The sequence below is a fragment of the Pelophylax lessonae genome (assembly GCF_965119305.1).
Source record: "Pelophylax lessonae genome assembly, chromosome: 7".
NCBI classification, from domain to species: Eukaryota; Metazoa; Chordata; class Amphibia; order Anura; family Ranidae; genus Pelophylax; species Pelophylax lessonae.
In genome coordinates this window covers 177,613,072-177,901,429 of record NC_138774.1, presented here as the reverse complement: position 1 = coordinate 177,901,429, position 288,358 = coordinate 177,613,072, and the positions used below count along the sequence as shown (strand labels likewise).

Below are 288,358 nucleotides of genomic sequence, written 5' to 3'. Positions count from 1 at the left end.
ACCAGCGTGCCCCCTTTCAATGCAGAGTGACCAGCGTGCTCCCTTTCAATGCAGAGTGACCAGCGTGCCCCCTTTCAATGCAGAATGACCAGCGTGCCCCCTTTCAATGCAGAATGACCAGCGTGCCCCCTTTCAATGCAGACAGACTAGCCTGCCCCCTTTCAATGCAGACAGACCAGCGTGCCCCCTTTCAATGCAGAATGACCAGCGTGCCAGCTTTCAATGCAGAATGACAAGCGTGCCCCCTTTCAATGCAGAATGACCAGCGTGCCCCCATGCAATGCAGAGAGACCGGCGTGCCCCTTTTCAATGCAGAATGACTAGCGTACCCCCTTTCAATGCAAAGAGACCAGCGTGCCCCCTTTCAATGCAGAATGACCAGCGTGCCCCTTTCAATGCATAGAGACCAGCGTGCCCCCATTCAATGCATAAAGACCAGCGTGCCCCCTTTCAATGCAGAGTGACCAGCGTGCCCCCTTTCAATGCAGAATGACAAGCGTGCCCCCTTTCAATGCAGAATGACCAGCGTGCCCCCTTTCAATGCAGAATGACCAGCGTGCCCCCTTTCAATGCAGAATGACCAGCGTGCCCCCTTTAATGCAGAGAGACCAGCGTGCCCCCTTTAATGCAGAGAGACCAGCGTGCCCCCTTTAATGCAGAGAGACCAGCGTGCCCCCTTTCAATGTAGAGTGACCAGCGTGCCCCCTTTCAATGCAGAATGACCAGCATGCCCCCTTTCAATGCAGAGAGACCAGCGTGCCCCCTTTCAATGCAGAGAGACCAACGTGCCCCCATTCAATGCAGAGACCAGCGTGCCCCCTTTCAATGCAGAGTGACAAGTGTGCCCCCATTCAATGCAGAGAGACCAGCGTGCCCCCTTTCAATGCAGAGTGACCAGCGTGCCCCCTTCCAATGCAGAGAGACCAGCATGCCCCCTTTCAATGCAGAGTGACCAGCATGCCCCCTTTCAATGCAGAATGACCAGCGTGCCCCCTTTCAATGCGGAATGACTAGTGTGCCCCCTTTCAATGCAGAGAGACCAGCATGCCCCCTTATAATGCAGAATGACCAGCGTGCCCCCTTTCAATGCAGAGTGACCAGCGTGCCCCCTTTCAATGCAGAGTGACCAGCGTGCCCCCTTTCAATGCAGAATGACCAGCGTGCCCCCTTATAATGCAGAATGACCAGCGTGCCCCCTTTCATTGCAGAGTGACCAGCGTGCCCCCTTTCAATGCAGAATGACCAGCGTGCCCCCTTTCAATGCAGAATGACCAGCGTGCCCCCTTTCAATGCAGACAGACTAGCCTGCCCCCTTTCAATGCAGACAGACCAGCGTGCCCCCTTTCAATGCAGAATGACCAGCGTGCCCCCTTTCAATGCAGAATGACAAGCGTGCCCCCTTTCAATGCAGAATGACCAGCGTGCCCCCATGCAATGCAGATAGACCAACGTGCCCCCATTCAATGCATAGAGACCAGCGTGCCCCCTTTCAATGCAGAGTGACCAGCGTGCCCCCTTTCAATGCAGAGAGACCAGCGTGCCCCCTTTCAATGCAGAATGACCAGCGTGCCCCCTTTAATGCAGAGAGACCAGCATGCCCCCTTTCAATGCAGAGTGACCAGCGTGCCCCCTTTCATTGCAGAGTGACCAGCGTGCCCCCTTTCAATGCAGAATGACCAGCGTGCCCCCTTTCAATACAGAGAGACCAGCGTGCCCCCTTTCAATGCAGAATGACCAGCATGCCCCCTTTCAATGCAGAGAGACCAACGTGCCCCCATTCAATGCAGAGACCAGCGTGCCCCCTTTCAATGCAGAGTGACAAGTGTGCCCCCATTCAATGCAGAGAGACCAGCGTGCCCCCTTTCAATGCAGAGTGACCAGCGTGCCCCCTTCCAATGCAGAGAGACCAGCATGCCCCCTTTCAATGCAGAGTGACCAGCATGACCAGCGTGCCCCCTTTCAATGCAGAATGACCAGCGTGCCCCCTTTCAATGCAGAATGACTAGTGTGCCCCCTTTCAATGCAGAGAGACCAGCGTGCCCCTTTCAATGCAGAATGACCAGCGTGCCCCCTTTCAATGCAGAGAGACCAGCGTGCCCCCCTTCAATGCAGAGAGATCATCGTGCCCCCCTTCAATGCAGAGAGATTATCGTGCCCCCTTTCAATACAGAGAGACCAGCGTGCCCCCTTCAATGCAGAGAGACTTACCTGCAGCTGCCGCTTCTCCTCAGTTCCCCGCGCCTCCTCGAGCCCTCCCGCCCCCTCCTCGGCCAATGGCATGCATTCGCCTTTCGGCCAATCAGGAAGCGAGTCTCAGACCCGCTTCCTGATCGGCCAGGAGGAGGATCCGTGTGACAATAGCGAATTTTCATTCGCTATTGTCACATAATGGGTGGGCTCGGGGGGGAACTGCTCTGCGCCCCCGGGTCCACCCTTTTTTGAAGCCTATTAGAGCCTCTGGCTCTAATCAGGTGATTAAAAAAAAAAAAACCACTCTGTGACAGCGCCAGGCTGCTGACTCATTCGCTGCTAAACTGACTGAGCAGTGAGGAGAGGCAGCATAGGCGGGGCTTGGCTTGCAACGCCACCCCACCCTACACCAATGGACAGGTGAGGCACAGTCCAGCCCTGCCCCGACCTGCCATTTTCAGCCATAGGGCGGCCGCGCTGGACATCTCCCAGCCTAAAGATGGAGGCAGCCGCAGACAGTGTGTGAACTGTGTATGTCAGAGTCAGACAGACAGAGTGACATTGCGGATGCGCCCCCCCAGATGTTGCACTCGGTGCGGCTGGCCCCCCCTGCACCCCCCACGCTACGCCACTGTCTATGCCCACTACAAATACCATGATCCATCCTCCATCTCAGGAGTAAGCAAGAGAGGGTGGCTACATTCTTACATATAGTGGAACCAGGGAAAGTGAATGTCGCCACCCTCTAACAGGAAGTTGGATCACAGCAGAAAAAAAAAAAAGAATCTGGAAATTGAAAAGTGATTTATGAATGGAGAGCGAGCTGATAATAAAAAGATCCACCCCCTTTATTCATAGATCATGTTTAATTTATTTAAACTGTAGTACAGCTTCTATGAATGGCAGAGCTAGATGGAAAGGCCTGGCATAGTGAGAGTCTGTGACAGCTCCCACCTTTCTATTAACCCCTGCCACACCAGAAGATTAAAGGGGCGAAGGGTGTGCATCAATGGAGGAGGATTTAACCTAATGAAAGAGGCATCAGCACAAGGGGCACATACTTATGTCCCTTGTGCGGACTTTTGTTTTTTTTAATTTTGACTGCACTTAGGTTTTAAATGCATGCATACTGAGTAATGTGTAATACAGTAGTGACACTAACAGGTATTTATTACCTCTCAGAGAATATTTTCCCTGATAATGGCTTTATCTGAATGTATTTCCAGAAGACCAGTGCCATCTTTGTTTTGGCATCATTCAAGGTATCTACTATTTGGACTGAAATAAACAGTAAAGCCATTACTGCCACAAGGAAGCTGGCTCTACATACCCCAAAGCACGAGAAACTGCAGCTCTTAGACCTCCCCTGGTCTTGACATGTATAACAACAACAACCCAGTAAATAAGTCCACTCAGTTCTCTGCTTAAACTGACAATAAAGCTCAGTTCACACTGGGGAAACTTGTCAGGCGACTTATTTCATTGCACTATATGGAGCACGACTTGTCAGGTGACTGTTCTAGGTTTCTGCACTACTTGGGGCGACTTCGGAGCGGATTTTTTTTTAATAAAAAATATGTGGTTACCATTGAGCAGCCCTGATTCTTAATTTCTCGGGTCCCCCACTGGTGCTCTGTACTGCCCCCCCCGAGTCCCCTCATAGTAAGCCACTTGCTATGGGGGCACCCATGCACGCTCGCTCCCGAGCCACCTCTGTGTGTCCATAAGACACATGTAGCGCTACCCCTGAAAAAAACACAGGGTTTCAGGCCTTTTTCCCCACACAGCACCCACAGCCAGGCCATGAGGCAACAGGAACTTTCCGCACTCTTCAAGTGGCTCAGGAAACAGTCTAAGGGTTTTTCTTTTTTTTTTTTTTTGTGTGTGTGTTTATTTGAGAACAATGAACCTGGATAGGGATCGGGGTACATGGGATACCCAGATTTTGAAAAACCATGCATTCCAAACAGCAGGACCTGGTGAAGGTCTCTGGCTATTGGTGGAAACTCCAAAAATATTCAGGCTGCAGCCTCTGTCCCTCCATCCACTAATATCTAGATCAGGGATCCTCAAACTTCGGCCCTCCAGCTGTTGTGGAACTACACATCCCATGAGGCATTGTAATACTCTGACATTCACAGACATGACAAGGCATGATGGGAATTGTAGTTTCTGAACAACTGGAGGGCCATAGTTTGAAGACCCCTGATATAGATCTATCCATAGAGTTCCAGAAAGACAGGGGAGGTAAAAGAGCCACAGCATTTAATGCACTGCACAGCCTCCTAACCAAAATTAGCGCATGCTTCTCTGCCTACTGGGGAGCCAAACTAAATTTACCTACACTAGCAACAGTAAGGGTGCTAAACACACAAAGCGGAGTTTGACCGCGCACCCCGCTTCCTTCTCACTGGCTGTGATTGACAGTAGCGAGAGCCGATGGTCCTGCTGCTGTCTCTGAGCCAATGAGAGGCAGAGAGCCAGGACAGTAGCTGCTTTCATGCACATGTCTGGATTGAGATTGGGCTCAGGCAAGTATTAGGAGGGGCTGGGGAGAGAGCTGAATAGTGAATATTTTTACCTTCATGCATAGAATGCACAACGGTAAAGAACCTTTGGCCTCTAGAACCACTTTAGAAGAGGAACTTCAATGGGTTTTGCATTTCTGTTGATGTCTGTTTACCTGTATGTACCTTTTACAAAATTATCCTACGATGAAACAGAAAGCCTTGCAGACTTATTGTATTGAATTTATTTAGACTGAGTTGCCAGCTTAGTGATGACGCAACTATGTAAATACGGATACTTGTGCAGTTCTTGGCTGCGCTCACAAATGTTTGGCAAAGATCAGCCTCTGCTGCAGCCTTTTTACTCTGTGACTTGCTACAAATGGTACAATAATTCTAGCCATGTACTATATGAAAAATTGTTAAAATTTGTTTTCGAATAACAAACTCTCGGTTGTGAGAGCAAACGATAGTGCCATCATGTAATGACTGAATTTCCAAATGTTAATTGTTCAATGGACATAAATCGGTTTTCGCCCATTTTGTCACATATGCACAGTGCAAACAGTTCAATTTTTAACAGGCGTGAATCACTTTAACCTTTCAAATTATCCTTAATTTGGCAGACCTGTTCCTTCACTTTTTTGGCTCTTCAAAGTCAGAACCGAATTTCCATTTGTGCCCATTAACTGGTTGAAGAATGAATGAACGGTCCACATTACAGGTTTTTTAATTTCTTTTCATCTAGTAGTGTATGCGAACCATAAGTCTTATAATTAACTACTTGCCAACCGCCAGCAGTACATATATTGCAGCAGGTCGGCTCTATTGCGCAAAGCGATGTACCTGTACGTCATTCTGTGCAATAGCCAGTGGGGGCATGTGCAAGAGGGGGATCCCATCAGCTAGTCCGGCGGACGCGATGACCACTGGCCTCTAACGATCGCTCCCCATAGAGACAGCGTGGTGGTCTGCCTTTGTAAACAAGACAGACCGCCATTCTGTGACAGATAAACACAGGGATCTTGCGTTCCTGCTATTTAGGAACACAGATCTCTATGTTCATCTAGTGAGTACTTCCCCACACAGTAAGCAAGCACCCCCTAGGGACACACTTAACCCTTTGAGCTACCCTGCAGTGTCATTAGTACAGTAATAGTGCATATTTTTAGCACTGATTACTGTAGTAATGTCACTGGTCCCCTCAAAAGTGTCAGTAAGGTTTCTGAGCTGTCCGCCGCAATGTTGCAGTCCCGCTAAAAATCGCTGTTCACCACCATTACTAGCAAAAATAAATAAATACATTTAAAAAAAATGCCATAAATCTTTCCCCTAGTTTGTAGACATGATAACTTTTATGCAAACCAATCAATATACACTTATTGGGATTTTTATTTACCAAAAATATGTAGCAGAATACATACTGTATTGGCCTAAAATGATGAAAATAATCTGATGTTTTTATTGGCTGTGTTTTATAGCAGAAAGTATAAGAATTTTTGGTCTATTTTTGTTGATAGTGCAAAAAATAAATACTGCAGAGGTGATCAAATACCACCAAAAGAAATCTATGTTTGAAGGAAAAAAAGGACATCGATTTTATTTAGATAGAGCATCGCATGACCGCACAATTGTCAGTTAAAGTAACGCAGTGCTGAATCGCAGAAAATGGCCTGGTCATTAAGGGGGTAAAACATTTCGCTAAAGAAGTAGTTAATACAGGAGACTGAGGAAATGCTTCTTCTTGCCTGCAGAACCTGCAAAAGCCAAATTGCATCATCTCAACCTAGACACACAGACTGGAGCTCACAGACTACTTTATAAGGTAGAGCTTTTCTGGAAAATTATACTATCGCTCTACGTTGTGATATTTCAAGAATTTTTTCATGCAGACTTGTTGTTACACAGAAATCCACTTTATAGTGATATTAAACCCCCAGTTTTTTTAAAGCTTAACACCAGACACAAAAACTTTCATTCAATGTATTCCTAAATTTATTACTAAATAGCCACAAAGGAAACAAATTTACAGGAAGCTCCTGCACAAAGAAAAGTTTCACTCTGGATTACTCTGTAATTGCACACAACTGAAAAATATTCACACAGCACACAAAGATGAAGTATGAATACACACGCCTTTTGTATTTAGACAACATTTGCTTTTCCTGGAGCTGAGCTTTAGGCCCTTACAGCAGGTGATTTCATGACCTACTGAGTATGCAGCTTCTACTGTATATCTTGTAATCTTTACCTATGTTCTGGTTTAAGCAGGAGCCATGATTTCAGCCTCAGGTTTTCTGTAAGAGAGTGACTCCTTTCTCTTGCAGCATCCCATGGATCCATCATTGCATGCAGGGACTAAGGCTGGGTTCACACTTATGCGATGCCAGACATCGCATGTTATTTGCACAGCATTGCTGTGCACGTCACATGTGATGTCTGTGCAATGCAAATTCAGCCATACAGTTTTTTATGGTTAAAAATCACATCACATTCGGGCCAAAATGGTGCAAGACCTTTTCTTTGGTCTGCACTGGAATCAAATCTCATGGGTGTTCAGAGTAGACCCATGCAATCCAATTTCACAGTTCGCACTTTGTTCTGCAAACCGATTTGGGGGTGTCATTAACTTTACACCGACACCCACAGCAGTTTGCAGAGAGCAGTGTGAACTGCCTGCAAGTCAGATGCGATGCGGGAACCTGCATAGGAATCCATGTGGTTCCCACATCACATAAGTGTGAACCAAGCCCAGGGCAGCCCTTACATTGTTCTTTCATTTTGTTCCTTCAACCACTGACTTTGAAAAAAAAAAACATTTGAGTCCCCCAGCTACACATTCAATGTGGATGGTGGACTCTTACTGCTGTGGTATTGTATTTATATAGTGGGGGGGGCCTTCCCTGTAGTACCCGAGTACCTGTCACTAGCCAGAGTACCTGAGTACCTGTCACCAGCTGATCAGAGTACCCGACTACCTGTCACCAGCCAATCAGAGTACCCGAGTACCTGTCATCAACCAATCGGAGTACCTGCCATCAGTCAAGCAGAGTACCCGAATACCTGTCACCAAGCAATCAGAGTACCCGAGTACCTGTCACCAGCGATTTAGAGTACCCGAGTACCTGTCACCAGCCAATCAGAGTACCCGAGCGTCTGTCACCAGCCAATCAGAGTAACTGTCAGCAGCCAATCAGAGTACCCATGTACCTGTCACCAGCCAATCAATCAGAGTACCCAAGTACCAGTCACCAGCTGATCAGAGTACCCAAATACCTGTCACCAGCCAATCAGAGTACCCGAGTACCTGTCACCAGTCAATCAGAGTAACTGTCACCAGCTCATCAGTACCCAAGTACCTGTCACCAGCTCATAAGGGTACCTGTCTCCAGCCCATTAGCACCTGACATGCAGCCCATTAGAACCTGACGTGCAACCCATCACTACCTGTCACGCAGCCTATTACTACCTGTAGTGCAGCCCATCAGTGTCACTGGTCATACAGCCACCATGTCCAAAAAAGTTTTTACCACTGAAGAAGCATATCAAATTCTGAGCCTAACGGATGAGAGCAGGGGGGAGCTCCCACTGTCCGATTCCAGTTCTGATTCCGGTTCAGAATTCAAGCCCTTTGAAAGCAATGGATCAGCGGCCGAATCAGAGGAGGAAACAGTTCGTCCTAAAAGAAAACACTCCGACCAGGCAGCCACCAGCAGCACCACACACCCCAATGGCCAATTGTCAAACCCCAACAGCACTAGACCCCAGGAGGAAAGGCCCAGTACAAGCACTGGAATTTCACGCCAGACCCAAAGAATTAGGGCCCAAACCCATCTTCTGGATGCCTTAGCAAACATGGGAATAAGTGGTAAAATTGTCTGGGACTTAGCATTCCCACTGTTCCAAAAAGGGTATCATATTTACATGGAAAAATTAATATAAGAGTTTGCAACTTCTCCGCCATCTATACCTCAAGAAAACTTTGGCCTGTGGTACAGCAAGAAAAAACAGGAAGGGCTTCCCACAGTGTCTAGTCTCCACAAGGCTACAAAGGGAGGAATCATCAAGCATGAGGAACGAGGAAGTGTTGGCCGTGAAGTGGAGGGATAGCAAAGACATGTACGTCAGGTCCACCATCCACGATGACACCTCAGTGGAATTTCACAGAAGACGCGGTCCCGTTCAAAACCCTAGGTGTATCTACGACTACAATAAGTTCATGGGGGGGGGGGGGGGGTTGGATTTAAATGATTAAATGCTGCAGCCCTATCTACCAACACGAAAGTCCCTTTTCTGGTATAAGAAAGTCGCAATTTACTTTTTTTATTTGGCCATGTATAACGCATTTGTCATCTATCAAAAGTCAACCGAAAATCCCAACACCTTTCTCAAATTTATTGAAGAAATTGTTACTGCATTAATTTACCAGCAAGGGGATCCCAGAAAGCATTCGCTCCGATTGTGTCAGCAGACTGCATGAGCGCCATTTCCCTTACAATATCCCACCATCAGAACCTGGAAGAAGACACAAAAAAAGAAATGTCGGGTTGGCAGCAAAAGAGTAGTTAGGAAAGACACCAGTTTTCATTGTCCCCAATGTCCCTCCCAACCTGGTTTATGCATCGGAGATTGCTTCAAACACTATCACACTTCCCTGAACTATTAGCCCATATTTCTAACAGACTGCCATTTCCCCTTTTTTAATTTCTGTGCTGATTATTTCTCTGCTGCCTCAACCAACCATATCACTGCCTTCCATGTAAACCAACCCTGGCCTGTTTATTGACTATGCCTCTGCCTGCCGTCTGCATTGTTTATCCACCACGTTTTTGCCTTTCACGTGAATTGACCCTGGACTGTTTATCAACTATGCCTCTGTCTGCCGTCTGCATTGTTTATCCACCACGTTTTTGCCTTTCACGTGAATTGACACTGGACTGTTTATCAACTATGCCTCTGCCTACTGTCTATTTCTGCCTTTTACCTGTGCTGACCTCAGCCTGTTAATCGACCATGTTTTTTGCCTGCCACTTGGACTGATCTTTCGCCCTGCTACTTTAGTAGTGGGATTCAAGATAACACAGGGGTCTCACATATGTGAGGGGCTTCAGAATAGTGTTCTGAGTTGAGAAAAACTGATTTTGGTTTTCTCTGGGTTTTGTAATGCCCAGAACAGGGTCTGGAGTCTGGAGGCTTCAAAGAGATTTGGGTGGGAGAAGCCTCTACCTCTGTCCCCATTCTTTCCTGACCGAGGCCCTAAGCTTGATGGTCCTGCCTGCTGCCTGGACCAATACTTTGGCTGTGCTGACAATATATCTGCCTGCACTGACCCAGGACTTTTTATGGAACATGTGCCTGTTGCGTGGAACAATATTTGGGCTGTACTGACCATATCTCTGCCTGCTGCCTGTACTAACTATGGACAGTATTCCTGCCTGCTGCATGGACAATCCTTTTGCTGCTGCTGACCACTTCCTGCCTGCTACCTGGACCAATGCTTTGGCTGTGCTGACAATATCTCTGCCTGTATTGACTATGGACAGTATTCCTGCCTGCTGCCTGGACGATTCTTTCACTGTTGCTGTCTACGTTCCTGCCTGCTTCCTGGACCAATGCTCTCCTCTGTGGGCCACTGCACTTCTAAAACTACAGGTAATCTTTTGTTTACCCTTTGGTCAGCAGAATGTATTTTGGTGTATATTATGCCATGTGTTAGAAATATGAAAGGCCTTCAACATTGTGATAGGTAGTCAGAAAATGATGAGTGTAATTTATGCTCCTAGAACGCCTGAAGGTGCTACTTGGATGTCCAGGCTGTGTAAAAGTCTCACACATGTGGTATCACCATACTCAGGAGGAGTAGCAGAATGTATTTTGGGGTGTCATTTTTGCTATGTACATGCTATGTGCGTGAAATATCCTATATATTGACAACTTTGTGTAAAAAAAAAATAAGTTTTCATTTTTTTCCCACATGTGCCAAAAACTTGTGGAAAAAAAAAAATGGCGTTCAAAAAACTCAAAATGCCTCATAGAATATACGTTGGGGTGTTTGCTTTCCAAAATGGGGTCATTTTGTGGGCGTTTCCATTGTCTTGATGCGTCTAGGGCCTTCAAAAGTATGATAGGTAGTCAGAAAATGATGTGTGTAATTTATGTTCCTAAAATGCCTGAAGGTGCTACTTGGATGTTGAGTCTCTTTATGTGGCCAGGCTGTGTAAAAATCTCACACATGTGGTATGGCCATACTCAGTAGAAGTAGCAGAATGTATTTTGGGGTGTCACTTTTGCTATGTACATGTTATGTGTTAGAAATATCCTATAAATTGACAACTTTGTGTAAAGAAAATACGTTTTCATTTTTTTCCCACATTTTCCAAACACTTGCGGAAAAAAATTACATTCAAAAGACTCAAAAGTCCTCATAAAATATACGTTGGGGTGTTTGCTTTCCAAAATCGGGTCATTTTGTTGGCGATTGCATTGTCTTGGTGCTCTAGGGCCTTCAAAGGTGTGACAGGTAGTCAGAAAATGATGTGTGTAATTTATGCTCGTAGAACGCCTGAAGGTGCTTCTTGGATGTTGAGTCTCTTTATGTGGCCAGGCTGTGTAAAAGGCTCACACATGTGGTATTGCCAGACTCAGGAGGGGTAGCAGAATGTATTTTTGGGTGTCATTTTTGCTATGTATTTGCTATGTGTTAAAAATATCTAATGCAGCAAGTTGCTTATTACACATCAACAAACTCTCATATAGGTCATACAAAAAGTCCCTAACGAGACATCTACTCAACGCGGCCAAATCTCTTATACCTACATACTGGAACTCCAAATCCGTTCCCACGACTAAGAACTGGGTAGACAAGGTAACTTCCACATATGAGATGGAGGAAACTCTGGTCATCAAAAAAGAAAATAGTGGACCTTTCCATAACATGTGGAGACCATGGTTGATATTCACTCTTTCCCCGGATTTCAAAAAACTGATTGAGTATTAGTAATCTCATGACCAACTTTCATACCCCACCAGGACCTTCTGTTTACATTTCTACAATGAGCTATCTGATCAAGTACCACCTGTCAATAATACTCCATCACCTCCCCCTCCCCCTCCCCCCTCTCTTTTTTCCATTTCCTTTTTCTTTCCCTTTATTCTTCTTCTTCTATAATTCTTATCTTCGCTTCCTTCACTGCCCCCTAGTGGCCTTCATTGAGGCAGGCACTTATCTTTCGGTCCTGCCTCATCTGAGGGAGGGTATCGTGTTCGAATACCCTCACTGTACCTCTTGAGATGATGTAGATATTTAATGTTGTTGCACTAATTTTTGATTCAACATAACTTGATGTCATAATTTATGTACATGTTGTACAGTTATACCATTTGCCTTATTGCTATTGTTAATACTGTACATGTTTATTACAGTTGTTCAATAAAGCTTTTATTGAAAAAAAAAAAATATCTTATAAATTGACAACTTTGTGGGAAAAAATTGTTTGTACAATTTTCCAAGAATTGTGGGAAAAAATGACAACTTCAAAAAACTCACCATGCCTCTTACTATATACCTTGGACTGTTTACTTTCCAAAAAGGGGTCATTTGAGGGGTATTTGTACTGTCCTGACATTTTAGGGCCTCAAGAAAGGAGATAAGCAGTCAGTACATCAGGTGTGATAAATTTTCAGTGATTTTTACCATAGCTTGTAGACTCTATAACTTTCACACAGACTAAATAATATACACTCGTTTTCTTACCAAAGATATGTAGCAGTATACATTTTGGCCCAAATGTATGAAGAAAAATTACTTTTTTGCAAAATTTTATAACAGAAACAAAAAAAAAGTATTTTTTTTTTTTTTTTTAATTTTCACTCTTTTTTCGCTTATATCACAAAAAATAAAAAACCCAGTTGTGATCAAATACCACCAAAAGAAAGCTCTATTTGTATGAAATAAACAATAAAAATATTGTTTGGGTACAGTGTAGTCTGACTGAGCAATTGTCATTCAAAATGTGAGAGTGCCGAAAGCTGAAAATTGGTCTGGGCAGGAAGGGGGTGAAAGTGCCCAGTATTGAAGTGGTTAAACTGCCCGGGGGCCAATTTTTTTTTTTTTCTTTTGTATATGCGATTTACTACTGCTTTTAACTAAAAGACACTGGGAGTTTAATACTATTTTATCAAATTATTCCATTTCAACAATGACAGAACCCCTTTTTATGGTGTAGTCAGTCTATAGGTGTTAGTACTACATGGCTAATTTATCCTGAAGATTAAAGCTGGAAACACACTATACAATCTTCTTTATATTTTTATCCTTTAGATTTACCAAAACCATATAATATGAGGTCAAACCTAAACACTTGCAATTTGTATGCAATCAGGCAGGCCCTTGTACTACATAGTTAAAAGTAAAGCCTCGTACACATGCAACGATTGTTGGCCGACCGATCGGCCGTCTTTTGTCCAGTGTTGTTGTGTTGGTTGAAATGTGCTCTAGACTGCACACAAATTTTCTCGGCCAACAACAAGCAACTTCAGAAGTGATGTCATGTGCTGGTTAACTTTCCGTGTGTTTTTTCTTCTCTGAGCATGCCCAGTCTTGCTCATCTGATGTTTGTCTGCCGAAATCTGTACTGACTGACGAAAAATCGGCCGTTGTGGTGACGGCCAACAAAAATTTTATAGCATGCACACCAGATTTTGTTCGGCCGAAAAGTCGCAGTCGGTTGTTGGAATCATCATACTGACAAGCCAACAATCGGCCGATCGGACGGTGGCCGAAAATTTACGGCCAACAATCGTTGCGTGTGTACGAGGCTTAAATCTAAAGGAAATCTACCAACAAAAGTTGTATAGTGTGTATCCAGCTTAAGACTCCTATTTACTGCACCTGTAGATAGAGTAAAATATCTGCTAAACAACAGACCATATAATGAAGTGTTGTATTTTTAGTACACAGGGATCACCCATCTCTGATATCGCCAGCATAACGCCAGGAGAACTGGTATTCTGCAAATCAAGCACACAATGTTATTCATCTGTACAATACAAAATTCTGTGTGGTCAGAGGCAGAGCATTCCAACAATAGACAGAAATCCTCTTTTCACTGCTATACAGAGAGCAGAGTTAGCTGTTAAATGACAAATAAGTCTCAGTGGAGTTTGCTAACAGGAAACTGTTGGATTTAATGCTGGAATCAGATGCTTCCCTCCGGGCTGAGAGTCCATTCACACTGATCCGACTTGGACCGCGACTTGTCAGGCTGACAAGTCGCGGTCCGTCGCGCTCCCATTGTGTGGTACTGGAACGGTTCTAATAGGAGCGACACAAGTCGCTTCGACTTTAAAAAAGGCCTGAAATCTTTCCTAAATGTATGTAATATAACTGGGTAAAAACATTTATAGGTAAATCTTGATCCAGGGAACATCTGATCGCCTCTCAGGGGAATTTTTTCCCCTGCTGTAACAAATTAGATCATGCTTTGCTTGGGTTTTTCACCTTCCCACGGATTAACTGTGGATATAGGATTGTGTATATGGGATTTTATGATTTATTTTTTTTCCTCTTTTATTGGTTGAACTAGATAGACTTGTGTCTTTTTTCAACCTGAAGAACTATGTAACTATGTAACATATTATATCTGTTCTTTCATCCTGGTGAAACATGGTGACAGTTTTACCAAAACACCTTTTATCAATGTCTTATAGTTTTCGCCCTTCAATTCTGCTCGTTCATTGGATGTCAAAACACATATATGGCAAAGTAGATGGATCGAATCTCGGACAGTTCAGCAGGAAGCAACCAAGATTCCAACCATCCATGGGCAGACTGATTTTACAACCACAAAACAATAGTGCAGCGCTAAGATAAATGAAATGTATGTGCAATACAATTGTGCAATGCAAATAAATCAAATAAAACCAAAAAAATCCAAATGTGAAGCCAAAAGCTGTGAATTCAGTGATTCTTCAATTATGAGGGAAATGACAGCTGGGGATACCAAATGCCACCAAATACAAGCAATCCCAAGGTGGTAAATTTGTGATAATTCACTAAACTCTCATAACAGGCTTTACAAGGTTCTTTATTAGTAATTAAACTGATATGTAATATATAAGAACAAATGACTACAAGTTACAAGCGTTGAAACTTTATGAGAACTGGGAGTGATGTGTGAAAGGTGTCAGGCTTCTAAATTTAGCAGTAAGGAGAAGTACAGCCAAAGCCTGTTTAGCTGTATTTCTCCTGTGGTTTAGAGGAGTGCAGTTCATTCTGCACTCCTGTGACCTATTTTCAGCCGGCAGCAGCGGGCTAAAACCCGCTGACGGCTGGCGTTGCAGCGCTGGTCCAGGCTCAGGAAAGATTACAAACATATGATCAGGATCTGCCCACATGCCTAAGCCGGCTGCTAACACCCCCTCTACAGCTTAGCGCTCCAGTGAGCACAGGGGAGGGGGGGGGGGGGGGAGTGGCAGAGAACCGACGACTGACAGTCACTGGCTCTCTGCTCAGGGAACCCTGAGAGCTGAGTGATCGGCGGGGTTTGATTGCTCAGTGTTAGAGCAGGCGGGGGACAGATGCAACATCGGACCAATGCTACATCCACTTAGGTAAGTATGCATCTAAATAAAAGACAATTGCCATGCTTCTCTTTTAACAAATAGTTCATAAATCCTTTCATTTCAGAATCACAGTGAAATCCGCTCAGGGTAACTCTTGGGTTGTTTGTTATTGTTGTTCTGTTTCCTAGGAGAAACTGAACTGTTTTAGGAAGTAAAGACAAATATATTACTATTCTGACATAAAAGACATGAATTATAGGTATTTTAAGCACAGGGACTTTTCAAACAAGGGCGTTGCAGTGATGAATTAGAGAGACATTCATTGTGCTACAACACAGTATAGGGTATGGCGTCTTGTGCATTGCCCGATGTAAAAATGCAGCCTTCTTTGATTCTCAGGCATGTAGATGTGTCATTAGTTTTGAATGGGCTTTTTAACGCAGCACAATGCAATATTGTAGTGCACTTGTTTTGGCGTGAAAGGGTGGGTTTCACACTGTTACATGGCCAGTGGTGTATTTTGGTTTTGTGCTGCCCTAGGCAAGACTAAAATTGGGTGCCCCCCCCCCCCATGTAAATTTGCCCCACTTCTTTTTTAACGGATGTGACTCCCTCCAAAATTGAAGGACTACAAGTCCCAGCATGAACCCCTGAGATCTCACGAGGGGGGTGAGTGAGGGAGAGAGGGAGGGAGAGAGAGAGGGGGGGTGAAAGAGAGAGAGGGGGATGAGAGAGAGTGAGAGAGAGAGAGAGAGGGGGGGGATGAAAGAGAGGGTGGGTGAGAGGGGAGGTAGAGAGGGCGGGGGATGAGAATGGGGGGATGAGAGAGGGGGATGAGAGATAGAGAGAGAGGGGGATGAGAGATAGAGAGAGAGGAGGGGTGAGAGAGAGAGAGAGGGGGGGATGAGAGGTAAAGAGAGATGTGAGAGAGGGAGAGAGAGGGGGGAGAGAGAGAGGGAGAGAGAGGGGATGAGAGAGAGGGGGGATGAGAGAGAGAGGGGGGATGAGAGAGAGAGAGGGGGGATGAGAGAGAGAGAGGGGGGATGAGAGAGAGAGGGGGGGGATGAGAGAGAGAGAGGGGGGATGAGAGAGAACGAGAGGGGTAGAGAGGGGGAGAGAGAGGGAGGGGGTGGGTGAGAGAGAGAGAGAGGGGGGGGTGAGAGAGGTGGCTCTAGCAGCCAGTGGCCAATAGAGTCTCAGGTGGAGGGGGGTGGCTTTTTTGCTGCCCCCCTGCAAAGTGCCGCCCTAGGCCTGGGCCTTGTTGGCCTAGGGCAAAATACAGCACTGTACATGGCAGCGCACGTTATACCTTTTTTGGTGCGTTAGGCAGCCCAGTCAAATAAATGGACCTCATTTTGTGCAACATAATTTGCATCAGGTTAAATTGGTTCTAAAGCCTTATGTTTTTTTTACCCTAATGCATTCTCTGCATTAAGATAAAAAAACTTCTGTGCAGATAATTCCACCCCCATACTTACCTGAGCCTGATCTTGATTTATCACTGTGCCCAAGAACAGTGGCTCTCTCCTCTCTCTCCCTCCTCACTAGGCAGATTGATAGCAGTGGGAGCCATTGGCACCTGCTGCTGTCAATTAAATCCTGTGACAAGGGAGTGGGGGCGTAGACGAGCTATCCTGTCCATGTCTATAGACGCGGGCAGCACAGGCCAGGTTTTCTATGGGGCAATGGTTTTCTATGGGGCACCCGTAGAAGAGGTGGAGCCAGGAGTGAATGCAGGGGACCACAGAAAAGGAGGTTTGGGACTGCTCTGTCATAGCTCCCTGTGTCCCTCTTTCCTCCTCATTTATCCCATATTTTGGTCTAATCTATATAGTTGTATAAAAAAGGCACTTTTTATCTTTTGAAAAGTGTTTCCCAGTGCTAAAGTTTTTATCCAACTTCTAAATTGCTGCATTTGTAGATTTCAAAAGCCAGTATAAAGGAAAATTAGTGTTAAAAAAAAACACTTGTGGGATTAACTAATCATTTTTTTTATAATTCTATTATAAGGGGGTGTGTCATATGCCTACATACTTTTGCCCCTCGTTCCCATCTCAAAAAATTGGGAGGTATGCTCTGTGCAAAACCATTGCACAAAGCAGGTAAGCATAACATGTTTATTGCTCAAAAAAAGACACAAAGGTTTACAAAAACATTAACACACTGGAACAGTGTGTGGCCCCAGCCTTAAAGTGATTGTAAAATCAGAAGTTTTTTTTTTACCTTAATGCATTCTATGGATTAGGATAAAAAACCTTCTATGTGCAGCAGCTTCCCTCGGCCCCCCCTAATACTTACCTGAGCACTGTCTAGATCCAGCGATGTTGTAGAACTGTCTCAGCTGCCTGGGACTCCCCTCCTTATTGGCTGAGACAGCAGCACAGCACCATTGGCTCCCAATGTTGTCACTCAAAGTCAGTCAGCCAATGAGAAGAGAATGAGGGCAGGGCGGGGCCACAGCTCAGTGTCTGAATGGACACAGAAAGCAGTGACTTGGCACCGGTACCCCCATAGCAAGCTGCTTGCTGTGGGGCCACTCAACAGGAGGAAGGGGCCAGGAGAGCAGAAGAGGAGTCTGAGAAGAGGAGGATCTGGGCTGCTCTGTGCAAAACCCCCGCACAGGGTAGGTAAGTATAAAATGTTATTTTTAACACAAAAAAAAACGAGACTTTACAATCACTTTAAGCTGGGTATCAAAATTTAACCAGTTCAGCAGAAACTGCCCACATTTCAGTACATGTGTACTCCTGTCTGATCAACAGAAGCCAGGCATTAGACCTGCTGAATGGTCCTGCTTGAATTCCAGCATTCAATCATCGCTTGCAGCCAATGGCTGCAGTGCTGATCAGTGTATTCTGACAGGAGGGGGAGATCTCCCTGTCAGAATACAATAGTGCGGCAGGTGACATTACCGCATCCAAATCGCTTGTGTGGATGCAGGAATCCGTTAGTTTTTTTTCAGTCAACCTTCTGAGTGGACAAATATAAAACAAAACCTGTGTATACCTTGCTTTAGAGTTGCTGACCCCCCCCCGGAGATATTCACTCAGCTATATTTCCTTGGTTTAGGGACAGCGGGTCATGGTCAGTGATAATCAGCCCCTGATTTCTTATATTTCTTGGATACTCTAGCAGTACAATTTCTAAAACTAGGTTCACATATTTGTGTTTGTATGTGAGTGCATTTGTACACCCACACAGAGACGCAAATACAGTATGTGCATTTGGATCTACAAACTAGAGGAAAGATTTATGTAATTTTTATTTATTTTTATTTGTTTACTAATATTGGCGGCGATCTGCGATTTTTAGCGGGACTGCAACATTGCGGCGGACAGATCGGACCCCTAACTAACATTTTTGACACTTTTGGGGGACCAGTGACATTACTACAGTAATCAGTGCTAAAAATATGCACTGTTACTGTAATAATGATATTGGCAGGGAAGGGGTTAACACTGGGGGTGATCCAAGGGTTAAGTGTGTTCCCTATATGCGCTTTCTAACTAGTTTGGGGATGGATTTAACAGAGGCAGAGAGAGAGATCGGTGATTCAGCATAGCTGAATCACAATCTTTCCCAGCCTCTTTGACAGGATAGCCGTCTTGCATTGTTTACATACCAGACAGCTCTCCTGTCAGTATTTCTGAAGATCGCCGAAGATCGCTCCTCCTGCGGTCTGCCTCCCACTGTGTCTAATCACAGCAGGTGCGCGGCTCCGGCGGCGCGCGCATGCCGCCGAAGCCGCGCACACATAATCATGTAGATGTACGTAATTATGTGCAGCTGAGCCGTCCTGCTGCAGTAAATCTGCGTGGGGCGGTCGGCAAGTGGTTAAAAGCTAAGTTTACCTTTAGGAGCATGTTACATGTTACACCCATTTAGGGTGTAACATGTAACATGCTCCTTTCCATCCACCTCCCGCTGCCAGCGCTCCCCTTTCTGTGACAGAGAACAGGGGACCTTCTCCCTGTACCCGCTGTCACAATTTGAAAACAGCTCGGTCATGTGGAGCTAAGGTACGTGACGTCACCAAGCTTGCTCGTATTGTAAAACGTTTGGAGGCCTACAACTTTACCTAGGAATATAAATATGCTTTGTATATAAGGGCTTGTTTATTTCAACATTGTGAGTATTATGCTTTGTATATAAGGGCTTGTTTATTTCAACATTGTGAGTAGTTCTATGTATGTCTTGATTTTATTAAAAGTTTTATATGGTTTTACAGGATGCGGGTTTCCCTATTCTGATTTTACGGTGAATCTCATAGAAATGCATGGATGGTTCTGATTCAATTTATACCAGAGGTTGTGAGACACCACAAGATTTCTGTTATATAGCATTTGCCGGATCCCTCCACGATGAGATTACAATTTTCAGGCTAATTTTCAGGGTCAATTTGTACCGGTAAGTGTCCATTTTACATAGAGGTGAAGGTGCACTTGGTGATTATAAGCACTGGCTTAATATAAGACTTTCAACAGCACAGCGGCGTTTCTGCACACAGTTTGGACTGTTATATTACTTAAGTCTTTTCAGGCTGTTTTTATATCTGTCCCAGAATTATATGTTTGAATATTTTTCCAAGTTTTATTTCACTGTTATTTGTTTGCTCAAAATTTTTTCTATCATGAGTATCCATATCACCATATACAGCGTGGCAATTTATTTTCTTTTTACACCATTCGGTAACTGCCTGCCCATATTGGAGGTACGGGCAGACAGTCTGCAGGATCCAAGCATTGGTCCCGTTATCTGCTGATCGTGCAATGCTTTACAGGCTCCAGTGTAAAACAAATTAAAAATGCACCTGTGCATTTATTATTTTTTATAAAATGTGAACTTATGCTTTAAAGCCAGCCATAGATGGTTTAATCCTCTACCGTTTCAGCAGGGACCGGGCAAGATTAGAACCATCTATGGCCAGGCTGATTTTACCCAAGATCCTTCGATCAACTTGGGTAAAACCAGCATGTTGGTTTTTCGGCATGCAATTATTGCCAGTGGCTATTGCCCTCCAGCAGAACACAATAGCTCCACGGGAGGGATCCCCCTCATCCACAGGGACTCTGTTGAGTGATTTTACTTTCCTTACACCTGTAGTGGAAGGAAAGAAAATTGATTTGTCAATTGATTCATCTATGGCCTGCCTTAGGCCCCTTTCACACACTCCATCCGTAGGACGGAGTCTGTTTTTCTCAGCGGGGGAACGATCCGCTGATCCCCCGCTGAGCAGGAGGATGACAGCTGTGTCTCCATGCTGTGTGCGGAGACACAGCTGTCAGTTCCCCATGCATCTATATGGGGGAAATCGGATGGGAACGGACCGTCGGACCGACCGCTGGACGGATGGAAAATAGGGTTTCCATCCGTCCAGATTTGACGCATCGGATCGGATGTCAGCGGACATGTCTCCGCTGACATCCGATGCCCCATAGGGATGCATGGGGGGACCTCCGTTCAGATCCGCCAAAAAACGGACAGGTTCAGATCAACTATGTAGTGCATGGACCTGTCTGATTTGATTCAAATTGTCCAGTTGTGTCCTCCTACTGTAAATCTAAAGCAGATAATATTGTGTATGGCCAGCTTTAGACTCCTGAAGGGCAAACTTGCTTACAAAGCACCATGTTTCCAAAAGCAGAGGGACTGTCCCTCTTATGGAACAAAGTCCTTCTGTCCTTCTTTCCTCATTTGTCCCTCATTTTGGTCTGATGTATACAACTGTATAAAAAAAGCATTAGTTATCTCTTAAAAAGTGTTTTACAGTGTTAAGACTTTTAACCAATTTCTAAATCGTTGCATTAAAGGAATAGTAATGGTAAAAAAATCACATATGGATTTTGTATATTAGTTCTCCATATAATGGGGCTGTGGAAGGGGTGAATGCTTTGCCTGACATATTTTTTGTAAGTGTCATATACTGTAAGTGTCCTTGTTTTCTATCGCAAAAGTTGGAAGATATGGCTTTGCCCTCCTACAGGACAGTCTTGGCCTTGATAATCTGTTGTATGTCTGTTGTTGTCAGTTGAAAAATGTCAGTTTATACGGCCATTGATATCAGTGAAGCGCCTGCACACTGCAGTACTGATTGGCGCTGGCTCAATGTTTGTACATAGTGTGAATGATGTCTTGTTGACTAGTATGGAGTGATTGTCAGTGAATGCACACATGAAAGAGACGGAGCCGCACACATATTGCATATATCAGAGCAGTCTGGCTCCCTCCTTCCTCATTTTCTTTTATTATCGAACGTCAATCAGTCTTACTTCCTGATACATTCTGCTCTTTGGACTCAGTTCACAAAATGATTTGTGAACAGAAAACAGACTATGGTCAATTCACTATGCGGCCCTCTGGCTGTCCAGCCTTCATCATGGTGACCCCATGAATGAGATCCCACCTTTCCACAATCATAACTGACAGTCTAAGGACTTCCATAGCAGGGTTACAGAGAACTCTGAGCTGTATAAACATTTACTTCTTTCTATATAATTTACCTGTTGTTTCTCAGGCAGATGTGGGTCCCAAACTGCCACCCAGTAAATCGTCTGAAAGCTGAATGAAGATTACAATCAATTAAACATTGCATCATGGAAGGCAATCTGTACTGCATTTTGCAACTTTCTTTAAATGGAATTCTAGCTTTAGGGCTCATTTACACTTGCAGTTGAGGGGCAGTAAAACCCCTTGGTTGAGCAGTTGTTTTATTGCTCCTCAACCACTCCCCCTTTTGGTGCAGAGGCAGCAGCCAGAGGTGTTGCACTCGGCAGGTGGTACCGCCCGCCAAGGGGGGCCTATTCAAGGGAATAGGGCTGCACTGCCACTGCCCTGCAACTGCTGACGACGCACGTGGTTGCAGCGCAGTTGTCTGGCATTTAGGGAGTTAATACACCCGGTGAGGAAGCAATGCAACATCTCAAATGCAAATGCACTCTGAAGAGCAACCCAAACGCTCTTCAGACAGCAAAGCAAGTGTAATTGAGCCCTTACTTTGTATTTTTTTTCTAAACGTTATAGACATATCAAAGCTACCAGTTTGTAGTGTATTTAAAAACAGTACAATGATTTAGGATAGATTATACTGTAGGGATCAGTTAGTATTGTTATCTGCAGCCTCTGGGGTACTGTTTAGATTTGCCCTGTGTATTCTCTACTGTCCGGGAGCTTCAGGTATTCTAGAGATCTGAGAAGTGATTCCAGGAGAAGAAATGCTGCTCTGTCTGTGGCTGTTCGCAGACCAGTGATGAGCAGTATGTTTTCTGCTCCATTAGAGCTGTAATGGATCTTGGGCCCTAGCTTGCTGTATGACATATGAAGTTCCAGATCAAAACATACAACAAGAGAAGCATCCTCAGAGCAAGCACTAACATGAAAGTATAAATGCTGAATGAAACGGAATGTTTTTTCTTTCTTTTCACTGTAAACATTAAAGGGGGGTTGTATGAATCTAAGCGCGAGTCAGAAAATCCTTTAATGGGAAATTGTCCCCTGTCTCAACCAGAGGAAGCCATCACGATCATCATATAATTTAGCGGGGTCCCTACTGTCTCCTTAGTGTTGGGGACATTTTTGGGTGCCATCGCTCTATGTCACTTGTGTGACGAGAGAGCACTCCCTATGAAAATATATGCTGGACTTGTCATCTTTCTCAGTTTAGGCCTGGGAATGAATTTGCCCTAATCAGACATCTTTCTGGGTAACTACACCCTACTTGATGATAGGGGGAGTCGGCATGTTGCGCATTTTTTTTTCACAAACTGTTTATTGGAGTTTAAAATGAACAGTTGGAGTGTGAATGGACGATACAGTAGATGAAACACAGAATGACAGTAAGATTATAAAGCAGCGAGTTTTATATGGATGTGTCATTACATAAAAACATCAGGACATAAATTATACTGGCAAATTGGTCTCAGGTATTAAATGACTCCCATGGGGCGAAGACCAAGGATAGGTGTGATATTTTATAAGGATTAAAGGTAGGATGTGAGGGGGAGATTCCCTACACAAACTTTGTGAAACGCTCAATGGAAGGGTGATTCTTATCAGGGCCAGACTGGGAATAAAATTCAGCCCTGATAATAATTTCATACCAGCCCCATAGCATTATTATACCAGCTCAACAGCATAACATCATTATTTTCTTGTTCATAAAAGGGAAAACCATGCATTTTAAATCACGTTTGAAGAGTGTATTATATATAAATAAGACAGATATGAAAGAATATAGGGCTTTATATATATAAGAGCAAATTCTGATTAAAAGTGGTAAACATGCGGACATGGTACAGGAGGGGGTCATAACCTGTGTGGGCATGATACAGGAGATGTCAGAGGCTGCGGACATGGTACAGGAGGACGTGCCAGAGGCTGCGGACATGGTACAGGAGGACGTGCCAGAGGCTGCGGACATGGTACAGGAGATGCAGGGGCTGCAGGCATGGTGCAGGTGATGTAGGGGCTGCGGGCATGGTACAGGAGATGCAGAGGCTGCTGGCATGGTGCAGGAGATGCAGGGGCTGCAGGCATGGGGCAGGAAATGTAGGGGCTGCGGGCAGGGTGCAGGAGATGCAGGGGCTGCGGGCATGGGGCAGGGGCTGCGGGCATGGAGCAGGAGATGCAGGGGCTGCGGGCAAGGTGCAGGAGAGGCAGTGCTGTGGGCATGGTACAGGAGATGCAGGGCTGCAGGCATGGTACATGAGAGGCAGTGCTGTGGGTATAGTACAGGAGATGCAGTGAAAATCTCCTGTACCATGACCGCAGCACTGCATCTCCTGAGGAGATGCGGGGGCTGCGGAGGAGTCTCACTTACCCTTTGGTGAGGTGCCTTACATTTAAAAATGACGCTGCCCGACACCATCATGTCACTGCACATGCGCCGTCTGCCCGAGAAAAGCTGAGCGTGTACGGGCTTTCCTGAGCGGCGGCGGGGCATGCGCAGTGCACATGTCAGGCCGGCCGCAGCCATTTTTTTTTTTACAGGTCCCATTGACTTTCAGCCAGCCCCCGTGCAGGGGGACTTGCCGGCCTACCGGGAAATTTCCCGGTATCCTGGTAGGCCAGTCCGGCCCTGATTGTTATCAAGTATCGTATAGGGAGGCCTAATATTGTTTCAAGAAGTTAAGAATAATGAAGCTAGGGGCGTAACAATATCGGATCAGGAGAAGTAAGAAGACGTGTAGAACTAATAAAAAAGTTACAGGGATAGTGGGGGAAGAGAGGGGTAAAGAGAGGAGGAGGAAAAGGTGGTGGAGGTTTTGCCAGATGTGACCTCTTGTATAGTCCTCTACCCAATCAGAAGGAGAGAAGTGTGTGGACCAAAGTAAAGTGGTTGTAAAACCTTAAATATACCCAGTGAAGTGACTGGCCTCAGTTGATACACAGAGATTAAACAAATCCTCCTACATAGGTTGTACCTGTTTATCAGCTGTCTTCTCTTCTCTACATACATTCAAAGTTCAGAATTTATAAATCTTGTCTGAGCTGTCAGAAAAAGGAAGAGAGAGCTGAAATTACACTCTGCAGAGCTCAGTGAGGGGAGTTCTGATTGCTGATTGGAGGGAAGGGACACACCACCTTCACACAGTACACAGGAACAGAGCTAAGGTTGTCAATTAGCTGGTGGGCCTTCCCCTGTCACCTTTTTTCTCTTGGTGTCAGGAAAACTTGTCAGAAGTGACTCATGCTGCAAGCAGAGGAACAAAGTAGTACACAGAAATGACACTTAATGAGATAAGTACACACTATAGAAGAATATGCTTTGTTCATATTTCATGTCTAAAACCACTTTAAGGTCTTGACTTGACTCCAACCAGAGGACCCACATTTTGAGGAAATCTTGAGTAAAAGCATTGTTTAGTATGGAAGCGTTTTGTTTTTTTTGTGAATCATTGTACCCACGATCCATTGCTTTACCTCCATGAAATTCAAGGTTGACTGTTGCCAGGCTCTGGCAATAGTTTGATGAGTGTTAGGAAAAATGAAGGATATCAGTTTTCGTTCAGCTCTGTTGAGGTCAATGATAGGTCTATGAAGCAACGCTTCCCAGGGGTTTCTGGCTATGTTTTTGTCACAGATGGATCGGATCAAGTTGTATACTCTCCAGTGATGGCGAACCTTGGCACCCCAGATGTTTTGGAACTACATTTCCCATGATGTTTAACTACACTGCAGAGTGCATGAGCATCATGGGAAATGTAGTTCCAAAACATCTGGGGTGCCAAGGTTTGCCATCACTGCGTCTAATCCATAGCCTCTGGACAGTGGGGCTTTGCCACCAAAAATGGTCCAATGTTCCTGGGACCCCACATCCGTAAAAACAAAAAGATGAGGCTAAGGGTATGGCATGTTGTGCATTTTCATACATGAACCATTGTTGCAGCTGCAAGTAATACATTCCTGTGCTGTGGCCTACAATGATTGACTGAAGAGCATTTGATTTGGGATCCCCTGTGCCTGTCACTGTGCAGTGTCTGTATAGTCTGACCTTTTGGTGAGTTCCATTCCTGGCATCTCTACATCCTCCAGGTGCTTCAAAATGATGACAGTTAGAACTAAGCAGGCTCATACCCTGGCAATAAAAGATTGTTTGTCCAAAAGAATAAAATATTTGAATCCCTCTTTAGTTCCACACAGCTGAAGAAATCACCCAAACCAGTGAACATAGATGAGTCAATGATGATGTGCAAAAATGCAGAAGTGCCAGCAGATATAATCAGTGCTAACAATATCCAAACACTAACATTTACATCCCGTATTCCAACACATCTTCACTGTTCCAAATCCCTTTTCATGATGAATTCAATATTTAATGATCTGCTCTGACAATCGTCCCTGGCTGTGGACATTATCACCTTTCCGTTACAAATTCAACTTTCCCTTTAATAGTCTGACTATGGTTTTCAGTGTAATGACCCAAAATTGTTCTTCATAATATGCTACTGCACACCAACCGAACACCAAAATCAGGCTTATGCTGGGTTCACACTGATGTGATGCGGGAACCACAGCGAAACCTGTGCGGGTCAGCACATCGCATCTGACTTGCAGGCAGTTCACACTGCTCTCTGTGAACCACTGTGGGTGTTAATGTAAAGTTAATGACACCCCTAAATAGGTTTGCAGAATGCAGTGCGAACTGTGAAATCGGATCGCATGGGTCTGAACACCCACGCAATCTGATTCCAGTGCGGACCAAAAAAGGGTCCTGCGCCATTTTGGTCTGAATGTGATGTGATTTTAGTCGTACAAACTGTGGGGCTGAATTTGCATCACACAGACATCACAAGTGATGTGCACAGCAATGAGATGCAAATCACATGCAATGTTGGCGACAATTTCGACCAACGAACGATGTTTCGTTGTAAGATGTCCGCTGTCGCCTTCTGACTGCAGGTGTTCTGTCAGATTAGCAAACCTGGTAGTGGTGGAACGCATGTGCAGCCAACTTAGTAGCGGTGGAACGCATGTGCAGCAAACTTAGTAGCGGTGGAACACATGCGCAGCAAACCTGGTAGCGGTGGAACACATGCGCAGCAAACCTGGTAGCGGTGGAACGCATGCGCAGCAAACCTGGTAGCGGTGGAACGCATGCGCAGCAAACCTGGTAGCGGTGGAACGCATGCGCAGCAAACCTGGTAGCAGTGGGACGCATACGCATCTGACGGAACATCACTTCTGTTACATTATCTGACGGGTAGTGGTAATCTGATTACCGGAGCCAAATGGCGGGTTCCTGCAATCAATCAGCGACTGGCACCCACTGATTGATTGGTGCTGCAGCCAATTGCAGCACAGTCGGGGGGGGGGCGCTCCCTACCCCGGCGTGATCCAGCGCAGAGCGGCCACCCTGCCGCAGTATATCTACGGTGGGCAGTCCGCAAGTGGTTATGAGAATTCCGTTCTTAGTAGAGGGCTGTGGTGACTGTAGTGTACATGTCTCTCTGGGGATGCTTTGCTGGTTCCTTTTGCTATGGGTTCCAGGTTACAAGCTGCGCATTGTTACTGGGAGGATTTACCTCAGCTGTGGTGCAGATCTTCAGTCAGCTGAGCACTGGATTGGTGAAAAATCTTTTGGCGGGAAAAGTCTGGCCAATGAGTGTAACCTTTACTTGTATATCCTCTCCTGTCTCTGAGCAGGGTCAGCTCTTGTCTTCTGGATTCTCCTCAGCCTTCCTTTGGTTATTTTTTTTTCTGGGGTAACGGTCGCCCACTTTGTTGGTGAGCTGTTATTTAGGTATGTAGTTGTGTTAATGGGGTGTACAATCCCATGAAAAGTATTGTGCAATGGATGTACATGTGTGTGGGTGAGCCCTCTCAGTCATTGTTTACCTGTGAGCACACAGGAGGATGTCTCTGCATCCCTCCCTGCTTTCCAAGATAAGAACCCTGCCATGCCCCAGTCATACAGATCATAAACTTCACATGCTGGATGATTAGACCCAGTTCACCCCATAGAAATGCAGTCTGGATGCTTTCGAGATCCATTTCTCCATGTGCGTTTTTGATACTTTCCAGTGCATTTTTGTTTTTTTTTTCACTTTAACCACTTGCTTACTTGCCACTGAAAGAGGAAATAAACCTATAGGCAAGCTTAGAACAAGGCTTACCTATAGGTACTGTAAATATCTACTAAACATGCACTGTTTAGGAGATATTTACTTTGCATGCAGCCGATGACCTCATGTATGGCGGCCCCCTGTGCCATGATGTCTTTACTCCAGACGGTAATCCGCTCCTTTTTGTTTTTTTCCTTACCCTATGCCATGCCATTCATTGGGAAGCTCAGTGTACTGCTACTTCTCCTCTCCCAGCTTCTATACAACTGAGAACAAAGCCAATGTCATCACTTATAAACAAAGGGAAAAAAGGTTTTCCGGAGGTACCTCTTTACTTCTGGCTTATCACACCCTGGATGTGAAGACAGTAACAGGATAATCTGGAGCTCTTGTGGAGATACATGCTGGTCATGACCCCCTATAATTAAGGGGTTAACTTCTTCTGGTAAGAAGTATTTTATCCGAGCACTGGGTGTATGGTGATTGGTGAAGGCACTTTATATCAAGTCCATTTTGCTGCTGGAACAATTAGTTTGCACCGAGCACTTTCAAGGACTATATTTTGATATACTCACCAATATATTGTCATTTAAATGAACTGTTCACCTCAATTTTATTGGTTTTATGTTTATGTGATTTATGTGAGACATAACACTGTTTATGCACTAGCACTTTTTGTGAGTTCACAGCTGAGCGCAATAACCCCCATTCATTATCACTTATTGCATTATCACGTTTTTATTGCTGCTCGCTAAAGGAAGAAATTCCTCAAATTTTTCACATTTATTTATTTATATAATATATATTCATCTATTGTCAAATATCACTCCGTTTGCGCAGTTCCCTTTTCGGCCTACACCGAAATTTGTTTTCTACTGGCCTAGTTTACACCAGTGCGGTCAGTTCCGGGGATAAAAAGTAGAACATGTGGCATTTTTCTTCTACTGACACGCAGTAAAAGTCACAGGAATGTACCAGTCCCCATTACAGTGAAAATAAAAAAACAAACAAAAAAAAAACAGGAAAACATCTGAAAACTCATCAAAAATTGCCTGGAATGTGCCAAAAATGCGCATACAGAAATGCACCTGGAATGGATCTGGAGTGCGTTTTTGTGGTGTGAACCAGCCCTCGTGGTGGGGACATGTGCGTTTTGTGGTGTGAACCAGCCCTCGTGGGGACGTGTGCATTCAGTGCGTTTTTGTGGTGTGAACCAGCCCTCGTGGGGACGTGTGCATTCAGTGCGTTTTTGTGGTGTGAACCAGCCCTCGTGGGGACGTGTGCATTCAGTGCGTTTTTTGATGTTTTACTGCGTTCCAGTACAGTAGAAAATGCAGCATGTTCGTTTTTTTTTTTCTGGAAGTTTTAGCATTGGTGTGAGCTATGCCATTGGAAACCATGTACCCCACTTTCCATGCGTTTCTGATGCAGAAAAACTACACTGGGCTGTATGTGATGTAAACCGGATCGCTTTTATTTATCATTACACTGACTTTCCAACACACCAGAGGTTAGATGGAAGATTTAGTGCTGTAAAAACCTAACTGTGCATTTTTTAGAGAGGCATAACTTTGGAAGGATGAATTGAGGGATTCCATTCCAAATCAGGGCTGTGTCTACACATGGATCTCCAGCAGCAGCAGCAGCTGACCTCTCCTCCCTGCAGCTGGCACGACGTGGGCTAAGCAGGCAGCCCCTCTTCTGCTTGCACTACCTCTAGCCACCAGTGGGCGGAGCAGCGGTGGATGAGTCATTGGGGTGGAGGCTCTTCAGAGCTTTTTACCTTCTGTGTTCAGTAGAAGTCCGGCAGATTGGAGCTACGATCAGTCCGTTTGTGTTTACAGCGAGGTCAGCCATCAGGTATGTTCCCAGTCCGCCTTCTGATCGCTTCTGCAATCTGTGGCAGTGCAGGGGGCCACATCGTCTCCCGGGGGGCCCCAGCTTGCTGCATGGAGTAGCAGCATCTTCTGCAAACACTGCATGAGCTTCATGGCAGATGCAATGCCCCTGGCAGGGCGGGCACAAGGCAGCATGCACCCCCTGATCATTGATTGTTACTGACCATCTTTGGGAAGTTCCCCGCTTCATTGCAACAACTTTCTGCTCCATATATAGACATGCATGGACTGCAGGCTCATGACGTCACTAACTTTAATCTGCGGGGAGCAGTTATTTAGCTGGGTGGGGTAAATAGATGGGGCACTTTACTGGCAGAGAATCCTATTGGAGCCACTGCAGAACTTCTTGGATGTCTATCAGGGAGAAGTGATTGACAGCTGAGTTGCACCCAGAATTCCTGTTTAGGAATGGCTCTATTGCTTAGATCCGGGGGTGGGGGCTTGACCCCCTCCCCAGTGGTCCAATCTGGTCCTGATCAGTGTGGGTGCTCATATGCAGACATGACCAAGTTTTCCTATAAGCAGTACATCCTCTGCATTGGGGAACACTGAAAAATCTGCTAAAATCCCAAGTTTGAAGCTTGCTTTTGCAATCCAAACTTTTCTGTGGAAACGATTTGCTGTGAATGTGATGAGTGCGTGCCTAGATTGGTCAGACCTCTGCATATCGGTACGAAGGATAAGTTTTGTGCAATAGGAAGAGTAACTTGAGTACTTCCCAATAACCTCCTGCAGATCACTAAATTCATGGAGCTGTCATTTCTTCACAACCTCACAAAGTGGCACTAAAGGCAAAACTTTTTATCTTTTTTTTTATTTTCGAGTAAAGCTGGATACACACTATATAACTTTTGTTGTTCGATTTCCTTTAGATTTACCTTCAACTATGTAGTGCAAGGGTCTGCATGATTGCATACAAATTGCAAGTGTTTAGGTTTGACCTCATATTGTATAGTTTTGGTAAATCTAAAGGAACTAATCTAAAGACCATTGTATCCAGCTTAAGGGAGGGTTAGAACCACCGTCAGGTTTTTTTTTTTCTTGCATGCCATCTGTGTCCCATTGAGAAGATTTTATTTCCTGTCGCATAGCCAAAAAAGGATTGGACATCCCTTCAAAATTAGGGAATCCCTGGTTATCACCAGAACTAGAGTCCCCATTGGAAGATTTCTCCTCCTGTTGCTTTTCTGGGGACAACCCAAAAATGTGGGCTTTTTTTTTTTACTTTTCATAATGGTAAACATGTCAGATGGAGAGGCTTGGTCCCGGTTCACACGATCGGCAGAACGATCGGCCGTCTTTTGTCCAGGGCTGTCGTGTCTGTTGAAAACTGCAAAAGACTGCACACGAATTTTGTCGGCCAACAACAGCCGACTGCAGAAGTGATGTCATGTGATGGCTAACTTTCCTTGTCTTTTTTTCTTTTCTGAGCATGCCCAGTCTTGCAAATCTGCTGTCTGTCGGCCGAAATCTGTACTGACTGGCGAACAATCGGCCGTTCTGGTGTTGGCCAACAAAAATTTTAATGCCTGCACGACAGATTCTGTTCGGCCGAAAATTCACTGTCGGAAGCATCATACTAACAAGCCGATCGTTCGGCGGCCGAATATTTACGGCCGACAATCGCTACGTGTGTACGGGGCTTTAGTGTTAGACCCGAGACAGCTTCTCTAGATGATTGCTGGGACAGTCATTGCAGACTCTTGAGCATTTTACATTTTTATCACAGGTTATTGAAAAGATTTTGTAGTTTGCAGATTTTACTTCCAAATATTTGTATAAGTAAAGACCTAGCGAAAGCCAAAATTCCGTAACAACCTTTTTAATCCCAGCTCAAGGTATTCTGCAGCATGCGCAGATCCTGCATGTCCGGGGAAAGGGGGAGAACAATAGAAGTCTCACAGCCAACCTGCCTCTGCCCCCTGCATGGACCCTCCTGGCTTATTCTATGTTGCATGCTGGCTGCACACTCAGCTATAGGTTTGATCCCTAGGGATGAGATTTACTGACAGTAGGATGAATTAACCCTGGAAAATGCCTCAATAAATCAGAACTGCCTAAAATAAGAATATCACATCTGCTGAGGGAGTGTTGTACAAAACCCATACCCGCCTTCAGTCCTAAAACTCCAACCAGAGACCACTGGAAATCTCTATTTTTACTGACTTAAAATAAATCTTGAGATTCTTGTGGTTGTGCAAGATGTAATTCATCCCAGCAGCTGCCACAGACATAGTGCAGGAGCCCAGGGGCTGCTCAGACAAGCTGCAATTATTATAATTGCCTGAAGAGCGGGGTGGGGTATCATGGGATGCTGAGGAGGGGGGAGGAAGAGGAGTGCAGGGCTCTGTTTTAGATTACACAAAATATCGGGGTGAGGTATCATGGGACGCTGGGGGGGGGGGGGGGAGAGGAGTGCAGGGCTCCATTCTTAGATTACCAAAAATATTTAATATGCAGACCTACCTAAATTATCAGTCCATTTAAGTTAAACTGGACATACACATCAATTCACTCCTTCAGCTCCAGGAGCTGAACAATAAATCGCTCAATTCCCCTATCTGTGTAAAATGGCCTAGAGTGACGTATCTGCAGTGCTGGCTATTGTACTGAGACAGCTGGCACTTAAAGTTGTAAAAATACTTGAACAGCGCCTGCATCTAATTGGATGCAGGTGCTGTTCAGCTGACCACATTCCACCCGCCTCCTTTGACAAAAGTCGATTGAAAAATTAATTTTGTCGATCCAGGTGGTGCTGAGGGCGAACCATGATGGCAGCCTCAGCAAAGAAGCAAGTTTTTATGGATAAAGTTCCACTTTAAATAAAAAAATTAAACCTATATATAAAATTAGGGGACCAATTTCACTCAAAACAAACAGACCAATTGTCGGTGGATTCTGGTGCCAAAAATTATCTTGATCTTTTTTGTTGGCTTTTTATTGAAAGATAATTGCATGGAATTCAACACAAACAGCCGTTTGATTTCCAGTCCATTTTTTTCCAGCTTTGGGGGAAGCACACACTGAGGTGGAAATAATTAGAAAATCTTATTGAGGCTGGTTTTCACATGTGGCTGAGAACAGTAAAACCAAGTGGTTGAGCTGTAGAGTTACCACCCCTGACTGCCACCTAAAGAAGGGCATGCATCTGTTCAGGTCTAGAGAGATCTACTACTGAATGCTTTTCAGAGGGGCATTTAAGCCTCCATTTAGGCACATAGTGATTGCCCACCTCAGCTTTGTTAGATTGATTACTGGAAACCCTATAAAAAATAAATACTTAAACTTTATTTAAATCCTTTATGCAAGCTGGAGCCATTGGTTTAAATGGGCAGTGAAGTGGAGCCAGTAGGTGGGGCTCCTGATCTTGCTGCACACTGATTGGTTGAACAGTGCTGACACAATCGGGAGCTGCGCCTACGGGCCTTTGATTATCAGTAATTGACCATGAGCTGTCAGTGAATTGTGCCTCAGAACAAGACCCATATATGCAGTGGCTGGGCATTAGGGCCCATTTGTATTGTCATCACATTTTTTGCTGTTGCAAAAGGTTTAATGACAGTGGATATGCAATAAAGGATCAAGTTCTAATCCTTACTAATAGAAAGACAAATGGGAGGGAACAGCGCTTGATCCAGAAAGACCACCGATGCAGGAAAAATTTTAGGAGGATCCAAAGTATTGGTGACAGATTTTCCTCTGCCTAAAGATCTGCAATCTGAGGAAGGTGACAATTTTAGGATCTTCAGGGATACAAGACTTGTTCACAGTTCTGCCCAGAAACACCTTCACCTGCTGACAGCTCTCCCCAAAGACCACATGGCCTAAAAAATGCAGAGCTAGTAATTTTTGCTCTGACAGAAAACTAATAATCTATTAAAGACATGTCAATTGGGGGGCTGGCAGTTTCATGGTTCCCTGACTTAAACTGGAAATCTGTAGTTTGCTACCAAACTTGTCCCCTCGGTAAATACAAGCTTTGTATCTCCTGCTGATTATAAGATTGGAGCGCTGCAGGTACCTAAAGTTGTCTGCTGAACATTAGCAGAATATGAATTCTCAGTCAAGTGACTGGAGAACCCTGAAAATAAAATTCCGGATTTGTGATTTACAGTAGGAAAGTCTCCATGGAACCAGAGAGACTGGGCTAAGCGCTACAAAGGGATTAAATGTTTTCTTCCATCAATCACAAGGTTGGCCAGGCTGAGAGGGACCAGCTGCTGGCATCACAATTGCTGACAACTGTCAACGTGTGCTGCCAACACAAGGGCTAGGCCCTTTGTGTATCAGTTATCACTGCAGAGGAGTGATTGGACAGAGCAGGCTCTTTGCTTTTTGTAGTCTGCAGTCCGTTTTCATTCTCTTACTCTGCGTCTTGTACTTGGGTTCCCATATTTTTCTTCCTGTATTCAGGTTCTGATACTCTGCTTCTAAGACTTTGCTTCAAAGTCCAATGCTTGGGTTCCTGTACTATGCTTTCCATGCTCTGGTTGCTCTGCTCCCCATACTTGGGTTACTGTACTCTGCATTTGATACTTGGCTTTCTATAGTGCATTCCCCATACTCCACTTCGTATACTCCTCCCATACTTAGAATTCCATATCTCTACTCCAGTTTCCACACTCCATATACTTTTACTTTTTGTAATCCTTTCTGTGCCCCACTTCCCCATATTCCACTTCCTGTACTCTATTTCCCATACTCCTTATCCCTTACTAACTTTACTTGCCTAACCCCACTTCTTATACATAAAGTCCCATATTCCACTTCTTATACTCCAATTCTCATATACCATTTCTTGTTCCCCAATTCCCAAACACCACTTCAGGTACCCCACTTCCCATATTCCTCTTCCATCTCTCATATGTAAAGTAAAACTAAAGGCAAATCTTCCTTCAGTTGTTTGGATAGATTGGGGAAGGATTAGACCCCTGTCCGTTTTTATTGCGGTCAGTGCCCCCATAAGGAAGTTACCCTCTCTATTTTTCCTGTTTACCGTTATCATTGAAAGTAAGAGAACCTCACATTTTGGGTGGCTCCCAGAAAAGTAATAGAGGGAAAATTATCCAATGGGGACACTATTTCTGGTGACCCCAAGGGATTCCCTTAACTTGCAGTGATTTCCTCACTTCCTGTCCTGCTATAGGACAGGAAGTGAAAGTAAATCTCTGCAATGGGACACAGGTGGCAATAAATAAATCAATAGGGGGTTATAACCCTCCCTTACACTTTTCAAAACGGGGGGGTTGTTTTGCCTATAGTTCTACTTTAACTTCCACTTCTTGTACCTCACCTCCTTACTGTACTAACCAAACCCCTCTTATATACTTCCCATATTCCACTTCCTGTACTCCAATTCTCACACCCTTTTTTCCATACTCCCCTTGTTCTCCAATTCCCATATGCCACTTCAGGTACCCCACTTGCCATACTTGACTACCCATATTCCATTTCTCATACTCCACCTCTCATATTCACTTCCTACTCCACATCCTTTACATCCCAAACCCTACTTCTCATACCCCACTTCCCATAGTCTATTTTCTATAATCAATTTCCAATACCCCACCTATTCTCCAGTTCCTATACTCCACCTCCCATATGCCACTTCCTGTTCTCCAGTTTCCATGCTCCACTTCCAGCGCTTAACCTCCCAGACACCACTTCCCATACTTCCCATTTCTATATTCCATTTCCTGTACTCCACTTCCCAAACCCCACTTCATTATGCCACTTCCCATATTCTGTTTACCCCACCTCTCACTTTAATTTTCATATTCCACTTGTACCCCACATCCCTTACTCTACTTCCGAAACCCTACTTCTCATACTTGACTACATTATCCACTTCTTGTACGCTAATTGTCATACTCCACTTGTTCCCCCAATTCCCATACACCACTTCAGGTACCCCACTTACCATATTTAATTTCCCCTCTCCCATACTTTCCTTCCCATATTCCATCACCCATACTTCACTTCCTGTACTCTGCTTTCTAGACCCCACTTCCATATTCCACTTCCTGTACTCCCAATTGGCCTACCCCATTTTCCATACTCCCCATTTTTCTCCAATTCCATATGCCACTTCAGGTATCCCACTTCCCATATTCCATTCCTATATTCCACCGCATGTACTCTACTTTTTCATATTCCACTTCCCCGACACTACCTCCCATGCTGCACTTCCCATATTCCACTTACTGCTTGTACCCCACATTCCTGATCTACTTCTCATACTCCACTTCCCATGTTCAATATCTGTACTCTAGTTCCCATACGCCTCTTCCTTTTCTCCAGTTTCTGTACCCTGCTTCCTATACCCCACCTCTCAGTCTCCGCTTCACATACCTCACTTTCTATATTCCATTTCCTGTACTTCACTTCCCATACCCCACTTCCTATATTCCACTTCCTGTATACCACCTCCCATACTCTGCTTTGAATATACCACTTCCTGTACCCCACCTCCAATACTCCAGTTCCTATTTACCACTTTCCATTCTCTATACCCCAGTTCCTGTACTTTGCTGTATAATTACTTGACTCTGAAAATCAGACTAGGTGTAAGGAATGTTGGGAAGATCAGAAATTCTAAAAATCAGACTAGCAGATTTACAGAAATGGTCAAAGCTGGCTAAAAAGCAGCCCGATATTAACCTGTTTAGAACCTCAGATTAGCCAGATAAAGTTCCACAGAGACAGATTGAATTGTGTGTGCCTATCTTAAAGTGGAACTTCAGCCAGAATGTTTTCTAACCTCTGATGGAATGGCAAAGGGTTAGATTTTTTTATATCTTTGTCCCTTGTGGAGAGATTCCCCCTTACTACTTGTCTACTTGTGTCCTCATCTAGACAGGAAGTGAGGGGGGGGGGGGGGCTCTCTAGAGTAAGCAAAAAAAATAAATACTGAAGTCCTTTGAAGGTGGCCATCTGCCCCTGCGTATGTTTTAAATCTAAATTCATTATGTATTGCACCTTGTATGGATGGATGCTTTCCTGTGAAGTGGCTGCTGATTGGCTGTGCATGCGTAATGGTCTCTTGCACTGCTCATTCTTCTAACTCACTGTGAGCTGCACCCCCCCCCCACGCCATCACCAGTTCCTCCTAATGTCATGTCTTATTAGCCTAAACCTCAGTAAATTCTATTTATAATCTTCTGTGGACTATCCCCTTTTCTGTGGCTGGACAGGTAAAACCAGTTCTAAACAAACCAAGACCAATGTTTCATGTATCAGTCCAGTGGAAATGGCAATGAGAAACCAAGATTGACTCACCAGCTGGGGAACTACAAGTGCTAGATTGTTTGCTCTGTTTAGCCCCGTACACACGCGTCGAAAATTGGCAGGGAACGTCCGATCTGCCGATTTTCGGCTTGTTAGTATGATGCTTCCGACAACCGACTCCGACTTTTCGGCCGAAAAAAATCTGGTGTGCAGGCTATAAGTTTTGTTGGCCGTCAACACAACGGCCGATTTTTGTGCAGTCAGTACAGATTTCGACAGGGAAAAATCTGATGAGCAAGTCTGGGCATGCTCAGTGAAGAAAAAACACAAAGAAAACAAACCAACACATGACATCACTTCTGAAGTAGAATTTTGTTGGCCGAGAAAATTTGTGTGCAGTCTAGGCACCTTCCAACCAACAAAACACCACTCTGGACAAAAGTCGGACGATCGTTTGGCCGATAATCGTTGCGTGTGTACGAGGCTTTAGACTTTGCAGGATTTGTAGTTCTGTGATGGCTGGACGAGTGACCAATGCTAATCTAGACTGATCTTAGAAGGTAACTATAATTGATAGTTTACTGTTTGGATGCAGAGAGTTAAACCATTGACCATTTTAGCTATGACTTATGGGCTCTAATGGTGAGATCTCTGTACAGAGTTCCCACGTCTGCTTACCTGCTATGGCCAATATGAGGGGTTCCCACCATCCCTGAGCTGAGTTCCTGGGTCTGTACACATGCTATGACCATTATGAGGGGTTCCCACCATCCCTGAGCTGAGTTCCTGGGTCTGTACACATGCTATGGCCAATATGAGGGGTTCCCACCATCCCTGAGCTGAGTTCCTGGGTCTGTACACCTGCTATGGCCATTATGAGGGGTTCCCACCATCCCTGAGCTGAGTTCCTGGGTCTGTACACATGCTATGGCCAATATGAGGGGTTCCCACCATCCCTGAGCTGAGTTCCCACGTCTGCTTACCTGCTATGACCATTATGAGGGGTTCCCACCATCCCTGAGCTGAGTTCCTGGGTCTGTACACATGCTATGGCCAATATGAGGGGTTCCCACCATCCCTGAGCTGAGTTCCTGGGTCTGTACACATGCTATGGCCAATATGAGGGGTTCCCACCATCCCTGAGCTGAGTTCCTGGGTCTGTACACATGCTATGACCATTATGAGGGGTTCCCACCATCCCTGAGCTGAGTTCCTGGGTCTGTACACATGCTATGGCCAATATGAGGGGTTCCCACCATCCCTGAGCTGAGTTCCTGGGTCTGTACACCTGTTATGGCTATTATGAGGGGTTCCCACCATCCCTGAGCTGAGTTCCTGGGTCTGTACACCTGCTATGGCCAATATGAGGGGTTCCCACCATCCCTGAGCTGAGTTCCTGGGTCTGTACACCTGCTATGGCCATTATGAGGGGTTCCCACCATCCCTGAGCGGAGTTCCTGGGTCTGTACACCTGCTATGGCCAATATGAGGGGTTCCCACCATCTCTGAGCTGAGTTCCTGGGTCTGTACACCTGCTATGGCCAATATGAGGGGTTACCACCATCCCTGAGCTGAGTTCCCACGTCTGCTTACCTGCTATGGCCAATATGAGGGGTTCCCACCATCCCTGAGCTGAGTTCCTGGGTCTGTACACCTGCTATGGCCATTATGAGGGGTTCCCACCATCCCTGAGCGGAGTTCCTGGGTCTGTACACCTGCTATGGCCAATATGAGGGGTTCCCACCATCTCTGAGCTGAGTTCCTGGGTCTGTACACCTGCTATGGCCAATATGAGGGGTTACCACCATCCCTGAGCTGAGTTCCCACGTCTGCTTACCTGCTATGGCCAATATGAGGGGTTCCCACCATCCCTGAGCTGAGTTCCTGGGTCTGTACACCTGCTATGGCCATTATGAGGGGTTCCCACCATCCCTGAGCGGAGTTCCTGGGTCTGTACACCTGCTATGGACATTATGATGGGTTCCCACCATCCCTGAGCTGAGTTCCTGGGTCTGTACACCTGCTATGGCCATTATGAAAATTTCCCAACTTCTCTGCCAGATCTTTATAGTACAGAGCTTGCACCCATGGTGGGCAGAGACAGAATCCGAAACTTTATTGAGATCTCACCAAGAAATGTGAGAAACCTCTGGGTTCCACCTGTAACAGAAATATTTTTGGGAGGCCTGGCCTTCTAGCAGGTCTCTACAAAGTAATATGAGATTTTGGCTAATGGTACACCTTTGCGCCCTCTAGCATCCTATAATACTTGAACACTCCACTAGTAAAATTGCCTCCCCAGTTTTCAGATTTGCTTGTGACCACTTGGCAGTCTCACTACTCTTTGTTGCATGCTGAATAGTAGAAAATCATTACAGTATATAGCAGGAATGCTTCTCATTTCAGCATCAGGAAGGTGGAGCTGGAGACTTGGGTGCAGAAATTTCACCACTAATATTTTTAAGGGATCTAGGTAGCCAGAATAAAGATTGTAGGCTAGCGCTGAGGATTACAATTTTTTTTGATACCACTGTATAGTGGGCTGCTGCTGGTATAAAAGGTGGTGTACCTTTGTAAAGTGTATAGTGCAAAAGTATACCTGCGCTGCTAACAAAGCAAATACATAAATAAATCCCAATAAATATGGTGTATAAATAATCTGTGTAAAGTGCTAGTGCTCAACTTCAAACACACATTCCTATATCATAATCCCAATCAATATATAAAGAATAATAAAAATACAATAAATACAAATTTTATCACGTGTAAATGAATATCAATAAAGTCTTTCAATAAAAGACGTGCTTAAATAGTGACAGTCTTTATGCAAAACATAAGTCCAAAGTGCTGCGTGCTCGTAAAACAAGTGCCGGTGCTTTCTCTACACGAGTAGGTGCTCCCCTCCTGGACCCCTACTCACCAGAAGCCAAATAATACACCGCTTTCAGAATATCCTTAGATAGGACGAGCCTTAATGGACCATCAACTCAATCAGCTTTCCTGTAGGTCATATCATCCAGGTATTGCTCAAAAAAATGGAAAGAGATGCTGGCATCGTGAAGTATGTAATCACTTTATTCGATGCATAAAATACAAGATACACTTACAGTGTGGCAAAGGTTAAAACGCCTAAAAAATCATCCCACGGGTTGCCAATCCAAACGGCTATACTCACTCCCCGTGTCCCCGTATGTCGGAAGGTGGATGTAATCTGGCGTAGTACGTACTCGGACAAACGGCTTGACGCGTTTCGCTCCGCACACAGAGCGTTATCAAAAGCCTTTTGATAACTTTTAAGCTTTTGATAACGCTCTGTGTGCACGCAGCACTTTGGACTTATGCTTTGCATAAAGACTGTCACTATTTAAGCACGTCTTTTATTGAAAGACTTTATTGATATTCATTTACACGTGATAAAATTTGTATTTATTGTATTTTTATTATTCTTTATATATTGATTGGGATTATGATATAGGAATGTGTGTTTGAAGTTGAGCACTAGCACTTTACACAGATTATTTATACACCATATTTATTGGGATTTATTTATGTATTTGCTTTGTTAGCAGCGCAGGTATACTTTTGCACTAGGTAGCCAGAAGGTTATTAAAACTGCCAGCAATCCACCTAAAACCAAACTGGCCATAAATGAGTAGAACTTGGAATGAAATTCTTATGAAAAGGTCTAAGAGCCGGTTCACACTGAGGCGATCCGACTTCGGGGGGTGACCTGTGAAGTCGCGTGCACCGCGACTTCGGAGCGACCTGCAGGGACTTCACATAATGGAAGTCTATGCAAGTTGCTCCCAGGTCGCCCCAAAGTAGTACAGAACCCTTTTTCTAAGTCGGAGCGACTTGTGTCGCTCCTATTACAACTGGTCCTGTACTGCTCAATGGACCGTGACCGACCGCGACTTGTCAGGCTGATAAGTCGCCTGACAAGTCGCGCTAGTCTGAATGGGCTCTTAAAGTTTGTTCTTATCATTAAAGAGGAAGTAAAGTCGGGAAAAAAAACGAGAAAAAAAAAGCCCTGTAAAGAGGCATAATGAGCTAGTATGCATCGCATACTAGCTCATTATGTAGTACTTACCTTAAAACGAAGCCCCCACCGTGCCGCCACCTCAGCCACAGGACGGCGACATGTCCTGCCGTCCTGCTTCCGGGTTCGCGTCCTCCGGCCATCTGATTGGCCGGAGGCGCGATTACATCACTCCCGCGCCTCCGCGCGGGAGCCGCCGTTCACGGCACTGAGCTCTGAAGGAACGGCACGGGTGGCCGTTCCCTCAGAGCGCCTGCGCCGATGACGTCATCGGCAGTTTGCACTGTATCTCCTAAACGGTGCAAGTTTGGGAGATATTTATAGCACCTATAGGTAAGCCTTAATATAGGCTTACCTATAGGTAAAAGTTATACAAGTGGGTTTACAACCTCTTTAAGTCATGTTGATGTTTGTGATTAGCACATTCGAAGGAGCGGGATGGAAAATTCTTCATCGAATTAACAAATTTCTAAGGCCTCATGTACACTACAGCTGCTAAACAGACATTAGGAGTAGCTGGGTGTTTTTTTTTTCTCTCAGCAGCCCCTGAACTCTTCTCAATGTTATTTTGTGTACATGAACACTCGTAGTAGGTTACAGGCATTTTTATGAAAGCAGAAAAATCACGGCCAGGACTGCAGTTTACTGGCATTGCAAAGTGTTTTTTGAAGGGGAAAACCTTTCTGATAAACATATAAAAATGTTGAAAAACACTAATTTCACAACATGCTGTTGCCTGCATCAATGGGTGAGTCCAGTAGCGATGCTCTGGTCATCTCACGCACTTTTTTACGTCTTCCGAGCCACAGCAACATCAGGAGCATTTCCTCACACATGCTTTTGATAGGATCGATGGTAAAAACACAAAAAATAAGACCACTATCTACAAGCACACTGCTCTCTGCTGCTGCTCTCTTCTCACAGAATGGCTGAAATAGTTAAGTTTACTTGTTTTTCATGCATTGTGGGCATTTGGGAGGGTCTCCTGTGGTTGGCTTTTAAAAGCGCTTCTAACCCTAATGCTCATAACTGCTGCTCAACTCACATAAAATTGGTATGCAAAAGCTGTAAAACTAACCTTTTTTCACTGTCAGTTTCCAGCATTCAGAAGCAGTTTTCAGCTGCCCTGTGTACATGAGCCCTAACAGTGTATGTGTTTTTCATTCAGTAATGTCTATTCATTCCAAAATTAAATCATTGGAACGTCATTCAAATGTTCTGAAAATTTTGTACAAATTTTCCTAAGGGCTCTTTCACACGGGCGTTCCCATCAGATCCGCCTGTCAGTTTTTTAGGCGGATCTGATCGGATGCCCCATTCAGCCCTATGGAGTAGCGGATGCCAGCGGTGACATGTCCGCTGACACCCGCTGCCATCCGCATCCGATCCTGTCTGTGAAATCCAGACGGATGGAAACCCTAGGGGATCGGATGAGAGCAGACAAGTGGTCCGCTCTCATCCGATTCCCCATAGAGAGCAGCGGGGCTCTGACACCTCCCTCCACACCACACAGTGCGGAGATGGAGCTGTCATCCGCCGGCTCAGCGGGGATTGGCGGATCAATCCCCGCTGAGCAGAGCACGGTCCGCAACGGAATGCGGATCATGTGAAAGGGGCCTAAGACTTTTTTTTTTTTTTTTTCTTAAGGGCTAGTTCACACCACATTTTTCTGCATCTAAAAAGCATAGAAAGTAGGTTACATGGTTTTCAAGAACATGGTTCACCAGTGCTTGCAGTTCCAGTGCAATCAGGTTTGAGAAAAAGTAGAACATACTGCATTTTTCCTGCACAGAACTGTACCTGAATGTAATAAAACACATAAATGCACCAGACCCCAATACGGTGGAAAAAAAAATCTGTAATGCATCTGCAAATGTGTCAAAAGGTGCATGCAGAAATGCATCTGGACTGGATCTGGAGGATGTTTTTGTGGGGGTGAACTAGCCCTCAAGTGGAACTTTAGTCCGAAAATTCAGTCCTGCCTGATCACTTCAGGCTGACCCTTTTGCAGGTATAGCTATGTAAAACTTTGGGGGAAAAAGTCCATAATTAATGTGGAATGTACTGCATTCCTTGCTAAAGAACATTATTTTTCTATGAAGTTGTTATAAAGTTCCGCTTTAAGAATTTTCATTTGAAATTCTATCCTTCTATGGCCAGCTTAAGCAAGGAGCCCACAGGCAGTTTAGTTCTGCAAACGTGCAACTAAAATTTCTGGCAGTTCTTGCTATTAGTAGCCATTGATTTTTCTATGAATTGAACAAACCTATGAAGTACAAACATTTGAGCATTCTGTAATGTTTTACCGCATGCTACTTGCATACCTCCCTTCATAGGAAGCCATTTGTTCCATGTGCGTATCCGTTAACGACTTTACCAAGTAATTGCTATCAATGTTGTAGCATGGTTGTAGAGCTGCACCATTAATTGTTAAAATCGCAATTCAGCCCTCCCTCATGATCTTAAAAATGCATTTTCTCGATTCATACAGAGCTGTTCTCTGCTCACTCACAGCTGTCAAAAGAAAAGCCTCCAGCAAATGTTTCTCAACATTGCTAACGGGCAGTACACACGATCCGAAAATCGGATGACAGATCGCGTTTTTTTTTTTTTTTTTGTGTATGCTAGTCGCATATTGAAAATGGAGAAGTTGCTAAAGTTATGAAAATTCCCATCCGACAGGATAAAAATTTGGAAGTGATGTAATGTGTTGTAGTTTGTTTTGTATTTTCGGACAACTGTACTGATTAAATGAAAATTGTATGATTTCGTTTACGATCGGCTCTCAAAAGCTGTACTAACAATCCAATGGCATACGATCGCTTCGAAAGTGGTATTTTTCATCTGATTTTTGGATCGGGTATAAGGGTCCTTTCACACAGGCTTTACGCCTGGCAGACTCCGTTTTGCTCAGCGGGGAACTATCTGCCGGTCCCAACTGAGCAGGCGGATGACAGGTCCGTCTCTGCACACAGAGCGGAGACGACTGACCTGTCAGATCCCCGCTCTCCTCTATGGGAGATCGGATGAAACTGACCGCCTGTCCGTTTTCATCAGATCTTCCAGACGGATGAAAAATAGGATTTCACAGACAGGATCGGAGAGCAGCGGTGTCAGGGGACATGTCACTGCTAACATCCGCGGCCCCATAAAGGTGCATGGAGCATCCGATCAGGTCCGCCTGAAAAAAACTGACAGGTGGACCTGATTGGAAAGCCTGTGTGAAAGGGGCATTAGGCTGCAAGATAACTATAAACGGAATGCTTTAAAAAAAATGCTGTACCATTTTGTTCGATCAAAAGAATGAACTTCTGTCTGTAAATGTGGTCTGTTTAACCTCTTAAAGACTAAGCCTTTTTCCTGACACTTGTTGCTTTCAAGTTAAAATCAGTATTTCTCTTTTGTTCATTGATGGACACAGTTCCAGAATCTTCCTGACCATTAGGTATGCTGCCCCCTTCAGGAAATGGACACTAGGCAGGAAAAAACTTTACCACGCCTATGGGGCAGTCCCAGGGGATATACTCCCACTTCCTGCTATAGGCACTGGTCCTAGCATTTTGTTTCCTTTTTTTAAACTGACTTATCTTTAATTTCAGTTCCTGTGAGAACTATATTCAACTGCTGGAGTGGGGGAAGGACTAGATATTCTAAATCCTGATGGTCTCCCCAGTCTGGCAAGTGAGTGTGACCCTACCTCCACTCTGCGCTATGTCGGCTGCAGCATAGCCCCACTGGACGGGGGCTGGCTGGTGAGTTAAACTTCTCGCAAGAACGCATAGACCTGGTCATGACCTGAGTGGCAGCGTGCCTCTGACCCGCAGCAACCTCATTCCGATGGTGCGGTGGTCTGTCTGGATTGGTGCCCACCCAGTTTTCTATGGTGTGGTAAGTAGTGTCGCCCCCCCCCCCCCTTCCTCTGGTGGCCTTTTGGGGTGGACCTGGGACGGTCTGACGCCCGGATTCCCCTCCTTCCCCCTCCTCCCCCAGCCCTTCTAAACTGCCACTATGGGTCTTTCAGCTCCCTCCCCGGGTACGGATGTGAGCTGGCTTTGCCACTTGCTCCTAAGGGGGGTTGGTTGTAGTTGCTACTCACCAGGGTTTTTTCTGGGTGCACAAAGAGGGGGTGGGGGGTTGAGCAGATTTCCTGCCTCCAGGGGGTTGGTGACTGAGACAGGGATGTCCCCTAGGTTCCCTACAGCGGTTGTTGAGCTGGGGGAGCGGATGTTCTACCATCCGTGGGTACGTGCCTCATATGGCCGGATCGGGCCAAAAATTTAGGCCGCAGCTTTGCGGCCTACTTGTGGCTGGCTGAGCTGCTGACCGGACCCCTATGTGAGCCGGCACTGCTGACCAAGCTGCTGGCTGGAACACTGCCTCCCGTGCGGGCATCCAATACCCCCCCCCCCCCGTTCCCCCTAGGTGGTCCGATCTACTGGGGCTGGCGGCTGGGCGCTCTGACAAATTTAGGCCACAGGTTGCTGCCTACTAGGCTGTATTGGGGGCTGCAGTTGGGGGGGGGGCGGCCTCAGTGAGTTTAGCTGAAGCCCCCAACACTCCCCCTGGGCATCTGCCAGACTGTGGATCCAGGAAATTGCAGCTGGGCCTCCACTGCAATTTAGCCCGCAGCCATGTGATCAGCCCACTGCTTTTTTTTGCGGGGTCTAATAGGTAATCCTTTTGTGGACCCTTGGCCAGCGTCTCCTTGTGGAATTGCGGTCAGAGGCCTCCCCTGCTTATGTTGTCAGGATATGAGCTTAGTATATAGCGACCCTACTGGGTCTGCATCCACGCACTTCCAGTGTGCTTATAGTGAGGATTCCTCTTCTACTGCAGCTGCGCATAAAAAGGTGCTGGTGGATGCACTGATTGTATCGATGCGGGAAACTTTAAACATGGAAGATGCTGTTGCGTCAGGCGCCAGTCCCCTTTGGTGCCCCAGATCCTCAAAGCGGCAAAGGTATTCCCTTTTCCTGCCTACTGAAACAATTGTCATGAGTCAGTGGAGTTGTCCTAAACGCAATATGCCGTTTTCGATGGACTGTATCCCTTGAGGAGTCTGTGTTGAATAAGTGGGCGGTCCCACCTGTGGTGGACTCGGTTGTCGAGGCTGTATTAATCCACCCTAATTCCGGTGGAGGAGTCTCCGGTTTTAAAAGATCCTTTTGACAGGAGAGCCGAGACTTTGTTCTGCTACATGTTTACTGTGGCCGGATTATGCTCAGGCGGCCTGGACTCTACCGATTAACATACTGGCTTTTTCCTCCAGATGTGTTTCATCAGTTGTCTCCGAGGGGGAACTCCCGAGGTGGTCCTGTTGGCCTTGTGTCAACAGGAAGGTGCTTATGTTTGTGGCATGGTCTTGGGATTCTCTGGTCGACGCCACAGACTCAATGGTGGCTCCTTTGGGGCCAGTATTGTCTGATACAAGTCTTCCCTCTTCCAGAACTTCTGCCAAGACTCCTACATAGGTTTGTGGCAGAAGGAATTAATAACATCCTAGTGGCTCCAGACTGGCCTCGCCTGTCTTGGTATGCAGATCTGATACGTTTAGTCACCGATGCACCTTGGAGGCCTATTAAATCAAGGGTCAGGTTCTCCTTTCCCTGTTAAGGCGCATTCTATGTACTGTAGGCGCTTGGTGCCCTCTGGGCCTTCCACCATCTGGCCTCAGTGATGCAAGTTAGCAAGGTGGTACGTGGTCACCTGTGCACACTTTCACAAAGTTTTGATCCAAGTGGATGCTTTGGCTACAAGGTTTTGCTGGCTGCTGTTTGAGAGGACTAGTCGTCTTTGAGGGTGTATGTTTCAGGTGAGCTCCAGTTGTTACTGGTTGAGCTCTGTTACCTGAATGGCTAGGTTTAGCCTTTGGGATTATTTATTTTTTTTTTTTTTCTGCGTTTTTTTTTCCCACCCCTGATGATTGACATTGCTTTGGGCTGTCCCAATGATCAAGAAGATCCTGGAGCTGTGCCCGTCAAACAAAACAAAATTGGATTTTTGTCTTGCCGTAAAATCTTTTTTTTTTTTTCTCTGATCATTGATTTACACCCCTCTATTGAGTTGGGATTATATTTCTTCCAACACTGCGAGCAACAAAACTGAGTGCCTATAGCACGAAGTTGAAGTATATTCCCTGGGACTGTCCCATAGGCATGGTAAAGCTTTTTTCCTGCTTGGTGTCCTACTCCTGTAGGGGGCAGCATAACCCAATCGTCAAGATTCTGGAGCTGTCTGTCAGTGAACATAAGAGCAAGGGATTTTATGGTAAGACAAAAATCTATTTTTTTGCTAGAAAATTACTTGGAACCCCCACAAAATTATATAGATTACCTGTATTTGCGCAGCGTTTTTTAAACGCTGTTTTTTGGGGAAAAATACACTTTAATGAATTTAAAAAAACTTAACGGTAAAGTTGGCCCAATTTTTTTCGTAGAATGTAAGATGCTGTGATCTTCATTCTAAGCAAAAACATTGATTCTCATTTTATCCAGAATTGTGCAGCTCTACAGTCACTGCCTGTGTGCTCTTAGCCTAACTTTCCTTTTTTTTTTAATGGTTATTTTTTTTATTTTTTTCAAAGCCTAACTCCAGGCATGTCCTTTTTTTGAAGAAAGTGACCCTAAACTCTGGCTTAAAAAATCCTATTCAAGTATATTCCTATTAAGGCCCCATGCACACAGGGCGTCAAAAAAAAAAAAGCTACAAAGTGATTTTTGACACCAGGAAAAAGCGGCGTCAAACGCGCCTTTAGCAGCATTTCGCATTGGTGTCCATGCGCGTTTAGGTGCGTCGGCGCTTAGCACCGTTTAACCACATAACGACCACCTCCCATACATTTACTGCGGCACTCTGCTGCTTACAGGCAAAGCGACGTAGTTTTTTTTACCAAAAATATGTAGCAGAAAACAAATTGGCCTAAAATGTTAACTTTTTTGTGGCTTTTTGTTTATAGCGCAAAAAATAAAAATTGCACAGGTAATACCACCAAAAGAAAGCTGTGGGAAAAAAAGGACGTCAATTTCATTTGGGTATAGCGTCGCACGACTGCGCAATTGTCCGTTAAATTCACGCACTGGTGGGCAGCGCTGATGGCAATGATGGGCACTGGTGGGCAGCACTTATAGATGGCAATGATGGGCACTGATGGGGAGGGCACTGGCGGGCTCCCTGAGCCCTGATTGCCATCCCTGGGGGCCATAGTGGGCATCCCTGGGGTCGTGGGTGGGCATCCCTGGTGGCTCTAGTGGCACTCCCCCAAGGGTCTGCACTGGTAATCAATGCTCTGATTACCAGTGCAGACACCCCCGTCAGAGCCGCAGATCGACTCTCCTCTGTTGTCAGGCACGAACTGAGGAAAGCTGATCATCGGCTCTTCCTGTTTACTGTGTGACCAGCTGTGATTGGACATAGCTGGTCACATGGTAAAGAGCTAAGTCAGCAGGCTCTTTAGGGCTCTTTCACACTGTCCGCCTCCGTAGGCGGATCCGTGCTGCTCAGCGGGGATCGATTCGCTGAGCCGGCGGATGACAGCTCCGTCTCCACTTGCAGTGCGGAGAGGGAGGTGTCACAGCTCCCGCTGCCCTCTATGGGGGATCGGATGAGAGCGGACCGCCTGTCCGCTCTCATCCGATCCCTGAACGGATGGAAAAATAGGGTTTCCATCCTGTCAGATTTCACAGAGAGGATCGGATACGGATGGCAGCGGGTGTCAGCGAAGGTGTCTCCGCTGACATCCGCTGCCCCATAGAGCTGCATGGAGGATCCGATCAGATCCGCCTAAAAAACTGACAGGCGGATCTGATCGGATCGCCCGTTTGAAAGAGCCCTTACTGAGATCGGAGATGCGGTGTGTCAGTGACACACGGCAGCACCGATCCCTGGGGGCGCGCAAAGTGCATTATCAGGATAATACAACCACCTTCCCACCGTCAATCGCTTATAGGGCGGGAAGTGGTTAAAAACTCCTATGCCACTTGGAGCTCTTAAAAGCCTGTGTGCATGAGGCCATAGAATAACATGGAGGAGCGTTTTTAAGCTGCAAAAAAACGTCTGACGCTCCTAACGGCAGCTGCAAAATCACCCTGTGTGCATGGGGCCTAAAAAATCTGCTGCTGCTCTAAACCTCCAAATCTCCAGATTTCCTGATTTTACTGTGGTCTGACTTCCTGTTAGAGGATGGCTGTTGCCCATGGTTTGTTCCACTGTATGGAGGAATGTAGCCACCCTCTTTGCTACTGAGACAAACTAGAGACTAAACTATGGGATTTAAGCCCCGTACACACGTACCGATCGTCGGCCGAACGATAGGCCGTCGTTTGTCCAGGGCTGTCGTGTCCGCTGAAAAGTGCAAAAGACTGCACACGAATTTTGTCCGCCGACTGCAGAAGTGATGTCATTTGGTGGTTAACTTTCCCTGTGTTTTTTTTTTCTTTTCTGAGCATGCCCAGTCTTGAAAATCTGCTGTCTGTCGGCCGAATTCTGTACTGACTGGCGAACTATCGGCCGTTCTGGTGTCGGCATACAAAAATTTTAATGCTTGCACGACAGATTCTGTTCGGCCGAAAGTGCGCTGTCGGCTGTCAGAAGCATCATACTAACAAGCCGAAAATCGGCCTATCAGTCGTCAGCCGAATCTTTTCGGCCGACAATCTGCACGTGTGTACGGGCCTTGAGTGTGCATAAAGCAGTGTTCCTGACCACCACTAACATGCACTGCTTGTCCTAAACAAATGTAAGATGGAAAAGGAGAGGTTCTGGCGCTGGGTGGACATTTTAATGAGGCAGAAACACACAGTAAGGGGCAGTTCATACCACATGCAGTCCAGTGAGGGTTTTTTCGTCCAAAATGCATGAATAGTAGGTTTTATGTTTTTTTTAATGGCATAGTTCACACCATTGCTGTCAATTCCAGGGCGGAAAAAAGGCTAGAAAAGTAGAACATGCTGCAATTTTTCTGCACTGTACTGGAACATGGGAAAACGCATCAAGAGCTCACCTAAACACATTAGAAGGCGCATGTCCCTATTTAAGGTTAAGAAAAAAAGGGGCCGGGGGGGGGGGGGGGGAGGATTCACTGGACTAAATAATAGTGGCAAGTGCTTAAAGTGAACAAAAAAGCATCAAAAACACACATGCAGAAAAGCACCTGGAACACATCTGGACTGCACTTCTGTGGTGTGAATTGGTCCTTAGAAACTAATGAAAAATATATTACAGGGCTATCGAGTAGATGTGTATGGATTATTTTAGGAGAATATGGATATCATTTAGTGTCACTTTAAATGGGGGCCAGCATGGTTGAACCTACTTCCTGAGCCCATTGCTAGATTCCCCCCCCCCCCCCCCCCCAGAAGAAGCACTCACTTTGCACTTTCCTTCTGTCAGTATGCTCACTAAAGCAATGGGCATGTAAACGGATTGGCTAATTGTGCTGCTTCACCCTCCTCTAGTTTATACTTTGCAGTACCACGGCTGCTTGCATTTTTAAATGTCTAAATAAATTTAAATGATGTGTTAATGAATAAAGAGCTGCATTCATTTGTTTGTTTTTTCACATATTCCTGGTTTTCAGCTTAGTTATTGAGCACACAGGTTTTCCCTGAGAAAAGAATATAAAAATAGAATTCCAAAGCTGACTCTGCTAATAAGCATAGACTGTATGGAGGACTGGAGACGGCCCCTGTGCCATTGATTTGATTTCCCCTCCATGTATACAGGACGTCTCTCATTTCCTCCACTTAGGAATTCTCCCCTTTCTATAGCTAAACTCATTCCTGCTCTTGACAGACTGAAAACTCATCTCAGTTATTCACATTCAAACCCAACAAAACCGAGAGAAACTATTCCAAGATGTAAAATGTTACAGCACTCTGCATCTCTGGTGAAATATTTTTCTTGTGTAAACGACATTTACAGAGCAAAAATATTTTTCCATCTTCAAATGACTTCCATTCTGCCTCATCTACTAAATGGTGTGAAATCAGATGTAACTGCATGAACCTGATCATTAATTGATTGTTGGAGCTACTTTTGCCTTTTTGTCTTCCCTGCCGCATGCTTCAGTAGGTGTCTGCTCCCTCCCTGGTTAGTGACCCGATGGACGATCGCCTCAGTCACTGAGAATCGCACGCTGCTTTCAGCGCCGCACAGACGCACAGTCCCAGGACCCATTGCTGACTGCTGGGCATGAATTGCAGCTAAAGTTATTTTCTAAAACCAATAAATGGGGAACACAAATTCGGCCGGAGCTTGCTGCGTACCACGGGTGTGTGCAACCTTCATTCTCCATCTTGCATTGCTGAGTGTGTAGTTTGTGTATGCGTGTGTCATCCTATGACAATTCACAAACACTGTGTGCTTCTTCACTGTGGTAGGTGATCTCTAAAGATTGACGGTTTAAAGAAAATTGTCATTGCTGATCTTGAACATTGAAAATGCCACTTGCCTGGCTGTCAAGATGGTCAAAGTTTTTGCTTTATTCGCTGCAAGCTTATGTCAAGCGCAGTTATTTAGAGGTATTGAAAACTAGAGACAGCCGGGTAACAGGACTTTTCAGTGTATGACCACTGAGATACTTTTGTGACAGGTATCTTTTTAAAGTATATGTAAACCCAATCACTAAAATCATTTCAGTTTGAACATGTTAATATTTTCCTTATTTCTTAACCTGTAATTAGAATTGGTGATCCTGTTATGAAGGTCTTTGTTCCTGTAATAGGGTGATGGTGCTCTGTCCTGGTCTCTCTCCGTGTGCATGTAGACAGGAAGAGGCTGCAAAGAGGCTGCAGGAATTTGCCATTGAGATGAAACAAATAACTGAAAAGATGAAAACAGACTTGTTTTAAACCAAAAAAAAAAAAAAAAAAAATGCAGTGCATAAATGTAAATTGCTTGGGGTTTACATCTACTTTATTCCCTTCCACAAAAATGCATGTGATTTTGAACATCAAGTCCTAGCATGTCCTTCTACCAGGTGTGTGGTGCTACATTCTTGGACTTTAGCAGCTGCAATGCTTAGCCGCACAATTCGCCTTTTATTCAATAAAAATCTGCTTAGGTGTGAAGGACAGATCTAGGGACGAAGAGACTGTCTGTCTGTCCATCCCGATTTATGGTGGTGTGTGGGTTTTTATTTTTTTTGTGTTTTGTATCCAATTCTAATAGTGATTTCCATTTCCAGCAATTGTATCTAGTTGTCACTAAATCATATTGTTTGGCTAATGCTACAATTGTACTCCACATCTCTTCTCTCTGCTGTTCTCTTGTACAAGCTGTCTTCACTTATTTCCTTACTCTCTTGCTTGCATTCCTCTTGCCTACTCTCGCCATCCCTCTCATACATCCTTTTTTTTTTTTTTTTTTTTTTTTTTTTTTTTATCTCGTGGGTTTTTTGTATTCTTTATAATGGAGCTTTAACCTGTGGAATTTTAACGTTTTGAAACTGCAGTTTAGGGATCGACCGATATCGGTTTTTCGTTGCCAATACCGATAATTTGGCCATTGCATATCGGTATGGGCCGATATTTTGAACTTTTAAATTTTTGCAAAATAAACACAATTGTTGACACAAATCTGTTGCTGGCTGGTTGGCACCCTTTGGTGGGTGGCTGGCTGGTGCAGGCTTGTGGGTGTGTGGCTGGCTGGCTCGCTCCAGGCAGCTGTGGGTGGGTGTATGTATGGTGGCTGTGTTATGAAAGTGAGTGTACAGTGCACGCTGAGACTCCCCGACTCCAGACAAGGCCGAGGGAGGCTGTCCCAGTGCGCGGGGGCGCATGGCGCAACATGCGCAATGACGTCTCAACCATATTGGCAATATCGGTAACCTCTGAGCAGAGAGCACAGTGCATATCGGCCCTCGATGTATCGGCCATGTAGTGGGGCTGTGCTAGTATGGTGGCTGATCTGACGCTGGCTGGAGGGTACACTAACCTCAATAATGACATTAACCTAGTGATTGGTGCTAATACTATACGCTGTCACTGTACTAATGACACTGGCCTCTAGGGGCGATCAAAGGGTTAAATGTGTGCCAAAATGTGTGTAATGGGGCTTTTACTACTAGACTTTTCTAGGTTGTGTCCAGATCACCTGTCCGTATTCTGAGCTCTGTGCTAACTTAACAGCGCTTCCTCATTTGAAGTGATGGAGCCCATCAGTGGGTGCCACTGGTCAATCATTTGGCTGGCACCTGCTGATGGGCTTCGGCTCTGACTAATCGCGGCAGACGTGCCCCCCCCCCCATCCAGAAGTGCTGGATCGCATATTGGATGAGTGATGCAGCACAGAGGCCGCTTTGCTGCCATACATGTAAGTGATCTGGTTGTCAAGCACTTTCTATTAGACCCTAAGTGCCGGTTCACACTATTGTGATGACGGACATCGCATTTGATTCGGAACGCACTGCTCCTAAAATCGCATGCAATGTCTGTGCGGTGCAAATTCAGCCATACAGTTTGTATGGTTGAATTCACACTGCAATCGCAGTGAACTCACACAGGACCATTTTTTTGGTCTGCAGCAGAATCGGATCGCATGGTGGCTCACACCAGTGCGATCCGATTCCTGTGCTACTGTCAGATCGCACTGCAATATACGATCTGATCTGGGGGTGTTGACTTTGAATTGACACCCTCAGCGTATCGCATATGGCAGTGTGAACTGCCTGTGCTGTGGATGCGATGCGGGAACACGCAGTATATTCGCAGTGTTCCCGCATCGCAATAGTGTGAACCGGCACTAAAACTATTTCAAGGGTTCCTTGGAGCTAGAACAGTTTAAGAGAACAGCTACATTAGATGGATGACCAGGTGTGCCATGCTAGACTTGTAGGGATGAGCTCAGGCATGTTTGGATCCTAGTTCGAAACCCACCTGAGCAAGCCCACCAGGAAACGGCCACTGTACTGGACCAACCCTAAGCAGTCGAGGCATGCCCAGCCGCAGCCACACGTTTATGTGCTGCTGTGGGGTGTGGGGGAATACCCCAGTCATGTATGATTGTCTAGTACTGGATTACAACTTACTGGTGGGTTCAGAATAGGATCCAAACATGCCTGAAATCATCATTTGTCAGTTTGGAGATGTAGGCCTGCAGCAATGTGTGCTCTTCCAGTGCTGAGCAATTGAACCTTTTCACATGATTCCAGACATAATGAAATGACTGCTTCCAGTGAGGTGATTACCAATGTCAAATCTGAAATCACCTGTGTACTACAGTGAGAATCATTCTCCTCCCCCCCCCCCCCCTCTCCAGACCACAGGATATCCTCCCTTGGCACATGTGGCTGAGTCACTGGGGTGAGTAATCTTGGTTTGAAGTGAAACATTGCGGCTGGTGACATGTCTGCTGTAGAAGATGGCTTTTAGTGGAGACACGCCCTAGGAATTGTAGCCATTGTGTCAGTCTAAAGCTGGCCATACACAGAAATTTTCTTTTCTAAGATATTCATTCGATTTTTTTTTTTTTTTTTTTTTTTTTTTTTTTTTTTTTTTTCCATGGCATTTTATTCATAAGATTATAACTAAAACTAAATTGAAAATTGACATCAAAATTAACACTACTCTGCTGGCCATTTCTAAATCGGCAACACAATTCCATCCAGAGCCTGTCATAGCACATTAAAGTTTAAACATGTATTGCCCCACCGCATAAGTAAGGGGCATCTACTAAGCTGCTGAAAACTAAAAAATTAAGAAAAAGGCTTTTATTATATTTTTCCCTTATATTTAATGTTGGTAATATATTCAGGTAATATGTGCAATGACATTACAGCCAATGGATTTTAGTTTTTTTTTTGTATTTTAAAGTTACACTTCGGTTTGCCAAAAAGCAATATTTCTGTTTATGAAACTTGGTTTTATTTAGTGCCGGTTCACACTAGGGCGACCTGTGAGGTGACCTGGTCGCCTCACAGGTCACCGCAGGTCGCCTCCCATAGGGAAGCTGCGGACCCGTTCTAATAGGAGCAACACAAGTCGCTCCGACCTAGAAAAAGGGTCCGGAGCTTCTTTGGGGCGACCCGGAGGCGACCGCCATAGACTTCAATGTTATGAAGTCCGTGGCGGCCGCTCCGAGGTCGCGGCACGCTGCTTGCACCGCGACCTCGGAGGTCGCGGTGCGAAGTAGCGTCGCTGCAGTGTGAACCGGCGCTAATAAAGATGTTGTATATCAAAATGGCTAAGCCTCGGTTCACACTAGTGCGACCTGTGAGGCGACCTGGTCGCCTCACAGGTCGCCGCAGGTCGCCTCCCATAGGGAAGCTGCGGACCCGTTCTAATAGGAGCGACACAAGTCGCTCCGACCTAGAAAAAGGGTCCGGAGCTTCTTTGGGGCGACCAGGAGGCGACCGCCATAGACTTCAATGTTATGAAGTCCGTGGCGGCCACTCCGAGGTCGCGGCGCGCTGCTCGCACCGCGATCTCGGAGGTCGCCCCGGGAAGTAGCGTTGCGGTAGTGTGAACCGGCGCAAAATCTGTGATTGTAGTGCATGTTCAAACCTTAGAATATATTTGATTTTTACTCCAGGAGTATACAATTCATTTGGAAATGCTAGAGAAATGTTTAAATAATGCATTACAATTAACCTAAACCTATTCGATTTGTAGTTGACTAAAATGTACTGGAGATTTTAGTCTACTAAAATATGACTAAAACTAAAATCGCATTTTAGTCAAGACTATAACTAAATTGACATTTGCTGCCAAAATTAACACTGGTGCCCAGGTGGCTGGGCATCCACAAAAATTTAGTTTGTGGCCTACTAGGTCATGCAGCCAGCTTGGCACCTCCCTTGGAAGGGATGACGCTCTGGGGGTGGTTTTAGTTTTCATGGCAACCATGACCTCCTTATTGTTGAGGGCACCTACCCCTTCTAGCACTACGGGAACATCAGGATACTGTGCCTGCGCGTCTGCATCACGACGGGTGGTCCCCTTTATAGGGGGCTATTTCCTATTGTGTGGGCCTCTATGGAGGGGCTTGGAGGGTGACCACCCTTGTTTTTTGTGGGGTCCATTTATAGACCCTGGGTCGGCGTACCCCTTGTGGGATTGCAGTTGGTGGCCCTCCCCTGATGTTTTTTTTTACAGGTGACCTTAGTATATAGTGTCCGCTGCCCTTCCCTGCCTCATCTGTCCATCAGATCTTGAATCTGTTAAGGCTGCAAGTCACTCTACTGGGTCTTCATCCACGCACCCTGGGTGTTCTGGCAGTGAGGAGGTTTCCTCTGCTCCTCTAGTTGTGGATGCACTGATTGGGTTAAAGATTGAGGCCTATTCAGATAGGGGACATGTTCCTCCTAGTTTCTAAGCAATTGTTATAGAATTGGTGATGGTGGAATGTCTTTTTGAATTGTAGTCAGTACACCAGATTTCTGTATTGCGAATTTAATTCCTAAAGACTTTAAAGATCTACAACGTGTTCAATTATTGTGGGTCCACAGTAGCCTTGGGCCACTGTCAAATATGGACCTATTCCATTGATTGCTAGACCGTATAGACTTCTTGTTTGGACACACATTCATGATCAAGATCCGTTGGTACCTTTTTTTTTTTTTTTTTTTTTTTCCCCAAATGCTTTATTTAATTTTTGCATAGAAAACATAAACAAAAGATAAAGTGCATGAGAACACAAGTAAACATGCAGCATATGACAAAGAAATCGAGAGGAGCACCAGCAAGTGCAAGAGACAGTCTCAATCGCAATTTGAACCAGGAAAACATTGCATATGCAAGCTTATCACTTTTATAAGAACATGACCGAAGGCAGCGCGGTCTGCTAAGCTACCAAGGATCTTACAAGTAAGGATGGTCCAGTTTTCTGGCATATGAAAGCAAGGCCAGGACCACGTACCCGACCAAGGGTCATGCTATCACTGACGTAACCCAGATAACGGGAAAGTAACAAAGAATTCAGGACAGGGAAATGGGGGGTCGGGAAAGGGCATAGGAAACAGGAAGTAAAGACTTAGAGCGCAAAGGGTGGGAGCTAGCGGGAAACCCAAAAAGGGGGGGGGGAGAGACATAAAGGAGTAGGGTGGAGGGGGGCAGACAAGGGGGAGGGTGACAAGGGAGTGTCTCCCGCACGGGTGACTCAAAGCCCAGTAGGACCACTACAGCCGGGGAGACGCACTCAAGGTCTGGACCTCGTCCGAGAGTATGAATTCATTCCAGCAAGCCCACGTTTTAGTGTATTGCTCCCTCCTACCACGTGCTGTCAGTACCAGGTCCTCCAGATCATTAATCCATTTCACCCTCTGCAACCAGAGGGAAATCGTCAGAGGGGTCGAGCTCTTCCAGCATAGACTGATGCATGATTTCGCCGCATCCAGAAGGTGACGCAACACAGAGCGTTTATATCGTTTCGGGGCCATGCCCGAACAGTGTAATAAAAAGAATGCCGGATCGTCCGGAATAACTCTTTCCGTCATCCGTTGGGTGATGCGGCGAACTTCAGACCAAAAGTCCCTCAACCCAGGGCAGCATGGGGCATGTGTCCCTGAGACGACAGTAGTAGCTCAAAAGGCAACAATTCTCTTGTGAAGAGCGACGTTTGGCCCAGTTCCCGAAATAAATGGAGTAGCTGTAGAGCCTGCCACCTGGACAGGCAAAACGCATCTCCCGACAAAGTATGTCGGGATAGGGAAGGCCATTGATTATCCTGGATGAAATGTGAAGCCTGAAAAATGCCACCCTGAGCCATCTCACCAAACCTGTCTCTCCCGCAACCCGGGGTGAAGCGTGGGTTCCCCAAAATCGGGAAAGTGGTCCCCATGCGTCCGAGTCCCTTACCGGTCATAATTGAGGAGCACACTCTAATCGGTCCAATCAGGGGATGTTGCTGGACCTCCGTATTGTATACTTTTTATCTATATCGATATACACATCCTTTTCAGTAAGCCTCCACCCTGCCCTGGGGCCATGAGTAATCTTCCACAATAGTCCTAGGCCCCTCTGTGATCAGGACAGGGGCCACATAAGTACCAGTACAGATTAGGCTATGCCATGTGTCTGGGAGGAATTCATGTCACCATATTGTACTGGAATCTATATAAATGGGCCGCTGTTATCTCAACCAGTGACCTAAGCTGATACTAGTGCAAGGTTGCTATAGTGTTCTTCACATCGCAGAAGAGGCGCAAGCTTCACGCTGCTCTGTTTCGGTGAGTACTGCATACAATCTTCCAGCATGTGTTATGTGCTCCTCCGCTTATTTATCCACCTTCCCAAGAACAGGCTGTCTATTTAATATTGGTCTTCCTCCTGGTTTATACTTGGCCCTTTGAGGGTCACATCACTCTCGTAACCCTTGAGGACCTTGGAGAGACTTTTCTTTCTTTTTTGTTCTGGAGGTCTTAGGGTCCATGTACAGGGGAAGCTGGAAATGGCCGTTTAGGAGCAGTTGGGCGTTTCTTCAGAAGCCCCTGAACGCAGCTCCATGTTATCTTATCTGTCCATGTACACATGGTCGTTTACAGTCATTTGCAGGCAGTTGCGTTCAGGGACTTTTTTTAGAACACAATTATTTGCGTTCGAACGTGTGTTTCCCGGCGTTTCAAACGCAGAAACGCGGTCGAACGTGATGAACCTACGTTCAGCCACGTTATACGTTTTTTTTCTTCCATTCAAAATCAATGGTTCCCTATGGGAGCCTATTGATTTGAATGGAAGTCGCACCGCATGTCGGATCAGACTTGCGGCGCGACCTGCACTGTGAGAATCTTGAGGGGGAACTCCATGCCAAAAATGGGGGGAAAAAAACTGCGTGGGGGTCCCCCCCGGTTCCAAACCAGGCCTTTCGGGTCCGGTATGGAATTTGAGGGTAGCCCCACGCCAAAAAAATGGCGTGGGGTCCCCCCCAAAATCCATACCAAACCCTTATCCGAGCATGCAGGCCAGGAAAGGGGAGGGAACGAGCGAGCGCCCCCCCCCCCCCCCCTGGACCACACCAGGCCACATGCCCTCAACATGGGGGGGGGGGGGGTGTTGGTGCTTTGGGGCAGGGGGAGCTCTGCACCCCCCCACCTCAAAGCACCTTGCCCCCATGTTGATGAGGACAAGGGCCTCATCCCCCCCCCCCACAACCCTGGCCGGTGGTTGTGGGGGTCTGCGGGCAGGGGGCTCATCGGAATCTGGAAGCCCCCTTTAACAAGGGGGCCCCCCAGATCCCAGGCCCCCTCCCTATGTGAATGGGTATGGGGTACACTGTACCCCTACTCATTCACCACATAAAAGGCAGTGTATAGAAATAACGACAGGAGACGTTTTGGAAAGTTTATTAAAAATCTTCATCAGGCTCTTCTTGTCTTCTCCTCTCTGGGGTCTTCTGCTCTTTTGCTGTCCGCTCTTCTTGTGTTCTCCTCTCCAGGGTCTTCTGCTGTCCTCGCCTTCTTTTCTTCTCCTCTCCGGTCTTCTGTTCTTTTGCTGTGGGCTCTTCTTCTTCCTCCGGTCCTCCTCCGACATCTCCCGTAAGTGTGCCGGCCTCTGCAGCTTATTATATAGCCATTAGGGGTGTGGCCCCAATGACTTAATCGGGAGGCCCCGCCCCCTCGTGCCACAGATGACGTCAGCTGCAGAGACCGGCATAATCACCGGATACGTCGGAGGAGGAGGACAGGAGGAAGAAGAGCTGACAGCAAAAGAGCAGAAGACTGGAGAGGAGAAGAAAAGAATAGAGGACAGCAGAAGAGCTGACAGCAAAAGAGCAGAAGACCCCGGAGAGAAGACAAGAGCCGGATGAAGATTTTTAATAAACTTTCCAAAACGTCTCCTGTTATTTCCATACACTGCCTTTTATGTGGTGAATGAGTAGGGGTACAGTGTACCCCATACCCATTCACATAGGGAGGGGGTCCGGGATCTGGGGGGCCCCCTTGTTAAAGGAGGCTTCCAGATTCCGATGAGCCCCCTGCCCGCAGACCCCCACAACCACCGGCCAGGGTTGTGGGGATGAGGCCCTTGTCCTCATCAACATGGGGGCAACGTGCTTTGAGGTGGGGGGTGCAGAGCTTCCCCTGCCCCAAAGCACCAACACCCCCCCATGTTGAGGGCATGTGGCCTGGTGTGGTCCAGGGGGGGTGGGGCCGCTCGCTCGTCCCCCCTCCCCTTTCCTGGCCTGCCGGGCTGCATGCTCGGATAAGGGTCTGGTATGTATTTTGGGAGGGACCCCACGCAGTTTTTTTTCCCATTTTTGGCGTGGAGTTCCCCCTCAAGATTCTCACAGTGCAGGTCGCGCCGCAAGTCCGACTTGCGGTGCGACTTCCATTCAAATCAATAGGCTCCCATAGGGAACCATTGATTTTGAATGGAGGCAGAAAAATGCTGCTAAAAGCAACGTGGCCAAACGTGCAATAACGCAAATGGAAAAAGCTACTGAAAGCATGTTTAACAGCTGCTTTTTCCCGGCGTCAGAAATAGCTTTGCAGGACGTTTTTCTAACGTCCTGTGTACATGGAGCCTTAGCCTTGCCAGTTTGCTGAAGCTCTCCTCAACTGTCAAGATTCTCCTTTACAGAAAATGGAACAGAAGGACTCCAGAGCAGCTGGGATCCTGAATATGATCAACTAAACCAATAGATTTTTACCATCTTTTTACAGATGTTAAATGTGTACATTTTAAACTTATTTTGACTTCTTTTGGGCCATGTCACTATCATGTGTTGTGTTGGTGGGTAGATGACTGCTGGCTGCCGTCAATATTTTCCAGCATTGTCTCCACTTTAAAGCTGCGTTCTCTGCCACCAAATAGTCTCATAAATTTTTTCAATGGAGCCAGGCCCACAGGGTAAACGTATCAGTCCTCCAATATCTGCCTTCACTTGAGCTGTGTTTACATTGTATAGCTCTGCGGTCAGAACAAGTTTTTCACAGAGCAGCAGGACCAATACAGACAGCCCAGAGTAATATGACAGGGCATGGATAATTAGGAACTCATGACCTACAAATGCGCTGGTGTAAATGTGGATGTGCTCATTTTGGCTCAGATTTTACATTTATTCTGTTGTCTCCATGGAAAGAAATTGCTGTTTCACAGCATGGGAGCCAAAGTGCAGTCACCCTATCCTTGATTATAGAATTGAGGTTGGTCATTCGTGATGACTGATCAGTTGTTCCACGTCTTCCGCTACCCCCCCCCCCCCCCCCATTTTTTTTTTTTTTTTTTGACCATGGGTTGAAGGTTTACCTTGTCAGCTTTGATCTTGGACTGATTGCTGCCTTTCATGTGACCAATCTCACTGGCATCAATAGGCAGTTGATGGGTTAAGAGATGAGCCACTTTGCGAGTCTGGATTAATAAAACCAGAAAATGTTGTGTTATAGGTGATCTTGATGAGGGAGTGTTGCTGCTTTGAGTGGCGAAGGTTGTGTACTGGCTTCATTGAGGATTTGGCCCCTTTAAAAGCGTTCTAACTAGAGAGAGATTCCCCACTTTACACCATTAAATAGGGGACTATTGCTTGTGACTGAAATTGTGCTGTATGAGGGCAGATTTGATATCTCCTTTATCAGATCTTTTATCTTAAAACTAGGATTGAGCGCCTTGTATGGGAAAAAAAACCATAAAGCAGAATTGAGACTCCCTTCAGACAAGACACTGTTCCTGATCCACAGAGTAATTACTTTTCCCTAATAACTTAGCGTAGGCCGAAACCAAAACCTGACAGACTTCAATAGCGACCCCCCCCCCCCTTGAGCAGCTGGCGAAAATTGTCTGGACATTACGGGATTGTATAGGTGTTTAGAAGATTTCTCCTGAGATATTGACTTTCAAGCATATGGTTTCTCTAAATTGTTTACACGACGGCCTGAAAACATTTGTGGTTTTATTGAGCAGTGCGGCTCAGTTGGAGAATGTGAGTCATGGTATGAGCAGGCGGATAGGCATTCAGTGAGGAGAGAAACAAAAAAACTTGAACTTCTATTTTATTCAGAAATCCAATTTTGCTTGCTGGGATCTGATTTTGGCATCACAGCCACATTCACCAATGGACATCTGTGGTGTGAAGGGGGATCCCACAGCCTGGCTGAGGGGGGAGGGCTTTCAAATCTCAGTTTACCTTTTTTTGCTTTCTACACAAGCCAGCAGCCCCTTTTTAGCCTGCTTTTGAAACAAAATTATATAATTTATAGACTGGGGCACATTTTTGTGCGCTATAAACAGACTATCAGTAAATTAGTTATATTAGAAAAACTGAAGAAACTTTTCTAAGGCCCCTTTCACAAAGGGCGGACCATTCAGATCCACATGTCTGTTTTTTTTTTTTTTTTTTTTGGGCGGATCTGAACGGTCCACCCATGCATCCCTATGGGGCATTGGATGTCAGCGGAGACATGTCCGCTGACAACTGATCTGTCAAATCTGGACGATGGAAACCCTATTTTCCATCTGTCCAGCGGATGGGATCGGATGAGAACGGACCGACGGTCCGTTCCCATCCGATTCCCCCATAGAGATGTATGGGGAACTGACAGCTGTGTCTCCGCACACAGTGCGGAGAACAGCTGTCATTCTCCTGCTCAGCGGGGGATCGGTGGATCGATCCCCCGCTGAGATAAACTGAGTCCGTCCGACGGGCGTATAGTGTGAAAGAGCCCTAAGACTTTGCAGTGGTGTCCATCTTGCTTTAATTTATTTTTTAAATCTGTTTGAGGTCATGAACAAAACAGATTTGACCAGTGATTGCAAACCTTGGCACCCCAGATGTTTTGGAACTACATTTCCCATGATGCTTATACATTCTGCAGTATAGTTGAGCATCATGGGGAATGTAGTTCGAAAACATCTGGGGTGCCAAGGTTCGCCATCACCTTATGTCAATGCAAGTCGCCTCCAAAGTAGTGCAGGAACCTTTTTTCTAAGTCGGAGCGACTTGAGTTGCTTCGATTAGAATGGTTCCATTGCACTGATCGGCTAAGTCACCTGTCAAGTTGCCCCAGTGTAAGCTGGGACTTGGCAGACAAAAGGCAACACAAAATAAAACCAAATAAACTTGATGCATGGCTCATATAAAATAACTCGGTAACTCGGTATAGGGTGGTTATCTTCCATAAGTGAGTCCACAGGTTTGAGTCAGATCCTTGTTGAGATGCGAGAGACTCCATTTGCATAGTAAAGGACCACATTTATAACAGACCTACATACGATACATTCTACAGAAATGGTTACAATATATGCAAATACATCATATTTCACGGTGCTCCTTGAGATGCAACTAGTGCGGCTGTGGGTTCGTCTATCCAACTGTGCTAAATCTTATCATATTTTTTTGGGCAACCTCTATGGTAATGTATCCTTTATATAAAGGGAGATTATCATGTACAAGACGCTTCCATTGGGAAATAGTGGTGGGGGGGTTTGGCTTTTTGCTATTGCATTGCTATTTGCTTCCTGGAGTAGAATAGAAGTAGACTGATCAGGGTTCGTTTTGCTGTAGTTGAAGCCAGGGTATGTACCAGGCCTAATAAACACTCATGGAGGGTTGAATGGAAAGTGACGTGACTAAGTTGATGAGGCAGTACCTCTTCCCAGTAGTTCACTATTTTGGGGCAGGACCAGAAGATGTGGGTAAAGTTTCCTGGAGAGTGGCCACATCTCCAGCATTCTGGAGGACTTGTGGGATTGTTTTTGGTAACCCTATAGGGAATAAAGTAAGCTCTATGGACTATCTTAAATTGTACAAGGCGATCGCGTAAGGAGACCAGGGTCTGAAATGAAGTCCCACACTTCAACCCAATTGTCATTTTCTAGTTAAAGAATATCCGGTCTCCATTGCAACCCGAGCCCCTTTAAAGAATGCAAAGCAGTCATTAAATGAGAATCTAAACGGGAGGTGGGCTTTTTGTAGAATTCTGTGCGGAGGGTCTCTAAGGCTGACTGCCTGATTGTGTAAGAGGAGTGTGGAAATTGAGAAGTGAGAGCTGAAGGTAACCAATCGTGTGATGGAACATTATGAGGTAGAGAGTTGTGGCAGCTAAAGTAAGGCATGTTGTGGAGCTACATGAGTTTTAATGCCAAATCTGGTCCATGCATGTGGCTCTGGAAGAGTGTAGTGTGGTAAGGAGGGGTTTAGCCACAGCGGGGTGTTAGGAGAGATGGCTGATTTTAGGGAATTTTCATATGTCAAGCTGGATTTCCATGCTTTGATAGTGGGGAGCATGGAGTAAGTTCATAGGGAGCTTGTGGGCCTCTAAAAAAAAAAAAGACACTTAAGAGCTTCCAGCGAGCGGACTATTGTCGCTTCCAGGAGTGTGAAGGAGTTGAAAGGTCTGGATTGAACCACCATTCAACTGTAACCAGTTGGGCAGCAAAGAAGTATTTGACAGTCAGGGAATGCAAGGCCCCCTTGAGAGTATGGTTGCATCAAAGTACTTAAGTTTGTATCGTGGGTGTGGGCCCCAAAGGAATGACGAACAGCTGGTTTAACTTCTAAAAAAAAAAAAAAAAAAAAATTTTGATTATCAAATGTGGAGAGTGATGCAGTAAATGTAAATTTGGGGATTTTTATTAAGTTTATAGTAGTGATGATGGTAGATTTTTCCCAATTTGTAGAACCGGAGTCAAGTTTAGGGGAAGGAAATCCTGAGCCTGATGGGAGACCACCCCCCCCAAATATCTGAAAGAATCCACCCATTGTAATGGAGTGTTCAGAGAGGTTGCTAATTTGGCCGATGGGTCTATTGGGAATAGTAGGGACTTTGACCAGTTGACTCGAGTCCGGTGACTTTGGAGAAGTTGTTCAAAACCCGTAGGGCACCCTGTAAAATATGGACCCGCATCGTTCAAAGGAGCAGATTATCAGTGTACAGAGCAACCCTCTCCTCCAGCAGACCAATGCGCAGCTTTGATGTATGACAAGGTGCGTAGAGCCTCAGCCACCAGTTCGATGGCTATTGCAAACCCCGCTGGAGAGGGCAGCCCTGCCTAGTGCCCCTGGGAAGCTCCAGAGGGGGATAGCCCCCCCCTCCCAGTCTGACCGAGGAAGTAGGGTTTTGATAAAGCACCTTGAGCCAGTTTATGAAAACTAGAGGGAACCCCGTCCTATGAAGCGTCTCACGTAAGAAAGGCCACTCGACAGTGTCAAAGGCCTTCTCTAGATCAATAGAGGCTACCACCTGTGAACCAACATTAAGAGGCGAAGCATGTATGTTCGTGTACAGTCTGCGGAGATTTAACATCTGTGGGGCATGAAGCCTGTTTTGATCAGGGGTATGACGGAGGGAAGCATGGTGTAAAGTCTAAGGGCCAGGAGTTTTGTCAGAATTTTGAGATCATTATTTAGTAGGGCTATGGGCCTGTAGGAGTCACAGGATTTAGGATCCTCAGGTGGCTTGTCTATCAGGGTTAAGTGAGCATGTCGCATGGAGGTGGGTAGCACTCCTCTGCCAGACATTGGGTGAATAGGGAGGTCCGCAGCGGGGCCAATAGCTCGCCGTGGGCCTTAGTCTATAGGGAGACTGTCGGGACCCGGCGCTTTCCCCGAAGGGAAGGAATTTATTGTGCCAAGGATTTTAGTGGTGGTGAAAGGGCACGTCATCACCTCCCTTTCCTCAACTGACAACCATCCAAGGGCTGAGGTATCGAGCAGAGCATGTAGGTCATCTGAGCTGAAGGCAGAGCAGAGGTGTACAGTGTTTCATAAACTTGAAGGTCTCCAAAACCTCCAGGGGGGGAGGAAACGGTCTCACCCGCGCTGTTAACGACCTCCGTGATTGTGAGGGGTTAGTTGTGCTGGGCCAACATGGCCAATAACCGTTCCTATCCCCTTGTTCAAAGAAGCGCTGTTTAGTGTTATAGATCTTGAGCCTGATGACCTTGGCTAGATGTAAATTTAGTTCCCTCTGGGATAACAAATCAAAATTTATTGGGGGTAGCGTCGGCATAGTAATTTTCAGTCTGCTTTGCGGTTGAGTGCTATAGGGAGCATGTGGTGTCCGAAAGGTTTCTTTTGACTGCTGCAATGGCAGAAATGTATTGACCCCTAGTGTAGGCCTTAAAAGCATCCCATTACATTTCTGGGAAGGAGGATCCTGCATTGTTTTCCCAGAACTAGGATAGTAAAAGGGCGACTTTGGTTGTTAAATCGGGGTGATTGACCCATTGGGGACTGAGGCGCCACAATGACGTGTTTCGGGTGGCGGGAGAACAAAGCCTAATCGCCAGGGGGCTGTGGTCTGGTAAGTCACCTCCAGAACGTGAGCAAGGGGTTGGCAAAGGCAAGGTCAATGCGGGAGGCCATCTTATGAGGTGGAGTAACGTAGGCTCTTGTAGATGGCTGCCTCCATCTCCATATGGCTGCCTCCATCTCCATATTGCTGTAAGTCCCGCCGACGGGTCCCAGTAAGGTAAATCAGAGTGAAATTTGGGAGGGGTCGATGTGTCTAGTTCGGATGACAAGGTGGCATTAAAATCTCCAATAAATAGTAACTTTGCTGGACAATAGGGGGTAACCTTCTCCAAAATCGAGTACAGTGGAGGGATGTGTAATGCTACAAAGACCTACTTCAAGGCCCATAGGTTGAGAACCAGTATAACCTATTTTCCCAGGGAGTCCGTGTGGATCTCATCAGCTGTACAGGGAAGCGACTTGTAAGTCAATACCAATACGCCCCTTGCATAAGTTGAGTAAGTGGCATGAAAAGCGTTCTGTATCCATGGCTTATTTAGTGTCATGAGTTTACTCCCCACGAGATGCTTATTCCTGGAGGAGAATTTAATGGGTGGGGGGGGGAAATTTGGATTTTAAATATTGGAAAAATAGTGCCCTTTTTAAATTTGGAGTTTAACCCACAAACATTCCATGGGAGAAACAAGGAGTGGCGAGACCCAGGGCCAAATACCCAGAACAAGAAAACACAACTGTGGATAGTGAAAAAGCTATGTCCAGGTAAACACTGGCGAAGCAAGCCCTAGAGTTTGTGGCCGAGGTAACTAAGGGGAAAGAAAAGAGGGAGGGTGGAACTGTGTACATTGGCCGGGTCTCTATCAGTTGAGGGGTGTAATCTTCAAGCTCCTGGATCTTTGCCGCACGGATTACCGCAAGCATTGTATTAATAGTGGACCATGGGTAGGGGGAAAGAAAAAAAAAAAAAAAGGGATAATGGGGGTGATGACAAGGTCCTAGAACAGGGACATAGGCGGAGAAGCACGACAAAGGCAGGGTAAGGGGTTGAACGAGTGCAAGTCCAGCAAAGGGTTGGGGGAAACGCCCAGGACGGTCACTTAGCTGGTAAGAAGGCATCACGACGGTGTCAGGACCATGGGTAAGACGAGCCAATGTCAGTGCGTGTCCAACCACGTGGAGGCTGCTTTAGGTGTATCAAAGAAGCGGGTATGGTCTCAATCTATGATCCGCAGCCTGCTTGGATATAGCAGACTGAACCTGATGCCTTTTTTCCTTAGTCTCCTTTCAGATGTATGTGTAGGATCTCTGCCGCTGCTGCACCTCCTGCGAGTAGTCCGAAGAGGAGCTTTGTGTTTTCATACTGCACTCCTGGAGTCGCCCGGGCTGCTGCAAGAATATGGTCTGTCTATAAAATTTAGGCGACACAGTAGGAAAGGTTGCGGAGGGGCACCCAGAACAGGAGGTGTAGATGGGACTGTGCCCGCTCAACCACGAAAGTAGGGGGTATATTGCCAATATTGAATAGGGTAGAGAGGAGCTGTTCAGCAAATTCAGCAGGTTTGTTGCCCTTGGAGCGGTACCCCAGGATCCTGACCTTATTTCTGCAGAGACTGTTCTCTTGTCAGTTGCTCTCTCCTGTAGAGCTTTGACCTGCAGCTGGAGGGTGCGCAGCTCCCTGGAGTCAGTGTAGGGTTTCCTCCACCACTGCTATACGATCCTCTGCCTGTCACCCTGGCCCTGATCTGTCCAGGTCATTTCGTATGAGACTGTCAGTGGCCAAAAAGTCAATTTTAGCTGTTAGTCTCTGTACTGGCAGTAATGGCTGCCAATGTCAGCACTGGATGGTGAGGGGGTTGTCTCCCCTCCGGAAGTGGTGTATGTGCTGGCCAATATGGTGGAGGCTCGAACTCGTGGGCAAGATGGCGCCTGCAGAGAGGGAGTGAAGGCTCAAATATTTGGCTGGGTGTCACGTGGCTTAGCCTGGGCCATCCGAGTCACAAAAGATGGGAGGAGGCTGCGGAGGGGTTCCCGTGCCTCAGGCAGACTATCATGGTCTGGTAGGGTGGCTGGAATTGCTGGCTGAGAAATAGTCGGATCGTAGCTCCTGTGCCGCACATCTGCCCGCTCCCGTCCTGGCCACGCCCCCCCCATATCCATCTTGCTTTACTTGTCAAATTTATGTGCTGAAATATTAACTTTTGTTCTGGTAGGTGGCCGTGCATCCTTTCCTAAACCAAGAAGAAAATGCTATGTTCAGCTTTCCCAGTAGCGCTAGATCTTTTATGGAGCTCTTCACTATTAATATTTTGGCAAGAAGTCTGTATACTGGCAGGTCAGTAATATTCGGGTGAGGTGGATTTTAGGCGCAGACATCTGTACTGCTGAGTTTCACATAGAACTATACTTTACTGTTATGGTAGAACTGTGTTCCCTAGAGGGGTGAATTATTTAGTAAACAAGGTTCTGCTATCTGCATCTGGTTAGTTCTAGGTAGGCATTGCCATCCTCGTCTACCATAAAATGCAATAGGAGAGATTTCGTATTCGTATACTGGCATATCGATAGATTAGATATTTTTTTTTCTCTTGTTCTGATACAGCACTATTGGCAGTCAGATTGTTATAGGAAGTAAATGTGCCATGTGGAATATTTAAAAGGAACCCTATATGAAAAGAATAGAAACAGCCATAGGAGAACTCTCCTCTTAGAAATGCTAATGTAATTTCAGTGGCTCCCAAACTTTGAGTGAATGTGAAAGCAGCATGGAGATTAGGCAATTAAACTTTCTTTGGGCTTTGCTGGCTGCATGCTGCTTTCAGGTGCATAACTCATATTATGGAGGCCATAGACCTAAAATTGGCTTTAGGCCACAAGTACCTATTTAGTCCAGTTACAGTGGCAAGAAAATGATGAACCCCTTGGCATTAATTGGCTTTCTGCAGTAATTTGGCATAAAATGTTATCTGATCCTCCTGTAAAGACTGGCACATGCTATCCGTTGTTTTTTTCATTCAACCCAGTGGGCTGCATGGGGAAAAAAAAACGGCACGGGAGGAGATCCTGTACTAACTATCCAATGTTAGTACAGCGATCTCTGGCACTAAGCTTTTGTGTTCCCAGAACACACCGGTCAGCTCTCAGCCATTAGCTGAGGGCGCTGATTGGCAGACATTTTTCGATCATGCCCGTTGGACAGAAAGAGGCTGGTGCTGTGGACATCGCCTAAAACAGTTTTATTGTAGCATATGAACAGTCAAAAAGCCAATGCATTTCAGCCATCAGGCCTTAATCATGGTAGTTCTAAACCCTACCTTCAAACTCCTTTCATTAACTGGATGCCAGGTGTGCTAACTACTGACTCCAATTGGCTTTCGTGAAGTATTTGGGCCCCTTTCACACTATCCGTCCGTCAGACGGATTCCGTTTTTCTCAGCGGGGGATCGAGCCGGCGATCCCCCGCTTAGCAGGAGGATGACAGCTGTGTCTCCGCGCTGTGTGCGGAGACACAGCTGTCAGTTCCCCTTGCATCTCTATGGGGGAAGTCGGATGGGAACGGACCGTCGGTCCGTTCTCATACGATCCGCTGGACGGATGAAAATAGGGTTTCCATCCGTCCAGATTTGACGGATCGGATGTCAGCGGACAGGTCTCCGCTGACATCCGATCCCCCATAGAGATGCATGGGGGGACTGTTCAGATCCACCAAAAAAACGGACAGGCAGATCTGAACGGTCCACCTGTATGAAAGGGGCTTTAGTCTATGGGTTCACCTATTTATTTTTTTTCCTCCAACACTAAATGTTTATAGGGTGTGCTCAAGAACGACACAAGAAATTTAGAATGGTTGGTTTGTGTTATCAGCTTAATCGCATTGTTTGTCTGTAGTTGTGACAGATGAGGATCAGATCCCATTTTATTACTGCAGAAAACCAGTTGATGCTGGGGGGGTTCACCTTGCCAATGTATATAGTCATTAAAGTGGTTATGCCACTTCATAAACTACAGTCTCCTATGTTATAAAGCCTGCTTTGCTGCAGTGTATGTCCTTTGTAAAAAAATAAATAAAAATAAAATGCCTACTTCTACCTGACTTTATAGTACAGATCGGCAGTCACGTGACTCCTCAAAGCTCCTTCTCATGATCCCACAGCTAGAGTGGGAGGGGCCGAGATTCCCCCGCTGACGGGAGTCAGGAAGAGGGGAGGAGAGAGCTGAGGGGAGCCTCAAGTCACGTGACCGCCGATCTGCTCTGTGAAATCATGTAGAAATGGGCATCTTTTTTTACAAAGGACATACACTGCAGCATAGGAGGGTTTATAACAGAGGAGATTGAGGTCTAAAGGTATTTCAGCAGCAGGAAAGGGGGGCGGGATTGGTAAGAGCTGACAGGCAGGGAGGAGGACAGAGGAAAGCACGGCTGTAAATGTCTGAGATGCGTACACTGACCAGTGTCAGGGCTCAGCAGCCATGATACAGCGTGGTCAGTGTACAGGGGGGGAGGGCAGAAACTGGCTGGATCAGCCAGGTTTTTAGGTGATAGAAGAGGACAAACACTATGCTGTATAACATGCTTTTAAAGAAGCAGGATCTATTTCTTTTTTTTGTTTGTTTACAAATGCTTTAACTTCAGTTTTGAATTGAACTCCATGCAGATAAAGCCTTGGTGGAGTGAACATATGATCCGGTGCTGTAAATCAGGTGTGCTAACTGTTCAGGCACCATATATGGAATTTATATAATGTTGCGTTTTTTCTGTCGGCATGGGAAATGTGGCTGACTGCTAACAATGTGCTCATTGTGTGCTTGGAAATCTTCTATTGTGTTTTCTCTCTACAAAGAATCTTTTGCTGTTTCATTGGGTGGCTGCAGCCTTGTGACCAGCTTGATAAAACAGAATGTTCCCTTTGGCGATCGACTTCACATATCTCTACCATGCCAAAGTTCAATTTAGTGATGTAAATGGGATGTGAGAAGTTGTTTTAGGGCTTTGTAGACTGTAGAACAGTCTTTACCGTGTTGGGAATTGTATCGCTCTGGGGTGACAAATCTGATAGGTGGGAGTCCAAGAAAAGTGACTACACTGCCACAATGGTTTCCTTATAGGGAGGAAGATGAAACCGTGTGAGTGTCCTGGTGCTGAGATATTTGGCAGCAGAGATATTTGGCAGCAGATTTCTTGATTTGCTGATTTTTTTTTTTTTTTATGCTGAAAACATTCAGATTTTTTGAGTATCCAAACATTTTACAAATCGAAAGGGTTCCCCTTCCTTGTTACTGCTGAGCCCATTTAGGGCCCCCTTCACACCTGTATGTGAACATCATGGCATGACCTTCTACTCCTATACTCCTATACTGAACATGGCATAGGTCTGATCAGGGCCTTCCACAATGTTCACTTACTATTCTAGCCCTGTCAAAGGCATTAGTGATGGCAGAATGAACGCAGCTTTCTCAGTACCTCTTGGTCAGTCATATGATTTCCCTCTGTGTGTACATATCCATGGAAATTAATTTGTGGCCAGTCTGAATAGAGCACAATTACATCTGTATTTGTTTTAAAATGTTTCCATCACTTACCATGTTTCATGTTTTTTTTTCTCCTGCCCCCCCCACAGTTGTCTACTTTGAGAAGTAAAATATACAAATATAGGCTTATTAGTTGGGAAATTCTCTTTTCCAGAAGTGATATCCTCCCTGGGGACCGTTATATTGAATTTGGAATGTTTATTATTTGTTGGGAGACTGTTGATCTTGGATCTCATCCAGCTGTTAAAGCCCAACTCCCGCTTTAGACACGGAAAGGGGGACATAAAACCCATGCAAGGTTTTTACTGTGGTCTGTCATCCCACTGGGGAGATTCTCTTCACTTTCTGTCAGAAAAGGAAGTTATGAATAATCTCTTCAGTGGTGAGATTGTCACACCTTCCTTTTTTTTTTTTTTTTTTTTTTTTATGCAATGGGGAAGGGTTGGAATTTTTCGTCAGGTTATTATGGACTGGCTCCCAGCGACGTCTGCTCTCATTTATTCTGCAGGTGTCCAGAGATGGGAATAATCAGTTCTGTAACTACACTGGGGAGATTTCAACTAGTTTCCCAAGTTAAAAAAAAGTGTTAAAAGCAGATTTACACCCTGTTCACACTGAATGCGGCTTTGAAGTCACGCTACTTTGGCGCCATTTCATGTGTGGCTTGCTGACATCTGTGCGACTTCATGCTCAGATATCTATGCATGTCACTCATTAAATCACAACACTCAAACCTTTTTCAAATCTGTCAGCCAAGTTGAGTCTCACCGATTTTTAACCGTTCCATAGGCACAAATGGGGTGTGACTTGTGATGCGATTGTATACTCAAATCGCATGACAAGTAGTGCTGGTGTTTAATGGGGGGCTAAACCGTTTTCAGTTTCTAAATCTTGGCTTGGGTCGGGTAGCTTTTTTTGGTGTGAATATTTCAGGTTCCAGATACTGTAAGCATGTTCCTGCAGGGGTTGGATGTTAGTTTCACATCTGGAATTAGGCTGGGGGTTAGATCGGGTTATGATTTGCATGCATGGTCTTTGAGCCCTGCATCAGTGTACATTTTGATGTCAAATTTAGATCTAAAATGCCATTTTAGTCATGTGAGTTGTCATTTTTGGGTACTAAAATAGTGTTAATTTTGTCATCTAAAATATTTTCGTCAATGAACTTAAACACTGGCCTGCACACAGCATTGTGGGAGCAATCTTCATCCTGTGCAATGGTAGGCGTCCCTATTTAGGACATCTTTACCAAAATTAGACCTAGTGTTGAAAGTTCTATAGGTCTTTCTGCAGATGTGAAGGAGCCGCTAGAGTTGGGATGAGAGGTATTTGTAAGTGACCAAACAACTATTCACAATGACTTCTATAAAATATACCAAAAAAGTGCCCTGCCTCCTAATTGCATCAATTACAATTTAATAGAATTAAAAAGCACTTCCGTTTAAGTGTTTTTTTTTTTTTTTTTTTTTTATTTATTTTATTAAATGGTAAATGTGCGAACGAGGCAGTGTACTTTTGGGTGCATCCGTTCGATGGCCCAAGTCAAATATAGGCTGCAGGTGAAGCTCCCAGTAAAATCTAAATTAAAATAAGCATGGAGATATTATTGTATCTAACGTTTGACATTATTGGTTGTTGCGGAGTGGTTGGTGCTTTTAGGGCAATACAACTAATCGATTATGAAAATAGCTGACAATTTTCATAATCGATTAGTTGGCTTGCATACTGAATGCATGGTTTACTGTACATTTCTGGAAATGCAGTGAAGCAGTTCTGTCCATACATGTCAGTAAGTGCCTGAGAACTTTTGAATGTGTGAGGAGCAATGCCTCATGGAACATGTAGTCCTGGGTAGGAAGTGAGTGGTTCTAAAGGTAGAAGTGTTTTTTTTTTTTACCTTGCAATAAGGGCACTCTATACTATACTTCACAGCTTGCTATTGGGACACTCTAAAAGCAGGAGGAGCCAGAAGCATCAGTGGGGGACCCAAGAAGAGAATCAGGCTGCTCTGTGCAAAATCCATTACACAGAGCAGTTAAGTATATAACCGTTTTTTTTTTTTTTTTTTTATATAAAAGACTCTGCAGGGAAGAATGGATCAGCATCTGAACCCAGAGAAGATGGAGGCTGATGGACTGGAGGAAATATAAGGCATTACAATTACATTTAAACAAGTTGTAAAAGACAGGAAGCATTTTTCTTAATGCATTCTATGCATGAAGATAAAAAACCTTTGGAGTAGCAGCCTCCACAGCACACCTTATACTTACCTGATCCCCCCCCCCCTCTGTCCAGCATTGTCCATGAGTACCTCGGCCTTCCTGGACTCTCCCTCCTGCTTGGCTGGGACACATCCGCAGCACCATTGGCTCCTGCAGCGATCAATAAGTCAGTGAGCCAATCGGAGGGGTTGGGTCCAAACGACGCCTCCGTGTCTGAATGGACACAGAGCTGCAGCTTGACTCAGGTGCCCCCATAGCAACCTGCTTGTTGTGGGGACACTAGGAACAAGGGACCCGAGAGAAAGATCTGGGCTGCTCTGTGAAAAACCAACTGCACAGAGGAGGTAATTATAGCATAAGTATTTTTTTTTTTTTTTTTAAAAGACTTTACAATCCCTTTAAGTAAGAGTCGGTTCACACTGCGGCGACTCAAAGTCACCCATGCAGCACGACTTCATTGCGGCTTGCAAACGACTTCTCATAAAAGTCAATGCAAGTCGCTCCAACTTCGCCCAAAAATAGTGCATGAACCTTTTTCTAAGTCGGAGCGACTTGAGTTGCTCTGATTAGAACGGTTCCATTGCACAGCATGGAGCGCTACTTGTCAGGTGACCAAGTCGGAGTAGTGTGAACCAGCTGTAAATGTTTACCAGTATTGTGCATTGTATTTAAAATGATCATATCCATGAAAAGTCTCAAGCTTTTAGTACTACTTTAAACACTTGAGGGCGAAGCCTATTTCTGACACACTTTTTTACACATTAAAACTTCTTAGAACTATATATATATAATTTTGCAAAAAAAAAAAGACTCTGGAGAACAAAGTGGCAGTCGTTGCAATCATTTTTTACCCAATATTTGCGTAGCAGTCTTTCAAACACAATTTTTTGAAAAGCTAAATTTTACTGAATTAAAAATGTAACCATGAATTTGGCCATTTTTTTTTTTTTTTTTTTGTGAAAAGATGTCACGCCCAGTAAATGGATACCTAACCTGGTGTGATTTAAAATTGCTCACACCCGTGGAATGGCGAAAAACTACAATACTTAAAATCTCCATAGGCGGCGTTAAACATTTTTTAACGGTTACTTAGAGTTAGAGGAGGTCTTTTTTTAGAATTATTGCTCTAGCCCTATCGTGGCGATACCTCACGTGTGATTTGAACACCATTTTCATTTGCGGGCGTGACTTACGTATGCGTTTCTTTCATGCTCAAGCTGATGAGGGTTCTTTCAATTTTTTTTGTTTAAAAGACCCCAGACCCCTTCACTGCACTCAAAGTGTTCAAAACGCTGAAATCTGCATTTTTGAATACTGACAAGTTTTTTTAAATCTGCCATTGGCAGCCAAATAAACCGGAAGTGACGTAGCTTCCAGGTTAAAGTGGTAGTATCCTGCTTTTTGATACTTTTACCTACAGGTAAGCCTACAATAAGGCTTACCTGTAGGTATAATTAATATCTCCTAAACCGGCACGGTTTAGGAGATATTTGCAGTGCATGCAGCCGCTCTGAAGGTCCGGGGGGACCTTCAGTTTTCCTAGCCGGCAGCTTGCCGGAAAATCACTCCCGCACAATGGAACCGTCATCGCGGCTCCGGCCAATCACAGCGCCGGAGCCGCCGAACCCAGAAGAGACACCGAGGGCGGCGCCCGCAGCGATGTCCGGGGGTCCGTGTCGGGGCTTCGTTCTAAGGTAAGTAATGCATAATGAGCTAGTATGCGATGCATACTAGCTCATTATGGCTTTGTCTTGCAGGTTTTTTTTTTTCATTTTCGGGTTTACAACCGCTTTAAATGATCGGAGCCGAATCCGGCTTAGTTTGGGACTCCGACCAGCTGCCGGGAAGTGCCGGCTAGTTGCTGGGGTCTCCCTGTGGGACGTCCCCTCTCGCTTGCTGAGATAACGGCTCAGCGGCTGCTCGACTGCATCGGCTGTTATCTTCTGGAGAAAAAAAAAAGGTACTGGGTTGATGGGGAAGTGGTTAATAAAGCCCCGTACACACGTGCAGATCGTCGGCCGAACGATCAGCCGTCTTTTGTCCCCGGGCTGTCGTGTCTGTTGAAAAGTGCAAAAGACTGCACAAGAATTTTGTCCGCCGACTGCAGAAGTGATGTCATGTGAAGGTTAACTTTCCCTGTGTTTTTTTTTCTTTTCTGAGCATGCCCAGTCTTGCAAATCTGCTGTCTGTCGGCCGAATTCTGTATTGACTGGCGAACAATCGGCCGCTCTGGTGTCGGCATACAAAAATTTTAATGCTTGCACGACAGATTCTGTTCAGCCGAAAGTGCGCTGTCGGAAGCATCATACGAACAAGCCTACAATCGGCCGATCGGTCTTTTCGGCCGACAATCTGCACGTGTACGGGCCTTAACCGGTTGCCGACCGCCGCACGACTATATACTGTGGCGGTCAGCCCCGGCCAGGCAGAGTGACGTATCGGTACGTCACTCGCCTGTCACTGACTTGCGAGCCTATAGCGAGCGGGCGCGCGCCCGCCGAGGCGCGCGCCCGCCGCGGCTCGTTCACAGGCAAGTCAGTGCGTGTGACCGGCGGACTCGATGTCCGCCAGTCACACTGCGATCGCTCCTGTGAAGGGAGAAAGACAGAGCAGCTTGTGTAAACAAGCTGCCTGTCAGTTCTCCCTGTGTAAAAGTAAAGATCTGACCGTTCTACTATGTAGAACGGTTGATCTTTGCTTTTACACCAATAGCAATGTCCCTACACAGTAGAAAGCACGCCCCTAGGACACACTTAACCCCTCCCTGTCCAATAAAGTTAACCCCTTCCCTGCCAGTGTCATTTTTGCAGTAACAGTGCATATGTATAGCACTGATTACTGCAGTAATGTCACTGGTAACCCCAAAAGTGTCAAAAATGTCAGTCAAGGGTCCGATCTGTCCGCCGCAATGTCGCAGTACCGAAAAAAAAATCGCAGATCGCCGCCATTACGCGTTAAAAAAAAAAACACCAAAAATGACAAAAATCTTTCTCTTTGTTAGTAAACGCGATAACTTTTGCGCAAACCAATCAAAATACGCTTTTTGCGATTTTTTTTTTTTTTACCAAACATAGGTAGCATAAAACAAATTGGCCGAAAAATGTTAAAAAATTTTGATTTTTACTTTTTTTTTTTTGGGGAATTTCATATAAAAAAATGTGAAAAATATTGTTGTTTTTGCAAAATTTACGCTCTTTTTTTTGTTTATAGCGCGTGATCAAAAAATCGCACAGGTGATCAAATACCACCAAAAGAAAGCTCTGTTTGTGGGAAAAAAAGGACGTCAAATTCGTTTAGGTACAGCGTCGCACTACCGCGCAATTGTCCGTTAAAGTCACGCAGTAAAAAATCGCAAAAACCCCCTGGTCCTTTAGCAGCCAAATCCTCCGGGGCTTAAGTGGTTAAGATTTAGATCTCCCTTCATATAGCTTCATGTCTGACTCCTAGATAAAATACCCATATATCCTACTTCTGGGTGCATTTGTGTGTGTATGCAGTATCTCAACAGTGAGTACACCCCCTCACATGAAAGATGTATAATAAAATATTTACAAAATGTAACTGAAGAAATGATATTTTGCTACAATGTAAAGTAGTAAGTATACAGCTTGTATAAGCGCCGGTTCACACTACCGCGACGCTACTTCGGGTGGCGACCTCCGAGGTCGCGGTGTGAGCAGCGCGCCGCGACCTAGGAGCGGCCGCCACGGACTTCATAACATTGAAGTCTATGGCGGTCGCCTCCTGGTCGCCCCAAAGAAGCTCCGGACCCTTTTTCTAGGTCGGATCGACTTGTGTCGCTCCTATTAGAACGGGTCCGTAGCTTCCCTATGGGAGGCGACCTGTGAGGAGACCAGGTCGCCTCACAGGTCGCCCTAGTGTGAACAGGCACTAACAGTGTTAATTTCCTTTTCCCTCAAAATAACTCAACACACAACCATTAATGTTTAAACCACTGGCAACAAAAGTGAGTACACCCCTTATTGACAATGTCCAAATTGGGCCCATTTAGCCATTTTCATTCCCTGGTGTCATGTGACTCCTTAGGCTGGCCATACATGATACAATTTTCTTTCAGTTTTGTCAGATTTTCTGAAATTTACCTTCAAGTATGTAGTACGAAGGCCTGCCTAATTGGATACAAGTGAATGTGGCGTTTACCTTTGACCTCACATTATGTGGCTTGTGGTGGATCTGACAGAAAATTGTACAACAAAAGTTGAACATGTATGGGCCATACACACTATATAAGATTTTCGGAAGACTTTTTCCTTGGATTTACCAAAACAATATAATATGAGGTCAAACCTAAACACTTTCAATTTGTATGCAATCTGGCAGGCCCTTGCACTACATAGAAAAGGTAAATCTGAAAGAAAGTCTTCAGAACAGAAAATAGTAGTGTGTATGGCCCTTTAGTGTTGCATGGTCTCGGGTGTGAATGGGTAGCAGGTGTGTTAAATTTCTCTCTCGCTCTCTCTCTCCGTTCGTTCGTTGTTTGTCATGGCAATGAACTCTGAGGATCAGAAAAAAAATTGTTGCTCTACATAAAGATGGGCTAGGCCAGTGATGGCGACCCTTGGCACCCCAGTAAATGGGATACCTTTTTTAGATGTTTTGGAACTGCATTTCCCATGATGCTCATGAACTCTGCAGTGTAGTTGAGCATCATGGGAAATGGCGAACCTTGGCACCCCAGATGTGTTTGAAACTATCACTGGCCTTGGCTATAAGATTGCCAAGACCCTGAAACTGAGCTGCAGCATGGTGGCAAAGACCATACAGCGGTTTAACAGTACAGGTTCCACTCAGAACAGGCCTCTCAATGGTCGACCAAGTGGAGTGCACGTGCTCAGCATCATATCCAGAGGTTGTCTTTGGGAAATAGACGTAGGAGTGCTGCCAGCATTGCTGCAGAGGTTGAAGGTGGGGGGGGGGTCAGCGTTTCAGTGCTCAGAGCATACGCCACACACTGCATCAAATTTTTCTGCATGGCTGTCTTCCCAGAAGGAAGCCTCTTCTAAAGATTGTTTGCAGGCTTTCTTTCGTTTGCTAAAGACAAGCAGACTAACGACATGGATTACTGGTACCATGTCATGTGGTCTGATGAGACCAAGATAAACTTCATTTGGTTAAGATGGTGTCAAGCGCGTGTGGCGGCAACCAGGTAAAGAGTACAAAGTCAAGTGTCTTGCCTACAGTCAAGCATGGTGGTGGCAGTGTCATTGTCTGGGGCTGCATGAGTGCTGCCTGCTCTGGGGAGCTACAGTCGATTGAGGGAACCATAAATGCCAGCATGTACTGTGAAGCACTGAAGCATAGCATGATTCCCTCTATTTGGAGACTGGGCCCCAGGGCAGTATTCCAACAGAACGACCCCAAATGCACCTCCAAGACAACCACTGCCTTGCTAAAGAAGCTGGCCAAGCATGTCTCCAGACCTAAACCCTATTGAGCATCTGTGGAGCATCCCATCCTCAAACAGAAGGTGGAGTGCAATGTCTCCAACATCCACCAGCTCCGTGATGTCATCATGGAGGTGTGGGAGAGGACTCCAGTGTTACCTGTGAAGCTCTGGTGAACTCCATGCCCAGGAGGGTTAAGGCAGTGCTGGAAAATAATGGTGGCCACACAATATTAACACTTTGGACCAAATTTGTACAACTTGACTTTGGTGTGTACTCACTTTTGTTGCCAGTGGTTTAGAAATGAATGGCTATGTTGCGTTATTTTGAGGGGGACAGCAAATTTACACTCACTACTTTACATTGTAGTAATGTAAAGATGTTAACCGCGCTAAAGGAAAAGTACAGTGAAACAGCAGCAACTTCTAGTGTGACCACACCCTGTAGAATAATGTAATAATAAGTCGCGCTATAATATGATCAATGGAGATGTAAAGTCCATACAGTCCAAACATAAAGAAAAGATGTAATCCGGAACCAGGAACCCCAAAGGGTATAAGCTTACCAGATTGAGGTAAGGTAAAGGCGGTTTCCTTGGATAAACTTGTCACCTTGATAGTAGATCCAGGTCCACGTGAACAGTTAGCTCAATGGTCACAGGATCATGGAAGTAAAGGTAAAAGCGCAATAGCGTAAAACCTTACAAACTAATTTGATTAAACACCCCAGTGTTCGTGAAAAATGAATACTATTGTGTAAAAGAATAAACCTCCACCAATAAAATTGTTCACTGATGACAGTGAATAAAAAACATGCAAAAATTGAAATAATGATGGGTACCCCTTACCAAAGGTGATAGAGGTATAAACCAAATAAAAAACGTGTTGTAGCTGAAGTCGCCTCTTACCGGACAACTTTAAACGGAAGGCAAAAAAGTGTGAGATTTGCGTGTTGAACCACCACCTTTATGGCTAGATTCGCCTCTTACCATATGGAATAAGGATTATAGCAAAACGTGCAGATCACAATTCAGTGTGAACCCAGAGCCAATGATGAAAAAAACCAATAGGGGTCGCCTCTTACCAGATACAGGTAATGTTAAGCCTGTATGGTGATCCAGCATCCAAGGACCCGACTCTCAAACTGGGGTGCATTAGATGTGGAGGCTGCATCAGTTTTCTTTTCTTTGGCTTTTCCGCCTCGGTTTTCACCTGGTGATCTGGCCAGTAACACACCTCCTTATCATTACTCTTCCAGAGCAATCTCCATATCCAGAAATCCGTCAAGTTTGGCTTAGTGAGTCCCAGGCCAAGAGCTCTTGGCCTGGGACTCACTAAGCCAAACTTGACGGATTTCTGGATATGGAGATTGCTCTGGAAGAGTAATAAGGAGGTGTGTTACTGGCCAGATCACCAGGTGAAAACCGAGGCGGAAAAGCCAAAGAAAAGAAAACTGATGCAGCCTCCACATCTAATGCACCCCAGTTTGAGAGTCGGGTCCTTGGATGCTGGATCACCATACAGGCTTAACATTACCTGTATCTGGTAAGAGGCGACCCCTATTGGTTTTTTTCATCATTGGCTCTGGGTTCACACTGAATTGTGATCTGCACGTTTTGCTATAATCCTTATTCCATATGGTAAGAGGCGAATCTAGCCATAAAGGTGGTGGTTCAACACGCAAATCTCACACTTTTTTGCCTTCCGTTTAAAGTTGTCCGGTAAGAGGCGACTTCAGCTACAACACGTTTTTTATTTGGTTTATACCTCTATCACCTTTGGTAAGGGGTACCCATCATTATTTCAATTTTTGCATGTTTTTTATTCACTGTCATCAGTGAACAATTTTATTGGTGGAGGTTTATTCTTTTACACAATAGTATTCATTTTTCACGAACACTGGGGTGTTTAATCAAATTAGTTTGTAAGGTTTTACGCTATTGCGCTTTTACCTTTACTTCCATGATCCTGTGACCATTGAGCTAACTGTTCACGTGGACCTGGATCTACTATCAAGGTGACAAGTTTATCCAAGGAAACCGCCTTTACCTTACCTCAATCTGGTAAGCTTATACCCTTTGGGGTTCCTGATTCCGGATTACATCTTTTCTTTATGTTTGGACTGTATGGACTTTACATCTCCATTGATCATATTATAGCGCGACTTATTATTACATTACTTTACATTGTAGTAAAGTGTCATTTTTTTCAGAGTTGTCGCAAGAAAAGATATAATAAAATATTTACAGAAATTGAGGGGTGTACTCACGATCTTAAAACGACATGTCCTCGCTTTTTGGAGAGCTGTTCTCTGCACACTCACAGCTGTCAAAAGGGGGGGCGGGGAAGCCTCAAACTAATGTTTATCCACATTGTTAAAGCTGCTAGATAACTATAAATGCTGTGCTTCACATATCATTCCGTTCTTTTGGATCATTCCGTTCTTTTGGATCAAAGGGACAAACTTCCATCTGTAAGTGAAGGCAGTTTAACCTCCTTTAAAGACTAAGCCTTTTTCTGACACTTGCTGCTTAAAAGTTAAAATCAGTACTTTTTGCTAGAAAATTAATTGGAACTCCCAAACATAAAATGTAAGTAATTTCTCTATCGTTCGACAGACGCAGCTCTGCTTAATCATAGACTCTAGGGTTATGCTCCTCCCAATAGGGATAGGCACTAGGTGGAAGAAAGGCTTGTCTATGCCTATAAGGGCTTTCCCAGCCGGCATAACCCCTCAGGCTCTGCTATACTCAGTTTGTTCTGCCTAGTGACAGGGATAGTACCTAGTTCCCTGCTGGGACTTCATTCTTGCCTGTAACATGGAAAGTTTTTTTTTTTTTTTTTTTTTTTTTTCTAGTTGGTTCCTGAGGACTAAGAACCAGAGGAACTACAAGCAACAGCCGGCTGTGGTTTTCACATTGAAAAAAATATAGATCCTTAAGATCTCCTAGCCTGGTCTGCGAGCGTGAGCAGGTTCTAGTTCAGTACTAGGCCTCGCCACGACAGTGCCCCGATGGATGGGGACAAGCCTGTGAGTGGATCATCTCGCTGGGAAGCAGACGACCTGGAACGCCCTGAGTCACAGCACCCCCATCCCAAGTGGGAGGTGATCTGTTTCAGAGTGGCTCCCGCCTGGCACCGCAGTATGATGAGTAACGTCCCCCCACTACCCCTGGAGGTCGTGGGGTGGGCGTGGGCCCCTCCCTAGATTGGTTGAACCCTAGGGGCTCCCTCGGTTCCCTGGCCCCCCCCCTGTGGGTTTTCACCGTGGGGGGCGGTAATAATGCGGCTGGTTTTCGGCACATATTTGTGGGGGGGAAGGATCGTCCGACGGGGGTCCTTGAATGGGGTGCAGTCGGTTTGTTCTGGTGCTGCTAGCCGCAAACATCGTCCGTCCTCCCCTCCCATCTTTAGGATCCTCAGATTCTGACACAGATATGGTTGCCGCAAACCACCCTAAGTGGTCGATGTCTTTACATTCTGACGAGGAATGCTCCTTGTGAAGAGGATCCTTGGTGGAAAACTTGATAGTTTCTGGGCGGTAAACTCTTAAAATGGCTGATGAACCCAGTGTCAGGTACACGGGTGTCTTTTTTGGCTCCTGCAAATATCCCAAATCAGGTAAAGTTCCCCCCCCCCCCCCCCCGTGTCCTGACTTGTTTGACTCTATTGTGGATGAATAATGGCAACGCATTGAGCACATGCTGGTGGTGCCTAAGGGTTTTGCACGCTGTTATCCCTTTGCGGAGGCATTTGATACCAGGTGGGCTGTACCACCGAAGGTGGATTCCCCGGTGGCCAGGTTGAAAAAAAGCGACTCTGGTGCCGGTGGAAGAGTTGCCGACATTTTCGGATCCCGTGGAATCCTTATCCCGCCATGTACATGTGGTGACAGGTTACATGTTAATAGCTAATTTTGTGAACATTCTCATAGCACAGACCTCTACTAAATGGGTGAAGTTGCTGAAGAGTAACTTGAAAACGACACAGCTTCGCTCTGTGGTTCTGGCACTGTTAGACCAGTTGGTCCAAGCCCTGCTGGTGTTCATGTGTGATATGTCCCCGGACTTGGCCTTATTGGTGGCCAGTACGTCTGCAGTGGGGGTTGCTATTTGAGGCCTGTTATGGCTGGAATGCTAGTTGGCTGACCAGGCTTTTAAATAAAAAAAGCTGTTGCTGATCTCCATTTTACGGGGGAGAAGCTATTTGGAGCCTCTCTGGATGAGTTAATCAAAGGTATCATGGGAGATGAGAGCAGTAATTACCCCAATCTAAAGGCAAGGTGCTGCGCTCTAGGCGGGGGCCTTCCTTTACTGCTAATAAACATCTTTTTAGTGCCTCCAGGTCACGGGAAAAAGGTAAACAGTTTAGATCTTCAGGGGAGTCAAAGAAGCCATGGCCCGGTAAGTCCAAGGGTGGCAAATCTGGACCTGCAGACAAGCCCTCGTCTGCATGAAGGGGCGCCCTCACCCGAGTCTGGGGTGGGGGGACATCTTCGATTCTTCCGGGAACTCTGGACTTTCTTGATTCAGGACAAATGGGTTCACAAATTGATCCGTTTTGGATACAAAATGGAATTCCAGTCTCGTCCACGAGAGAGGTTCTTCCCGTCCATTCTTTTATTGTCCCCAGCCAGGTTAAGGGACTTGAAAGGGGCGGTACACAACTTGCTGTCGCAAGGGGTGATTGTGCCGGTTCCAGCTTTGGAACTCTTTCAGGGGTTTTATTCAAACCTGTTCACCGTGCCCAGAAAAAAAGGCAAGGTGCGCCCCATCCTAGATCTCAAAGCCCTGAACTGTTTTGTTCGGGTACAGAGGTTTCGGATGGAGTCCATCCGTACAGCAGTGGACATCCTTATCTACGCTGGACACCAGCAGCATTGAGAGTCAGGTGTTGAGAGATCTGAGTCTGTACTCCCCACTCTCTTGAAGATTAGGAAGTCGACTTCTCGACAGCCATGGGATCTCGATTTGGTGCGGTCTGTTCTTCAAAAGCCTCCCTTTGAGAAAATTTTGGGAGATTTGGCTGCTTTCTTTGTCTCGGAAGGTTGCCTTCCTGTTGGCGATCACTTCTGCCCGCAGAGTATCTAAATTGGCGGCGTTGTTTTGCCACTCGCCTTATCTGGTGGTTCACAAATAAGGTGGTACTTCGGCCTAATCAGTCGTTCCTTCCTAAGGTGGTTTCTGATTTAATTTAAATGGCGGGGCCGCCATTTGTTTGGAGTCCCTCGTGTGGCTCATGGGGGCGGCCATCTTGGTACACCCATTTTGTTTGCAGAGCTGGGCAGCTGTGGGAGTTACTGAGGGCGTGTGAGGGGGCGGAGCCCCTCCCTAGACCCGGGAAGATCGCTCCACAGGACTTCCTTGTCATGTAGACAACGCTGAGAGCAGTCCTTTTGAACTCTGGTGCATCGTGTGGTGAGCCTTTTGGGGGTCTCTCTCTCTCTCTCTCTGCGGGGGTCTCAAGGCACACTGTCTCATTGTGGGGAACTGTAGCGCGGGGTGACATTTTGCAAAAAAGTGTTTTTTTTTTTTTATTTTCCATTTTTTTCATACTTTGCTGACGGGTTCCCCTGGTGTTGCCATGGACCCTGCTGCACATGTGTCCCCACCTGATCCCCCTCGAGGTGGCCGCAGGGCCCTCCCGATTCTCCACTCAGCATTGATGTGCTTCCGGCGGTCCTGGAGTCATTTGTGTCCCGGGTGGAGGTGGCCTGTCAGGGACGGGGGGCTAAAAAGCGACCCCCGCCTACCCCTGTCTTGTCTGATGCCTCAGATTCTGATCCTGAGCCAGTCGCTGCTGCTGCAGGTTCCTCTCTGGGGCTGCTGTCTTGCGCCCCTTCTCCTCTGATAGTGAGGATGACCTTTCTGCCTCCGCCATAGCGCAAGACAAGGCACTGGTGGACGCACTGATTGTGTCTGTCCGGGAGACCCTAAAACTGCTCATATGGAAGCTGCCTTTGGCACTCGCAAGCCCTCCCAGGGTGGCGAAGGTGTTTCCCTTTCCCAAATGCTTTGACGATATCATTAGAAAGGTGTGGGTCCGTCCAAAACGACCCCCTGGGATGCCCAAACGGATTGCTAGGTGCTACCCGTTTCAAGAGTCCCTCCTTAAGAAATGGACTGTGCCACCTTCGGTGGATCCGCCGGTTTCCAGACTAAATAAGGCTACTGTTATCCCGTTGGAGGATTCCCCGTCCTTTCGGGATCCAGTTGATAGTAGGGTGGAATCTGTGTCCCGTTCCATATTCTCCCTGGCAGGGTCGGCCTTGAGGCCAGTGTTTACCATTGCTCTGGTTTCACAGACGTTGACGGAATGGGCCAAGCTGTTACGCCATGACCTGGAGGGGAGAAGTCTCCCCCTGCCGTGGCGGAGTTGCTGGAGCAAATGGTGCAGGGGCTACAGTTTGGTTGTGACGCCGCACTGGACGCTGCTCCATTGCTGGGGCGTGTGTCGATCTCGGCAGTGGTCCTCCGGCACATGCTATGAAGTGCTGGTCGGCGGACCAGGCTTCCAAAAAAGCCTTGACCTCCCTTTTCAGGGGGATTGCCTGTTTGGTGCTACCTTGGATGAGATTATCAAGGATCTCACTGGGGGCAAGAGCACCTTTCTACCACAGGCCAATAAGGGTAAGGAACCTCGCCACAGACGGGGACCTTCCTTTTCAGCTCACAAGAAGTTTTTTTTTTTCGCTCCTCCGGGGCAGGCGACAAGGAGAAGCCCTCCAAAGCCCCCCTGGGGGGTTTCAAGAGACCCTGGTATGGTTAACAAAAATACGGTCCTTCCAGACCTGAGGATAAGACCGCTTCGGCCTGAAGGTGCGCCCCCACCCAGATCAGGGGTGGGGGGGCGTCTTCGCCGGTTCCCGGACCCTTGGCTCTCCAGCATTTAAGACAAATGAGTTCACAAGGTCATACGGTCGGGATACAAGATCGAGGTTCGATCGCTTCCACCGGCGCGGTTCTTCCCTTCCAATATGCCACTGTCCCCGGATCGCCCAACGGCTGTTGGGGGCAGTGCAGGACTTGATGCAACAAGGAGTGGAGTCCATTCACAGTGGTAGCCTCCATGCATCAGGGGGATTTTCTGGCGTCCATAGACATCAAGGATGCCTATCTTCACGTTCCCATTTACACAGGACACCAGCGGTTTCTGCGCTTTGCTCTGGGAAAGGACCACGATCAATTTGGGGCGTTACCCTTTGGTCTCGTCGCTGCTCCCCGGGTTTTCACAAAGGTTTTGGCCCCAGTTCTGGCGCTGTTGCAATAGCGGGGCATATTGATTCTGGGCTACCTGGGGGACCTCCCCCTCTGTGCGGAGTCGCCGCAGGCTCAGTTTCATACGCGGACCCTCCAAAAGGATATTCTTCTCAAATGGAACCGGAATCCCGATTCCTTGGAGAATAAGATCCGGCTGAGCGAGCGGACCAGGGAATCTCTGGTTTGGTGACTTCGGTCTCCGATGCTCAGTCAGAAGTCCTCTCTTCCGATCGATTGGACGGATGCCAGTCTGTCCGGGTGGGGAGGGATTCTCGGCAGGCTATCTGCTCAGGGGCTCTGGTCCCTGGAAGAATCCAGGTTGCCGATAAATGTGTTGGAACTGAGAGCGATCACGTTTTGTCTGGTTCACGGGACCGAGCATCTTCAGGGCTGCCCGGTTCGGATTCAGTTGGACAATGCCACGGCCCTGGCTATGTCAATCACCAAGGGGGCACCAAGAGTGTTCTGGCGGCTGTGGAAGTGGCCGACATACTTCGTTGGGCGGAGCGGTTTGTTCCGGTGCTTTCCGCAGTTCACATTCCGGGCGTGACGCTGGTTGCTTCGTGGGGGCAGTATCAGCTGCTGTATGCCTTTTCCTCCTCGTTGCTGCCGAAACTTCTTCGCAGGATAGAGGCGGAGGGAATTCCAGTCATCCTTGTAGCTCCGGACTGGGCTCGTCGAGCCTGGTACGCCGACTTGGTCGGGCTGGTCGCGGACGCTCCTTGGCTACTTCCTCTCAGGGAGGATCTGCTGTCTCAGGGACCGATCTTCCATCCTGCTTTACGATCGCTGGCTTTGACGGCTTGGCTGTTGAGACCCAGGTGCTAAGGACAGGGGTTTGTCCGTTTCAGTTATTACTACTCTGATTAAAGCGAGGAAAGTGACTTCCAGAAAGATCTATCATCGCACATGGAAGTCTTATATCGCGTGGTGTGAGTCCCTCGGGGTTCCTCCACGTTCTTACTCGGTGGCTCGGATATTGGCCTTCCTGCAACGGGGGGTTGAGCGGAAGCTGGCCTTGAGCACTATCAAGGGCCAGGTTTCAGCATTGGCGATCTTCTTCCAGAGGCCACTGGCTGCTCATTCTTTGGTGCAGAATTTCATCCAGGGGGTGCGGCACCTGGCTCCTCCGGTGCGCGCGCCCTTGCCGCCCTGGGATCTTAATTTGGTGTCTGTTCTCCAGAAACCTCCCTTTGAAAATATTAGGGAGTTTCCCTTGCTTACCTTATCCCAGAAGGTGGCCTTTTTGGTGGCTATCACTTCTGCACGCAGGGTGTCGGAACTGGCCGCGTTGTCCTGTCGTTCCCCATATCTGGTGGTTCATAGGGATAAGGTGGTTCTTCGTCCGAATCCATCCTTCCTAAGGTGGTTTCCGACTTTCACTTGAATGAGGATATTGTTACCTTCCCTGTGTCCTAAGCCCAGTCATCCTCGGAGTTTTCGTTACACTCCTTGGATGTGGTTCGAGCGATCAGGGAGTACTTGGCTACTACTGACTCTTTTCGTAAGGCTGATTCACTTTTTGTGATTACGGATGGCGCACTCTACTCGGGCTCTTAATGCTTCCTGGGCCTTCCGCCATCAGGCGTCGGTGCTTCAGGTTTGCAAGGCGGCTACCTGGTCATCTGTTCGTACCTTTACAAAATTTTATAAGGTTGATGTGCTGGCATTGGCGGATGCCTCTTTTGGCCGCAAGGTTTTGCAGGCTGCTGTTTGAGGGGAACCTTTGGTCTACCTCGGGTTTTGTTTTTTTCAGGTGTCTCTTCTTGTTTCGATGAGTCCTCTATTCTTCTGGTTGGCTCTGTTTTGGCCTTCTGGATTGGATTGAATGGATTTTTTCTGTTATCTCACCCCTCATTTATGGCACTGCTTTGGGACGTCCCTATGGATATCAAGATATCAGTCCTGCGTCTGTCAATGAGCTTAAAAGAAAAGGATTTTACGGTAAGTCAAAAATCCATCTTTTTGTATGGCCTGCATAAGTGATAGCATGAGCAGGTAGCTTTTATCAAGCCACATGCCTATGACCAGGGAGTGTCATGCATAATAAATTACATGTAATTTTTATTTCTTTTAACAAAAATATTCATCGAGTGATATTTACCAGATGCAACCTCTAATAGTATATACAGTATATCTCTTCTATCTGTTCTCAGAGTGGGTTAGAGATTTTCCTCCCGAACCATAGTTTATATTTACCACTGCATAGAGATATTTAAAGCTGTTGTAAACCTAAAATAAACAACCTGTAAGACAAAGGCATAATGAGCTAGTATTCATCGCATACCTAGATCCTCCTTCTCGAGTCTCTCGTTACTGCTCCTGGCCCATCCCTCCTATCGAGTGCCCCCACAGCTAGCAGCTTGCTATGGGTGGCACCCGAGCCGAGTTGCAGCTCTGTGTCTATTCAGACATGGAGCTGCTGTTCGGCCCCGCTCCCTCTCTACTGATTGGCTAACTGACTGACGGCTGCGGTAGCCAATGGTGCTGCGGCTGTGTCTCAGCCAGTCAGGGGAGAGAGTCCCAAGCGGCCGAGGGACTCGTGGACATTGCTGGAACAAGATGGGGCTCAGGTAAGTATAAGGGGGTGCTGGGGAGGCTGCTACACACAGGTTTTTTTTATCTTCATGCATAGAATGCATTAAGATTAACGTTCTGACTTTACAACTCCTTTTAAAGCTGAAATCCAAGTTCAACAAAAATTCTTGCTTGCCTCTGCATTGATGGGGTTAAATGCTCATTTAAGTTTAGGCGCCCAGAAAAAGCTCTTGCCTGCATTTAACCCTTGCAGCCTGGGTCAGGCCAGGATCTTTGTTGCCCCTGAAGATGGGCTTTAACTGAGTAAATGGTTGGCTCTGGGAGTTAGAAGTCAGACGCCTAAAGTCTGGCAGTTCCTGCATTGTCCGCTGCCTGACCTTTAGCTCCTGCTCGCACTGGTGCGACTTATCATGCAATTTGGACAAGTTATATCACACGACAAGTGACACCCTGTTGTAGGCAATGGAACTGTTCAAATGAGTGTGACGCCGACTTTGTGGTGCTGCATCGATTTGAAAAAATAGTTCCTGAATTGGGCGTGGCCTGACACCAATGTGAGCGGGCGTGCATAGCTCACCTGGGCTCCCTCATCCTGGAAAGATAGCAGTGAAGGTGGTGGGAGATATTTGGGGAACAAGTGCCCTGGCGCACTGGTGTTTGGCAGCGGTGGAGTGTGCTTTGAGGAGAGCGGCTTCGAGTCCTCTTCTGTCCACGGCTTGCCTGCGCAGAGCTCGGAAATCCCCCCGTATGCCGCTGCCACTGTTCGTGTGGAAGGGGGAGTGGTAGTACACCGCTTGTCTGCGGACAACAGGACTCTACTCCCCTAGACAGGCTCTGCCAACTCCTGTGAGTAATGCAGGGATATCTGAAGACTTGCCCTAAACCATAATTGCGATTGCCTCTGGTCTCTGCTTGCTTTTGGCTCCTGATAACTGACTAATTGTGGCTACCAGGTGTTTTGGAATGAATGTGGCTGGTGTTGCTGGAACCTTGCTAACTGATTTGGACACTAAGCCCCGGTTCACACTATAGCAATGACAGACATCACATGTGATTTGGAGCGCACTGCTCTGAAAATCACATGCAATGTCTGTGCGATGGGAATTCTGCCATTCAGATTGTATGGCTGAATTTGCATTGGATTCAGACGGAACGCGCAAGGGACCCTTTTTTGGGTCCGCAGCAGAATGTGATCGCATGGTGGTTCACACCAATGCGATCGGATTCATGTCCGAACTGTCAGTTTGCACTGCCATATGCGAACTGATCTGGGGGTGTCGTTAACTTTGTAGTGACACCACAGCGATTCGCATATAGCAGTGTGAACTGCCTGCGATTGAATGTGCAGTGGATTCGCAGGGTTCCCGCATCACATATGTGAACCGAGCCTTAAACTCCTGAATTGGCAGATAAGGTGTGTATTTTTATTTTTTTTTTATACTGGAAACACGCTCAAGAACTGTTGACAAAAAAAGGGAGACACGTCAGTAGTACAGGACTCTTCTAGTCAAAGAATAGTAAAAGATAAAGCAAGGAAACTGCAGCCAAGTTGGAGCAGTTTGCGCATAAACCATCCCAAAATAGTGGGAAAACTCAACGATCTACGACATATCACTTTCTACAGCCCTTTTAAAACAGCCTCTGCACCCATCACTCCAACAGAGGTGGGGGTCACGTGATCTCTCTACTTTATAAACTTCAAGAAGTTGAAGAACCATCTCAGGTGTTAATGGCGTTGAACGGATGGAAATCTGCCCTGTCAGAAATTACAAACCAGTTGAAATGTATTAACCACTTCCGGGGACTGCCCACCGCATTTATACTGGGGCAGGGTGGCCTGCCTGCGCAAAATCACGTATAGGTACATGATTTTGTGCGGGGGTTCTCAGGGGCATGCGCCGCTGTGATTAGCCACAGCGGAAGCCAACCGGCAGGTCCAGCGGCCCTGATGGTGTAGGAAAATGACAGAACGGGCATCGGCCTATGTAAACAAGGCAGGCAGCTCTTCTGTCAGAGGAAGAGTGAGATCTTGTTTCATCCAAGCTGAAACACAGATCTTTTGCTCTAGCACATCCATCCCCCACACAGTTAGAAAGCACTCCCTAGGAGCACACTTAACCCCTTGATCACCCCTAGTGTTACCCCTTCCTTGCCAGTGTCATTTATACAGTAACAGTGCATTTTTGTTTTTTTCAACCACTGGTGTACCCCAAAAAGTGTCAGATTTATCTGCCGCAATGTCGCAGTCCTGCTAGGTAAAATATTCTGTATTAGGCATGTTAAACTGAGTTCGGAGATCATTGAAAATTTTGAGGTTATCTGAGGAGTACAACTGGTTAAGTTCAATATTCCGCTAAGGAACAAGTTTTTCATATTGATGTCTGGAATGAGTAAAGGGTAAACCTCCAAGGGAATGGGTATGGTAGTTAGTGGGCCACTGTGTTGTGGAAGTTAGAATTTCCCAAGCCTTCAGAGATGCTAGCACTGTGTGGGAGGTAGAGAAGATGGGTCGTGATGAGTCTTTGGGAAAGCAGTAATGTGATTCCATTTTTGCCTCTTATTGAGGAGGACCAAAGGGAATCCTGGGAGCTTGTAAACCAATTTTTAAGTTGAGCTAGAACTGAGGCTAACTCTCGTAATACCACATGGCCTAGGCCACCTCTTTTCCGGTGTATAGAGTTTATTAAATGCGCAGCAAGACTTCCTGTTTTGACATAACACCAGGGCCTGATGGACTACCAAGTAGGATCTATAAGGAATATGGGGAGATAGTGCTGCCAGAGTTGCTGTGCATGTTAAATGGGGCATTGGGGAAAAAATACCTCTCCATGAGAGGCTACGAGAATACTGCCAAAAAGACATTACCCAACCTGCATCATATAGACCAGGGGTCTTCAAACTATGGCCTTCCAGTTGTTCAGGAACTACATTTCATATCATGCCTAGTAATGTCAGAGTTTTACAATGCCTCATGGGACATGTAGTTCCGCAACAGCTGGAGGGCTGTAGTTTGAGGATCCCTGATATAGACCAATCTCCCTGCTTTACGCAGATGTTAAACTTTTGGCAAAAATTATTGGCTGTTAAATTATGGTAATCCATACCATAATTCACACCGCTCAATGTGGCTTTATTCCTGGTAGATCAACATCACTATTAGATTTTGACAGCGTCTAGTGGCACTATTTGTGGTCCGTCTTAATCAGCATTTGGCATTTTATAAAATGGGGGGGAAACTGTTGTATATGGTCCAAGGGCAGCAGTGAAGATAAATGACAGCTGCTCAGAATAATTCTCGTTGTCTCGAGGTACAAGACAGGGGTGTCCTCTATTGCCCCTGCTTTTCGTCCTGGCAATTGAACCCTTGGCTATCACAATTGGAACAGCGGGAAATGCAAGAGGTTTTAGAGGATGGATGAAGAAAAGATCTTGTTATACGCTGATGACAGCCTCCTGTTTTTGAGAGAGACAAATTATTTGCAACTGCAGTGATGGGTGTCAAAGATTCAGGTGGGTTTCTGGGCTCTCTATCAACTGGGATAAATCAGTTCTTCTCCTGGTTGATAGATTGGAACGGGAACTGCCGGGGAATGCTAGGCATATACAGGTGGTGGAGAGCTTTAAATACCTAGAGTTTACAGTTATGCTTATTCTTAAGTTAGAGATACTAAAAATCTGGAACCACTAATGTATTTAGGGAAAAACGTGAGACCTGGAGCCGCCACGCCTTTGTCAGTGGGTCGTAGTAGCCTGATTAAAATGGTGTGGTTGCCACAACTTTTATTTATTCTATACAATTCACCAATTTGGATTCCCGAACTGTGGTTTAAAAGTTGTAGGGCTTTTTTAGGAAGTTGATCTGGAATAAAAGGAAAGCTAGAGTTTGCTTATGAGTGTTTGCTTAGGAGTGTTGCAGTTACTAAGAGAAAGGGGGTTTAGCTGTCAAACATCCCTGTAGCTATTTTTTGGTGGCTCAGTTGCAACAGATAGGGGGATGGGAGTCGAGCTATGACACCATTGGATACAATTCACAAGCGCTATTAACTTGCACCCCACAAACAGTAGCTTGCGAAAGTATTCATGCCCCCATGAACTTTTTGACCTTTTTGCCACATTTCAGGCTTCAAACATAAAGATGTAAAACTGTAATTTTATTGTGAAGAATCAACAAGTGGGACACAATCATGAAGGGGAACGAAATTTATTGGATATTTCAGACTTTGTTAACAAAAAAATGAGAAATTGGGCGTACAAAATTATTCAGCCCCTTTACTTTCAGTGCAGCAAACTCTCTCCAGAAGTTCAGTGAGGATCTCTAAATGATCCAGTGTTGACCTAAATGACTAATGATAAATAGAATCCACCTGTGTGTAATCAAGTCTCTGTATAAATGCACCTGCACTGTGATAGTCTCAGAGGTCCATTTAAAGCTCAGAGAGCATCATTTAAAGCTCAGAGAGCATCATGAAGAACAAGGAACACACCAGGCAGGTCCGAGATACTGTTGTGGAGAAGTTTAAAACCGGATTTGGATACAAAGATTTCCCAAGCTTTAAACATCCCAAGGAGCACTGTGCAAGCGATTAATATTGCAGTGGTCTGATACTCCCATTTCAAATCTACAAAGACCTGGCTGTCCCTCTAAACTTTCAGCTCGTACAAGGAAAAGACTGATCAGAGATGCAGCCAAGAGGCCCATGATCACTCTGGATGAACTGCAGTGATCTACAGCTGAGGTGGGAGACTCTGTCCATAGGACAACAATCAGTCGTATACTGCACAAATCTAGCCTTTATGGAAGAGTGGCAAGAAGAAAGCCATTTATTAAAGATATCCATAAAAAGTGTCGTTTAAAGTTTGCCACAAGCGGGGCGTGGCTGGACCGTTCATGTGAACAGACGTGTGCCGAGCTGGCTCAGTGATCCTGACCTCTATTATCCTGCATGCTGGACCCTATTCTTTGCTAAAATTGCCCGTATACTCCGCTCCCGACTCTGCCTCACACAGGTGACCGCTCCGATCACTCAGCTGCCTGTATCCGACATGCAGAAGAAGAAGGGAGAGGGTTCCTCGGCCTCCAGGCAAACTCAAAATGGCGGCGCCGCGCTGCCACAGCGTGCGGGCCGTGAGAAGCCTCCTACTGCCATAGCCAAGCTGGGGCAGTTTGCCCGGGATCCTGTGACTCATCATTCCTCCGCTTCCCCGGCGAGCACCTCTCCGGCGCCCCGTACTGCCCCGTCCCCTCCGGTGGCTGTGATGTCTCCGGGTTCCGTGGGCTCGGCGGGGCCCTCCGGCGGGAGCACAGTGAATGCCCCGCCGAGCGTGGTGGAGGGCCTTGGGGATAGGGGTGAGGCGGAGCAGGCTGTCCCCACCATACAAGACGTCCTAAATGCGGTGCATACCTATGGTGCATCCCTCTCTGAACTATCTACAGAGGTTAAAAGCATGAAAGAGGGTTTGCTGCACATCAGACATGACATGCAGAAGATGAGGGAGAGAACTACGGCTCTGGAGGGCCGGGTGAGTGCTGTTGAGGATGATTTACCCCCCCTTGCGCAAGATGTGCGTCTAAATTCCTCGGGTGTCGCTGAGGCGATGCACAGACTGGAAGATATGGAGAATCGTTTGCGCCGCAGCAATCTCCGTTTGGTGGGCATACCTGAAAAGGCTGAGGGTAAAGCCCCAGTGGAATTTATCGAACAGTGGTTGCTGACTACTTTTGGTAAGGACAATCTCTCACCATTCTTTTCAGTGGAACGTGCACACAGGGTGCCGTTCCGGGCTCCGCCACCCGGGGGCCCTGATCGGCCTTTCCTCCTGAAACTCCTGCATTACAAGGACAGGGATGTTATCCTGAGACTGGCCCGTCAGCAACCACGCATGGAGATACAAGGCGCAAAGATTTCTGTATACCCTGATTTCTCAGCTGCCCTGCAAAAACAAAGAGCGAAATTTACAGATGTTAAGAAACGCCTGCGTGCCATCCCATTGATTTACTCCATGATGTACCCTGCTAAGCTACGCGTGGTGGCGAATGGCACCGTGCACTTTTTCGAGAACCCCGCTCTGGCAGCTAACTGGTTGGATCGCCAGGAGCGACACCTCAGAGGAGCAGCGGAGTGATGATGCTCTATCCGGCTAATATTTGGAATTATGTTTTTTGGGTTTTTTTTTTTTTTTTTTTTCGGGTCTACAAGTCCCCTGATTGGAGCCATGGTATCAAGTTCTGTTTACAATACTTTGGCTCTGTTGTTCTTCCATCTTATGAAGCCCATGGGAAGGAATCGCTGGGCTTCCGAGTCTGACCGAGTTCGGGCCCTCTACTACTACCCCCCAGCCCCTTTGGGGCCGACACACTGTTCCCTGCGGGGTATGGAAGAAGGTGGCCACGTTGGCTGCCTTTCCTACACTTTGGTTGTTCCTGTTTTTTGTGTTGTGTATCTCTTTTTTTTTCCCTATTTTTGTCTGGTTTTTATTTTTTGGTGAATTCCTCTTTGATGCCCTACCTGCTCCTATCATGCCCTGTGCTCCGATCACTGCTACCCAGACCGCTCACCCACTTGGCGACTTCCTTTGCCCCGTGTGTACTCTAATCTTTCCTCATGGCTGACAGTTGGGAATCTGCTCTCTCATGGAATGTGAGGGGACTGGGGGACCCGCGTAAGCGTACGGCTGTGATGTCCCTGTTGTCGCACCACGGTCCCACTCTGGTGTGCCTGCAGGAAACTCACCTCACTCCGGACACTAAGGGATGTCTCCGGTCTCGGAGGTACACCACCCAATTGCACTCCTGTCACAATCAGTATTCCAGGGGTGTGTCTATTTTGATTTCTTCGGCTGCCAAATTTGAACTTTTAGACTCTGTAGTGGACCCTCAGGGTCGGTTTATTTTTTTGATCGGTGTGTGGAATGTCTCTAAATGTATTATTGCTAATGTTTATATCCCTCCCCCGTTCTCATTTGAGGTGCTGGAGTGTCTGTCTCGGTTTATAGGGAAACATCCTCAGGTGCCGATACTTGTGATGGGAGATTTTAATAATGTTCTTGACCCAACACTGGATATACATAAACGGTTTTGCCCCGGGGGATCCAGAACGCCCACTCCCTTTGCCAGATTCGTGGGGGAGCTGGGTCTTGTGGACCTCTGGCGCAGTAAACACCCCCTAGAAGCAGGCTTCTCCTGCCTCTCTCTATCCCACTTGTCATTGTCCCGCATCGACTTGGCCTTTGGCTCGGATCTGCTTCATGTGCTAGCGCCAGAAGTCACGTATTTGGCTAGGGGTCTATCCGATCATTCCCCAGTACAGATTCGCCTGCGGTTCCCGGGGACTAGACTTCCAATGCACTGGAAGCTGAACCCATTTTGGCTTCCATTATTCTCTAACCCTGCCACATTTGTCACCCAACTGGAACACTTTTTCACCGACAACAGACACTCCGCATCTCACGGGGTGGTTTGGGACACCATGAAGGCCTTCCTACGAGGTTTATGCATTAAGGAGGTGTCTACTATTAAATCTAACAGTAGGAAGTGGGCACAGGATGCCGGTGAGGCTGTATTACAAGCTGAACGTGATTACTTAAGCTCGCCCACGTCAGCTTCTGAGGGCCGCTGGTTGGAGGCACAACGCTTCTTCCGGTCGGTTCAACAACAGCAGGCAGACCACAAACGTTTCTTCACCTCTCAGGCACATTTCGAAGAGGGGGAGAAAACTGGTCATATGCTGGCACTCATCTCCAGGGCGCAGCGCCCCCCTTCTGTGATTCATAGATTGGTACTTCCTTCCGACCAGGTGGTGGAGGACACGGCGGATGTCCTACAGGGCTTCCGCATGTTCTTTGAGGATTTGTACTCCTCCAAGGTGGTTTACGACCCGGAGGACCTGCAAACTTTTCTACACGACCTTCCATTGCCACAGATCTCCTCCAGGGATCGAGCCATGCTGGACTCCCCCATTAAATTGGAGGAACTCCAGGAGGCGCTAGCATCGTTCCCTAACTGTAAGGCTCCCGGGACTGATGGCATCCCTATCGAATTATATAAAACCTTCGGGGGGGTTCTGTTACCCGAATTGCTTAATGTCGTTCGGGCCGCTTATGAGGAGGGGGAGCTCCCCCGCTCTATGTATGAAGCGGTGGTGGTGGTCCTCTTGAAGCCTGGGAAGGATCCGCTTCGTCCTGACTCTTACCGACCGATCTCTTTATTGCCCACTGATCTGAAACTACTTGCTAAAGTATTGGCTAATCGTTTATCTAAGGTGATTGCTTCCTTGGTGCATGGGGACCAGTCTGGGTTCATACCGGGCAGGTCCACAGCAACCAACATTCGCAGATTATACCTTAATATGCAATTGCCTCCGGATAACTGTGGTCAGAGAGCTATATTGTCGCTTGACGCTGCTAAGGCTTTTGACAGCGTGGAATGGCAATACCTTTGGGCGACCCTTGAGAGCTTCGGCTTTGGGCCTGCCTTTATTAAATGGATTCGCTTACTGTATAAGGCTCCCACCGCTAGTCTGCGGGTTAACAACTCGCTCTCACAGTCGTTTTCGCTGCATAGGGGCACCAGGCAGGGGTGTCCGCTGTCGCCCCTGCTGTTTGCCCTTGCGGTGGAGCCACTGGCAGCAGCTATCAGGGCAGACTCTGCTATTGTTGGTTTCCGTAGGGGTGAGGGGGAGGACAAGATAGCTTTATACGCCGATGACGCACTTTTATTTTTGGGTGACGCCTCGGGTTCCCTGACTGCACTGATGCGCCTGATTGGCAGGTTCGGATCCTTTTCGGGCTTCCAGATTAACTGGGACAAATCAGTTTTATTGCCATTGGACCCCCTTGAGAACGCACTGCCTACTGTGGCGTCGCAGATCCTGGTGGTGGACCGGTTCCGGTATTTGGGAGTGATGATCCATCCTGATTTGGGACAATACGTCAAACTTAATGTTATCCCCCTCTTGCATAAGTTCAGAGAGAAGCTGGCTAGCTGGATTAGGTTGCCTCTGTCGGTGGTTGGCAGATGCAATCTGATTAAGATGATATGGAATCCGCAGCTGCTATACGCGTTGCATAACGCGCCGCTGTGGATCCCCATCCACATCTTCAAACAATTCAACACGGTTTATAGGTCACTCATCTGGAGGAAACAATCCCCTAGAATTCGCTTGGAAACGCTTCAGGAGGCTAAGGATAGTGGCGGATTGGCGGTTCCAAACCCCTACTATTATTTCCTGGCGGCTCAGCTCCAGCATTTAACTGGCTGGTCGCGAGGATGTGATTCTGATCCTGTTCAGCGAATCGTCCGGACTCATTTGAAGGGCGGGGAATTAGTGGAGTCTCTGGAAGCGGGCGTCTTGCGGGGCTCTCCTGGTTACCTCACCCTGGTGCTCATGGACAAAATATGGCAGAGGGCTAAGAAGCATTTTGCCTATGACGGTTTCTCCAGATTCTCCCGAATTTCGCATAATTTGAACTACCCTGAACTGAATAAATTGCAAGACTCCCTTAAGTGGGATAATTATGGGATCCGGTTCATCACACAGCTGTACAGGGGCGGGGTCCTCAGGGACTTCCAGACCCTTCGTGAGGAGTTCGGCCTCCCCAACTCTCTGTTTTACCAGTACTTGCAGCTGCGGCACGCCCTGGTGTCGCAGTCTAAGGTCTCTCCCTGGGGTCTGTGCAATCCTGTGGTGCTTACCGATCTGGCGAACACCTCTGTTAAAAAGGGTCAGATTTCTTCCCTATACACTGCTTTTATGGACCGAAGCTCTCGAGCTATGTCATTCAGGTGCCGGGAGGCTTGGACTGAGGATTTGGGTCCTATCTCCTCTGAGGAGTGGACCGGCATACTGGATAATGTACCTAAGGTCTCTCTGTCCTCCTCGCAGAAACTTACACAATTGTTTATATTACATCGCACGTATAGGACTCCACAGCGTCTGCATCGCTGGCAGAGGAGAGATTCCCCCCTCTGCCCTCGCTGCAGGGTGCATACAGGTGATCTACTACACATGCTCTGGCGGTGCCCGAAATTGCATCGTTACTGGCATGCGGTTATGCGTACAATTAACGATATATGGAAATTGTCTTTATCTGTAGAGCCAAAACTGTGTATACTGGGATGGCTAGATGAAGAGCTCTACCCTCCTGATGTACACACTGCCATTCTCAGAGTTCTCTTCCTGGCCAGGAAGCTGATAGCTCGTAAGTGGATCTCGGCTGTGGCACCTTCCCATACTGAGTGGATAGAGGAGGTCAGGGTGCTATTGAATAGAGAACATCTCACGTACAAACACAGGGGAAATGCACTGAAGTTCGACCGCGTCTGGGGTCCCTGGCTCGATGTACCGGGCCTGGCGCCTGTCCATTTAGTTGCCAATAGGATTTTGGGTGGGGTGATTACATTATCGTAAAGTGGTACTGGGGTCTGCTCTTATTTCAGGGCGGGCTGGGCTGACATGTGTAAACTTCCTGGCTCCCCTCGGTTGTGTTGGAGTTCTGGACACGGCCGACGGGCTGGGTCGAATGGGAGGCATGGTGGAGTTCACCGGGTTTGTCTGTTTTGTTTTGTTTTGGGGGCGGGTCACGGTCAGCTTCCTTACATTTCTGGTCAGGTATCGATTGCAGTGTTGAGTGATTGTCATTGCTCAATGACTATAAGGGAAATACTGTACTGTTAAACACTGGATATATGCTCGTTGTTCTGATACCATGATATACTCTTGAAATTGTGAATGCTTCGCTGTACTGTAGGTGGCCTGCCGCCATAATGTTGGTTTTGTTTTTATTGTTATGTGTTTAAAAAATTCAATAAAAACGATCTGATTAAAAAAAAAAAAAAGTTTGCCACAAGCCACCTGGGAGACACACCAAACATGTGGAAGAAGGTGCTCTGGTCAGATGAAACCAAAATCAAACTTTTTGGCAACAATGCAAAACGTTATGTTTGGTGTAAAAGCAACACAGCTCATCACCCTGAACACACCATTCCCACTGTCAAACATGGTGGTGGCAGCATCATGGTTTGGGACTGCTTTTCTTCAGCAGGGACAGGGAAGATGGTTAAAATTGATGGGAAGATGGATGGAGCCAAATACAGGACCATTCTGGAAGAAAACCTGATGGAGTCTGCAAAAGACCTGAGACTGGGATGGAGATTTGGCTTCCAACAAGACAATGATCCAAAACCTAAAGCAAAATCTACAATGGAATGGTTCACAAACCAGGTGTTAGAATGGCCAAGTCAAAGTCCAGACCTGAATCCAATCGAGAATCTGTGGAAAGAACTGAAAACTGCTGTTCACAAACGCTCTCCATCCAACCTCACTGAGCTTGAGCTGTTTTGCAAGGAGGAATGGGCAAAAAATGTCAGTCTCTCGATGTGCAAAACTGATAGACATACCCCAAGCGACTTGCAGCTGTAATCGCAGCAAAAGGTGGCGCTACAAAGTATTAACTTAAGGGGGCTGAATTTTGCACGCCCAATTTTTCAGTTTTTTATTAAATTTTGAAATATCCAATAAATTTCGTTCCACTTCATGATTGTGTCCCACTTGTTGTTTGTTCACAAAGAAATTAGTTTTATATCTTTGTTTGAAGCCTAAAATGTGGCAAAAGGTCAAAGTTCAAGGGGGCCGAATACCTTCTCACGGCACTGTATCTTTGTAAGCTTTGGTGGCGGACTCCTTGGGGAGGGAGGGTCAGTGCCCCTGAGTGAAATTTATTGATGAAGGTATGGAATACAACACAAAGCATATTTCAATATCTAGGATGTACAGAGTATACGCCTGTTTGGGACAATGTGAACTTGCCTAAGTAGGAGAGCTTTAGTAATTGGGGGAGGGGGGGGGGGAGTGGGTGGTAAGGCTTTTGCAACTATATGTAACTGGGGTATTGAAGAAGACATTTCAAGAGTTAGGGTTATCAAATACTGTAGAAACCCAACAAGGTGGGATGGTATAGTGCCATGTCTTGAGTTTTTCCACCAGGCTTCAGGGGATATGTAAATGGCCTTTACCTCCAGCAAGGGCATTTTTTTTAACTTTGGTCAAAGCTGCAGTTTGTTTTTATGTACAGGAAACCTTTAACCTGCATTGGCAGCTTTTTTTGGTAAAGGTAAACGAACCTTTTAAGCTAAATCAAAAAGGGGCGCTTTTTTTATTTATTTTTTTGTAATTGCATTTCTGGATCTCTGCTCTAAAATTTTAAAACTAGCAAAAGTGTACTCTTACACTGTACTGAACATTATACCCCTCACAAAAAGACAGCATGTCTGCTCTGAGATACCGGATTGTAGGGGATGATGAGAATAGACCAGACAGAGAAATGCAATGGGAGGAGAAAGCTGAAGATGGCGCATTTATTCCTATGTTGAAAATGTAATGTCAGTAGATTGTCACCAACTTGCAAAAACTCCTAAAAGCCTCTGACACTGACCGGATGTTTGCAGTGTAATCTCCTTTTCCACACCAACAGGAGTATCTGTGTACATAGATTACAGCATGCAATATGTCTGAGGACTGTACAGAACTGGGAAGTTCTAGGCAGACCGATGGGTAGATGACGTAAACCTTCTGTACTAGAAATGTTAAATTCCTCTGAAGTTGCATTTTTGTAAATGTAGAATGGAAGTCATTTTGTTTGTACATGATCTCCAAACTAAGTAAATTGCATTAATTTCTACCTTCATTGCTACATGATGCAGAATCTGGCAACTCATGAAGATGTGCAGCACAGAAAAACTGACATTTCTATTCCAAGATGTTTTTTTAGGCAGGGTTTTTATGTTTGTCAATGTCAACCTAGATCAGTGATGGCGAACCTTGGCACTCCAGATGTTTTGGAACTACATTGCCCATGATACTTAACTACACTGCAGAGTGCATGAGCATCATGGGAAATTTTGTTCCAAAACATCTGGGGTGCCAAGGTTTGCCATCACTGCAATAACACTAAATGATGCCAAAAAGTTAGTTCTGAAATTGTAGATGAACTTGGAGCTTGTGATGAAAAGTGGTCATGGTTCCCATCTGAGACTTGCCTACCAGCTCTGTACTCCCATTTCAGAATATGATGGAGGTCCAGGTGAGACATTTATTGGTCAGACTGGAAGATGGGAGTATGTCATGTAAGGGTCAGATATCAGCCATAGTGAATCCGTTCTTCACATTCAGAGACATTTTTTATTTGTACCAAACATCAGTGCTTACTAACTGCATTGTTCTCAATTTTTTTCCTTAATCTGTGCTTTCTATTCTTCAGCGAAGTGTTTTTATGCTGTCCTGGAAATGTAAATGGCAACAATTTCCTCTATGCTTTTAGGGTTTTTTTTTTTACCTCCCCACCCCTATAAACTTAATCTAGCAATCTGTTTGTGACTTGGGGAAGATAGCCCTTGCATGGGGAGAACCTTTTCCTATATGAAGCAATGCTGTATTTGGATCCAAACTTTACATGGTAATGAAAATCCCCGTGTGATGAGATGCCTAGGAAGAATCCCAAAAAAGCAGTGGCTTTAGTACAAAGTGTGGAAGTGTTTACATGATGGTATTCCTTAATCAATGGTTGTCGTCTTTCCAGCTCTATAAGATTACCATTTGTGATGGGATTGGCCATGAATGTTGATAACCTGTTTGCATCCCCTATTAATGTCTCTTGGTCCTGTATTGTCTTTTTTTCCAGTCAACAGAAATGGTGGTGGATCACCCAGAGTTTGAGAAGGCCGGGAAAGCACCAGGTCTCCAGGTCTGGAGGATTGAAAAGTTTGATCTGGTGGCTGTCCCACAAAACCTGTATGGATCCTTTTTTACTGGAGACGCCTACATTGTCCTGAACACCATAAAGCAGCGGTCAGGGAACCTACAGTACGACCTTCACTACTGGCTGGGTGAGCAAAACTCGTTGAACAGCATGATGGGGAAAATGTGTGCCGTTCTTGTGAGCTGTATTAAAGGCAGAAACCTCTTCTGAGCAGCCACTAATCTCCTGAGTTTCTTTTCTTTATAGTTATTCCCCCAAATCTGCTGAAATTTGACTACTGCTTTTACTTATGGACCTTGTCCCCCTAACACCCTGCCCTTTAGAGACATCAGTTGGTCCATAGTGAATGACTGGAGTGGGGTGGACAGCTGAGCATTGGATTGTGCCGTGAATAGGTAGCATGCAGTGGTTGGGAATGTATACCGGGGAGAAACCCATGTTGCCTCAAGTTGAACTGAATTAGGCAGTGCATACAAAGCTGTCATTTAGGAACTCATTAGACTAACAGGGCCCAGATTCCCAGGTATCTGCATGCCAGAATAAACAGCACTGAAATGGACTGCAAAAAACATATGGTGAGAGAGATTTCATATGCAGACAACCGACACAGCCTGCTTTTTTTCCATGCTGTTCATATCTACTTTTAAAGTATAGAGAACATTTTTTTTTTTTTTTTTTCATTCATTTTGAATAGAGTAATCCCATTGCAGAGATTTCCCTTCACTTCTGCCCTATATCCAAACAGGGAGTGAGAAAATCCTTGGGAAAAATAAATAAAAAATGACATCTTACCCCTAGTTTGTAGACTCTAACTTTTGCGCAAACCAATCAATATACACTTATTGGGATTTTTCTTTTAAATGTAGCAGAATACATATTGGCCTAAAATGATGATTTTCTTTTTTTTTATTGGGAATGTTTAATAGCAGAAAGTAAAAAAAAAAAAAAAAATATATATATATATATATATATATATATATATATATATATATATATATATATATATATATATATATATATATATATATAGCTTTTTTTTGTTTAGAATAAAGATCAGAGATGATCACAAATACCACCAAAAGAGAGCTCTATTTGTGGTGAAAAAATACATCCATTTTATTTAGGTAGAGCATCGCACGGCCGTGCAATAAAGTAACGCAGTGCCTTATCGCAAAAAAAATGGCCTGGTCATTAAGGGGGTAAAACCTTCCGGTCCAGAAGTGGTTATTGGTAAACAGGACAAATAGAGGATGAATCTCCCTAACTGATGCACAGAGAATAATAAAACTGACGGGGGGGGGGGGGGGAATCTAATCTCTCCCCACTCTATCCAAAACTAAAGTTTTTTGCCTTTTTTAATTATACTTCAAGTTGATGCAGGATGACTACTTGGTATGCTGTCTCTTTAGTGCTCTGGGAATCCTGTCTCGTATATTGTATATTTGTAATGTAAATATAATCAAACTGATCTAAAGTTTTAAAATTTGCAAACTTAAAAAAACAAATAAACAGTCAAATGGTGAGAAGAAAGGGCTCAGCTCTTAGCGCTTAGCCAGTATAGTAAACCAGAATACATTTCATTGTGGTTGGTAGATTCTAGCTGTCCAGATTCCTCTGTAATCCTGATGGATTTCGGCCGCTGGAGGAAGTTGGGATGAGTTCTTCTGGTTCTGCTGAGTTACCATCCTTCTGTCTTATTAGGGATATTCCAAATCTTCACTCCCTGCTGTTTGGATAAGCCAGCGCAGATGCCAGTGTGTGTACCCAGCCAAAAGTGCAATCTGCTTTGTTTGCCCTGTGTGAGACGGGACCTGGAAATAGAGTACCCCAGCCATTCCTACTCACAAATGTTTCTGTACACATTTCCATTACACTAAAAGCTGTCGGCTGAGCAGCAAATCATGACAGTTCTTCATTTTGATAACCTTGGTAGTGTTTTGGGTAACCAAAGTATGGGGTCAGCTTTAGTGCTTCTGACAAGCCTTGTCTGCTCTATTTGCCAGTGTTTTGCTGGGATTGCAAGTTTACCTGTAGTTTGAGTCACGCTAAAGTTCCTTTTTGTTTTGGCAGGCAATGAGTGCACTCAGGATGAAAGTGGATCAGCTGCTATTTTCACTGTCCAGATGGATGATCACCTGGGTGGTAAACCCATCCAGAATCGTGAAGTCCAAGGTTATGAGTCCCACACTTTCACGGGATACTTTAAGTCTGGCCTCACGTACAAGGTAAAAATGTTGCTAATGCTACATTTCACAAGGAACCTGCCAGAATAAGGAATGAAATAGCTGGCAGGCACCCCCTCGTTTTTTAATTTTTCTCAAAGCGATCTTAGCCTTATTTAAAAAAAAAAAAAATGTTGTACTAACCTTCTCAGTGCAATGGTTTTGCACAGAGCAGCCCAGATATTATTCTCGTGTCTCACACCGGCGCTCCTGCCGGGTGCCCACCACAGCAAGCAGCTTGCTGTAGGGGCACCCAAGCAGGGAAGCTTCTGAGCCGCCTTAGTGTCTTTTCCCTCATGGAGCCGTGGCTCGGCCCCAACACTTCGCCTCCTGATTGGCTCACTGGCTGTGATTGACAGCAGCGGGAGCTAATGGCTCCCGCTGCTGCCAAAAGGCAATTAGGAGTGAGAGTCCATAGAAAGGCAAGGCTCTCGTGGACATACTGGATCGAGAGGGGGCTCAGGCAAGTAATTGGGGAGGGGGGGGGTCGGTGCTGCACACAGGTTTTTAGCTCTATGCATAGAATGCATGAAGGTAAACAAAAAACCTTGTGCTTTTGCAACTACTTTAATATGTGTATTGTCAGCATTTACAAACGGGTCATTTGTAGGCTTAAAGGAGAACTCCAGGCAAAAAAGTTTCTCTAGCGCTCATTGACAGACGTAGTCCTCGGTGATACAGCACCTTCGGATTATGTTGCCTCCACAGGAGCAGGACTAGACAGGAAATTAAAAAGCTCTGGCCACACCCTAGGGGCAGTCCCAGAGGGTATATCCTCTCTCTCTCTGCCTCAGCAAATCAGTTATTTTCTGTCTAGTTAGGAGTAAGGACCTAGATACCTTGCTGGGATCTTAGGTCCTGGCAAGATTTTTTTCTTAAAAGATTTTTTTAGACAGCTTTTTTTCTCCAGTGTTCCTGTGAGATCTTCAAGCAAGAAAGCTGAACTGGGCGACGGGCTGGATGTTGAGATCCGGTGGTCACCCCAGTTCAGCCTACGAGCGCGTGCAGGCCATAGCTCCGCGCTGGGTCGGCCGCGACAAAGTCCCATTAAAGGACTGACCCCGCGAGTTAAACGTCTCGCTGAAACGCCAAAGACCATGAGTCACGGCGTCCGTATCGGTCGACAGCCCTCCTGCCCCGGTGGAGAGGGGTACTGTCAGGAGTTGGTGCCCGCCTGGTTCCGGTATGGTGAGTAGTATGTTCCCCCTTTTCCCCTGACGGGTCTTGTGGTGAACGCGGGCCCCTCTCTGTATGGTAAGATAGAGTCCCTCTCTATCCTATAAATGACACAGATCCTCCTACTTTGAGTGTGATTTTATGTGCAAAAAGCCAGGAGGCTTGGTTTGGGAGCTAACAATCTAATTGTATACATGTTAAAAAGATTGTAATCAGTGGCATTCTGGGAATCTTACGGTGATAAAAATAAGCTACCTACCAGTCAGAAGCCACGGACATGTAGACTACCTTCCTAATCAGATCTCCAGCTATTAGCAGGCCTCCCGAATGGCCATGCGGTCCGCCAGGGCCGGTACCGCCAACCACGCCAAATCCCCATGCAGAGAGAGTGTTGTGTGCCCTGCAGCACACCGCTATTCAGTACAGGCCGCCGCCATTTTTTTTGCTGGATCGCACGAGCCGCCATTTTGACGTAGCCTCGTGTCTCCAGCATGGGGGCGGCCATGTTTGAGGTGATCCTAACACCTCGTGGAGCTAGGGGAGGCGCCGGAAGGCGTGCAGAGGGGCGGAGCCGCCTCCTTTCTTCCTGGGCAGCCAGCCAAAAGACTTCCTGTTTGTCAAGACAGCGCTGTAACCTGTTGCAGTTAAACTCTGAGCATCAAGTGGTGAGCCTGGGGGTCTATCTCTCTCTCTCTCGATCGATAGGGATCCCTAGCAGGTAACACTAAGGGGCTTTTTGTGGCGCTGGGGGTCTGAAAAAAAAAGTTTTTTATTTTTGAATTATATTATCCAGGAAGTGACTGGAATTATCATGGACCCTGCCACACATATTCCCCCACCTGTTTCCCTCGAGGGGGCCACGGGACCCGCCGGTGCACAGAGTGTAGAGTCATTTACAGCAATTTTTGGAGTCTATGGTGGCTCGGGTGGAGGCGGCCTGTCAGGGACGGGGGTCAAGGAAGCGACCCCCGCCTACCCCTATACTATCTGACACCTCTGACTCAGATTCAGAGATGGTCACTGCAGTTGCAGGTTCCTCTGCAAGGGCTGTTGTCTCAGGTAAAGCCCCCTCAGACAGTGAGGAGGACGTTTCTTCTCCCGCTATAATTCAGGAAGAAGCATTGGTGGACGCACTAGTTGTGGCAGTGCAGGAAACCTTAAAACTTGAGGCTTTACCGGCAGAGGCAACTGAAACAGAGATTCCTTTTGGTACTAATAAGCCCATCAAAACGGTGAAGGTTTTTCCTGTACCCAAGTGTTTCGGTAATCAGATTAAAGGAGAATGGGAGCATTCTAAACGTACCTTTACTATTTCCAAGTGTATTGCTAGACGCTATCCGTTTGAGGAATCCATCATTAAGAAATGGACGGTACCACCAGTGGTGGATCCACCTATTTCCAGGCTGAATAGAGCCACGGTTATCCCAGTGGAGGACACTTCGTCCTTTAAGGATCCGGTGGATCGAAAGATGGAAGCAGAGTCCCGCACCATCTTCTCTCTGATAAGGTCAGCATTTAGACCAGTAATTGTTATTGGTCTAGTTTCCCAGACACTTACGGAATGGGCGAGAATGGTACGCCAAGACCTTAAGGGAAAAGATATTCCCCAGGAGACATCTGATTTGATGTAACGGATTATACAAGGGCTACAGTTTATCTGTGACGCAGCCTTGGACACTACTCCCTTATTAGGGCATGCATCTATGTCAGCGGTCATCCTCAGACGTGTGCTGTGGTTAAAATGCTGGTCAGCTGACCTAGGTTCCAAAAAGACCTTGACAAATCTCCCTTTTCAGGGGAATCGTCTATTTGGGGCCAACCTAGATGAAATCATTAAGGATGCCACTGGGGGCAAGAGCACTTTTTTGCCACAGGCTGCTAAAGCTAAGGGACCTCGCAACAAGCGAGGACCTTTCTTTACCGCCCATAAAGGGCGCCCGGCTGGTACAAGCGGGAAAGGCAAGACTCCTCCAGGAGGGTTCAAGAAGGGCTGGTCGGACAAGCAGAGGACCAACCCAGCCAAACCCGAAGCAAAGGAGTACACAGCCTGAAGGTGCGCCCCCACCCGGTTTCAGGGTGGGGGGACGTTTTCACCGGTATTCAGGACATTAGATCGAGCATCAACCACTACTACCGGTGCGATTCTTCCCTTCCAACATTTAAGTACTACAGGAAGCGGTAGTTACCGTTCCCTGAATAGATCTTTTCCTTTACCTTTTCCTAAGATTAGTCCCTATACCTCACAGGAATCTGATCTGGTTGACCAGATAGGCCAAGTAGCCTCTAGTCGGGTGACTTCGGTCCCTGAGGTTCAACCAGAAAAGATCACCCTTCCTGATAACTATCAGGTATCTGATAAATGTGTGGGAACAGAAAGCGACCAGACTTTCTCGGATGGTCGGGGCCAGATAGCTCTAGGGACGCCTGGTTCAGATTCTATCAGCGCCAGTGGTCCTAGAAATTCTAGGCTGGCCTCCTCAAGCCGGCCTGGCCGACTTGGACATGCTAGTCGCAGACGTTCCGTGGGAACTTCGTCTCAGGGAGTGTCTGTGGTCTCAAGGACCAATTTACCATCATGCTTTACAGTCGCTGGTTTTAATGGCCTGGCCATTGAGACCCAAGTACTGAAGGACAGAGGTTTGTCTACTTCAGTCATTCCTACCCTTATTAAAGCAAGGAAAGCGACTTCCAGCAAGGTCTATTATCACACATGGAAGACTTATATTGCGTGGTGCGAATCTTTAGGATTTCCTCCACGTACCTATTCGGTGACTCGAATATTGGCCTTTTTGCAACAAGGGGTTGAGCAGAAGCTAGCCTTGAGCACCATCAAGGGTCAAGTTTCAGCATTAGCAATCTTCTTTCGGAAGCCTTTAGCTACCAAGTCCTTGGTGCGGCACCTGGCTCCACCAGTCCGCGCGCCCTTACCGCCTTGGGATCTTAATTTGGTTTTGTCGGTTCTACAGAAACCTCCCTTTGAAAACATCAGGGAGATTCCCTTGCTTACTTTATCCCAGAAGGTGGCCTTCTTGGTGGCTATTACTTCTGCTCGCAGGGTGTCAGAACTGGCTGCATTATCATGCCAGTCCCCATACCTAGTGATTCATAGGGATAAGGTAGTACTTCATCCTAAGCCATCTTTTCTTCCTAAGGTGGTTTCAGATTTTCATCTGAATGAAGATATTGTACTACCTTCCTTGTGTCCTCAGCCCAAGCATCATCGGGAACATGCGTTGCATTCCTTAGATGTGGTTCGGGCAATCAGGGTTTACCTGAAAGCTACGGAATCTTTCCGTAAGACGGATTCACTTTTTGTGATCACGGATGGCCCCAGAAAGGGTTTGCCTGCATCTGCCGCGACCATTGCCAAATGGATTAGACAAACGGTGGTACAGGCTTATTCTATTAAGGGTCAGAGTCCTCCGTTCCCTGTTAGGGCGCACTCCACTCGAGCGCTCAGTACTTCCTGGGCCTTTCGCCATCAGGCGTCAGTGGTCCAGGTATGTAAGGCGGCCACCTGGTCGTCGGTACATACCTTTACAAAATTCTATAAAATTGATGTGACGGCATCGGCGGATGCCTCATTTGGCCGCAAGGTTTTGCAGGCCGCAATTTGAGGAGACCGGTGGTCTACCTCAAGGGGTTTTTTTCTGTTTGAAAAAAAAAAAAAAAATTTTTTTTCTCTTTTTTTGTTGAGTCTCATCATTAAGGATGAGCATTGTAAACTTCTAGTTGGCACCGGTTGGGCCTTCTAGATTGGGATTTGATTTTCATTTTCCCACCCCTCATTTGTGATACTGCTCTGGGACTTCCCGAAGGTGCTGTATCACCGAGGACTACGTCTGTCAATGAGCGCTAGAGAAAAATGGATTTTTGTAAAATCTTACCGTAAAATCCTTTTCTCTTAGCTCATTGACAGACGTAGTCCCCGCCCCTCTGTTTTTTGAGTTGGGTTGGGTTAAAATCTCTAAAGACTGCTTTTTCACATAACTGATTTGCTGAGGCAGAGAGAGAGAGGATATACCCTCTGGGACTGCCCCTAGGGTGTGGCCAGAGCTTTTTAATTTCCTGTCTAGTCCTGCTCCTGTGGAGGCAACATAACCCGAAGGTGCTGTATCACCGAGGACTACGTCTGTCAATGAGCTAAGAGAAAAGGATTTTACGGTAAGATTTTACAAAAATCCATTTTTTTCCATGTCTCAGTAGTTCCTCTGTAATAGCCTGATTTTGAAGTAAAACTGTTGTTGCCCTGTGATTTCCTGTTTGTAAGACGAGTGACTGCTATTCCTCCTGTACTCCCAGCCAGTGGTCCTCAACTCCGGTCCTCAGGGCCCACTAACAGGCCAGATTTTAGGTATTACCTTGGGGAGATGCAGACTAGAGTACTGCAATCACTGAGCAGCAAATTATATCACCTGGGATGGATTTCAGTTACCTTGCAAACCTGGCCTGTTAGTGGGCCCTGAGGACCAGGGTTGAGGACCACTGCTCCCAGCCACCAGTCTTGGGACAGCCCATTTGTAGTTCTCGCCAGCAAGCAAGCACTTGAACTTCCTCCCTATTTGCTGTAGTGAGCAGAGGGGTCTCACAGGCCCCCCCCCCCCCCCCGTCTGTACCACCCATGTAGGTGGTGTCCCCCCTCTGCTCCCTGCCAGCATGCCAGTCACCATCCCCAACACCCCCAGCCGATCACCTGTCGGACACCGGTCATATGACAGAGAAATGACTAATGATCCCTGCTGCACTGAGTGAGGATCTGCCATTGTGACCAATCTTGTAAGTTAAATGTCGGTCGCTGTAAAGTTTTGTGATAGACAGCACACTGGTCCAGTGCTGGTCCAAGAGGCGTGACTTTACATGGACCGGCGTTTCACCTACAGGATCGGTTAGTGGGAGATCCCCGCTCTGTCATCTGGCTGGCCGGTGTCTCCTAATGATCCCTGCAGCACGGCTAGGCTACACTGAATAGCAGTGGTCACCAGCCACTGCTTTACTGACACTGTCTAATATAGGAGAGGTTTCCACCATTCCTGCAGTTTAGTCAATTTTTAGGTCTTCATTTCAGTTTGTGTATATGTGACAATATGGGAAAAAATGGTGTTAACCCAAAAACGAACTGAGCAAATGGGTGCTTGTGCACAAATTATAGTGCATTAATCGTGAATACAAAAATTGAATAAATATATAAATCTGTGAAAATATGAATATGTGGGAATATCTTCCACACTGCGAGCAGCAACCAAACAACGTGTTAACGTGATAAATGTGAAGTTTTGAAAGTATAGTGCATATAAATAAAAGAAGTAATCCAAAGTGCTTAATGTCATTGGTTGATAAACCACAAACTCGGCATAAAGAATTATACTGTGTACAAAAAGTCCTTATAGTGCTTAAAATAAGATCAAGTAATCCGCAGCAGTATTAAAGCACAGACTTGATAGAAGTGGTGTTAAACCTTCACCTCCACACCTTCACCCAGTGCTCTAAATAGATCAGAAGGATATGACCCCTTGATTATAGGGGGTCACAACAAGCATTGATATCCACGCCGAATCCGGATCATCCACATAACCTTTCCTCTCAACATCAAAGATGTGTGGCCAGATAGTAGTGAAACTCCAAATTAAAGGACCCCGCATTCCCAACTAAAAACTTTGATGTGTTGTCTTGAGAACATCTCCCAATGTCAGGTAGACCACATAGGTTGAAAGCTCTATGGAAAATATCTTGTATGCGTCTCAGGAGAGTGCAGAAAGTTTGTGCGGAAGGATTCCTGTAGCCTTTTTTTGTTGAGCGCAATATATACTTTCAAAATTTCACATGTGTATATGTGACGTTGCATATTAGAGACCGGTGGTGTTCTAATATTGAAGTTTGAGATTTCCATACATTATGTAAAGAAACGCCGTCCCAGCTCATTCTATGGTGCGGCTAGGGATGGGGGAAACCTCTCCTACAGATATTGGTGCTCATATACACCATATAAGCACTGATTCCTGTTATTAAGATCTCAAAGCTACAGCAGGGGGAGGAATATTAATAATCGTGAATTACAGCAGAGTACAGTGACTAAAATATAGAATTATGGGTATGTGCCCTTGGTTTATCTAATCATTACCGAACTGTAGACAATCTGTTGTGGCTGGAGGGAGAGAGCACAAACCTGCTTTGCATTTATAAGGCTGTAACCTACCTATCCTGCTGTCACTGAGTAGCGTGGCTGGCTGCAGAATGAGGGGGGTGTGATTTATGTTGAAGTGGGCTTGTTCACATGGAACCTGTGGCCTAGTGTACCTCCCGCGTTCACTACAATTCTCAAAGCGTGGTGAGAAGTGTAGGTTGATTAGTGTAGCGAGAAGAGAATATGATGTAATTCCTGTTGTAACAGCCCCCCCCCCCCCCTCGGCAGAATAGATGCAGCACTTTTCATCTTCATTGGTAAGGCATTTCACAAATGTAATAACAGTTAATGTTTTGTATAGGGGGGTGTACTATTGGGTGAGGTCCCCCCCCCTCGGAGTTCTGCTTTAAATGGCTAAAATACTTTTGCAGAACTGTTTTTTTTTTTTTTTTTTGCAAGCAGGAAATTTAGCTAGGCCACAAACACTGCACCATCCCCATTTCTTTATATTCCCAAGGCTGGTCATATTTGCCCTTCTGGTACATGTACTGTAGAAGGGTTTGAGAACCTGGGTTTTAGGAGCACGTAGAGCAAACACTGAAGCTACAGATGAAGGCAACCATTCTCTGAATCCTGGGCTGCAGATCTTATTGAAATTGACCATACAACTTTACAGCCCTGCTGTTGATATGGGGCCTGGAAATCGGAGCGTGCAGTTCCTACCTGAGGACTTAAGTATTTTTGGTTTGTGACCAGATCCTTTTTTTAATGTGACGTTATCTTTATATTTTGTAAGGCCGGCGGAGTAGCTTCTGGATTCACACACGTTGTTCCCAATGATGTGGCTGTGCAGCGCCTCCTCCAGGTGAAAGGTCGCCGTCTTGCCCGGGCCACAGAGGTACCGGTCTCCTGGTCCAGCTTTAACCAGGGAGATTGCTTCATCCTGGATCTGGGTGATGTAAGTGTTTCTTTTCTGTATCTGAGTGATATGATAGGTGTGCCAGATGCTAATTATGTGCATAAGACACGTCCTCAGGAAATAACAAGTGTCACAAATTTGCTTCTCCTTTTTTTTTTTTTTTTTCAATAAGGATTGTAAATAAGGATTGTAAACAGCTATGTGGATAACCTGCCCTTCCTCATGGCAATGTATATTGTTCCACCTCTTCCATGGCTTTCACATGGAATGCTGCCCTTATATGTATTTAGATTTATATGATGGCATTTCAATCTACCTATCCCCTGCAGTGCTACAAAGTTTAACAAAATGTGTGTGGCTTTTTTTTTTTTTTTTTTTTGTGGCTGTTTTTGAGTTCCCTCACAACACGCTCTCTCCATTGCATCATTATTCACGAACCGTGGCAGCTGGTGCTCAAAATTTTTTTTTGGGGGGGGGGGGGGGGCGCAAAAAACACTGTAAAGTGCGTGACTTTGAGGTCACAAAAGTGTGAAAAGGGCCTTCAGTAATTAAGGTATAGCGTGCCCCCTTTCAGGGCGGAGAGGCCAGCGTGCCCCCTTTCAGGGCAGAGAGGCCAGCGTAAGTGTGCCCCCCCGGCGTCTCCTCCTCAGCCAATGGCATGGGGTTTGCCTTCCGGCCAATCGGGAAGCGGGAGGACCCGCTTCCTGATTGGCCAGAAGGAGGATCCGTGTGACAATAGCGAATTTTCATTCGCTATTAAACAATGGGTGGGCTCGGGGCGCACTGCCCTGCGCCCCAGGTCCACCCTTTGCTGAAGCCTATTGGAGCCTCTGGCTCTAATCAGGTGATAAAAAAAAAAAGCCCCATTGAACTCCATGCATCCGGTGCCCTGCATGCAGATTAGGGGGCCGGACGCATGGATGGGGGCGGCGCCCCCAGCACACTGGCCGCCACTGTTCACTAATCTGTAATCGCCTCATGGGTAAGGTAAAAAACCTGTCAGATGTATTCACTACTACAATACTGTGGTGTCCACACAGCAGGATGCAGAGACAAACCATTTTTTTTTTTTTTTTGATTACAGGAGGTCTATCAGTGGTGCGGATCCAAGTCCAACCGATTTGAGAAGCTGAAAGCCACAACTGTTGCCAAAGATATCCGAGATAATGAGAGACATGGGCGTGCCAGAGTCTACGTGGTGGAGGAAGGGATGGAGCGAGAAAAAATGATTGAGGTATTGATCTTGTATGTATGCTTATTACTCAAGAGCTTATCAGATGACTGTGGCTCTCCACTTATTGATTTACACTTATTTTTAAAATAAAAATAAAAGTTATAATCTGTCAATTTCTGCATGAGTGTTTGCACCTTTTTATTAAAAAAAAAAAAAAAAAGCTTTTTACAAAATGTCAAATAGCCTATAGATAAAATGATTCTTGAAATCTCATTGATGTCCTGCTTTTCCAACAAAGATGAGTCAGTGCAGACTCTTATCTTAAATGCAGTCAGGTGAGTTGTGCTAGTTAGACAAGAACAGAGGCCTGTGTTTGGCTCCACATCTGTGCTGGCAGCAGCTCTATAATCTCTCTTCCACTGACTGAGCTGCTGTTCTAAAATGTTATCAATTTGATTCTCTAGTCTAGTACATGGCTTGAGTGGGAAGAGGTGGATGTAAGCAATACAAACATTAAATGAATCCTCAAACTTAAAATGTCCAGTATTCTTATAGTATATTAACCATAGAACCCTGCTTTATGCATCCCTCCAAAACAAATTACACTTTAATGAGACTTTGCTTCCTTGACTACTACCATGCCCTCTGTACAATGGCTTTTTTTGGGTTTACAGTAATGGCAAGATTACTACATCTATGCTTAATTAACCTTTGTAAGAATGATGTATGCACATACATATTTTAAGGCCACTCCAGTCTGGTCACGTGCTCTCCCCTATGTCAGCCAGCGGCCGCTGCTAGAGAGAGAACACTCAGACAATGGCTGGTTGTGCCTAGAGCAGCGATGCCATAGGCATCCATTTATGACTGTCCCTCTCTCCTGCAACTGTGCTGGCTGACAAAGGGGTGTGGGATCATGTGACCAAGGGACCTTTAAAATAGGTGAGTGTATATAAATTTTTCTTGCATGATTGGTCAGAAAAGGTTAGGAGGGGGCATTTATAAGGAGAGTTGGGGATAAGCTGGAAATCCGGTTAAGGATTACACCCAGTTTACAGAGAGTACTGTGTAGTGCCATACATACATAAGAACAGATGCCTTGAATTTCACCCAGCATATGGAACAAGAGAAGTAGCGCTGTCCAGTGTTACAGAAGAATAAGAACCTAGGTTGAGAATTACACCCGGTGTAGTGGACAATAAGATACCTCTGGATATTCAGAAAATGAGTCCCCTGCTGCGCACTGGGGAGATGATCTATTGATTTGCAATATGTTGAAGCTGATGCTTAAATGGCATTGAGAAGCCTACAGTTAAGTGTCTTTATAATGGCTGGAGCCTTTAAACTCTAATTTCTGTAGACTTTGATATGTAGTGAGCCTTTAGACATTGTGGGGTGGATTCACTAAATTTGGAGAGTGCAAAATCTGGTGCAGCTGTGCATTGTAACCAATCGGCTTTTAACTTCAGATTGTTCACGTAAGCTTTGACAGAAATAAACTGGAAGCTGATTGGTTTCTATGCAGATCTGCACCAGATTTTGCAGTTTTAGTAAATCAGCCCTGTGGGTCTGTAGTCCATAGATGGCCCTAGTTACAAAACAGAGGACACGTAATCCACATCTGATCACATTTCAATGATTTGTATTTCTGCAATATTCAGGGATACAGTGATTTGAGTGAAGCTGTATTGTTCCTCCAATTGTGTTATCCCAGGAATGTGTCATGTTTGCCAGCAGCTGGTATTGGGGAATCCTTTCAAAGCAATTGGTAAGTCTTTCTCTTCACTCTTCCAGGTTCTAGGAGAAAAGCCAGACTTGCCAGAGGGGCCGGCTGATGATGTGAAGGCTGATGCCACCAATAGGAAACTTGCTAAACTTTATAAGGTAATTGTCAAACAGTAGAACAGAAATTATGGAACTGACAATCGGTTACATGGGTTGAAAAAAAGACACGTCCATCAAGGTTAACCAATCAAAACGCTATCACTGTAGATACAGAGAATAGCAAGCTCAAAAGTTGTTTTTTTTTTTTTTTTTTTCTTTACAGCTATAGTTTTTCAATGTTGGGGTGCGAGCCCAGACTTCTGTCTTATACCTGGTACACACAAGTATCACATCGGCGTTCAGGTCAAGCAATGTATTCTCTGGCTGAGTCAGAGAGGCGGGCTGATGTCACAACATGAGGTCTTGACTCTCACCCAAAACAGTGCGGTATGCTTTATGTAGCTACATACAGTTTATACCGTGCATCCCGCGGTCTCGTATTGGTGAGGGACATAGTTAATTTGGGCTAGCTTGGCCCCAATGAACGATATGAAGTAAAAATGGAGTTCTTCAAGCCATGACCTTAAAAATTTATGCTCACTAAATCTGTATTTGATTCGGACCATTTATGTTAAAGCTTGATTCCATCACAGGCAGAAAACTGACCATTTTGTAAATGTTACTATACCTAGTGTGGTCAGTTTGAAGTAGATAAGCAGAGGGACTGGCAGGATCACCAGGTATTTCACACGAAGGAAGCAGTGCAAAGAGAACCCATACTTTTTAACACAAGCACATGGTAACAAAGACCCATATCAAAAATATTAAATATTGGAGTAACAGACTTTTTTTTTTTTTTTTTTCCCCCACTTTCATTTTTTGTGGACTGTTGCCCAGTACTGAAGTGTGTGTACATGTATTAATTATATCTCTATCCACTATGTAGTGCAAGGACCTGTCTTTTTGAATGGATTGTTTAGGTGTCCTTGTATAAATCATTTTGGAAAATCTAAAGGGAGTATATGGAGATTGTACAACTCAATTTTATAGTGTAATAATGTTACAGAAAAGCGTTCAATTTGGTGAATTTATTTTTTGCTAACAGGTTTCCAACGGCGGTGGTCCCATGTCAGTGTCTCTGGTCGCAGATGAGAACCCGTTTACACAGGCGGCTCTGAATTCTGATGATTGCTTCATCCTTGATCATGGATGTGATGGAAAGATTTTTGTATGGAAAGGTCTGTGCTTGTAGGGATGGGGAAAGCGCATTTTACTAAACAAAAAAAAATTTTTTTTTTTATCCATAAAATCGTAAAATGAAGAAAATTGAGGACAGCCAGAGGATGGTGCCGCAAATCTTTGTAATAATGGAATTTGAAGGCCTTGAGATCTGATTACTTTTGTCATTGTTACACTTATTCCCCTTTTTTAGATGTGTATTTTAAGTACCTACACCCTTTGTGTTGTAAAATTGTCCTGGAAATCATTTTTTTCCTTCACATTTTAAAGGTTTGCTGTTTTTTATATTTTATGCTATTTTACATTTTAAATGTTTGCTGTTTTTATATTTTATGAAAAGGTTTGTAGTGCTCCCTCCAGAGCTTCATAGTAATTGTATTTTTCCAATTCTTTTGAGCAGACTGGCAGGTTTGCATTGCTAGATAGGAAAAGTCACTGCCACACTACAGAAGAGTAATACACCCTGCTAAACTGGCGGTGGTTTCTCTATGGCTGAATCCAGGACACACACACCCTTCGGCCTGTGATATGATGGGTTTAAATGAAGTGATCCTGTCAGTATGGGAACATGCATTGAGCGTAGATTCAGAGTTAATTCATAAGGATTACCTTGACGTAATTGAGATTTTTACATTGGTCGATTTTATATTTTTAATATAACCTGGGACAAGTTTTTAGTCACACTTCCACTAGCCTTCTCCACTAGCCTTCTCGATTCCTACTGAGAATTCAATTTACATGATGGGCCTATATGTTTTCAGAACTTTGTCATCTTCAGTAATCTGTGGATGTGGAACCCTGTCATCTTCAGTAATCTGTGGATGTGGAACCCTAACCCCTAAGTAGGGCAAGACAGTCTACTCTACACAAAAGAAAATCACTCCCAAGTCTCCTTTTTAAGCAACAGCTAGTAAGGGGACTTTTTGAACAGTATAGAGATAACATTCTATACGTTAACTTAAATGCAAAAAATATGAAGTGTGCAGAAAATTAAAATGCAGCCAAATGGAGAGGCTAAAGAAACCACCACTTGTACAAAGCAGTTGACCATATGAGTGCAACTGCACCCTGCTCTAAAAGTATAAATGGCAGATAGTACTTGGGTAGACCTAAACACATACAGTGCCTTGAAAAAGTATTCATACCCCTTTAAATTTTCCAGTTTGTCATGTTACTACCAAAAAGGTACATGTATTTTATTGGGATTTTGTGATAGACCAACACAGCTGCACATAATTAACTGGAAGGAAAATGATAGATGGTTTTCAACATTTTTTTACAAATGTCTAAAGGAAAAAAAAATTGTGGCGTGCATTTGTATTCAGCCCCCCCCCCCCCCCCCCCGAGTCAATACTTTGTAGAACCACCTTACGCTGCAATTACAGCTGCAAGTCTTTTTGGGTATGTCTCTACCAGCTTTGCTCATCTAGAGTGAAACTTTTGCCCATTTTTCTTTGCAAAATAGCTCAAGCTCTGTCAGATTGGATGTAGAGCATGTGTGAACAGCAATTTTCAAGTCTTGCCGCAGATTCGCATTTGGACTTGGGTCTGGACTTTGACTGGGCCATTCTAACACATTAATATGCTTTGATCCTAACTAATCCATTGTAGCTCTGGCTGGATGTTTAGGGTGAACCTTTGCCCCAGTCAAGTCTTTTACAGACACTAACATTTTTTTAATCCAAGATTGTATGATAAAAGTATGTGTGCCTATTGTACAGTTCCCATAGCGCGATACAAATAAATTTTTAATTTGATTCATAAAAACGTATAATCTATAGACTTTAGGTGAAATAAATAAGTGTAAAAAATCCGAAAGAGTTCATACAAGTGATATAAAGTGCATATACATATAAAAATACAGATATATATCTCTAATTAATAGAAAATTCTTTGTATAGTTCGAAACAATCAAAGTGCTTGAACATATAAAGTGCTCCATGAATCCAAAAATTGGGAAAATGGGCCATCCACCAAATATTCCTAGTGGGTAGATGCCCTGTATTTGGCTGCATCTATCTTCCCATCATTTCTGACCAGCTCCCTGTCCTTGCTGAAGAAAAGCTGCCACCACAATGTTTCACGGTGGGAATGGTGTGTTTAGGGTGATGTGCAGTGTTAGTTTCTGGCCACACATAGCATTTTGCTTTTAGGCCAAAAAGTTCAGTTTTGGTCTCATCTGACCAGAGCACTTTCTTCCACATGTTTTCTGTATCCCCCCACATGGCTTCTTGCAAACTGCAAATGGGATTTCTATGGCTTTCTTCTTGCCACTCTTCCATAAAGCCAGATTTGTGGAGTGCAGGACTAATAGTTGTCCTGTTGGATTCTGCCATCTGAACTGTATTAATACTGAGATTAAATTACACACAGATGGACTCTATTTACTGATTAGGTGACTTCTGAAGGCAATTGGTTCCACTCAAATTTAGTTGGGGGTATCGGAGTAAAGGGGGCTGAATACAAATGCACGCCATACTTTTCAGATATTGATTTGTAAAAAATTGTATCCTTTTCCTTTTCACAATTTTATGTGCCACTTTGTGTTGGGTCTATCACCTAAAATCCCAATAAAATACACGGTAAGTTTTTGGTTGTAACATGACAAAATGGACAATTTCAAGGGGTATGAATACTTTTAAGGTACTGTAGGTGTATTGTAGTATTACCACTTCTGCAGAAATGGTAGAAACCTAGTGATGGCAGAAAGTCTGCACCATGTGTTTTTGTGTAGTTTGCAAGTTCATTTTTAGTTTCTTGAGTATAAAGTGGTAGTATACAAGTCATTGTTGGGTGTTGCTGCATTTGATGTAAAAAAATTGGAGATTTCCTCAGTGGGGACTGCATTTCCCCATTGGGGGATTGTAGTTCTGCACTTTATTGGTCAGGCCAGTAAAGTGCTTAGAACATGGGTTCTTTTGTAGGTAATGTGGTATAGTTCTTTGACATTCGACCTGTGTACTAGGCTTAAAAATACCTACTAAATCAGACGACATTAGCCAGTTCAATAAAAACTGCCCATGCGTATGGCAGCCGGTGCGGTCGAAAGAGCATGCTGGAAAACCAGCATCTGACCAGCTCCCGATCAGCACTCTGTCAATGGCTGAAAGCACTGACCAGAGTGTTCTGGCGGGGAGCCGTCCCCTTGTCAGAACACAATAGACTAGCAGGGGAGATCGCTGCACCAACATTGGATTGTTAGTACAGTGGACCCTCCTGAGCTGCCAGGTTTTTTCACTCAGCCTTGCTTGGTTGAACAAAAAAAACTAGTGGTGTGTACTGGGATTTTTAGACTGCATCTACTAGATTTAACTTGGTTAGAGCTATGACTCTGCATGACAGATTGGATTGTTTAGTGAATCAATGTCCTCTAAACTCTGGATTTCCTTTAGTAAATGGCACATATTTGATTTTGTACAATATAATCTTCAGCCATCTAGAGTGCTTCATCTCATCCTGCATGTTGTCTAATACTTGTCTGTCCACGTTGCTCTCAGGTAAGAATGCCAACTTGGAGGAGAGGAAGATGGCCTTGAAGACTGCCACAGAATTTATCTCCAAAATGGGATATCCCAAACAGACACAGGTAAGGGGGCACAACTGTCTCCAGCTCAGAGAACGTAAAGTGGGTAAAATCGGGCATCTGATACTAGATCCAGAATTTCTGCATGTATTCAGGTAACATGCAGACTTCGGGACACAACTAATATGTTTGTCTCTAAAGTGACAGTAGGATGTCATGAGCAGGGCCCTCCTAACCTCTTGCATTGTTTTGTAAGTGTACCATCTTCCTATATGTTCTAAAGTGCTTCTCAAATTGTGTATAATACTAGGTTTGTTCTGATCCTTGTCCCGGCACTCAAGTATATCCACAAGATGGTGCTGCAGGTTACAGTTTACTGTAGAATTGTTGTTCAGATTAACGCACTGACCACCTTGGAAGGATGTGATGTGCTGTGCCTATCGTTTCATTAGCTCTTGCTGTCTCTGCAGGTACAAGTTCTTCCAGAGTCTGGAGAAACTCCACTCTTCAAACAATTTTTCAAGAATTGGCGAGACAAGGACACCACGGAAGGGATGGGCATTGCCTACATCCCCAACCAAATTGCCAAGATCGAGAAAGTTCCCTTTGATGTTGGCTCTCTGCATGAGTCCTCTGCCATGGCGGCACAGCATGGCATGGTGGATGATGGCTCTGGAGAGAAGCAGGTGAGGCAGGACACATATTTCAGTGAATGTCTAAAAACTGTCAGCAAAGACTCTAAAATGTCCTACCTGCCATTCTTACGGCCCTGTCTTATCTGTGTTAGCTTTGTACATTAGGTTCATTGACCAAGTACACAACAGTTTCGATTATTTTATCAAAATGACCAAACGGATGCACTACAGTAAAACTTCCCACCAACATTTTCTGTTAGCACTGGGAAAGTATTTAAAAACGCTGGCGCAAGGTTGTCTTCATCTGTGTAGTATTTGTGACTAACAGGTCACTGTGTGGTCAGCATTTGTCTTAATGACAAAGACTGGGAAATCCAGCGCAAAAAGATCATAGTGCAGCAATTATGACTATTTTTTAATTAAACCTCTCAAACATGGTGAAGGGGACTGTTGAAAGGGGAATTTCCCCAGGAATGTAGGTGTGCCAGCATCTCTGCACCACCGGCGTGTGTAGACAGTGGCAGCTTTTCCTCCTTGGGAACAGAGTTGGCGGAGCTACCCCAGGGCTGCATCATGTGTTCCATCCTGCCTGACTGTGTGCTTCCCCAGCACACCTGAGCCTCAGATTTTGTGGTCACATCAGCTACCAGTCTACCACACTACATGCTCTCTCCTTCACCAGGTTTGTGTGTGCATTTACATATGTAAAAGAAATAAAATAAATAGCCCCTTGTACTTGCTGCACAGTGCTCTTTGCACTGGATTTCTGTTTTGTCCACATGATCTTGGAGCTTCCCCCTCTGGTCATGGGGCAGTATTGGATCTTTGCATCTTAACAAGAGATGCCAGTTTCATGGATTTAGCCATGACCTTATTAGCAGGTCTTCCATACAGTGCATTTTTGTCAGTTTATTTTATGTGCATTAGGAAAAGCCTTATTGACTATAGGAATAGCAGTATCTAACGGAAACTAGAATGGAGCTTCTTTTTATTTTCTTCTTTTTCTTTTTTTTCTTTTTCTTATGCCTAAAAACTCTCAAAGCATAAGGTGATACATAGATTGTAACTATTATTTAGTAACAATTTTTATGTTCACATAAGCTACATGGTTTGCCCATACCAAGACTACAGTCAGGATTGCAGATGTACGGACAACATAGATTGATGTGTAAAATTGTCCTACAGCTATTTTTTTTCATTATAACTTCTTCTTGAGTTCTCTTGTGTTTGAATTTTTTTTTTTTTAATTCTGTTACACGGCCATTGCAGCTTGTGAAGTATTTTCCATATTTTGTATCTCTTGCTGACATGAGTTCAACTAGGATATACAGTAAATCTTGACATTGCATGGGCAGTGTGGGTGCTGTGTCTGTCGCAGACAGTTTTGAATGAGGAGACTGCAGTAGGGACGCATAAAGTGACGCTATATTCCTGAAAGCTGCTTTTTCCAGAAAAAAGGTTAATTTTAAAAAGTATTGTCCCCCCACCCTCTTCACTTTGTCCCAATACTATGTTCAGCTGATGGAAACAAACAAAAATGCCCTGTACGTTAAAGTATGAGGGAGATAATCGCCATCCCTGTGTACATTTTTTTTTCTTCTCTCCCCTGTGGGTTAAAAGGCAGTAGGAGAAAAAAAGGGCAAGTATAAAAAAGGGCAAGTATAATCAGGTGGTGAGGCTGGCAATAGTGTACCTGTTGCTATGCCTTGTATAACTAAAGCACAGAGTTACATTAAGGCTAGGATCACACTTAAGCAAATTGGATGCCTGTTTCCCCACATCCAATTTGCATGGCAGGAGATTGTGACTGGCTCTCAATGGAGCCGGTTCACACATATCTGGGACGGCTGCTGAGAGGATTGCACAGGGGTCCTATGCATATTTGGTGCCGTTTCAGGTCCGAATTCAGGCAAAAATTTGGGCCTGAAATGGAGAACAGGGATGTACTGGATCACTGCTGTCAGCCGCATCTGTTGAAGTGTGAACCCAGCCTAAATAAAATTACAGGACGAGGAATCTGTATTTGGATTTAATCTTTATGTAGTGCAGTCCCATGTTTAGCCAGCAGATGGCAACAAAGTAGTAATGCAGAAACCAGACTAACGAAATGTAGAGTTTTCACGTCAACAGATGTGACAGTTTTTGGAATCCCTACCCAGTGGGTTTCAAGTCTGATGTGAATTCTCTTGTTGTGTGTTTTTTTTTTTTTTTTTTTTTTTCTATTCTTTCTCTCTTCTCTTCTCCTTCTTAGCCACGATGTCCTCCTAATCGACCCATCTGGACCATATGTTTGTAAATATTATTCAGGCAACCTCTAGCCTCATACGTCATCCTATATATTTGGATATCTACATTGACCAGGTTTTTTTTTTTTTTTTTTTTTGTTTAGTATTCGAGAAGGTCACCCCTTGCTGACCATATTGCATCATTGCAGCATGTGGAGTTGGACATAATGAAAATGCTATGAACGGGGTCCACCCCACTCAGCCTTTAAATTCTCCATCCTCCTATAGATGATGCACTTATAAATACCAAAATATGGCCCATCTACGGCCCTCCAATCTGAGAAATTTACCCAAGTTGGAAATGTGCCACAGAGGAGTATTTAGTGAAAGGCATTACAGGTAGATCTGAAATGTTTATAGGATATGGTAAAAATCCTTATAGATAATTTGTAGTCTTGTCATACTCTCAAAAGTGGCAACCTCTCCTTCAAAAAAAAAAAAAAAATGTAAAGAGTTTAATAGGAGGTAGCTTCTACCACTGTTGCCTCATTCAAAGGTGGAAACATTTGCCAGTGCACATCAATTGTAAAGCAGTAATATGTATGAAGATCAGGTAGCGCTAATGCACCTCTACAAACTGGAGGTTGTAAAATCTCCAAAGACACTAGGTACCCTACCAGACCATAAAGAAGGGTATTTCTCTTACGTCCTCCGACAGTCGCCGCCATCTTCATATTCGTCACAATGGGGTATTAGACTTTGCTCCGTAGGAGTAGCTAGGCAACAGAATATGTCAATATTAAAGCTTTTAACATATCCCCACCCCAGGGGGTGGTCCCCTCAGTCTATACCCTCCTGTTTCCTGCTTCAGTTTCAATGTCTAGCTTGTCAGGAGTAGCTGGATGTCTCTATGCTGGGGCATTTTGTCTCAGCCTTCTCTCTTTTTTGATTTTATTTGAGTTTTTTCTCTTTCTTTATTTAGCTGTTATTTTTACCAGCAATAGTTAGATCTTCGGATGAAGAGGATAATGCGGGCTGCGTCTCGGGCTGACTCCCCTGGTCGCAGGTTGTGGGTCAGTGGCTTCTCAGCCCGCCATCGAGCGTTCAGTCAGGTACCGCTCCTGAGTTTTCTGAACGACCCATCCCTGTTCCGTGCAGGGATGCTAGGGTGAGGTGGCTACCTCACTGGACGCTGTGCGGTTTCTCAACCCACCTTCTGCTGCGTCCTGGATGCCACTCTCCCTGTCTCATGTACAGCGGCTTGTTCGCCTGTGCGGGTCCCCCACGCCATGTAAGAGGTAAGTGTATTCATGTGGGGACCTGTCTGTCTGGGGGGTGTCAGTCTGGGACTGTTACCTTGCCCTGTGTTCACACTATTGATGTTTCCCTATCTCTCACACTGCATGCTGTGGGCTGCAAGGAGGGGGGCTGTGCTGCACTTCTGTGTCAGTCTGAGTGTGTGAACGGCTGTGTGCTGTGGAACTTGATGCTATCATGTTTGGGGCACATTACAGCGCCGCTGCGGCGGTCCACCAGGTTCTTTATAACTATGTGGTGTATTTTTATTCCACCTTCATGAGGTGGGGGAGCGGCGGTTTCGGCGCCAAACGGCGCCATTTTGGCTGTACTCACTCCGGCCGCATGGTACACATGCATGGCGGCCATTTTCTTGTAGCCTCCCATAGGCTTTAATGGAGCGCCCTGAATATCAGCAATTCCTTTTCTACAGGAGCACCGATCTGGCCAGCAGCAGCAGCGGTCTCTCCAGGTTTTTTCCCTCTATTCTCTGTATCCTTGCCTGAGTATAACTTCTCCCTGTGGGGGTCCCTGGTGTGGGTGTGCTTGTGTGGTGGTGGGCTACGTTCGCAGCGCCTTATTTAAAGGGGCGGTCACCCATTTTATTTTACTCATTTTGGGGCATGGATTCTCAGGAAAGCAAATTTCCTGTCACATTGGTGGGAAGCCAGGGGACTGCGGTTTTCCCCCTCGGGGGGGGGGGGGGGGGATTTGGCTGCGATTGTGGCTAGCCTTGCGACTCGGGTGCAATTGCTGATGGCTGCTCAATCCTCAAAGGCCCAGAGTTTTCAATTTCCTCTGATTCAGAGGGTGTTGGTGATGGGGCTGCTGTTGCTGGGGTCTCCTTGTCAGGGTCCCGTGCCTCCCTGGACCTTGTAGGGTCAGAAATGGAGGCTGAGGTTGAGGGGGTTGATATTTCTCCCCCTGGCTCGTCTGAAGAGCTTGCACTCATGGATGAATTGGTTGCTTCTATCAAGCAAACACTGCGTTTACAGGATGAACCTTGTCCTCCTGCTGCCTTGGCGGCTTATGGGACGCAGAAAAGACGCAAAACATCGCAGGTATTTCCCTGCACTGATGATTTTCAATGCGCTGTAAAGGAACATTGGCGTAATATACGCAAGCCTTTTGCTATACCAAGTAGGTTTAAGCTGCGCTATCCTTTTACGCCCGCTACTGATGGGCGTTGGTGTGTCCCACCTCCGGTGGATCACGCGATAGCGGTTCTGAATAAGCCCACTGCGATTCCTGCTGAGGATATCCCGGTGTTCCGGGATGCCACGGACAAACGGACGGAGTCCCTTGCCCGTCATGCCTTTTCTATTATGGGTTTTATGCTGCAAGCTTTATTTGCTTCACTTATGGCGGCCCAGGCTGTCGCGAGCTGGACGCAGGTGCTTAATCGCGTCCTGGTGGCTGATTCTGCCATCCAGGCGACTTTGGATATGGTGGATCAAATCCACTAGGGTGTCATGTATTTGTGTGATGCGGACCTGGATATGGTTCCGTTGGCTGCACGTGTACATGGTGTGGCGGTATTGTCTCGCCGTTTTGGTTTGGTTGAAGTGTTGGTCGGTGGACCAATCTTCGCGTAAGACCTTGGCTAATCTGCCCTATGATGGTTCTCGCCTTTTTTGGTGAGTCCCTATATACGTTAATTAGGGGGATCACGGGTGGTAAGAGCACGCTCTTACCCTAATCCCACAAGGCTAAGACGGCTCCTGGTAAGAAGCCGTGGACTGGTAGCAAAAGTCCGGCCAGTCCGGTTCAGCGGCCCACAACAGTGCGGCCTGAAGGGGCGCCCTCACCCGACTCTGGGGTGGGGGGACGCTTGCTCGGTTTCCTTCAGCCATGGCTGTCCCGGGTTCGGGACAGGTGGGTTCAGGAAATCGTTCGATCTGGCTATGAGATCGAGTTTCTCTATAGGCCGGAGCGCAGATTTTTCTCTTACGTCCTCCGACAGTCGCCGCCTCTTCATATTCGTCACATATGGGGTATTAGACTTTGCTCCGAAGGAGTAGCTAGGCAACAGAATATGTTAACAATAAAGCTTTAACATATCCCACCCTCAAGGGGTGGTCCCCTCAGTCAATACCCTCCTACTTCCTGCAACCATATCTCAGTTTTAATGTCTAGCTTGTCGGGAGTGGCTGGCTCTCTCTGTGCTGGGACTTTTTGTCCCAGACTCTTTCTTCTTTTTAATATTTTATTTGAGTTTTTTCTCTACCTTTACTTAGCTGTTGTTTTTGTCAGCATTAGTTAGTTCTTCGGACGAAGAGGATCATGCGGACTGGGTCTCGGGCTGATCCCCCTGATCGCAGGTCGTGGGTCAGTGGCTTCCCAGTCTGCCATCGAGCGTTCAGCCAGGTAACGCTCCTGGCACGGTGAACGACCCATCCCTGTTCGGTGCAGGGATGTTTGGTGAGGTGGCTACCTCACCGGACGCTGTGCGGTTTCTTAACCGCCATTGTGTGCGTCTTGAATTGCGACTCTCCCTGCCTCATGTGCAGCGGCTTGTTCGCCTGTGCGGGTTCCCCACGCCATATGAGGTAAGTGTGTCTATGTGGGGACCTGTCTGTCTGGGGGGGGTCTCAGTCTGGGACTGTGTAACCTGCCTTTAAATCACACTGCTTGTCTCCCTATCTCTCGGCTGCATGCTGTGGGCTGCAAGGGGGGGGGGGAGCTGTATGACACTGTGTGTGTCAGGCTGGGCAGTGTGGGAAGCTGTGTGCTGTGGGGCATGTTTTTAATGGCATGTTGGGGCATATACAGCGATCGCTGCGGCGATCTAACATGTATCCATATAATGGGATGAATTTGTGTGTGTTTTTATGCACTGTGGAGCGGCGGTTTCGGCGCCAAACGACGCCATTTTACCGGCGCCCGCTCCGGCCGCATGGTTTACATGCACGGCGGCCATTTTCTTGTAGCCTCCATAGGCTTACATAGAGCGCCCTGGCAGCATCACTTCCTTTTTCCTGGAACACCGGTCGAGGCAGCAGCAGCAGCGGGGTCTCCTCAGGTTTTATCCTTCTATTCCTGTTGTCCATTGCCTGTATTCAGTCTGTATATTCCCTGTGGGGGTCTCATTGTGCCTGAGTGTGTGCGGTGGGCTGCGCTTACCGCGCTTGCTGAAAGGGGGCAGTTAACCCTTGGTTGTCTGGCGTACAGGGGCAATGGATTCTCAGGAGGGCAAGTTTCCCACAGTATTGGTGGAAAGCCAGGGGACCGCTGTTCCCCCCCAGGGGGGGATTTAGCCACTATTGTGGCTGGCCTTGCTGCCCAGGTGCAAATGCTGGTGGCTGCTCAATCTACTAAACGGCCCAGAGTTACTCTGTCCTCCGATTCTGAGGGTGAAGGTGATGGGGCTGTTCTGGCAGGGACCCCCCTATCGGGGTCCCGCTCCTCTCTTGATCTAGTGGGGTCTGAGGTAGAGGCTGAGGTTGAGGGGGTTGATAATTCTCCCCCTGGCTCGCCTGAAGAGCTTGCAATCATGGATGAGTTGATTGCTTCCATTAAGCAGACGCTACGTTTGCAGGACGAAGTGTGTCCCCCCGCTGCCTTGGCGGCTTATGGGACGCAGAGAAAACGCAGGACGCCGCAGGTTTTTCCCTGCAATGCTGATTTTCAGCGCGCTGTAAAGGATCAATGGCGCGATCTGCGCAAACCTTTTGCGGTACCAAGTAAATTCAAGCTGCGTTATCCTTTCTCCCCTGCCACTGATGAACGGTGGTGTGTGCCTCCACCAGTGGATCATGCAATTGCGGTTTTGAACAAAGCCACTGCGATTCCTGCAGAGGGATCCCCTGTTTTCCGTGATGCCACGGATAGGAGACTGGAGTCTCTTGCCCGTCATACTTATTCTGTTACGGGTTCTATGCTTAAGGCTCTATTTGCTTCTCTCATGGCGGCCCAGGCGATCGCAAGTTGGACGCAGATGCTTAGGCGCGTCCTAGTGGCCGATTCGGCCTCGGCGGCGACCCTGGACATGGTGGATCAGATCCACCAGGGTGTCATGTATCTGTGTGATGCGGACCTGGACCTGATTCCGTTGGCTGCACGTGTGCACAGCGTGGCGGTGTTGTCTCGCCGCCTGGTTTGGTTGAAATGTTGGTCGGTGGACCAATCTTCACGTAAAACCTTAGCCAATCTGCCTTATGATGGGTCTCGCCTTTTTGGGGAGTCCCTGGATGTGTTGATTAAGGGGATCACCGGGGGTAAGAGCACTCTCTTGCCCCATTTCCCCAAGGCTAAGGGGGCTTCTGGGAAGAAGCATGCAAATTTTCGGCCCCCTCAGGGGTCCTTTCGTGCCTTTCGGCCGCACTACAAGGGCAAACCGTTCAAAGGCCAGGGCTCTCAGAAGAAACCCTGGTCTGGGAAACAGAAGTCCGGCCAATCCGGACCTGCGGCCCATAACAGTTCGGCCTGAAGGGGCGCCCTCACCCAGTTTTGGGGTGGGGGGACGCTTGCTCGGTTTTCTTCAGCCCTGGTTGGCCCGTGTGCGGGACAGATGGGTTCTGGAAATCGTTCGATCTGGTTACAAGATAGAGTTTCTCTCTCGGCCAGAGAGCAGATTTTCCCTCAAATCTACAACTGTCTCCAGAGCGCCTGCGGGATCTGCACCTGGCGGTGTGGGACCTGAGGGCTCAGGGAGTGGTGGTTCCGGTGCCTCATCGGGACAGATTTCGGGGGTTTTATTCCAATCTGTTCACCGTGCCCAGAAAGGAGGGCAAGGTTCGTCCAATTCTGGACTTGAAAGCTCTGAACCGCTCTGTGCGGGTTCGCAAGTTCCGCATGGAATCCCTGCGCTCGGTGGTGGCTGCCCTGGTTCCGGGGGAATTCATGGCCTCCATCGATTTGAAGGATGCGTATCTTCACATCCCCATATTCGAGGGTCATCAGAGATACCTTCGATTTGCCATTGCGGAGGATCACTACCAGTTCGTGGCGTTGCCCTTTGGGCTCGCCTCGGCTCCGCGGGTCTTCACCAAGGTGCTTGCACCGGTTCTGGCATTATTGAGGGCCCAGGGCATTTCTGTCCTGGGGTATCTGGACGACATTCTGATTCGGTCTGCGACCAGTCAGGGTCTGGAGAAGGACCTGTCTGTCACGATGCAAACTCTGCAGGAGTTCGGTTGGACGATAAATGTTCCAAAGTCGACACTGAGTCCGTCGGTTCGTCTTCCCTATCTGGGAATGATACTGGACTCGGTGCAGGCGAAGGTCTTCCTGCCGGAAGACAAACTCAGGAATCTTCAGGAGGAAGTCAGGTCCCTCAGGGACGTTCCGAACTCGTCTCTGCGGACGTGTATGAGATGTCTGGGATTGATGGTCTCGGCTTTCGAGGCGATTCCTTTCGCGCAGTTTCACACGCGGGGTCTCCAGGCGGAGATCTTGTCCAAGTGGGACGGGCGACCTCAATCTCTGGATCTTCAGATCTCGTTGAGTCATCGCACCAGGGAAAACCTTCTGTGGTGGCTCCAGTCCCCGTTGGTGTCCGGGGGCAAGTCGTTTCGTCCGATCTCGTGGACGATAATCACCACGGATGCCAGCCTGTCGGGCTGGGGTGGTGTTCTGGGCGTTCTGTCCGCCCAGGGGACCTGGTCGGAGGGGGAGTCTTCCCTCCCGATCAACATTCTGGAATTGCGTGCGATAAGGCTCTGTCTTCATCGCTGGACGGTCCGGCTGCAGGGCTGCCCGGTTCGGGTGCAGACGGACAATGCCACGGCGGTGGCCTACATCAACCACCAAGGGGGCACCAGGAGTGCCCGAGCGGCTCGAGAAGTGGCCGACATTCTGTCTTGGGCCGAGACTCATGTCCCGGCGATAACGGCGGTTCACATTCCGGGAGTGGAGAACTGGCAGGCGGACTATCTGAGTCGCCAGACCCTGGATCAGGGGGAATGGTCTCTCCACCCGGCTGTCTTCCAGATGTTGTGCGCGAAGTGGGGTCTTCCAGATGTGGACCTGTTCGCGTCTCGCCTCAACTACAAGGTGAAGAGGTTCGTGGCAAGGACGCGCGACCCTCGGGCAGACGCGTCGGACGCGTTAGTGGCCCCGTGGCATCAGTACAGGCTGATGTACGCGTTTCCACTGATTCAGTTGCTGTCCCGGTTCCTTCGCAGGTTACACTCGGAACGCAGCACGGTGATTCTTGTGGCACCGGACTGGCCTCGCCGGTCCTGGTACGCAGACCTCGTGAATCTGGCGGTCGACGCCCCCTGGCGTCTGCCTCTTCGGGACGATCTACTGTCTCAAGGACCGATTTACCATCCTGCTTTACAGTCGCTGGCTTTGACGGCCTGGCTGTTGAGACCGAGGTCCTGAAGGAGAAGGGTCTCTCCAGAGGTTGTTCATACCTTGATCAACGCGAGGAAGTCTTCCTCGGGAAAGGTTTATTACCGTACTTGGAAGGCCTATTTTGCCTGGTGTGAGTCCAGGGGGTTTTCACCCCGCACGTACTCGGTTTCCCGTGTGCTGTCTTTCCTTCAGACGGGTGTCGATCAGCGTTTGGCGCTGGCTATGATAAAGGGTCAGGTGTCTGCGCTGGCCGTTCTGTTTCAACGTCCCGTGGCTTCCAACTCCTTGGTTGGCACTTTTATTCAGGGTGTGCGGCATCTGGTTCCTCCTAGGAGGGATCCTTTGCCCCCTTGGGACTTGAATCTAGTCCTATCTGTGTTACAACGTGCTCCTTTTGAACAGATCAGGGAGATCTCGTTGTCTATGTTGTCCGAAGAGGTCGCCTTTTTGGTGGCGATCACTTCGGCTCGCAGAGTGTCGGAACTGGCGGCTTTGTCCTGCAAGTCTCCGTACCTGGTTGTTCATTTGGATAAGGTGGTCTTGCGACCTAATCCTTCTTTTCTGCCGAAACGAGTTTCGGAATTCCATCTTAACGAGGATATTGTTTTGCCTTCGTTGTGCACGAAGCCTAAACATCCAAAGGAGGTGAGATTGCATGCTCTGGATGTTGTTCGGGCGATTAGGGTTTACCTTAAATCGACTGAGTCTTTTCGAAAGACGGACTCCTTGTTTGTTCTTCCAGAGGGTCCTCGGAAGGGCATGGCGGCTTCCGCCTCTACCATTGCCAAATGGATCAGGCAGACCATTGAACAGGCCTATGCCTTGCAGGGGAAGGTTCCCCCTGTGCCTGTGAAGGCGCACTCTACTAGGTCTCTGAGTACGTCTTGGGCCTGTCGTCATGGGGCTTCTGTAGCCCAGGTGTGTAAGGCGGCGACTTGGTCGACCGTACACACTTTCACAAAATTCTACGAAGTAGATGTTCAGGCATCGGCGGATGCTTCCTTTGGCCGCAAGGTTCTTAGTGCGGCTGTTCCCTAGGGTCCCTTGTTGGGGACTCCTGGCTGTTGGGATAAGTTTTGTATCCCCTGGTTTTTTGTCTTTTCCTGGGTTGTTGCTCCTGTTGAGCACTTATTTTTGCTGTTGCCCAGCTGGTTTCCTTCCTTTGGTAAGGTTCCTTTCTTTGATGTGGAGACTGCGTTGCCTTTCGGCGCGGATGCGTTTCCCACCCCTCATGTTTGCACTGCTTTGGGACGTCCCCATGTGTGACGAATATGAAGAGGCGGCGACTGTCGGAGGACGTAAGAGAAAACGGAATTTTTGTAAAATCTTACCTGTAAAATTCCTTTCTCTGAGTCCTCCGACAGTCGCCGCCCCCGCCCCTCTTTTGGGGTTTGAATGTATACTCTACTGCTATTCCACTAAAACTGAGATATGGTTGCAGGAAGTAGGAGGGTATTGACTGAGGGGACCACCCCTTGAGGGTGGGATATGTTAAAGCTTTATTGTTAACATATTCTGTTGCCTAGCTACTCCTTCGGAGCAAAGTCTAATACCCCATATGTGACGAATATGAAGAGGCGGCGACTGTCGGAGGACTCAGAGAAAGGAATTTTACAGGTAAGATTTTACAAAAATTCAGTTTTTCCCTCAAATCTTCTACTGTCCCCGGAGCGTTTGCGGGATCTGCATCTAGCGGTGCAGGACCTGAGGGCTCAGGGAGTGGTGGTCCCGGTGCCTCATCGGGACAGGTTTCGGGGGTTCTATTTCAATCTGTTCACCGTGCCCGGGAAGGAGGGCAAGGTACGTCCGATTCTGGACTTAAAGGCGCTGAACCGCTTTGTGCGGGTGCGCAAGTTCTGCATGGAATCTCTGCGGTCGGTGGTGGCTGCCCTGGTTCCGGGGGAGTTCATGGCTTCCATCGACTTGAAGGATGCGTATCTTCACATCCCGAATTTCGAGGGTCACCAGAGGTACCTTCGATTCGCCATAGCGGAGGATCACTACCAATTTGTGGCGTTGCCCTTTGGTTTCGCCTCGGCTCCACGGGTGTTCACCAAGGTGCGGGCACCGGTTTTGGCTTTGTTGAGAGCCCAGGGCGTCTCTGTCCTAGGGTATCTGGACGATATTCTGGTTCGGTCTGCGACTAGCCAGGGTCTGGAGAAGGCTCTGTCCGTTACGATGCAGTCTCTGCAGGAGTTTGGTTGGACGATAACTTTTCCAAAGTCAGCACTGTGCCCATCGGTTCGTCTCCCTTACCTGGGAATGGTTCTGGACTCTGTCCAGGCGAAGGTCTTCCTACCGGACGACAAACTCAGGAGTCTTCAGGAAGGAAGTCAGGTCCCTCAGGGACGCTCCGTCCTCGTCCACTCGGACGTGCATGAGATGTCTGGGATTGATGGTCTCTGCTTTCGAGGCGATTCCCTTCGCCCAGTTTCACACGCGGGGTCTCCAAGCGGAGATCCTGTCCAGGTGGGACGGGCGACCGCGATCTCTGGATCCGGATTTCGTTGGGCCATCGCACCAGAAGGGTTCTTCTGTGGTGGCTCCTGTCCCCGCCGGTGTCAGGGGGCAAGTCTTTTCGTCCTCTCTCATGGACAGTGGTCACCACGGATGCCAGCCTGTCGGGCTGGGGTGGTGTTCTGGGCGTTCTGTCCGCCCAGGGAACTTGGTCGGAGGGGGAATCCTCCCTTCCGGTCGGCATTCTGGAATTGCGTGCGATGATTCTCTGCCTTCAACGTTGTTCGGTTCAGGTGCAGACGGACATTGCCAGGGCGGTGGCTTACGTCATTCGCCAAGGGGACACCAAGAGGGCCCGGGTGGCTCGGGAAGTGGCCGACATTCTGTCTTGGGCCGAGACGCATGTCCCGGCGATATCGGCGGTTCACATTCCAGGGGTTGGAGAACTGGCGGGCGGATTATCTGATGCCGCCAGTCCCTGGACCAGGGGGAATGGCCCCTCCGTCCGGGTGTTCTCCAGATGTTGTGCGCGACGTGGGGTCTTCCGGAGGTGGACCTGTTCGCGTCTCGTCTGTACAGCAAGGTGTACAGGTTCGTGGCAAGGCCACGCGATCCTCGGGCAGACGCGTTGGTAGCTCCGTGGCATCGGTACCGACTGATGTATGCGTTTTCACCGTTTCCCTTGCTGCCCAGGTTCCTTCACAGGTTGGTCTCGGAACCAAAACACGGTGATTCTTGTGACACCAGACTGGCCTCGCCGGTCTTGGTACACAGACATCGTGCATTTGGCGGTCGACGCCCCGTGGCGTCTGCCTCTTCGGGAAGATCTCCGGTCTCAAGGGCTGATATTTCATCCTGCCTTGCAGTCGCTGGCTTTGCCGGCCTGGCTGTTGAAACCGAGGCCCTGAGGGATAGGGGTCTCTCCCCTGAGGTCATTCACACTTTGATCGACGCAAGGAATTTTTTCCTCGGGGTAGGTCTTTTACCGTATTTCGGAGGCCTTTTTTGCCTGGTGTGAGTTCAGGGGGTCTTCACCTCGCCCGTGGTCGGTGTCTGGGGTGTTGTCCTTCCTTCGAAAGGGTGTTGACAGCGTTTGGCGCTGGCTATGATCAAGGGTCAGGTGTCTGCGATGGCCGTTCTTTTTTTCAACGTCCTATGGCATCTATCTCCTTGATTGGCACTTTTGTTCTGGGGCATCTGGTCCCTCCTAGGAGGGTGCCTCTGCCTCCTTGGGACTGGAATCTTGTTCTGTCCGTGTTACAACATGGTTCTTTTTTGAACGGATCGGTAGATCTCGTTGTCTGTTGTCCTAGAAGGTCACCTTTTTTGGTGGCGATCAATTCGGCTCGCAGAGTGTCGGAGCTGGCAGCCTGTCCTGCCATTGTCCGTATCTGGTCAATCACTTGGTTAAGGTGGTCTTGCGACCTAACCCTTTTTTTTTTCCGAAGAAGAGGGTTTCGGAATTTCACCTCAATGAGGACATTGTCTTGCCTTCACCTTGCGCGAAGTCTAAACATTCGGAGGAGGTGGTGTTGCACTCCTTGGATGCTGTTCATGGCGATTAGGGTTTACCTAAAATCGTCTGAATCTTTTCACAAGTCGGATTCTTTGTTTGTCCTTCCGGGGGTCCTCGGAAGGGCGTGGCGACGTCGGCTTCTGCCGTCGCCAATTGGTTCAGACAGGCCGTTGAACAGGCCTATGCTTTGCGGGGAAAAGTTTCCCTTATGCCTGTGAGGGCGCACTCTGCCAGATCTGAGTACGTCTTGGGCCTGTCGTCATGGGGCTTCTGTGGCCCAGGTGTGTAGGGCGGCGACTTGGTCGACCGTGCACACCTTCACTCTGTTCCACAGAGTGGATGTTCAAGCATCGGCAGATGCTTCCTTTGGCCGCAAGGTTCTTAGTGCGGCGGTCCCTTAGGGTCCCTGGTTTTGGTCCTTTGGGCTGTTTGGGATTTCTTTGTATCCCTGGGTTATTTGTTTTTTTCCTGGGTTATTGCTCCCGTTGAGCAAATTTTTTCTCGTGTTGCCCAGCTGGTTTCCTTCCTTTGGTAAGGTTACTTTCTTGATGTGGAGACTGCGTTGCCTTTAGGCGCGGCTGCGTTTCCCACCCCTCATGTTTGCACTGCTTTGGGACGTCCCCATTGTGACGAATATGAAGATGGCGGCGACTGTTGGAGGACGTAAGAGAAAACGGAATTTTTGTAAAATCTTACCTGTAAAATTCCTTTCTCGGAGTCCTCCGACAGTCGCCGCCCCCGCCCCTCTTTTGGGGTTTAGGTACTCTACTGCTATTCCACTGAAACTGAAGCAGGAAACAGGAAGCAGGAGGGTATAGACTGAGGGGACCACCCCCTGGGGTGGGGATATGTTAAAAGCTTTAATATTGACATATTCTGTTGCCTAGCTACTCCTACGGAGCAGAGTCTAATACCCCATTGTGACGAATATGAAGATGGCGGCGACTGTCGGAGGACTCAGAGAAATATATATATATATATATATATATATATATATATATATATATATATATATATATATATATATATATATATATATATATATATATATATATATATATATATATATATATATATATATATATATATATATGTATATGACTTCAGAAAGAAGTGGCCAACTTCCAGAGCAAATTTATTCTACCTAAACAATGTGTGGTGTTTTTTTTTTTTTTTTTTTTTTTTTTTTTTTTCTTTTATTATACACACAAAAAAAAATGTACAGTACATTTATGCACAAGTGCGATAAAACAAAAAAAGGGCAAGTCCAGCCTTTACATGTGGAACATAGAGTAAATTAAATTGAGGGATCTAACATCACAGACCCTCTCTGCATGTGTCAAGTAAATATTTTCTGCAGAATGACACACATTAACCCAGCATTTTAGCAAAGTGAGAAAAGATTCAACAGCAATTTTCATTCTTAAGCACTGTTCGAGTTGTCATTTGGTATAGTGCAATCAGAATTCGCCCATACATTCCAGACTTTGTGGAATTTTTTGAGGACAGCCTCTTGCTTCATACGTCTGTTTTTGTATAATGGAATCACTTGATTAGAGTTGGCCAGAAAGATATAGTAGGAGGGTTGTAGATTTACTGCTGCTCAGGGACTTGGATTTCTTAGCATAGTAGAGAACTATCCGTAGAAATAGCTGAGTATTTCTGGGTAGGGACTCATCATCATAATATCCAAGGAGGCACCTCAAGGGATTGCAAACATTCGGTATTGGAGATCGAGCTAATATATGCAGGGACCTCCGACCAGAACGCTCTGACAGATGGACACTCCCACATCATATGATAAAATGTTCCATCTGCTGAGGAACACCGAGCGCATAGTGCAGAAGATAATCTATTCAATCTGTAAAGGAGACAAGGAGTGTAGTATGTGGTAAATCAAAAAGAGGGAATATAGGCCAGAAGTGGTGCAATAGACTGACAGTGCAGCATTTTTCAGTATTGTTGCTCGAACAGATCTCAGAAGTCATATGTATGAGAAAACCATTGCCAGTCCTCTGCGAGGTGGTGTGTGACAATTAAACGGGAAGGTGCAGGTAACCCTAGGGCATCCACCCATTGTTTTACTTCTCTCAGGTCTGTGAAGTGTGCCTTGCCTTGGTAGATGACGCAACCTAGCTGGATAGAGCATACTATATGAAAGTTGCAAGAATGAGGGATATTTGGCGCAAGCAAAATGCCAGTGCTACTGGAGCGGTCTTTGCTGGGCTGGGAGGTGGGGGGGTAATCAGTTCAGTATGAAACCAAAAAGGTTCTGGTCCACTTAGATGGCTGCTGGTGGTAAAGAGGAGCAACTCTGTGTGGAATACAAGGGGGGAGAGAGAAATCCAAGCACCGATCTGAGTGTAGCAGTAAAAAACCTTTAATGAGGGATAAAAATATTACTCACAAGAGTAAAGTGATTACAGGCATCACATTTTTTGAGGAGGTCCTGGGCATCTCACATCCAGGGGGTCCCTCTAGGTCCTTGCGGAGCTGGTCCCGATGCAGGGGAGTGGCAGTCTCCTTTGGGAGACAGGAGACAGTCCTGGTCAGTAGCTGCAGTGGATAGCACTGGGCTGCGTGTGGATGGGCCGTGACGTCCCTTCCTGGTGTGCAAAGCCTAGAACGAGCGGCGTCGCGTTGCATGCACTCCTTCAGGCCTGACCAGGGCTGTCTCCTGTCTCCCAAAGGAGACTGCCACTCCCCTGCATCGGGACCAGCTCCGCAAGGACCTAGAGGGACCCCCTGGATGTGAGATGCCCAGGACCTCCTCAAAAAATTTGATGCCTGTAATCACTTTACTCTTGTGAGTAATATTTTTATCCCTCATTAAAGGTTTTTTTACTGCTACACTCAGATCGGTGCTTGGGTTTCTCTCTCCCCTTATATGGAAGTTGCAGATTACCTAGGTGTGTTTTTTTTTTTTTTTTTTATTTTAACTGAGGAAGGTCTCGCGTTTTTTGTGTAGCAGCTGAGAAATCAGGAAAGATAGATGTTGTTTCCATTCGGATATTCAGCCTTTGTCTCGTGGAGCTCTTAGGACCATTTCTCTATCTTGGTAATCCAGTAATTTGATGAGCAAGGGGGTGTACCCGATGGTAGAGGGCATAGAGGCACCCTATGGGCTCGTTCAATTGTGAACAGGTGAGAACATGGAGGCGCCAAAAGTGTTAATAAGCCAGCGTTCCATAAAGGCTTCGGGATTTTTGTTCTCAAATCCCTCTGGGAATCCCAGAAAACGTAAATTATTACACCTCAAGCGATCTGCCAAATCCGTTTATCTACAGTGACATTTTGGTTCTTACATAAATCATTAACTGTAGCTTGTAAGGGGCGAGTAGTGTCCTCTAGATCAGTGGTCCTCAACTCCGGTCCTCGGGCCCACTAACAGGCCAGGTTTGCAAGATAACTAAATTACATCATAGGTGATCTCATTTGCTGCTCAGTGATTGCAGTATTCTAGTCTGCATCTCCCCAAGGTAATGGCGGCACAGTGGTGTAGTGGTTAGCACTTTCACCTAGCAGCAAGAGGGTCGCTGGTTCGAATCCCAACCACACCACCTGCCTGGAGTTTGCATGTGCTCCCTGTGCCTGCGTGGGTTTCCTCCGGGTACTCCGGTTTCCTCCCACACTCCAAAAGACATGCTGGTAGGTTAATTGGATCCTGTATAAAAAAACTTGGCCCTACTGTGTATGTATGTGAGTTAGGGACCTTAGATTGAAAGCTCCTTGAGGGCAGGGACTGATGTGAATGTACAACGTATATGTAAAGCTCTGTGTAAATTGACAGCGCTATATAAGTACCTAAAAGAAATAAATAATACTTAAAATCTGGCCTGTTAGTGGGCCCCGAGGACTGGAGTTGAGGACCACTGCTCTAGATCACTGATATATTGCTCAGCACTAATATCCCTGTGGCGGAGGTTATGCACTTTGTGTTTAAGGAATGACCGATCCATCCGGACTAGGTCAATCTGTGTAGTAAGGGTGGTTGGCATGTGTAGTAAGGGTGGTTGGCAATGCTGAATGGCCTTTGTGAGACAGGGTAGGCTCAGTGTGACTTCCTGCATGGTCTGTATTGTGAGATGCCTGTGTCTCGGTGTCAGGGAAGAGACATGCCGGCAGCTCAGCTAGGCTAGGCACTAGGACGTCTGCAGGCTGTGTCTTTGCAGTTCCCGGGCCAAGAGGGGAGCCAGCGCCATCTTGGAGCAGAGTACAGGAGGAGTGAGGAGCCTTGAAGCCTGGCACACCAGCGCTGGTATCCCCGATTTTGACCATCTCTCAGGTGGCGCACTACATGCGGGGAAGTTTGTGCAGGTAAAACTGGTGGATTTAGATCACCGGGTCAGCAGGATTAATGCAGGATACAGGCGGGTAGGAAGGAGCTCTAGAGAACTGCTGCGTACACCCTGGAAGTTGGCCACGCCCCCCCCCCCCCAAACAAGGTTTATGGTCTTTTCTTTTTTTTCTTAAGCCCTGATAACTAGCCAAAGAGTAATGTCAGTAAAGGACGCCAACGGAAGCTGTACATTTAATTCCCGTGTATTTAAATGTATCGGACATCAAAATCAGGCAAGTAGGAGGTGTTCTCAAAGCTGGCTGCCTATCTTAGGGGGAAAATGTTGATTTCGCCCAATTTAGATTAATTAGATCCCAAATTACTGTATAAGGGAGAAGGCTGCAGACAGCGATGAACCACTGTATTGAATGTAATCTAAAAAAAATCTGAGTACCTTATTGCTGTTCAGAGGTCACATGGTATTTGCCAGGTCTTTCCTGTCCTTGGGGAAAGTTGAGGGAGGAGTTTCACTTTCTAGTATTCTGTTGTAAGAATCTGTGTCTGCATAGCACTGATTGGTGCTGTCAGTCACATGATATAAAGGCTTCCAGAATAAAAATAAAAACACTTGCTGCCATTTTTTTGAAGCTTCATCCAAATCTTCATTTCAAAGCAAAGGTTTATTTTTTCACAAGAACATGGTGTAGGTGGAGTTTAAGTTGACTGAGGATAGATCTTACTTGACACTGTAAACCTGGAGGAGGTTCTGCCAATCATAGGCTGTCATGCCTCTCCAGTCTGCGTCTATGGTGTGTATATGCTGGGACTAGTGGAGATGATGCCTCCAAAAATCACCATTTTGTATCCCACCCCATAGTGTTTGGCAATATGAGGACATGGATGAGAAAGGGAGTGGACTGTCATTTACTACTGTGTACAATGTGTGACTCTATAGTCACATGGGCTACACAGATAAGAGAAAGGAGCAAATGGAACAGCTTAGAAGGGAACTGAAACTAGTAGATGTCAACAGCTGGTCTACACAATCTCAGGCTTCAGCAGGGACACAGACAAGGAGGGAGGGACAGTGAACTGCAGGATCAACCAGGATGTTTGCAGTCTACAGCAAACAAATGCTCTAGTGCAGTGGTCCTCAACTCCGGTCCTCGGGGCCCACTAACAGGCCAGGTTTGCAAGGTAACTAAACTACATCACAGGTGATCTAATTTGCTGCTCAGTGATTGCAGTATTCTAGTCTGCATCTCCCCAAGTTAATACCTTAACATCTGGCCTGTTAATGGGCCCCGAGGACCGGAGTTGAGGACCACTGCTCTAGTGAATGATTAAGTATGAACACAATGTAATATAGCATGTATTAACAGTTTTTGATTTGGGTTTGACATTTTAAATTTGTGGGAAAGTCTAGATCCTGCGTTCACAGAATGCAGCTGTGACCGAGGTTCTTCCATGGCATAAACCAAAACTGTGATAATGTGAGCTTACTTTTTGTTTTCAGGTTTTGATTTCTCAACTCCTTTAAAAAGTTCACTGCTCATATGGGTTTTTTTTTCTTTTCTTCCCCAGATTTGGCGCATTGAGGCATCAGAAAAAGTGCCTGTATCTGCTTCCAACTATGGACAGTTCTATGGGGGAGACAGTTACATTATTTTGTACAGTTACAGCCATAGTGGAAGGAAAGGACAGATTATCTACACCTGGTAAATATTCTGGATGTTTTCATCTCTGGGAGCAGGGATTGTTTGCTGCCAATAGTATACGCAGTGTTTTTTTGTTTTTTTAAAACTTGCTGCAAAACCATTCTTTCTGTTGTGTGTGTGTGTGTGTTCTCAGAGGAGTAGCTTGAAGCTTGTGGGCCCGATGCAAACATTGGCCTTAAACCCACCACCACCTGCCATTCCCACTGCATGTCAAGTTACTCCTACCGCGCACACCCTACCTTCACCATCCTGGCAATGCCTCTACGACCCCGCCCCCCACTATCCTAGTAATGGCATGCCCCCCCGATGCTGCTTAGATTGACCAAAAAAAAACCGTTTATGACTAAGTGTTGGCAGACCAGGTGCTGTGGGGGAAATGTGTCTGTTCGAAGCTGCTTCCGCATTAAAGAACACTCCTCACAAAGCAGTGTGCCTCTTACCTAAATTAGAGGTCCTGTCCCAGTTTTTAGGTGGCACGCTCCTCCTGCTTTGCTCTGTTTTGTGTTGCAGAGAGGCAGCTCGCTGCCCCCCTGCCATTGTCGGCACATCAACAGTGAGCACCACACTTCCCTGTCCGAGGCTGTTCAGTCATGATCCTCCGAGTAAATTTCGGCACACATGGCTTCTCTCCAGCCAATGAGCAGGAGAGGGGTGTGGACTGGAGTCTAGATATGTGTACTGGAATACAGAGCTCTGCTGGGGCCCTGGGAGACACAAGGTGAATCGGACCAGGATTCTGTCTCCAGGAGTTTGTTGGAGAAAAATGCAGCATGTAAGATGACAGCAGGGAACCGCATGCCCCCTGGAACTAAACTCTGGGTTGCCTGGCAACCCCTTATACTACGCCCATGGGAGTTCTTCATCCACAGACCATGAGATGCTGTACAGACTATTGTTTGTGTTGGCTGCCTTAGTAGACAAAAAGGAGGCATTAGCAAGATCGTTCTTGGCAATATTAGTTGGTATTACTTGACAAAGTGTTGAAAAGATCTAAAACACCATTTTATCACATTTTGTAAAATAAAAAAAATCTCTACCTTTAACTAAGAATTGATAAAATAGAATATTTAGAAACGTTAGGAACTGTTCTCATACCATATAGGAATCTTGGGTAAATTACAGGTTCCAAATCAGGTGGGGCCATCAGTCCCTGAAAATGATGTAATTTAGCTCTTCTCCATTGTCCACTGGCTAACAGATACAGCATGTTTTGTGGCATTGGTGGACTGTCAGGAAATGATGCACTGATTGATTGGTATTTGCATTCTCTGTTGCAGGCAGGGTCTGGAATCTTCGAAGGATGAGATCACCGCATCGGCATTCCTGAGTGCTCAGCTGGATGAGGAGCTGGGAGGAAGCCCTGTACAGGTGACTGATGGTGATACAAATAGTGCTGTGTACAGTTCATTTATTGAATAGGTAGCTGGTGTATGTGCTCCCATTGCAGGTGCATCTACATGCATGCTTGGCAGGATTTACAGCTTTTTTTTCTCTCCCCATTATTGCATGATGTAACTGGACAAAAGTCCACATGCATCTAAAAACTGAAAAATGAGACCATGATTGTAACCTTGGTGAGCAAGTACCTCCACTACACTGAACTTTCTCAGGGATGTGCCACTTCATCAGAGTGGCGGGCGAGGTATTGTCAGCCCTTGGCATTCAAACTAGCACCATTTCTCATCCTTTTTTTCAACATTTTTTTCAGCTGAAGCATCTGTTCATTTTGCATGGAAAGGTAATTTGCTTATTTTGAACTTATACTTTTATTGGCTTGAGTTGGCCACCTGGAGAGGGGTCATCTTAATTTTTAGCTATGGCTATACAGAGAGATGGTATTTCTCTAGCGCTCATTGACAGACGTAGTCCTCGGTGATACACCACCTTCGGGTTATGTTGCCTCCACAGGAGCAGGACTAGACAGGAAATTAAAAAAGCTCTGGCCACACCCTAGGGGCAGTCCCAGAGGGTATATCCTCTCTCTCTCTCTCTCTGCCTCAGCAAATCAGTTATTTTCTGTCTAGTTAGGAGTAAGGACCTAGATACCTTGCTGGGATCTTCGGTCCTGGCAAGAATTTTTTCTTAAAGGATTTTTTAGACAGCTTTTTTTCTCCAGTGTTCCTGTGAGATCTTCAAGCAAGAAAGCTGAACTGGGCGACGGGCTGGATGTTGAGATCCGGTGGTCACCCCAGTTCAGCCTACGAGCACGTGCAGGCCATAGCTCCGCGCTGGGTCGGCCGCGACAAAGTCCCATTAAAGGACTGTCCACGCGAGTTAAACGTCTCGCTGAAACGCCAAAGACCATGAGTCACGGCGTCCGTATCGGTCGACAGCCCTCCCGCCCCGGTGGAGAGGGGTACTGTCAGGAGTTGGTGCCCGCCTGGTTCCGGTATGGTGAGTAGTATGTTCCCCCTTTTTCCCCTGACGGGTTTTGTGGTGAACGCGGGCCCCTCTCTGTATGGTAAGATAGAGTCCCTCTCTATCCTATAACATGACACAGATCCTCCTACTTTGAGTGTGATTTTATGTGCAAAAAGCCAGGAGGCTTGGTTTGGGAGCTAACAATCTAATTGTATACATGTTAAAAAGATGTAATCTGTGGCATTCTGGGAATCTTACGGTGTTAAGAATAAGCTACCTACCAGTCAGAAGCCACGGACATGTAGACTGCCTTCCTAATCAGATCTCCAGCTATTAGCAGGCCTCCCGAATGGCCATGCGGTCCGCCAGGGCCGGTACCGCCAACCACGCCATATCCCCATGCAGAGAGAGTGTTGTGTGCCCTGCAGCACACCGCTATTTAGTACAGGCCGCCGCCATTTTTTTTGCTGGATCGCACGAGCCGCCATTTTGGCGTAGCCTCGTGTCTCCAGCATGGGGGCGGCCATGTTTGAGGTGATCCAAACACCTCGTGGAGCTTGGGGGAGGCGCCGGAAGGCGTGCAGAGGGGCGGAGCCGCCTCCTTTCTTCCTGGGCAGCCAGCCAAAAGACTTCCTGTTTGTCAAGACAGCGCTGTAACCTGTTGCAGTTAAACTCTGAGCATCAAGTGGTGAGCCTGGGGGTCTATCTCTCTCTCTCTCGATCGATAGGGATCCCTAGCAGGTAACACTAAGGGGCTTTTGTGGCGCTGGGGGTCTGAAAAAAAAAAAAAAAAGTTTTTTATTTTTGAATTATATTTTCTCTATCGCTCATTGACAGACGTAGTCTTCTTGATTCTCAAGAGCTGGGTTATGTTGTCTCCGCAGGAGTAGGACTAGGCAGAAAGACAAAACGTTCTGGCTCCACCCTAGGGGCAGTCCCTGAGGGTATATCCTCCCTCTCTCTGCTACAGGGAATCAGTTTTTTTCTGTCTAGTCAGGAGTAAGGACCTAAGTTCCTTGCTGGGATCTTTTGGTCCTGGCAAGACTTTTTTTCTTTAAGAAAAAGACATTTTTTAGGTAGTTTTCTCCAGTGTGTTTTTCCTGTGAGATCTTCAAGCAAAAATGCCGGACTGGGCGACACTTGTGGTCACCCCAGCCGGCCTACGAGCGCGCGCAGACCATGGCATTGCGCTTGGTCGGCCGCGACATATTCAAGTAAGTATGCGGGGCCGGGCGACGGGCTGGATGTTGAGATCCAGTGGTCACCCCGGTTTCTGCCTACGAGCGCGTGCAGACCAGAGCTCCGCGATGGGTCGGCTGCGACGGAGTCCCAGTGAAGGGACTGACTTTGCGAGTTAAAAGTCTCGCTTGGACGCCAGGTACCAGAGAGTCGAGGCGTCCACAAACCCCCACCCCGGTGGAGAGGGTATTGTGAAGAGAGGGTGCCTGTCGGTTCGGTATGGTGAGTAAACGTTCCCTTTTTTCCTCGTTATGAGGCAGTATGTATTATGGGCCCCTCCATATGTGGTCAGTATATATCTGATACTTACAAGTCCCCCTTGTAATACAGCATGTGTTTGTGGGAAGTGGACTTGGTTTAAGAGCTAACACTCTACCCAGCAGACTGTAACATTACAGCAGACATAGGAGGTATAATCCTACCTTATGTGTAGTGTATCTTCTGTAGATCCATATATCGCCTCTTAGCAGAGATGCAGGTGGATGTGCTGGGAAAACGATTTCGGCGGTCCGCCGCCATTTTGCCGTAGACCGAATGCATGTATGTCCTCAGGTCACGCCGGCCGCCATGTTTTTGGAGTCTTATGTCTCTTCTATGGGGGCGGCCATGTTTTGTGAGCCCAGCTACCTCGTGGAGAGCTGGAAAACGCCGGAAGGCGTACACAGGGGGCGGAGCCACGTCCTTCTACCCGGGAAAAAGCAACAGCTCCTTCCAGTCTGTAAAGACAGACGCTGACTGCAGTTGGTTGGAAACTTCACTGCATCGGTTGGTGAGCCTTGGGGGTCCCTCTCTCTCTCTGTGGGATCGAGAAGCAGGTACTCTGAGGGGCGCTATTGCGCTAGGGGGAGACACATAAAAAAAAAAAAAAAAAGAGGTATTTTTTATTTTTAAAAAAAAAAAAAAAAAAAAAAAAAAAAAGTTTTTTTGTGTTTTCTGGCAAAGGTGTCCTGAATTATCATGGACCCTGCCACTCATGTATCTCCTCCGGATCCCCTCGAGGGGTCTGCAGGATCCTCCAGCACCCCACTGACGATTAAATCATTGTCCGCTATTATGGAAGCTTGTGTCCCGGGTGGAAGTGGCTTGTCAGGGACAGGGCGCAAGTAAGCGACCCCCGCCTAACCCCTTATTATCTGAAACCTCGGATTCAGACTCTGAGCCTATTTCTGCAGTTGCAGGTACTTCATCTGGTATTGGTGTCTCGTGTACTGTCTTTTCAGACAGTGAGGAGGATGTTTCGGCATCAGCCATAGCCAGAGAGGAAGCGTTGGTAAACGCACTCATGGTATCTGTTCAAGATACCTTAAGTTTACAGGGTATTCCGTCAGAAATAGCTGAAACTGAGATCCCTTTTGGGTCTAAAAACGCATCTAGTGGCGAAGGTTTTTCCATTGCCCAAATGTTTTGGCAATCCAATCAAAGAAGAATGGAGTCTGCCAAAACGCATTTCTACTATTTCTAAACGCATTAACAGGCGTTATCCGTTTGAGGAAACCCTCATTAAGAAATGGACAGAACCACCTGTGGTGGATTCACCAATTGCTAGATTGAATAAAGCCACGGTTATTCCTTTAGAAGACGCTCCGTCTTTTAAAGATCCAGTGGATCGCAAGATAGAAGCTATGCCTCGCACCATGTTTGCCTTGATTGGATCAGCTTTCAGACCAATAATTGCTATTGGTCTGGTTTCGCAGGCTGTAACTGAATGGACCTAGTGGTTACGCCGGGACTTAGAAGAGGTCCCTCAGGCGGTATCAGATTTGTTGGAACAAATGATACAGGGGTTACAGTTTGTGTGTGATGCGGCGTTAGACGCCACTCCATTATTGGCGCGAGCATCAGTCTCAGCAGTGGTTCTCAGGCGTACACTGTGGCTAAAAGGTTGGTTAGCCGACCAAGGTTCCAAAAAAGCATTGGCTAATATCCCCTTTTTAGGAGAGCGTCTATTTGGAGCCAACTTAGATGAGATCATTAAGGATCTCACGGGTGGAAAGAGCACCTTTTTACCGCAAAATTTTAAAGGTAGAGGAACTCGTCAAAGACGAGGGCTTTCTTTTTCTGCTCACAAGAGGTTTTTTCGTCCCGCGGGTGAAAAAACTAAGTCCTCCAAAGCTCCTGCAGGAGGCGTCAGGGGTCGTTGGTCGGGCAAGCAAAAGCCCGCCCCCTCCAGACCTGAAGATAAACCGTCCAAAGCCTGAAGGTGCGCCCCCACCCATAACTGGGGTGGGGGGACGTCTTCGCCGGGTCCCGGATCCATGGCTTTCCAGAATCCCGGACAAATGGGTCTGCGAAGTCATAAGGTCAGGGTACAAGATCGAGTTTCGATCTCTCCCATCGGCGCGATTCTTCCCTTCCAATATCCGACTATCCTCAGATCGTTTAGAAGATCTGCGGAGAGCAGTCACAGATTTACTACAACAAGGAGTGGTAGTCCACGTTCCTTGGACAGAACGATTTCAAGGGTTTTATTCAAACCTATTTACAATAAGAGGAAGTGCGTCCAATTCTGGACTTAAGGGCACTCAATTCTTTTGTCTTCATAAGAAGATTCAGAATGGAGTCCATTCGCACAGTAGCAGCCTTTCTGCATCCAGGGGATGTCCTAGCGTCCATAGACATCTAGGACGCATATCTTCACATTCCCATTTTCGCAGGACATCAGCGGTTTCTACGTTTTTCCGTAGAAGAGAACCACTATCAGTTTGTGGCGTTACCTTTCGGTCTCGCCACGGCTCAGCGGGTCTTCACGAAGGTGTTGGCCCCAATGTTGGCACTTCTGCGCCAAAGAGGCATATCGATTCTAGGTTACCTAGACGATCTTCTGCTTCATGCAGAGTCTCCTCAGACCTTGCTACAAGACGTAGAAATTACTATGATTTCTTTACAGGAATTCGGGTGGCTGGTGAACCAGCAAAAGTCATTTCTGGTTCCCACCCAGAGGCTCGAATATCTGGGTCTAATTCTAGACACAGTCAGGACAAGAGTTTTTCTTCCGGTAGGGAAACTCCGAAAGATTCAATCAGCAGTCCACCAACAGCGGGTCTTCCCTTCGGACTTGCATGAGGGGTCTGGGGTTGATGGTGGCTTCCTTCGAAGCAGTCCCATTTGCCCAGTCCCATACCCGAATTCTTCAGCAAGAGATTCCTCTCAGATGGAATCGGAATCCGGAATCCCTGGACAATCAGATCCGATTGAGCAAACAGACCAGAGAGTCTCTGGTCTGGTGGCTTCGGTCTCCGATGCTCAGCCAGGGAAAGTCATTTCTGCCAATATATTGGACGACAGTGACCACGGATGCCAGTCTATCCGGATGGGGAGGAATTCTCGGTCAGTTATCTGTCCAGGGACTTTGGTCCCCGGAAGAATCCAGGTTACCGATAAATGTATTGGAACTGAGAGCGATCAGACTTTGTCTGATTCACTGGACCGAGCAGCTCCAGGGCAGCCCGGTTCGGATCCAGTCGGACAATGCCACGGCCGTGGCTTATGTCAATCACCAGGGGGGCACCAAGAGTGTCCGAGCGGCCAAAGAAGTGGCTTGCATTCTTCGCTGGGCGGAACGATTTGTTCCAGCAATCTCTGCGGTGTTCATTCCGGGGGTGGAAAATTGGCAGGCAGATTATCTCAGCCGTCGGACTCTGGATCAGGGGGAATGGTCCCTCCATCCAGACGTTTTCCACCAGTTGTGCCTACGATGGGGCACCCCGGATATGGATCTGTTGGCATCTCGATTCAACAGGAAAGTTCAGAGATTCGTGGCTCGCTCCCGCAATCCTCTAGCAGAAACCGCAGACGCACTGATCACCCCGTGGGGGCAATACCAGCTAATGTATGCCTTCCCTCCTCTTGGGTTACTGCCAAGACTTCTTCGCAGGATAGAGGAGGAAGGAATTCCAGTAAACCTGGCAGCTCCGGATTGGCCTCGTCGAGCTTGTTACGCCGACTTGGTCAGACTGATGGCGGACGTCCCGTGGAGACTTCCTCTCAGGAAGGATCTACTGTCTCAGGGACCGATCTTCCATCCTGCTTTACGATCGCTGGTTTTTAACGGCCTGGTTATTGAGACCCAGGTGCTGAAGGACAAGGGATTGTCAGCTTCAGTTATTCCTACTCTAGTTAAAACAAGGAAAGCGACTTCCAGAAAGATTATCATCGTACATGGAAGTCTTATATTGTGTGATGTGAATCCCTTGGGTTCCATCTACATCTTTATTCGGTAGTCCGAATATTGGCTTTCTGCAACAGGGAGTTGAGCAGAAGCTGGCCTTGAGTGTTATCAAGGGTCTGGTTTCAGCATTTGCTATCTTCTTTCAGAAGCTTTTGTCTACTCATTCCTTGGTGCGGAATTTCATCCAGGGGGTGCGACACCTGGCTCTGCCAGTGCACGCGCCGTTACCATCCTGGGATCTTAATTTGGTGCTGTCGGTTCTTCAGACACCTCCCTTTGAAAATATCAGGGAGATTCCCTTGCTTACTTTATCCCAGAAGGTGATCTTCTTGGTGGCTATCACTTCTGCACGCAGGGTGTCAGAACTGGCTGCATTATCCTGTTGTTCCCCAGATCTGGTGGTTCATAGGGATAAGGTTGTTCTTCATCCGAATCCATCCTTCCTTCTAAGGTGGTTTCAAAGTTTCATTGAATAAGGACAGTGTATTGTCCTTCCTATGTCCTTAGCCCAATCATCCTCGAGAATTTGCATGGCATTCCTTGGATGTAGTTCGGGCGATCAGGATATACTTGAATACTACGGATTCAATTTGTAAGACGGATTCACTGTTTGTGATCACGGATGGCCCTAAGAAGGGGTTGCCTGTTCTGCTGCGACCATCTTTAGATGGATCAGACAGACGGTGGTATAGGCTTATTTTATCTAAGGGTCGGGATCCCCCGTTCCCTGTTAAGGCGCATTCTACTCGGGCGCTTAGAGTTTCCTGGACCTTCCGCCATCAGGCGTCAGTGGTTCAGGTTTTCAAGGCGACTGTTTAGTAGTCGGTTCATACCTTTACAATATTGTATAAGGTTTATGTGATGGCATCGTCAGATGCCTCTTCTGGCTGCAAGGTTCCTGCAGGCCACTGTTTGAGGAGACTGTTGGTCTACCTCGAGGATTTGTGGGGTAGGTCTCATCTGTTTACTCGATGAGTCCTTTGATACTTCTGGTTGGCTCCGGTTGGGCCTTCTAGATTGGATTTTGATTGTCAATCCCACCCCTCATTTTGTGGCACTGCTTCTGGATGTCCCAGCTCTTGAGAATCAAGAAGACTACGTCTGTCAATGAGCGATAGAGAAAAATGGATTTTTGTAAGATCTTACCGTAAAATCCTTTTCTCTTAAGCTCATTGACAGACGTAGTACCCGCCCCTCTATCATTGAGTTGGGTTGGGTTAAATTCTCTGTACTGCTTTAAAACAGAACTGATTCCCTGTAGCAGAGAGAGGGAGGATATACCCTCAGGGACTGCCCCTAGGGTGGAGCCAGAACGTTTTGTCATTCTGCCTAGTCCTACTCCTGCGGAGACAACATAACCCAGCTCTTGAGAATCAAGAAGACTACGTCTGTCAATGAGCTTAAGAGAAAAGGATTTTACGGTAAGATCTTACAAAAATCCATTTATCCAGGAAGTGACTGGAATTATCATGGACCCTGCCACACATATTCCCCCACCTGTTTCCCTCGAGGGGGCCACGGGACCCGCCGGTGCACAGAGTGTAGAGTCATTTACAGCAATTTTGGAGTCTATGGTGGCTCGGGTGGAGGCGGCCTGTCAGGGACGGGGGTCAAGGAAGCGACCCCCGCCTACCCCTATACTATCTGACGCCTCTGACTCTGATTCAGAGATGGTCACTGCAGTTGCAGGTTCCTCTGCAAGGGCTGTTATCCCAGGTAAAGCCCCCTCAGACAGTGAGGAGGACGTTTCTTCTCCTGCTATAATTCAGGAAGAAGCATTGGTGGACGCACTAGTTGTGGCAGTGCAGGAAACCTTAAAACTTGAGGCTTTACCGGCAGAGGCAACTGAAACAGAGATTCCCTTTGGTACTAATAAGCCCATCAAAACGGTGAAGGTTTTTCCTGTACCTAAATGTTTCGGTAATCAGATTAAAGGAGAATGGGAGCATTCTAAACGTACCTTTACTATTTCCAAGCGTATTGCTAGACGCTATCCGTTTGAGGAATCCATCATTAAGAAATGGACGGTACCACCAGTGGTGGATCCACCTATTTCCAGGCTGAATAAAGCCACGGTTATTCCAGTGGAGGACACTTCGTCCTTTAAGGATCCGGTGGATCGAAAGATGGAAGCAGAGTCCCGCACCATCTTCTCTCTGATAGGGTCAGCATTTAGACCAGTAATTGTTATTGGTCTAGTTTCCCAGACACTTACGGAATGGGCGAAGATGGTACGCCAAGACCTTAGGGGAAAAGATATTCCCCAGGAGACATCTGATTTGATGGAACAGATTATACAAGGGCTACAGTTTATCTGTGACGCAGCCTTGGACACTACTCCCTTATTAGGGCATGCATCTAAGTCAGCGGTGATCCTCAGACGTGTGCTGTGGTTAAAATGCTGGTCAGCTGACCTAGGTTCCAAAAAGACCTTGACTAATCTCCCTTTTCAGGGGAATCGTCTATTTGGGGCCAACCTAGATGAAATCATTAAGGATGCCACTGGGGGCAAGAGCACTTTTTTGCCACAGGCTGCTAAAGCTAAGGGACCTCGCAACAAGCGAGGACCTTTCTTTACCGCCCATAAAGGGCGCCCGGCTGGTACTAGCGGGAAAGGCAAGACTCCTCCAGGAGGGTTCAAGAAGGGCTGGTCGGACAAGCAAAGGACCAACCCAGCCAAACCCGAAGCAAAGGAGTACACAGCCTGAAGGTGCGCCCCCACCCGGTTTCAGGGTGGGGGGACGTTTTCACCGGTATTCAGGACATTAGATCGAGCATCAACCACTACTACCGGTGCGATTCTTCCCTTCCAACATTTAAGTACTACAGGAAGCGGTAGTTACCGTTCCCTGAATAGATCTTTTCCTTTACCTTTTCCTAAGATTAGTCCCGATACCTCACAGGAATCGGATCTGGTTGACCAGATAGGCCAAGTAGCCTCTAGTCGGGTGACTTCGGTCCCTGAGGTTCAACCAGAAAAGATCACCTTTCCTGATAACTATCAGGTATCTGATAAATGTGTGGGAACAGAAAACGACCAGACTTTCTCGGATGGTCGGGGCCAGATACCTCTAGGGACGCCTGGTTCAGATTCTATCAGCGCCAGTGGTCCTAGAAATTCTAGGCTGGCCTCCTCAAGCCGGCCTGGCCGACTTGGACATGTTAGTCGTAGACGTTCCGTGGGAACTTCGTCTCAGGGAGTGTCTGTGGTCTCAAGGACCAATTTACCATCATGCTTTACAGTCGCTGGGTTTAATGGCCTGGCCATTGAGACCCAAGTACTGAAGGACAGAGGTTTGTCTACTTCAGTCATTCCTACCCTTATTAAAGCAAGGAAAGCGACTTCCAGCAAAGTCTATTATCACACATGGAAGACTTATATTGCGTGGTGCGAATCTTTAGGATTTCCTCCACGTACCTATTCGGTGACTCGAATATTGGCCTTTTTGCAACAAGGGGTTGAGCAGAAGCTAGCCTTGAGCACCATCAAGGGTCAAGTTTCAGCATTAGCAATCTTCTTTCAGAAGCCTTTAGCTACCAAATCCTTGGTGCGGAATTTCATCCAGGGGGTGCGGCACCTGGCTCCTCCAGTCCGCGCGCCCTTACCGCCCTGGGATCTTAATTTGGTTTTGTCGGTTCTACAGAAACCTCCCTTTGAAAACATCAGGGAGATTCCCTTGCTTACTTTATCCCAGAAGGTGGCCTTCTTGGTGGCTATTACTTCTGCTCGCAGGGTGTCAGAACTGGCTGCATTATCATGCCAGTCCCCATACCTAGTGATTCATAGGGATAAGGTAGTACTTCATCCTAAGCCATCTTTTCTTCCTAAGGTGGTTTCAGATTTTCATCTGAATGAAGATATTGTACTACCTTCCTTGTGTCCTCAGCCCAAGCATCATCGGGAACATGCGTTGCATTCCTTAGATGTGGTTCGGGCAATCAGGGTATACCTGAAAGCTACGGAATCTTTCCGTAAGACGGATTCACTTTTTGTGATCACGGATGGCCCCAGAAAGGGTTTGCCTGCATCTGCCGCGACCATTGCCAAATGGATTAGACAAACGGTGGTACAGGCTTATTCTATTAAGGGTCAGAGTCCTCCGTTCCCTGTTAGGGCGCACTCCACTCGAGCGCTCAGTACTTCCTGGGCCTTTCGCCATCAGGCGTCAGTGGTCCAGGTATGTAAGGCGGCCACCTGGTCGTCGGTACATACCTTTACAAAATTCTATAAAATTGATGTGACGGCATCGGCGGATGCCTCATTTGGCCGCAAGGTTTTGCAGGCCGCAATTTGAGGAGACCGGTGGTCTACCTCGAGGGTTTTTTTCTGTTTGAAAAAAAAAAAAAAAAAAAAAATTTTTTTCTCTTTTTTTGTTGAGTCTCATCATTAAGGATGAGCATTGTAAACTTCTAGTTGGCACCGGTTGGGCCTTCTAGATTGGGATTTGATTTCATTTTCCCACCCCTCAGTTGTGATACTGCTCTGGGACGTCCCGAAGGTGGTGTATCACCGAGGACTACGTCTGTCAATGAGCGCTAGAGAAAAATGGATTTTTGTAAAATCTTACCGTAAAATCCTTTTCTCTTAGCTCATTGACAGACGTAGTCCCCGCCCCTCTGTTTTTTGAGTTGGGTTAAAATCTCTAAAGACTGCTTTTTCACATAACTGATTTGCTGAGGCAGAGAGAGAGAGGATATACCCTCTGGGACTGCCCCTAGGGTGTGGCCAGAGCTTTTTTAATTTCCTGTCTAGTCCTGCTCCTGTGGAGGCAACATAACCCGAAGGTGGTGTATCACCGAGGACTACGTCTGTCAATGAGCTAAGAGAAAAGGATTTTACGGTAAGATTTTACAAAAATCCATTTTTTCTTACCACCGCCTTCAGTAGCTGCACTTGGTGACGCAAGTTCTAAATTGGAGGAAGCATGCAATATAGCATGTACGCTCCTACAGCTTCCTAGTTCCTTCAGTTTCACAGCTTTCTGGCACAGTTGATCACTATCTGCTCCTGGTTTTGCAGTTATGCTGATCCAGCACTAATGGACAAATGGTGGATGTAAAGCCTAGCTCTAACAGACATGGTGCAGCCCTCTCCCTGTACACACCAGCAACATGTGCCCTGTGTGGAAAAAGAAACCCAAAACATTTATGGGATATCCAAATGCCAGCGCACTGCAGGAATTGGGACTATTTTGGTTCTTGTTTGAGGGGGGCTTCTTTATGGTCTAGTTCAGCTGAGAACCACCTCTGTTTAAAGGTCATTGCTGTCGGTTTTCTATGCTAAATCTGACATATGGTGGATTTTACTGGTTCGGATCCGGATGCCTTGGCTGATCATTTTTGTTCAATATGGACTCACTGGTTCAGACTGATTTTTATCTTGTAGCTATTGCTCACATCTGAGTTTTCTCCTTATTCCTGGATGACTGGAATTTTGTACTATAGGCTGTGACTGTCTGCTATTAGTATCTAGGTTTTGTGATCTCCTAGTTCTCATGTCAGGTTATATGTGTGGGCACCCTGATTAAGTTGCTTATATGCAGAATGCTTGTATCAAACTTTTTTCTGCGAGGTCTTAAAGGGATAATTTTCTCTTGACTCATTTCTAGACACTGTGGTTGATTTTACTAAAACTGGAGAGTGCAAAATCTGGTGCAGCTCTGCATAAAAACCAATCGGCTTCCAGGTTATTTTTTTTTTTTTTTTGTCAAAGCTTAATTGAACAAGCTGAGGTTAGAAACTGATTGGCTATCTTGCACAGCTGCACCAGAGCTTGCACTTAACAGTTTTAGTGAATCAAGGACTCCATTAACAGCAGTATCCATCCTGTTTAGTGGCCTATGCCCTAGGGAATTTCCATTTAAGTCTTTCCTCACTCTAACCATTAAGAAACATTCCTTTTGCTATCGTTCGTTGACAGACCCAGCTCCATATAATTCTTGACCGTTAGGTTATACTGGCCCCCTACAGGAGTAGAACACTAGGCAGGAAAAGCTTTACCATGCCTCTGGGGCCATCCCTGAAGGCATACACCCACACTCTTCTATAGGCTTCAGTTTGTTTCTGCCTAGTTTAGGAGTAGGGCCTAGTTCCCTGCTGGGACTTCGTTCTTAGCTGTTTTTTTTTTTTTTTGGGAACCTTTTTGTAAGACTTTACTTTTTTAGTTTTGTTCCTGAGCGAACTACAAGAAACAGCCAGCTGGGTTTTGGACTGGATATGCTAGTTCCTTAAGTTTGCCCAGTCAGCGAGCGTGCGCAGGTTATAGCCCAGCACTAGACCGAGCCATGACCGAGCCCCGATGGACGGGGGCTGGCCTGCGAGTGGAACACCTCGCCGGGATGCATACAAACTGGTCGCCCTGAGTCGCAGCATACCCCCTGGCCGTAAGCACCCCCACCCCGGGTGGAGAGGTAGTCTGTTTGGAGTGGTGCCCACCTGATGCCGTTAGTATGGTGAGTGTCCCCCCATTCGTGGGGTGGACATGGGCCCCTCCCTGGGAAAGTCGGGGGACGGATGTATTGTGGCCGCTGCTGCGGTTCTGCAGGGGGGAGGTTTATCCTGGTGGGGGCACCTTCTGGGGACCCCCGTATGCCACTGTCTAATGACCTCCCTAGGGGGTTCTGGAGACCGCATTAGTGTGCCTTGGGGGGCTGTAATTTTGCTCTGCATCAGTATAAAACTTTTCCATTGAAATGTATGGGCGGCCATGTTTTGATAGTTCTCCCTATAGGAATGCATGAGGCGGCCATTTTCTTGGAGATCAGCGATTATGGACTCCATCAGGGAGAAGCTAGGGTAAGTAAATATGGACCCCCCTCAGTGCGATTGCGGGACCCTCAGGGTTGCAGCCCCTGTCACATTTACAACAGTTTTGGAAAACCTGGTGTCAAAAGTGGATTTAGTTTTAAAAAATGCCATTAGTAGAAAGCTCCCTATGCCTTCCCCTTCCTCTTTAGTATCAGATTCTGAGGTAGAAATGGCCGCCGCGCAGTGGTGTATTTAGGTTTTGTGCTGCCCTAGGCCGTGCACCCCCTAATTTAACTATGACCAACCCCTTCCTGTCAAGGCCACACCTTCATGTTTCAGACCCACCCTGTCATCTGTAAACCACACCCCTTCCTCTTTAGGCTCCACCATTTCCTCTTAGAGCTTCACCTCTTCCTCTGTCAGGCACTTTGTACCCACTTTTAATGTAAAGAGTATGCCCAGCTCTCAATGGAGCCGGTTCACACATCTCCCGGGCAGCCACAGTCTGCACTGGAAAAGGGTCCTGTGCATCTTTGGCTCCATTTCAGATGTGATTTGAGGCAAAAAATTTGGACCCGATTCACACCTGAAACAGTGAACAGGCATGCATCGGACCCCCTGCTGTAAACCATGGCTGCAACTAGTGTGAGCGGTTTCACACTAGTTGTGGCCATGGGTCCGTGGCATGTCTGTTCAGTTTTCAGGTGCGAATCGGGTCCACATTTTTTGCCTCAATTTGCACTTGAAATGGAGCCAAAGACGCACAGGACCGGTTTCCATTGAGCCGGTCACCCTCTCCTCCTGTCATGCGAATTGCATACGGAAAAACCCACAACCAATTTGCATCCGTGTGAACCCTGCCTTAGACCATAACATCCCACTAGGAAGTCACTGAGGTTTAAAATACTCGTGCACACCCAGTAAAAACAACAAACAGGAAAATATCAGTTGGTGTATGATTAGATTGAATGGTGATCTTTGGGAGGTAGAATTCAAAGTGTAGAATACAAAATCATTTCATCTATTTGTCTCCATTGCTAGTTGATTTGACTAGGGGTTGTGCAGTTTTCAGCATGGAGGAAAATACTGACATTGTCCAGTCAGACAGCCTCATTTTAAAAAAAAAACTTAAGCTCAACAACCTGCAGTCTCTGAAATAAGCTTAAAGGGTAACTCCACTTTTGTGGGAAAAAATCAGCAAATAGAAAAATAGCTTGTACAAGTGCAACACAAGTCACATTGTAATCGAATGTTATTGAAAATGTAATTTCCTTTTTCAATCTGCAGCTTGTAATTTTTTTTGTTAAATGCATTGCATTATGACCGCCTGGAGGTGCTCTGTACAAACTATGGGATACCCCCATAAATGGAATTCTTGTGTAATTGGCTCATTACCTTTCTCAAAAGTCTGCACTAGGATACAAGTCAGATGTTCGGCCATCTCACATCCTCTGCAACAGACATTTTAGTTTTGATGCGATACTTCCAAAGGGAAATCGTATCTAAAGGGATGCAGTCCCTGCCACTTTCCTCACTAGAACCCTGCAGGTGCAGCAGCTGATTGATAATTTTTAAAATTGCTCACATTCACTTTACACATAGACAAACCACTATTTTTTCATAACACAAGGTAGGAATCTGACGCACAGTTTGTTAAAACCCCTGCGTATACAGTAGCTCACTCAGAGGAGAATGTTTGTTTGTTTGTTTTTTTTTTCCTCAACAAAAGTGGGGTTGCATAGTGGATCGCTTTTCAGATTATGGTTTGGAGCTAGTTTGCAGGTGGTGTTGGGGCGGGGATACTGTCAACACCTGAACACCAACCTTTTTTGTTCAATCTCGGGAGACACTTTACATTGAAGTACTGTGCTACAGCCACCATAGACCTGCTTGGCATGAAGTTGCAGCGTGGTCCTCTTGACCTTAATGAGTGTTTGGCAGATGTAATGCCTGCCAAGCGTGACATGACCATTTAGAAGTGGCACAATGCATACAAGCTAGTCGAACCACCCCAATTTGTACAACTGAAGTATGTCTGGAGCCCTCTGCCTGTGTAAACAAGGCCTTTGTGTAATGCAGAGTAAATATTTAAGAAGTTCTATAATTAAGGGCTCTTTAGCATACTTGTTGCTGCCTAGATTGGTCCAACCTTCCCCTGAATTGTCCATGAATTGCTCACCCCCATATGCAACTTTTATGCTAAATTATAGAGTAGTTTTGTTATTTCTCTACTCATTTAGGGCTTGGTTATTATTCAGAGTACAGGGAAGATTTGATTTTTTAAAATTTGTTTTTCAGGGCCAATGTCAAGGTTTTTTTTTTTTTTTTCCTTGGCGTCATGTAATTGGTTTGCCCCAGATCGCCAACTGTCCTAGGAGAGGGCATGATGCGGATTTCTTCTTCCTTTTTTATTTATTTTTTTATTTTTAGTAACTTTAGATTTTGTCTTTTTTCTTTTCAATGCCTCTCCTCCTCTTTCCTGACAGGGACCTCGGAAGCAGGTACCCTGCATGTCCTACTTGTTTTGTCATGATCCACAATCAGTTTAGGTTTACTCCTGCAACTGTACACCTACACAAGGTTTAGGTTTCTTTGTGGTATACTGATACCTTGCATATTGGGGCACCCTCTATATACCTTGCTTGTCAGTGTTCCTCCTGTCTGTGTGTGAAATATTCCAGGATATTGGAGTTCACCCACTTCTACTTATTAGGAGACGCTTGAGCCTTCTGTCTTTTCTATAGAACAATTATGTTGCTTCTGTTTTTAAATGTAGTTGGCTGTTCACCTTGTCATGGGGTGTGCTGTGCATGCAGCCTTCATGGACATTAAACACAAAGTGTGTTGGGTGACGGGTATGCATGTGGAAACTTTATTTTTCTATCTCGTACTCTGACCTGACGCGGCATATTGTAAATACCAGGATGTCTTTCCTAATCTCTTCCTTGTTTTTCTATGCTTCTGCTAATCTGCCTCATCGATTGTTTCAATTGCACGATTTTTCCTTTTTAAATTATCACTTTAAACCTGAATGAACACCATTGTGGTTGTCATGGAGACTGTTCTGCTGTGCACACATTTCACCTGACTGGAATACTAAAACTTGATGTTCGCTAGTTGATCTTGGCCCTGAAATCTACAGAAGTTCGCTTGAAATGTTGTTTTTTTTTTTTTTTTTTTTTCCTTGCTGCCCTGAATCCCATCTATGATTTTATAAAGATTTGTGTAATGAAAAGGAAGTGTAACTGTAAAACTTCCTCCTTGTTGGTGCGAGGGGTATGACAGTGACAGGAACTCCTTCTTCTTATACCAAGTATTTGGGTAGAATATTGATCTGTTATCGGACTCTATAAGTTGCAGAAGAGGGAAGGTAAATTGATACATATCTAAAGCTTCACACAATAGCCCAAGTCCTCATTTTATAGTCCGTATAAACTTCTCTGTATAATAACCATCCTCTTCTGCTGCTGGTTTATCAGACTGAAATAGCATCTGTAATAACTGAATGACAGCACCTGAATACAGGTATTGCCAGACCTGCAATTGTGCAGATATTTGGGGCTCATACCCCATTTCTCTGCTTTAGCCATCCTTTCCTGCTGCTTTAAGCTGCAACTTTTGGAGCATGAAGAATTTCTCCACTAGAAACCTAAAGTTATAAGCTCACCCTGTGTTAAAGGACCCACACAAGAATCTGACAGTCATTTGTTTACTATCGCCACAAATGGTGGAAAAAAAAAATCTCGTGATTGGTAGAAAGAATTTAAAACTAAATTTAAGGCAATCAGGTGTTCTACATGAGCTGACAGAGGAAAAGTAAGCAAAGGGAAAAGGGCCTGTTTACACGAAGTACGGTGACTGACGTTTTTTTTTATAACAATGGAAGAACACCACTCACTGCCAAGGAAAGTGTTTTCGGTGTGCCCTGTTGACACTGCAGTGCATCCCAGGACACGAAGGGAGTTGTAGCACACAGGAAGGCAACGCATGTCACTGCACAGCAGTGCAACGCACCACACTGTGCTTTGACATGACATGCCACTTGTGCATTTCAAATAAAGTTGCTGCAATAAAAACTGTGTAAAAGGCACATCACACCTTCCCCCCTCACTGCAGCCGATATGGACAGCTGCCCATACATGTGGAAAGGGTGAACAGGCTTTAAAACTTCTGGTCTTTTTATTGTCCAATCGCAGGCTGGCCTGACTTTTTTTGTTATTTAGGATTTGATTAAAATGCAAGTGCTTTTGTCGGGGAAAAACCCTGAATGTATTTACATCTATCTTCATTTGAAGCTCCACTTTAATGGGTTCTTTACTGTAAGAGCCATGAAACTGGCATGCTGTTCCATTACAGAGCCATGAAACGGGCATGCTGTTCCACAAAAGCTGATTGTAACAAACTTCAAGAACATTAAAAGGAAATGTTCCTGGTTATTCAAATGTATAAAAAATACCAGTATGTTGATCTATGACGCTGAAGGTTAGCAATGATAACCATGGTACCACAAGTTGAAATATTAAACATGTTTCTGTGATTGGTAGGTCCGCGTGGTGCAGGGCAAGGAGCCCTCACATCTGTTAAGTCTGTTTGGTGGGAAGCCGATGATTGTCTATAAAGGAGGGACATCAAGAGAAAGTGGCCAGATGCAAGACGCAAACATTCGCCTCTTCCAAGTCCGTGCATCCTCTTCTGGATCCACCAGAGCTGTGGAGGTGAGTGGTAGGTGGTATATCCTGGGGGCTGCAGATTGACTGTAATGTAAGTATGTAAACTGTAAGTATGTAAACTGTTGCGCACCTTTCTAATGTAGCTGGCCTTATTCAAGCTGCCTACTGTTTCCCAGAAGATGAAGCCGCTTTCCTGCCAGTGAGATGATGGGCCTGGAACAGGTTCTCTTAAAGTGCTACTAAACCCACAACCGTAAAATCAGTCTGTATATGCAGTAAAGCATGCTTGTTATACTCACTCTGAAACCCAAGGGTTTAATCCTCTACATTGTGTAAAAAGGCTGACTCTAAAACATGGCCGGATAAGACCAAACCTTTGGAGCCAAGCTGCACATGCTCAGTTTGGTGTGTATTGCTAGAGGTTTGATTTTTCTTTTTCTTGGGAGAGTGCATGTGATCAGCACAGGACCAGTCAGCACTGTCCAGACAGAGGGTCAGGAGCCCTGCTGCCTCATAGGAAGGCTCAGAACTATCTGTTCCTGGTGAAACTTGTAGAAGTCATATATAAAGACTGCTTTTATACTGCTGATGAGAAAAGGTATTTTGACTTTTAATATTTACTAAAATATTTGCATTTCAGTGTTCTGGGTACTGCGGGAGACCAGATATAGTGAATGCAGATTCCTGAGTTTACACTTTAAGATAAAGAACGTAAACAGGACAGTATAGTGGGAATTTAAATGTGCCTAGTACTGTGGATTCATGACGGAAAAAGACACTTGCTGGCTTCTGATAATATATTTCTGCTTTATTAAATTTGAACAAAAGGTACAGAAAATTAGCAGCACAAGTCAATCAATGGAATGTATACAGCTGAATAATATAGGCACGTTATGAATAAACCATACTCCACGTACCATAGTACATAGTTGTACAGGTTTTCTTTATAGATAACAATATTTTATAATATAAATTGTATGGCACCTGAGTGCACCTCCGACTTGCTGTTACCCCTTCAGGACTACTCTGGAGCCCTCTGAGTATCTTGCATCCCAGAAGCTGGGTTTTACACCATTTTATTTTAAGCTATTCGTGTGTACTGTTCAAACTTCAGTTCTAGCAGGTTTTTACCTGCGCACAATTTTTATTCACTAGCATAAGGTTAACTATTTAGTAGCCAGTCACCTCTTCAACATCTTCAGTGATGTTATTGAACAGGGAAAGTCTCTAATTTTCATATTGGCGTGTACCCCAAATTACTTTTAAAAGCTAAATGTGCAGCTAATTGCTAGTGACTATCAGACCTTTGCCAGGGAGGAACCTTTTTTTTTTTTTTTCTTCTCTGCCACATGTCGTATGTATATGTGCGTGTGTGGGGGGGGGGGGGATGTTTACATACACACTTTGGCTGCTACAGCATACATTCCACATGCCAACTGTTTTGTTCCACATGCTTTCTGATTTAAAGGGATTGGGAAAGGGCTGTCAGTTGTTGACTCCCCCAGAACTGTGTCCCTAGGAGTCTGAAGGATCCCTAATGTCTCAATTAAAGAGAACCTGTCATGAAGAGTTACATAGAGGACTTTTTGTCTCCTATGTGATATATAAATACTGTTTTAGTGAAAGTGTCAAATGGTTACAAACAAGCACTTGGAAACCCTTCCAAAAATTTTTGAGCGCGCACACACAAATGTAACACACCCTTTAGGGTATTTATGTACGAACACATTGCTTGCGCTATCTGTTAAATATCGCCATGCAAGCCAAAATGAAAGCAATAATTTTAGAACTAATATTCAGTTAACTCTAAAGTGATGACATGTAGGGGCTTTTAAAGCATCTACTATGGAAAATATAGGGTACTGAAGTTAATTTTTCTGGCGCATGCAAATTTTAAGTTTGACATATTGGGTATCCATTTACTCAGCCCAACCTCTTCTTCTTTTTTTTTTTTTTTTTTATTTGACCAAAAATTGGGTATTGTGTGCTATAAAATTTAACTCTAGTTTGGTTTTCCCTAAACGTCTTTAAGAACAGAACCTTGAGAGATGGCTCCTCCCACTTGCCAACAGGAAACACCACATCCACCAAACTTTAAAAGGAGGCTTTTCCCCACAGCTCATTACTTTGTTTCCTCTGGCTAAGGAAAACTTAGTCGGGTGTCAGGAACTCTTAAGGTGCTGTCCTGAGACCAGGCTTCCTGCTCCACCATACCCTTTTTTTCTTTGGAGAGTCAGTTCTTACTGTACATTGCGGCTGGATGCTTGGATGGGCTCCCTCTCCCTCAGTTCTCCGGGAGAGCCTGTACTGCTTTGAGAGTGCAGCCCCTTGGTGGCGGCAGACACAGGCAGTGGACGTCTTTTAGTTTCTTCCTGCTGTTGTATTTTAAAACTGCCGCCATTTTTTACGGATGTGGGTAGTGACTCGCCCGGCCGGAAATGAGGTGTCCGGCGAGGGGCAGCGCTCATGGAGCAGGCGCGAGGTGTCACTTCCACTGGAATCACAGGGAGAGGGGAGGAATGATGCTGGTACGTAATTCCAGTTCTGGTCTGGCACAGCGGCACTATTGGAGTCCGGAACCGGCTTTCCTAGCCATCGGCAACGCTGCAAAACACCGCTATGGAAGTGGGCGCCGCAGCAAATGGGACAGGCCCAGGTAAGGCTGGGGACCTGTCTGGGCACATAGTCTTTATGTATGCTTCCTGTGCACCCGGGTGTCCCTGATGAGTAACCGGTTGACTTACTAGGTTTTTTTTGTCTGTCTTCTCTCATCATGGAAGGCTAAGAGCTCTGACCGAAGGGCTAAAAAGAGATGTCCTTCATGCAAAGCTGCCTGAAGGTTGGAAGAAAACTGTCAGAAGGTTGGAAGAAAACTGTCAGAAGGTTGGAAGAAAACTGTCAGAAGGTTGGAAGAAAACTGTCAGAAGGTTGGAAGAAAACTGTCAGAAGGTTGGAAGAAAACTGTCAGACATGCGTTGACTCCCTGTTTAAAGAGGAAGCGTCCACAGCATGCAGTGATTTAATCGCATCAGTTAGAGAAGAGCTGGATGCTACCATCCAGTCCTTTCGATGTTCTCTAACCGATTCATCCTTAAATCAACCATCTACCTCACAATCCTCGCAGGGCTCAGAGTTAATGACTTTGGTAGGAGTGGAGATGGGTCCTCCTACCCAAGAGGGACTCCCCCCCCCCCCCCCCCCCCCCCTCATTCCAAAGAAGATTCGGAGGAGGAAGGGGTAGAAATTATTATACGCTCAAAATACTGTCTTTAAAACGAGTGGATGGTTTGTTAAATACAATTTATATTACTTTAGGCTTGGGAGAGGAGAAAAGAATTGTTTCTGCATGATAGAAAGTATGCAGGTCTGGGTAAGAATTGTTTCTGCATGATAGAAAGTATGCAGGTCTGGGTGAGCCTAAAGGTTGCACCTTTCCGGTGCATTCAACAATCTCAGAAGACATTAAAAAGGAATGGGCAGAACCAAAGAACACCCTTTTTTCCAAAGGCACATAAAAGGAGTTTTCCTTTTTTAATGAAGACCAAGAGGCACTTTGGAATAAAGTACCCAAGCTTGATGCAGCCTTCTCCCAAGTTTCCAGATCAACTGACCTGGCATTTGAGGACATGGGAATACTAAAAGATCCCATGGACAAAAGAATGGATTAGCAATTAAAAAACTTGGCAATCCATGGACCATCTCAAATTGGCTATGGTGGCCACTTGTGTATCCAGAAACCTGGAGTACTGGATTAATCAACTCAAAGCGCAGATCTCAGATTCTCCCAAACAAGAGAGCCTTGATTCTTTTTCCACTCTGTCTATTGCCATAGCCTTTATTAGGGATGCATCAGCAGAATCGTAGAATCTGTAAGGATGACAGCAAGGTTGGCAGCTTTAGCTAACTCAGCCAGAAGAGCTCTATGGTTGAAGACTTGGCCCAGGGATGGGGCATCCAAAAGCAAACTTTGCGGTATTCCTGTTTATGGGGATCTAGTTTGGTCCTGATTTAGACTCAGTTATGGACAGGACTGTCAACAAAAAGATCATTCTCTTTTTAAAAGAGAACGGCCAGCTAAACGTCTTTTTCGACCTCAAAGGGCTCAGGAGCAAGATGGCAAGCCCCAAGGGAAAAGGAAGAATTGGTCAGCGCAAAGGTCTAGGCCAGGGGAAAAGGAAGCATCCTTTTCCATCCTCCTACGTCAACCAACAAGTCACAATGACAATTTGTTGCCTGTGGGAGGAAGACTGCAAAAATCCCCCACTGACAAGCTATGACAAAAAATCTATATATTTTAGCCATACTGGCCCAGGTTATCAAATGGCATTTTCGGATCATCCTCCAGAAAGATATTTTTTTACAAACCCTCCAAAAGACACAACAAAAGCACTGGCTATGAAAGACCAATTAAAGGACGTGATGCGACAGGGATTTTATTCCCATGTCTTTCTGATAAGGAAGCCATCCGGGAGTTTTTGTCTTATTCTCAACCTAAAACTGTTAAACGGGTCAGTCCTGTACAAAAGATATCGTATGGATTCAATCTTTACTGTCTGGAATCTGTTGACCAAAGGGTGCTTCATGGCCTCGCTCGATTTTTAGGAGATGCTTATCTGCATATTCCCATAGGCTCTGTCCCAAAAGTTCCTGAAGTTGGCCAAGGATATGGCAAAAGTCCTGCATCTGCAATTCAGAGCCCTCTTTCGGCCTTTAATCAGCCCCTCGGATCTTTACAAAGGTAATGGCAGTAGGCCTTGCTCCTCTCCGCCTCCAAGGGTTCACAGTAATGTCATGTCTGGAAGACCTTCTTCTATGCTTTGCTCCTTCCAGGGAAAGATTGCAAGAAGACCTCGGCAAGGCCCGCAGTCACTTAGAAACATTGGGTTGGAGTGTAGTAGTTTCTGGGTTACCAGATAAATTCAATAGAACCAAAAAAAAAAATCTTCCTTCCAGAAGAAAAACAAAATCCAGAATGTAGTAGCTATGTCCCGACAAATCATGAGATGTCTGTCAGAAGTTGTCAGTCCTGGGAACCCTTACTATGCCAGCCATTCAATGGGCAAGACTCCATTTTAGGCCACTCCAAAATTTCCTGCTGAAGGTTTGGGATCACAGTCCAAAAACCCTAGAAGCAAAAGTAAAGATCCCCACAAGGTCAAAAGAACCCTCTGGTGGTGGAGGAATCAATCAACTTTGTCAAGAGGCTTACTATGGACCTTTCCGGTCAAAAGAAGAGTGAAGAACAGCGGTGACCTTGCGCTGCATGATCTGGTTGAAATGCTGGTCTGCGGACCAGGCCTCCAAAATAGGTGCGGACGGATCTCCCCTTTGTGGAGTACCACTTGTTCAGAGCTTCCATGGAAGAGATCATTAAAGGTCTCACAGGGGGCAAGAGCACCCTGCTTGGGCAGGTTAAAAAAAAAACAGCCTCACCGCAAACATGGTTTTTTTTTTTTTTTTTTTTTTTTTTTTTTTTTTTTTCAGCTCACAAGGGAAGCTATGTCCGTCAAACATCAGAGAAAAGGATTGTATTGTAAGACCTTTAGGTTTTAAAAAAAAAAAAAAGTGCAAAAAAATTTAATGGCACTTTGGCAGCCTTACGACTGTCCTAGGTGGGTCAATCTCATTCAGTTTTGGTTATTAACCCTTTGTGTATGTTTCAGGTGGATGTGGCAGCCAGCAACCTTAACTCAAATGATGCTTTCGTACTGAAGACCCCCTCAGCTGCATTTCTGTGGGTTGGACAGGGGGCAAGTGATCCTGAAAAGCGTGGGGCCCAGGAATTGCTTAATGTGCTGGGAGTATCGGGTTCACAGATAGCAGAAGGCAGTGAGCCAGGTAAGGGTTTTCTAGAAGATTGGTCATCAAAAGCTGTAATCACTGTGGATTGCTTATGTCCTAAATTTGCAACAAAAGGTGAACTTCCTGAAAGTTTTTAACAGTCTTCATTGTGTTTTTCAGGCGTAAATATCAGATTTGCTTGAAATTATAAGAATCACATAGGACCAATTTGCTACTGTCTCCCTCCTTGCGCTTTAGTGCGCCTGGGAGGAACAGGCACAGCGTCAAGCCTCGCTGCCTGCAGTCTGTCAGTTTATGGCAGGCTGCAGCTGGGCATACATCCCTGATTGCTTAGGGCCTAGAGATTTACGTTTTGGCTGCCGAAAATGGGGCTGCCGAAAATGGGGCTATCGGCATTTTGCTGATGAGGGAGGTCCTGAAAACGCATGCGATTTTGCTGCAAATTCACGACGATTTTAGGATGGTTTACTGTGCTTTATGGTTTGGTTTATATAATTCATGTCATGTGGATGTCACAAACCACATCAAAAATGTAACACGGGTGTGTTGATGTGTTCTTTGTATGTTTTCAATGCATTTTAATGGGAAGGCGCATTTTTGGTACAGAGATTTTTTTTTCTGACTAAAAATGCAGCAAGCAAAATTTTTACCACATTGGAAGTGCAATTAACCAGTTTGAAGGCATACAAAGAATTTAAAGAGATGCATTTTTCTTAAGCTTTTCCTGCGCTAAAGGTGCTAATAATGGCGCTAATAATGGCTGACAATAAATTCATATTAACTTAAATTGATTTTAAAGAGTCAAATCTAAATTTTTTTTAAAATTGTCCTTTTCTTTCCTTGACGGACACAGCTCCTGATTCTTCTTAACCATTGGGTTATACTGCCCCCTACAGGAGTAGGACACTAGACATGAAAAAGCTTGACTATGCCTATGGGCAGTCCAGGGGGTGTACACCCACTCTCAGCTATAGGCACTGTTTTTTTTTTTTTTTTTTTTTTTTCTTTCTGCATTTACTATTGCCCTGGTGTCGCAAACTCTGACCGAATTGGCTAAACTTTTACGCCGGGACCTGGAGTGGAAACAGCTCCCCTCCCCTGTCTTGTGGAGCTGGCGTATTAGTTGCTCCAGGGTCTACAGTTTATCTGTGATGCTTCTTTGCATGCGACTCCTTGATTTCTAGCAGGTCTGTATCAGCAGTGGTCCTTTGGCGTATTATCTGGCTGAAATGCTGGTCTGCAGAATAGACTTCTAAGAAGGCCTTGGGTGACCCCCCTACAAGGGGAAGATCAGATGTTTGGAGCTTTCTTGGATGACTCACAGGGGAGGAAGAGTACTCTTCTTCTGCCGGCCATCAAGGGCAAGGAGCCCAGTCGTTAACATGGGCCATTCTCCTCAGTTCATGAGGTTTTCATCCCTCAGGGTCTCAAGACAAGGGATCAAAAGTCAGGACCTCCACCGGAGGTTCAAAGAAGCCTGGTCAGGCAAGCCAAGAGCAGGCTTTTCCAGACCTGCGGACAAGGCTGCCTTTGCATAAAGGGGCACACTCACCCGTATCTGGGGTGGGGGGGGGGGACGTCTTCACTGGTTTCCACATCCATTGATCTCCCTGGTACAGGACGAGTGTGTCCATGAAATTATTCGGTCAGGTTACAAGATAGTTTGGTCTTATCCTCCAAAAAGGTTCTTCCCTTCCAGCCTACACAGATCGCTTACAGGGTCTCTTTGGGGCAGTACAAGACTTGTTTAAGGGGTGATTGTCCTAGTCCCGACAAACTTTTTCAGGGGTTTTTACTCGAGCATCTTTACAGTTCCCGGGAAGGCAGGCAAAATACGTCCAATTTTGGACCTCATGGCGCTAAACTGATTTGTGCGGGTACAGAAGTTCTGCATGAAGTACATTCGCATGGTAGTGGCATCCCTACGTCAGGGGCTTTTCTTCTCGCTTCTATCGACATTAAGGATGCCTACCCGCACATTCTAATATGTAACGGTCACCAACGCTTCCTCAGTTTTGCTGTGGGCGAGGAGGAGTATGTTTGTGACATTGACCTTTTGGTCTCGCCTCCACTCCTCGGGTCTTCACAAAAGTTTTGGCCCTGGTGCTCCCATTGAGTCAGCGGGGGAGCGCGGTACTGGGGTACCAGGGCGATCTTCTGCGTGCAGAGTCTTTGACTTCTCTGATGGACATCTGGAGATTACTCTGCAAATTCTGTTGGAGTTCAATTGGATTCTGTATCTTCAGAAGTCTGCTTTTGGTTCTGTCCTTAAAAACTGGACTATCTGGGTCTGGACCTGGCCTCAGCCAGAGAGTTTCTTCCTCCAGACAAACTTCAGACATTGCAGGAGACTATTCAGATTCTGTTGAGCAGATGGTCATCCCTCCTGGCTTGAATATGGGTGCTGGGTCTGATGGCGGTCTGTTTAAAGATCTTTTGTGGAACTGCAAAAGATTCTGGTGAAATGGGACAAGGATCCACGGTTTCTAGAGGTGGCTTTGTTCTCCGGCGCTTCGACAGGGTAAATCCTTCTCCCCTCCCCCTTTACTGGAAGGTTGTAGCTTTGGACACCAGCCTGTCTGGGTGGGGAGGCGTCCTCTGCCAGAGTCCAGACCCCCTCTCACCACATCTGTGCTGAGTAGATTTAATGTACTGGAACTGCGAGCAATCAGACTTGTCGTGCTCATTGGACAATTCGTCTTCAGGGGTGTCGGTACGAATTAATTCGGACAAGGCCACGGTCTGTCAATCACCAAGGGGTCACAAGAAGTGTCCTGGCATCTTGGTAAGTAGCTTGCATTCTGAGGTGGGCTGCCGATTTGTTCAGTCCTCTCGAACTCTTGCCACGACTTCTGTGCAGGATCGAGGCAGGAAGGATTCTGGTCATTCTAGTGGCTCCAGGCTGGCCTCCCCATTCTTGGTATGCCGGTCTTGGGTCGCTGATCTGGTACAATTGGTCGCCGATGCTACTTGGGGACTTCCTCTCAGGGAGGATCTGCTGTCCCAAGGACCAATCTTCCATCCTGCTTTACAGTCGCTGGCTTAGACAAATCTCTTACCTTCAGCATCTGGCGTTCAACAGCCAAGCAGTCAGTCGGTGATTCCTACGCTGTTGTAAGCTAGGAAATCTACTTCTAGGAAGATCACCATTGTATGTGGAAGACGTACATTGCGTGGTGAGTCTCTTGGGGTTCATCCTCATTTCTCGGATCGGGTGTTAACGGCAATTGGCCTTGAGTACCATTACGGGCCAGGTATCGGCTTTGGCAGTTTATTCCAACGACCTTTGGCCACACACTCCCTGGTACATGCCTTTCTTCAGGGTGTCCGACATTTAGTTCCTTTAGTGCAGGCTCAGTTGCTGCACCTGGAATCTTTGGTGCTTTCAGCTCTACAGAAGCCTCCCTTTGAAACTATTCAGGAGCTTTTCCTGCTTTCACTGTCCCAGGTGGCCTTTTTTGGTGGCTTTCACCTCTGCGCACAGGGTGTCGGAACTGGCGGCATTATCATGTTAACCTTTATGGATGGTGAATCACAAGGATAAGGTGGTCCTTTGCCCCGGTCTGTCATTCCTTCCTAAGGTGGTCTGACTTTCATTTTGATTGAAAATATTGTGGTGCCTTCCCTGTGTCCCAGGCCTAAAGAGCTGAAGGAAATTGCCTTGCATGCCTTGGATGTGGTCAAGGCAGTTTGGGTATACCTGGCAGCTATGGAGTCATTTAGGAAGTTGGACTCTCTATTCCAAGGGTAAGGTTTTTCCTTTCCCTGTCAAGGCACACTATTAGGCGCCTATTGTCTCCTGGGCTTTCCGTCGTCCTGTGTCAGTGACGCAGGTTTGCAAGGCGGCCACCTAGTCATTGGTGCACACTTTTATAAAGTTTTTAGACAGTGGATGTATTGGCATCTGCGGATGCTTCTTTTGGCCGCAAGGTTTTGCAGGCTGCTGCTTAGGGGACTTGGTCCTCTGAGGGTGTGGTGTATTGTTTTTCAGGTGAGCTCCAGTTTATGGTAAAGCTCTGTTACCTGATTGCCATGGTTAGCTTTGGGATGTTTTTTTCTGATGGTTTTTCCCCACCCCTCATGTTTAACACTGCTTTGGGACGTCCCAGTGGTTAAGAATCAGGAGCTGTCCGTCAATGAACGAAAGCGAAAATGGGATTTTTGACTTAGCGTAAAATCCATTTCCGTTTCTCTGTTTAAGAACACAGCACCCACTCCTCTGGAGTTGGCTTTCTTCTGACACTACTTGTAACAAAATCGAGTGCCTATAGCTGAGAGGTGTATACCCCCTGGGACAGCCCATAGGCATAGTCAAGCTTTTCCTGCTTAGTCCTACTCCTGTAGGGGGCGATATAACCCAATGGTTGAGGAGAACCAGGAGCTGTGTCCGTCGAACATCAGAGAAATGGATTTTACCTACAAGTCAAAAAACCCTTTTTTCTTGGTTTCGGTACCAACATTTCTATTTGGTGCACCTCTAAAAGGGGCAATTAAATGCAAGGACCACTCTGTCAAAGTCTATGATCGGCTGTGGCTGAATGGGACTAAATCCTGTAATGTACCTAGAAATGCAGCAGCAGCCTGTAAAATGCCAGGAAGAGGCGCCTAGCAGTTCAACAGCCCTGTGTGCCAGGGGGCCTAAAATGTAAAAAATGGATCCAAGATCTGGAGGAACTGATTGTAAATATATTCTTCGGTCATATTTATCCCAAAAGCTGACATGAATGCCTATAATGCTCCTCTTTGTCATATAGTTGTGCTTCTTCCTCATTTTGGTGATTAAGGCTCCGTTCACATGTCAGCGTATGGATCGCGGGCAGAACCGCCGCGGTTCCGCCCGCGATCCAGAGATTATTGCAAATCGCGGGACGCCTGTGCGTTGCCCGTTTTGCAATAGCCCCCCTAACGCTGAGCGATGTTGCTGCGATTTCCGCCTGCCGAATCGCGGTAACATCGCGCGCAAAAACAATCGCGGGACGCAATACGCTCAAAAGAAGCTCTTGTACTTTTTTGGGCGTAATGCGTCCCGCGATATTTTTTTTGCGCGATGTTACCGCGATTCGGCAGGCGGAAATCGCGGCAACATTGCTTAGCGTTTGGGGGGCTATTGCAAATCAACGGGCAACGCACAGGCGTCCCACGATTTGCAATAATCTCCGGATCGCGGGCGGAACCGCGGCGGTTCTGCCCGCGATCCATACGCTGACATGTGAACGGAGCCTTAGGCTTTGTCTGCCGGAAAAAATATATATTTTTTTCTTTTTGCCTAAAGAACTCGGACTAACCATAGTCCTTTTTTTTTTTTTTTTTGTCAGATGACTTCTGGGAGGCTCTTGGTGGAAAAGGACCATATCGTACATCTTCTAGACTGAAGGACAGACTAAACGCCCACCCGCCTCGTCTGTTCGCTTGCACAAACAAAACTGGTCGCTTCATTGTAAGTAAAAAAGAAAAATGGATGCAAATCTTCGGGGTGGCATTCACTTCTTGACATTTATCCTTCTCGATGTCCCATTCCATAGATTGAGGAAGTTCCAGGAGAGCTGACCCAGGATGACCTGGCTACTGATGACGTTATGCTCCTTGATGTCTGGGATCAGGTACTGTGAGATAATCTGAGCTTTTTTTATTTTTGCAATTCAAAAAAAAACGACTTAAAGCATGAGTTATTTCATCATTGTGTGGGATTTTATCCCATGAATCCATGCGGTATTTTATCATTTAATATGACGTGATATTCAGTTGAATGGATACAGTGGAGGAAGATTAGAAGACTTGTCATTTTTTGTTAATAAAGAGGTAAAATGGTTTGATCTGTAGAATACAAGTCAAAGGGAAGCTGCTGTCACAGGACACCTGTGGTGTATCAAAAAACTACTAAGTAAATGCAACATATCTTTATAAATTTTGCATATTGAATGAAACTTATAAAAAAAAAAAAATCGCACACCGATATAAATAGTTTTTCCACAAATAAAAAGACAACTTTGTCATTGCATACATTACCCTACACTTCTGTCCCATAGCCAAAAGCGGAAGTGAGATGAAATCCTTGTAAATTAAAAGAATCCCTTGGGGACCCCCAGATCACCAGAACCCCATTGGAAGATTTCCCATATTTTTTACTTTCCTGGGGACAACCCAAAAAATATTTTGCCTTTATCACTTTAAGTAACTTAAGGCTCATGCGTTTGTTTTTTTTGCTTAAAAATAACAAACCTGTTATACTTACCTGCTCTGTGCAGTTGGTTTTGCATAGAGCAGCCTAGATCCTCTACTTCAAGTCCCTCTTCGGCTCTCCTGGCCTCTCCCTCCTGTTGAGTGCCCCACAGCAAGTAACTTACTATGGGGGCAGCCAAGCCACAGCTGTGTCTCCTTTCAGACACAGCCTTGGCTAGGCCCCACCCCCTCTCTCCTCATTGGCTCACTGACTTTGCAGCAGCTCTGCTGCTGTCTCAGCCAATGAAGAGGAGCGTCCCGGGTAGCTGAGTCTCTCCTGCAACATCGCTGGATAGAGATGGACCTCAAGGTTTTTATCTTGATGTGTAGAATGCATTAAGGTAAAAAGGCGGAAGTAAATCAACCCCAAATGATTCTGTGTTTTTTCAATATTTAGGTTTCTATGCAATACTGTTGAGAAACTGATCCATAAAGGCCATTCTATTTTTACATTCCTTAACCGCTTGCCAAATGCTCACAGTATATTTACTGCGGCAGTCAGCCCCTCACAGGCAGAGTGACGTAGGTCTACGTCGCTAGCCTGTGAGGCTCTGGGGAGCGAGCGCGCGCCCCCGCGCGGTCACGGACCCCCCCCGCGCGTGTGACTGGCGGACCCGATGTCCGCCGGTCACTCGGCGATCGGCGGGGGAGAGGGAGAAAGTCAGGCGGCTTGTGTAAACAAGCCACCTGTCATTCTCCTCGGTGTTAAAGACACTGATCACACGGATCTACTATGTAGATCTGTTGATCAGTGTCCTTACAGTTCAAGCCACAGCCAATCACAGTAGAAAGCACGCCCCTAGGGACACACACAGCCCCTCCCAAATAAAGTTAACCCCTTCACTACCAGTGTATTTTTACAGTAACAGTGCATATGTATAGCACTGATTACTGTAGAAATGTCACTGGTAACCCCAAAAGTGTCAAAAATGTCAGTCAAGGGTCCGATCTGTCCGCCCCAATGTCGCAGTACCGCAAAAAAAAATCGCAGATCGCCGCCATTACGCGTTAAAAAAAAACAACAAAAATGACAAAAATCTTTCCCTTTGTTCGTAAACGCGATAACTTTTGCGCAAACCAATAAAAATACGCTTTTTGCAATTTTTTTTTTTTTTTTATTCCCCCCCCCCCCCCCCAAACATATGTAGCATAAAACAAATTGGCCGAAAATGTTACATTTTGATTTTTACATTTTTTTTTGGGGGGGGGGAATTTCATATAAAAAAAAATGTGAAAAATATTATTTTTGCAAAATGTACGCTTTTTTTTTTTGTTTATAGCGCAAAAAGTAAAAAGCGCACAGGTGATCAAATACCACCAAAAGAAAGCTCTGTTTGTGGGAAAAAAGGACATCAAATTCGTTTAGGTACAGCGTCGCACGACCGCGCAATTGTCCGTTAAAATCACGCAGTGCAGAATCGCAAAATACCCCCTGGTCATTTAGCAGGAAAATCCTCCGGGGCTTAAGTGGTTAAATGCATGAGTTAAATTAGTAGTCCAGACACGAGGTAGTTTTTCCTTTAGTGAATAGACTTTAACTCGGTTTTTTTTATTTACCTCGTGTTTTTGGTTTGTAAGGTAAATAAAGTGATAGTGAAATGACATTTTCAGCATCTCATGAGATAATTAGAAAATGTCATGTGATCCAATTATCTATTGAGATATTCTTTAGTGAATTGACCTCCTAGACCCAGCCGAGGTCTCAACAATGAATGTGATGACTTGAAAATAAGATGGAGCACAAAAGAACCCTGTACAGTGAGCCTGTTGAGCATGAATGAATTCTCCTCCCTGCATGCGCTGTCACAATTTGAATAAATGACAGTGGTGTGGGCGGAGCCCTGCACGGCTGCGCGGCTTTCGGTTTCCTGTGAATGAGTAGACTAAAAGTACTATTGGCCATTGCAGTTGATGGCTTGTTCTCAATGAACGGAGGGTGCTGGTGAGCGCTCTCGTAGTTCATTGATCTTCCTGCTATCAAGTAAAGAGGTACAAGTAGGCTATCCTGATAGTCTGCAGGAGCCTGACATTGCACCTGTGATCTGCTGATCACGGGGGCAATGCTCTGCAGGCTCCATAGAAAAAAATAACTGCGCTTTTTTTTTACCGGTTACAAAAATGCTGCATTGGTTTTTAAATTTTTTTTAGTTAATTTAGCCTTTAAATTAAACATGCTCAGGGCTGCATACCTGACGTGCCTCCTGCACAGTATTTGCAGTATAAGGGGCCCTATTAAAGATCTGCAGCTTCCAATTCTGCCATTGTATCGCATGCTGTGAGTATGAACTATCAGAATCCACCAAAAATGTATCAATACTAAACCATCTACCCCCGGTGCTTTGTATCTGGTGAATAGCTAATGTAGGAAATGATCACAAAAGACCTGATGTAGGTGACTAGAGCACGCTTTCTAAAATTACTAGCGTTGTCTGTTATTTTGGGACAAGATCTGACTTCAGCAAATATTATTTTTCAGGTGTTTGTCTGGATTGGTAATGACGCTCAAGAGGAAGAGAAGAAGGAAGCTGTCGCCTCTGGTAATTTTTTTTTTTTTTCTTCCCCTATTTAAATACATTTTTCTCTACTCGGCCTTTGATTCCTCTATCCTGAGTTGTTTCTGAGAATGAAAATCTTCTAGGAAACATCTTATTGCTCTACTTGAGAACAAAACTTTAAATGGGTTTGCTGCTTCACCTCAACATTACTCTAGTCCCTTCTTAACCACTTCAGAGTTGGCTTGTTACACCCCCCTATCTGTTCATGCCATTTTTTCAATTTCCACTGCTGTGCTAATTAGTGTATTGAAATTATACCAAATGTTTATATTTTATATAGATGGAAGTTTCCTTTTGGTATTCAACAATCCCTTGTTTTGTTTTACAGTATAAAAGTAAAAACCTTTTTGAAACCAAAAGGTTCCCTTTTTAGTTTAAAAGATGGGACTTTTCTCCAATTTTTTTTGAAAAGAAACCTCCTGGTATTGAGGTGGTTTAACCTTTTTGTGAAAATATAATGAATGCGCACATTTTTGCAGGGGAAAAAATGTGCATGCATTTTGCACAGGAGCCCACAGCGCATTGCTCTTATTAGTGGATTGCGGGTGCAAGGTCCCGTTCCTGTAGACTCTTCCTACAGCTCTGAGCCCATACTTCTGTATTGGCTGTCAGTTTATTCACTCTTTTTGTAGCTTTGAAACAATGAGGGTGCTTGGCGTGCTCTCATTCCAGTCAGAATGACAAGTCTGCTGTATTTTTTCATTCAGATTCCTGCATGCATAATTTGAAAAGTTAACGTGGGTGCAGGGAGAGGATCCCCCGTCCGGTGTCACGGGGTAGGAAAGAAAGTTAAGGTCAGAGCTGCACGTAATGGAACATGTTACACCTTAAATGTGTGTAACCTGTTCCAAAGGTGAACATATGTATTAAAGCTAAACTAACCCTTAAAAAGGATAACTGCATATGCAGATAATGGTCATCTGTAGATACTCTGCAGCTCTTACTAAGGTTGAATAAAGCCCTTGATATAGGTGTTTGCGGTATATTTGCCTTATGAAGCCTGACTGGAATACTCCCAGGTCATTGCTAAGTGAGGCCTAGTCAGCACTGCTCACCTCTACCACCTCTACCATCACAGGAGTGAGCTCACAAATGCTGAGCTCAGAGCTACTGCATCAGGGGGCAGTCAGGCTTCATAAGGTATGTAAATGTGCTACACCTATAGCAAGTTTATTATTCATCTTTAGTCAGAGTTGCATGTTTTTTTTTCATTCTAGATATCCCTTACCTGCATAGGCAGGTTTTTGTAAAGGTGAACTATCATTTTAACCTTTTAAAATGTACTCACTGAAGACAAGTGCAAGTCTTCTGTCATTGGAGGAACGCGTAGTTCCGAGAAGCCAAAATGCATCCTCTTTTCGTTTAGTGGAGTGAAAGAATGGTTTTTGGGTGTAGATTGGAAAAATTGCACTAGAATTCAGTGAAAGGGATTTTGATTTTTCTTGTTGCAAACAGTAGAACAAAAAAAACTGCCAGAACACCTCGCCGCTAACAGGGAGCAACCACTCCTCCTTTGCTGAATAACCTATTCCCTAACCGTGGGCACAAAACAGTCTCCACTCTTCTGGGATGGCTGTCTACAACATTTTTGTGTTGCCTAGGAGCACTTGTGAGGTCTGGTACTGTTAGACCTGGCTCACTATTGGCATGTCATCCAATCACCGTTCAGTAGGATTGAGGTCAGGGGTTCTGTGCAGGCCACTCACGTTCCTTTACCCCATATTCATTAAACCTTGTGTTTGATGACCTGAACAATGGGAACATTGAATTCGTACCGTACACCCCTTAAGACAAATTTTCCAGACTGACAATGGCACAGCTGTGGCCTACGTCAATCACCATGGGGGCACAAGAAGTGTCCTTGTGGATCAGGAAATAGCTGGCATTCTAAGGTGGGCAGAATGATTGTTCTATGGAGGGTACAGAGGTTTGTGGCATGGTTTCGGGATCCTCTGGCTTAGTGGCTCCTTGGCATCGGTATCATCTGATTTTTTGCCTTTCCCCTGCTCAAACTTCTGCCAGGACTCGTGTGCAGGATCGAGGCAGCAAGGGATTTCGGTCTTCCTAGTGGCTCCAAATGGGCCTTTCTTATCTTGGTATGCCGATCTGGTGCGGCTGGTCACCGATGCTCCTTGGAGACTTCCCCTCAGGGAAGATCTGCTGTCCCAAGGGCCAATCTTCCATCCTGCTTTACAGTCGCTGGCTTAACAGCTAGGCTGTGGAAAGCCAGGTGCTGAAGGATGGAGGTTTGTCTGAATCGGTAATTCCTATGCTGTAAAGGTTAGAAAATCTACCTCTAGTAAGATCTACCATCATACTTGGAAGACCTACATTGCGTGGGGATTTCCCTCGCTCCTTTTTGGTGGTTCAGATCTTGGCTTTCCTCCAGTGGGGGGGGGGGGGGGTTGAGCAGCGCCTGGCCTTGAGTACCATCAAGGGCCAGGTTTCAGACATGGCGGTTTTCTTTCCTTGGTGCGTATCTTTATCCAGGGAGCTTGACACTTGGTTCCTCCTAGTTCTGTCTCCATTACCACTGTGGGTCCTCAAATTTGGTGTTGTCAGTTTATCCAGGAATCTCCCTTCGAAAATATCGGGAGGTCCCCCTGCTTATGATCCAGAAGGTGGCCTTTTTGGTGGGTAATACTTCTGCGTGCAGAGTGTCAGAGCTGGCGGCATTCTTGTCCACCTTATTTGTTGAGTTTACCGAGCTAAGGTGGTTCTTCGTCCCTGTCCATTGTTCCTTCCAAAGGTCATCTCTGATTTCCATTTGAATGAAGACATTGTGTCAGCTTCCCTATGTCCAGGCCTAAACATCCTAAGGAAATTGCTCTGCATTCCCTGGATGTTCGGGCAATCGGGGTGTACCTGGCAGCTACGGAGTCTTTTAGGGAGTCACTATTTGTACTCACGGTTGGACCTCAAAGGGTTGGCCGCTTCTGCTGCGACCATTTCCAGATAGACAATGATTCAGGCCTGTATAATCTTATCCATTAGGGGGTCAGGTTCCTCCTTTCCCTGTTAAGGCACACTCTACTCGGGCACTTGGTGCCTCCTGGGCCTTCTCATCAGTGATGCAGGTTTGCAGGCAGCCATCTGTGCACACTTTTATGAAGTTTTATAAAACGGATGTGTTGCATCTGCGGATGCTTTCTTTGACTGCAAGGTTTTGCGGGCTGCTGTGTATTTTCAGGTGAGCTGAAGTTTTATGATTGAGCTCCATGTTGCCTGGTTAGCTATGGGTTAGCTTTGGGAATTTTTTCTGGTGTTTTCCCACTGCTTTGGGACGTCCAAATGGTTAAGAATCAGGAGCTGTGTCCATCAATGAACGAAAGATGTTTGACGGACACCGCACCCACCCTCTGTGCAGTTGACTTTCTTCTGACACTGCTTGTAACAAAACGGAGTGCCTATAGCTGAGTGGGTGTGTACCCTCTGGGACTGCCCATAGACTTAGTCAAGCTTTTTCCTGCCTAGTGGCCTACTCCTGTAGGGGCAGTATACCCCAATGGTTAAGGAGAATCAGGAGCTGTGTCCAGTCAATAAACAGAGAAATGGATTTTACGGTAAGTCAAAAATCCAAGTTTTACAAACCCTCTCACCACAAGCCAGGAAGCACACAGATGTCTCGTGAAAGGGACTCACTTCAAATGATACATTTAGAGATTGATAGATTTAAACACCTGAACTCAATCATTTTTAGGTGACCACAAACCTTTGAATAATGGAGGGTTGATGCACAACTTATCGTTGATTGGCAGTATAAAGTGTATTGTTTACAGATGGTCATTTCAGCCTTTGTTTTTCAGCATCCAAATACATTGAAAGTGACCCAGCCAATCGTGACAAGAGGACTCCTATTGCTGTCATCAAGCAAGGTTTCGAGCCACCGACATTCACTGGCTGGTTCCTGGGTTGGGACAATGATTACTGGGCAGTGGATCCCCTGGAGAAAGCCCTGGCGGAACTGAACATGTGACTTGTCAGAGTGCGGTCTGTGCCTTCACTGCCTCTAGAATCTTCCAGAGACGTTTCATAACTCTGCCCCTCCCCCACTAGCTGTGCAATAACCAAAAACATTTTGTTATACCTTCCAGTGCGACTTTTGGGTATTTAAAAAGTAATAAAAGCTTGAACGAATCCTGAGTGCGGAACAATTTCTGAATGAACGTGGTAAGGATATTCAGTATGTTGCATTTAGGCTGCACCGAACATGGATAACTAAACATTCTGATTGCCTACATTAAATTAAAAAAAAAAAAACACAGTCAAAGTAGCAAATACATCATTTACTTATAACAAATATGAAATACAGGTCTTTCTATACAAGATCTGTTCAAAATATTAAAATCTTCAAATCAAGAAACTAGTTAAAAGCAATGTTTTCTGAAACTTGTTAATTTTTTACATTTTGTTTTTTTTTTACAAAGAATACAGTGTGGAGAAGCTGAATTAGGCTTAGAGAAAACGGCAACAGTGACCATAATTACTCCTCTGGGGGCTACAAGTCATTCTGTCAGGGCTTTTGTCAAAATGATCAGTAGATCCAGGGAGGTAGCTGAAGATCTTTGAAGGTTTTAGGTCTCTGTAAAAGTTGCTCTCATTTCAGCCCTTAGGTCTCTGTAAAAGTTGCTCTCATTTCAGCCCTATTTGAAGTTGTTCATTACACTAATAGACCAATGGGGAAGCTAAAAAGGGCCAGTCCAAGCTTTATCAAGAAAACATATTTAAATTGGGATTGGGTCTTGTAAATACATTTTTTTTTTTCTTTTACTGTCATAATGTCCTATTCAGCAGGTAGGACCGGGAAGGCGGTGTGTAGCTCTTGATAGTCAGTGTCACTATAGTTGTCAGGAATGCTCTCTGTAGGTGTAAGAACCACACCATCTTGCAACACAAGCTGCTACACAAAAGATGTTGCAATGTTTCTAGAATACAGACAGCAATTTGCTAGCAAACACTATTGTCAGTGGCTCCTTATTAGCGTCTGTTCCTTTAGCTCAAGGTGTGTTAAAGTAAGTTGGTGATTCATGCTGGGAGGGGCAGCCTGCATACACTTCAGTATGTATCTGCCAGGAAATGAGCTAAATGAAGAAAAATTATTAATTTTGGGACCTAAAACTAAATAGGAAATGCAAATGAATCGAACTCTTACGCAACCTATACAATTAAGGAGGGTGTGTAAACACGCTCCAACAGCCCAAAAGCAAAACTACAGAAGATTGAGAATTTCCAGATCTGTAAAACTTTTTTATAACTGCGTGTTCCATGTGAACTGGCCCTTTTTTATTTACCAGCTAAATGGCATTTTCTTGTATTAATTGGCACTCTGCTTTCGTGTTTTTTTTTTTTTTTTTTTTTTTTTCTCCCCTTGTGGTAGAAATTACAGTGTTGTACAGCAAATTTTATAAAAGAAAATACAATGACAATACTAGCTGAAACTCCACATTTTTAAAACTCCACATTCTTAAACCGTACTTGCTGTTTCTTTTTCATATACATTTTAAGTTTTTTTTTTTTTGACAATCTTTCTGGTTATCACTTTGCCTCACATCAAATTTAGTAGCTCGGTGCTGCTTTTGTGGGGTCTTATTACTGTTCTACATGGTTGCATTGCAGCCAGCTGTAGTTTACTGAAATAAGCAAAAGTTTGCATAGTGGAGAGAGCCCAGACAACCAATCTCACTGTTCTCTAAGCCGCAAACTAACCTAGATTGAGGACTGGTTGCTATGAGTTACTGAACGTTACTCTTGCAGTGCTGTAATAAAGCTATACACAGATTGGCTTGTCATATACACAGATTGGCTTGTCATAACTAAGAACATCTTGAAACACTGAGGTCTTGCAGACAAATTATTTAATATAAATGTGATATGTAAAAAGCTTTTTGTACCTAACTTTATAGGGTAAAGAAGCTAAATTTAAAAAATGGTCTTATAGGCATTGTGAGATTATAGGCAATGCTGATACATGGAACTTTTCTTTCAAAACCATGGGGTGTTATTTCTTGCCACTCAGACCCTGCAGCATATCGATGGGCAAGGGGAAGACAATGGTTGAATTCTTTTCCGCAGCAATGGTGGTCAGTGTCTGGAGGTATCGGAGCTGCAAAGCAGCTGGGGACTCTGAGATTACAATGGAAGCTTCTTTAAGGGCTCTGGAAGCGTTCATTTCACCTTCTGCTGCGATTACCTGAGGAGAGAGAGAAATATCCAATAACCATTTTTTAATCTGGATTAGTAATCAGATATACATGTATTATGCCTGTTGGAACAAACATTTTATCAGTGCCAAATTATCCATTTATAGGAAAAGGGACTCCTCCATAAAACTAGGAAGGACAGTGTTTGCCCATGGCACCCAGAGGCTTTTCTTTCCTAGGAGGATATTGCTTGGAAATTTGGGAAACCCTTTTGCGAAAAGCACAGGAGTGGTTGTTGCTGACCACCCCCTAAAAATGCTGGCCTACTAGCAATCCTGTTTCTTTACTGCTTTAAGCTGCCAACCTGTAACATTCATGTAGATGAGGTCAAATGGAGAAAAGTCAAGTTGTTGTATACATTCTTGTCCTGCTCCGCAACAAAGCATTGAACCTAGAAGCATAGCATGCTAAGCCTCCAGGTATACTTCCACCTATAGAAAGATTGGACACAGGTATGCTGGTAGTAAGTTATTCTGGGCTGACCTACAGTTTTGCTTACTAGTTTTTTGCTAGCATTCTAAGAATTCAGGTCTGCTACTGTTAAGATTAACCAATTTTGTGAACACTTTTTTTTTTTTCCTCCAATTTTCCATTCCAGACTTTTTCTCTACTAGGAAAACTACTGATGGCAAGAGCACCCATCTTCCCTTCTGACTGCTCAAGAATTTCATTTCTCCACTTCTTTGACTTCAACATCAAGACCCTCTTAGGTTTGGGTGGCTCCTTCAGACTGATCCCTTGAGGGGGTGCAGGTGGATTCAAAGCCAAGCTTAACTTTTGAGATATCATGTCTTACACAGCCCTCACTGAAACACTCCTTGCTTGGATTTTGTCCTGGATGCATCTTGTTTCTCTTTCACAGGAGAGAGAATCTTTGTATTCAAAAGGCTTCAGTCCAGAAGCCATCTGAATTGCCGCTTCTGCAGGAGTCTTGGTGCTGATGGTAGCGTCCATATTTTTTTTTTTTTTTTTAAAGGCTGTTCCTTTTGCCCAATTCCACTCCAGACATCTGCAACACAACATACACTGTGGACAAGTTAGTCCTGTCTCTTTCCAAGCAGATTCTGTTGATGCCAAGTGCCAGGCTGTTCCTGGCTTGGTGCCTCAGAATTCCAGCTCTAAAAGTCCTTTCTTCCCCCAGAGTCTTTTGACATATTCTCATAATGAACATGAGCCTGTTGGAATGGGGTGGAGTCCTGTGCACCTGGTCCATGCAAGGGACTTGGTAGTGAGTGTAATCTGTCTCCCAATTAAACATCCAGGAGCTGCAGATAAATTTGGCTGTCCCATCGGCTTTGGACCACCTTGTTGGAGGGTTACCCAATCTGGATTCAGTAAGGATAGCTCCACTGGTGGTGTAGATTAACCATTAGGAAAAAAAACAAGTCTTGCTGCAGCAAAAGACATAGTGGATCCCTGTCCTGGGTAGCACTTCACATTCCAATACTGTTGGCTGGGTACATTCCAGGCATAGAAAACTGGCATATGCATTTCAACTGGCACCACCTAGACCCAGGAGAGAGATTCCCGCACCTGGAGTTGGTTTAGGACTTGTCACAGATGGGACACCAGATGTGAACCTCCTAGCTTTTGCATACATCGACAATATTTTTACAGGTGCCTTTTTAAAGGGACTCGTGGAAGCAGTGGATAATCTGATGTCTTTGTTGGATCAAATACACCCTGATCTGTGCATTTCATCCCCTAAAACCTCGTAATCTGCTCCACAGTATTGATATGGAGGGAATTCTGGTCATCGTTACTGTGGACTGCCAAGGCAAATGTGAACCACCACCTGCCAAGACCTGTGGCAGGCACTTTATGAGCACAGCCATTAGCCCAAGTGCCATCCTGCTACTTGGCGACTGGTCCTCTTGCTGACTGGCTTTACAGCATGGCTGGACAAGGGTATCTGAGTCCATGATTCCTAAAGCTAGGAAGTCTACTTTTGCCAAGGTATATCATCCAATGTGATATACTTAATTTGGTGCGAGTCTCGTGGCTTTCACCCCAGCAGACAAATCCTCTTTCTCTGTCGCTCATTGACAGACGTAGTCCTCTTTGATTCACATCAATTGGGTTATGCTGCCTCCGCAGGAGTTGGACTAGGCAGAAAGAAAAAACGTTCTGGCTCCACCCTAGGGGCAGTCCCAGAGGGTATATCCTCTTCCTGTCTGCTACAGAGAATCAGTTTTTTTCTGTCTAGTCAGGAGTAAGGACCCAAGTTCCTTGCTGGGATCTCTGGTCCTGGCAAGATTTTTTAGAAAAATTTTTTCTTTTAGGTAGTTTTTTTTGTCTCCAGTTTTCCTGTGAGATCTTCAAGCAAATCACGCCGGATCTGGGCGACGGGCTGGATGTTGAGATCCAGTGGTCACCCCAGCCGGCCTACGAGCGCGCGCAGACCATTGCATCGCGCTTGGTCGGCCGCGACACATTCAAGTAAGTATGCGGGACCGGGCGACGGGCTGGATGTTGAGATCCAGTGGTCACCCCGGTTCAGCCTACGAGCGCGTGCAGACCAGAGCTCCGCGCTGGGTCGGCCGCGACATAGTCCCATTGGAGCGGGGACTGACCCTGCGAGTTAAACGTCTCGCTTGGACGCCAAGAACCAGAGAGTCAAGGCGTCCGTATTGGTCAACAACCCCCCACTTCGGTGGAGAGGGTATTGTGAAGAGAGGGTGCCTGTCGGTTCGGTATGGTGAGTAAATTGTTCCCCTTCCCCCCTGTCGGGTCTTTGGGATACGGGCCCCTCTGTGTATGGTCGGATCCTTTCTGACATTAAAGTTCCCCCTTGTAGCCTATGACATGTTCACATATCCCCTGTGATAGTGTGATCTGGTTTGGGAGCTGACACTCCAGCAGGCTTGGTTTGGGAGCTAACACTTTAAACAAACCTCGGTTTGGGAGCTGACACTCTAGCAACCTTGGTTTAGGAGCTGACACTCCAGCAGGCTTGGTTTGGGAGCTGATACTTCAGCAAGTCTTGGGTTCTCTAGCAAGGAAGCCGAGTTTGATTTGCTATAGTAAACACATAGGAGGTATAGCCTACCTTAGATCGCCATACTCCCACAGGCCGCCATCAGCTGTTTTCAAAGCATGCAGGCCGCTGTACTGGAGGAGCCACGCTAGATCGGCAGTCCGCCGCCATTTTGTTGTAGACCGCATGTCTGCATTGTCTACACAAGCCGCCCGCAGGTCACGCAGGCCGCCATTTTTTCGTAGCCTATTGTCTCCTGCATGGGGGCGGCCATGTTTGATGTGCCCAGCAAACCTCGAGGAGCAGCTGGGAACGCCGGAAGGCGTACACAGGGGGCGGAGCCACTTCCTTTCACCCGGGAAATCTAGTGCAAGACTTCCAGTCTGCACAAGACAACGCTGACAACAGTTTTAATAAGAAACTTCTTTGCATCTGGTGATGAGCCCTTGGGGTCTCTCTCTCTCTCTGGGGGTCCTAAGCAGGTACGCTGAGGGGCGCTATTGCGCTGGTGAATTAAAAGAGGTATTTTTTATATATAAAAAAAAATGTTTTTTCTTTTTTACCGGCAAAGTGTCCTGGATTAACATGGACCCTGCCACATGTATCTCCACCTGATCCCCTCGAAGTGGCTGCAGGACCCTCCAGTTCCCCACTTAATAGTGAGTCATTGTCAGCAGTTTTTGGAAATTTTTTGTCTATCCCGGGTGGAATTGGCTTGTCAGGGACAGGGCGCAAGGAAGCGACCCCCGCCTATCCCCATTTTCATCTGAAACTTCAGTCTGAGCCTATTCCTGCAGTTGCAGGTACCTCATCTGGGGTTGGTGACTCGGGTACTGTCTCTTCAGACAGTGAGGAAGATGTTTCGGCATCTACCATAGCCCGGGAGGAAGCGTTAGTAAGCGCACTAATTGTATCTGTTCGGAGGTTACACCATCAAAAGTAGCTGATACTGAGATCCCATTTGGTACTAAGAAACGCACCAAGATGGCGAAAGTATTTTCCTTACCCAAGTGTTTCGGTAATGTAACTAAGGAGGTATGGGGTCATCTAGGACGAGCCCCCTACTATTTCCTAAACGCATTAATAGGCGTTATCCGTTCGAGGAATCACTCCTCAAGAGATGGATAGTACCATCTGTGGTGGATTTTCCAATCTCCAGATTGAACAAAGCTACGGTTATCCTATTGGAGGATGCTCCGTCCTTTAAAGATGATCGTAAGGTGGAAACTGTGTCTCGTGCAATCCTTTCCCTAATTGGGTCAGCTTTCAGACCAGTAATTGCTACTGGTCTAGAATGGACCAAGTGGCTTAGAGGGGAGAGATATCCCCCAGGCGGTATCAGATCTGGAGGAACAGATGATACAAGAGTTAGTTTGTCTGCGACATTGCATTAGACGCCACTCCACTATTGGGGCGAGCATCAGTTTTCAGCAGTGGTCCTCAGGTGTACACTGTGAATAAAATATTGGTCGGCAGTCCAAGGCAGCTTTGGTTAAATCTCCCTTTTCAGGGTGTGCGCCAATCTTGGGGCCAATTTAGATGAGATTATTAAGGATCTCACTAGAGGAAAGAGCACTTTCTTGCCACCAAGTACTAAGGGTAAAAGATCCCGTCAGACGGGGGCCTTCTTTTTCCGCTCATAAAAAGTTTTTTCAGCCCACGGGCGAAAAAAAGCAAAGTCCGCCAAAACTCCTTTGGGAGGTTTTTTGAAGGGGTGCTGGTCGGGCAAGCAAAAGCCCGGCTCTTCCAGACCTGAAGATAAGACTACTAAAGCCTGAAGGTGCGCCCCCGCCCATAGCTGAGGCAGGGGGACGTCTTCGCCGGTTTCCGCAATATTCGACTATCCCCGGATCGCTTAAGAGCTTACGGGGGGCAGTCACGGATTTAATGCAACAAGGAGTGGTGGTCCACGTTCCTTGGACAGAGCATTTCAAGGGTTCTATTCGAACCTTTTCACAATACCCAGAAAAGAGGGCAAAGTGCGTCCAATTCTGGACTTAAGAGCACTTAATCTTTTTTTCAGGGTACAAAAATTCAAGATGGAGTCCATTCGCACAGTAGCGGCCTCCCTGCATCAGGGGGATTTTCTGGCGTCCATAGACATCTAGGATGCCTATCTTCACTTTCTTATTTATGCAGGACATCAGCGTTTCCTGCGTTTTTCCGTAGAAAGAGTACCATTTTCAGTTTCTGGCGTTACTCCTTGGTCTCGCCTCGACTCTCCGGGTCTTCACAAAGGTGTGGGCCCCAGTCTTGGCGTTGTTACGACAACGAAACCTATCGATTCTAGGTCACCTAGACAATCTTCTGCTCCGTGTGGAGTCTCCGCAGACTCTATTACTAAACTTAGAGATCACCATGACCTCTTTGCAAGAGTTCGGGTGGCTGGTGAACCTGCAGAAGTTATCTTTGGTTCCCACCAGAAGGCTGGAATATTTGGGTCTAATTTTAGACACATCCAGGCTTGCATGAGGGTCCTGGGTTTGATGGTGGCTTTCTTTGAAGCAGTACCAGTTGCCCAGTCCCATACCCGAATCCTTCAAGGAGAGATTCTTCTCAAGTGTAACCGAAATCCAGATTCCCTGGACAATCGGATCCGGCTGAGCGAGCGGACCAGGGAAGTCCCTGGTCTGGTGGTTTCGGTCTCCGATGCTCAGCCAGGGGAAGTCATTCCTACCAATATTTGGACGCTTATCACCATGGATGCCAGTCTATCCGGGTGAGGAGAAATTCTCGGCTCAGGGGCTTTGGTCCCTGAAAGAGTCCAGTTTACCGATAAATGTATTGAAACTGAGAGCGATCAGACTTTGTCTGATTCACTGGACCGAGCAGCTCCAGGGCAGCCCAGTTCAGATCCAGTCGGACAATGCCACAGCAGTGGCTTATGTCAATCATCAAAGGGGCACCAGGAGTGTCCTGGCGGCCATAGAAGTGGCCAGCATTCTTCGTTGGGCGGAACAAATGTTCCAGCTCTCTCTGCGGTATTCATTCCGGGGGTGAATTGGCAGGCAGATTATCTCAGCCGTCAGATTCTGGATCAAGGGGTATGATCTCTTCATCCAAGGATATTCCACCAACTGTGCCCCCGTTGGGGCACTCCGAATGGGAGCTGTTGGCATCTCAGCTCAACAGGAAAGTGCGGAGGTTTGTGGTTCGTTCCCACGATCTTCTAGCAGACACCGCAGACATGCTGATCGCCCCGTGGGGGCAGTATCAGCTACTTCCCTCCTCTCAAGTTACTGCCGAAGCCTCTTCGCAGGATAGAGGTAGAGGGAATTCCAATTATCCTGGTAGATCAGGACTGGCCTAGTCGGCCTGGTACGCCGACCTGGTCAGGCTGGTCACAGACGTTCCTTGGCGACTTCCTCTTACGGAGGATCTGCTGTCGCAGGGACCGATCTTCCATCCTGCTTTACGTTCACTGGCTTTAACGGCCTGGTTATTGAGACCCAGGTGCTGAAGGACAAGGGATTGTCAGCTTCAGTTATTCCTACTCTAGTTAAAGCAAGGAAAACTACTTCCAGAAAGATTTGTCATCGTACATGGAAGTCTTGTATTGCGTGGTGTGAATCCCTTGGGTTCCCTCCACGTCTTTATTCGGTAGCCCGAATATTGGCTTTTCTGCAACAGGGAGTTGAGCAGAAGCTGGCCTTGAGTGTTATCAAGGGTCTGTTTTCAGCATTAGCTATCTTCTTTCAGAAGGTTTTGGCTACTCATTCCTTGGTGCGGAATTTCATCCAGGGGGTGCGACACCTGGCTTCGCCAGTGCACGCGCCGTTACCATCCTGGGATCTTAATTTGGTGCTGTCGGTTCTTCAGACACCTCCCTTTGAAAATATCAGGGAGATTCCCTTGCTTACTTAGCCACCAAGAAGGCCACCTTCTGGGATAATCACTTCTGCACGCAGGGTGTCAGAACTGGCTGCATTATCCTGTTCCCCAGACCTGGTGGTTCATAGGGATAAGGTTGTTCTTCATCCGAATCCATCCTTCCTTCCTAGGGTGGTTTCAAAGTTTCATTTGAATGAGGACATAGGAAAGACAATACAATGTCCTAAGCCCTATCATCCTCGAGAATTGCGTTGCATTCCTTGGATGTAGTTCAGGCGATTAGGATATATTTGAATACTACGGATTCATTTTGTAAGACTGATTCACTGTTTGTGATCACGGATGGCCCTAAGAAGGGGTTGCCTGTTTCTGCCGCGACCATCTTTAGATGGATCAGACAGACGGTGGTATAGGCTTATTCTATCTAAGGGTCAGGATCCCCCGTTCCCTGTTAAGGCGCATTCTACTCGGGCGCTTAGTGTTTCCTGGACCTTCCGCCATCAGGCGTCAGTGGTTCAGGTTTTCAAGGCAACTACCTAGTCGTCGGTTCATACCTTTACAAGATTGTATAAGGTTTATGTGAGGGCTCTTCTGGCCGCAAGGTTCCTGCAGGCCGCTGTTTGAGGAGACTGTTGGTCTACCTCGAGGGTTTGTTGGGTAGGTCTCATCTGTTTGCTCGATGAGTCCCTTGATACTTCTGGTTGGCTCCGGTTGGGCCTTCTAGATTGGATTTTGATTTCTGTCAATCCCACCCCTCATTTGTGGCACTGCTTCTGGATGTCCCAATTGATGTGAATCAAAGAGGACTACGTCTGTCAATGAGCGACAGAGAAAATTGGATTTTTGTAAGATCTTACCGTAAAATCCTTTTCTCTTAGCTCATTGACAGACGTAGTACCCGCCCCTCTATCATTGAGTTGGGTTGGGTTAAATTCTCTGACACTGCTTCGTAACAGAACTGATTCTCTGTAGCAGACAGGAAGAGGATATACCCTCTGGGACTGCCCCTAGGGTGGAGCCAGAACGTTTTTTCTTTCTGCCTAGTCCTACTCCTGCGGAGGCAGCATAACCCAATTGATGTGAATCAAAGAGGACTACGTCTGTCAATGAGCTAAGAGAAAAGGATTTTACGGTAAGATCTTACAAAAATCCAATTTTTCTCTTACGTCCTCTGACAGTCGCCGCCCACTCATACAGTCTTCACTACTGGGTATTGGTCTTATTCACAGGAGTAAGCTAGGCAGAAGATTTTGATAAAAAAAACATTCACAAAACCTTGTATAGACACACCTACAGGGGGCTGTCCCTCTGGTCCAATACCCCCCTGCTAGCAGCATTCCCAATTCCGTTTGTCTTTTGCCTAGTTAGGAGTAGGCAGGCTTCCCTTGGCTGGGGCTGCAGTCTCAGCCTTTTCTTCTTTTTTTATTTGAAAAGGTGATTTTTCTTTACACCGATAGCTTTTTATTTGTTCCTGCACTTAGTCAGACTTCGGAAAACTAAACCGTTTGTGGAGCTGGGAATCGCACTGGTTATCCTAGAGCCTTACGGAATCCCAGCCTGCTATCGAGCGTTAGCAGGCTATGCGTACGCCCAGGCCTCGCAAACGACCTGTCCCTGTCCTCAGGGACAAGCCTGAAGTGGCTACTTTGCTGGGATGTCTCAACTGCGTTACCCCGCGTGTTGCTAGCGTCCTGTTCGGCTGACGGCACCCCCACCCGGAGTGGGAGGCTCTGTCACAGAGCGGTACCCCACGTTTCGCTGGACGGGTGAGTACCATGCTACCCCTCTGTCTGGCATTATCTGTCGGGGGGTGTATGTGGAGCCTCTGTTATGGGGAGGGCAGTCTAAAGGGCCAGCGCCAATTTCTAAGTGTTCTGATGGAGTCCCAGGATAGAAAATTCCTCCCAGCTCTGGTGGAGGGTTCAGGTACTCCTGAATCCTCTGCAATAGTCTCACTTACTGCTGCATTTACGGCTTTAGCTTCCAAAGTGGATCGGTTGATGTCTGAGCGGGCTTCTAAGAAAAGGCCCAGGCTTTCTCAGTCTTCTGATTCAGAGCCAGATATGGTTGCCACGGACAGTGTACCCCCTAAAGGGTCTCAGTCGGATGAGGAGGAGGTGGAGGATTCCCCCTCCGGGTCCGCAAGAGAACGCGCTGCAATGTCTGCGCTCATTAGCCCTGTTAAAGACATGCTAACTTTTAGAAGATGAGCCCCACCTGCCAGGTAAGCGGTCTTCCTTTGGGACCCGCAAAGCCCAGAAGTCTGTTCAGGTGTTTCCCTGTCCCGCTGAGTTCACGAAACAGTGAAAGAACAATGGCGCAATTTAAAGCGTAATTTTGTGGTGCCTAAGCGGTTTCGGTACCGTTATCCCTTTGCGTCTCCGGGGGATTCGCGCTGGACTGTGGCCCCTAAGGTGGACCACACTGTGTCCAGGTTAAATAAAGCCACTTTGATGCCCGCGGAGGATTCTCTGGTGTTTAGAGATCTGGCGGATAGGTGGCTGGAGTCTCTTGCCTGCCGATCCGGCGGATAGGCGGGTGGAGTTTCTTACCCGCCACTCCTATCTGGTGGCAGGTTCCTTGATGAAACCAGTGTTCGCCTCAGTAATGGTCTCTCAGGCTGTGGTGGAGTGGACTAAGGTGCTAAGACGCACCCTTGTGGCTGATTCCGCCCCTGCTGCTACTCTGGAGATGGTGGACCAAATTATTCAGGCTGCTTTATACTTGTGCGACGTGGCCTTGGATGAGGCCCCTTTAGTTTCACGCTTATCTGCAGTCGCAGTGACGATCTCCTCGCATCGTGTGGTTGAAAAGCTGGTCGGCTGACCAGCCTTCCAAGAAGACTGTCTGACATCCCTTATGCAGGGAATCACCATCTTGAGGACTCCCTGGACGAATTGGTGAAGGGGGTCACTGGGGGTAAAAGCACGCTGCTGCCCCAGGTGTCCAGGGGCAAGTCTTTCCGCGGTAAGCGGGGCCCTTCCTTTAAACCTAACCAGGGGTCCTTTCGTGCCTTCAAGGCACAAGACAAGGGCAAATACTTCAAGGCCTCTGGTGGCCAGAAGAAGCCTTGGGTGGGAAAATCAAAAGCTGCCCACTCTGGCACGGCAGCCCAGTCCGCCTAGACTTGAAGGGGCGCCCTCACCCGTCTCAGGGGTGGGGGGACGTTTGTGCTGTTTTCCCGAGCCCTAGCTGGCCAAGGTTCGGGACAGATGGGTTCAGGAACTAATTTGGTCAGGGTACAAGATCGAATTTCGATCACGCCCAATAGATTCTTTCCTTAATCTTCATTTGACCCCAGATCGTTTACAAGATCTCCAACGGCAGTTCAGGATCTCCTCGCCCAGGGGGTGATTGTCCCAGTGCCACATCGGGACAGGTTTTGGAGTTTTTACTCGAATCTGTTCACGGTGCCCAGAAAGGAGTGCAAGGTGCGTCCAATTCTGGACTTAAAGTTTCTGAACCGCTTCGTGCGGGTTCGAAAGTTCCGCCTGGAATCCCTGCAATCGGTGGTGGCCTCCCTGAGCCCGGGAGATTTCCTGGCTTCCATCGACCTAAAGGATGCGTATTTACACATCCCCATTTATGAAGGTAATCAGAGGTACCTCCGATTCACACTCGCAGAGGAGCACTATCAGTTCGTGGCGTTGCCTTTCGGTCTCGCTTCGGCTCCAAGGGTGTTTACCAAAGTGTTGGCTCTTGTCCTGGCCCTGTTGCGGGCGCAGGGAATTGCAATCCTTGGGTATCTGGATGATCTCCTATTAAGGTCGAGTTCCAGTGCCACTCTGTTGCGCGATCTGTCAACCACTGTTCAGATGCTTCAGGAGTTCGGGTGGACCATCAATTTTCAGAAGTTGACATTGTCTCCTTCTGTTCGCCTCCCTTACCTCGGGATGGTTCTGGACTCCACCCAGGCAAAAGACTTCCTGCCGGCAGACAAACTCCAGAATCTGCAGAACGAGATCAGGTCCTTCAGGGACAATGAGTCCTCATCGATCAGGACCTGCATGCGGTCCCTGAGATTGATGGCATCAGCCTTTGAGGCGATACCATTTGCACAGTTCCACACACGATCTCTGCAAGCGGAGATTCTGGCCAGGTGGGACAAACGTCCTCATTCCTTGGAAAGGAGGATCTTTGAGCCACCACGTCAGAGCGGATCTTCTGTGGTGGCTCCAGTCTCCGACTCTGACGGAAGGGAAATCCTTCAGGCCGTTGTCATGGACAGTTGTCATGGTCTTACCTTCTTGCTGTTCTCCTTCGTTTGACATGTGCTGGCGGCCATCTTGGTTTCTGGGTTTCTTGTAGCCTCCCACCCTGCGGCCCCTCCTTCCCACTGGGAGGAGCTGGATGCCTAGCTCATATATATAGGAGGTCTGTGGCTTCAGTTCCTTGCTTGGTCCTCCTGTGTTCACATGCTTCTAAGACTGCTGCTGCTTCTGGTGCCTGATCCTGGCTTCGTCTGACTACCCTGCTGGTTCCTGATCCTGGCTTCGTCTGACTACCCTGCTGGTTCCTGATCCTGGCTTCGTCTGACTACCCTCCTGGTTCCTGACCTCTGGCTTCGCAAGGACTCTGCCTCGGTTTCGCCATCCGTTTGGACTTCTGCTTTACAGCTTGATTTTCAATAAAGCCTTCTTATTTTCACTTATCTGTTGTTGTACGTCTGGTTCATGGTTCCGTGACATTAGGACCAAGCCATGAATTCTGACGGTACAGGGCCATCCTCGCTACCCACGCTGGTTGCCAGACTTGATCAGCAGGATCACCTGTTGGGTCGGTTCGCCGTGGCGTTGCAAACCCTGCTTGAACGCACGGCTCATTTCGCTCCCGTTGCCGATGGGTCGGTTGTCGCTCCTGGGCCCGCTCCTACTGCCGCTCCGGTTGTTGCGCCAGAGTCTACCCCGACACCTGTTGTTGCGCCTGCGGTGTTTCGGGGTATGATCGGTTCTGCCCCCCTTCCACAGCGCTTTGGGGGAGAGCCAACTCAGTGCCGAGGTTTCCTTAACCAGGTGGGCATTTATTTCGAGTTGCTGCCACATGCCTTTCCTACTGAGAGATCAAAGGTGGGCTTCTTAATTTCGCTGCTCTCGGACAAGGCCTTGGCCTGGGCCAGCCCTTTTATGGGAGAACAACAATCCGGTGGTTGCCGAGTTTTCCGGTTTTGTTGCTTCTCTTCGGAGGGTATTCGATGTGCCGGCTCGTGCTGCCTCTGCTGCGAAGCTCCTTATGTCCATCAGACAGGGTTCACGATCCGTAGCTGAATACGCCATTGAGTTTCGTACCCTGGCAGCAGAGGTGGGCTGGAATAATGAGGCTCTGGTCGCTGCTTTCTCTCATGGTCTCTCGGATGCCTTGAAGGATGAGGTTGCAGCTAAGGACCTACCAGTGGAGCTCGAGTCTCTTATTTCTTTCTTGATTTTGATTGACACCAGACTCAGGGAGAGACCTTCCTTTAAGGAGAGTCTGCGGAGGCCTCCTAACAGATTGGCGCCTACCTTTGCTGTCCCACCCGTGCCTCCCTCTCCTCCCACGCCTCCTGGGGATGACTTGGCTGGGGGTGAACCCATGCAGCTGGGCTTTGCTCGCCTGTCCGAGGGGGAGAGGGTACTCTGAAGACGCGAGGGTCGATGCATGTACTGTGGTCTCGGTGGGCATTTTCGGTTGGCATGTCCGAACCGTCCGGGAAACGCTCGCACCTGAGATCCTGTCGGGGGCAGATCTTGGGTGGAGTCTCCTCGTCCCCGGTTTCCCGTGTTGACAAACCACTGATCACTGTTGTCCTCTCCTGGGTCGGGGGCTCAGTGACGACCCAGGCGTTGGTGGACTCTGGTGCTGGTGGTTTGTTCATTGATAGTGTGTTCGCTGCTGCCAATTCCATTCCTCTGCAGGCCCGAGGTTCTCCACTGGCTCTTGAGGCGATAGACGGCAGACCCCTTCTGCCACCACACGTGACTCATGAGACCCTTCCAGTGGGGATAGCCATTGGTGCCGTTCACAGAGAGTCGGTCTGCTTCCAGGTTATTTCGTCTCCACACTACTCGGTGGTCTTGGGGTACCCCTGGCTCCAGAAGCATAATCCGACTTTCGATTGGAGATCGGCCGAGATCCTCTCGTGGTCACCGCAGTGTGGGGCTAGTTGCATCCATGGGTCTGTCAAGTTGCTGTGTACTTCCTCAGACTCTCTGTTGCCTCCTGAATACGAGGAGTACCGGGATGTATTCGATAAGGTGCGCGCGGTTGCCCGACCTCCGCACCGTCCATACGATTGTGCCATCGAGTTACAACCTGGTGCCGTTCCTCCTCGTGGCAAGGTCTATCCACTGTCGGTAGCGGAGAATGAGGCCATGGAGGAGTACGTGAAGGAGGCGCTTTCACGCGGACACATTCGCAAATCCTCTTCCCCGGCAGGGGCTGGATTTTTCTTTGTGAAAAAGGGCGGTGAGTTGAGGCCTTGCATCGATTACAGGGGTCTCGATCGCATCACGATCAAGAACGCTTACCCGATACCCTTGATTTCCGAGCTGTTCGATCGCCTTAAAGGGGCCACGGTCTTTACCAAACTCGACCTGAGGGCGGCATATAACCTCGTAAGGATCAAGGCGGGCGATGAGTGGAAGACCGCGTTTAACACCAGGACCGGTCATTATGAATCCTTGGTTATGCCCTTTGGGTTGTGCAATGCGCCCGCAGTCTTTCAGGAATTCATTAACGATGTTTTCCGTGACCTGTTGCAGCAGTGTGTGGTGGTCTATTTGGATGACATCTTGGTATATTCTGAATCCATGGAGACCCACATTCTGGATGTCAGACGAGTGTTGCAACGGTTACGAGAGAACAAGCTGTTCGGTAAGCTTGAGAAATGCGAATTTCACCGATCCCAGGTAACCTTCTTAGGTTACATCATTTCCGCTGAGGGGTTCTCCATGGATCCTGAGAAGGTTTCGGCTGTCTTACAGTGGCCCCAGCCCAGTGGTCTTCGCTCCCTGCAGCGCTTTTTGGGCTTCGCCAATTATCGGAAGTTCATCAGGGACTTTTCCATGCTAGCCAAGCCTCTCACGGATCTGACCAGGAAGGGCAGTAATTCCCAGGTCTGGCCGCTCGAGGCCATCCGAGCTTTTGAGGCTCTAAAGTCTGCCTTTGTGTCGGCTCCGATTCTGTCGCATCCCAACCCTGGGTTGCCCTTTGTCCTCGAGGTGGACGCATCTGAGACGGAAGTAGGCGCCCTTCTGTCTCAGCGTAGAACACCAGAGGGTCCTCTGCTTCCTTGTGGGTTTTACTCCCGGAAACTGTCTTCCGCGGAGTGCAACTATCAGATTGGTGACAGGGAGTTATTGGCCATCGTGCAGGCCCTTAAAGAATGGAGGCACTTGCTCGAGGGTTCGGTGGTTCCGGTCCTCATCCTGACGGACCACAAGAATCTGACCTACCTTTCTGAGGCCAAGAGATTGACACCGTCAGGCCAGATGGGCTCTGTTCTTGTCACGTTTTAATTATGTGGTCTCCTACCTACCCGGTTCCAAGAACATCAGGGCGGATGCCTTATCACGGCTGTACTCCGACCTGTCCAGGGAGGAGTCTATTCCGACTTCGGTCATACCTCCGAATCAGATCCTGGCCGCCATTCGCACCAGCCTGACCTCTCCCCTGGGTGAGCAGATTTTGGCGGCTCAATCTGGTGCTCCCTCTGGGAGACCCAACGGCAGATGTTTTGTGCCTGAGGAGTTGCGCACTCGGTTGTTGCGAACCTACCATAACGCCAAGACCGCGGGGCATCCTGGAAAGAATCGGCTGTCCTGGGCTGTTTCACGTCTGTTCTGGTGGCCTTCCCTACGTTCCGACATCGCCGCATATGTAGCGGCATGCTCCGTTTGTGCCCAGAGTAAGTCCCCTCGGCACCTTCCGTTGGGCCTTCTGCAACCCATAGCCCCCGGGGAGCGCCCATGGTCACACCTGGGGATGGAGTTCATTGTGGACCTCCCTGCATCCCGAGGCCATACGGTCATTCTCATGATTGTGGATCGATTTTCCAAAATGTGCCACTGTGTTCCTCTCAAGAAGTTACCCTCTGCACAGGAGTTGGCCACGATTTTTGCCAGGGAGGTCTTCCGGTTGCACGGTCTGCCCAAGGAGATTGTGTCGGATCGGGGGAGTCAGTTTGTGTCCAGGTTCTGGCGCGCCTTTTGCTCCCAGTTGGGGATTCATCTCTCCTTCTCCTCGGCCTACCACCCTCAGTCCAATGGGGCCGCAGAACGATCCAATCAGGCCTTGGAGCAATTCCTTCGTTGCTATGTCTCCGATCACCAAGACAATTGGGTTGACCTCCTGCCTTGGGCTGAGTTTGCCAGGAACACGGCGGTGAACTCTTCCTCTGGGACGTCTCCCTTCATGGTCAATTATGGGTTCCAACCTGCCGTGTTACCGGAGGTATTCTCTCCCCAGGATATTCCGGCTGTGGAGGATCACCTTTCCGTCCTACGTGCTTCTTGGGTACAGATCCAGAAGTCCCTTGAGGTCTCTGCGCAGCGCCAGAGACTCCAGGCTGATCGCAGACGAGCGCCTGCTCCTTCCTACCAGGCCGGAGACCGTGTATGGTTGTCTACCCGCAACCTCAACCTTCGAGTGCCCACTCCCAAGCTGGCGCCTCGCTTTGTTGGTCCCTTCCGAGTGCTTCGCAGGGTAAACCCGGTAGCCTATGCCTTTGCGCTTCCTCCTGGCATGCGGATCTCCAACGTGTTTCATGTCTCCCTGTTGAAGCCACTGGTGTGTAATCGTTTCACTTCCTCGGTTCCTCGGCCCCGTCCGGTCCAAGTGGGCAATCGTGAGGAGTATGAGGTGAGCAATATCCTGGACTCACGCCTGGTCCGCGGTCGGGTGCAGTTTTTGGTTCATTGGCGTGGTTATGGTCCAGAGGAGCGTTCCTGGGTTCCCTCCGCAGATGTCCATGCTCCTGCCTTGCTCCGAGCCTTCCACGCACGCTTCCCTCAGAAACCGTTCTTTACTCCGCGGAGGAGGGGCCCTTGAGGGGGAGGTACTGTCATGGTCTTACCTTCTTGCTGTTCTCCTTCGTTTGACATGTGCTGGCGACCATCTTGGTTTCTGGGTTTCTTGTAGCCTCCCACCCTGCGGCCCCTCCTTCCCACTGGGAGGAGCTGGATGCCTAGCTCATATATATAGGAGGTCTGTGGCTTCAGTTCCTTGCTTGGTCCTCCTGTGTTCACATGCTTCTAAGACTGCTGCTGCTTCTGGTGCCTGATCCTGGCTTCGTCTGACTACCCTGCTGGTTCCTGATCCTGGCTTCGTCTGACTACCCTGCTGGTTCCTGATCCTGGCTTCGTCTGACTACCCTGCTGGTTCCTGATCCTGGCTTCGTCTGACTACCCTGCTGGTTCCTGATCCCGGCTTCGTCTGACTACCCTCCTGGTTCCTAACCTCTGGCTTCGCAAGGACTCTGCCTCGGTTTCGCCATCCGTTTGGACTTCTGCTTTACAGCTTGATTTTCAATAAAGCCTTCTTATTTTCACTTATCTGTTGTTGTGCGTCTGGTTCATGGTTCCGTGACAACAGTGGTCACCACGGACGCTAGCATGTCGGGCTGGGGTGGCGTTCTGGGCAATTTGTCTGCCCAGGGCACTTGGTCTGAGGTGGAATCCTCCCTGTCGATCAATATCTTGGAACTGCGAGCAATCAGACTGTTTGCTCCGTTGGTCGGATCATCTTCGGGGCCGCCCTGTGCGTGTGCAGACGGACAACGCAACATCGGTGGCTTACATCACGAAGGGGGCACCAGGAGTGCCGGGCGGCCAAGGAAGTGGCTGAGATTCTGTCTTGGGCCGAGACGCAGGTCCCAGCGATTTCGGAACTGGCAGGCTGACTATCTGAGCCGTCAGACCCTGGACCAGGGGCAATGGTCCCTGCACCTGGAGGTGTTTCAGATGCTGTGTGCGCTGTGGGGATCCCCGGATGTGGATCTGTTCGCATCATGGCTAAACAAGGTGGCAAGAACGCACGACCCTCTGGCAGACGCCTCGGACGCGTTGGTAGTAGTGCCTTGGAATCGGTATCGCCTGATTTATTACTCCCCCCCCATCCACCATGCCCCCCTTGTATGTGAGGTCCCTAGGGACCATTGACCGTTCAAGGCTGCCCCGCAGGCCATCCTTCCCCCAATTTCATAAGGGGTTCCTACCTTAGGTACGGGGGAGGTAATCCTGGTGGGGGGTCCCTGCCAGGGCCCCCCATGCCTGATTGCTGGACCCCTCAGGGGATCCTGTAGACTGCATGGCGTGCCGAGGATACCGCCACCATTTTCTTTTAGATCAGCTGTACAAGGCTTGGCAGCCATTTTTAGTAGTGGCCCATTGAAATTAATTGGGTGGCCATTTTGTTGTGGTTTCCCCATTGAAATGCACAACGCTGTACAGCAGTGAGTGGCAAGGCTTTCCCTCTGGTGCTGACCCAGGTACTTTTTCCTGAACACTTTAGACCGCCTCTGCTCTCCCTAATATCGGCCGGTGGTGAGTCTATTGGGGTCCCAGTAGGTCTCTTCCTCACTCTGCTATATTGCAGTTTAGTGTGCTTGGAACTTGTAGTGCTGCCACTTTTTTTTTTTTTTTGCAGTATTCTTAAAGTAACACTGCGCTGGCCCCGGGTTAACAACATCGCCCTCTGATTTGGACGGCGAGGATGATGTATCCTCATCTGCAGCCGCGTGCGGGAAAGCGCTGCTGGAGGCACTTTCTAGTGTCAGTGTGGGAAACTCTAAAAAATGGCAGATGATTCTACCGTACTTGGAAAGATATATATGTCCAAGGGCCCTGGACTCTCTAAAAGGAGTCCAGACTACCGATCAATATTCTAGAACTCAGCGCAATACAGCTTTGCTTGATCCACTGGACAAAATCACCTTTGAGGGATTCAATCAATTTACGTCGATCATCAAGGGGGCACCAAGTGTTCTGGCGGCTTGAGAGGTGGCAGAAATCCTAATATGGGCAGAAAACTTTTATTCCAACCCTAGCTGCAGTGCATATCCCCAGAGTGAAGAATTGACAGGTGGATTATCTGAGGAGTCAGGTGTTTGATCAGGGTGAATGATGGTCCCTTCACCCAGAGGTGTTTAATCTGCTGTGTGGCAGACTCCTGATGTGGATCTGTTGGCCTCTCGGCTCAAGAGAAGGTACAGAGGTTTGTAGCCTGTTCTCGGGATTCTGTGGCCAATGCCACCGAAGCACTAGTGGCTCCTTGGGGACAGTATTGGCTGATCTGTGTTCTCCCCCACAAAAACTGCTGCTGAGGCTTCTGCTCAGAATAGAGTTGGAAGGGACTCCAGTAATTCTGGTGGCTACAGACTGGCCTTGGTACACAGATATGGTGAGATTGGTTGCTAATGCTCCTTGGGGACTTCCTGTCAGGGAAGATCTGCTGTCTCAAGGGCTGAATCTTCCATCCGGCTTTACAGTTGCTGGCCTTAATGGCGTGGCTTTTGAAAGCCGGGTATTGAAGGAGTGGGTCTTTCTGACTCTGCGATTCCCACACTGTTGAAGGCCAGAAAATCTACCTCTATAATGAATTCACACCATGCAATATACAAATTCCATGTATGATAATAAATCTTCACAGTCCATCCATGCTACTTTTTTTAGTCGCTCAGATACTGAATTTCCTCCAAAGAGGGGTTGAGTAGCGGTTGGCCTTGGGTACTATCAAAGGCCAGGTGTCGGCTCTACCTGTGTTTTTTTTTTTTTTAACGCTCTTTAGGCAGGTGGTCCTTTAATTGGCAATATTTTTTCAGGGTGTTCACCATATGGCTCCCCCTGTTACCTGGAATCTTAAGCTGGTACTGTCAGTTCTCCAGAATCCTCCTTTTGAAAACATTAGGGAGATTCTTCTGCTTACATTGTCACAGAAGGTAGCCTTTTTAGTGGCTATTACCTCTGCGTGCAGTGTCGGCATTGGCGCCATCTTGCCACTCCCCTATCTGGTGGTCCATAAAGACAAGGTGGTACTTTGACTTTCTTCTGAAGGTGGTCTTTCAATTTTCCATTTCAGACTCTTTTGTCCTTGTGGACAGACCTCGTAAAAGGATTGGCTGCGTCTGCTCCGACCATATACAAATGGATCAGGCAGACTGTGGTACAAGCTTATTCAATTAATGGTCAGGTTCCACCTTTCCCTGTGAATGCGCATTCTACTAGGGCGCTGAGTGCCTCTTGTATCATTGACTCCTGATGGCGAAAAGCCTAAGTTTGCAAGGCGGCAACTTGGTAGTCTGTGCACACATTCATTAAAATGCTACAAGGTAGAAATGTTGGTATCTTCAGATGCTGCTTTTGGCTGCAAGGTTTTGCAGGCTGTTGTTTAAAAGAGAATTTATCTTTGAGGTGTATGTTTCTAGGTGAGTTCCAGTGGTTCTTGGTTGGCTATGTTTTTTAGCCTTTGCGAATTACGTTCTTTTCTGCAAGGTTTTCCCACCCTTCATGTTAATAATGCTTTGGGATCCCAATGGTTGACAACTATAAAGCTGCATCTGTCAGTGAGCAATAGAGGAAAAATAGATTTTTGACTTACTGTAAAAAAAATCCTTCTCTGAAGTTCTTTGACAGACACAGCACCCACCCCCTCTATGTATGAGTTGGGTTGAAGTTATTTGCGTTGACACTACTATAGACATTCAGTTTTATTGCAAGCGGAGGGAGTGGGTGGTTTTCTTACTGTAAAATCCTCTTCTCTGGAGGTTCACTGACAGACACAGCTCCATGTCTTCTTAAACCCAAGCTTGGCCTTTTATGCTGCTCGCTCTTCAGGAGTAGGACTAGGTGTAAACAATTTTGGCTAAGCCCCTGAGGCAGTCCCGGGGGGGGGGTATACCATCACTTCTAGCTACAGGACTTGAGTTATGTATCCCTGACACTGCTTGTTACAAACTGAACAGAGAGGGGGTAGGTACTGTGTGTCCGTCGGTACACCTCAGAGAAAAGGATTTTACAGGTACGACAAAAATCCAGTTTTCTCTTTCGTTCACTGGCAGACACACCTCCGTGTCTTCTTGGGGCCCCTTGGCATGTCTCAAAGCAGTGTCTTATATGTATTGCGGTGTTTTTCCCACCCCTCATATTAATTCTCAACAAGGGCTAAACAGCCAACCAGGAACAACGGGAGCTCACCACCAGGGGGAAAATAAATAAATACACCCTCAAGAGGCAGGAGCCTGTGCAAATCTTTGCAGCTGAATGCAGCATCCGAAGATGCAGGTACACCTTATAAAATGTTGTGACTGTGTGTACAGATGACCATGTAGCACCTTGCACACTGGACCACTGACGCTTCATGACAGAAGGCCCAGGAGGCATCTTGACTGGGAAAGCAGGAACCTGACCTTTAATGGAATAGGATAAAAAAAAAAAAGTTCACAAGGAACGTTGATAGGAAAAAATCTGCCACACCACCTTCAGTGCACAAGATTGTACACCAGTGCAATGTGATCTCACAATCTTCTTACCAGAAAAAAGGTAATATGAGGAATGTAAAGTGCAGGCAGAGCCCTCCAGTTTGAAAGCAATCCCAAATTCAGCATTCACGATCATCAGGAATAAAACACTGGGACACTTCAGACGATGGCTGATTGACTGAAACATGTCAGGCAGGCACGCTGACACACACACGCGCGCGCGCTGAGAAACCCGGGAATTTGAATAGTTTACTGCTTGTTTCATTATTGCTTTTGGGAGTATGATTTTCATTAATTTCAGACGGTAACAAGCTGTAGGTACTGCACCATGAGTATTCTTTCTGTTCCTTCTAATGGTATATTAATTGTGAGCTGGAGTTTACTGTTCCAGTGTTTTTATTCCTGATGATCACGAATGCTGAATTTGGGATTGCTTTTAAACTGGAGGGCTCTGCCTGCACTTTACATTCCTCATTACCTTTTGTCTGGTAAGAAGATTTTGAGATCACATTGCGGGGGTTGGTGTGTGCTTTTCTTGTACACTGAAGATGGTGAAGGATTCTTCCTATCAAGCACTGCTTATGAACTTTTTTTTAAATCCTATTTATGTATACTGTCATATTTTAGATGGGTGCTTGAATGAACCCTGTGAACTGCTGAGTTTTGAGGGTTCTATATATTTTTAGCGCAGATTTATTTTTATTATCTTTAATGGAATAGGCCTTTATCACCGCCTGCCCCCTTTACCAGGTCTACCCGTAAGCACAAAGAATTGGATTTCTGAATCGACTCAGTCACCGCCAGTTACACCCAAATTGCCCGAACTACGGCCAAGGAGTGTAACGCAATTTCTTTAGGGTATTTCAGCTTAGGCCATAAAGACAGCAATGCAATATCTTCATTCAAATGAAACCCCAAGACAACCTTGGAAAGAAACACGTGACAGGGAGTTTTTAACACAACTTTGTCCTGTTGGCCTCCTTACCTGCTGATTCTGAGTGACAAACACCTCCAACTCCAACACACAGAAGTAATAGCAACCCAAAAGGCCACCTTCTGCAACAGAGTGAGCTCATGCATATTTTCAAAAGGAGGCTTTTGAAGTACCAAATTGAGATGCCACCGGGAGGAGCCAGATGGCAAACTCACTGCACAAAGGACTTCGCCTTTGGAAAAAAAATCTGGCCCTCACACCAAGTAAAATGTATGCCTTCCAAACTCTTCCTAGAAGTAGATTTCCTAGCTTAACAGCATAGGAATCATCAACTCTGACAGCCCCCGGTTTTCAATAGCTAGGCCGTTAAAGCCAGCGACTGTAAAGCAGGATGGAAGATTGGTCCCTGAGACAGATCTTCCCTGAGAGGAAGTTTCCAAGGAACATCTGCTACCAAGACCGGTGAGGCCAATCTGGCACTACCTGAATGACTGATTCCCTTTTACCTTAATTCGGCAAAGCAGTCTCAACAGAAGTTGTATTGGAGGTAAATCAGACAATATTGATCCCCCAGAGGATCCTGAGACCTTGACATGAACCTCAGCACCTTCCTATTGAGGCTGGAGGCCAACAGGTCCACATCGGGAGTCCTCCACTGGAGACAGTCGATGAAACACCTCCGGATGAAGAGACCATTCTCCCTGATCCATGTCTGCCGACAGAGTCCCCTTGCTCTACCCCCGCAATGTGCACAGCAGAGAGGGCCAGAACATATTGTTCTGTCCACCTCAGTTTGCCAGCTACTTTTTGTGCCCCTTTAAAGATTGACATATGCCACAGCCGTAGCATTGTCAGACTGTATCCTCAACGGGCATCCCTGCAGACAATCCGTCCACTGAGACAAACAAAGCAACATCGATTCGGGCGATCAGGATCAGCAGACTAGACTCCTCAAGTCCAAAGACCTTGAGCCATGTATACTCCCAAGACATCTACCCACCCGGACAGACTAGCATCTGTGAAAATCACTGTCCAATACAGCAAAAAAAGGAAAGCAAAGACTTCCCCAGGCGAAGCGCTGGAGAGTGGAGCCACCATACCATACCAAAGACCCTCTCATACCCCAGCTCAACAGGATCAGATTGTCCAAAAACTGCAGATCCTTGTTCCATTTGGCAAGAATCTTTGCAGAGTCTGATATGGAACTGAGAAAAATGGAACCATCTCGAAGGTGGAGACCATCAGACCCAGCATTTGCATGCAAGTCCTGACATACGGTTGGACAACAGGAGCCCAATTGCATCCTGAAACTTCCGCAATTTCGTCTGTGGAAATAACACCCAGGCCAAGGCTGAATCCAGCATCAGACCAAGTAGTCCACCTTGGTGGACTGAGTCAGACCTGATTTCTGAAAATTCAGTGTCCATCCGAACTCTTGTAGAGTTTGCACAGTAATATCCAAGGTGACTTCAAGAGCCACTGAAGTCTCTGCATGCAGAATCAGATCATCAGGTAACCTAGTACTGTGATCCCCTTCTGCCAGAGCAAGGCCAACACTGGGGCCAGTATTGTTGTGAACACCTTAGGAGCTCAAGCGAGACCAAAAGGTAACACCACAAATTGATAGTGTTCCTCGCCTACTGCCAACAAACAAAGAAAATGCTGGTGCCTGATGTATATTGGAAGATAAAGGCAAGGGTCCCTGAGATCGATAGAAGCCAAAAGATCCAAATGATGGAGTGCCACTACCATGTGAATGAACTCCCATCCAAAATTTCTGAACCCGCACAAAGTGGTTCAGATTCTTGAGGTCCCAAGATCGGGCAGACCTTGCCTTTGTTCCTGGGAACAGTGAACAGATTTAAATAAAAACCTTGAAAACGTTCCAACTCTGGAACCGGCGCAATAACTCCTTGTGCTACTGCGAACAGGTTCTGTACTGCCCCATAGAGGCCCTGCCGCTGATCGTGAGACAGGCATAAGTTGGAAGGAAAGAACCTTGCCTTAGGCAAGGACAGAAACTCAATCTTGTAACCTAACTGAATCAAACTAGTGGACCCATTTGTCCTGAATGAGCAAAGTCAATGGGGCCAGAAAGCAATTAAGACATGCCACCCCAGATATGAATGAGGGTGCCCCTTCAGGCTAGGAAAGGCTTGTCTGGGGAACCAACAGGGCCCACTTTTTGACTTGCCATTCCATGGTCTCTTGGAGGCTCCTGCAAAAGTACGAGTAGATCTTGAAACCTTTCCTGCAATCCAGTTGGATGAAAGGGGCGCTTGTGAGCCGAGAGAAAAAAAAAAAAAAAGGACCACGTTTACGACGAGGTTCCTTGCCCCCCCTAGCTCCTGTGGAAGCAAAGTAATCTTACCTCCCATAAGGCCCTTAATGATCTCCTCCATAAAAGCACCGAGCAAACTGTAACCTACAAAAGGTAAATCAGTCAACACCTTTTTAGACGCTTGGTTGGCAGACCAGTACTTCAACCACATCATGCGGCGAAGGATCACTGCCGTCAGATATTCTGCCAGCCAAAGGCACCGCATCCAAAGCTGCATCACAAACATGTAGCCCCTGAATCAACTGATCCGCCAACTCAGAAGGATTTTGATCCCCTTCCAGGTCCTGGCGTAAAATTTTTGCCCATTCCATTAAGGTCTGGGACCAAGGTGATAGCAAACACCGGCCTCAAAATTTAACCTGCCATGGTGAAAAAGGTATTGAACCAGAGCCTCAGGTCTCTTGTTCACAGGATCCCTAAAGGATGGAGGAAGAATCCTCCACTGGTTAAAAATGTGGCTTTATTTAACCTGGAAACATGAGAGTGCTCCGATGGTGGGTCAGTTTCTTCAGGAGAGACTCCTCAAAGGGTTATCTCCTAGGGAAACGGTTAGGTATTCCAACCATGCATTGCAGTGATCCCCACTGACTAGCGACAATCTTGTAAAAATAGACAGGAAAGGGGAACACCTTGGAAGATCTGCAGGTGCCAAACTGCGACGCCGACTCAGTGGGGGGAAACTTTAAAGTTGGAGGACTCAGCTGCTGCCGACATCAGTGCCTCCACCGGTGCCTTTTCATGAGTGGCTGCAGTGGAAGAGGATTTATCCTCACTGTTAGAGCAATCAGGGTGCATGGATGCAGACCCAGTGCGTTGACTCACATCTGCGGCAGCCAAATCCACCTCAGACTTTGAGGAGAAAGGGGAAGGTGGGGGTGCTTCTTGCTAGGCCACCTTTGCAGGGCCAATTCAATCTCTGACACAAGAGACTGCAGGGCCGCCGTCATGGCCACCAGGGCAGACTGAGACCCAGAGGGTCCCGCAGCTTCAAGGAATGGTCAGGTGGTAAGACATGTTCCAGGGACTCCATGGTTAAATCAGAACCGCACTGTGCACAAAATAAATTTTTTTTTTTAAAAAACAACCCTGCACAGCGCTACTGCTGGAGGTACCACAAGAATCAGCGCACCCATGGTCTATAGCAGAGGAGGGACTGTATACCTACAGGGACTCCCCACCATGCACCAAAAAAGGAAGAGGAAGCACTGACACTGTCTCTAGATGCCCCCGCCGCACATCGTCGCACTTGACTTTAAGAAAATGGCCGCCGCAGAGACTACAATGGGAAACCAAAAACATGGCCACGGACTACACAACATGGCTGCCGAGGCTGAATACAATCATCCACGGCAAAATGGCACCACCCTGGACCCCAGGGAATTACTAGACCACCAGGCATAAATGCAGGCACTCCCAATAAGGGATCCGCTAGCGGCACACTCCCACCACCCTCCGGCCCAGCACCTAGTCAACACCCACAGCCAGAAAGACCCATGCACCCCAAAGGGGGACTAAGGGAGAGGAATGGGGGCAAATGAGGGCGACCATTACAGGGCAAAACCCCAGCTAGGTAGAGGGGGGGGGAGGAAGGATACAGGAGGGGGGGGTCAGCCTACCATCCCCAGGAAGAGCCCGCGTCCACCCTAGCAATCCCCAGAGAAAAGAGGGGGGACACTACTCACCACACCTTGGAATTAGGTGGGCACCACTCCCAGCAGTCCACCATCTGGGAATGGGGGTGCTGCGGCCAGAGGTACGCTGTGACTCTGGTCGTAATTAGGACTATGCAACCTCGTGAGGTGTTTCACTCGCCGTCCAGTGAGGCTATGTCGCAGCCAACCCAGCGCAGAGCGAATAGTTGGGTCTCACTCGCAGGCCAGTCTGGTAAGGTCATAAGGATCTATAATATCCAGTGTGTCGCCCAGTCCAGCTGTTGATTGTAGTTCACACAGGAACAGAAAACAAAGGAAAAGAAAAAATTCCATTTAAAAAAGGAAAAAAAGCTAGGACCAGAGATTGCAGCAGGGAGCCAGGTCCTTACTCCTGACTAGGCAGAAAAAACTAAAGTCCTGCAGCAGGAAGTGATGGTATATCTCTGGGACTGCCTCAGGGGCGTAGCCAAAAAGGTTTACGCCCAGCCCTACTCCTGAAGAGAGAAAGCATAAGCCCAAGGGTCTAAGACATGAAGCTGTGTCCCTCAGTGAACAAAAGAAAAATTTTATATTTTGCCAGTATGGGGAAAATGACAACTTTTTTTTTTTTAACACAAAGTTGTCATTTAAATTATATATTGCTCAAACATGCCATGGCCATATGTGAAATGACACCCCAAAATAACATTCTGCTGCTTCTCAGACATGTGGTATCCCCATACTCAGGAAAAGCAGCAGAATGTATTTTGTGGTGTCATTTAACCACTTAAGCCCCGGAGGATTTGGCTGCTCAAAGACCAGGCCCTATTTTGCGATTCGGCACCGCGTGACTTTTTTTAACGGACAATTGCGCAGTCGTGCGATGCTGTACCTAAACAAAATTGACGTCCTTTTTTTCCCACAAACAGAGCTTTCTTTTAGTGGTATTTAATCACCTGTGGGATTTTTATTTTTTGTCGCTATAAACAAAAAAAGTGTGACAATTTTGAAAAAATAATATTTTTCAAATTTTTTTTATATGAAATTCCCCAAAAAAAAATATAAAAATCAAAATTTAACATTTTAGGCCAATTTGTTTTCTGCTACATATTTGTTAAAAAAAAAAAAAAAAACGCAATAAGCGTATGTAACTATGTAATTTTGATTGGTTTGCGCAAAAGTTATTGCGTTAACTACGGGAAAGATTTGTCATTTTTATTGTTTTTTTTTTTTAACTAGTAATGGCGGCGATCTGCGATTTTTTTTGCGTGACTGACATTGTGGCAGACAGATCGGACCCTTGACTGACATTTTTGACACTGTCAGGGAAGGGGTTAACATTATTGGTGATCAGTGGGTTAAATGTATCCCTAGGGGCGTGTTTCTAACTGTGGGGGGGGGGGGCGGGGGCATGGCTAGTGATGTAACCACAGAGACATACGATCCTACATAGCAGGATCGTATAGTCTCTGCAGTTACAGAGAATGATAGACGGCTGTGTTTACATCAGCTGTCTGCCTTTCTCCCTCTCCTGAGCAGGATCGCGAGTGGCCGGCAGACATCGGAGCCGCCGGTCACACGTGCGGGGATGCCCGTGAATGAGCGGGGGCGGGAACGTGCGTTTGCCATTTATAGGCTCCTGGGCGAGCGACGTAGATCTACGTCGGTTGGCCCAGGAGCGGCTGACAACCACTTGCCGACCGCCGTCAGTATATTTACTGTGGTAAATATATACCCATGGAATGTGTGCAATATATCATTTAAGTGACAACTTTGTGAGGAAAAAAAAAATAAAAAATTGGCAGTTTACCAATACTGAAAAAATATTAAATATTCCATGGACTTAACATGCCTCAAAATAGCTTAGGGTGTCTACTTTCCGAAAGAGGTCATTTTGGGGGTTTTCTGCCATCTTGGCATTTCATGGCCTCTGAGACTGATAGGCAGTGAAGAGTGACATCAACATTTTATGCCCTTAGAAAGCCTGAAGGCAGTGATTGGTATCCCCATACTCAGGAGAAGCAACAGAATGTATTTTAGGGTGTAATTTACATTGCATGTACACATTCACATATACCCATGGCATGTGTGAGCAATATATCATTTCCATGACAACTTTGAAAAATTACCAAAAAAAATAAATAAAATTTTACACAAACTCCTGTGACAAAAAAAAATGTAATATTCAATGGGCTCAATATGCCTCTCACAAAATTCCTTGGGGTGTCTACTTTCCAAGAGGGGGTAATTTGGGGGGGGGGGGGGGGTTACTGCCCTGCCATTTTAGCACTCCAAGAAATTAGATAGGCAGGTAAAGCTGTGTAAATTCCAGTATATACACCATAGCTTGTAGACGATATAACTTTTGCGCAAACCAATAAATATACGCTTATTGCAAATTTTTTAATCAAAGACATGTAGCTAAATACATTTTGGCCTAAATGTAATGATAACAAAATTAGTTTATTGGATATTTTTTTTTTAAATAAGAAAATGTCTTTTTTTCTCAATTTTCGTCTTTTTTCATTTATATCGCAAAAAATAAAACCGCAGAGGTGATCAAATACCACCGAAAGAAAGCTCTATTTGTGGGGAATAAAAAAGGATGCAAATTTTTGGGTACAGCATTGCATGACCGCACAATTGTCAATTAAATTTACGCAGCGCCAAATTGCAAAAAAATGGCCTGGTCATTAAGGGGGCAAATCCTTCTGGTCCACAAGTGGATAAGTATTGTTCTGAACATAGGAACAGATATCACAAACTACTTACAAGGTTATAAAGTATTTAACAGGCCAAAAGGGAGCAAAGAAGAGAAGTTTATTGTAAGAGTTACATTAACTTTATTAAAAAAAAACAAAAAACAAGCACCAGTTTCTGGCCTGCGGCAGCAGCGTTTTTGGCACTACAGTTTAACTGCTTCCTGCTATTCAACTAAAGATGTACCACACTGGCCTCTTTCATAGCATCACAGCTTATGTAATCAGAGCTCTTCTGTTGCAAGACGCATACACAAGGCCGATTTACCCTGGCCCTAAAACACAGGCATTACCCTCTTATATACACAAAGATTTTGGAAAACCTAAAAAGGAAGTCAAACTATCCCGTGATTAAGCCAAACGGTCCTGCTGTATTCAATTTTAACAAATACAAAAAAACTTCTGGATAAAAATACCACCATTACCCTTCACCTTAGTGTAAAGTTAAAAAGACAAAAACGTCTGGGATAGACGCAGCTGCGACCACACATACATACAGTATCTCACAAAAGTGAGTACACCCCTCATATTATTATTACCATTATATCTTTTCATGTGACAACACTGAAGAAATTACACTTTACTGTTATACAAGCTGTAAACTCCCTACTTTACATTGCAGCAAATTTGCTGTCCCCTCAAAACAACAACACACAGCCATTAATGTCTAAACCGCTGGCAACAAAAGTGAGTACACCCCTATGTGCAAATGTCCAAATTGGGCTCAAAGTGTCAATATTTTGTGTGGCCACCATTATTTTCCAGCTCTGCCCTAACCCTCTTGGGCATGGAATTCACCAGAGCTTCACAGGTTGCCACTGGAGACCTCTTCCACTCCTCCATGATGACATCATGGAGCTGGTGGATGTTAGAGACCTTGCACTCCTCCACCTTCTGTTTGAGGATGCCACAGATGCTCAATAGGGTTTAGATTTGGAGCCATGCTTGGCCAGTCCATCACCTTTACCCTCAGCTTCTTTAGCAAGGCAGTGGTCATCTTGGAGCGGTGTTTGGGGTCGTTATGTTGGAATACCATCCTGCGGCCCAGTTCCTGAAGGGGAGGGGGGAATCATGCTCTGCTTCAGTACATCATGGCATGCATGGCTCCCTCAAACTATAGCTCCCCAGTGCCAGCAGCACTCATGCAGCCCCAGACCAGGACACTCCCACCACCATGCTTGACTGTAGGCAAGACACTTGTCTTTGTAATTCTCACCCGGTTGCTGCCACACATGCTTGACACCATCTGAATCAGATAAGTTTATCTTGGTCTCTCATGGTCTCTCATCAGACCACAGGACATGGTTCTTTTAATTAATTCTTTATGGTCATCTACACAGGGATATTTATTCTTGCTCCTGGCACAGATAGAAAGGGCTGGGACAATGTGAATAATGGGGGATTTTAACTACCCAGACATTGACTGAAGTAATGGCACTGCTGGAACAGTTAAAAGGGCACAACATTTATAAACCTATTACAAGACAATTTTATGGTGCAGTTTATTGAGGTCCCCACTAGAAATGATGATCTGTTGTACTTGGTAATCTAAAACCATGCAGAGCTTATTAACACTGTTCATATAAAAAACATCTGGGTAGCAGTGACCATAAAAATGATTTAATTTAATGTTAGCTGTAAGCAAAAAATGCATACAGGAAATACAAAAACACTTAACTTTAAGAGAGCAAATTTTCCAAGCATGAGGGCTGCTCTCCAGGATTTAGACCGGGAGGGATTATTGGCATCAATAAGCACAGAACAGAAATTTGAATTTTTCAAAAAGACTTTATGCAAACTCACTGCAAAGTATATTCCCATAGGTAATAAGTTTAAAAGGCTAAAAATAAAACCTATGGGGCTCATGGGAAAAAGTTAAAAAATATAAAAATGAGGGAACACCATCATTGTTTAATTGTTACAAAGAATATAACAGAATATGTAAAAAGAAAATCAGGGACACAAAAATTCATAATGAACGACAGATTGCAAAAGATAGGACAAACCCCAAAATATTATTCAAATATAACAGTAAAAAAGGTTAGGTCTGAGCATGTAGGCCCTTTACAAAATAATCAAGAGTGGGTGACTGGGGACAAAGAGAAGGCACATTTACTAAATACATTCTTCAGCTCTGTGTATACAAAGGAACATGGGGGAGCTCATGACCATAATGAGGACAGTATTGACACAGCCCGAAATGATCCACAATGGCTCAAAAGTGATATGGTCCAGAAATATTTAGACAGAATAAGGGTGGATAAAGCGACTGGACCAGATGGCATCCACCCACGTATCCTAAAAAGAATTGAGCGCTGTAATTTCTAAGCCTTTGTTTCTAATTTTTAGGGACTCGTTAAGAACTGGAATAGTACCACTGGATTGGCGTAGGGCCAATGTGGTGCCTATATTTAAAAAGGGATCAAAGTCTTTGCCAAGTAACTATAGACCTGTTAGTTTAACTTCTATAGTCGGGAAGATATTGGAGAGTTTAATAAAAAAGACCACATAGATGAGTTCTTGCTGGAAAAAAAAATATTTTAAATCAACAGACAGCATGGATTCATGAGAGACAGAAGTTGTCAAACAAACCTGATTTCTTTTTATGAGGTGGTAAGTAAAACCTTGGCAGAGGGGTGGCAGTGGACGTAGTATACTTGGATTTTGCAAAAGCGTTTGACACAATTCCCCACACACGGCTAATGTGTAAGGTAAAGTCTACTGGCTTGGAAAAATCGGTTTGTAATTGAATTCTATCTTTTAGCCAATTTTCTATCCAGAGAGTAGTGGTTAATAATTCTTACTCTGAATGGTCTAGTTATCAGTGGTGTACCCCAAGGTTCAGTGTTGGGACCCTTACTTTTTAATATCTTTATAAATGATAGAGGGTCTGGTATTAAAAGTACCATTTCAGTCTTTGCAGATGACACCAATCTTTGCAGTAAAAATAACTTCTTTACAGGATGTCTCCAACTTGCAAGCTGACCTCAATGCACCATTTCATTGGGCAACTATGTGGCAAATGAGGTCTAATGTTGATAAATGTAAAGTTATGCACTTGGGGGCTAAGAATATGCATGCCTCATGCATACTAGGTGGAGTAGAACTGGGGGAATCTATAGCGGAGAAGGATCTGGGTGTCCTGGTAGATCATAAGATTAATAATAGCATGCAATGCCAAGCTGCTGTTTCCAAAGCAAGCAAAGTCCTTTCTTGTATAAACAGAGGCATGGACTCCAGAGAGAGAGATATAATTTTGCCCCTGTACAAATCATTAGTAAGACCTCATCTAGAATATGCAGTTCAGTTTTGGGCACCAGTTCTTAAAAAGGATATCGGGGAACTGGAGAAAGTGCAGAGAAGGGCAACCAAACTGATAAGAGGCATGGAGGACCTAAATTTATGCTCTCTTGAGGAGGAGATTAAGGGGGGATATGATCAACATGTATAAATACATAAGGGGTCCATATAGTGAACTTGGTGTTGATTTGTTCACTTTAAAGTCAACACAGAGGACAAGGGGGCACTAAGTCTAGAGGAAAACAGATTTTGTCTCCAAATACGGAAAGGTTTCTTCACCGTAAGAGCTGTGAAAATGTGGAATAGACTCCCTCCAGAGGTGGTTCTGGCTAGCTCACTAGATTGCTTTAAAAAAAAAAAAAGTCTGGATTCTTTCCTAGGTGTACTGTACATATATAAATGGGTACTAAAATTTTTTTTTTTTTTTTTTTTAGATAAAGTTGATCCAGGGAATATCCGATTGCCTCTCGGGGGATCAGGAAGGAATTTTTTTCCCCTGCTGTAGCAAATTGGATCATGCTTTGCTGGGGCTTATTTTCGCCTTCCTCTGGATCAACAGCAGGTATAGAAGTGTGTATATGGGATTGTATGGTTGGGTTTTCAATACTGTTTTTTGGTTGAACTGGATGGACTTGTGTCTTTTTTCAACATGACTAACTATATGTAACTATGTATGTAACTATCATTATCATCTCTTTATGTTGTGCTCAGTAGAGCGGTCATTCAATGGGACTCGCTCCAGACTGGCCAGAAGCAAAACAGACAATACTATCTGGACATGAATACAATTCAGAATTAAACTGCTGTTTAGAGCAGCACTTAGGATCATACAATTCCTGATTGCACAAATTACTGCAATGTCCACGACAATAATTAACAAGCAGACTTGTATAAAGTACTCGAAATTTCTACTTGAGTAAAAGTACAAGTGCTCGATCAAAAAATTACTTGAGTAGAAGTGGAAGTGCTTGCAGAAAAAGTTACTTAAGTAGAAGTACTAAAGTATTCAACATTTTTTTTACTTAAGTATTGCAAGTAGTTTTTTCAAAAAATTTGCTACTTAAGTACTAAAAGTAAAAAGTACCAGTAGTTTTGAAAAAAAAATTCTACTCAAGTACTGAAAGTAGAAGTACAAGTACTGTGTTATGTAGTTATTAAAGAAAGAAGTCAAAAGTATGAACATCATATTGTTTTTATTATTTCAAATGATTTATTCAAATGACTAACCGGTGTTTGTTAGTAGTTTCTTGATGCACTTTAAGCGCTGTAGCACCATTTATTTGTTTGTTTCATATTTTCTTTTTATTGGAAAGATTTGGTATAGCAGCTTTTATTATACACAGCCTTTATTTTCGTATGCGCTGATTTACAAATGACATTATACACATTTTTTTGAGCTTTATGCAACCTGCCATCTACTGTTCTGGCAGTGGTAATTTTTTTAAAAGTAACGAGTAACTATGCAGCACAAAAAAAAAAATACTTGAGTAGAAGTATCGAAATCATCGAAAAAATGTAGTGAAGTAAAAGTAGAAGTAGGAGAAAAAAATTCTACTCTAGGAAAGTACAGATACCGCATTTCGGTACTTAAGTACAGTACTTAAGTAGTTCTACTTCGTTACTATACATCTCTGTTAACAAGTGAGAAATTGTTGAATCTCCTTATTCCATCATCCCAAAATGTGTACTGCATTATTAATCCTCCCTAATGGATAATAGATTCAGCACAGAATTACAGCCCTGTGGCAATTAGAAGGCATGATCTCCCCAACTTTTTGCAGACTGACCACAGAGCAAACACAGCTCCGCTGCATACCGGCTTACCTTGGCTCTTGCTTCCCTGGTAGCCTCCGCCTCAGCTGCCATGGCCCGCTGAAGTTGAACTGGCAACTTGACATCCTTGATCTCTACACGCTCCACTTTGATACCCCAGTCATCAGTGGCAACATCCAGCGTGGACTGCAATAAGAAAAAGCACCGACATAAGAAGAGTGACACATTTTTAGATGAGACAGTCTACGCATAAAAAAAAAAAAAAAAAAAAAACCTTAAAAACGAGGAATGAACTTTAAAACATCCTAGCTCAGTGGCAGAACTACCAGGGTCACAAAGACTGCACTTGCGACCAGGCCCTGGCGTTCCGCCACTGTCGGGGGGGTCCCCAGTGGTGTTGCTAGCCATGGGGCTCTGACTTGAGTGCATGCTCTGGGCTGGATGAGAGAGACGCAATGACACTTCCCCCTGCCTTGCTCGGATGGTAGAGGAGAGACAAACTGCTCCTTTTGCCCCTCTCCTCCTGTGTGCACTGTGGGAAGTGGGAAGCCCAGCAGCTTAATTTGATCATTCAGCTGCTGTGTTTCACACTTTCTGCGGTGCACACACAGGGAGGAGACGGAGCAGATTGACCATTTAAGAGAAACACTGATTGTCTACCTCAAGTTTTTATTTTCTCTGTCTGTTACCAAACTTATCAACAGACACTAGGAGATTATATATATATATATATATATATATATATATATATATATATATATATATATATATATATATATATATATATATATATATATATATATATATATATATATATATATATATATATATATATATATACATACACACATACATACATACATACATACATACACACACATACATACACACACACAAACATATGGTAGATTAATGTAAAATAAGGTATCCCTGGAATTCTTTTATCAGATGATTACTTATGATTGGCTGCAAGAAATTATCTAGGAGGAGCATGGCTAAAATTATGCTGAGGTGCATGCTTTCTGCATTTAGCACTGCTTCCTGCAGTTTAACTTTCCTACAGTTTTACTGACACTTCATATATGTTCAGGACTGAAGCAGCAAGTTTAAGAAACTGCATAACCATTATTAATTGTCACCATGGGAGGTGTACAGAACCTTTAAAAAACTTCTTGTGTTGAGATCACCCCTTCTACTTTAAATATAACGAATTATAATCTACCATGTCTGACACCATATAGCAATGGTTCCTACATTTTTATTTTGTAGCAGACTGTAGCATATTTAACACTGTTGTAGGTTGTCAATTTTTTTTCCCCCTCTTGAAAAGTAAAAGGATCAAACTTCTGTAGCTTGCCACTTCCATAAGCCATGCATGTCACAGAATTGAAAGTCAATTTCCCTCTACCTGGGAGCCTGAGACTTTGTGAAATGTTGGGGAATGTTTACAGGGATTATTTATTGTTGGGAAATGTTTCCAGGGATTATTCAGTGAAACACTTAAGCCCCGTACACACGTACCGATCGTCGTCATACAAACGTCGGCGGACGAAAGATCTGCCGATTGTACGCTTGTTAGTATGGTGCCTCCGACAGCTGTCTGCGCACATTCTGCGGACAAGAGTCTTTCTTGCAAACATGAAAATTTTTGTATGCCGACACCAGAACGGACGATTGTTCGCCAGTCAGTACAGAATTCTGCCGACAGACCGCAGATTTGCAAGACTGGGCATGCTCAGAAAAGAAAAAACACAGGGAAAGTTAACCATTACATGACATCACTTCTGCAGTCGGCTGTAGTCGGCGGACAAAATTCTTGGGCAGTCTTTGCACTTTTCAACAGACACCGACATCCCGGGGTGAAAAGACGAACGTTTGTATGCCGACGATCGGTACGTGTGTACGGGGCTTTATGCCCCATACACATGTGCAGATTATCTGCAGACTTTTGTCTGCAGACTTACCTTTTCTATGTAGTGCAGGGCCTGCCGGATTGCATACAAATTGAAAATGTTTAGGTTTGACCTCATATTATATGGTTTTGGTAAGTCTGCAGACAAAAGTCTGCAGATAATCTGCATGTGTGTATGGGGCATTAGTCAACTGTTCTTCATCAGCATTTGCTTGCAAACTAAAAAGATGAAGTTTTCCCTGCATCCAATTCACATGACAGGAGAGAGTGACCGGCTCTCAATGGAGTCGATTCGCACATCTCGGGGGCGGCTGCAGAGCGCACTGCAGAAGGGTCCTGTGCGTCTTCGGCTCCATTTCAGGTCTGAATTTAGGCAAAAATTCGGACCCGATTCGCCCCTGCAAATGGAGAACAGGGACGCAGCAGACCCCTGCTGCGAGCCACTTCGCACAGATTATAAACACACCTAAGGCTGGGTTCACTGAGTATTGCAGCTCCCCAGAAGATCTATGCACATTGTTTGGATTTTGTAGGCACTATGCCGAATGGCATTCATTCAGAGTTTACAGATTGCAGACAGAAATGTGAAGAATCAAAAGCAGGAATTTTTTTTCCCCATTTATGTAGATAGGTGGGCAGCAAAGCCGCTGTGTCTATTCATTCCTCAGCATCAAACACTTTCCCTGTTTCCCTCTATCACAGTCAGTTTGAAAGCAGAGCTCCAGTCAAAAGAAACCTAAATTGAATAGCATATTAAAAAAAGATAAAAAATTGCTACACCAGATTTTGCTGCAATATTCATCTTGAGGCTGAGTTCACACTGATGGGATGCAGGAACCACAGCGATTCTTGTGTGGGTTCCTGCATCGCATCTGACTCGCAGTCAGTTCACACTCCTCTGTGCAAACTGCAGCGGGTGGCAATACAAAAGTTAAGGACACCCCCAAATCGATTCTCAGAATGCAGTGCAAACTGTGGAATTGAAACAGATTTGGAGAGCATGGGTCTAAACGCCCATGTGATTCATTTCCAGTGCTGACCAAAAAAACGGTTCTGCACCATTTTGGTCCGAATGCGATGCGATTTCAGCCATACATCTCACAGACATCACCACTGTGCACATCACATGCAATGTCTGGCATCGCGCCAGTGTAAACCCAGCCTGAATTCAGATATTTCCCCCACAGCTCTTTATTTCCACTACCAGTCTGATGGCCAGCATTATTCAACTCACTTCCTCTGAGCCCTCCTCAGCCTGGTATTGAACAGAGAAAGAAGAAAACAGCAAAGTTCTGAGCTCATCTCCCTGCTTTCTCTTCTTAATAGCATGTCTCTTCTATGCACATAAGGGTGCATTCACACCTGCGATTGCACTCCAATTAGCTTTGCTTTCACTGGTGCTGCCTCCTGCAGGAACCCCACTGGGGTTCTTGTATCTCATCAGAGTGCAGGTGTGAATGCTTCCTAAACTGACTGGTTCCTTGAGCGACTTCTTCATCTCTCCAGCCTTGCTGTACAGGGACTACAAGAGGCTGATTCCAGGGCAAAATTAAGGTACGTCCCTGGCTTGCATAAAAAAAAAAAAAAAAGAAAATTTACACACACACACACACACACACACATGTAATGATAATATCACTTAATGGAGTGTAGTAAATGAATACAGAACTGCATGAATTTGTGTGGGTCTTTTGCATCTGCCTAAACTTAGATAATAATGGAACATACTGGGGTTGGTGTGCCAACACTACTTGACCATAGAGATGAAACGGAATGCAAACAGCTTCACCTTGCCCCAGAATGAGCGTACACTAAGCATTCATATTCATTCTCCTAGCAAATGTATTGCATGTAGATGTGGGCCATTAACTGACTATAAAGTATCACAAAAAGATATACCAATGGTATATCCCCCCGCGCCAAATGGGCCGTAGGGTAATTATATTTGTGTATGTATTAACAAGCAGCAGCTATAGAATGGGTTTAACAATGCATCAGTAATAGCCTCTAAAAACAACGAAGGCTACCTACAGTGCTTGCTAAGAAGGCAAATGAATAACCATAGATGTTCAGCAACTCAAAATTGTCCAATTATGCTTTAACAAACTCCATGCAGTAAGGTTCACATCAAAATCGTATAGGTGCTTATTGCCATTTCTATTCAGTAAACAATTATATATACTGCAATTTAAATCAATAATTGTACCGTGTACTAAAAAAAATAAACATACATTTTTCCGTGCGATTATATCATAAATAATTGATAGGTGCATATAATAGAGTGCTGATACATAAATGTAATTTATAAATAAGTGCAAGTGTCCCAAACGGGTTAATTCATGTCCAATATGTAAACAATGGTGACTGTAGTGATCAAAGTTCAAAAGAATTTTCCTTGTGCAAAGATGCTCATCTGATACAGTTCAAAGTGCAGGTGCTCAATGTGGATCTTATCCAATCCGCCTTGTGACATATAAATGGCACAGGTTCCTCTCCACCGTGGTATAGGTATAGTTGGGTGACTTACCAGACGATGTGGGTCTCATATGTCTTATAGCATTAAGACCACTCACGCTTGATTGGCCCCCAAGGACCTCTGAAGACCTCATACGGCGTGACGAAACGCATTGAGCTGGAAAACGCACAACGTGACGTCACAGGGGCAGGTGGAATGCAAGCCGGCATCTCCGCTCTCCACTCTGTGTCTAGACTGTGTACCGTCACGAAAGCTGCAATTTAACTTTTTTTACCTGAAATCACCCATGGATGGGAAATAAAATCTTTAACCTTACCTACTACACTATTTGGAGCTTTTCTTTTTTTTACCCTGGTCCTTACTTGATGCGGGGAGAGGAAAGGGGGGATCCGCCATTACCCCAGTATCGGAGTATCACAGAGGGGACCTACCCTGGCCTTGGAGGCCAATCAAGCATGAGTGGTCTTAATGCTATAAGGCATATGACACCCACATCTGGTAAGTCACCCAACTTTACCTATACCACGGTGGAGAGGAACCTGTGCCATTTATATGTCACAAGGCGGATTGGATAAGATCCACATTGAGCACCTTCACTTTGAACTGAATCGGATGAGCATCTTTGCACTTTAATATATGCACCTATTATTTATGATATAAACGCACGGAAAAATGTATGTATATTTATTTAGTACACGGTACAATTGATTTAAATTGCAGTATATATAATTATTTACTGAATAGAAATACCACTAAGCACCTATACGATTTTGATTTGAACCTTACTGCACCGAGTTTGTTGAAGCATAATCGCACAATTTTGAGTTGCTGAACATCTATGGTTATTCATTTTCCTTCTTAGCAAGCGCTGTAGGTAGCCTTCACTGTTTTTAGAGGCTATTAGTGATGCATGACTATAGAGTATGTATTAATTCTTAACTTATGTACAGACACTTGAAGTATCCTTAGGTCCAGTGTTCTGCATTCAAACATTGCTTTTAGTCTATAAGATAGCTCTAGATTAGCCCAGATGAGTACAGTCTGAACAACTGATACTTCAAGAGCCAGCACATAAATACAGGATTACCAAAATGGCAGTCTACAAAGTGCAATTTTTCATCCCACATTACAAAACTAGGGAGAAGTGTTACAGAAAAGGTATTGCCGACATGTCATATGGACTCGAGGAAGGAGCTTAGACCAGTTTCTAAATGCAAACCACATGGATTGAAACCCTTCAGATTGTGATGCAAGTTACAAAATGGAAGGAAGGGTTTGCACATTTTTCCCAGCAGTCATTGCAGTCGGTTGGAGTGCCCCACCTGCATGTTATGTGCTATCTCCTCCCGGTCTGACAAGATCTGTGACAGGTTCTTCGTTCCGAGGACATTGCGGAGGGTGGTCTGCGCTAGAAGTCTGGTGGCTGAATCTGCATTTGTGATGTTCGCTACAGCCAAGATGGCATTCTGTACCCGGTAATAGACGACACCATCCACACTGACTGTCACTGAGTCTTTAGTCAAAATCTGAAAGATAAAAACGTCACGATAATTATTAGGATCAAAACAATAGTCATTCTGAAAATAAATGGCAATTATTTAATCACAGCTAATGGAAGGAAAAACTAAACAGAATTGCAATCCACATCACTTCCATTAGCAAATATCCCACAAAATCCGCAGAATCAAAAAAAGGAGGTAATGGGGGAAATAGAAATCTATTTTTTGACTGCATCTAAATAAAATAGAGGAGGTCTAAATAAAATAGACATTTCCAAATATAGGAGTCTAAAAAATCCAAGTAAAATTTACCGGTAACTTGTTTTCCAGAAGTCTTTCAGGACAGCACCTGAGAGAGAGTGGCTTCTTGCCAACAGGAAACACTTCAACCAAACTTTAACCACTTCCTGCAAACCGACGTAAACCGACGTACATGTACATCGGCTTGAAGAAGTGGTTGTACTGGGGGGGTGATGCCTGCAGCTAGAGTCCTCAACCGGTGGTCAGCTTTTCGGTGATAACTGATGCGCCTCAGCAGCCACTCGGCCGTTACCACAAGGAGCAGGAGGGGACGTGTCTTTCTCTCTTTCCCCCCCCCTTTCTGGCGCTCTGCCTGGGTCTCCCGTTCCACCAGGAGACCAAAGCGAACCAGCTAGTCAGAGTGCCGAACAAAGCTGGGATTCAGCTTTGATCAGGTATCCAATAAGAGTATTCCAGAAGTGACATCACTGCCACTGATTTAAAAAAATAAATAAATATTATTATTATATATAATCTATCAGTATTAAAAAAAAATTTAACTCTAAACTGGTAACCGGCATAAATGTTTAAAGCGCCGTCTATGGAGATTTTTAAGTACCGTAGTTTGTCGCCATTTCACGTGTGCGCAATTTTAAACCGCAACATGTTAGGGATCCATTTACTCCATGTGACATATTTCACAATATACAAAAGAAATTGGGCTAACTTTACTGTTTTTTTTTTTTTTTTTAAATTTAGTGAAGTGTATTTTTTATTTTTTAAATTGCGTCTGAAAGACCGCTGCCCAAATACTGTGCGACATAAAATATTGCAATAACCGCCATTTTTTTCTCCAAAGTCTTTGAAAAAAAAAAAAATTATATATATATATTATATATATATATATATATATAATATGTTTAGGGGTACTGAGTAATTTTCTAGCACAAAAAATACTGGATTTTACCTGTGTCAGAAATAGCCTTGGTCCTTAAAGTGGTTAAAGGGAGGCTTCTCCCCACAGCTCATCAGTTGTAGTAGAGTATTTCCAGCCCGGGCTGGAACACAATCATAATATGGTTAAAAATATTAAAAAATAGCAAAAAAACAAGGGCAGTCCTGAAAGGCTCCTGGAAAACAAGTTACCGGTAAGGTTTTCCATTAACGTCTTTCAGGAAAGCATCTGAGAGGATTAATGAGACTTACCAACTAGGGAGGGACAACCGCCTGAAGGACCTTTCTGCCAAATGCCTGATCACCTGCTGACAGAAGGTCCAGTCTGTAATGACGGACAAACGTTAAAATAAAGACCACGTAGCCACCTTACAAATTTGATCTGGGGTGGCACCAGTTTTTTCTGCCCATGTAGTGGTAAGACCTCTTGTAGAGTGTGCCTGGATTCCAAGCAGAGGGAGACAATTCCATCTGGGAGTAAGTCTCCAAAATAGCTGGATTTAAGCCACCGAGCAATTGACCCATTAGATGCCATTTTGTTGCCAGAAAAAGAACAACACAACTAAGACCTAAAGTCTCTTGTAACCTCCAGGTAATGTAATATAATTCTTCTTACATCTAGGACTCTCCTTATCCCCTGAAGGTTAGAACAAAAAGTTAGCAGGATAATATCCTGTGACTTGTTTTGAACTGACCTTAGGATTATACTTAAAACAGATCCAGAGTTTTTGCCAATCTGGGTAGATGGACAAGAAGTGCTCCCTAACTGATAGCGCATGCAGTTCACCGATTCTTCTTGCAGATGTAATCTTAACTAAAAATACCATCTTGAGGGTAAAGCCCCGTACACACGTACCGATTGTCGGCTGTAAATATACGGCCGACGACCGATCGGCCGATTGTAGGCTTGTTAGTATGATGCTTCCGACAGCGCATTTTCGGCCGAACAGAATCTGTCATGCAGACTTTAAAATATTTGTTGGCCGTCACCAGAACGGCCGATTGTTCGCCAGTCAGTACAGATTTCGGCCGACAGACAGCAGATTAGCAAGACTGGGCATGCTCAGAAAAGAAAAAAGACAAGGAAAGTTAACCATCACATGACATCACTTCTGCAGTCGGCTGTTGGCCGACAAAATTCGTGTGCAGTCTTTTGCAGTTTTCAACAGACACGACAGCCCTGGACAAAAGACGGCCAATCGTTCGTCCGACGATCAGTACGTGTGTACGGGGCTTTAGATTCCTCAAAGAGATTGATTCTAAAGGCTCGCTCTTTTCATACATCACAGGACACAGAGCCATAAATCATAACATATGGGTTATAGAGTCACCTATAGGTGAAGGACGCTGGCAACCAATCAGAATTGATGACCCCTATATAACTCCTCCCACACAGGAAGCACCTCAGTTTTTTCGCCAGTTTCTAAAAAGGTGAAGGTCGCTGTGGAGAGGCGCTCCACATGTTTGTTATGTTTCAAAGAAGAAGAAAGAAAATAAGTTTATGCTAACATACCCCAAACCAAGATCACTGGATCTAAGGGGTTAGCTATCGGATCCATCTAAAACAGTCAATGGACTAAAAGGATGGTACCTGAGCCTTGGGAAGCAGATACTAGGTTTTGCCTGTAACGCTGTCCTTTTCCAAGGGTCCAGATCCCAGGGTCCAGCACCTCAATACATAACCCCAAAGGAGCTCCCTGCAGGGTGCTCTACAGGTCCAAGGTCTTATATAGGGGACCCAGTCCTTGAAGGTCTCCAAGACAATGCTCATTGTGAGGGGTGAAGATTGGATTCTTGCTTATAGCAGTTTACTGCGGCAGGACTGGGGAGTCCATTTTAAATATTTACACAGCAAACAAACCTTAAAGGGTTAAAATTGCAAAATTGTAATTATTTTATGCACTGTTCCCTTTAATAAGATTACAAAGACTTGTGCCAAGTGTATTTCTGCTTGTAATTACATTGTAACAGTTTTATGCAAAGTACGTTTTAGGGCTCTTTCACACGGGCGGTCCGATCAGATCCGCCTGTCAGTTTTTTTAGGCGGATCTGATCGGATGCCCCATTCAGCCCTATGGAGCAGCGGATGTCAGCGGTGACATGTCCGCTGACATCCGCATCCGATCCTGTCCGTGAAATCCGGACGGATGGAAACCCTATTTTCCATCCGTCCTGGGGATCGGATCGGAAGAGAGCGGACAGGCGGTCCGCTCTTATCAGATTCCCCATAGAGAGCAGCGGGGGCTGTGACACCTCACTCTCCGCACTGCAAGCGGAGACAGAGCTGTCATCCGCCGGTTCAGCGGGGATCGCGGATCGATCCCCGCTGAGCAGCACGGATCCGCCTACGGAGGCGGACCGTGTGAAAGAGCCCTAAAGTAGGTCTAAAGGATTGGGCAGAGGACGTGGAAGATGTAGCTCAGGGTGACCCTATAGAAGGTCAAGCTGAAATCTCCACTTCCGGAGAGTCAGAGGAATCTCCATCAGCCTCTCAATCCCAGAGATTGTTTATCCAGTCTCTTGCTGAGATGGTCCGGACTGAGTTTAAACTTCTGCCCTCACAGACAACTGAAACCTCTTTTTCCTCCCTAGGCTCATTGTGCCCTCCTCAGAGTCCTCTGTCATTTCCCATACATCCACTCTTGGAGCAAGAAGTGTATAACGACTGGGAAGAGTACATTGCTACCTGTAAAGAGGAAGAGTAGGCGTCCTTCCTTTAAGATCCCCAGCACTCATAATACCAGTGCTTCCAATTCCAGGCAGTGGCCACAGCCTCAGCCTTCTGCATCCAGACCAAGGTCAGAAAAAGCCCTGGGCACAGATCAGCCAAGTCTTCCTCTAAGCCCTCTCAGTGAAGGGGTGCCCCCACTCGCCTGGGTGGGGGGGCTCCTACAGTTCTCAGGGGCATGGGTGTGGTTAATTCAAGAAAACTGGGTTGCCTCCACCATTTCACAGGGATACAACCTGGAATTTCAGTTGTTCCCGCATCCTCAGTTTGTGAGGTCAAGCATACCAACAGATCCCCTAAAAAGGAAGATCTCTTTCAGGCATTGGACCAGCTGAGAGCTCAGAGGGCGATAACGGAGGTTCCAGAGAGATTTTTACTCAAACCTATTCATAATCCCCAAACCAAAATGGGATGCGAGACCCATTTTGGATCTCAAGGCGCTAAATCAGTTTCTGAACATTTGTTCTTTCCGCATGGAATGAATTAATTCAGTCATAGCCTCCCTGCAGGGAGAGGAATTTCTAGCATCCATAGACATCAAGGATGCATATCTTGAATTCCCTATATTTTAGACCCATCTAAAAGGTTCCTTCGTTCTGCGATTGAAAACCATCATCTCCCCTCGCTGGATACCTCACTTCCAGCCAGGCGAATCTCCACTCATCACCGAAAAGATGGCGGCGGCACCTGGGCATCTAGACCGGCGGGCTGGGCCAGAAAAGAAAAAAAAAAAAAAAAAAAAAAAAAAGGAGTCAACAGCTAGCCTGCGCCGCCACGTAGGAGCAGTGTCCACAGGCAGTACAGGCTCTCCCCGAGCACCAAAGAGGGAGAAGGAGCCCATTCAACAGCCAAGTCATGTGGTATGGGAGGAACAGACTCTACAAAATACAGGTACAGTGGAGCAGGAAGCCTAGTCTCTCATGACAGCACTTAAGAACTCCTGACTCCCCACTAGGTGTTCCTCGGCCGGAGGAAACAAAAACTGATGAGCTGTGGGGAGAAGCCTCCTTTTAAAGTTTGGTGGAAGTGGCGTTTCCTGTTCGCAAGTGGAAGGAGACACTCACTCAGGTGCGGTACTGAAAGATGTTAAGGGAAAATAAAATTGACATAGTAGCGGAATCAGAAAAATGTACACATCAAAATGGTCCAAAAACAAATCATTGGGGTTGATTTACCAAAGGCAAATCCACTGTGCACTATATGAGCACTGAAGTGAGGGGGAAGCTCTGCTGATTTCTATCATCCAATTATGTTCAAGCAAAACTGCTGTTTAATTTTCCTTGCATGTCCCCCTTAGATCTACAGCGACTGCACTTTCAAGTCCACAGTGGATTTGTCTCAAGTAAATAAACCCCAATGTGTACAGGAGAAGGGCGATGTCTGCATTGGAATGATTCCAATCAACCAAATGGCCGTTTTTTGCTAATGAATGCTTCAGAACAATCAAACTTTAAAATTACCAAAGAGGAAACATTTTATGGTGGAGCAATAATCATTGGACTACAGCCAACCAATTTGCTCTGGGCTGGTGACAGAGCTAAGCTGCAAGTGTCTACAGCCTCAGACCATTACATTTTCTAAATATGCTGGACCAACAATGCTTAATGAATGACGGATGGAAAAATTAATGAAAGGCCTGTCTCTTACATTCGTAGAACGCCTTTCGATGCAGAAAGCAATAATACAGCCTTTATGAATTGAGTGGAGGGTGGAAAGGGTGGGTGTTCTTTCAGAATACCGCTACCTAGATTCTGCAACCGGAAGTGAAGCTCGGACGAGAACAACTTATTGCATTCCAATATGGCCGCTATGCGTTCCAATAGGTTTCCTAATGTGACAGAACACGAAGCAGCAGCGGTCATCTTCTTACACTCACGCAAGTCTTGAATTCTACATTTATTTTAGCAGTAAACTCACTTATAGACTGAAATAGACCGTGACCGAGTGAAATAGTCTATTTCACTATATAAATCACACATTAGGGAACCTATATAGAAATACGGGGCAACTTAGGAAACAGTGACCATAGGTCAATACGTTTCAGTATTAATCATAGTAACAGGAAACACAAGGGTAATATAAGGACACTGAATTTCAAAAGAGCCAATTTCCCAAAACTGCGCTCTTTTGCTAGAAAATATCAAATGGAATAGAACACGGAGGAAAATGGGAGTGCTTCAAGAGCATACTAAACAAAGTGATTGGCCAGTGCATTCCAAAGGGAAATAAATTTAAAAGAGCAAAACTAAACCCTGGGTGGCTAAACTCCAACATACAAATGCATATTAATACTAAAGAAAAGGCCTTCAAAAAATATAAGGCTGAGGGGTCATTGGCAGCATTCAAGCATTACAAAGAGTGTAATAAGAAACGTAAAGGCGAAATCAAGGCGCCTAAAATAGAATGAGAGAGAGACATATAGCAGAAGAGAGTAAAAAAAAAAAAAAAAAAACCCCCCAAGAAATTCTTTAAGTATATAAATAGTAAGAAAGCGAGGCCAGAACACATTGGCCCCATAAAAGACGACAAATGCAATCTGGCCACAGAGGACAGAGAAGGCGAAAGTGTTAATTTCTGCTCTTCAGTCTTCACAAAAGAATTGGGGGGCTACCCTAACCCAGCTTGTAATGCTAAATTAAATAATACACCTCAGGAAGTACCCCCATGGTTAACAGAAGATAAGACTTACTAAACTAGAGAAACTTTAACATAAATCACCAGGACCAGATGGCTTGCACCCGAGGGTTCTTAAAGAGCTCAGCCAGGTGATAGCCAGACCATTATTCTTGATCGTTACGGATAGTCTACAGACAGGTATGGTTCCAGCTGATTGGAAAAAAGACAACTTGGTACCAATATTTAAAAAAGGGCCGAGATATATCCCGGGTAACTTATAGGCCGGACAGCCTAACATCAGTAGTCTGCAAGATTTTGGAGGGGATGTTAAGAGACTACATACAAGACTTTAGTAATGAGAACGGTATTATTAGTAGTAATCAGCATGGATTCATGAAAAATCGTTCTTGCCAGACCAATCTCTTAACCTTCTACGATGAGGTGAGTTGCCATCTAGACAAAGGAAAGCCTGTGGATGTGGTGTATCTGGACTTTGCAAAGGCATTTGACACCGTTCCCCACAAACCCTTAATGTACAAACTAAGGTACATAGGTATGGACCATAGGGTGAATACCTGGATAGAGAACTGGCTCCAGGGGAGCATGTCAATATCTTCGATACAGGATGTGGAAACCTTACAAGCAGACCTGAACAAAAAATGGGGTGGGCAGCTACATGGCAGATGAGGTTTAATGTTGAAAAATGTAAAGTAATGCACTTGGGCGTCAGAAACATGAAAGCAAGCTACTCACTAGGGGGAGAACCTCTGGGTGAATCCAAGATGAAAAAGACCTGGGGGTCCTAGTGGACAACAGGCTTGGCAGTGGCATGCAATGCCAAGCCGCTGCAAGCAAAGCCAACAAAATACTGGCATGTATAAAAAAGGGGATTCACTCCAGAAATAAAGAGATTATTCTCCCACTCTACAAGCCTCTGGTCCGGCTACATCTGCAGTATTCCGTCCTGTTCTGGGCACCGGTCCTCGGGAAGGATGTGCTGGAGCTGGAGAGAGTCCAGAGAAGGGCAACAAAAATAATTAGGGGAATGGAGGACATCAACTATGAGGAAAGACTACAAGCATTGAACTTATTCTCTTTGGAGAAGAGACGCTTGACAGTGATATGATATCAATGTACAAATACTGTACTGGTTATGACCCTAGCATAAGGAACAAACTTTTCAGAGAAAGGGAATACAATAAGACACGTGGCCACTCACTAAAACTAGAGGAAAAACGGTTTAACCCTAAAATACCTAAGGGGTTCTTTACTGTCAGAGCAGTAAGGATGTGGAATGCTCTTCCATAAGCAGTAGTATCAGCAGGGAGCATTGATAGCTTTAAAAAAACTATTAGATGGGCACCTTAAAAACCACAACATAAAGGGGTATACAATGTACAGTTAACATCAAACACACACACACATCATAGGTTGAACTGGATGTACTGATGTCTTTTTTCAACCTCACAAACTATGTAACTATTGGAACGCATAGCGGCCGTGTTGGAACGCATGGCGTTGTTCTCATCCCAATGTCACTTCCGGTTGCAGAATCTGATAGGTAGCAGTATTCTTATAGAACACCGGGCACCGTCAGCACTTTTGTCATTGTTAATGTAAAAAAAAAAGAAAATCAATAAATAAAATATTAAATCAAATCAAACAAGCTTTAAATCTTTGTGCAGCTGCAACAGGACATGCATGGATGATACATTTTTACAAGAGGGTGTATCAGCACAGGAGATATATATCTCTTTGGTTGCATCTCCGTATCCCTTTGGATAGGATGCTCATAGATGAGCGCCTATGGCAGGTTGACCCCAATACAGGTGGTCCCTAGATTGCAATATATTTTTTTTTGACCTTACACACACCCGTCTAGCAGCCCCCCTTCTTGTTGAACACAGAAAATTCAGGGTGGCAGTTGTAAAAATGGGTTATTCAGGAAATTATCTGGTTGATATCCATGAAGACAATGGCTCCCCTGGTGGGTCTGTGAAATTTCCCCCATGCACGTGTTCTCAAATGACAAATTTAAACAAAGACTGATCTACAGCCTGGTCTTGATAAAGCTGAGGTCTGCAAAACGCGTCCACTCATTGGCTGTATCAACTTTCTGTCACTGGAACGGGCTCACCTCATGGTAATCAAGTGGGGGATACAGGATCATCCCTGTCTCCCCACCAGGAGCTAGTGCCCTTTGTTCCAGTTCTTTTTCGCATGTCCTGTTTCACTGGTTTTACATTCCGTATATTGTGATGTTCTTGTCATATGTTCATTCTGGAAATATTTTCTATATGTCGATATACAGTGGGTACGAAAAGTATTCAGACCCCCTTAAATTTTTCACTCTTTGTTATATTGCAGCCATTTGCTAAAATCATTTAAGTTCATTCTTCTTCCTCATGAATGTACACATAGCACCCCATACTGACAGAAAAACACAGAATTGTTGACATTGTTGCAGATTTATTAAAAAAGAAAAACTGAAATATCACATGGTCCTAAGTATTCAGACCCTTTGCTGTGACACTCATATATTTAACACAGGTGCTTTCCATTTCTTCTGATCATCCTAGATGGTTCTACACCTTCATATGAGTCCAGCTGTGTTTGATTATACTGATTGGACTTGATTAGGAAAGCCACACACCTGTCTATATAAGACCTTCCAGATCACAATGCATGTCAGAGCAAATGAGAATCATGAGGTCAAAAGGAACTGCCTGAAGAGCTCAGAGACAGAATTGTGGCAAGGCACAGATCTGGCCAAGGTTACAAAAAGATTTCTGCTGCACTTAAGGTTCCTAAGAGCACAGTGGCCTCCATAATCCTCAAATGGAAGACGTTTGGGACAACCAGAACCCTTCCTAGAGCTGGCCGTCCGGCCAAACTGAGCTATCGGGGGAGAAGAGCTTTGGTGAGAGAGGTAAAGAAGAACCCAAAGATCACTGTGGCTGAGCTCCAGAGATGCAGTCAGGAGATGGGAGAAAGTTGTAGAAAGTCAACTATCACTGCAGCCCTCCACCAGTTGGGGCTTTATGGCAGTGTGGCCCGACGAAGGCCTCTCCTCAGTGTAAGACACATGAAAGCCCGCATGGAGTTTGCTAAAAAACACCTGAAGGACTCCAAGATGGTGAGAAATAAGATTCTCTGGTCTGATGAGACCAAAATAGAACTTTTTGGCCTTAATTCTAAGCGGTATGTGTGGAGAAAACCAGGCACTGCTCATCACCTGTCCAATACAGTCCCAACAGTGAAGCATGGTGGTGGCAGCATCATGCTGTGGGGGTGTTTTTCAGCTGTAGGGACAGGACGACTGGTTGCAATCGAGGGAAAGATGAATGCGGCCAAGTACAGGGATATCCTGGACAAAAACCTTCTCCAGAGTGCTCTGGACCTCAGACTGGGCCGAAGGTTTACCTTCCAACAAGACAATGACCCTAAGCACACAGCTAAAATAATGAAGGAGTGGCTTCACAACAACTCCCTGACTGTTCTTGAATGGCCCAGCCAGAGCCCTGACTTAAACCCAATTTAGCATCTCTGGAGAGACCTAAAAATGGCTGTCCACCAACGTTTACCATCCAACCTGACAGAACTGGAGAGGATCTGCAAGGAGGAATGGCAGAGGATCCCCAAATCTAGGTGTGAAAGACTTGTTGCATCTTTCCCAAAAAGACTCCTGGCTGTATTAGATCAAAAGGGGCCTTCTACTAAATACTGAGCAAAGGGTCTGAATACTTAGGACCATGTGATATTTCAGTTTTTCTTTTTTAATAAATCTGCAACAATGTCAACAATTCTGTGTTTTTCTGTCAATATGGGGTGCTATGTGTACATTCATGAGGAAGAAGAATTAACTTAAATGATTTTAGCAAATGGCTGCAATATAACAAAGAGTGAAAAATTTAAGGGGGTCTGAATACTTTTCGTACCCACTGTATGTGTTTTGTACTTTTTTTAAAAATAAAGTATTGAATAATAAAATTTACACATATTTTTTTATTAATTGGTCTCGGTCGTGCCAGTAAAGTCCGCCTTACGAAAGGCAGAGCTGGGTTTCTGCCAATTTTTTGCAAAGCTTTAAATCTTATTGAAGATTTTGCAAAAATTATATAATTTGACTTGCCAGCCTGGGGAACCCCAAAACAAATTCTGGGACCCCATTGCACAATACTATGAAAATCAGACATGGGAGTAAGTCACATGTGCAAGTCACAAGCAAGTCTCAAGTCTTAACCTTCAAGTCTCAAGCAAGTCCCAAGTTACTGTGGCAAAAAGCAAGCAAGTCAAGTCGAGTCCCTGCTAGAAGTCAAGCAAGTCAAGTCAAGTCATTTATTTTGGTCAAGTCAAGTCAAAATACTGATCTACCCCAATTTTCACCTTAAAATCACTTAAAAGTCAGGGGTCAGGAACATTTCAACATTAACAAAACTGCTTACTGATTTTTTCTTGGCATATTAAAGAAACACTTTGAATGCCCAAACAGCTCAAAATCCTTCGTCCGTTCATCTTTCAACACCACAGTCACTAACATGTTAAGTATTTCCATTGTTAAACAACCAGTGTCCTAGAAATCCTAACACACTGAGGTGTTTTAGGTGACTGTGGTGTCAGAAACATAACAGGCACAATAATTTTGCTTTAGCACATCTTGAGAAAATGCAAATATTTAATAACTTAAAAAAGTAAAGTCAATTCGAGTCATAGGTCTCAAGTCAAAGTCAAGTCTCAAATCATGAATACCAAGTCAAAGTCAAGTCAAGTCTTTTATTAATTTTGGTCAAGCAAGTCTCAAGTCCTCAAACTGGTGACTTAAGTCTGACTTAAGTCAAGTCATGTGACTCAAGTCCCCCACCTCTGATGAAAATCCTTCAACAATTCAGTCATCAGTAAAAATTGCTTCACTCACAAGATCAGCCAGTTCCATTTTAAGATAAAGTTAGACAGAGAAGAGAACATAGGTGTTTACAGTTCAAATAAATTCTGATAATAAAACAAGAAAACCCTTTGTGATCGTTAATTTCAAGCTGTATGCAACCTATTGTACAGGACAAATAATTCATAATGATTACTTTTCCTAAATGGGAAAAAAAAAAAAAATTGAAGATTTGTAATCCTTTAATGCACTAAGAATGATTTGTGGTAGGTCTCAAATATGTCTGCAAAGTCATTTAAACACAAGGATAGGAAAATATGTATATAGAATTGAATATAATCTTTCAATATAACAATTTAGCTACTAATGTATATTTGTATTTCACACAATCACCCACAATAGGGTAAACAACAGAAAGACAGGAGCATGGGATCTAAGTTAATAAATCGGTTGCCTTTATTCTAACAAAAATGTTTAGCACACTTACAGTTGTGCTCATAAGTTTACATACCCTGGCAGAATTTAGGATTTCTTGGCCATTTTCAGAGAATATGAACAACACAAAAACGTTTCTTTCACTCATGTTCAATAAATGGCTTCAGCCAAACACTATCAATCAACTGTGTTTTAAATCAGAATGACAACAGAAACTACCCAAAATTACCTTGATCAAAAGTTTACATACCCTGGTGATTTTGGCCTGATAACATGCAAACAAGTTGATACAAAGGGGTTTGAATAGCTATTAAAAAGGTAACCATCCTCACCTGTGATCTGTTTGCTTGTAAATAGTGTGTGTATATATAAAAGGTCAATGAGTTTCTGGACTCCTGACAGACCCTTGCATCTTTCATCCAGTGCTGCACTGGCGTTTCTGGATTCTGAGTCATGGGTAAAGCAAACAAATTGTCAAAGGATCTGCAGGAAAAGGTAGTGGAACTGTATAATGAACAGTATAAAAAGGAAAGGGATATAAAAAGAGATCCAAGGAATCGAGAATGCCAATCAGCAGTGTTCAAACTCTAATCAAGAAGTGGAAAATGAGGGGTTCTGTAGAAACCAAACCACCGTCAGGTAGACCAACTAGGGTTTCAGCCACAACTGCCAGGAAAATTGTTCAGGATGCAAAGAAAAACCCACAGGGAACAACTTCAGGTGAAATACAGGACTCTCTGAAAACGTGGTGTGGCTGTTTCAAGATGCACAATAAGGAGGCACTTGAAGAAAGATCGGCTGCATGGTCGAGTCACCAGAAGAAAGCCATTACTACGTGTAGCACCCTCCAAGGTAGGTCCTAGGAAAAATATAGTGGGCTTTGTCTGCTTATCAGCAAGGCCATGTTTTTCAGCTAGGCTGGCACATGTTCCCAGGTGTGCCTGTTGTGTTGGGGAGTCTCCCCACTGTATCCCATTGAGGGTTCTCAATGGGTAGTGGAGGAAACCTGACCAATAGCACACCAGGGCTTGTATCCATGCTGGAAGGGCAGATTCTGCCGCACAGCATTCTGAGAGAGGGTTTAAGTCTGTGGGGAACACATGACAGATTGCTTCCCGCCAAAGACATAGTCGCAGGAGGGAGGTGATGGCTATCTCTCCTTCTGTCAGGAAGAATCAGGTGTCCCAGGCAGCTTGCCCCTGGGACACCTGGATGTCTGCCTAGCAGAGGGGACCACTCCGGAGAAGGTCACAGGGATCCAGGAGCTATCTAGCTAGCTAGCCGGTACAGGAATATAGTAAAGGGGGTGCCAGAGATTACCCTAAAGAGTAAAGGGGGTGCCAGCAGTTGGGCCCTGAAGTGTAAAGTGTTAAGTGTTGCAGCATCATTGCTAGTGGCTACCTCAGTCAGAGAAGACTACAGGGAGCAGTGCACAGGACTTCTGAGCTGCGAGGAAGCATCAGAAGTCACGTTTCAGTTCACAGACAGCAAGTCAGGTTTACAAGCGCCAGTAAACGTTGGTCAGCATTCAGCCGGCGCCAAGACAGCGCTAGGTGGCATTTTTCGCTCAAGTGTCCCAATTCCGTAACTAGTTGAGCCAGAGGAGTATCCCAATCATTCCTTTCTCCCATCCAAGTTCCTATAATAAAAAACTAAAAATCCAAAGATGCCGGACTGTTCATGGTCTCAAGATCTCACACGTGGGCAACAAGCTTAATGTGCTGTTGGTGGTAACGGTAACCATGGCAGACCCACATCAGGCCCAATGCCACATACGCAAATGCCACAAAGTATCCCGCTTCCAATACACCAAACAGCACAGGGACAAGCCTCAAAACCTTCTGGCACAAAGTCATTTGGAGTGATGGAGACCAAAATTTAGCTTTTTGGCCACAACCATAAATGCTACATTTGGAGAAGAGTCAACCAGGCCTATGATGAAAGGTACACCATTCTTACTGTGAAACACGGAGGTGGATCGTTGATGTTTTGGGGATGTGAGAGCTACAAAAAAGGCACAGGTAATTTTGTCAGAATTGATGGCAAGATGAATGCAGTATGTTATCAAAAAATACTGGAGGAAAATTTGCATTCATCAGCCCAATTTTAGTCTTGCCGAGGGCAGCACAACACCCACCACTGGGGGGTGGTAAGGTTTTGAAGGACAACTCCTTTCACAAACCTCAAAACATTTAAGAAGAAGTTGTTCTTCGAAGCATTACCACCCTCTATGCCCTTTACGGAGAAATTACCATCAGGCAATAGCTAAGGACACTGTCTTTTGGCTCTTCTTTTGACAGGTGTCAGAGCAACATCCCTGTACCCCGGTTATTAGATCGAGAGTTGCTGCTACTTCAACTTAGCCTGGTTATGTGATTGTCCTGGTGCCATCTGCTTTCCACACTGATTTGCACTGAACTGTAAGTGTGCTTTATATTTTTGTTAATAAATCAGTTGCCTTTATTCTAACTTGGATCCTGCGCTTCTGTCTTTGTTGTTTAAGCTGCAATGAATTACCGCGGATCCCTTTGTGGAAGCTGCAGGATCCTTCTACTCCATTATTCTTGGTTCCCTTGTGATAGATGGAACTTTTTGGTGCTGTTGATTCCAGATACTGAAGCTGGGACTTGTGGTGGTTTTTGTATTTTCCACAATAGGGTAAAGGCAACTCAGCGATCACAAACTGGGCTCTGGGCACAGTGCATGGCCAACAGAACAACATTACCACAACTCTGCATGATAAGGTTAATTTAATGCTTCATAAAAAGTGCTAATATAATAAAATCAACAGTTTGATCCCCCTAAAGTTTGATGAACTATGCAGAGGCCCACACAGCCTTCCCAGAGCTGTAACATGTCAGTGACTGAAGCACTTTACCTCTTGTGGGGGAATGTCGAAGGAGATGGTCCTCATATCCACCTTAATGCAGCTATCAGTGCAGGGAAGCACAAAGAAGAGACCTGAAAACGAGAAATATTTCAGAACATGCAGGAGAAGAGAGAGGACAATCACATAATGCAAGAGGAAAATGAAGCAGAAGCTAAGGACAATCAATTAAACAATGTCCGATGAGATGCTGAAAATAGGGTGAGAGTCACAAAAGCAACAAACCTCAAGATTTCATTCAACTTGAAAGGGGAACAGAGTGGCCATCCCATCTCCCATTGCACGATCCAAATTCCCAGAGTAAACCCAACACTAACATCTGATCCTACTGGCAGAAATCTCTTTTATAAAATAGTTCGTTAGACATAAACCATGAAAGATGGAGTGCTTTTACTACATTCTTCAGTTATGTGGAACTCCAGTTTTGGATTAAGGGAGGAAGCTTTAGAACCTGTGTCATTTTTTATTGCTGTATGCGTCTTCATTTGAGAGATTTCTCCTTGAGGCGTCATACATTTCTACGAGAGGTATCATACAGAACTGGAAAATCTTTGTCCATTTGAAAGGTGTCAGGACAAGAAGGGAAAAAATTCCTAGGGGGGACAAAGGCAACAACAGAAACACATTTTGTAGCAGCTTTTCTTAAAGCTTTAGAACCTCTTCAGGATTTTTGCTTCTTATGGCCCCATGAAGGAGATTCACCCTTTTTCCCCCGGTATGGGGGAAAATCTCCTCAACAGAAACGACAGCAACAAAAAACAAAAAAAACAGAAGATCTAAACAATACATTTACATATAAAATTTCAGTTATTCATTTTAGGTGAGCTTGTAAAGTGACGCATTGGTCAATAATACAACCTCAATATTCTAAGGTTTTTAATGCAGGATAACAGTCATCCACTTTGGAAATTGACGCACCAAACTAAATTCCATGAATTCAGACCAGGCTCCCACTTTACAGTTATTTCCCTGATAACATTAATATAAATATTTAAATTTTAAATAATTATATAATTATATATATATATATATATATATATATATATATATATATATACACACATACATACACATATATATATACACATATATATACACACATATACATTATATATATATATATATATATATATATATATATATATATATATATATATATATATATATATATATATATATATATATATATATATATATATATATATATATATATACACACACACACACACATATACATATACATACACACACACACACAAATATACTCACCTGGCCCCTTCGCACCACCACGCAGAATACGGCCCAGACGGAAAATGATTGCTCTCTCGTACTCCTTCACAATCTAGAGGCAGAAGAAGATATTACTATTATATACCTCCTACACATTCAGATTTCATGCTAACTGCAGCATATGGAAAACAAACAAAAAAAACAAAAACACAGAATTTTTGCCTTACCGTAAAATCCTTTTCTCTGATGTGCATTGACAGACACAGCTCCATATCCCCTTGGGGATTATGCTGCCCCCTACAGGAGTACGACACCAAGCAGAAAAAAGTTTGACTATGCCTATAGGGCAGTCCCAGGGTGTATACTCTCACTTCCTGCTATAGGTCTTCAGTTTTGTAACAAGCAGTGTCAGAAGAACATATAACCCAACAAAGGAGGGGGTGCCGTGTCCGTCAATGAACATCAGAAAAAAAGGATTTTACCGCAAGCCAAAAATTCAGTTTTCTCTTTCGTTCATTGACTGACGAAGGTACATATCTTCTGGACCCTTGGGACGCCCCAAAGTGTCAACACTAGGGATGGAAAGAACACAGCAATAAACACACTTCCCAAAAATGCTAAACGTAGCCAACCAGGTAAAAACAGGAGCTCAACCAGGAACAACTGGAGCTCACCTGACATAAAAAAAAAAAAAACACACACACACCACAACCACAACAAAAACACCCTCAAAGAGGACTAGTCCTCTCCAACAGAGGCCTGCAAAACCTTGCGGTCAAAGGCAGCATTCGCAGATGACAAAACATCCAAGTGGCCTCCTTGCAAATCTGCACCACTGACGCCTGATGACTGAAGGCCCAAGAGGCACTAAGCGCCCTTGTAGAATGCGCCTTAACAGGGAAAGGAGGATCCTGACCCTTAACCGAGTAAGCCTACACCACCGTCTGCCTAATCCATCTGGGAATAGTCGCAGCAGATACGGCCAGCCCCTTACGGAGTCCATCTGTAAGGACAAATAGGGAATCCGATTCACGGAACGACTTAGTCGCCGCCAGGTACACCCAGATCGCCCGAACCACAGCCAAAGAACGCAAGGCAAAATCTTTATGGGGGCTTAGGCGCAAGGCAGACAACACAGGGTCTTCATTTATATGAAAACCAGAGACGACCTTCGGAAGGAACAACTGGCAGGGACGAAGCACCACTTTGTCTCCATGAACCACCAGGTAAGGTGAACGACAAGACAAGGCAGCAAACTCCGACATCCTGCATGCAGAAGTAATAGCAACCAAGAAGGCTAACTTCTGTGACAAAGTAAGCAAAGGAAGCTCATGGATATTTCCAAAAGGCGGTTTCTGAACAAACGACAGGACCAAATTGAAGTCCCACGGAGGTAACGGAGACCTCACCGGGGAAACCAGGTGGCGGACCCCCTGAACAAAAAGGTGGGAACTAAGGAATTTGTGTTCAACGGGCACTGAAAGAAAAAAAAAAAAAAAAAAAACGCCAGGGCCAAAATCTAGTCTTTGATGGTACCCAAGGCCAAACACTGATCTACACCTCTTTGGAGAAACTCAGATACTGAAAAGAAACCAGGGCCCCCCCCCCCGGAGACTCTCACCATGCAGTGTACCCCTTCCAGACTCAATGATAAATCTTCCTAGAAGTAGATTTTCTAGCTTTTAACAGCGTAAGAATAACAGATTCAGACACCCTTCTATCCTTCAGCACCTGGCTTTCAAAAGCCAAGCCGTTAAAGCAAGCGACTGTAAAGCAGGATGGAAGATCAGCCCTTGAGCTAAAATATCTTCTCTGAGAGGGAGTCTCCAAGGCACACCTGCGACCAGCCGTACCAGGTCTGCGGACCAAGACCTGCGAGGCCAGTCCGGGGCTACTAGGATCACTGGAATCCCTTCCGCCTCAATTCTTCACAGGAGTCTCGGTAGAATAGTTATCGGAGGAAATGCGTGCATCAGACGATACTGGCCCCAAGGAGCCACCAGAGCATCTGTGGCGTCGGCCGGAGGATCCCAAGACCTTGCTACAAACCTCTGCACCTTCCTGTTGAGACGAGAGGCCAAAAGGTCCACATAAGGAGTCCCCCGCAGGAGACACAGTTAAAGAAACACCTCCGGGTGGAGAGACCATTCTCCCTGATCAAACATCTGAGAACTGAGGTAGTCTGCCAGCCAAATTTTCCACCCCTGGAATAAGCACAGCAGAGATGGCTGGAACAAACAACCCTAGAATGCCAGCTACTTCCCGGGCTTTTGGTGTCCCCTTGATGACTGACATATGCCACTGCCGTAGCATTGTGCGATTGATCCTTACTGGGTGCCCTTGCAGACGATCCGTCCATTGGGTCAGGCAAAGCCAGATCGCCCGAATTTCCAGGATATTGATCAGCAGGCTAGCCTCTTTCAGATTCCAAACCCCGAGCACAATCCATGCCCAAGACACCTCCCCATCCGGACAGGCTTGCATCCGTGGTGACCACCGTTCAGTACAGGGGGAGAAAGGATTTTCCCTGTCGAAGCACCAGAGAGCGGAGCCACCAGATCAGGGACCCCCTCGAACCCCAGCTCAACCGGATCAGATTGTCTAGAGACTGGATTCTTCACTTTGGCAAGAATCTGATTTTGCAGAGATCTGGCATGGAACTGAGCAAACGGAACTGCCTCGAAGGTGGAGACAATCAGGCCCAGCACTTGCATGCAGGTCCTGAGAGATGACCGCCAGTTGGACAACAGGAGCCAAATCGCATCCTACAACTTCTGGAGTTTCTTCCTCCGGAAAAAACACCCGGGCTGAGGCCGAGTCCAGGGTCAGGCCCAGAGCAGACTTTTGTAAATTCAGTTTCTAGCCGAACTCTTGCAACGGTCGCACCGAAATGTCCAGATTGTCTTGTAAGGCATTCAGAGACTCTGCTCGCAGAAGGTCATCCAGGTACCGCAGTACTGAAATCCCCTCTGCCGTAACAGCGCTAACACTGGGGCCAAAACTTGTTAACACCCGAGGGGCCGAGGCAAGATCAAAGGGTAACACCACGAATTGGTAGTGCTCCTCGCCCACAGCAAAGCGAAAGGAAACGCGGATGCCCGACATATGATGGAATATGAAGGTAAGCGTCCTTGATGCCAATAGAGGCCAGAAAATCCCCTTGATGAAGGGATGCCACTACCAGGCGAATGGAGTCCATCCGAAATTTCTGAACCCGTACAAAGCAGTTCAAGGCCTTGAGGTCCGGGATTGGACAGACCTTTCCTTTCTTCCTGGGAACAGTAAATAGGTTTGACTAAAACAGTTTGGAACTGGTACAATGACCCCTTGTAAGAGCAGATCTTGTACTGCCCCCAGAAGACCTTGTAGGCAATATTGGGACAAGCACAGGTTGGAAGGGAAGAACATTGCCGGAAGCAAGAACCGAAACTTGATCTTGTAATCAGACCGTATCAACTCATGGACCCATTTGTCTTGATTTAAGGAGGTCCACAAATCCATAAAGAAGCAAAGACGTCCACCCCACCCCATTACCGATGAGGGCGCCCCTCCAGGCAGAATTGGGCTTGTCTGCAGCTCCGGAGGAACACGGTCTCGGCTTATCAGGCCAGGGTCTCTTGGAACCCCCTGCGGGGTTACGGGTTGATTTTGACCCCGGGTCCTTGGATCATGAGGGACAGATGGACCGCTTATGGGCCAAGAAAAAAGGGCCAGGTTTGCGACAAGACTCTGCTCCTGGTAGTCTGCAGAAGCAGAGTACTCTTACCTCCTGAAAGACCCTTAATGAGCTCCTTCATTAGAGCTCCAAACAGGTGGTCTCCTACAAAAGTCATATCAGTCATATCATGCGGCGAAGGGTCACCGCTGTCACGGACATCACAGATATACTGCAAACCCTTGATAAAACTTGTCTGCCAGCTCCACCAGGTCAGGAGGAGGTTGTCTCCCTTCCAAATGCTGGCACAGGAGCTTAGCCCATTCTGTTAAGGTGTGAGAAACCAAGGTTATTGCAAACAAATCAGCCACAGAATAGAACTGACCATGGTAAAAAAGGTATCGGACCAGAGAATCAGCTCTCTTGTTAAAAGTGTCCTTAAATGACAGAGTCCTCCACCAGAAGAAGGGTGGCTTTATTCAACCTGGAAACCACAGGTGGTACTGTCAGTTTCTTTAACAGGGACTCTTTAAAAGGATACCTTCTAGCAAAACACTTCGGTATCCGACAGTGCCTTTTTGGGAACCCCACTGACTTGCAACAAAGCTGTCGAAATAGGCAGAAAAGGGGGAATACCTTTGCCGCCTTTAAGGCTCTGCAGGTACCAAAGTACACCTGCACAGCCATAGCTGTGTCCTCCAATTTTAAAGTTTCCCGGATACAATAAGTGCATCTACTAGCACCTTTTCATGCGCGGCTGTAGTGGAGGAGGATTCATCCTCACCATCAGAGCACTCCGGGTGCGTGGACACCGACCCAGTAGGGCGACTCCCGTCCGAAGCGGCCAAATCAACCTCAGAATCTGAGGAGACAGAGGATGCAGGTGAAGGCGGAGGGCGCTTTTTGCTCGTCCAATTTTTGAGGGTCATATCTACCTTGGACACTAGTGTCTGCAGGACAGTCGTCATAGCAGACAAAGCGGACTGGGACCCAGAGGGCCCCGCAGCCTCAGAGGGGGTCAGGTGGTGACACATGCTCCAGGGACTCCATGTGTTAACCTGGGGACCGCCAACAAAAATTTTGAAAACTGCTATAAAAGTACCCCCCATCGCTGCACCAGCAGCACCACCACAAGTCCTATCGCACCAAGTTACCGCAATAGCACCCACAGGGACTCGCCACCCCCTACTCAGGTACAGAGAGCCAGGCTGCATGCCGTGCGGCAATCAGAGAGAAAGCAAAAAGTTCAGGAACTGACACTAGAGGCCCACCGCTGATTCACCGCTTCAAACATGGCCACCGTGCGATAGCAATGGGAAACTACCATCCCTCCCACCAAAAAAAAAAAAAAACACATTTTAAACAGCCGGCAGCGCCCCCCCCCCAAACATAACACTATTCCCCACACCTTGGGACTGGACAGGCACCGCTCCAGGCAGACCACCGCACCATCTTGGAATGGATGTGTGGCAGGCCAGAGGCACACTGCGACTCAGGTTGTGACCAGGGCTATGCGTCCTCATGAGGAGTTTACTCGCCGGCCAGCCCCCGTCCAGTGGGGCTATGTCGTGGCCGACCTAGCGCACAGCTGAGGTTGGGTCGCGCTCGCTTGCCGGACTGGGGAGACCAACGATCTAGAATATCAGTCCGTTGCCCAGTCCAGCAGTTGATTGTAGTTCTCACAGGAACAGAAAATAAAAAGAGGCAAAAAAAACTGAATTTTTGTAAAATCTTACCTGTAAAATTCCTTTCTCTGAGTCCTCCGACAGTCGCCGCCCCTTCATATTCGTCACAATAGGGTTATTGACCTTTGCTCCGTAGGAGTGGCTAGACAACAGAATATGTTAATATCAAAGCTTTTAGCATACCCCACCCCCAGGGGGTGGTCCCCTCAGTCAATACCCTCCTGCTTCCTGCATTCCTACCTCAGTTTCAGTAGCATAGCAGTAGAGTACATAAACAAAACCCCAAAAGAGGGGCGGGGGTGGCGACTGTCGGAGGACTCAGAGAAAGGAATTTTACAGGTAAGATTTTACAAAAATTCCGTTTTCTCTTACGTCCTCCGACAGTCGCCGCCCCTTCATATTCGTCACAATAGGGACGTCCCAAAGCAGTGTAGACATGAGGGGTGGGAAAAAAAGCAGCCGCACCTAAGGCAACGCAATACCCACATCAGAGAAAAAAACCTTACCAAAGGAAGGAAACCAACTGGGCAACATGAAAAAAACTTACTCAACAGGAGCAACAACCCAGGAAAGAACAAGTAACCTAGGGGTAAAAATACCCCAACAGCCAAGGACCCAAACAAAGGACCCTAAGGCACTGCCGCACTAAGAACTTCACGGCCAAAGGAAGCATCTGCCGATGCCTGAACATCCACCTTGTAGAATTTTGAGAAGGTGTGAACGGACGACCAAGTCGCCGCCTTACACACCTGGGCCACAGAAGCCCGATGATGACGTACTCCGAGATCTTGTAGAGTGCGCCTTCACAGGCATGGGAGGAACTTTCCCCCTCAAAGCATAGGCCTGTTCAATGACCTGCCTGATCCATTTGGCGATGGTAGAGGCCGACGCCGCCATGCCCTTCCGAGGCCCCTCTGGAAGGACAAAGAGAGAATCCGTCTTGCGAAAGGATTCAGTCGATGACAGGTAAACCCTGATCGCCCGAACAACATCCAAGGAATGCAAAGCCACTTCCTTTGGATGTTTAGGCTTTGCGCAAAGCGAAGACAAGACAATGTCCTCATTGAGGTGAAATTCCGAAATCCTTTTCGGAAGGAAAGACAGGTTAGGACGCAAGACCACCTTATCCAAGTGAACCACTAAATACGGAGATCTGCAGGACAAGGCAGCCAGCTCCGACACCCTGCGAGCCGAGGTGATTGCCACCAAAAAGGCGACCTTCTTGGACAACATAGACAACGAGATCTCCCTGATTTTTTCAAAGGGAGCATGTTGCAACACGGACAGAACAAGATTCAAGTCCCATGGAGGCAAAGGCTCCCTCCTAGGAGGGACCAGATGCCGCACCCCTTGAACAAAGGTGCCAACCAAAGAATTAGACGCCACAGGGCGCTGAAAGAGAACGGCCAGAGCAGAAATCTGACCCTTAATCGTGGCCAATGCCAAACGCTGGTCCACGCCCGTTTGAAGAAAAGCCAACACCCTTGATACCGAGTATGAACGAGGGGAATACCCCCTGGACTCACACCAGGCAAAATAGGCCTTCCAAGTACGGTAGTAAACCTTCCCCGAAGAGGACTTTCTAGCCTTAATCAAAGTGTGAATGACCTCAGGGGAGAGACCCCTATCCTTCAGGATCTGGGTTTCAACAGCCAGGCCGTCAAAGCCAGCGACTGTAAAGCAGGATGAAATATCGGCCCTTGAGACAGAAGATCGTCTCGAAGAGGCAGACGCCATGGAGCGTCGACCGCCAGATTCACAAGGTCTGCATACCAAGACCGGCGAGGCCAGTCTGGTGCCACCAGAATCACCGTTTTCGTTTCCGAGGCCAACCTCCGAAGGAACCTGGACAGCAGCTGAATCGGTGGAAAGGCATACATGAGACGATACTGATGCCAGGGCGCCACCAACGCGTCTGAGGCGTCTGCCCGAGGATCGCGCGTTCTTGCCACGAACCTTTCCACCTTGTTGTTCAGACGAGACGCGAACAGGTCCACATCTGGGGACCCCCACTTCTCGCACAACATCAGAAAGACATCTGAGTGAAGGGACCATTCTCACTGGTCCAGGGTCTGGCGGCTCAGATAATCCGCCTGCCAGTTTTCCACCCCCGGAATGTGAACAGCAGATATCGCTGGGACGTGCGTCTCGGCCCAAGACAGAATGTCGGCCACTTCCCGAGCCGCTCGGGCACTCCTGGTGCCCCCTTGGTGGTTGATGTAGGCCACCGCTGTGGCATTGTCCGTCTGCACCCGAACCGGACGGCCCTGCAGCCTGTCCGACCAACGCCGAAGGCAGAGATTTATTGCTCGCATTTCCAGAATGTTGATCGGAAGGGAGGACTCCTCCTCCGACCAAGTTCCCTGGGCAGACAGAATGCCCAGAACACCACCCCAGCCCGACAGGCTGGCATCCGTGGTGATCACCGTCCACGACAAAGGACGAAAGGACTTGCCCCCCGACACCGCCGGGGACTGGAGCCACCACAGAAGGTCCCTTCTGGTGCGATGACTCAACGAAATCTGGAGATCCAGAGATTGCGGTTGTCCGTCCCACCTGGCCAGAATCTCCCTTTGGAGACCCCGCGTGTGAAACTGGGCAAAGGGTATCGCCTCGAAAGCCGAGACCATCAGTCCCAGACTTCTCATGCACGTCCGGAGGGACGAGCACTGAACGTCCCTGAGGGACCCGACTTCTTCTTGAAGCTTCCGGAGCTTGTCTTCCGTCAGGAAGACCTTCGCCTGAACAGAGTCCAGGATCATTCCCAGGTAAGGAAGACGAACCAACGGACACAGCGTCGACTTTGGAAAATTTATCGTCCAACCGAACTCTTGCAGAGTCTGCATCGTGACGGACAGGTCGTTCACCAGGCCCTGACTGGTCGCAGACCAAACCAGAATGTCGTCCAGATACCCCAGGATCGAGATGCCCTGGGCTCTCAACAAAGCCAGAACCGGCGCAAGCACCTTGGTGAAAACCCGCGGAGCCGAGGCGAGACCAAGGGCAATGCCACGAATTGGTAGTGATCCTCCGCAATGGCGAATCGAAGGTACTGCTGGTGACCCTCGAAAATGGGGATGTGAATGTACGCATCCTTCAAGTCGATGCAGGCCATGAATTCCCCTGGAACCAGGGCAGCCACCACCGAGCGCCACCACCGAGCGCACAAAGCGGTTCAGAGCTTTCAAGTCCAGAATCGGACGTACCTTGCCCTCCTTTCTGGGCACAGTGAACAGATTTGAATAGAATCCCCGAAATCTGTCCCGATGAGGCACCGGAATCGCCACTCCCTGAGCCCGCAGGTCCCGCACCGCCAGGTGCAGATCCCGCAAGCGCTCCGGAGACAGCTGAAGATTTGAGGGAAAAAATCTGCCCGCTGGCCGAGAGAGAAACTCGATCTTGTATCCAGATCGAACGATTTCCTGAACCCACCTGTCCCGAACGCGGGCCAGCCAGGGTTGAAGAAAACCGAGCAAACGTCCCCCCACCCCAGAACTGGGTGAGGGCGCCCCTTCAGGCCGCATTGTTATGGGCAGCGGACCCGGACTGGCCGGACTTCTGCTTACCTGCCCACGGCTTTTTCTGGGAGCCTTGTCCCTTGAAGGGCTTACCCTTATAGTGCGACCGAAAGGCACGAAAGGACCCCTGAGAGGGTCTAAACGAAGCATTCTTCTTACCGCAAACAAACTTAGACTTGTGAGTCTGGGGCAAAAAAGAGTACCCTTACCCCCAGAAACACCCTTGATCAGAGTATCCAAGGATTCGCCAAAAAGGCGAGAACCCGCCTAAGGCAAATTAGCCAAAGTCTTGCGAGAAGATTGGTCAACAGACCAACATTTCAGCCAGATCAGGCGACGGTTCAACACCGCCACACTCTGCAGACGCGCAGCCAAAGGGACCATATCAAGGTCCGCATCACACAAATACATGACACCCTGATGAATCTGATCCACCATAGCCAATGTCAACGGCGAAGCAGAGTCAGCCACCAGAGTGCGCCTGAGCACCTGCGTCCAATCGGCAATAGCCTGGGCTGCCATAATGGAAGCAAAAATAGGCTTCAGCATAGAGCCCGCAACCGCATAAGAGTGACGGGCCAGAGACTCCAATCTCCTGTCCGTAGGGTCCCGGAACACCGGGGTATCCTCAGCAGGAATCGCAGTGGATTTATTCAAAATCGCCACCGCGTGATCCACCTGAGGCGGCACACACCAACGCTCATCAGTAGCTGGTGTAAAAGGATAATGCAGCTTGAACCTACTCGGCACAGCAAAAGGCTTCTTTATGTTGCGCCATTGCTCCTCAACAGTGCGCTGAAATTCCGTAGAGCAAGGAAAAACCTGCGACGTTTTGCGTTTTCTCTGCGTCCCATAAGAGGACATCAAAGCAGGAGGACATGGTTCATCCTCCAAATGCAGCGTTTGTTGGATAGAAGCAACCAACTCATCCATGAGTGCAAGCTCTTCAGACGAGCCAGGGGGAGAATTATCAACCCCTTCCACCTCAGCCTCCCCTTCAGACCCCGCAAGGTCTAGAGAAGAACGAGACCCTGAGAAGGGCACTCGAGCCATAGCATCCCCATCGCCCTCTGAATCAGAGGAAATGGACACCCTGGGCCTTTTTGTGGATCGATCAGCCACCAGCATCTGCACCCTAGCAGCAAGGTTAGCCACAATAGTAGCCAGATCAGCCCCCTCGGGGGAAGCAGCAGCAGCCCCCTGGCCCCCTACCAAGGAGGGAGGAAACTTGCTTTCCTGAGAATCCATGCCCCAGTAACTTAGGAAAAAAAGGAGTACTGCCCCTTTAAGGTCGCGGCAATCGCAGCCCACCGCACTCACAAAACACACTGACCCACCGGGCTAGGAATACAAAGGCAAGGAATACAGGAATGGAAGGTAAAACCTGGAGAGGTCACACAGGCTGCTGCCTCATCGATCACTGTCCTCAGAGCAAAAGGAAGTGATGCGAGACTGACCGCCCCCATAAGGCCTATGTAAGGCTACACAAACATGGCCGCCGGCCGAGGCTGTAGAGGCAGAAACACTGACATGTGGCCAGCGCGATCGCCGCCAAAATGGCGCGTTTGGCGCCAAAACGGCGCTCTCACCACACAGGATCGGCCACCACAAAACTGTCAAAAAAATGGCGGACCGCAGCAGCGGTCGCCGCACAGTATGCCCACAACATGTCTCACAATCATGTCCTTCACAGCACACAGCATGTCACACAGCCTGTTACACAGAGCAGAGCAGGAGAGCCCCCCCCCCTTGCAGCCCACAGAGAGCAGCTATACTGACAGGGAGCTCAACATTATGCACAGACATGCAGGGTCCCACAGTCCCAGACTGACACCCAAGACAGACAGGTCCTCACACAGAAATACACTTACCATCCGGATGGCGTGGGGAGCCTGCACAAGCGATCAAACCGCTGCACTAAGGACAGGGAGAGTCGCAGCCAGGACGCAGTGGAATTGCGGTGCGAAACCGCATGGCGTCCAGTGAGGTAGCCACCTCACCGCAGCATCCCCGCAGCGGACAGGGATGGGTCGTTCATATTTGCCAGGGAAACCTAGCTGAACGCTCGATGGCAGGCTGGGAAGCCACTGGCCCTGAACCCCGGATAACCAGGGAGGCCAGCCCGAGACCCAGCACCGCACGATCATCTTCATCAGAAGACCTAACTAGAGCTGAAAATAAACAGCTAAGTAAAGAAAGAGAAAAAAACTCCAAATAAAATCAAAAAGAGAAAAGAAGCTGAGACTGAAAAGCCCCAGCACAGGAAACGTCTAACCTACTCCTGAGCTAGACAAAAGAAACTGAGGTAGGAATGCAGGAAGCAGGAGGGTATTGACTGAGGGGACCACCCCCTGGGGGTGGGGTATGCTAAAAGCTTTGATATTAACATATTCTGTTGTCTAGCCACTCCTACGGAGCAAAGGTCAATAACCCTATTGTGACGAATATGAAGGGGCGGCGACTGTCGGAGGACGTAAGAGAAACTAAAATTTAAAAAAAAAAAAAAAAAAAGGAAAAAAAATGCTAGGACCAGAGATCCCAGCAAGGAACTGGGACCTTACTTCTTACTGACTAGGCAGAAAAAAAACTGAAGACCTATAGAAGGAAGTGGGGCAATACCCCTTGGGACAGCCCTAGAGGCATAGTCAAACTTGTAGGGAACAGCATAAACCCCAAGGGTCCAGAACAGTGTTAATTTTGGCAGCAAATTTCAATTTAGTTTTAGTCTTAGTCTTAGGACTAAAATGGCATTTTAGTTTTAGTCCCATTTTAGTCTTCTGCAAGTGTTTTAGTTTTAGTCGTATTTAGTCGACTAAAACTCCAGTACATTTTAGTCGACTAAAACGTCCTACATTTTAGTCGACTAAAACTCATTTTAGTCATCTATAATCGAATGGGTGTAGTTCAATTGTGATTTGTAATGCATTATTTAAGCATTTCTCTACAATTTCCAAACTCATTATATACTACTGCTGGTCCTGGAGTGAAAAATCTAATATGTTATTATTTATGGTATTAAGCTTTGAGCATGCACCAATTTTGGCAGAAAATTTCGATTTAGTTTTAGTTTTAGTCTTTTGACTAAAATGCCATTTTAGTTTTAGTCGTATTTTAGTCATCTGAATTGTTTTAGTTTTAGTCATATTTTAGTCGACTAAAATTGTGTTAATTTAGTCGACGAAAATGTTTTAGTCGGTTTTAGTCGACAAAATTAACACTGGTCCAGAAGATATGGATCTGTGTCAGTCAAGGAACGAAAGAGAAATGAGGTGTTATTACTTAGCTTTGGTGACTAGATACAAATTAGTTTCTTGTAAAGAGTTTTTAGCAACATTCAAGAACATGGAAAAGTTTCTGGAATTTACCACACTGGAGATCTCTAAACTGACAAGGTGGGGGGAGAGGTTTGTCTACAAACTGCCAACATTTTGTTCAGTATCCTGTTAAAAGAATGCTGATGGTGAATACCATGAATCATTTTCCTTTTAGGATATCTGTAGAAAATTACTGTTATTACAGGTTTGGTCTCCCCTTACGTTCTCTAAAGCTGGCCATACATTGGTCCCTGCTGGTCCAGCTGAATGAATTTTGATCAGTGAGTGGGCTCCACCACTTGACAAAAGTAGATTGTTTCATCGACTTCTCTCGAAGGGACATGAAGGACTCTTTCATCCACCTTGTTTTTATGGATGGAGGAATCTGTTGGCGGGACCCACTGGCTGAACAGAGACCTGTTTTTTTTTTTTGGCTGTGAAGTGTGTAATTAGGAAAGGGAATGTCATACCTTTATACACATCCATATGGAGATAGGAAAGGTTATAATGGTGAAGAAAAAGGATATAATGACCAGAAGCCATCCACAGCATCCGAGACCACTATCAGCTTCCCCTCCTGCAGAGGAAACAAATTAATTTAGGATCAGTTCACACATATAAGTTATAAAAGGGGCAGCATGGACTGTTGGGGGTACGTTTCATGAAATTTAGTATGCTCGGCATCCTGATTACACAGAACACATCTTACAGCTCTATGGGCATGTAAAAAGGGATGCCGAGGATGCAGTCAATCACAAACAGAGCAGCTGCTGTGTAGATTTATAAATGCTTAGAAATACCTACTTCTCTTGTAGCATCTGTCGTCAAAAAAAAAAAAAAAACTTTACATTTTTTTTTTTAGGGTTCTTATTCAAGAATTTCTTCTAGCAGTAAGCACAGCATGACAATCCTAGTGCATGCTGGGTACACAGTCTGCTGGATCCTGTGGTCTCCTTCACCGATGAACCTGTCTGGCCAGTTTTTAAATATAAATTTGAGTTGAATACATTATTAATTTAAAATTCATCACCTGAAGCTGCAAATATGAGCAACGCCAGAATCTGGCTATAAAGGATCATCTTTTCCTTTTTTTCCCCTCTGGAAACATGCTGATTGATTTCTACAGCCAGTCTATACCCTGTTCAGTTCCTACCCTACAAAAGGGCTAAAAGGGGTATTAAAAAGGCTATTTTTTTTGTAAAATAAAAAAAAAAAAAAAAAAAAAGTTAGGTTATACTTAACCTGCTCTATGCAACATTATTGCACAGAGCGGTCTCTTGCCTCCTCTTTGGCAGTCCCCCGCTGGTGCTGTTGGCTTCTTCTTCCTCTGGGTACCCCCTCAGCAAGCCAAGTGCTAAGGGAGCACCTGTGTAGAGGTGTTCTGAGTCCGGCTCTGTGTATCCACAGACATACACTGCGCCGTAGGCCGTGCCCTTGCTTCCTCTTCACATGATTTGACCAACAGCAGCAGAAGCCTATGGCTCCACTGCCCTCAGGGTGTCCTGTGAAACCAGGAAGCTGGGACAGGGCTTCATCAGTGAAAGCAGTCAGGTAATGGTTTAAAGTGGTTGTAAAAAGCAGAAGGTTTTTTTTTTTTAAATCTTTATACATTCTATGTACTAAAAGGTAAAAAAAAAAAAAAAAAAAAAACACCTTCTGTGTGCAGCAGTCCCCCCCCAATACTTTCCTGAGCCCAATCGCGAGCCAGCGATGTCCACAAATGCCTCAGCTGTCCAGGACTCTCTCCCCTCCTTGGCTGAGACACAGCAGCAGCACCCTTGGCTCTCCCTGATGACAAACTCAGTTAGCCAATAAGGAGAGATGGGGGTGGAGCCAAACCACCCTTCTGTGTCTGAATAGATACACAGAGCTGCGGCTTTGCTTGGGTGCCCCCATAGCAAGCTTCTTGCTGTGGGGACACTCAACAGGAGGGAAAGGCCAGAAGCTCCAGCCAGGGACTCAAGAAAAGGATCCAGGCTGCCCAGTTACAAAATCACTGCACAAAGCAGGTAGGGAGAACATGTTTATAATTTTTTTTTTTCCATTAAAATAACATACATACATACATACATACATACATACACACACATACTTTACAATCACTTAAAGGATGCAGGGGCAGAACAACTAGCGGGAAGTTTACTTTATTGAAGGTAATGCATAAAAAAAAAAAAAAAAAAAAAGGTAAAAACATTAAGGACTTTAGAACCACTAAGATTTCCAGATTCAACTGAATTTTTAAATATGTTGATTACATTGTGTCTTCTAGATCACATGTGGTCAGAACTTCTGGCAGAATATAAAATTGAATTAATAAAAGCGAAAGACTTCTCGTCTGATCAAACTGCAGATGTGTACTAGCTTCGTATGAATTTTTTTTAAGCCCTTTAGCAATGTACAAATACCATGTCATTAAGCCAACAATTCACATAAATTGAGTGGAAACATCCAAATTCACTGGAGCCACTGTTGCCTGCCTATCAGTCTACTCCACCAAAATATCTGAATGGTAAACTCACGCAAAAATGACAAAAAAAAAAAAAAAACACCCCACCACACACCTGACACATCGACTGCCCTACTGGACACCAATCTGTCCCCTACTGATACTGTCCACTGCTCTACTGACTATCTACTTTAAGGTAGACTAAGTGAATATTTTTGCAGTGACATTTGTTTTATATATCCAAGCATAATTTTATTGGAACAAAATGCTTTTGTTTAGTTTTATATTTAACCCCGCCCCTTTAAGCCCCTTCCACTGTTAACACAACTTGGCCACATCAACTGTTCACAATTTGCCTTTCTAATCTCCTTGTGGCACCCAAAAGGGGTCCAAGTCCTGGTTCCAGCATTCAACTCACAGGCAGTTCACACTGCCATATGCGAATTGCTGAGGGTGTCAATACAAAGTTAACGAAACCCCCAGATCAGTTCGCATATCGCAGTGCGAACTGTCAGTTCAGACATGAATCAGATCGCATAGGTGTGAACAGCCATGCGATCTGATTCTGGTGCGGTCCCAAAAAAGGGTCCTGTGTGAGTTGTTTCCAATTGCGATCCGAATGGCTGAATTTGCATTGCACAGACATCACAAGTGATTTTCAGAGCAGTGCGCTCCGAATCATACACAATGTCTTGTCATCACACATATGTAAAGCGGTCCTTTACAATATGGTGCATATATAGTGCAGGGATATGCAAACCGTGGCCCTCCAGATGTTGCAGAACTACAAGTCCCATGAGGCATAGCCAGACTGACACCATAACAAGCATTACACCCAGAGGCAGAGGCATGATGGGACTTGTAGGTTTTGCAATAGCTGGAGGGCCACAGTTTGCAGATACCCGCTATAGTGTATACTACAAAAAAAATAAAATAAAGTATCAACAAAATAATGGGAAAATCAACATTTTACAGTTATCACAAGAACAGAAAATGAGAGAAAATCTTCGATGAAGACACCTGCTCTGGTGACAACTACCCAAGAGGAGAATTTCCCCTAATTTTATAGAAATTTACCCCCATTTCTTGTGGTGTCTGTGGGGCAGGTAGAAAAAGGGAACTCTCAATGGGACAGCAAAAATAAAGAAATAAAAAAATAAAGTTTTGTCTTTAGGTACACTTTAATAACGGACATGGCAAAGTGTCCATGGATGGTGTCTGAGGATTCCCCACAGACGAGTCACAGCAAGGTGAAGCAGGCCTCTCCTTGTTTAGTCGTATCCAGGCAAATGTTGTACATAACATGTAGCCAGGCAGCCCTGTGACAAACATCCGTTGACTTGCACTTGGCTGATGAATCCATGTCAGTGTTAGTAGGATGCAGAATATATACAAACACCACACATTACAATGAATATGGCTTTCTTCTGCAGTACACCCATCAATCATCGCACACCTTCTGGATATAGTGAAAAATGATGACCTATCTGCCCTCACCATCACTTATACACACACAGAATTGTTCATATCAGGTCTTGCTCCTATATGCCTGTGCTGGCTCCATGTTTATCCACAGTACTAAATGTTCCAGTTTTGGTTTACTGAAATAACTCCCTGAACTTTTTTTTTTATTTAAAAAAGTGTCCATGTGCGATTCATCTGGTCTGAGGGAGAGTCCCCACTGTATCCAATGGGGAGGCCTGTTGGACAGTGGAGGAAACCCAGGCAGTGACACACAGGCTTTTGTAGCTGTCCCAGTGGGTTGGCACAGACAGTGGTGCATCCTGAGAAAGGCTATAAAAGTCAAGGGCACATGTGTCAGGGGGTCTTTGGGCAGGAAGCCAAGTCCTGGAAGGAGGGTACAGCTGTTTCTCCTTCTGCAGCTGTAAAAGGTGGTCACAGGCAGTCGGCCTGGTGAACCTGGAGGTGTGGCTGAACCCAGAGGTCCAGTGGATGCTGACAAGGGGAGTTTGGAGGCAACAGTGACTCTGGAAAAACAGTGTCCATGAGTACAGAGGAACTTGCTCAGGGGTCTGCCAGGAAGGGGACCACTCCTGAAGCTAGGGGTGCCAGTTTCAGAACCCCGAAGAGAGTATTTACTCAGGAGAATTTAAAAGTAACCTCAGTTAGTTGTCCCTTAGATTGTAAATAGTTGGGAGTATCCCACTCATCCCTTCTCCTATCCAAGTTCTCAATAAAACCACAAAAAAAAAAAAAAAAAAAAAAACACCACACACACAAACACACACACACACACACACACACACTAGGGCTGCCACGACGCGTCGACTACAAAAAATCGTCGACGTGCGTGAAAAGCGTCGACGCGTCTACGCGTGACGTCACACGCCCCCTGGCCGGCCGCCGCTTGAAATTCCCCCGCCGGGCTCCGTCCACACCGATGCCGGAGACAAGAGGTGAGCGCTGACCGTCTCCAGCACCCCTGTACTCCGCCACAGCTTCTGCCGCAACGCCATCCTCCCCGATCACCCAGCTACTTAAGAGATGTCACATGTGCGGCACTACACCGGCTTGTAATGGCCTGTACTAGGTGGGAGGGCTTACTGAGGGGTCTGCACTGGGAGGGGGGGCTTACTAAGGGGTTTGTACTAGGTTGGAGGGCTTACTGAGTGGTCTGTACTAGTGTACTGGGAGGGGGGCTTACCAAGTGGTCTGTACAGTACAGACCACTTAGTAAGCCCCCCTTCCAGTACAGACCCCTCAGTAAGCCCTCCCACCTAGTACATACCACTTAGTAAGCCCCCCTCCCAGTACAGACCCCTCAGTATGCCCTCCCACCTAGTACATACTGTACTAGGTGGGAGGGCTTACTGAGGGGTCTGCACTGGGAGGGGGGGCTTACTAAGTGGTCTGTACTAGGTTGAAGGGCTTACTGAGGGGTCTGCACTGGGAGGGGGGGCTTACTAAGTGGTCTGCACTGGGAGGGGGGGGGCTTACTAAGTGGTCTGTACTAGGTGGAAGGGCTTACTGAGGGGTCTGTACTGGGAGGGGGGGCTTACTAAGTGGTCTGTACTAGGTGGGAGGGCTTACTGAGGGGTCTGCACTGGGAGGGGGGGGCTTACCAAGTGGTCTGTACTAGGTGGGAGGGCTTACTGTGGGGTCTGTACTGGGAGGGGGCTTACTGAGGGGTCTGTATTAAAGGATTAATTAGCTAATCAAAAAAACACTCAATTAAGCAAAAAAAATAAATAAATAAATAATCGTTAGATTAGTCGACTAATCGTAAAAATAATCGATAGATTAGTCGACAGACAAATTAATCGTTAGTTGCAGCCCTAACACACACACACACACACACACACAACATCCCCTGGATTGATTATTGACTGAGCTAAGAACTTTTTATGCCGTTATCTGCTGTCCATTGCTAAGGGTAACCCAGGGGAATCCAGAAGGTGTATTTCTCAGCAGTCCTCTAGGACAATGCTGGATTCCCTTTGCATGCATTTTGAAAATGACATGGCAATACAGCTACACTACAGTTCTACACTGTACAGTAATACTAAACTATATCCTTAGGCTGGCCATACATTATACAATTTTCTTAAAATTGACCTTCAACTATATAGCACAAAGGCCTGCCTAATAGGATACAATTGAAAGTTTTTGTTTTGACCTCATATTATACGGATTTTGGTAAATCTAACAGAAAATTGTACATGTAAGGCCAGCCTTATTCTCCTATACTGCGTTTTTCTGCCTCCTTATAAATGCCCTCCATGAGTTTATAAACCTCTCCCTTCCCCCCCCCCCCCCCCTCAATTCCAGGTAATTGGAATGAGCGGCGCACGCTAGTTGGGTCAAGTGCATGGCTCTATGCACACTACAAATCTCATAGTTTTATCTTGGAGGGTGATCAAGAGGATGACTACATTCCTGCAGCGCCTTGAAAAAGTATTAATTCCCCTTGAAAGGTGTTACAACCAAAAAACGTAAAATGTATTTTACTTGGATTTTTTTTTGTGATATGTGGCACTTTTTGTTGGTCGAATTGGGAAGTGGATGCAAAATGATAACTGGTTTTCAACATTTTTTACAAAATATCTGAAAAGTGTGGCCGTGCATTTGTATTCAGCCCCCTTTACTCTGATACCCCTAACTAAAATCTAGTGGAACCGATTGCCTTCAGAAGTCACCTAATTAATAGAGTCCACCTGCGTGCAATTTAATCTCAGTATAAATACAGCTGTTCTGTGAAGCCCCCAGGTTTGTTAGAGAACCTTCATGGGGAGAAAAAAAAAAAAACAGCTTTGTGAAGACCAAAAAGGAACACACTGGTCAGGGATAAAGTTGGAGAAGTTTAAGGCTGGGTTCACACTGGTGCGAACACAAACATCACATGTTGATTCGCACCACATTGATATGCAGATCACATGTGACGTCTGTGCGATGCAAATTCAGCCATACAGTTTGTATGGCTGAATTTGCATCACATTCGGACCAAAATGGTACAAGTCCCATTTTTGGTCTGCACTTTAATTGGTTAGCATAGGTGTTCACACTCATGGAATCCGATTCCTGTACCATTTCAAAGTTTGCACTGCGATCTGTGAACCGAACTGGGGGTGTCATTAACTTTACATTGACACTCGCAGTTGTTCGCAGACGTCAGTGTGAACCTGCACAGGAATTGCAGGGTTTCCAGCACCGCACCAGTGTGAACCCAGCCTAAGCCTCCATTTACATCGGAGCGTTTTGACCAGTCAAAAATCACAGCCTATTGCCAGCAATGGGAGCTTCCCAATTGGTGCGATGCCGACTGAGGCGATGCAAGGATTTCCAAAAGTAGTTCCTGCACTACTTTTTACAACTTCAATAGACATCGGTGTATGAATCCGCAAAGATGTCTTTAAAATCGCCTCTCAAAGTCGGAATGAAATGCGGCTCTGAAATCGTGCGAGTTTATGTGAAGTCAAAGCCGTGTTTCAAAAGCAGAGTTCAGCGGGAACGAGGGCTTAAAGCAGGGTTAGGTTATATAAAAAAAAAATAAATAAAACCAACACCACAGAACAGCTGTATTTACACTGAGATTACCTTACACACAGGTGGACTCTATTTACTACAGTAATTAGGGAAGAAGGACTAATAGATAGAAGGTACATATAGGTATAAATAAAAATAAATACATTATTGAATAGATTTTTTAAAACCCAAGTTTGAGAGCCGGTTCACATACAGGCGACCCAGCTTGCCGGGGCGACCTGTGAAGTCGCGGTGCACAGCGCGCACCGCAACCTCGGAGTGACATGCACGGACTTCATATCATTGAAGTCAATGCAGGTCGCTCCAAAGTAGTACAGGACCCTTTTTCTAAGTCGGAGCGACTTGTGTCGCTCCTATTAGAACGGGTCCTGTGCTAATCTATGGCAGGCGACCCACGGCGACTTGTCAGGCGACAAGTCGCCCCAGTGTGAACCGGCTCTGAATGTCACTTTACACATTGGTATAACATAATAGGTTTGCTTATAAACATCATGGTGCTCAACAAGTTAAAAACAAGCTTGTTACCATTTTATTCAGCCTGCTCCTGGCTTTTATGTAAACTGAACTAGGCGGCTTTGTACGAGTACTTTCATGGGACTTTAAAGGTTCTCTGGTAGAGAAGTGGTTGAACCGACATGATCAATGTGTACAAACTTGGTGCGGAGTTATTCACTTTGAGCCCCGGTTCACACTTATGCGATGCGGGAAGGCTGCGAATCAGCAGCCTGTTCCCGCATTGCAAACGCACCCCCGGCAGTTCACACTGCCATATGCGATATGCTGGGGGTGTCAATGTAATCTTAACGACACCCCCAGTTTGATCGCATATCGCAGTGCGATCTTGCAGTTCGCACAGAATCGGATTGCACAAGTGTGAACCGCTGTGCGATCCGATCCTGATGCGGCTGCCAAAAAGGGTCCTGTGCGCGTTTGCTGCGGGTGCGGTGCGAATTTAGCCATACAAAGTGTATGGCTAAACTTGCACAGCCGATCGCATGTAATGAAGGAGCAGTGCGCTCCGACATTACATGCGAACGCCACAGCCGCAGTAATGTGAACCGAGGCTAAAAAGGTCATAACAGAAGACAGGGGGGCACTAGATTTCATCTACAAATACGGAAAGGTTTCTTCGCAGTAAGAGCTGTGAAAATGTGGAATAGACTCCCTCCAGAGGTGGTTCTGGCCAGCTCACTAGATTACTTTTAAAAAATGCCTGGATTCTTTACTAAAAAATAGAATATAACTGGGTACTCACATTTATAAGTAAAGTTGAATATCAGATTGTCTCTTGGGGGGGGGAAATCAGGAAGGAATTTTTTACCCTGCCAGAGCAAATTTGGTCATGCTTTGCTGGGGTTTTTCGCCTTGCTCTGGATCGACGGTAGGTCTAGGATTGTGTGTTTTTTTTTTTTTTTTTTAGTTATTGGTTGAACTAGATGGACTTGTGTCTTTTTTCAACCCGACTAACTATGCAATTATGTGACATCATTCACACAGGTATTTAAAAAAAAAAAAAAAAATTAAATCTGGCTTAGTCAGAGTTCCCCTTTAGATTGTGATTTCTCTAGTCTGCCCTAGCAGACTTTCATGCTGATGTATCCATGTCCAGAAACACATGTGTAAAGTTAGGAAGGAAGTAAAGTGGCACAAAAAAAAAAAAAGCTGCACTTTCCCATTCGAGAGTCTTTTTCCCGTTCAGACGAGGTCATCGCTTTGTCTGCAAACATGAAATCTGGCTGTGTGTGGCAAGTTCCAGGCAATAAAAGACAGGAAAATGTCTTGCAGTGTAACCTTTGTTGTGTGTTGTGTAATAAGTCACATGTTGGGAAGTTTCTGCAGTCAGCTGTGAGCACAAATTTTCCACAATGCAGTTCTGCAACTTCTTATCACATGAGCAAGGAAAGCTTTTGTCATCATACAATGTCAATATCACCAACAATACATTTTTCCATTGTGACTCAGAGAACCGACACAAATGACTTCACAATCTGCTGCACGTCGATCCTAAATGATCAATTTTCTACATTAGTGCCATAAGGGATGACGCCCCCCCCCCCCCCCCCCCGATACGAGATCACGGGGAAAAATCAAATCAATCTACAAATTTTCCAATAGACCGGAATATCTCCAGAGAATGTTGGTGGGCAGGTGGTCCTGTCCAGCACCTGCCACTGTATCATAGGCTGGATTTTCTTGTCCAATAAAAATGTAGGGGTGTGTACTGGCCTTGTATGATATATCCCCCATTTCCAAAGACAACAACATTAGGCTGGAATTGTTCTGTGTACAGATCAGCAATACAATACGACATGCATAACGTTACATTTAAGTATTGGGAGGATTAAAATGAGTTTTTTGAGAAAGTGTGGACACATTAGAACTTCTCCCAGGTAAGAAAAAAATCTAACAAAAGGTTCTCATTTTTCCACTCCTAAAATATAGAATTTCTTTTGATCCACTTAAAGGAGGAAGTCTGTGTCCCGGCTTAGAAAAGACTTACCTTCTCTATTTGTCCTGGTAAAAAAGGTCATCACAGCAAGAGGAACTCCTCTACTAAAATGGACAACTTTTCTGGTGACAACTGCTAAAGATGGGAATTCCCCTCACATTGGAGACATAAGCTGAAAGCTGTGAGCACTGCAAGTTGCTGCAAATGCCATGGAGGGCAGCAAGAGATACATGTGACATCTGTTTGGACTGATCACCAAGCTCCAGTTCCTTTTTTTAACTGTGTGCTATTTTAATAGTGTTGCCTGTTGATAATGCACTTGTACAGTTGCACTGTGCTTATGTGCATCCCATCCTAGAGCCACTGGATCCAAGCACACATTGTCATAAAAAACACTTTTCTACATTCATATAAACACCATTTCCCCCCCAGGTTTAAATTTCTGATCGGAAGAATATTTTATATCTGGGACTGTAAACGTCTGGCTTTTGACGAAGGGACAGGCCCGAAAACCCATCTGCCAATTGTCATTGAATCAGCGCTCTCAGCTAATGGCTTTGAGCACTGACCGGTGTGTTCTGGCGGGGGCTGAAAATCTGTCAGAACACAATAGCTCAGCGGAGAGATCCCTGTACTAACATCGGATAGTCAGTACCTCCCATTTTTTTGTGCTTTAGTCTGCTGGGCTGAACAAAAAAAAAAAAAAAACTGATAGTGTGTACCTAGAATAAGCGTTTGCGTTGGCTTTGTGGTGTTTTTTCCCCTATATTTTAGCGGCAGCAAGACCATAGGGGTTGATTTACTAAAACTGGAGAGTGCAAAATCTGATGCAGCTCTGCATAGAAACCAAGCAGCTTCCAAGCTTTTTGTCAAAGCTTAACCACTTCCGGACCGCCCGCCACAGTTCTACGTCGCTACTTGACGTTAGCTGCCATAACCCCGGTATTTTTTTTTTTTTTACTGGCCAGGTGGTCCTCACTCTCATAAAAGTGGTCCCAGTGGCGAATTTGCTGCAGGATCACCTACGGGGCAGCGGGAGAGGTGCACTCCCCCCCCCCCCCCACCGCTTCCCGGTCTTTTTCCCTGCTTACCGGAGCAGTCGGTAGCGGGGAAAATGATCCGGTCCTTTCCCCTCCTAGGCAGGAAGTCGAGTAAGGGCAAGCTGACCCCCACTCGACTCCATGGCTTTGGAGGACCGGAGCAACGTCATACGTCGCTTCACCCCCCCCCCCCCCCCCCACCGCCCTAAATGGCCCGTTTTATTTCCATGAGGAAAAAAATAAAATATACTTTTCTTTGCTTTTTATAGTGTAGATGTGAGATCTGAGGTCTTTTTAGAGGCAATAAACCCCTTTGTGTTCAGCAGCCCCACCTGAGCCCCCTCTCAATCCAGCAATTTCCATAAGAGCCTTGAATCTCTGGGGGCTCGCATTCCTGATTGGCTTTAGGCAGCAGCGGAAGTCATTGGCTTCAACTGCTGTCAATCACAGCCCGAGAGCCAATTAGGAGACAGAGGGAGCAAGGCCGAGTCACGGCTCTGTGTGTGAATAGACACACAGAGCTGCTGGTCGGGAGTGCGCCTGCTTGGGTGCATCTTGCTGTGGGGGCACCCGGCAGGAGGGAGTGGCCAGGAGCAACGGCGTAGGACCCTAAGAGGAGGATCCGCACTGCTCTGTGCAAAACCATTACACAGAGCAGGTAAGTATAACAGGTTTGGTATTTTAAAGAAAACCTCCAGTTTTAGTAAATCAAGCCCACGGTTTCAAAGGCCTCATTGTAGCCTTTTTTTGATTTGTAGTTTACCTTATTTTTGGGGAGTTATCTGCATTTATATTGAGGAGGTTTTACTTTTTTTTAATTAAAAGGGAAGATTGTGCACTGGTTTAGCTTTTAGATTTGTTTTTTCTATTTTGGAGAGATTTAAGCTGGCCACACACTGATCGAAATTTCGACGATTAAGCAGGGACAGGACAATTCAGTGTGTGGCATCCCCTGCTTAACAGAAGTCCATTTAACTTATTTCTGACTAGGAGATGTGCAGCTTTAGATACGATTTAATAACACACGTTGTAAAAGTATCTATGGATGTTGTCTAGGGACTCCCCATACATGAGTCACAGCAAAGTGAAAGAGAAGGACAGGTCTCCCAGTTTGGTCGTATCCAGGCACGTGCCGCTTGCATACACTGTGTAGCTAAGAGATCCCATGAAAACACCTGTTGGCTTGCACTCTGTATATTCTGCATCCTGCCAACTCTGACATAATCCATCAACACTAAAGTTTGGCACACAGACGATAGTTCCTGCTGCCGTCTCACTCAGATTAACCAGTTTACACTGTAAATGGGATTGTAAAGTCGCTTTTTAAAAAAAAAAAAAAAAAAACAAACACACACACACACGTTATACTTACCTCCACTGTGCAGTGGTTTTGCACAGAGCAGCCCAGATCCTCCTCTTCTCGGGTTCCTCCTTGCTGCTCTTGGCCACTCCCTCCTATCGAGTGCCCCCACAGCAAGCAATCTCTTGATTGGCTCACTAACTTTGATTGACAGCCGTGGGAGCCAATCATGCTGTATCTCAGCCAATCAGGAGGGAGAGTCCAAGACTGCCGAGGGACTCATTGACATCGCTGGACATAGAGTGGGATACAGGCAAGCATTAGGGGGTGTTGGGGAGGCTGCTACACACAAGGCTTTTTAGCTTAATGCATACAATTAAAACCTTCCTGCCTTTACAGCTCCTTTTAACCACTTTACCACCGGAGGATTTTCCTGCTTTACGTCTGGGCCACTTTTTGCGATTCAGCACTGTGCGACTTTAACTGACAATTGTGCGGTCAGGCTATGCCGTGCCCCAAAACGAAATTTATGTCCTTTTTTTCCCCACAAACAGAGCTTCCTTTTGGTAGTATTTGAGCATCTTTGCAATTTTTATTTTTTGCGCTATTAATTAAAAAAAAAGCGACAATTTTGAAAAAATACAATATTTTTCTACTTTGACAGTTAAAAAATATCCAATATATAAAATTTTTGTCATATATTTAGGCCAAAATGTATTTAGCTACATGTCTTTGACAAAAAAATTCTCAATGAGCGTATTTTTAACCGCTTTAAGACCGGAAGATTTTACCCCATTCCTGACCAGGCCATATTTTGCGATTCGGCACTGCGTTACTTTAAACGGACAATTGCGCAGTCGTGCGATGCTGTACCCAAATTAAAATTGATGTCTTTTTTTCCCCACAAATAGAGATTTCTTTTGGTGGTACTGTATTTGATCACCTGTGCGATTTTTACTTTTTGCGCTATAAACAAAAAAAGAGCGACAATTTTAAAAAAACAACAATTTTTTTTTGGAAAATATCGCAATAAGCGTATTTTGATTGGTTTGCGCAAAAGTTATCGCAGCTACTAACTACGGGAAATTTATGTCATTTTTATTGGTTTTTCTTTTTCACTAGTAATGGCGGCGATCTGCGATTTTTTATGCAGGACTGCGACATTGCGGGGGACAGATCGGACCCTTAACTGACATTTGACACTTTTGGGGGTACCAGCGACATTACTACAGTAATCAGTGCTATAAATATGCACTGTTACTGTAAAAATGACACTGGCAGGGAATGGGGTTAACTTTTATTTGTGATCAAGAGGTTAATGTATGCCTGGTGCTTACTGACGTGTGTGGGGGGGAGGAGACTGAGTGACACAGGCACAGATCGCAGGTTAGCTATGCTGAATCCTGCAATCTGTCCCTGCCTGTCACTTAGGAGATCCGCCCGCTTTGTTTACACAAGCGGGCGGATCTCCACACTCGATCCCCGACGATCAGGGAAGAGCGGCGGTGATCACCCCCTGGCCCGACTCCCGCTGTGACTGAATACAGCGGGAGTGAGCCTCCGGCGGCGCAGTGTTAATTTCGTCGACTAAATTAACACAATTTTAGTCGACTAAAATATGACTAAAACAATTCAGATGACTAAAATACGACTAAAACTAAAATGGCATTTTAGTCATAAGACTATAACTAAATAAAAAATTACATAAAAATTACCACTCCTCTGCAGGCCATTTCTATATCGGCAACACAATTCCATCCAGAGCATTTAATAATAGCACATTAAATATTAAACATGTATTGCACCACCGCATACGCATAAGTAAGGAGCATCTACTAAGCTGTTGAAAACTAAACAAGAAAACAAAAATGTTGCTCATGTTGCATAATCCTCAAGGTGCCACATCCCAAAAATGCAAGTCAAAAAGGGGTTCCCCTTGGGTGGGACTTTAAAGGCACCAAAACATATGACAAAAAAGATATATAAAAAGAGAAAACTTTATTCAATAATACAGAAATGTAAAAACAGTAGGCAAGCTATAAATTACTCCAAATAAAAAATAAAAATTTGGAGTAATTTATAGCTTGCCTACTGTTTTTACATTTCTGTATTATTGAATAAAGTTTTCTCTTTTTATATATCTTTTTTGTCATATGTTTTGGTGCCTTTAAAGTCCCACCCAAGGGGAACCCCTTTTTGACAAACCATTAAGAAAAAGGCTTTTCTTATATTTTTCCCTAATATTTAATGTTGGTAATATATTCAGGTAATATGTTCAATGACATTACAGCCACTGGAGTTTACAGCAGTGTTAATTTCATCAACGAAAACGTTTTTCGTCACCGGCATTTTTCAACTGACGAAAACGAGACGCAAAGTATAGCACATTTTCGTCAAATGACGAAAATCAAATCCGTTTTCGTTAACGAACCAAAACTAAATGAGAATGTGAGGCAGGGACGTTTACCCAACGTCCGGTTTTCACGGAGCTCCGCCTGTGTGGCGTCTGGCGTGGCGTGCCCCGTGATGTCCGACGTGAGGAGTGGACTACTACAAGAATGTCGACTCAAGACCAGTCGTCATCTGACCTCACCAAAGCACTGCAGCACTACAGCCAGACGCGCCAGGCCCGACTCAATCACGCGGCACTGGCACCCGACCACCACCAAATCCAGAGCAGAGCACCCACTGTGAGTTAACAGCCAGGCCAGCTATTACTGCCTCCCTGAGTCCCTCAGACCAGTCACCACTGGCATCTGATTCCACCATCCATCCAGGGCTGTGTGCGTGCATATAGGCCGCTGAGGCCCGCCTGGCCCATCCTGTTCAACTTCAGTTCAGAGTCAGACCAGAGACCACCCTTAAACCTGAGACCCCCATCCAGCACTCTGAGCAGCACTCACTGCATTGACTGCAGGCAGCAGCATTACAGGCCTCCTCTCTGACCTGACCATGACCATTTAGATGACTAAAATGAGTTTTAGTCGACTAAAATGTAAGATGTTTTAGTCGACTAAAATGTACTGGAGTTTTAGTCGACTAAATACGACTAAAACTAAAAAACACTTGCAGAAGACTAAAATGAGACTAAAACTAAAATGCCATTTTAGTCCTAAGGCTAAGACTAAAACTAAATTGAAATTTGCTGCCAAAATTAACACTGCGGCGGAGCGCGCTGCCGAGAGTGGGGAATGTCTGGTGACGTAGGTCTACGTCGCTTGACGATAACGAGCCACTGTGCCGCAGTAGAGGCACAGTAAGCAGTGTTAAAGTGGTTAAGCTGGAAAATCTGTGCATCATATTTATCACTTCTGGCTGTGGAAAGGTTTGCATGCACTTCCTAGGGTAGATCCCAATGGCCTGACATTTTTCCTAGTGTCATATTGGTCAAAGCAGTTTTTGAGTCACGACTCAAGAGCGCCTGAAAAGTGCTCAGAGTTTTATAGGCAGTTTTCAAACGCCTCTAAGCGTTCCCTTCACTGGAACTAAGGGGCCAAGACCAACCCCACACCAGAATCCCCCTCTCCACCAAATGATTTGGATCAGTGCACAAAGCAAGGTCCATAAAAAGACATGGATGAGCGAGTTTGGGGGTGGAGGAACTTGACTGGCCTGCACAGAGTCCTGATCTCAACCCGATAGAATACCTTTGGGATGAATTAGAGCAGACACTGCGAGCCAGGTCTTCTTGTCCATCAATGCCTGATCTAACAAATGCACTCCAAGAAAAATGGTCAAACATTCCCATAGACACTCCTAAACCTTGTGGACAGCCTTCCCAGAAGAGTTAAAGCTGTTATAGCTGCAAAGAGGCAAAGGGTGGGCCAACTCAATATTGAACCCTACGGACTAAGATTGGGATGTTATTAAAGTTCATGTGCATATACTTTTGAAAATATAGCGTACCTCCAACTGCAACTTGAGGCCTAATCCTCACAAGACGTTTCACTGGCCGACTGCATCCATTTTCTTGATAAATTGAACCCAACTTTACAACTTAATCCCACCCATTGCATACTGGTCACCTGCAGATATGCCATTCGCCATGTGCCTGATTACAGGCTGAATACTCTGAACTTCCAAGCAAAGAAGTACAAGACCCATCCAATGCTAGCACCAATTTTTATCCCCATGTTGTAGAGGTCTTCCTAAACAGATCTACAAAGTTTATTAGATTGTGTTTCTTTATATAGCTGCAGCTTCCATCAGTTCTCCAGACACAGGCTGTCAGTGGGAATACAAAGGACTGTCAATCACCAGGTACATTAAATTACAAGTCAATAGCATCAAGCACTGCACTGGGGACACTGCAGACTCTTTCCGTAAGAAGATAGATAAAGTGTGCATTAATAGAAACAGAAGGTTATGGCCGACTCTGTGCTGTTCAAAGACTGTACAGAGCTCTTGCCACAGCCAGGACTACCCTTCAGGAGGATGAAACCCAGCAACACAAGTGCACATCAAGGAAAGGTAGTATGGATGGTGTGGGAAATGGAATTCGAAAGGACCAGACTGAATCTTCAATTGAGTTTATTGAGAAACTGCCAACACGTTTTGGGATCTTGCATCCCCTTCATTAGGCTCACAGCAAACATATACATAAATATTTAAACAGTAAATATCAGAAATAAGTTGATACATTTTTATTTTATTCATGTATTTATTGTAGCCCTAATGGAGGGTCGCAAGAACCCTGAAGTTAGATATTTCTTGGAAAACTTGAAAAGTGATTACAAAGCCTCAAATTGCCCCTTTCCCTATCCATATTCCTTTGGGAATACAAATGGCTGTCAGTCACCAGCTAGGTTTAGAAGGGCGCATTAGGAGGGCTTTGGTGGAATATCAGGGGTTTAAACAGGGTGATTAGGGTGTGCTCAGGCACAACCATTGCGAATGCCTGGTTACCAAAGACTTTTTGGTGTTTAATCACACAGACTGTATCCACCACCCTTGTCCTTCACTGAAGAGGTCTATTAGTCCAAGACCTGGAGCTCTGCATCACAACGCTGCTAAACCATCATGACTGTCACCTCAGAGACATAGCACTGGTGCTGTGTAGATACACATCTATCCTACAGGGGAATAAAAACAGTTGAACAGTCTCCTTGGTATTATATAAATTAAAGCTTTTCCTACTTTGTTTGTAGAGTTAATTTACAGCTGATGTGTCATTTTAATTGCAGCATAGAGCGGTTTGTATTACATGCATGGACATTCCCGTACAAGATTTACGGTTTAGAAATGGATTTTACAACCCTCAATTGTAACTCTTATTGCAAAATAGTTTCACGTTCAACAAACCCTGGGAGTCGGATGGAGTGCATTGCACTTGTGACCACAGGAATGCGATTTATGACAGTTAATAATGTTCCCATATCTGCCATATATAGTGATTAACTCCGACGAGGGCGAGTAGTGGGTATGGCAAAGCTCAGTGCTTGAAATGGCAAGGGGCACTGTGTAATATACAGAATGACGACTGATCTGGATCTGGTACAGTGCAAACCGACTCGGGAGACCTTACTGCCACCAATACCGTATACTGCATATTCCAAAGGCCTGCCAAAGCTGTTTGAGGAAGAATCATCAGCAGGGGTAGTGAGAATGTATCTACGATTAGTGATAAAAGTTTGACATTCTCCCTGCTGGACTGGGAGCTACCTCATTGGGCTTCTTCTGGATATACATCGTTAGAATAGGCTGGAGTTGGACTTTTAGCTGACCCAACTCATGAGACTAAACTGATCTCACTGATTTGTTTGGATAGGATATCCGCTGTGATCACATGCCTGTCGAAGGGGTCCTGCGTGACTCAGAAACATTGCACTTTCCTGATGCGATTATTTTGCAATAAAACGTTTCTTCAGACTGTTTTGCAAGATCCATGGTGTGCTGGCGAATATGTATGTATGTATGTACTGTATGTATGCATGTATCTGTGATAGATCCAGTGTCCAGCTGGTGATCGCTGCAGCACACACAACTGATGTGCCTATATCCAGGAAGGTGTGCGATGGGAATATGAACTTTTCTTTTCCTTGCATATATTAAAATCCCACCATTCCAGCTGGAATTGCGCTCAGGGTGACTGATGGCTAGAATGACGGAACTAGATAGAGTAAAGCCCCATATACACCATTCGAAAATCAGAACACAGATGATCCTTTTTTTTGTTGCATAACATGAAGACTTTACTAAAATTCTCATAGAACGGAATAAAAAGAAAAAAAAAAAAAAATCAATCTGAAGTTATGTCATGTGTTGTAATGTATTTGTCCGATTGGATAATAATCAGATGAACTGTCGTGATTGGTTTTCAAAAGCTCTGTACCAACGATCCGATTATCGTATGATCGCTTCAAAAGCGGTATTTTTCGTCCGATTTTGGGATTGGGTGTACGGGCCTTAAGAGTGAGCGACACCAACACCATGTGTACTTCCTTCCAGCTTTGGCTGGCTACTTCTATCAGGCACGGGTAGAAAGTTTTGGCAGTACACAATTTAATGATTCAAAGCTCATAAAAAAAGTAAGAGGCCTCACTCTTCTGCAGCCATACATATATTGCAGATCACTCTAGTACCAAAATATTGCCTGAATACAAGGAAAAAATACTTAGCTGATAAAAGTGGCCATAAATGACTGCTTTATAAACAGAGTTCACCTTTAACTTAAAGCAAAACCTTTATTGTAAAGGAAGCATAAAAAAAAACACAAAACACAAAAAACACACACACCTGCTCTGTGCAATTGTTTTGCACAGGCAGTCCTGATCGGTCTTTTCTCAGATCCCCCCCCCCCCCCACCAGCGCTCTGGTTACTCCCCTTTGCTGAGTGCCCCCATAGCAAGTCGCTTGCTGTGGGGGCACTTGTGCAAGCTTACTCCCGAGCTGGCTCTCTGCGTCCATAAGATGTGCGTTGCTCAGCCCCCACCTCTCTGGCTGTGATTTACAGCAGCGGAAGCCTGAAGGTGGCCAGAGTAGGAGATAGCTGGACAGATTGGAGGTAGAGAGTTCCATAGGATGGGAGAGGCTCTGGAGATGAGCATAGGGGGAAGAGACAAGGGAGCTTGAAAGCAGGAGGTCTCGAGGGGAGCTGAGAGGACGGTTTGAGTGAGAAGGAGAAGAAGACGACCGCAACCTGTGAGGGATGCAACTGCCACATTACTGAAAGGTGGAGGTTAGTGGGGTATATTTACTAAACCTGGAGAGTGCAAAATATGGTGCAGCTGGGCATGGTAGGCAATTAGCTTCTAACTTCAGCTTGTTCAATTAAAGGAGTTGTAAAGGCAGAAGGTTTTTTTATTTTAATGCATGAAGATAAAAACAGCCTTCTGTGTGCAGCAGCCCCCTGTAATACTTACCTGAGCCCCATTTCGATCCAGCGATGTTGCAGGAATGTCTGGGCTGCCCAGGACTCCTCTCCTCATTGGCTGAGACAGCAGTGCGCGCCATTGGCTCCTGCTGCTGTCAAAGTCAGTCAGCCAATGAGGAGAGAAAGGGAGTGGGGTGGGGCCAGGCCGTGGCACCGTGTCTGAATGGACACATAGCAGTGGCTCAGGTTCCCCTCATAGCAAGCTACTTGCTGTGGAGGCAGTCAAGAGGAGGGAGGGGCCAGGAGTGCTGAAGAGGGACCCAAGAATAGGAGGATCTGGGCTGCTCTGTGCAAAACCAACTGCACAGAGCAGGTAAGTGACATGTTTATAATAGAGGGGTGCAAACACTATTTCACAGCAAAACTCCCTGAGATATGGCCCTAATGCTAACACAATGTGGACCTGTTATATGGCCAGTGTACACACAACTAGAGCTCAGACACCATAAACAGCATACGATGTAGAATATTACATATATTTTAGTACTGAATGGGCCGAAACACATAATTCCCTGCATTCAGCCAGTCATTTACTCCCCAGCTATGAGGTTAGTAAGATGGAGTCGGCAGGCAGATATGCCAACTCAAGTTCCTCTCATGTTCACAGATATTTTAGGAGAATTAGAAAGCGGATTGTAGCGGTACCGTTGTTGGATCTAGAATTCTCTAGACTCGCCAAGACCTTTCATTACAATTCCTGCCTGAGTTTGTCTTTGTTGAGTGGAACAAACATAAACCCACAAGGGAGAAGCCAGATCACAGCAAAAGACGTCAGACTGGCAACGAAACAAGGCCAATCAGAGAGCAAAACTTTCCAACAAACACTTCCAGACACAGCTGCCTGAACTATATAAACAATCTTTTATCATAGTTATTAGATCATATATCTAAGCTCCTCTGTACAATGCTGTGGAATATGTCAGAGCTACTGTATATAAATGTATAATAACAATTAAAATAGTAAGTGACTGGTTGGGACATATAGGAGTGTAAAGCCTCGTACACACGCACCGATTGTTGGCCGTAAATTTTCGGCCAATGTCCGATTGTCGGCTTGTTAGTATGATGCTTCCGACAACCGACTGCGACTTTTCAGCCGAACAAAATCTGGTGTGCATGCTATAACATTTTTGTTGGCCGTCACCAGAACGGCCGATTGTTCGTCAGACAGTACAGATTTCGGCCGACAAAAGTCAGATGAGCAAGACTGGGCATGCCCAGAGAAGAAAAAACACACGGAAAGTAGACCAGAACATGACATCACTTCTGCAGTTGGTTGTTGTTGGCCGACAAAATTTGTGTGCAGTCTAGAAAACATTTCAACTAACACAACAACACTGGACAAAAGACGGCCGATCGGTCGGCCAACAATCGGTGCGTATGTACGGGGCTTAAGCTTCACTGGTGCAGAGACTAATGTGAATGGTTTTGCGTTCCCTGTAAAGCACTGCAGAAAAATGCAGAGCCATACAAAATGTATTCTAATAATATAGTGCGTGACAGCGGTAGAATGTTTAGGTGTAAGCATACGTGAATGGTATAATATTGCCCATACAGCATTACAGAATAGGTCAGCGCTATATAAAAATGTATCAAATAAATAGATATCTTCTGTAGTGGTGTAGAAGTGGTTAATGTTTCAAGGAAACCTTTTGTCACACATTTGCATTCAAGGTTCTGGCTTTTGGCCCCTTAAAACCTCAAATGACAGAATTAGGATTCGTTGTCTGCTAAACCAAACAAGATAATTACACGTCAGATTAGCAAGTATAAAACCATAGGGGGACGATAGTACCATATGTCACAGCCAAAGAGGCAACAAGCCACACTTCATTTTAAAATAGTTTTTTTAGGTTGGAACTTTTTAAGCAGCCAGAGGGCTGTTTTTTCAATTTATTAATTGCACAAAAAAAATCATTGAGCAATCAATCAATTATAGCACACTTGCACTTTATACTATTTTGAAGGAATAGGTATACAGAAGGTGTTATTTCACAATTCATGTACTGCAATATATTACTTATTAATTTATTTTCACACTAGCACTTTAAAATATTTACAAATAGGGGTAGCACAGTTTTTATTCACCTACACTTCATTTTACTATATTTACAAAAACACTGATACATTACAGTTTTCTGAATTTAAGAAAAATGCGTGCTTTTTAGTGACAAACTTTCCAGGTTTCCAGCACCTATCCTTATTTCTGACAGGAAGAACAGGTGGAGCCACAATGCTTTCTACGCAGAAGACATTTTCATGTATCCTCTGACAACCATCACCCTCAGGGAAACACACATTACTTCCTACCATGCCCAGACCTACCGAATGCCTCCATGTTTCTGGGCCATCACCCTCAGGGAAACACACATTACTTCCTACCATGCCCAGACCTACCGAATGCCTCCATGTCTCTGGGCCATCACCCTCAGGGAAACACACATTAATTCCTACCATGCCCAGAATGCCTCCATGTTTCTGGGCAATCACCCTCAAGAAAACACACATTACTTCCTACCATGCCCAGACCTACCGAATGCCTCCATGTTTCTGGGCCATCACCCTCAGGGAAACACACATTAATTCCTACCATGCCCAGAATGCCTCCATGTTTCTGGGCCATCACCCTCAGGGAAACACACATTAATTCCTACCATGCCCAGAATGCCTCCATGTTTCTGGGCCATCACCCTCAGGAAAAACGCACATTACTTCCTACCATGCCCAGACCTACCGAATGCCTCCATGTTTCTGGGCAATCACCCTCAAGAAAACACACATTACTTCCTACCATGCCCAGACCTACCGAATGCCTCCATGTTTCTGGGCCATCACCCTCAAGAAAACACACATTACTTCCTACCATGCCCAGAAATACCAAATGCCTCCATGTTTCTGGGCCATCACCCTCAGGGAAACACACATTAATTCCTACCATGCCCAGAATGCCTCCATGTTTCTGGGCCATCACCCTCAGGAAAAACGCACATTACTTCCTACCATGCCCAGACCTACCGAATGCCTCCATGTTTCTGGGCAATCACCCTCAAGAAAACACACATTACTTCCTACCATGCCCAGACCTACCGAATGCCTCCATGTTTCTGGGCCATCACCCTCAGGGAAACACACATTACTTCCTACCATGCCCAGAATGCCTCCATGTTTCTGGGCCATCACCCTCAGGAAAAACGCACATTACTTCCTACCACGCCCAGACCTACCGAATGCCTCCATGTTTCTGGGCCATCACCCTCAGGGAAACACACATTAATTCCTACCATGCCCAGAATGCCTCCATGTTTCTGGGCAATCACCCTCAGGAAAAACGCACATTACTTCCTACCATGCCCAGACCTACCGAATGCCTCCATGTTTCTGGGCCATCACCCTCAAGAAAACACATTACTTCCTACCATGCCCAGACCTACCGAATGCCTCCATGTTTCTGGGCAATCACCCTCAAGAAAACACACATTACTTCCTACCATGCCCAGACCTACCGAATGCCTCCATGTTTCTGGGCCATCACCCTCAAGAAAACACACATTACTTCCTACCATGCCCAGACCTACCGAATGCCTCCATGTTTCTGGGCCATCACCTTCAGGAAAAACGCACATTACTTCCTACCATGCCCAGACCTACCGAATGCCTCCATGTTTCTGGGCAATCACCCTCAAGAAAACACACATTACTTCCTACCATGCCCAGACCTACCGAATGCCTCCATGTTTCTGGGCAATCACCCTCAAGAAAACACACATTACTTCCTACCATGCCCAGACCTACCGAATGCCTCCATGTTTCTGGGCCATCACCCTCAGGAAAACACACATTACTTCCTACCATGCCCAGAATGCCTCCATGTTTCTGGGCCATCACCCTCAGGAAAAACGCACATTACTTCCTACCACGCCCAGACCTACCGAATGCCTCCATGTTTCTGGGCAATCACCCTCAGGGAAACACACATTAATTCCTACCATGCCCAGAATGCCTCCATGTTTCTGGGCCATCACCCTCAGGAAAAACGCACATTACTTCCTACCATGCCTAGACCTACCGAATGCCTCCATGTTTCTGGGCCATCACCCTCAAGAAAACACACATTACTTCCTACCATGCCCAGACCTACCGAATGCCTCCATGTTTCTGGGCAATCACCCTCAAGAAAACACACATTACTTCCTACCATGCCCAGACCTACCGAATGCCTCCATGTTTCTGGGCCATCACCCTCAGGAAAAACGCACATTACTTCCTACCACGCCCAGACCTACCGAATGCCTCCATGTTTCTGGGCAATCACCCTCAGGGAAACACACATTAATTCCTACCATGCCCAGAATGCCTCCATGTTTCTGGGCCATCACCCTCAGGAAAAACGCACATTACTTCCTACCATGCCTAGACCTACCGAATGCCTCCATGTTTCTGGGCCATCACCCTCAAGAAAACACACATTACTTCCTACCATGCCCAGACCTACCGAATGCCTCCATGTTTCTGGGCAATCACCCTCAAGAAAACACACATTACTTCCTACCATGCCCAGACCTACCGAATGCCTCCATGTTTCTGGGCCATCACCCTCAAGAAAACACACATTACTTCCTACCATGCCCAGACCTACCGAATGCCTCCATGTTTCTGGGCCATCACCTTCAGGAAAAATGCACATTACTTCCTACCATGCCCAGACCTACCGAATGCCTCCATGTTTCTGGGCAATCACCCTCAAGAAAACACACATTACTTCCTACCATGCCCAGACCTACCGAATGCCTCCATGTTTCTGGGCAATCACCCTCAAGAAAACACACATTACTTCCTACCATGCCCAGACCTACCGAATGCCTCCATGTTTCTGGGCCATCACCCTCAGGAAAAACGCACATTACTTCCTACCACGCCCAGACCTACCGAATGCCTCCATGTTTCTGGGCCATCACCCTCAGGGAAACACACATTAATTCCTACCATGCCCAGAATGCCTCCATGTTTCTGGGCCATCACCCTCAGGAAAAACGCACATTACTTCCTACCATGCCCAGACCTACCGAATGCCTCCATGTTTCTGGGCCATCACCCTCATGAAAACGCACATTACTTCCTACCATGCCCAGACCTACCGAATGCCTCCATGTTTCTGGGCAATCACCCTCAAGAAAACACACATTACTTCCTACCATGCCCAGACCTACCGAATGCCTCCATGTTTCTGGGCCATCACCCTCAGGGAAACACACATTACTTCCTACCATGCCCAGAATGCCTCCATGTTTCTGGGCCATCACCCTCAGGAAAAACGCACATTACTTCCTACCACGCCCAGACCTACCGAATGCCTCCATGTTTCTGGGCCATCACCCTCAGGGAAACACACATTAATTCCTACCATGCCCAGAATGCCTCCATGTTTCTGGGCCATCACCCTCAGGAAAAACGCACATTACTTCCTACCATGCCCAGACCTACCGAATGCCTCCATGTTTCTGGGCCATCACCCTCATGAAAACACACATTACTTCCTACCATGCCCAGACCTACCGAATGCCTCCATGTTTCTGGGCAATCACCCTCAAGAAAACGCACATTACTTCCTACCACGCCCAGACCTACCGAATGCCTCCATGTTTCTGGGCCATCACCCTCAGGGAAACACACATTAATTCCTACCATGCCCAGAATGCCTCCATGTTTCTGGGCCATCACCCTCAGGAAAAACGCACATTACTTCCTACCATGCCCAGACCTACCGAATGCCTCCATGTTTCTGGGCCATCACCCTCAAGAAAACACACATTACTTCCTACCATGCCCAGACCTACCGAATGCCTCCATGTTTCTGGGCCATCACCTTCAGGAAAAATGCACATTACTTCCTACCATGCCCAGACCTACCGAATGCCTCCATGTTTCTGGGCAATCACCCTCAAGAAAACACACATTACTTCCTACCATGCCCAGACCTACCGAATGCCTCCATGTTTCTGGGCCATCACCCTCAAGAAAACACACATTACTTCCTACCATGCCCAGACCTACCGAATGCCTCCATGTTTCTGGGCCATCACCCTCAGGAAAAACGCACATTACTTCCTACCACGCCCAGACCTACCGAATGCCTCCATGTTTCTGGGCCATCACCCTCAGGGAAACACACATTAATTCCTACCATGCCCAGAATGCCTCCATGTTTCTGGGCCATCACCCTCAGGAAAAACGCACATTACTTCCTACCATGCCCAGACCTACCGAATGCCTCCATGTTTCTGGGCCATCACCCTCATGAAAACACACATTACTTCCTACCATGCCCAGACCTACCGAATGCCTCCATGTTTCTGGGCAATCACCCTCAAGAAAACACACATTACTTCCTACCATGCCCAGACCTACCGAATGCCTCCATGTTTCTGGGCCATCACCCTCAAGAAAACACACATTACTTCCTACCATGCCCAGACCTACCGAATGCCTCCATGTTTCTGGGCCATCACCCTCAGGGAAACACACATTACTTCCTACCATGCCCAGACCTACCGAATGCCTCCATGTTTCTGGGCCATCACCCTCAGGGAAACACACATTAATTCCTACCATGCCCAGACCTACTGAATGCCTCCATGTTTCTGGGCCATCACCCTCAGGAAAAAAAACACACATTACTTCCTACCATGCCCAGACCTACCGAATGCCTCCATGTTTCTGGGCCAGAAATAAAAAGAAACATCACAGTAGTGGACATGGAAAACATTACTATTTAACCTTCATACCAGCATGTGAGAAATAGCAGTGTAGCACTAATCCCTTGGGAGCTGCTGGTTATGGGTTCCCCTGGGTTACCATTAGCAACAGCATGACAGTTTAACATTTTCCCAAGTGTTTTTAGCTCAGTCAGGAAACGGTCCAGTAGCGTTGGTTTTTGTGTTTTTATTGAGAACTTAGATGGGAGAAGGGATTGAGTGGGATACTCCAACTTGTAGAACTTTGCATAATTAGCTGGGACGACTGATTAATGCCGATTAACGCTGAATAGCACTGTATAACGCTAGTCACGGCTAGGCCGCTGCTTCACCTTGTCATAAGTAGTGAAATAGAATTGAGTGAACTTCCTGAGGTAAACTGTACTGTATTGTACTGCAGAACAATCTTCAGGGCACTTCCTAGCACCCCCTTTGTTCCTATCCAGGGTCAACTACACGGCACCCCCTTTACTAACCAACTTCCTGTGTAAGCTAGCTCCTTGATCCCCTGACTTTTTTGGAGTGGTCCCCTCTACTAGGCAGACCTTGTGGCAAATCCCCGCATAGTCACGACACTGTTTTTCCTTAGAGACTCTGCCACCAGCTCCACTGTCAGCACTCTGGATCCTCTGCAGCTCAGCTCCACACCCAGTTCACTAGGCCGTCTGCCAGAACCACCTTCCTCACACCTGCAGGAGGAGGAGAGACAGCCACCTGCCTCCTCCTGGGACTCTGCTTCCCGCCAGAGACGCCCTGTCACGTGTCACCTCCGTATTTATGGTCAATCCCAAGAGGCATTGCAGGAATGCCCTCCCACTGGGACTACCACAAAGCACGATGTGCCACTGGCTGGGTTTCCTCCACTGTCCAACAAGCTCCTCCATTGGATACAGTGGGGACGCTCCCTTAGACCCAGTGAATCACACCTGGAAACATGTGACAGGCAAACTAATAGATCAGGCTTCCCTGATAAGCAGCAGGAGCAACAGATGCTTTTACCTAGCACCTACCCAACTAGGAGGGTGCTACATCAGCACAATCATTTACAGGGGAGATAAGAGCGACAGGTACAATAGAGGTAGCCGAGTCCTTCTCTGTACAATAAAGCAAACAAGGGTGACTAAACTGCATAAAGTGACAGAAAGGAACTGGGCAGAAATAGTAGGACAGAGAGGACTGAGGTACAACAGAGGGACAGAGAGGGACTGGGATGCAATAGAAGGAAACACATGGACTGAGATACAATAAAGGAATAGAGAGGGAGTCGGGTACAATCGTGGGCAGAGAGGGACGGGGGGGGGGGGGCAGAAAATTGGGGGGAAAAAAAGTCACAGAGGACTGTAGTACAATGGAGGGTATGTTGGGGTACAATTCAGGAACAGAGGTGTAGATGGGGTGCAAAATGACAGAGGGGGGTAGGAAAATAGGCAGGAAGGGGGGGGGGTTTAAAGATGGAGAGGACTGTAATATAATAGAGGGAAAAGGGAGGATTAGGGTCCAGAAAGAGGGAGAGAGAAGGAATGGGTACAGAAGAGAGTCAGCCCTGGTTCACACTTATGCAAAGCAGGAAAAGCAGCAAATCTTCTGTGTTTCCCACATCGCATTGCAATCGCATGGCTTTTATGCGTTCTGCTGCGGGTGTCAATGTTATCTTAACGACACCCTGAAACAGATTGCAAGAATCGCATCGCATGGGTAAAAATCACTTCCTGTCCTCTAAATGTAACAAGTGAGAAGATCTCTTTTCAATGTGAAGGAAATTATCTTAGGCAGGCTATAGTCGGTGCAAAATTCCCACGATTCCCCATCAATACAGACAGTACTGACAAGGGGAGCCGGGGGGGGGGGGTGGTTTTGAGGAGGAGCCCCGCCAGGAGAAGACAGTGATTATTGCTAGCGACTATAGCAGCCGCTAGCAATAATCGCAAGCGAATATGGCAGGCTGGTTGCATCCAAGTTGATCGATCAATCAACATGGTACATTCAGCCTGCCCATTTATATGAGGTCAGATCTAAACTCTTACAATTTGTATCCAAATCAGGTAGGTTCTTGCACTACATCGTTGAAGGTAAATCTAAAATGGAAATGTATGGCCAGCTAAAAAGCGGAGTTCCAGCCGTTTCTGCATTTATTTAAAGTCAGCAGCTACAAAGTGTAGCTGTTGACTTTTAATAAACACACACTCACCAGTCCCAGGATCCAGTCACGCTCATCTCCCTCTCCTTGGCATTACTACTAGTGTGGGCACCCTTGTGGCTTCACAGCCGGGTGTGCTATGCGCATGCACAAGTCCTGAATGGCTGGACAATCTTCTGGGACCTGTGACATGTCCCAGAAGATTGCAGAGAGGGAGAGGAGTACCTGTCAAAACTAGGTACCTGCTCCCCCCTCCCCTAAAAAAAGAATTTAATAATTGACATGCCAAAAGTGTCATGTAAAAAGGGGGGGGGGGTCAGGAGTCCTTAAGGCGGAACTCCCACTTTGAGACAGCTGTCATCAGAATACCTGTTTCCACCTGGGGGTCCTTTCACAAGGCTTTCCACCCGGCAGACTCCGTTTTTCTCTGAGCAGGCGGATGACAGCTCTGTCTCCGCTTACTTTGCAGAGACGGAGCTGTCAAACCTTCGCTCTCCTCTATGGAGATTGGATGAAAACTGACCGCCTGTCCGCGTTCATCTGAACCGATCCCCTAGACGGATGGAAAGTAGGGTCTGGATTTCACAGACCACATCGGATCAGAGAGCAGCAGGTGTCAGTGGACAGGTCACCGCTGACATTCGCTGCCTCAGAGGATGGAGCATGGAGCATCCGATCAGGTCCGCCTGAAAAACTGATAGGTGGAACTGATCGGAAAGCCCGTGTGAAAGGGACCTGAAGATTTCACCCCTTTATTTTTGTTCCGGTGGCAACTCAAAATTATGTAATTCTCGCCTAGGTCAGAAAGTTCCTGGCTGCAGAACAGAAAAAGGTAAGAAACCTTTCTAGAAAAAGGGGTGAAGGTCTGCTTAAAGTGCTTGCAAAGGCAGAAGGTTTTTTTTTTTTTTTTTTTTTTTTTTTTTTTTTTTTTTTTTTATATAAAATTTAATCTTAATGCATTCTATGCTCTAAGATAAAAGCCTTCTGTGTGCAGTAGCCCCCCCCCCCCTTGTCCCTGTAATACTTACCCAAGCCCATCTCGATCCAGTAATGTGCACGAGAACCTTGGTTGCCCAGGACTTCCCTTAGGATTGGCACAGCAACAGATGCCCTAGACTCCCATGCTGACACAGTTAGTAAGCCAATGAGGAGGGGGGGCAACTGAGCCTAGCCTGGGCTCTGTGTCTGAATGGATGAAGAGCAGCGGCTCGGGTGCCCCCATAGCAAGCTGCTTTCTCTGGGGGCAATCGTCAGGAGGGACCCGAGCAGAGGAGAATCTAGGATCCTCTGTGCAAAACCATTAAATAGAGCAGGATGGGTTTGTTATTTTTAAACAAAACATAATCACTTTAAGCTCTGTAAACAAAACAATGCTGCTTCTCAAAGCAGTTAGGCCCCGTTCACATAGGGGCGATCCGACTTTGGGTGGCGACCTCCGAGGTCGCGGTGCGAGCAGCGCGCCGGGACCTCGGAGTGGCCGCCACGGACTTCATAACATTGAAGTCTATGGCGGTCGCCTCCGGGTCGCCCCAAAGAAGCTCCGGACCCTTTTTCTAAGGCGACCTACGGCGACCTATGGAAGGCGACCTACGGCGACCTGTGAGGCGACCAGGTCGCCTCACAGGTCACCTTAGTGTGAACGGGGGCTTAAGATTAGCCTGGGAAAGATATCAATAGGACAAGAGAACACCACCTGCTTGCTGAAAAAAAGTGTACACACACCATATTTATTATGCAATATTTTATATTTATATCTTACTAACATAATGGGGGAAAAAAAAAAAAAATTCTTTGGTCCCAAACATAAAAATAAGGAAAATATATTTACAGCCACCATAAAATTCCCATGAATATGCCTACAGACATAAGAGAACATCCACCAGATTTGGTTGGATATGGTGAGACTGACAAACAATAAGTCTAAGTCCACACGAACCTCAGCGAACATCCCTAGGCTGCGCACTCTCAGGATGAATTCTCACAACTGATTGCAGTGCGGTGGGGATTTTCTTAACACATTTCTCAGAAGGATTTCTAAATTCTCTAACTATTAGGATGTGGTTTGCTCTGTGATGTGGATGTGGGTTACGGAAAGTTGTGTATCCTCTGTAATCGTGACTTGGAGAGGGAGCCCACACTCATCGAAAGGAGGTCAGTGGGTCAAACTTATATCGGCCATTCTCATATACAGTTGTGCAGTCAGTATCAGAAGGAATAAACCGGAAGTGAAATTCATTTCACATGCCCCACCCACCATACCAGTACTGCACAATCCCATCTTAGCCTCTCGTTTTACTCAATATCGGTTTGAAAACTGTCAGGCAACACACTGCTGCTGAGTATGACAGCACTGTACTTCCACAACAGCTGCACAAGAATCCCTGAATCCACCTCGTCTTTACAAGCCTTAGGCTCCATTCACACCTAGGCGTTTGAGTTTTTCAGCTCCAAAAACGCTCAGAAAAAACGTTCCAAAACGCCCAACAAGTAAAACCCCATTCATTTAAATGGCTCCTGTTCACATCTGAGCGTTTTGCAAAACGCCTGTAGCTGAAAAAAGTACATGAGCTTCTTTTTGGGCTGATTACTAGCGTTTTTGATAGATCTCAATGCCTGCCTCCAAAAACGCCTGAAAATCACGGTAAAAAAATGCGGTAAAACGCTACGCTCAAGTGTGAATGCAGCCTAAGGCTGGGTTCACACTGCTACGATGCAGGAAACCCTGTGAATCCTATGAGGATTCCCGTATTGCGCCTGAATCGCAGACCGTTCACACTGACATCTGCGGATGTTAATAAAATAAAAAGTTAAAGCAGTAATAAACTCTAATGACAAAAAAAAAAAAACCCTGCAAGACAAAGGCATAATGAGCTAGTATGCATCGCATACTAGCTCATTATGTATTACTTACCTTAGAATGAAGCCCCGACACAGACCCCCAGACACCGCTGTGGGAGCGGACATGATCCCTCGGCGTCTCTTCCGTGTTCGGCGGCTCCGTTGCTGTGAGTGGCCGGAGGCGCGATGAGGTCACTCCCGCGCATGCGCGCGGGAATAATTTTCCGGCAATTCACAGCAAGGAGCTCTGAAGGTCCACCGGACCTTCAGAGCACATGCGCCGCACTCATCAGCGGCGGCATGCAGTGGTAATATCTCCTAAACCGTGCAGGTTTTAGGAGATATTATAAGCATTATTATAGGCTTACCTGTAGTTAAAAGTAAAAAAAAGCGGTATTCTACCGCTTTAATGACACCCCCAGATCGGTTCGTAGATCACAGTGCAAAATGTGAAATGGTACAGAAATCAGATCGCATGGATGTGAACACCTATGCGATCCGATTCCAGTGTGGACCAAAAAATGGTCCTGTACCATTTTGGTCTGAATGCGATGCAAATTCAGCCATACAAAATGTATGACTGAATTTGCATCCCATGTGATCTGCTCAGCAATGTGGTGCCAATCACATGCGAGGTCTGTGCGCACCAGTGTGAACCCAGCCTTAAGGTCATCATACACGTTATAGTCTGAACAAACAATCAACAGTAGATTTACCAAAACGATGAGAAAAAAAAAAAATGAGAGTCCACCTAATCTACCCATTTACTTTGTAACCAATCAGGCAGGCCCGTGTACAACATAGATGTTGGTAGATCTATAGGAGTTTGTACAATCTGATTGTAGCATATATGCTGAATTTTGGGATGGTATTAAACCCAAAAATACGAGGGGCATTAAAGTCAAACTTGGGACTTTTATTTTACAGATATAAAAGGGATGCTCGCGTGGCGGTACTACACGCAGTAGTAAGTGGCAAGGGTGTGCTATTACTGATAGGTGGCGCACATGACGCAGGCCAGTCCAGAGACCCGGTAATCAATATGGCAGACAACAGTGTTAGTGTGTGCATGGAACAGCGTGTGGTGATGAAGTTTCTTGTGAACGAAGGCATAAAACCTGCGGATCTACAGAAGACGTCAAGCACAGTACCGTGATGAGACGCTCAGCTGCAGTAAGACATGTGAATGGTGTAAACGTTCAAAGATGGCCGTACGTCTGTCAGTGACGATCCCGGCTGTGATGGTTCCCAGCCCACAGCAACAGCAGTCATTCCTGTGAACATTCAGCACATGCAAAGCCTGATCCTGGATAATCGACGCATAACCTGACGTGAAACTGCACAAGAGACAAATCTATCTGTGATGCACTGACGACAAAGTGAAGCAGGCTGTCCTAGGAGGATTTAGGCATACTGACAAATCTTTCTGTGCCAAAGCTTTCCAGGCATTAGTTAAACACTGGGAGAAGAGTATAAATGTAACAGGGGAGTATGTCAAAAAATAAATGCAGTGTCCATGCCTTGAAATCTTGTTTTTTTTATAATAAAAAAAAAAAAAAAAAACCCCTCTAAAGTCCTGGTTTGACCTTTTTTCAATCCCCCCACCAGTTTCCACCTGTTGATCTGGCCAGTAACACACCTTCTGTATTAGGACGCCCCCACTCTGGATGAAGGAGCAACAGAGACACCTTGTGACAATAGCGTTATCAGTTTGTGGGGAGGGGAGTGTTCTATGTACTGGCAGGTTTGTATACATCAACATATTGAGGCCAAACTCTAGCTAGCACTTCAAAAGCAGTTACCGCAACATTTTTTTCCCCCCTTCTGGGTTAAAAGTTTTAAATAAATAAAAACCCAATTGTTGTAGGCACCCCTGTCAGTGCTAAATGGTTTGTCTCAACCCTCCACTATCTGCAGGACAGTATTTTCTGTTGGGGAAAAAAAAAAAAATCTAAAAAATAAAACGAATCACATCTAAGAATTGCTAAGTTGCAATAGGTTAAATGTTTACTTTTGGGTTTAATACCACTTTAAATGAAAAAAATACTGATGATAAATATGAATTTTAGATCATACTTTAGATTGTAAGCTTCTCAGCATAGGATTTGCATTCCTATGGTATGTATAAAGTATGTCATCCCTTTATACTGCAACGTAGAAATAGCAATGCTATGCAAACTAAAACGATAAAAATGATTCTCCTTCTTCCCCTTTCACTTCAGGTTATACCAACTACGCTGCCTGTACAGTATATAGGATTTCCACACAGAGGCCCTCTCACAATTTTAAGAATTTAACAGTTTAGAAGAGATAAAAGCAACCAGTATGACAGGAAATTTCAGTACAAGCCATCAGGAAAAATTTTTTTTAGCGAAGAATAATGTGCACTGTGAACACCACTCAACTGATAATGGATTATAATAAATAAAATAATGATTGTGTTTTTAATCATGTTATTGCAAATCTATGCCTGTGTGAGGATTTAATAAAGATACCAGCAGACATAAGATAAATTAATCATTCCATAAACAGTAATATCTTTTCCGATTAAAATATTGTACGTATGAAAGACTCGACAGATAACATTAAGAAAAGGCATCTACACACAGGACTTAATATGCCTGTTGTGTACAAACCTTCAATTTACCTCTTCATGGGAAAAACAGGCAGGTGAAATTTAGGGCTCTTTCACACGGCCAGCCTCCGTAGGCGGATCCGTGCTGCTCAGCAGGGATCGATCCGCCGATCCCCGCTGAGCCGGCAGATGACAGCTCCGTCTTCCGCTTGCAGTGCGGAGAGGGAGGTGTCACAGCTGCGGCTGCTCTCCATGGGGGATTGGATGAGAGCGGACCGTCTGTCCGCTCTCATCCGATCCCTGAACGGATGGAAAAATAAGATTTCCATCTGTCCGGATTTCACGGAGAGGATCGGATACGGATGGCAGCGGGTGTCAGCGGAGATGTCTCCACTGACATCCGCTGCCCCATAGAGCTGCATGGAGGATCCGATCAGATCCACCTAAAAAAACTGACAGGCGGATCTGATCGGATCGACGTGTGAAAGAACCCATAGTCTGATGAAAATTATTAAGGTGGCCATACAGGTATTGATTAATGATCAATCTAGCTAGGTATGAGCGACTGCAAAACAAACAATTTACCATAGACTAAAGTATCACATAATACAACGCATCCTGTATCAATTGAAAATAGTCAGAAACAATCTAAAAAAAAAAAAAAATAATAATAATTTGATCAATCTGTTCACAAATCGGTTGTTTGAAAAACATGCAGATCAATCAAATCGATAACATTCTGCCACAGCCAATCGATTGCCTGTGGTCAAAAACTGATAAAATTCAATAATTTTAGAAACCTAGAAGAGTGACTGCTGAAAAAAGGCCAAGTGGAAAATCAAATCTGCCGGCGTTTTTGTTTATTTTACTTTTTTTGTCTAACTAAAGATGTAGGTTTGTCGCAAGCATGTTTAGATCCACTTACTGTGGACTGACACTACCTCTGCTGGAAGTCTTTTGCAAGCGACAACTACTCTTTCGCTAAAATGGAAAGAAAAGGGGGTTCAATGGCCCCCTTTTATCTATGGGATAGTGACAGGTATAAGCTTGGTAACTGGGAGCTATTTTGGCGGGCTTAGATGTGAGGAAACCTTGTTGCTGGGGGGAAAAAAGGTCTTTAGCGTTCTGTTGGTTAGAATAAAGAGAAAAGGGGCTAATGCCCCTTTTATTTATGGGGCAGTGGCAGGAATCCTAGTTGTCAGGGAAAGTTCTAGCCTGTCAGCTATTACTGATAGCGGATTGGATAATAAAGTTAAGGCTAAACTGACCAGGTATCCAGGGAGAATAGGGCCCATACTCGTTTTATCCTGTTTCTTCCCGCCAGTGATATAGGTCAGTGATTGGTCAACGGTCATCAAGCAAGCCCATTTAAGGGGTCTCCTCACCAACGGTCTTCACATCGCCTGACAGAAGAAGACAGCCGAGCGGTTCCCCCCCCTGTTATGTCGCGGTCAGTTTGTTATTTTAGGGTCACCTTTGCTCATGCAAAGGGGGACGTTCAAGTTTTTATGATTTATGTTATGAGTTGGATGAAATTTTGAATTATTTAAAATTCTGCTAATTGCAACCTGGGTCGTGGTGACCGGGTTGTTTTAGGATGTTGTATATTGATATTTAAAGAGTTATTTGATTATATTTTGTTAAATAATAAACGGCCGCGGCCTCTTTTATTCCATACTTTAAAAAATTTGTGGTGTCATTTATTTTAAATAAGTTAATTTATTCATAGAGTTTAGGAAATCCTGCCTACTGCCCCATAAGCCCCTATCCAATCAAGCCTCCCCTGTAGCTAGGAAGATTAGGTACCGTACCTGTTTTTTCCTGTATCTTTCCCGCCTCCAGAGCTCGCCTCAGCAAGGGGGATCACAAGTGACAAGATTTCAGATCGCCTCACAACTCAAGCCGTGCTATTCCCTCCCCCCTCCCCTTTTGTTTGTCGCGGACAGTATATTATTTGTAGGGTCACTTTTGCATAAAGCAAAGGGGGACGATATCTTAATTGATTTCGTTTTAACAATATGTTTTGGTTTAAGTGTGGATAATGGACTTATTTATTATTTATTTGTTTTAACCTGGGCCGTAGTGGCCGGATTTATTTGACTGCTTTGAAATTTGTGTCAAGTTATAAGTGTTTTTAAACAAATAATAAAGGGCCGAGGCCTTTTTAAATCCAACAGTAAGTGTGCAGTGTCATCATTTTAGTATAAGTTTAGAGTATAAGAAATCCTGTCTACTATGCCATAATACTTTCTAAGATTACATTTTGAACTTCTCTCTTGCTAGTTTTAGGTAATGTCCCCGTGTTCTTGAGCTTAGCTTCACATTGAAAGTCCTGCCCTCCTGAACCTTCTATACACACAAACACACACACACACGACGTGTGTAAACAAGGTACATGAAAAGAAATAAAGTAGGATTTACAGAGGCAATACCACCAGTAACTGAGTCAGGTGCCCATCAAGGTCTACATATATTCAGCCCATTCCTGCCCACAATACCAACCTTACCTTTACCAAGGAACAATTAATCTGACACTGTAGAATTAGCATCTATCCAACCGCCCCACACCTTTTTAAATGCATCAGGTACCCCTCTATTAGGCTAAGTTCACATGTAGGCGTTTTGGGGCGTTTTTCTGCTCTAGGATCAGCTCAAAATACACCCAACAAGACAAATCCTATTAATTTCAATGGCCCCTGTTCACATCTGAGTGTTTTGACGTTTTAAGCAAAACGCCCAAAAAAGTACATGAGCTTCTTTTTGGGCAGATTACAGGCGTTTTTATTTTTTTCCATTGGTCACTTGTCAACCTAAAAATGCCTGTAAAACGCCCATAAAAACGCCTGTAAATAGCAACACCAAAATGTGAACGTAGCCTAAAGATACGTAGCTTCATATAGCGGGAAAGTATAATTTATCAACGCCTTCCAGGCCATGATGGTGGGGGGGCACTGGTTTCTTGCATGACAAAAATTATTTTATGTGCATAGTACAGGAGCAGTGCAAGTAGCGTACGGATCACCTTTTCGGGTGCTAATGGGTCCATTTGTCCAAACAGACAGACTGCTATGGAAGGTATTATGGTAATTGTTGTGACCAACTTAACACAGTTACCTGCTTGATATATTTAAAGGTTTCAATCAAGTCTCCTCTTTACCCCGGACTTTACATATTAAAACCCATCTCTGGGCACATGTAGTGGGGCTGTGCCTGCACTGCACAAGTTACCTGCTCATTTTTGTCTAGGGGAGAGGGGAATGCAGAGATACTTACCAGATCCTCCCAGCACAAGACAGATCCGGCACTTCCAGACTCCAGCAGTATGAGTTGTGGACCGTTCCTGATGTAACCGATCCCATAGCAGGCTCCATAGACCAAGAACAGTCCACTGCTGGATTGTGGGGGGGGGGGGGGGGGAAGCACCGTTTTCCAGCAGGGCGAAGAATCGGGCGAGTATAAGCGTTCTTTTCACCCCTAGACAAAAACAGCCTGTTGACCTATGCAGTGTGGGTACAGCCTGACTGCATGGGAAAACTTTGAGCTGTATGTTCTTGGAGTCTCTCCCGATATGTTTTATGCCCAAAACCCATCATCATTTCTTAAACTGGCCATACACTATACAATTTAGTGGTATAGTCTCTGTATAATCTCCCTAAGGCTCCTATCACACTTGTGCGCTCCGAAAGTCGCACAACTTGAAGCAATGCCTGTGTAATATTGAGGTCTATGGACCTCAAGTCGCTATAAAGTCAGACCAAAGTAGTGCATGGGACTACTTTACAGTCGCACAGATATGATTGCTACTCAATGGAAATTATAGGATACGACTTATCATGCAACTTTGCAGTCCCCAATCTGCAGGACAAGTCGCACAAGTGTGAAAGAGACCTAAGGGGGCATTAACATGTGCGAATGCACCCTGGTCAAGATTACCTGCAAGAACCCCACAGGGGTTCCTGCAATTCGCTGCGAGTAGGTAGCCCTGTTGAAAGCAATAGGAGGCTGCTGGCTCATAGTCATGTCCATTCACATGTAATCTCTCAAGCAGTGCTTACATGCAAGTGATCGGCCCTGGACGCAGGCAGGCAATTCATCCAGGGCCAATCACTGCATGAACAATTACATGCCAGTGGGCACAATTACCTGTGAGAGCCAGGGGCCTCCTGTTGTTTTCAATGGGGATGCCTACTCGCAGCTAATCGTGGGGTACTCACAGCTAATCGCGGGGTACTCGCAGCTAATCGCAAGGTACTCGCAGCTAATCGCGGGGTACTCACAGGCAACTGCTGCCAGGGGGGCATTTACAAGTGTGAATGCACCCTTGGATTTACCATAACTATGTAGTATGAGAAGAAATCAATCCATTCTATCTAACCAGGCAGGTCCTTGCACCTAATTCTGCAGATATCTTACATCTATGTGTAAAACGAGCGGTGTGTGTTGGGGACAGACGCTGAAGTAGCATCGCTTTGGTTGTCTGCCCTTGTATAGTGACTGTACAGGCAGAGGAGGGGTGAGAATAGATATCAGTACTTACTCAAGGTGGTGTCTGTGACTCTGCGCTGCTTCAAGTCCTGATTATCAGCCATAGTGGAAGGATTGCAGGCAACTAATTCAGCTGATTCTTCCAGACTGCTCATAATAAACACACACTGAGTACACAGACACTCCCAATGGAGGACCTCCCCCATCCACCATCCCTCCTCCCACACTCACCCCCTCCCTCTGATCGTGGGGGGGGGGGGAGATTTACTAAAGGAGCACAGATTCTTCTCTGCAACATTCCTTTTCACTTAGCTTAGTGAATGAGGTGAAGTTGTGTTGACTTTCAGCACCTGATCATGTGCAAGTAGAATTAACAACTTACCCTCTGGAAGATTTATCCCCCCTTCATGACTAGGTCTTTTTTTTGCGATACAGCACTGCGGTACTTTAACTGACAAGTGTGCAGTCATGGGACCCTATATCCAAATAAAATGTATGTCCTTTTTTTCCCCACAAATAGAGCTTTCTTTTGGTGGTATTTGATCACCTCTGCTTTTTTTATTTTTTGTGCTATAAACAGAAAATATCTATATTTCTTACTTTCTGCTATAAAACATCCAAAAAAAAAAGTGTAAAAAATCGAATTTCTTCATCAATTTAGACCAATATGTATTGTGCTACATATTTGTGGTAAAAAAAATCCCAATAAGCCTGTATTGATTGGTTTGTGTAAAAGTTTTAGCGTCTAAAAACTATGGGATTTATTTATGGAAATGTTTTATTTTATTTGTTTACTCGTAATGACGGCGACCAGCGACTAGCGGGTCGGCGATATTGCAGCGGACACTAACCTACACTTTTGACACTTTTTTGGAAACACTATTACAGTGATCAGTGCTAAAAATATGCACTGTCACTGTACTGACACTGGCTGGGAAGGGGTTAACATCTAAGGAGATCAAAGGGTTAACTGTGTGCCTAGCCAGTATTTTTATTCAGTGTGGGAGGTGCTATTACTAGGGAAAGGTATGGATCTTTGTCACTGCTTTGCAAGGCACAGGATCCATAGCTTCCCTACTGACAGAACAGCGATCTGCCGTGTTTACATAGGCAGACTGCTGTTCTGCCTCCAATTGATTGGCGGGTGCCGGCAGACACCGAGTCTGCGGTACCTGCAGATAATCAAAGCGGGATCGGGCCACCTGCATCGCGCGTGCACGCCCCCTACCCGGAAGTGTCAGATCACATACTAGGTACGTGATCTGGCGCAGCAGTGCCACCGTATATGTAAGGTATATGGTCTGCAAGTGGTTAAAGTGATTGTAAAAAATGTTTCTTTTTTTTTTCTTCTAACAAGCATGTTATACTTACCTTGCTCTGTGCAGTGGTTTTGTACAGAGCAACCCTGATTCTCCTCTTCTGGCGTCCCTCATCAGCACACCTGGCTCCTTCCCCCCCTGCCGAGTGCCCCCATTGCAAGCTGCTTGCTATGGGGGTACTCGTGCATGCTCACCCCCAGACTCCCACTCTGTGCGTCCATAAGTTGTAATGTGGTTAGTTTCCGTGATACAATGATTTACTAAAGAAAGCACAACCATTCACAT

The 288,358-nt window shown here is 45.9% G+C and overlaps 2 protein-coding genes across 2 annotated transcripts; one reads left to right on the top strand and one right to left on the bottom strand.

The window, feature by feature from the left end:
- The first annotated feature begins 51,054 nt into the window (after window positions 1-51,054).
- On the top strand, window positions 51,055-179,255 carry GSN (gelsolin). Its single transcript, XM_082263160.1, has 17 exons — window positions 51,055-51,251; window positions 102,727-102,931; window positions 104,875-105,029; window positions 113,120-113,281; window positions 114,327-114,476; window positions 116,211-116,300; window positions 117,286-117,418; window positions 120,917-121,005; window positions 121,413-121,628; window positions 141,235-141,368; window positions 142,646-142,736; window positions 160,428-160,598; window positions 166,217-166,391; window positions 171,671-171,792; window positions 171,878-171,955; window positions 175,051-175,111; window positions 178,936-179,255. Exons 1-17 carry the CDS (start codon window positions 51,210-51,212, stop codon window positions 179,103-179,105), a joined length of 2,244 nt encoding a protein of 747 aa, XP_082119286.1. The 5' UTR covers window positions 51,055-51,209; the 3' UTR covers window positions 179,106-179,255.
- Window positions 179,256-181,025: 1,770 nt separating this feature from the next.
- Window positions 181,026-286,937, bottom strand: STOM (stomatin). Its single transcript, XM_082264491.1, has 7 exons — window positions 286,807-286,937; window positions 248,827-248,933; window positions 236,224-236,296; window positions 234,946-235,028; window positions 220,036-220,239; window positions 214,377-214,511; window positions 181,026-181,319 (listed from the first exon to the last, which is right to left on the bottom strand). Exons 1-7 carry the CDS (start codon window positions 286,907-286,909, stop codon window positions 181,128-181,130), a joined length of 897 nt encoding a protein of 298 aa, XP_082120617.1. The 5' UTR covers window positions 286,910-286,937; the 3' UTR covers window positions 181,026-181,127.
- Between the last annotated feature and the right edge of the window lie 1,421 nt (window positions 286,938-288,358).

What these genes read in the sequence shown, in the direction of transcription:
- GSN (XM_082263160.1), top strand. Translation starts at nt 51,210, where the DNA reads ATGGGGAACACAAATTCGGCCGGAGCTTGCTGCGTACCACGG. An exon ending in CGACCTTCACTACTGGCTGG is followed by an intron (nt 102,932 to 104,874) that starts GTGAGCAAAACT and finishes TTGTTTTGGCAG; the next exon opens with GCAATGAGTGCACTCAGGAT. An exon ending in GATATCCCAAACAGACACAG is followed by an intron (nt 121,006 to 121,412) that starts GTAAGGGGGCAC and finishes CTGTCTCTGCAG; the next exon opens with GTACAAGTTCTTCCAGAGTC.
- STOM (XM_082264491.1), bottom strand. Translation starts at nt 286,909, where the DNA reads ATGAGCAGTCTGGAAGAATCAGCTGAATTAGTTGCCTGCAATCCTTCC. An exon ending in AGATAGCACATAACATGCAG is followed by an intron (nt 214,512 to 220,035) that starts GTGGGGCACTCC and finishes TTCTTATTGCAG; the next exon opens with TCCACGCTGGATGTTGCCAC. An exon ending in CCAGGGAAGCAAGAGCCAAG is followed by an intron (nt 181,320 to 214,376) that starts GTAAGCCGGTAT and finishes CTCTCTCCTCAG; the next exon opens with GTAATCGCAGCAGAAGGTGA.